This window comes from Schistocerca serialis, chromosome 2, assembly GCF_023864345.2.
Source record: "Schistocerca serialis cubense isolate TAMUIC-IGC-003099 chromosome 2, iqSchSeri2.2, whole genome shotgun sequence".
Classification (NCBI taxonomy): domain Eukaryota; kingdom Metazoa; phylum Arthropoda; class Insecta; order Orthoptera; family Acrididae; genus Schistocerca; species Schistocerca serialis.
In genome coordinates, this window is record NC_064639.1 from 905137894 (window position 1) to 905426251 (window position 288358).

Below are 288358 nucleotides of genomic sequence, written 5' to 3' on the forward strand. Positions count from 1 at the left end.
CGCATCAGATCATGCAGAACCATACAACATAGCGGTGATCATATGTGGTTTTTAATCTAACAAGCTGAACTTAACATCTAAGTACATTTCTTATCAGTTAATAAGGTCTCGGTTTACAGTTAACGCTCATCGGGATTCTATCTAATTAGCACCTTGTTCTCTCACAAATTTCCCAGTACATAACATAAAGACAGTCAATGGCAGGCACCTTTGACTTTCTGTGTGTGCATGTGTGTGACCTTCAGTCTTGCTTGGTACATATCCGCGTGCCACTGTCAGTTCCAACGTAGTGTCTGCTGCCAACCGAGTGCGTTCCACGAAGTGGAGCTGGGGCTGTTCCTCAGCTAAGTAACATAGTTTGACATGGTACTATGGTACTTTAGCTTTTATGTTTGACTGTGCCTTATTCTGGCATGTATTAGTTTATTATATGCTTCCAAAGAAGACTTGATTACTCTAGCTGAAACCTGGGTAAAGACCAGTAACATTTCGCAACTGAGGCAGATTTTTGACATATTCTTTTTGTTGTGCTTGTCTACAAATGGTTCAAATGGCTCTGAGCACTATGGGACTCAACATCTGAGGTCATTAGTCTCCTAGAACTTAGAACTAGTTAAACCTAACCAACCTAAGGACACCACACACATCCTTGCCCGGGGCAGGATTCGAACCTGCGACCATAGCGGTCTTGCGATTCCAGACTGCAGCACCTAGAACCGCACGGCCACTTCAGCCGGCGCTTGTCTACAACTCAATATCTCTGCTACATGGTGAGTAGCAATCTTTCCTCTTCATAATATCTTCTCCAGTTTTATTTTTGTGAGACTACCCACTGAAATGAAGAAGTGTTGAGTCATTGATAGGCACACTGTCAGTGGCTAGTTCTGGTTCCACAATTCACAGTATACACAGGTAAAAGGAAGCACACCTCCTTCTTTGTAAACCGATAAGGAAGAAGAATCACTGAACTACTAGGCAATGTCACAGATTTGGTTAAGGTTCAGAGTGGCAGAATAAATGATGACAGAATTATTATTGTATCAATGCTCATAAAGGACTTACAGTATTGTTACCAGCATATATAATGCTGTCCAATAAATGTAGTTTGCAGACCATTAACACCTTCAGGTTGGATATTGCATTGGCTCACACAAGATTCTTTAAACACAAAATCCAACTACACAGTCTCATGATCTTGGCAGATACACTTGTTACATGTATTACACTGAGATCTAGTATTTCACTTTGGCTGAAGCAGAAATGTGAACAAAATGATAGCACTACGCATGATCCCATACAAAATGACACACTGATGTTAATCAAGCTACAAGGTCAGACATACAGATGTTAATGGCATAAACACCAGGCACATACTTTACTAATGCATAAGTGTTACTCAACTGCTGACTGGCCATGAGCTCTGATGCAATCCGACATACAGCTGCTAGCGATATCTCAGCCACTCACAGGCTGCTGACTTTGGGGTAGGTGTGGTTGTATCAAGAAATGATGTGAATTTTCTGAAATGAATAATGCTATGAAATTCTGTTAGGTTGTTTGATTTATGAAAAATGTTTCAGGTTAATAATCCACAAAAGTATATGGAATATTACTTTTGTGCTTCATCTGAGATACCCTATTTATGAGTATGGCGTCCATCCTGAAATAAGTCTTTATTGATTCTAAATTATTCAAAATCTTGATTGCCAACTGAATTAATTAATGACAGATTCTGCCTGGTTTAGGAAAAAGCTATTCCTGCTGCAGTGGGAAAAATGTCAGACTGAATGGACCTCATATCAGGGCATGATTTTAGAAGTCACAGGCTTGTCGAAGCAGCTGATTAGTACATTCATTACCAGGACAGTACTGAGTTATAAGAAGTGTACTCATAAGTTTTTTTTGGAGACATCAACAGTACCATGATTAGCTGTGATGGCCCAGGAAATCTGCTTTTGAACTAGGCTAGTGAAACAGTTACGTAAAGTGAGGGCTAAGGTGAGAATGGTGGTATATTACTGTAATGAATCTGCATCTGAACAAATATGTTTATTTTGAATGCTAAGGCTATATTGGAGGGAATGTTCTATATGGAAAGAATGGCACCTGTCAAAGTGTAAGTACTGTTGTTTGTTTGTAAGTCTGATGTGAGCAGGAGTGTGTAGCTGATCCTCAGTGAGGAAGAGGTCAACATAAAGGAAAGTTACATGAAATTTGTAATAGGACCATGCAAAATATAATGGGAGAATATATTTAGATTCCAAAAATTTTAACAGATCAGCCTCATTATGAATCCATATTGCAGAGATGTCATCAATGTATCTAAATCAAACCAGAGGCTGAATGCTTTTGGATCCTAATGAAGCCCTCTCCAGGCAACCCATGAAATGGTTGGCATTCAAAGGAGCCATCTTGGTTGCCATGGCTGTGCCGATGATCTGTTTGTATGACTACCTGTCAAAGATAAAGTAGTTGTTGTAAGTATAAAGTTGAGTAAGTTGAGCAGGAAGTATGTCATATGTTTATAATCAGTTAGGTGCTGGTTGAGGTAATGTTTAACAGCAGACAGACTGTGTGTATGGGAAATGTTAGTATGGATGGAGGTGGCATCAGTTGTGACAGCAAGGTGTGTGGTGAAAGTGGGACAGACACAGATTTCAGACGATCTAAGAAATGGTTGGTGTTTTTAATGTAGGAGGGTTATCTTTGTACTAGATGTTGCAGTTGTTGATCAACTAAAGCAGAGATCTGTTCAGTGGGTACTTTCAAGTCAGCAACTATAGGACGGCCAGCGTGACTGGGTTGTGGTTCTCAGAAAGAAGTTAAAAGTTGTGTGTGGTAGCCTCACATGAAAGGTAACTCTCTGCATGTTCTGATAGAAGGGACTGGACAAGAAATATCTATCAGTTGTTGAACGTGACTTATCAGCTGAAACATACTTAGCCATTAAAGGATTTATGCAAGTATTTGACTGCATAAACTTTATTATTAATAATTTTCTCAATATATACAGGGTCTCTTTCCTAAATTGTCAGACACATACCCAGTACTGATCAGTGACAGCATTGCTTTGCCGCCCCCCCCCCCCCCCTTTTTCCCTCTCCCCACCGACTGCTACTGATATGCAACAGCACTCTGTTTGTTCGCTGCTGGAGTGCTGGTTATTTTTCATGTTTTACTGTTCTTGTTAATTCACAATGACAAAATTAATATGACACTAGATTAATTTCGGGCCACTCTATTGAATGGGCACATTAAATTCCACTTTGAAAATTATTTTGTTTGTGACGGAAAACACACTGATGCTCTTTGTCGACACAAGGCATTGCATGAAGGGCGTGATAACCAGTATTTGTGTGGGCTGACTACAGCTACACACTGCAAAAGATAAATTGCAAATATCTACTGAAACACCAGAGAAAATAAGCCTGATGACTCTTATGAGGGACATCGTGTATAAATGTTTAATAAAATATAGTTGACGACACACTTGGACTATTTGCCATTAATGCCATTGGCCACAGGAAAGTGTCATCCCTCTGTAATTATCATACCAGCACTACTGAATAGTGTAGGGAGTATCATAACAATAAAAGAGCAGCAGAGAATTTTTGTTTTACTGGGAGTCACAATTAAATGAACAGTGTTTACTGATGCTCTCTAAATTAATTTTATTAATTAATTTTTGTTACATATTTTTATGATTGTACATTGTCTTATATAGTTTCATGCATACATATATTGATACCAAATGGCGAGACAATAAAAGAGTGTGTAAACTTTAAGTTCACTGTCTATTACTGTTTACATTTCTATAATATTATTTCTATTTGCTTTGTACTCTTGGCTATCTAAACTATGCATTGGGTATAGTCTTTCTAGACATAGTGAATGTTCTAGTGTAACATCTACATGCTACATATGTTGAAATGCAAGCATTCTAGTAAATGCAAAAATCACTTCTAAAACTTCTAGATATATTTGCATGTAACTTAATACCTTCCATTTTGTTCCCTTTGTTTATGGAGACAGCATTACATATCAAACACATATAGATCTCCACATCAATATGTAAAGTACAGTATATATGTTTCTGTAACTAGTCAGTGTCATATTTAACTTTTTCTTTCACAAACAAAGAAAGAAAATATTTTAGTATTTATAAAATTTCTCATTGTGTTTGTCTTGGAAGAGACACACAGATAAACATGATCTTTGTATAACTTAATATCCTGAACAATTTATTATGTTGTGTTACATTGTTTTTATAGCGTGGCTAACATTCTTTGGTAATATATGCATATATTTGAGGAATTGTTAATGATGAATGAACGTGGTCTGACAAAAAAAGGAAAAAAAAAATACTGAAAGCTCAGGTGTGATACAAAATTTCAGAAAATTTACAAACCGTACAGCTGATAGTTACTTACATTTTGTATTAAAAAAAAGGCAGTACTTTACAAAGATACACATATGGTAACGTAGATGAGCGGTAAGTGTAGAGATAGTTCTTTGGTCTATTCTGCAATAATATTTTTAACAAACTAATGAAATATTCCATAGAAAGAGAACAGAAACTGTTTTGATGAGTTTATGTTTCATTTCTTTTGGAACTGTTTTGCTCACTTTACAAAAGATGCTCACGATTTGGAATTGAGCAGCTATATGAGCGAGGACAAGGAAATAAGTAGAACTGTTGTCTAAATGTAAAGTGCCTATGTACTGATATAGACAATGAATTAATTTTACCTTCTCAAATTGTTTGGTATGTCTGATTTTGTGAGTTATAGTAAGTTCAGTTTCTTCCACTTGTATACTCATGAGACATTTGTATTTTTTTTTTTTGTAAAGACATGAAATGATAATTTTCAACTTTATAATGAATCTCTTTGACATTCTATTTGCAGTTATCATTGACAAGCATCCACCCTCTTTTACATAGCAGTTCATATGAGTAACAACAGTGGAGCTAGCAGTGTCACCCACTGATGAACTTGGCTAACTCTATTACTACAAAATGCTAGGAACCAGTACCACTGACCAAGTTTCTTGGTTGTTAGAAATCATCCATCTATATCGACTGTAAGCTAGGAAATTTCACTTATATCTATGAGAATCTTAAAATAATCTTAGAAATTAAAAAAGTAAAGGGAAGTAGCAAAAATAATGATTGATTTGAAACTATCACTTCATTGTACTATCCATATGGCAGTGAACAATGGGTACTAATAAAGAAGGGCACAAGCAGAGATTCTAGTGGTCAAGAGAAGCATTAGTATGAGAAATATAGTGAAATGGAACAGCTCAACATATAGAGCTTGGCATCTAACATTATAAACAAAAGTGATTATAAACTTAAGTGATGGATTGTAAACAAAACAATAGATGCCCAATGGAAGGTAACCTAAAACAATCCTCCATTACCATTCATGAGGAAAATGAATTGTTGGTACTCAAAATAGGAAATAGATCTGGGAGGCACAGAGTTGAATCTGAAATAGACAATTGGTCTACCTCTTGACGAGAAAAGAATTACAACAAAAATAATTCTTTCCCAGTGAAACAGAATTTGCATAATAAAACCTACCATGAATGAGTGTTCCAATTATAGTTTTAAGTAAAGGAGTAATTACAAGAAAACGATATTTAGTTATGGATTATGATCAAATCACACTTATTTCAATTTATAAAATTGTCAAATAGTCAAGCATTACACATGTTTAGAAATTTAGTTTTTGTTCATGGCCACACGAGAGAAAATTGAAGAACTACAGAAAATGACTCATATTGTTATTAAAGAAATATGTAAGTTACTTGAATATGTATATGAATGTAAGACAGGTGACCCATGCAGAATATATCTTGAAAGCATTTTTTTATGCTTACAGAAACATTATTATGAAAAAAGATGTGTTGAAAACAAAACAGTTGTGGCACATTTGGTAGAAGAAGCTATTTGACATTTCTCACGTACAGAGAGCGATGATATACTTAAGGCAGTACCTTTTCATGAATGAATACAAATAAATTGCTGTCAAACATTCTAATTTGGATAAGAAAGTACAAAAATTGTCCTATGAACCATTACCACTGGCACTGATGAGAACGAACAAGAACTGTAGAGGGAGAGCCAAATGCTAAGTGTAACTAGGATTAGGATGGTACAATGGAATTGCTACCTAGTAGAAATTAATGAGTTTTGTTAATTATCAGTTTACAGGTGTGCTCACAATAAAGCCAGTGCCCTGTTCAGTGTGTCCTCTCCCTCTCAGTGGTCGTAAGTCTTTTATATGTCAAGAGAGAGTGCATTCTCTTCTCAGTGGTAGAGATTCCTCAGACAACAATTATATACATGGTTAGCATGACAGATAGTGGATTTTCAGTTAGCCCTCTAATACTTGGGGTATATGATTCCATCCACCATCATTTTACTTTGGTGCTAAAGTTTAGCAAAGTACATCCCATTGTTGTCATTGGAAGATACTTTTTTTTGTGGCAAACCATCTGGCTGCATTTGCTGTGGCATTCCATTCAGACTGCCACCTCCCATTGAAGCTGGTGGTGGTGCTTGTGAGGAAGTTACAGTCGCTGAGGGTGGCACCACTGGCTTTTCATCATCCAGAGAGATACCTGCATTGATGATGCCACCACGGTATATGGACGAGACGCAAGGCGGTCGCACAGTGGAGAATCTGCGCTTGGACATGTCCTATAAGAGAAAGTTACATTGTCAAAATCAAGAAATAAAGATATACAATAATGTGACTAGAAGGAGTGTGACAAAATCAGAGTTTAATAAGTTGTGATTATAGGCAGTGCACCATATTAAATGGGTGGCGATAATTGTGGAGTTTTGGTGATCAGAATATGTGTCTTTTTCAAAACGTGTGTTTCTCTCTACATACACACTCTGGAGCCACTGGGCAATGCTGGCCAAGTATACCTTGTATAATTCATCATGAATCTTATTTGTTCCATTCATGAATGGAGTATGGGAAAAATAGAATCATTCTGGACTGTTACAATCTGTTCTGGTGCTTGCAGAAAATAATGATCAACAGGATATGCCTAGCAGCAAGAACACAGTTTAATGTTAGTAGATATCTAAACATGTTTTACTGTAGTTATAACTTCACAATAGAGTTTATTTACTTTCTTGCTACATGGTGCTTTCATATGGGTTTTAATTTCTCCTGTATTGTTTTTACCATCATTTTGTGAGGTATATTCTAGTGGTAGGAGAACAGTTCAGTAGTTTGCTGGCCTGTCTCAACTATAGTTTGTCTGATCTTTCCAAAGAGAATTCATGAGGAGGAAGTCATTTCTTCCAATGATCCTGTACAATACCCTTGTTACCTCTGTAACAATCTTACATTGACAGGATGTAGTGGTTATGAATACTGCACTGGACCTCTGAATCTATTTGATTCATTCTTTTAACATGGATTGGTTATGATTGGTTGGTTGGTTTGGGGGATTAAAGGGACCAGAAATTGGTTAAGACCCCAAGTACTTGAGCAACACTAAAGAATTGACTGGTCCTGGTACACAGTTTCCTCTGTATGTGTACTGCTTTACAATAGTGCTCTAGTAAATGTAAGTCATCTTTTTGTGCCCCTTTGCCCATAAAACTGATTTTATATCCTTGTCTCACTTCTTACTGATTTGTACTTCTACATGTGCAACAGATGTGTTGGAGTCCAAATTCATATTACTAATGCTGTACTCAAAAGATAAGGAGTTTTTGCTTATGTCATTTGGATTATCTCATATTCATCCACATCTGAGATTGTGGTTAACTTCTGAGAGTTAATGATTTATTTCCATGTATTACATTACATAAATGTTGGCATGTATAGATATGTCAGATTCCCTAATATGTCCTGATCTTGGAGTTGTTGGCGGCGAATAGGCAGTAATCATAGCAGTTACAGTGTGTAGTTGGGTTGGCATGTGCACTGACAATTCCACCACTGTGTCTACCAAATAATGTATTTTTGTGTCACGGTCCATGACAAAAAGGCAGTGTCTGCTACTGTCAGGTGTAGCTGCTGCAGATATGCCCTCTATCATGTTTCCATTTGCATGGTGGCATACATTTCTGAGCGTTGTTGCCAAACTTCTTATGGTACTGGCAGATATTTGGCATGACAGGTGATTGATTGCAGCTTCATGATGATCGATGACATAGCCGATGATGAGTGTGTGTCACTTGCAGTGTAGTGATTTGTGTAGTCAGTTCAGCTAACTGCAACTGCAGGGATGAAAGAGTCAGTGCAAGCATGTTATCTTATTGTGAAACTAATGTTGACATGCTTGCAGATGGATACATTTCCACTGCTGTCTGCTGTCTGTGCTAGCACATTCAAATCAACAGTGCAAACTGTGTATCGGAAGGCAGTAAGGACAACTAGATGTATTATAGTATGTCGTCACTGACTGTATTACTCGCCACTGTACATAGGTGTCATAGGAGCTGCAATGGGCATGATCACTGAGTTCTTCCTTCGCAAAAGTTTTTACAGTTACTTCACCGCTAATTGAGATATCCATGTCACTAAAGCATTTTTATCAGACACAAGTAGTTCAGTGTTCAGGGGTGGAGCGAGGATGTCTTGCACTTCCGCAGCTAGATCTCCGTTTTGTGGTGTGATGAAATAGCTGTATTTGGTTTTATCTGATGATATCTGTGCTAAGAAAGCAGGTGTTGACAGATGTGAAAAGTACCGAACTATCAGTTTAATAAGTCACAGCTGCAAAATACTAACGTGAATTCTTTACAGACGAATGGAAAACTTGTAGAAGCCGACCTCGGGAAAGATCAGTTTGGATTCCATAGAAATGTTGGAACACGTGAGGCAATACTGACCCTACGACTTATCTTAGAAGAAAGATTAAGGAAAGGCAAACCTACGTTTCTAGCATTTGTAGACTTGGAGAAAGCTTTTGACAATGTTGACTTGAATACTCTCTTTCAAATTCTGAAGGTGGCAGGGGTAAAATACAGGGAGCGAAAGGCTATTTACAATTTTTACAGAAAGCAGATGGCAGTTATAAGAGTCGGGGGACATGAAAGGGAAGCGTTGGTTGGGAAGGGAGTGAGACAGGGTTGTAGCCTCTCCCAGATGTTATTCAATCTGTATATTGAGCAAGCAGTAAAGGAAATAAAATAAAAATTCGGAGTAGGTGTTAAAATCCATGGAGAAGAAATAAATAAAAACTTTGAGGTTCGCCGATGACATTGTAATTCCGTCAGAGACAGCAAAGGACTTGGAAGAGCAGTTGAACGGAATGGACAGTGTCTTGAAAGGAGGGTATAAGATGAGCATCAACAAAAGCAAAATGAAGATAATGGAATGTAATCAAATTAAGTTGGGTGATGCTGAGGGAATTAGATTAGGAAGTGAGACACTTAAAATAGTAAAGGAGTTTTGCTATTTGGGGAGCAAAATAACTGATGATGGTCGAAGTAGAGAGGATATAAAATGTAGACTGGCAATGGCAAGGAAAGCATTTCTGAAGAAGAGAAATTTGTTAACATCGAGTATTGATTTAAGTGTCAGGAAGTCATTTCTGAAAGTATTTGTATGGAGTGTAGCCATGTATGGAAGTGGATCATGGACGATAAATAGTTTAGACAAGAAGAGAATAGAAGCTTTCGAAATGTGGTGCTACAGAAGAATGCTGAAGATTAGATGGGTAGATCACTTAACTAATGAGGAGGTATTGAATATAATTGGGGAGAAGAGGAGTTTGTGGCACAACTTGACTAGAAGAAGGGATCGGTTGGTAGGACATGTTTTGAGGCTTCAAGGGATCACAAATTTAGCATTGGAGGGCAGCGTGGAGGGTAAAAATCGTAGAGGGAGACCAAGAGATGAATACACTAAGCAGATTCAGAAGGATGTAGGCTGAAGTAGGTACTGGGAGATGAAGAGGCTTGAACAGGATAGAGTATCATGGAGAGCTGCATCAAACCAGTCTCAGGACTGAAGACCACAACAACAACAACAACATCTGTGCTAACATGAACTGGCCTTCCAGTTGTGCGAACTGTAATAAAGGGTTATTTTGCCAGAATCATGGGGGTTTGATCGCAATTCTGCTGATTCCACTGCTTGCAGCTGGTGCTACATTTATTGTTGAGTCTGGCATTTTGAGTGTGAAAATAAATGTGATGCAGTTGACTTGTTGTGATGTGATACGATGCGTTGGAGCCAGTGTAATGACATAAGATCATATCGGGTTCACCAAAATATGTGGTTAACATCTGAGAGTTAATAATTTAATTTCACATATTACATTATATTAATGTATAGGTATGTCAAATTTCTTAATACATGAAGCATAGAATACTAAACTAACTTGAAAAATCAGAGAATAACACAACACATATAACTGTACATGTCACAGAATATTTATGCACACTGCCACTGGGCTTATTGTCATGGTGTGATGCTCTACAAGGTAAATTGCTCGTTATTTTACTGACTGAACATTCTGCATAAAGTGTCTCCAATGCACTCACAGCTAAATAAAAAAACCACCTTGTTAAGAATATGAATTTTGTGCATACAGTTCAACTGTCATCAAATGATCTGAGTTTTTGTGCACACTATGTAGGATGTAGTACACAGGTTGTATCAGAAGTATGATTTACTCTTTCCAAAACAACGAAAATAACTATATAAACAATCTCTGGAGGTACTGGTACCTGATTTGCAACTTCCTAATGAGTGAATATTTTACTAAATTCTCAAGTTAGAAATTGATAACAAATGTTCAATATGCCCTTCTCAGCATCTACACAAGCTTGCACCCCACAAAAGGATGTGCCCCTGCAAATAACATGAAGCATGCGATTCATGTCTGATGTGACTCCAGCACTGTTTGAAATGCACTATATGTTACCTGTTGTAATGATAGGTATGGAGGGCACCACCTGTTCTGTGGTGTGCATGTTTCACAGACTGTAACCATTTTTGTTGTTACTTCCATAGGTAAACAATTGGTTTTTTCAGTAGACAGTCCTATGCAGTTACACTTCTTCGATATCTCGTGGAAGACTGCAAAATCAGTCAGCCGCATCCATTGGTGACTGATGGGTGTGACAGTCCATGATCCTGTTGCGTATGCAAGGGTTAAGTACACGGAGGACAGCTGAAATATTTGTTGCTAGTTTCTGACTTAACCACCTAACATGTTCTATTGTTGTTATGGTCATCAGTCTGAAGTCTGGTTTGATGGAGTTCTCCACACCAGTGTATATTGGGCAACTCTCTTCACCTCTGCATGACCACTGTAACCTACTTCCACTGGAACTTGCTTACTGTAGTCATGTCTCCCTCTGTAGTTTTTACCTGCCACACTTTCTTCACCAAATTGATGATTCATTAAAGTGTCAGTGTATGTCCTATCAGCCAATCCCTTCTGTGAGCAAAGTAGTGTCATAAACTTTTTTCTCCCAAATTCAATTCACTACCTCTTCATTAGTTAGCCAATTTACCCACCTGATTTTCAACATTCTTCTGTAAAACTGAATTTCAAGAGATTCCATCCTCCTCTTGCCTGGACCATTCCCATTTCATTTTTGTACAAGGCTACACTCTAGGCAAACACCTTTAGAAAAGACTTCTAAACACTTAAATTTATATTCGGTATTGAAACACTTCACTTTTTCAGAAGTATTTTTCTTGTTATAGCCAGTCTACACTTAGTGTCTCCACCAGCCACAGTTATTTTGCTTCCCAAATAACAAAACTCATCTACTACTGTTAGTGGCTCATTTTATAATCCAATTGATCAGCATCATCTGATTTAATTTAGTTGCCCTTGTTTTATATTTGTTGATGGTCATCACATAAACTCCTCTCAAGACAGTATATAGTCTGTACAACTGATCTTCCAAATATGTAGTCTTTTCCTAGAGAACTGCAGTGTCAGCAGCAAACCACAATGTTTTTATTCCTTCTCCCTGGCCCATAATTCCATCTCCAAATATCTGCCTTGTTTCCTTTACTGTTGCTCAATATACAGACCAAATAACTTCAGGGATAGGTTACAACCCTGTCTCACTATGCTCTCAACTGTTGCTTCCCTTTCAGGTTCTTCGACTTTCATATCAGGGGTCTCGATTCTATAAAAATCATGTGACAATGTTTTTCTCCCTATACTTTTTCCCTGATACATTCAGAATTTTGAAAGACTGTAGTCCAGCTGAAATTGTCAAATGCTTTTTGTAAGGGAAACTGCAAGTGGAATAAATGTAGGTTTGCTTTTCTTCAGTCAAACATCTAATATAATTTGTAGGTCACTATTGCCTCATGTTGTCCCACATTTCTCCAGAACCTAAAATAGTCTTCTCTGAGGTTGACTTCTCCTACCCTTCGTATTCTTCTGTAAATATTTTGCTACAATGATAAATTAATTGTTTGGTAATATTCACACCTGTCAGCAGATACCTTATGTGGAACTGGCATTGTTACATTGTACTTGAAATCTGGGGGTATTTTGCATGTATCATGTATCTTACACACTGGGAGGAATAGTTTTGTTATGGCTGGTTCTCCATAAGATCTTTATAATTGCAAGGGGATCTCATCTACTCCAGGTGGCTTATTTTGACTTAGATGCTTTAGTGATCTCTCAGATTCTTTTCCCAGTGTCATATCCCCCATCTCATATTAATCCTCTTCTCATTCATAATATCGTCTTCAAGTTCGTTCCTATGTACAGACATTTTATATAATCCTCCTAACTTTCGTTGTTCCCTTCTTGGCTTAATACTGCCCTGCTATCTAAGCTCTTGATGTTCGTACAGCTGCTCCTCTTTCCTCCAAAGCTCTCTCTCTCTTACTTGCCTATAAACAGCATCTATCTTTCCTACATTCAAATATGTTTCTGCAGCCTTGCACATCCCTTCTAGCCATTCATTGTTTGTCATTTTGCCCTCTCTGTCAGTTTCGTATTTTAGATGTCTGCCTGCTTGATTTACAGCATTTTTATATTTTTCTCCTTTCATTAATTAAATTCAGTACCTTCAGAAAAGTGATCTTTCATTCATACTTCAAAAATCATGCATTTTCTGGTATTTGTTTACATGGGCTTTTTTTATTTTGTTACTGTGAGGAATGCAGCCTAGAGTTTATAAAGCTGTTTTTGTTATACCAAGTACTGAGAACAAGAGCTGTTCTACTTTCTGTGCTTCTCTCTAACCTCTCACATCTCAGGGTTTTGTACAGTACAGTTCAGATGACATCTGCATACTTTTTTTTTTTTTTTAACAGTCACTCATCAAAACCTGTAGGGTATTCAGTTTAGAATCACAAAATTGGGCAAGAAGAAAAGTTTCACAGTATAAGCAAAAGGCTATATATTTGTGATTATTCTACATGAAAAAATATTTCTGTTGTTCTTTGTTATTCTACTTCAAACTTGAAATTAAAACATTCTTGCAAGTCTTGGAATGTTGCCATTATCACTGCCAATAACAGAACAAAATCATTTAGACCCTACATTCCAAAAATTCTTCAGTATTTTCATTAAATGGCATGTTCACAATACCTAAAAATCTCAATTATTGATCCACAGCTTATCGAAACTAATTTTATTACTTATTACAGTCCTTTGGCTATCAGGAGTTCATGAGCTAGCTCATTAGTCTCAAGACTACACTAATTACAAATTATCAGGAATTTGAGATTTTGTTGCTATGGTTCATATGTAAACATATACATGATTACCAACTTCTTGATAAAGTAGGCGAAAAAGATACATGAATAAGTACATCTACATCTACATGGATACTCTGCAAATCACATTTAAGTGCCTGGAAGAGGGTTCATCGAACCACCTTCACAATTCTCTATTATTCCAATCTCGTATAGCGCGCGGAAAGAATGAACACTTATATCTTTCCGTACGAGCTCTGATTTCCCTTATTTTATCGTGGTGATCGTTCCGCCCTATGTAGGTCGGTGTCAACACAATATTTTCGCATTCGGAGGAGAAAGTTGCTGATTGGAATTTCGTGAGAAGATTCCCTCGCAACGAAAAACGCCTTTGTTTTAATGATTTCCAGCCCATATCCCGTATTATTTCTGTGACACTCTCTTCCATATTTTGCGATAATACAAAACGTGCTGCCTTTCTTTGAACTTTCTCGATGTACTCCGTCAGTACCACCTGGTAAGGATCCCACACCGTGCAGCAGTATTCTAAAAGAGGACCGACAAGCGTAGTGTAGGCAGTCTCCTTAGTAGGTCTGTTACATTTTCTAAGTGTTCTGACAATAAAATGCAGCCTTTGGTTAGCCTTTCCCACAACATTTTCTGTGTGTTCCTTTCCAATTTGAGTTGTTCGTAATTGTAATACCTAGGTATTTAGTTGAATTTACAGCTTTTAGATTAGACTGATTTATCATGTAACCAAAGTTTAACGAGTTCCGTTTAGTACTCATGACCTCACAATTTTCGTTATTTAGGGTCAACTGCCACTTTTCGCACTATTCAGATATTTTTTCTAAATCATTTTGCAAAAAAATGGCTCTGAGCAGTATGGGACTTAACTTCTGAAGTCATCAGTCCCCTAGAACTTAGAACTACTTAAACTTAACTAACCTAAGGACATCACACACATCCATGCCCGAAGCAGGATTCGAACCTGCGACCGTAGCGGTCGCGCGGCTCCAGGCTGGAGCGCCTAGAACCGCTCGGCCACTCCGGATGGCAAATCGTTTTGCAATTTGTTTTGGTCTTCTGATGACTTTATTAGTCGATAAACGACAGCGTCATCTGCAAACAACCGAAGAAGGCTGCTCAGATCTAGCAAAGGGCCTATAACACTACCATGGGGAACGCCTGAAATCACTTCTGTTTTACTCGATGACTTTCCGTCAGTTACTACGAACTGTGACCTCTCCGACAGGAAATTGCAAATTCAGTCACATAACTGAGACGATATTCCACAAGCACGCAATTTTACTACGAGCCGCTTATGTGGTACAGTGTCAAAAGCCTTCCGGAAATCCAGGAATACGGAATCGATCTGGAATCCCTTGTTAATAGCACTCAGCACTTCATGTGAATAAAGAGCTAGTTGTATGCGAGTGCAGGCTTTCTCGGCGAATTTCATATTTGAAGTCTTCACGGGTTGCAGCCGAGTAGCTACGAGACGACGATGCTACTCGGCTGACAACCCGTGAAGACTTCGTATAAGAGCTAGTTGTGTTTCACAGGAACGATGTCCTCTAAACCCATGTTGACTGTGCATCAATAGACCGTTTCCTTCGAGGTAATTCATAATGTTCGAACACAATATATGTTCTAAAATCCTGCTGCATGTCGACGATAACGATATGGGCCTGTAATTTAGTGGATTACGCCTACTACATTTCTTGATTATTGGTGTGACCTGTGCAACTTTCCTGTCTTTGGGTACGGATCTTTCGTCGAGAGAATGGTTGTATATGATTGTTAAGTATGGAGCTAATGCATCAGCATACTCTGAAAGGAACCTAATTGGTATACAGTTTGGACCAGAAGACTTGCTTTTATTAAGCGATTTAAGTTGCTTCACTACTCCGAGGATATTTGCTTCTACGTTACTCATGTTGGCAGCTGTTTTCGATTCGATTCTGGAATATTTATTTCGTCTTCTTTTGTGAAGGCATTTCGAAGGCTGTGTTTAGTAACTCTGCTTTGCAGAACTGTCTTCGATAGTATCTCCAATGTTATCGCGCAGAGAAGGCATTGATTGTTTCTTGCCGCTAATATACTTCACATACGACAAGGATCTCTTTGGATTTTCTGCCAGGTTTCGAGTCAAAGTTTCGTTGTGGAAACTGTTATAGGCGTCTCGCATTGAACTTCGCCTAAATTTCGAGCTTCTGTAAAGGATCGCCAATCTTGAGGATTTTGCGTCTGTTTAAATTTGGCTTGTTTGTTTCGTTGTTTCTGCAACAGTGTTCTAACCCGTTTTGTGTACCAAGGAGGATCAGCTCTGTCGTTTGTTAGTTTATTTGGTATAAACCTCTCAATTGCTGCCGATACTATTTCTTTGAATTTAAGCCACATCTGGTCTACACTTATATTATTAATTTGGAATAAGTGGAGATTGTCTCTCAGGAAGGCGTCAAGTGAATTTTTATCTGGTTTTTTGAATAGGTATATTTTTCGAGGATTTGCGGATTACAATATTCAGTCTCACTACGACAACCCTGTGTAATGTATCCTAACAACCAATGATGAACATATTTTAGCAATGTCATGTTCAATTCTACAGGAATGATTGTACCGCACGATCATGATGTAGTCCAGGACAGAAACGTCAGCATCAGTCGTAATTTCGCCTGCCTTTTTTATTGCATTTCAGATCTAGATTTCAACTGATAGTGCAGCTATCATTAGTACATTATAAGCAGTCATATAGACTCAACATAATTATAACTATTAATATTACAGTCTAAGTCAGGCATCTGAAGCATCAAATTTAGCAGCACTTGGTGCCACAGTGACACAACAAACTGTTAGGAATCGTTTGCTTCTAGGACAGCTCCAAGCCAGGCACCCTGTAACGTTCATTCCAGTGACCCAAAACCATCACCATTTGCGACTTTAGTGATGTGAAGCGAGAGCTCATTGGAGGGCAGGGTGGAAATCTGCTGTGTTCTCTAATGAAAGCTAGTTCTACCTCGGTGCCAGCAATGGCTGCGTGTTGGTCAGAAGGAGGCCAGTTGATGGCCTGCAACCAACTTGTCTGTGTGCTAGACACACTGGACCTACACCTGGAGTTATGGTCTGGGGTGCAATTTGGCATCACAACAGGAGCACTCTCGTGCTTATCCCATGGATCCTGACTGCAAATTTGTACATCAATCTGGTGATTCGACATGTCATGCTGACATTCATAAACAGCATTCCAGTGGGTGTTTTCCAACAGGATAACGCTCGCCTACATACTGCTGTTGTAGCTGAACATGCTCTACAGAATATTGGCATATTACCTTGGCCTGGTCGATCACCAGATCCATCTCCAGTCGAGCACATAAGGGACAGCATCGGATGACAAACCCAGCATCATCCACAACCAGCATTAACCGTCCCTGTATTGACTGATCAATGTAATAAGCATGGAACTTCATCCCAGAAACTGACATCTACCACCAGTACAACACAATGCATGTATGTTTGCTTGCCTGTATTCAATATTCTAGCCTTTTCTTTTGTTATTAATGTAACACTATTTCACATTTGCAATGGCTTATCTTGCACTTACATTAAACAGTGATGTCGCAGTGTTAATCAGTTGAATAAGTAGCGTAGACAAATGTATTGCTGCAATTTCGTCACTCTACATTAATTATTTTTTGTGTTGCGATTTGTTCCGAAATTGTATTGGGGGCAGTGTGTTTGACTTAGCAATCAACATCTCAACAACTTGGTAGCTTCACAGAACTCACTCATCAATGAAGGATCTCATCTGGACCTGGCATACCTGAAGGAATTTTGGTGTCTCTTCCTCTCACTAGGTCATTATCAGGACTAGAGGCAGTATTAGGGGGCTATCTCCTGGGGTGACTAATCCCTCGCCTGGTGTGCCCGTGTTGGCGCCCCCAGGAGGAGGCTACTCACCCTGAGACTGAGGCGGTTGCGCAGGCTCTTGGGCAGGTTGTCGAGCAGGACGCGCACCGGCGGTGACAGCAGTGCCGGGTCAACCGTGGTGGGGTCACGCGGACCCGACACCAGGCTCACCACCAGGCCCACCACCACCGTCGTCACACAGCCGATGGCCGAGTACCACAGGTAGGACAGCCGGTACAGCACGAACACTCTGCAAACAGCATAGGTAATTAATGACATGGTCGACAAGAAGGAGCAAAGGGTCTGTGTGAAATTTTGTTTTCTGTTAGCGAAAACTGTAGCCGAGACCATTGGGATGCTTCGACAAGCCTTTAATGATGACGCTTTGGGGAAATCACAGGTCTACGAATGGCTTTCCCGTTTCAAATCTGGTAACATATCAGCTGAAGACATGCCACGCCCCAATCGTCATTCGATAGGTAGGAATGACGAAAACATTGTCACAATAAAACGTACAACTGAGGAAGATCGTCGAAGAACCATTGACCTAATTTCTGGGGAAACGAAAATGTCATGGAGCACGGTCCAGCCAATTTTAACCGAAGATTTGCACATGAGATGGGTGTTGGCGAAATTTATGCCTCACTTGCTCGCAGATGATCCAAGAGAAAACCACGTGAATGTTTGCCGCCACCTGCAGAGTGGAGTACAGAACAATCCAAATTTTCTTAAAGAAAATGCGATGAGAGTTGGTGCTACAGGTGCTCCAGAGTCGAAATAACCGTCGAGCTAGTGGAAAAAAACGCCACTACGACCCACGAAAGCACATCGAGTGTGATTGAATGTGAAAACAATGTTGATTTGTTTTTGTATATGTCAATGGCATTGCCCACAAGGAGTTCTTCCGTCCAGAACAGACTGTGAAACAATATTTTTATCTGAATGTTTTACGAAGGTTACGAGAGAGTGGGTGACGAAAACGGCCATAACGTAGAGAAATGGGAACTGGTTGCTCCACCACGACAATGCTACCCACACAGCTCTGACGGTCCGATAATTCATCGAGGAAAACAACATGTGCTTGTGCATCATCCCCACCTTACTCATCCGATCTGGCTCTATCTGACTTTTTTATTTTCACGGATTACGGATGAAGCAAGTTCTGAAAAGAAAGTGATTCAGTGATCTGGATAACATCAAAGAAAACAGACTACCAGCTTGGAACAGATCCTGCCTCATGATTTCCAGAACAGTTTTCAGCAGTGATAAAAGCGTTGGGACAAGTGCAGTAATGCACATGGACAATACTTTGAAGAGGACTAAAATATTATGAATGTACAATTCAATAAATACGCAAAATAACAAAAATTCCCGTTATTTTTGGGTGGCCCGTCATACCTTAAAGGACTAATGTTCTTGGAAGAAGGGATGTTTCGAAGTGCCTTAGACACAGCCCAGGGAGCTGTTCCAGAAGAAATTTCACTCAGATCCTAGGTTCAAGTTCGGGTACCGCACACAATTTTAATCTACCTGGAAGTTCCAAATCAGCGCAAATTACGCTGCAGAGTCGAAACTGATTCCGAAACATATCGTTCGATATTTTCAAAATAACAGATCTCTGGTACAGGCGATTTTTGGGAGGAGAAATACCGTACATTTTGAGCTGAGAAACAAAATTTCACACACTGAAAACAGAAACAACAATACACCACGCCCCAGACTATCCATGTACAGGTTATCCAGCTTGTGGATTGTCCATCTGATTGATTATCCGCACATACTTTGAGGATTAAAAAAGAAAATAAAAGAATCTAAGCCTGAACTACTCTGTTATAATTCGACCGAATACTTTCATGCACAAACGAACTTTCTGGTCGTGAAGACGTAAATGACGAAAACACTTGCGAGTGGTTGAATAGTGATGCCTACGAACGTGGATTTGAGTAACTAAGTGCACATATGGCGAACAAATTGTATTCGGTAGAGGAAGAAAGTGAAGACTAGGCGATCGAGGAACCCGTTACCACGTACACCGCGCCCCTGAAAATCGTCCGTCTATTCTCAGTGTGTGCAGGACAAAGTTCATGTGAAGCTACAGATATTTTGACTCTTCAGAAAAAATGAGAATAGTCGATGGAAGAAAAAATAAGTGAACGAATAACAGGTAGAGTAAATTCCCGAAAATGAACTAACAGCAGGTGAAACGAAACAATGCATGATGTAAGATTAATTTCGTGAAAAGTTCTCAATTTCCAGCAACCAGTGCGTTAAGTATTGCAGTGGGCTTTCAAATGCGGCATCTAGCATATTTTGTAAATCCAGTAGAAAACAGATCCGAGTAAAAATGTGCATTTTTGGAGTACCCAAGTTTTACCGTTATCCGTGCAGTCTCGTGTCTGCACTAACCTGGATAAAAGGGAAATTGCTGTACAAATTTTGTGTAGATGACTCATAGGTAGTTGTAGTAGTTATGGTAGTATTAATGGTGTTGTAATTGTTGATGCAGGTGAAGGTATTGGTTTAATGGGTTACGTTAGCTCCAGTGGTGATGGTGGTCCTGTCAATAGTGAAGTAAATTATTATTATTATCTTTCCTTTCTCAGACCTTAGGTCTGGTTCGGAATGAAAGTGACGCGGACCTTGATCAAGCGTCACTTCCTTTTAAATGTACGGTATATGTTACATTGCGTTTAGGAACTTTCGGGTAATTGAACATGTATCAATAATTATGGATTTCTGAAGTTGTATATATAAGTTTGGATGTAGCTGTATTGCATTGATGTACTGGTGGATATTGCGTGGTATGACTCCTGTAGTTGAAAGTATAATTGGTATAATGTCAACTTTATCCTGATGCCACATGTCCTTGACTTCCTCAGCCAGTTGAATGTATTTTTCAATTTTTTCTTCTGTTTTCTTCTGTATATTTGCTGTATTGGGTATGGATATTTCAATTAGTTGTGTTAATTTCTTCTTTTTATTGGTGAGTATGATGTCAGGTTTGTTATGTGGCGTTGTTTTATCTGTTATAATGGTTCTGTTCCAGTATAATTTGTATTCATCATTCTCCAGTACATTTTGTGGTGTATACTTGTATGTAGGAACGTGTTGTTTTAAAAGTTTATGTTGTAAGGCAAGCTGTTGATGTATTATTTTTGCAACGTTGTCATGTCTTCTGGGGTATTCTGTATTTGCTAGTATTGTACATCCGCTTGTGATGTGATCTACTGTTTCTATTTGTTGTTTGCAAAGTCTGCATTTATCTGTTGTGGTATTGGGATCTTTAATAATATGCTTGCTGTAATATCTGGTGTTTATTGTTTGATCCTGTATTGCAATCATGAATCCTTCTGTCTCACTGTATATATTGCCTCTTCTTAGCCATGTGTTGGATGCGTCTTGATCGATGTGTGGCTGTGTTAGATGATACAGGTGCTTGCCATGTAGTGTTTTCTTTTTCCAATTTACTTTCTTTGTATCTGTTGATGTTATGTGATCTAAAGGGTTGTAGAGGTGGTTATGAAATTGTAGTGGTGTAGCCGATGTATTTATGTGGGTGATTGCTTTGTGTATTTTGCTAGTTTCTGCTCGTTCTAGAAAGAATTTTCTTAAATTGTCTACCTGTCCATAATGTAGGTTTTTTATGTCGATAAATCCCCTTCCTCCTTCCTTTCTGCTTAATGTGAATCTTTCTGTTGCTGAATGTATGTGATGTATTCTATATTTGTGGCATTGTGATCGTGTAAGTGTATTGAGTGCTTCTAGGTCTGTGATACTCCATTTCACTACTCCAAATGAGTAGGTCAATATTGGTATAGCATAGGTATTTATAGCTTTTGTCTTGTTTCTTGCTGTCAATTCTGTTTTCAGTATTTTTGTTAGTCTTTGTCTATATTTTTCTTTTAGTTCTTCCTTAATATTTCTATCATCTATTCCTATTTTTTGTCTGTATCCTAGATATTTATAGGCATCTGTTTTTTCCATCGCTTCTATGCAGTTGCTGTGGTTATCCAATATGTAATCTTCTTGTTTAGTGTGTTTTCCCTTGACTATGCTATTTTTCTTACATTTGTCTGTTCCAAAAGCCATATTTATATCATTGCTAAATACTTCTGTTATCTTTAGTAATTGGTTGAGTTGTTGATTTGTTGCTGCCAGTAGTTTTAGATCATCCATGTATAGCAAATGTGTGATTTTGTGTGGGTATGTTCCAGTAATATTGTAACCATAATTTGTATTATTTAGCATGTTGGATAGTGGGTTCAGAGCAAGGCAGAACCAGAAAGGACTTAATGAATCTCCTTGGTATATTCCACGCTTAATCTGTATTGGCTGTGATGTGTAATTATTTGAATTTGTTTGGATATTAAGTGTGGTTTTCCAGTTTTTCATTACTATGTTTAGGAACTGTATCAATTTAGGATCTACTTTATATATTTCCAATATTTGTAGTAACCATGAGTGGGGTACACTATCAAAAGCTTTTTGGTAATCGATGTATGCGTAGTGTAGCGACCTTTGTTTAGTTTTAGCTTGATATGTCACCTCTGCATCTATTATCAGTTGCTCTTTACATCCTCGTGCTCCTTTGCAACAGCCTTTTTGTTCTTCATTTATAAGTTTGTTCTGTGTTGTATGTGTCACTAGTTTCTGTTTAATGACTGAAGTTAATATTTTGTATATTGTTGGTAGGCATGTTATGGGGCGATATTTAGCTGGGTTTGCTGTGTCTGCTTGATCTTTAGGTTTCAGATAAGTTATTCCATGTGTAAGTGCATCAGGGAATGTGTATGGGTCTGCAATGTAACTGTTAAATAATTTAGTTAGATGTGAATGTGTTGAGGTGAACTTCTTTAACCAGAAATTTGCTATTTTATCATTTCCAGGGGCTTTCCAATTGTGAGTAGAATTAATTGCTTGGGTGACTTCATGTTGCAAAATTGTCACTTCAGGCATTTGTGGTATCATCTTGTATGTGTCTGTTTCTGCTTGTATCCACCGTGCATGCCTGTTATGTTGTACCGGGTTTGACTATATGTTGCTCCAGAAGTGTTCCATGTCTCTTATGTTTGGTGGATTGTTTATTTCAATGTGTGTGTTATCTATTGTCTGGTAAAATTTCTTTTGGTTTGTGTTGAATGCTTGGTTTTGTTTCCTTCTATTTTCACTTTTTTTGTATCTTCTGAGTCGTTTGGCTAATGCTTGTAATTTCTGCTTCTTTTCGTCTAATTGCTCTGTCGCTTCTTGTTGTGAGATTTTACCTAACTTTTTTCGTTTTTTTTCCGAGATTTCATTTCTTATAAATTGTGTTAGCTGTCCGATGTCTTTTCTCAGTTTTTCTATTTTGATCTGTAGCCTGTGTTGCCATGCTGGTTTTGTGGGTTTCTTCTGTGTGTTGGGTGGTTCTGATCTCTGCCTAGTGTGTATATTTAGTGTAGTGAGTGCTCCTATATAAACCAGTAGTTGTAACTCTTCCATAGTTGTGTTTTCATTTATTTTGTTGTGTATGATTGTGTTGATAGTTTTTATTGTTGTTTTGACTTGTGGGTTATTTGGTGGTCTACGCAAGAATGGTCTAATGTCTGTATTTGTGTCTTTGTATCCTATATATGTTAGCTGAAATTTTTCTTCTATATCTAACATCTGTGTCACTTCGTGTTCTATTTGTGCTTGTTCTGGTGGCTGTCTTAAGATTTCGTTTTCCTCTGATTGTTTAATTGGTGCATGTTGTTCTTTGTTTGTTTGCTCTGGGATGTTTGAGTCCATTACTGTATTTTCTTCTTCTTCTGATTGCACATTATTTTGTTCCAGTATTTGTTGTACTTGTTGTTTGATGTTTTCTAATTCTGACTGGGGTATCCTGTTATTTTTTATTATTACACGGATCTGATCAGCTAATCGTTGTTCTGTTAAAAATTTTAATTCTGGGTATCTGGTAATAAATGTTGTGTATACTTGTGATCTGTATCCAGTTGTGTTGGTTCCTAGGTTTGTTGCTTGGTAATAACAGAACATGAGGTGTCAATTAACTTCATCTGACCATCTCATCCTCTGTCTTTGTTTTCCTTCTAGGGTGGTTACAGGAAGCATATCCTGCAAAACACCTCTATTTGGATTTACATCATTTTCCAGTTGGCTAGCAGTGTCGTTACCATTGTGGGCAGACATAGGGTTCAAGCGTCGTCCCCGACCATGACGGCGCTTGTCCGAGGCTTCTTTAGTTCTGTCCTGAACCAACTAATCACACTAAAAAGGGGGGTTAGCCCTATTAGTGGTTTGTTCTTTTCGTCGCCTTTTATGACTGGCAGAACATACCGGAGGCTGATTCTTTTCCCGGGCCTCCACAGGGGTTATTATTATTATTATTATTACTACTACTACCTACTACTACTACTACGACTATTAGCTATTTCTGTCCATCTTCTCCTCTCTCTCTCCACCTCTGTGTCCAACTCCTCCCCCGCCCCCCTCCCCTTTCTCTGACGTCGAGCCTTCTTAAGTGTTATTGGATATTCAGATTCTGTAATAGTATACTAATCATAAGCCGATAAACCTTGTATAGAACTTTCCTGTTTGCTAAAAACGTTCACTATTGTATATTTTACCTATATACAGTATTTATATATTATATATGTTAAAAATATGTAGCTTATGTCCATCCAAATGACTGTTAGAGTATCGTGTAAAAATTTAAAGTAAATCAGACAAGAGCTTTTCGCGATTTTTGGTAATACGTTTCCATATGCAAATATTTTAATTTGTTGTTCTACAAGTAAAACTAAAGAAAAAAATTCATACAAACATAGGTCCGCAAATGTTTAGTTACGGAGGTACGCCTAATAAACGATTTTGCCTGAAATTTAGCAACTTTGCTAATACGAAGCCATCGGAAAATCGTACAAGGTTAAAGTAAAGAACGATTTCCGTTTATTTTGTTGTTGTTGATCTGTGATCTGGTGAATCTAATAAAACATGTCCCAGACGTGTATCTACAGTAGTTTTCCAGAACATCCAGAGAATCAAAGAAGTAATTTCGTAAAATTTTTAATTTATTAACTACTTGACTTTTTTTTTTTTTTAAATTCCAGACAATTGCACAAAGTTTTCAACAGAAGTTGTAGAGAATTTAATTTTGGAAAAATGATGGTAATAACGTTAACTGAAACTGTGTGAGTGTGTCAGATAATCTGCTTTTATTGGAAATGAGCGTTTGGCGTCATTGGCCGGGAGGCCCCTTGCGGGGTAGGTCCGACCGCCTTGGTGAAGGTCTTATTACATTCGACGCCACATTGGGCGACCTGCGCGCCGGATGAAATGATGATGAAGACAACACAACACCCAGTCCCTGAACGGAGAAAATCCCTGACCCAGCCGGGAATCGAACCCGGGCCCGTAGGACGGCAACCCGTCAAGCTGACCACTTTTTTTTTGTTTGATCGTTGTATTTGGTCATTGCGGACGTCACATGACATCCGGTTAAGTTCGTATGTTGATCCTTCCACTCAGTTTTTTTATTACAGAGGCCAACCAGCTCTCTGACGGAACACGCTGAGCTATCGTGCCGGCGGCGTCCACTCAGCTATCGGGGCGGACATCTGCTGTCATTAATACCATAGCATACGTGAATTCATGTTAAACCGAAAAAAACCAAAGCTCAGCGTAAGGAAGTAGTACAGTACACATTCAATTTCACAATACATTCACAATAAATGTTCAAAAATGTCTGCACGTGTATGAGCAAATTTTGTTGTTCGTTTCAGTTTCACAGGGTTGTTCTTATTGCATCCATACTGCGAGCAAGTAATGCCTCACATGTATCGACTTTGCCCTCATAAACTATGTCTTTCATCCATCCCCAAAAATCCATTGGTGTTAAATCGGGCGATCTCGGCGGCCACAGACGTGTTGCACCACGACCAATCCATTTCTGGGGAAAATGTTCATTTAAATGTGTAGTAACGGCGTTGGTGAAATGTGGAGGCGCGCTGTCATGTTGAAAATACATTTGTAATAGTGTAGCAAGTGGAACATCTTCGAGCAAGCGGGGCATTTCTTCTTGAAGGAATTGTAAGTACTTCTCGCCAATTAGACGTGCTGGGAAAATGAATTGTCCAATAAAGCGTGTGTTGATTATACCAGACCACACATTTATGCTAAATTGCCGCTGGAAATTTCGTTGCACTATTGCATGTGTGTTTGCTTCAGACCATACGTGCTCGTTATGTATATTGTTTATACCATCTCGAGTAAACAGTGCCTCATCACAATCTAAGGTATGGCGTACACTGAAGCACAATAATCTGTATACTACATTAGATTGTGAAATGCCTAATCGTTGAGAGATACGTCGTGTACTGGTACCTGGACTACGTTGAACAGCATCCATAATATCCTCATCATCGTCTTCACGTATCGAGCGCTGTGAACACTAGGCAGAGAACTTGTCTCCCGTAACGTTCGAAATACTCCACTAATAGTTCGTGCATTCGGAATCCTCCGAGTTGGATAACGTACGCGATATTCGTTAACTGCAGCCGTAGCATTACTATCACACTTGCCATAAATCAACACTATATCGGCGTATTCCTCTGTCGTAAATATGAAAGGCATCTCTATTTCATAAATAATCTACAAACTACAACAGTTACTATGTGGTTTCACTTAAATACACTGTTGTTATGTTCTTTCACTGAACAATACAGAAAACTAACTCGTTTCAAGGTTAGGAAACGACTGAAACAACTCGATAACGGTTGCCAACATGACTTAAACGTTTCTATATTCTTAATGGAAAGTAAACAAATTTACTTGTGTAATAAGCTGTATGTTCTGGAAAACTACTGCAGATACACGTCTGGGACATGTTTTATTAGATTCACCAGACCTTCTTCTTCTGTAGTGGTCAATCCAAGGATTGGTTTGCAACAGCTACAATGGCAGCTTGTCTCCATTCTGTGCGTCTTTCAGCTTTTCTCTTCATTTCTTTATGGGTGTTACATCCCACATCTTTCACGATTTGATCCATGTACCTCAGTCGTGGTCTTCCTCTTGGTCTTTTCCCCTCGACATATCCCTCTATCCCTTTATGTCTTAATAGATGGCCTGTAAATTGCACTCTTCTTTTAACAATGAAACTCCAGAAGCTTCTCTTCTTACCTGCTCTTTCCAGAACCACTTCGTTTGTGACAAAAATAAATGAAAATCGTGCTTTACATTAACCTCGTACAGTTTTGCAATCGCTTCATATTATTAGCGAAGCTGCTAAATTTCAGACAAAATCTTTTATTAGCCGTAACTCCGTAACTAAACATTTGCGGACCTCTAGTTATATGAACTTTTTCTTTAGTTTTACTTGTAGAATAGCATATTAAAATATTTGCATATCTTCGTGAATCAGCCTGTCTATATTACACGTTTACTTATACAGGATGATTACAAAAAAACGTTTACAAACTGGCATGGCACATCGGGCATACAGCAAGGATCAGTAATGACATAAGAACCTCGGTTCGCAAAGGCCATCTGGGGGTACTAAATGGCATTGCAGTTATTTAGCCACATGCTACAAATGGACGCCCACTGCAAGTGATGCTCAGAGTTTTCTCCAGATGTATCGTGACACTGACGCTGCATTGAATGGCGCACCATCTTAAAGCGACCTAATGTATCTTGAAGACATCCTGCTGCTACAACAATTCTGCCCACTAGGTCATCCGGCGTTGTAACAGGTGTTCCATGCGCAAGGCCCGTCAGGTACCCTCACAGGAAAAAATTGAGTAGGGACAGATCTGGTGATCGTGTTAGCCATTCGAATGGCCCACTGCGACCAATCCAGCAGCCGAGAGAAGTTGCCTGCAGAAGTGCCCTCACTTGTCTGCTGAAATGCCCGGGGGCTCTGTCGTGCTGGAATCGAATGTGGCGATGAACAGGCACGGGAACATCATTCAGCATGTCCGGCAGAACCTGTCGCAGCAATACGAGACATGTGCGACCATACAGTCGGCCCAGGAGATTGCATGGTCCAATTAAATAGTCTCCGACGATGCCACTCCACACGTAACCATAGTGCAGTCTCGTAACGTTAGACTGTCGATTCCCATGTGATTATTGATCTTTGTGGTATACCCGATGTGCCACGTCAGTTTGGAAACCGCACGTATTAGAACGCAGCATTGTGTCATAATTTTGAAGCAATTAGCCAAGAACTTTACGAGATTTAACATTTTGAACAAACGAACATTTACATTTTTATATAGATTCCCTTATAATTAAAACATACATGTTTATATATTGCATATGCCGGTCTAGTAGGTATATAACCCTAGGCATATAAAACCCCGCGCGTATTCGATTGCAATTTCGTGTCAAAATTTCAAAGAAATCGGGGAAGAACTTTCAGAGATTTAAGATTTTGAACACACGTATATTTATGTTTTTATTTATATATATTATTATTGGTAGTTTTAGTGGTAGTTATAGGAGGAAGAGGAGGCGGCAGCGGATGTGGGGGAGGGAGAGTGGGAGGGAGAGTAGGAGGAGGAGGATTGTAGTATGTCTATATGAGAAGACAATGCATATCGCCAGACAGCGCTGCCCCACGCAAGCCTGAAGAGAAGAAGATCGACGACTCAGCGTGGAGTCTGCACATCTGGGAGAGATATGAGCTTCACTCTGGAGTACTTTGACTAGAGTAGTTGTTGGCAAGTGTTTGTGTTAGGATGGGAAAAGGGGGTATTACTCAGGATTAATGAAAGTTTTGATTAAAACCGCTTGGCTGCTCTTGTAAATAATTTATTTAAAGACCGGTTTCGTAGCTTAGAAACCACATCACCAGGTTAGACATGTTAAATCATGATATTAAAGTTGCGACACGGACGGAACAGAACATTTCTTGTCTATGAATAAATGACACATTTGCGATTCGTGAGGTAAGCAGAAGGCATGGCTCCACGATTCCGCAAGCTTGCCTAAGAATTTTTTTAAAAACATGAACCCGGAAAGGACTACAGTAGGCCGAATATGATCGGTTAATCAGTAGATCGACGGTCACAGTCCATCAAAAGTGCCACAAATACAGCGAACCGCGATGCGTGGAGACACAAGCGAGAGAGTGCCCAGCTAAGGACTTAGCTACTAAGCCGGTCATTAAATAAATTATTTGTATGAGCAGACAGGCGGTTAGTATTCAAGATGTCTACTTACGGCTGTGGTTGTCCCTCTTACAAGATAGTATGAAATAAAAGTTATTTACAAAAAATTCGACTCGCGGAACAAATAAAATGCAATGACATGTCCACAGCGAATTCTGCAGAATCCCAGGGGAGAGAGGTTCTGATGTACTTGTATTGTGACACACTTGACTGTTACGTCCTATATGACACACATCAATTTATGCTGGAAAGTCGCTCAACAATTTGGTTGTGGGCGTAAATGGTGACCGCCGTACTTGTTGCTATTAAAAGGCTGCCTTTTTCGCGCCGGGATGCAGTCAGGCATATGACAACCGCTGCCTGTCGTCTCTTAGGCAGAGAGTAAAAGCTACGAGCCCTCAGTGTGACCACACTGGCCACACACCACTTGGTGATGAAATGCGCTAACATAGTCAAGTGAAATGCTGCGTGCCTATGTTCTGTTTGTCTCAAAGTAAAAGTAACAAAAAATGGCTCTGAGCACTATGGGACTTAACATCTGTGGTCATCAGTCCCCTAGAACTTAGAACTAGTTAAACCTAACTAACCTAAGGACATCACATACATCCATGCCCGAGGCAGGATTCGAACCTGCGACCGTAGCGGTCACGCTGTTCCAGACTGAAGCGCCTAGAACCGCACGGCCACACCGGCCGGCCTAAAAGTAACAACCAGAAAAGCAACCCTGAGATTCTCAGTAATAAACTGAGAACATTTTTGTTTTTGTATTGACTTTGATGCGTCATGGGCAGATGTAACTATTTTGGTTGAAGCACATCAGAGCTAAATTAATACGAAACTTCATAATTGGTAACTAAAATCAATTTGGCCAAGGCCTCAGATTGACAACTGCATGGAAGTAAGATTAATTACGATATGCAGGGTGGTTATAATAAAATTGAAGGTATTCCGAGTGTTGTAGCGCTGGCTGTATACATCGCAGGACGCTGAAACATCGTAGGTGCGTTCATCAATAGGTGTTTTGCACAGTCTACCACCAGGTTAAAATATGATGCTGTAAACAGTCAGAATTTAGTGTGAGTGCAGGAAAAGGGAAAGATTGACCAAACGCATGATAATGACGGTTCTGGCATATATGGTCACAAGTTACAGCATGAGTTGAATGTGGTCTCCTGACTCAATAATATGCTGCATCCGTAACACAGCATGGTTGACAGTTGCTCGCAGCGTATCTGGTGAAATCACAGCTAAATGTCATCATATGCTATCCATCAGATCAATAAGAATCCGTATATATCCCTGATGGAAGCAATATTTCAATCATCCCCACATCCAGAAGCCACATACATTTAGGTCGGAGAATCTGGAATGGGACACATCATGAAATTGGCTAGAGATGATGCGATCATTACCGAAGGTTTCTCGAAGAAAATCTTTCACCTGGCAAACGACATGTGCTGTCGCCTCTCCTTGTCTACAGCTCGTGGTCTAATGGCTAGCGTTGCTGCCTCTGGATCACAGGGTCCCAGGTTCGATTCCCGGCCGGGTTTGGGATTTTCTCTGCGTGGGAACTGAGTGTTTGTGGGGTCCTCATCATTTCATCATCATCATAATCATTCGCGACAGTGGCTAGATTGCACTGTGTAAAAAAATTGGACTGTGTGAAACTTGGGACTTTGTACGGGCGCTGATGACAGCGCTGTTGAGCGCCCCACAACCAATCATCAACATCATCGCCCCTTTTTGCACGAAAATAGTGGTGTGGATGCAGTTGCGAAGGAAGGGAGCAGGAGTATTGGGTTTAACGTACCGTCGACATCGAGGTCATTAGATACGGAGCACAGGCTCGGGTTGCATCAAGGATGGGGTAGGAAATCAGCCGTGCCCTTTCAAAGGCACGATCCCGGCATTTGCCTGGAGCTGTTTAGGGAAATCTCGGAAAACCTTAATCTGGATGGCCGGACGCGGGTTTGAACAGTCGTCCTCGAGAATGTAAGTTCAGTGTGCTAACGACTGCGCCACCTCGCTCGGTACGACGGTCTTTATAACATGGAAATGTCACTATAGACCAAAAAGGCCCACGAGGTGTCATCCTCTTGAAGAAAAATGGAGCTCGTGAAACCACACCATACAGTCACATAACCTGAGTGCAGTGGATGTTACTGCACAACGTGTGGCGGAGTATAACATCATATGCGACGATTTTGTGCGTTCGCAGCTCCATGCAGGGTAAAATGTGTCTCGTCTGTCCAAAGAATAATCCCTGGCCACATGTCATCCACCTCTAAGCATTGCAAAAAATGAAGGACAAAGTCGCGGCGTTATCGGCGTTGTGGCTGTCTTAGGGCTTCATTTGGTGGACATTCTGAAGCTTGTGGGGATACCAGTGTAGAATATGCCGCAAAATCTTTTGAACTGTTGAGGAGGTGGGAGAAAATTCCCGTGACACAGCTCAGGCACAGGCTGCAGAATGTGAGGCATGTGCTGCGTGGCTGGCTACAACTTCATTAAAAACTTGCCCCTAGCTGCTGCATAGCCTGATTCACCCGTTTCTTCAAATTTCTTGATCATATTCTTTACCTCTTTTACTGACATGGGCCCTCTTTGCAGCTGTTTCTGCCGGCGATATTCCCGCAATGCAGGTAACGCTGGTGTTGCTGCGGTTCTGATAAGACAGCTGTACCAGCTTCTCAATAGCCGTTGGATTCGTATGGAAAACTTCACCCTTATTAAGTTCACGAAAGAAATCAACATTCATCGCTAAGCGACAATCACTATACTGACGCCAAATCGAGAAACATTTCACATTCTGACTGCTTAAAGCATCATGTTTTCACCGTGGCAGAACATTGAACTATTATTTTTTCATCACACTCCTCGAGTGCACCGATTAATGAACATACGTACGATGTTTCAGCGTCCTGCGACATATACAGCCCCGCACTGCAGCACTCGGAACAACGCCAATTTAATTATAATCATCCTGTATTTTAGGCCTACTTACGTTCGTACTCACTAAATCCTATTAAGTTTAGGTGATTACAAATGATACACTCAGTTGGATTGCTTATGAAATGAACGTAAATTATATGTGTTAGTTTGTCAAGCTGCAAGGTTTAATACATCATTCGCCATATAAATTGCTTCCCAAAGTGTGATTAACAAAGCTTACTAGGTGGAAATGGCTTCATAACAAGAAACAACACAAGCATCTCTTACAAGCTTGTATTGGTGACGGTGGTGGCAAAAACAGCAGTGGAAGTAGATGAGGTGATAAAGTTAGAAACGGTGCAGGTTTTCACGCTGTTGCTGCCTGTGGGTAGGGTACAGAATACATGTGGTAAATAATAAATTTGGCTTTAAAAACTTTCCCACGGCGGAGGGATGACTTTGTTGCAAGTACTTGGGTGGTATTGAATTATTACTAACGAATGTTGCCGCCGATGCCCTAGACTGAAAACTGATGATATGCATCACTGAGCTGACAGTAGCGAGCTGCATGTGGATATTTGGGAGTGTGCTCAGTGGAATGTGAACTTTAGTGACAAAGTCGGTGCTTTGGTCATGGATGTTAGCTGATAGTTTTCTTATGAGAAACAGATCATGTCTGTTCTGTTTTTGTACACACTGGTAATTTCAAAGTAAAATGTTGATATTTCTTGGGTTACTTCGTATATGACAGCTATTTACAGACGAAGCATCGAACACGTTTGACTTCGTACTCGGTGTTTACTATAACCGTATCGATCTAGTAAATGACAGCTGTAACAGGACAGCGACTAATGTGTACATAATGTTTATTTTTACTCTATATATCGAGAACTAAGAGAAACGGCGAATTCATCATCTCACTTTCAGCTTACTCGACAGTGCAACACTAGACCAGAGGATATATTCCTGTCTCTGTTTCAACCTACAATTTTTGTCCTCTAGTGTCACCGAACATGTTCTCTGATATCTTAACACATGTCCTATTGTAAGGTGTCAGGCAAATCCAACACCTTCCATGAAAACCCTGACATGATAGCAAATCCGACAGTATGTCACATAGCTCCGAATAAATCCTGACATTAAATTAACCAAAGTAATACGATCAACGAGTGAGCAAATGGAATACCACAGATTAACACAAGAACGCCTAAATGCATGTCATACCTTCCCACCGTGAAACAGAAGTAGTTCCGAGGGGAGAAACGAGAACAGAAGCCGAGAGCAGAACCGTGTTAAGCTAGAAGGCCCTACGATAAGGGACGGACACCCACATCGCCAGCTGACCTCCAAAACCACCCCACAGCCCATGTTAAAAGATAGAGCCCTCCAGAAGAACAGTATAGATCTTACGATAACACTAAAAGGGCCACACCAGCTGCAAGTTTTAGCGTGAGACTTTTTTGCGTCTCTGTTACGTTGCAAACGTTAAAAACATTGCCCCACCACGAAAAGTATAACGTTTCTCATTGGATAGACAGAATTTTGTAGGCGGACCTTAAGGTTACATTGAGACCCTGATTGGTCAGTTGAAAACACAGCCAGATAGCTTTTTTTAAACCAACTTCTGTAAATTGTAGTAAGGAGAAGTTAGGAGAGAGTTGCTTCCGAGACGGCGAGGTGTGGAGCTGTGCCGCCCGCCGCCCCCTGACGCTGCCTAAACACCGACAAGGTAATGAACGCACGCGATGCCGCATTTTTGAGCGTATAAGGCTTCACTCAGAACTGCAGAAGTCACATTTGTTACATCCCTTTTTTACGTAATACTAGTGTCGATCGTCAATTAAATCTCATGGTGTTCACATTTGGTACTTGAAGTAAAAATCTGAAATGCAATGATTTTTCTGTTATATAATTATTGAGAAGCCACATCAGCCACTGTAATTTACGACAAGTTAGATAAGTAATTAAAGATAATTGAGGGTCACTGTAGACCATTTTGATAGTTTTCTCTTTTATGAAACTTAACTTAAATCTAGATTATAGATGTGATATGGCATAGGTCATCCTTCGATCCATTGCAGAACTTGGAAACCCATTCAGGGAATATTCGTTCACATTTTTGTTGAACACAGTTGGTTTTTATGATCCTGTATTAAAACATTTCATAATGCAATTTATAAACAATGTTTTGTGAGTAGAATAAAATTTCCAATGCAAACTTAACTGCTTTTTAGACGTTATTTTACCAGCTAACTAAAAATAGGAAAAGCCGGCCGCGGTGGACTTGCGGTTCTAGGTGCTGCAGTCCAGAACCGCGGGACTGCTACGGTCGCAGGTTCGAATCCTGCCTCGGGCATGGATGTGTGTGATGTCCTTAGGTTAGTTAGGTTTAAGTAGTTCTAAGTTCTAGGAGACTGATGACCTAAGATGTTACGTCCCATAGTGCTCAGAGCCATTTGAACCATAAAAATAGGAAAGCCTTGAACCCCTTCCACTAAATTTAGTTAGTATTAAGATTCTTTTACAGGGAGTGCAGTGGAGCTGACGCTGAAATCATTAAGTATTTGATTATATCATCGCTAGTCTCACTGAACTCTTCTGAACTCTACATGTCATGTGTGGTCTGGTGTCTCCTTGCCAGCAACAGGTCCCAGGTTCAAACTAATCAATTCCCTAAAAAACACGCTTAGAGCGTCGTTGCGCAAAAGTGGTAGGGAGACACGACTTAGAACAAACAGACACCACGCAGAATGTTAGACTATCATCTTGTCTCTTCTTCTAGTCAGCGTTTTACGCATATGTCTTTCTTCACCGACTGCGGAGGATTTCCTCATTACTATTGACCTGAATTTTCAATGCCTTTCTGCAGCACCACATCTCAGACGCTCTGCGGTACGGCCAAGAATGTCCCGACAGCCAGTGCCCTCTGTCGCAAACACAGCTGCCACAAGATTAGTAACGTTTGGGGACCGCTCTGTCTGCTATAGAGCATTCAACCCGAGACGAAAGCATCCCACTGCCTTTTGAAACAGTGAAGGCGAAGATTGTCCCATTCTTTGTAAAGCTTTGTCAATAGTTGATGCGGAACTGGCCTAGCACGCAGTTGAGGCTTTGGTTCTTCACAAATAATCCCCATCGGGTCTATAGTCAGACTGCTCCATTAAGTCAACACGATTTCATTCCAATCATGATGCAAGAGTTCCTGTTTTGTGAACAAGACCAGTTGCAAAGCGTTACCGAACACAATGGCAACAATGGTATTGTTTAAAACATTGTGATAAGCACATGCTTTCAGTTTACCATCGACTAGACGTAATGGTCTGAGTAAAAAACGGTGGCCGAGCGGTTCTAAGCGCTTCTGTCCGGAACCGCGCGACTGCTACGGTCGCAGGTTCGAATCCTGCCTCGGACATGGATGTGTGTGATGTCCTAGGTTACTTAGGTTTCAGTAGTTCTAAGTTCTAGGGGACCGATGGCCTGAGATATTAAGTCCCTTAGTGCTTAGAGCCATTTGAACCATTTGAGTCAAAAAGGACAGAAGCACTCCTTGAGCATTACACACCTACGTCTTCGGATACGCTCCTCACCAGAACACGGAAGCCGAAGCCTGTCGCTTCTGTTAATGACTGCTGCAGTGGAACTCACGCCTTACAGTTTGTCAATTGTTGCCAATTAATTTATTAGGCGTTACGAAGTCAAGATTTAGTTTGTTCTATCTGTTGTTAGATACTCTTGAAGATGCAGCCGTTTGTTACGCAGATCTGGTGCAGGCAGAAAGTTTTGACATATATGCAGTGGCTCTTTCACCTTTGAGGCACATTCCCACGTGATGCTCCGAATGAGGTCACGTCACATTGTTGGATTACGTAATATCCGAGTACGCCGGGGTCCGCAACTGGTAAATATTCTGGAATAGTCGAAACAGCTAAAAATCTAATCTTTTTTTTTAGCGTCTAGTTTGACCAGTGTGCTCAACAGTGCTCACAGGGGAACCTCGCAGCAGCAACAAAAAAATGGCTCTGAGCACTATGGGACATCTGTGGTCATCAGTCCCCTAGAACTTAGAGCTACTTAAACCTAACTAACCTAAGGACATCACACACATCCATGCCCGAGGCAGGATTCGAACCTGCGACCGTACGGACACGCGGTTCCAGACTGAAGCGCCTAGAACCGCTCGGCCACACCGGCCGGTAGCAGCAACAAAATGCCAGTAACAACATCTCAGTAATCAGCTGTAGTGAGAGTGGGCCGTTTTAAAGCTATTGACGCTGCGTTAACAGTGTTGGTGTCGTCTGCGCTTTCCTGATTTTTTGCGTTTAAATGCATGATATGTTTCAGATAATTAATCTTCCACTGTTACGTTTGGCTCCTCTACTTATTCTGTCATAACTTGTTTCGAGGCTGCAGCTTCGTTATCAAACGCTCATCATCATGCCATAGCAGATGTAGTTTTTGCCTCCATGTGTTGTTGCTCCATTACATCTGGTAAGACCATATGATGTTGATGAGCGTTTGGTAGAGAGGCATTAGTCTCGAAACTGATTATGTCAGGATAAACAAAGATACAAGTCAGCCATAATTATGGAAGATTTATCTCCTGAAATATTGTTGTCAGCTACGGATCCATAATAATTTTCTCTAAAAAATGGAGACTCAATAAGATTGTAATATGTTTTAACATATGTTACATTTACAATTTGTGTTAGTGTATATTATGACTTAGAGGTGCCTTGAAAGTTTCGGAAGTGGAAGCACTAGGGTTCCCCAGCTAAGCTTTGAAAAGAAAAGTCGAGGTTATACAGAGTAGCAGACACACAACGCTTTCCTCTGGTACAGAGGAGGTAACTAAATCTAAAAACTGAGACTTCAAATGGGGGCGCCAAGACATATACAAAAAGAACAGTTGGATTTATGGATGTGAAAAAGTAACAAAACGTGAATCCCCAATTACATTGGCGGTATGGGGGTATTTTGATATGCAGTAGCGTAAGTCTAAGTGCTGTAAACAGCACAGGGTGTCCATAAAGGACCACTGTCGCTCAAAGGAAAAAAAAGGAAAAAATAGCTTGGAAACTATTAGAGACAGAGAATCACTGTTTATTGTACAACGTTTAGCAGCTCTCAAAGTGTTTTTTCTTTAACTTTTATTGCAGATTTGACATGGAATGTATCAGAATAGCCACGGACAAGGAGAAGGCTCAATGTGTCATCTGATATTTGTGGATTCCAAATCTGCGACAACGTCACAGTGGAATTACCGACGTCAGTACCGGAGGACAACACCGGCAAAAGCAAACATAATGAGGTGGTTCTAAACTTTAAAGAGACAGGCAATATCAAAGACCGTTTTTGAAGCGGATGTCCACTGTGTCTCCAGCACGTGTTAACAGAGTGCAAGCTGCTTTTATGCGCAGCACTCAGAAGTCAGTTCGTTGTGCATCACGGAAATTACTCGAAGCAGGATCCACAAAGTTACGCGGTTACGCATTTCTGCGCACAAAGTGCAAATATTCCAAGCATTGCAGCCAAACGATCGTACTCTATGGTATGCATTCGCGTTTTCCACGTTGGCCTCCATAGATGCTGACAATGATTGCCTGAAAAAGTGCCTGTCTTCATCTTAAGCAGCGTTCCATATTTCTGGACATGTGAATCGCCACAGTATTAGGATTTGGGGCTCTGAAAACCCACAAAACACATGGGAACAGATCTATGATAAACTTTGGTACTATTAAGAATGAACTTGCGAATTGCGACTGTGGTTCTCCATCAGCACTAGAATATTTCGGAACAAATGAAACTTTATGCTGGATCGGGACTCGAGCGCAGCACAAACTTTAATTTGTTCTGAAATATTCGACAGCTGATGTAGAGCCATAATCGCAGTTTGGGAGTTCGTTCCTAGTTGAATACAGCTGTTGATCGTCAACGCAGTATCTCAGACACAGCTCTGAAGACTAAGCCTAATGTCTCTCTCTCTCTCTCTCTCTCTCTCTCTTTCTCTCTCTGTGTGTGTGTCTTTCTCCGTACGAACAGGCCTCGTAAGGCCCAAGGGTACCTACCGACCACCGTGTCATTGGGTGCGGATATCGAAGAGCATGTGTTCGACACACTGCTCTCCTGACCGTTGTCAGTTTTCGTGACCAGAGTCGCTACTTCTCAGTCAAGTAGCTCCTCTATTGGCCTCGCGAGGGCTGAGTGCACACCGCTCGCAACAGCGCTCAGCAGGTCTGGACAGTGACCCATCCAAGTGCTAGCCAGGACTGACAGCGCTTAACTTCGGTGATTTGCTGGGAACCAGTGTTACCACTGTGGCAAGGCCGTCGGCAAACCTCATGTTTGCTGTGGCCCAGTGCACGATGTGGTGATAGACCTATTTTTCTTCGCAGAGAGCATCATAACGGGAAATATTTACCTGACCATGTTTGCGCAGTTCCTGCTACCACAAATCGAAGAACTGCAGCCGTGCATCATCTTTCAGCATGACAGTGCTCTACTACATTGGAGAATGAGCGTGCAGGATGTGCTGAATGACACATTTCCTGAGAAGTGGCTGGGTCTTAATGGATCCCATCGCATGGCCCGTGTTCTGTCCTGGTGTCCCACCATTAGACTTCTTTTTGTGAGGTTACGACAAGGATCACGTGCACATAGCACACGTCAATGGTATTTCCACTCTTTGTCCATGAATCAATGAAGCAATAATGCTGACCAGTACACGGGCAGAACACGAATTTGCATTGATTTTCTGTGAGGGGCGATCAAAATGTTTCTGTTTGAGGGTGTTGCTGCAGCGTATATGCAATTTAGCGCGATTCCGATGCGGGTATAAAAGCACTGACATGCAGACAAGGAAACAGTGTGGCATTCGTATATTTAGATGTGCGTGCGCGCGCGCGCGCGCGCGCGCGCGCGCGCGTGTGTGTGTGTGTGTGTGTGTGTGTATGTGTGTGTGTGTGTGTGTGTGTGTGTGTGTGTGTGTGTGTGGTAAATACGGAAATGTGAACTGTGGCTATATTATTACCAGATGCGTCCAAACAGGACCAACATGCTGTTATTCTTTTCTTGGCTGCCGATGGACAACCATATGTAAGAGTGAAGAATACGTGCAACCAAGGCGAAACGTCCGGGAAAACTCTGACATGTGCTACTGCTTCATGATAACACAGGCCCCCATATTGCAAATGTCATAACGGAAAAGCTACGCCAACTAAAATGGGACACACTCGAACAGGTGCCCTATAGTCTTGGTCTCTTCCCTGCAATTATCACGCCTTCAATACCTTAAACAAGGTCTTGAAGGGTCGACGACTCAAATCGGAAAAGGATGTGCAGCTAGCAGTTACCAAATGGTTATCTTCAGCCTGGTGCGTCAGTGGGATGATTGCATCAATGCTCACGGCAGTTTTGCCTGATTGGCATACCGATTCTGTACTGTACGGCCTTTGAATAGAAACTTTTTGCTGGCTGTTATGTGAGCAACGAATGGAGCGCATTACGAAATTTATTCGCTGTCCCCAAATATTTTAACATCAACTTTATTAGGTATAGATGTAGGCCTATTACTTGTTAGTGGCGCATGAAATTTTATGCCTCAGTCGGACTCGAACCTGTATTTCCCGCTTACCGCATGTGGACGCTTCGACCACTTCGGATCTCCTTGCATGCTCCTCGGACCGATCCAGACTTCCATATACCATACAGCCTTCATCCTTTAATGCTTGCAACATTACATTGTATTCCTGCAATAGGGAGAATCAAACTATGTGTTCAACACTCGTCTTCGTTGCCAAAGACATTAACGCACGCTTGAGTCGTGATGCTCGGCCTGGGGTTCAGCAGGTTCGAATCCCGGCGCTGGAAATACTTTCACTGCCAGTATTTGGCCGGCAAGGTGAGGAAAGGTGATAGAGTAAAGTTCCTGATCACCAGACTTTGCGCCAATGTCCTGGTTTAAATACCAAACTCGTCCACACTGTCTCATGAAGTGAATAATGCATGTGACAGTGTTGATGGTGGTCTGTCTGTCGGATGGGTACGTTAAGCTTGGTGGCCCCCTTGGTGCTATTCTTGAGGAGTAGGCTATGTGCTGGCACCAGGTTTCACCTTCTCCCTCCTCTTATCACCACCACCACCACCACCACCACCACCACCACCACCACCACCACTATCACTACCACTACTATCACTGATGTCATCATGATGATCACCACTACACACACACACACACACACACACACACACACACACAATACATACATGTAGTATTGCAAATTTGTAATGGAGCAATGTATTGGAGCATGATATAAATAAATAAAAAAATAAAAAACTGCGTTTTCGATGTTACTTTGATCGCTTCGTCCATGTACGAGACAGTAACGTTTTTTACAGCATCTGTTCCTTTAGACATGTAGAACGAAAGAGAGAGAGAGAGAGAGAGAGAGAGAGAGAGAGAGAGAGAGAGAGAGAGAGAGGTGGGGTGGGGGGTGGGGACGCACATATTGAAAGTGTGGCAGAACAGGAAAAAAAAACGCATTGAGAGTTGCTAAACTTTTTCAAGAAATCACGACGCTCTCTGCCTCTAATAGTTTTGAAATGATAGGGAAACAGTATGGACACGCTGTATTAGAGGCGTGGGTTTGCCGCTGTTCAGCAGGCAGTTTCACTTACGGCTCTTCTGGCGCTGTGGGCGACATCGTGCTGGCGGCGGTGGTGATGCTGGAGGCGGTGGTGAAGTCGAGCGCCGCGTCGCCGGTGAGGTTGCAGGCGGGGCAGAGGTCGGCCGAGGTGAACTTGGTGGCGTCGCCCGCCTGGTTGGCGCCCGACACCTGCGCCCCCACGCCGATCCAGGCGACCAGCGCGCTCGCCGTCAGCGCCCCGAGCAGCGCGCCCTGAGGACGGCCACCACGACATGCAGCGAAACGCTCACTCACACCCTCCCATAAATCTGCGTCTGCAGCAGGCAGCAAAATTCATGTTGCCATTTCTCTTTACACGATATTTATACAACGCTGTCCGCCCCGGGTAGCTGAGTGGTCAGCGCGACAGAATATGAATCCTAAGGGCCCGGGTTCGATTCCCGGCTCGATCAGAGGTTTTCTCCGCTCAGGGACTGGGTGTTGTGTTGTCCTAACCATCATCATTTCATCCCCATTGACGCGCAAGTCGCCGAAGTGGCGTCAAATCGAAAGAGTTTGCACCCGGCGAACGGTCTACCCGACGGGAGGCCCTAGTCACGCGACATTTTTATTTTATACATCGCTCCTGGTTGTCATCATTAGCAATCGAACAAAGCTTCCACTGCTCGGAGTTTGTACACCAACCAAACCGTGGACAGGATACGTTGCGCACCACTGTAGTGATTTTTGTTGGGGCCATTAAACAGTAAAACATTCAACAGAAATCCAAAACTAACAGAAAGCCTGTGCCGAACTGTAATAAGTTACAAGTAAAGAAAATGTCCTTGTCAGACAGGCAGACGTATCATTTCAGTATCAGTCTGGAGAAACATAGGACATATGAAGGCTACCGACCAGTAGTAAGTGTACCCAGTGCCATTTGTCGTGAAACCTCGAACGTGTTTTGTCTTTCAGCGTGAAAGTGGTATGAGTCGCCTGAGTATGTTCTTGGCATTAATATTTTGTCTGGTATCAGTTCAATTATCCCCCTGTCTAACCTTGATTGCCTCCCTTAATTACACTGACCCAGAAGTTTGGTGCCTGCATCACGAAGTTGGAATCTTAGTATTTTATTTCATGATCATAGGTGGGGCGAAAGCTGATTAAAGCTCCACAAACTATAAATTATTTGGAAAACTCATACTTAAGAACCACTAAGAACTACTGATGAAATAATCTTTCGTTGTTTTATTTTTGATGCCACGGTAAGAATGTTCTCGCGCAGTCTGTGTATATAATTTTATGCCACGTGATCATGATTCACTGATCAAAATTGGTACTGGATGAATGTTTATTTCATCAGTACTTCTTCGTTGTTCTGAAATACGACTCTCTTTTCAAACAGCTGATTTAGTTAGCCGTTCGAGAAGAGTGTAACTGTTGTTAAGCAGTTCTTGTTGTCTTTCCACAATATGACAGGCTATATTCGCAAGGTATGTGGTACAAATGCGAGTTTCAGAGCCATAAGTTTTCTTTCCTGCAGCTTAACAGTCCGTTTCCTCTCCACGAATAATGCACCTTGTCGAAGTGTGGAGGCTTGCGCGCCTCAGCGATACAGATAACCATACCGTATGTGTAGCCACAACGCAGATGCCAGACTAATCCGCGGTTCTTGAAGCGAAATGGATACAGTCTACTCGGAAGGGATGCAGATACACTTGAAGGGCCACTATCCCATTGTTTGGAGTCCATCCCGGGTAACCGAACTACGCTTTGAGACACCCCTCAGACGCTGACAGATGGGCTAAGAGTGGCACAAATTAGGGTAAAACACATTGTTGAGAATTTGTCGCCATTACTCACATCGCAGTGAACACCAGACCCAAATACAGAGGACTCGCAAAGTTCCAGTAGATGAACAATGCCACAATCAGGTCATGTGTGTAGCTGATGTGCTTAGGTGAGCAGGGTCGCAGTTTCTGTCTTCGTGAGGAAATATATTCCTAGCTGTACCGGGCATAACGTTCTTCCAAAGATATTGTGACCAATCCTCAAAGTGTTTTAAATTTTTTTTAACCATTGTGGTTATTATTGTGGATATAGCAATTTATGGACCATGGTCAACCACTGTAGGGCAACAAGTTAAAGGTTTATTGTGTGTTACGTGTTGCAGACGTGTCAGCAATAAATGCCAATTTACACAGCGAACAAGGGAACTTATGGGCCTTCTTGTGTTGACATTTATCAGAGCTGTGGAACTGTTGAAGCGTAAACACCTACATAGATATAGTGAAACATCGAATAGGGTTAAAAAAATCGCTGTACCAAAGTTTGGTGCTGAACCAAACCACGTGACTAAATTATACTTCGGGCGCTATAACCAAAGTATTAGTATTTGAGCTTCAAATAAGTTCTGTGAGCACAGCCAGATAATGTTTTCGACATTTGCCATTTGTAGGATCGAACTCATGAGATGGGGGGACCTCGTGCCTTCCTTCATAGAGTGTGCGCGTCATCTGAAAGTTTGCCATCTGTTTTAACTCACGTTGAAGTTACCTTTCACCAGAATGGATGTAGCACGATACAAACAAGACGCGCGCAGTCCTACTGACCAACTGTGGGTCGGTTGAATGATGAAAATAACGAAGTGGAACTTAAGTCTACGGCCTTTATGCGTTATGTAGGTAGCATTTCCAACAAGATTGGCCGTAATCTGAGGAAACACGGTGTGAAGTCTCTTTGTTCGGACCACCATCTAGGATTAGGGCCCTTTCAGATTGTGCAAAGGGTGATCTTGTTTCTGCAGTATCCCCAGCAGTTGTGGCAGGTCATACATCAGTTAGATCATAAGGACCACGAAGGACCAGTGCATACAGCATAAGCGTCACACATGTTTACGACAGCCGAGAAAATCTGCTATTGCAGAACATTTCATTGCTACCCATCTTCTAGAGAATAAAGGAAGGAAGATCAGAGTTTAATGTCCCGTGGACATCGAGATCATTAGAGGCGGAGCACAAGTCCGGATTGATCGAAGGATGGGGAAGGAACTCGGCCATGCCCTTTTAAAGGAACCAATTCGGTATTTGCGTGGAGCGATTTAGGGAAATGACGGAAATCCTAAATGAAGATGGCTGGGCGCGGGGTTGAACCGTCGTCCTCCGAATGCGAGTGCAGTGTGCTGACCACCGCGCCACCTCTCTCGGTACCCATCTTCTGCTGGAATATAAGAACTGAGAGGTACTATGGTACACTTCCAATTACTGGGATAGTGGTCTGTCCCGATAGCTGAGTGGTAAGCGTGACGGATTGCCGTCCTACGGACTCGGGTTCGATTCCCGGCTGGGTCGGAGATTTTCTCCGCTCAGGGACTGGACGTTGTGCTATCTTCATCATTTCATCCCTATCCGGCGCTCAGGTCGCCCAATGTGGCGTCGATTGTAAGACCTGCACCAAAGCGGTCGGACCTGCCCCACAAGGGGCCTCCCGGCCAATGACGCCAAACGCTCATTTCCACTAGGATAGTGTTAGCAAGCAAGCTGTTGACATGAAAGTAGTAAGTGATCTTATAACTAGAAGGGGGAAGTTTTGACCTTGATTCTGCTTGGAATCATGCTCTCTCCCTGAGACCCGTTGTCGGTTAATATTACATTATCGATCGTATGACGTCAGTCATCTTTTGATGTGTTGTGGCGCTAGTTGTTCACAGTGTATGGTATGTTTCTGCATACCCTGTCCATTGGTTTCGTGGTTCGTGCAGCCCCTCCTGCGAAGGGTTTAAATCACAAGGCATAATGTTCTCTCACTTCAGCTGTGACTCGAAAATGGGGAGGTTTTCACCTGCTCAAATATCGGCGGTTGTCGAAGGCTCCAACCGGCTGCATTGCGGTAACTTATTTAAATACATATTGTTTCTGTAGAGGGATTCCTTTGCGGCATTTTGCAGTTCTACTGAAACGGTTCTGTAGAATCTGTGAGTGTAAATGGAGAATTAGGTGGATGGCCTCAGTCGGGCGCGCAGGGGGTCCTTACCTTGTTGTTGGCCCACGGGAAGAACATCCCCAGCGAGAACATGCCGAGCGTCACTCCGCCCACCATGCCGTTGAAGCTCAGCGCCACCTGTCACAACAGACGGAGAACAGACGTTGTCAGTAAGCTGCAAAAGAGTACCAATTTTGTACAAGGCTGCAGAATATCACTTCTACGTGTCAGAATTCGCTCACGTTTGGACAAAAGAAGGTGTTTCACATTTACTGTCCCAGCTGGCAAGAGCACACAGTGACCTTATCGGCTTCCAGTGACGAGTGGCATGACCAGACAATGGCCGAGCCTGGAGTAATGATGTGCCTCTTCGCTGCCGGCTAAAGCTTCAGTCCAGCTCGTCTACTCGTTTACACGGAGCATTCGAATCGATGGAAACCGATGTGTTACTGCTGTACGAAGCAGCTCCACCTGTCCCCTTGCACCATGTCGCGACACAGTAAATTGTCAGTATGGGTACTAGACTAGTTTTTTCCTTACATTATTGTAAACTTTGCTTTGACCTGCCTTAGTATATGCGCCACTGTGCAGTGAAAATGTTAATCAAGTGCCAGATTTAAGTGATTTGTGAAAAGAACGGGACTTTGTGTGTAATTTATACAAATAGTAATATTATATTTTTCTCCAGTAGTATAAGAAAAGCGCCATCTTGTCACAAAACCCATTTTGATTGGTGTTGGGTTCTCGGTAGTCTCTTACATGTCCCTGGACTTGACCCTGGTGCCAGTCCACGGAGGAAATCTTCCAAATATGCGTTAGCAGATGATCTTTCCACCAAGATGTACGTACCTCTGGAGTTCCAAATTTTAAAATATATGAGACGCAGTTTTTGTTGATTACAGTTCTACAACTTAAAAGTGCAATGCTGTATTTCTGTACTTGCATTATAGCAAATAAGAATTAATGCCACAGTATTAATGGCTCCGGGAACAAAAACATTTTCTCTTCTCTTTTGTCGAGGACTGACGTTTTTGAGACCGTGGCAGTGTACAAAATACATTGTCGGAAAAAAAATCCCAACACCAAGAAATAATTAATGTAGGGTAATGGCACTTCAGGAATACATTTGCCCAGGTGGCATATTTCGGTGGTTAACGTTGCAAGATGACAGGAAAATGTAAGGGCGAGAGAAGAGCCGCTGCGAATTTGAAGTGCTGGTACATTAATAACCGCAGTAAAGGGCCAGAATGTTGAATGCAAGGATGAAAACATGCATGCATTGAGTCGTACAGGTGCCGATGTCAGTGTGTGCGATGGAGTTCAATGTCTGTTGCTCTTGATCGGTCAGCATAGCGAGCGCTGTTAAACAACCACATAAATTAATGCTGCTGTGGAGCTGTCGTCCGATGCTGTCGCATACATGTTCAATAGGAAACGGATCTGATGATCGAGCAGGCCAAGACAACAAGTCGACACTCTGTAGAGCATGTTGGGTTACAACAGTGCTAAACGGTCGAGCGCTATCCTGCTGGGAAACACCTCCTGGAATCCTGTTCAAGCGTGGCAAGCACAGCAGGTCGAGTCACGAGACTGACGTACAAATCAGCAGTCAGGGTACATGGTATGACCACAAGAGTGTTCCTGCTGTCATACGAAGTCGCAGTTCAGACGATTAGTTGTAGGTTCATTGTGTCACGCCCGTAGACAGGCTGGCTATAGGCGGTCGCCTGGTGTTCTCGTAACCAACACCCAGCCATGTCTGGCACCGGGACAGAACCTACTTTCATCCTTAAAAACAACAGATGTCAACTCCGCCCTCCAATGAGCTCTCGCTTGACACCACTGAAGTTGCAAACGCCGGTGGTTTGGGGTCAGTGGAGTGCACGATACAGGGCGTCTTGCTCGGAGCCGTCATTGAAGTAGCCGATTCGTAACTGTTCATTGTGTTGCTGTGGACGCTGATAGTGTATAGAACGGCGGCACAGCTAAGTAGCATTTTCGAAGGCCAGGTCTCTCTATGCATTGTGATTTGCCTAGAAATGAATAAATGAGCAAAATGTACCAACATTTCAGACTGTCCTTTTAAGTGTTTGGCTACTCCTGTTGCCAGCTGTAACTTTAGGGAGAAAGTGAGAGCGTGCAATGTATGCCGAGATAAGAAAAACATTGCAGCAGAGAGAATTGCGAGGGGAAGTCAGAAAATGAGTTACTCGTTATTAAGGCAGGCCAAGTAACTTTTATTCCATGCTGTGGTACACGTCAGAGTGATGCAGATACATGTCAACGTAGTGACCAAGTCTCTGTAAACAAAGGTCGGAACCTCTAGCAACCGTTCACTTCGTCGACGACTGAAATCCGGTCTTCGTCACGGAGCGATTCGAGAACCACTGCGTGGACGTGCTCATGGCTGTAAAATCTGCCCCCCCCCCCCCCCCGATGTTCTTCCAGCTTGCCGAAAAGATAGAAATCAGATGGTGTTACGGCGTAAAGTCAAGCGCCGGCAGACCAGTCGGGAATGTTAGAACAGAGAGGGCTGTGAAGATGACGTCAGCAAATTGCACGTTGACCGTCCCCTCTCCAGGACTACAACGTGACGGCAGCGCCCTCTATGCAAAGAGAACATAAGCGCTGCACCCGACTGGTCGCAGCCCAGTTCTACAGAAGCGCCAGGACGAACAACCTGGATAAAGGTATCCACTGTATTAATTCACTTGTATTGGGATCGTTATACTGAAGGACACTGATTATATTGCATATCGCCAATTGCTTGCGACACATCTATGTATTTCTCAGAGTTGAGTATTGTCATTTATTTTCTATAATCAAATTCATTAATACGATTTGCTTTAATTGTTGTCTAGCGATCCGAGAAAGCAGGTTTCCTAAGCACCCCATATTTGACGAGTAGACAAGATCTGGACTTTGCTGCCGGCATCACTCACACTTGCGCAGCCTTGGTCATCTTGTCGGCATGTCACTACAGCTGGACGCTATACTGCATTTGGTCCACGTACCAACAGAATTTCAACGTGAATGTATGTGGTATTTAGACGTTTTGCCCTCAAGAATCGTACCGTTCCGCGTACTTCAGCTTTGGACTACCAGTTGGCACGCATTTTCACAAACACACACACACACACACACACACACACACACACACAAACACACCCACCCACACTCACACTCACAAACATACACACTGTGATGCACTTGTTTTCCGTACCGCAGGAGAACTGTGTCTGGAGTCAAACGGGAACATGTAGACACTTTGTGATTGTGCGCTACTCTTGATGCACAGTCGTCTTCGCGTGGGACGACACGTAAACGTAGTTTCAAAGTCTCTACGTACACTGAGCGACCTCATTACAGACAAACAGAGAACAAAATTATTTCCTCAGCACGACTGCACTTCCAGCAAAAGGAGGCTAAAAGTGATCGTAATTTTGAGTGAAATCAGTTCAACTGAATGTATCTGACATATCTGTGGAAATTACACTGTTGAAAGTTGCGAATAGATTTTGTAAAATAAAACTAAGAATTTCGTGCAGAGATTGTTGTGTTATTGGTACTAAAATTCAGTACATAGAGTTAGCGGTTTTCTCTCACGTAATAGATATGGCAGTTAATCTGAATGTAAAGCCCAGCATAGTAATTTCTTAGCACTATAGGTACTATGGAGGAATGAAAATTCATTCTCGATTATTTGGCTAGAAATTTTTCATTTATTTGTATTTTCTTTTTTTGCTGCTTATGGTACTGTAGCGTGCATGTGTGGGAACGTCGTTCTTTAACACTGGCAAGTTATTTGTTATGAAACGTATTATACAAATAAAAGGGATTCATAGACCTCTTTGTAAATCATTGATCACACCTCCGTCAGCACTGATTATATTATATATATTTTTAGTCTTAATGATTTTTTTTCGAAACAAAGCACGCTAAAGAACCGTACTCCTACAAAGTGTGTTTGCCTTTTGCTTGTGATCAACGGTCCTTAATAGGCCACGTTACAAGCATTTCACTTCTGGTTATCAGATATGCAGAAAGAAGAAAGTCGCACGTTCATCAGAAACTGCCATGCTTTGAAGAACATCAGTACTAACCAATTTTACTCAGAGTAGCAGTATAACAAACTTTTATATATTCGCGGTAGTTACTGTCTACACTGCGCTAGTGAAATTTTTTTTCTTATTAATAAATCATGTAGAAGCTCTGTTCTGTTGTTTAACAGTAACATAAAAAAATAATACTTTCACTACCGATTTATAAATCACTATCGACATCGTGGTCTCATGGATGCTGTTTGAGAATCTTGTGCTTAGAAATGACAAACTGTTAAACTTCTCATTAAAAAGCAAGAGTAACAAACATATCGTTCCAAAATTTAGAAAGACATAGGCAACCCTGCTCCCCTCCCATACACACACATGCGCGCGTATACGCACATACTGATGGCATAGCCGAACTTGCACCGCTTGATCCACTATTACATGAAATCGTTTCTACTGTGTGTGGGTTACGACTGCATGTACCGTGTACTGCGGACCGTCCAGCAGAGCCCGCTTGCTGAGGCGCCCTGGTAGACGCAGAGCGCCACAACAGCACGCCACGGATGTGGGCAGTGCACAGTGTCAGACTGTTTGCTGCCGATGCTATTGTTTACAGGAAAATAATGTCATAAGAAAAATGCAGAGGCACAAATTTTCTACTTGTTGTAATGGCTAACACCTCCGTTTAAACGTGGTTTAACTGCAAAATAATGTCGATAACTAAAAGAACGAATCATCCATTACACGACTACAGCACATGTGGAGAGTACCTGGAGCACGTCACATCGTTTCAATGTTGAGAACTAATACTAAGAAGTCATATGCATGGATGAGCAGATAAAAACTGTACTACGGGAAGACAAATTCCAGACTTGGATTTGTTGGGAGGTTCCTGACAACGTGCAGTGCATCTATGAAAGTAATCGTCTGCAAAATGCTAGCTCGACAATTCTCCAGTGCTGTTCCAGCGTTTGGATTCCTTGTCAAGTAGGCAGAGAGGTGAAATCGAACGAATTCTGAGTCACGGGTCTAGAGTCGTAACTGGCCGGTACCGCCCATACGAAAGTATAACAGAAATTATTGAGAAACTGTAATGTGAATTCTTTAGGGAACGTACAACACATAAACATTTACAGGACATCTAAAGATAACCGAAATTTACTATACCACCTTCTTTTGTAGTAATACTTTAACTACAGTTCAGCTACAAATTATGTGACTCACATTTTACAAATCTTTGCGTTATATATTGGTACATCTGATGAGACTTCCCATTCTTCCAAATTGGCACACAACATAAGGATAATTTTGCACATTTCTGTGAACTAATCTCGGGCTAAGAAAATTAGTTATCCTATAAATTCTACTTCACAAGAGATACCAAAAGGCACTTGCATTATTTCAGATAACTGACAATGGACACACATGTAGCTGTTGATGAAAATGATTTATTCATTAAGAATAAAATTGTTATGATATACTCGAAACGGACTTGATTTCTCATAAATACAATAACACGGCAGGAAAAGGCAAACATTCATTGTCTTAAGCACGTGACATATTTCGAATTCTTAAAATTTATTTTTAATTAATTTAAAGCAAATTGTGTCACTAAATTTATCGTTGCATTTTAATAAACTTCAATAAATTACTCACTACTGAAAAACAGGAAATGGAAATATACTGTAATTTGAAGCATTACCGTTTCTGCAACACTCCAAAAAGAAATGATCTAAGATACAAAATAAACTGCGCGCCACAATCGGCAGTCGTTGTTGAGGCATGTGACTAATGCGCGAAGCGTTTTCTCTTTGTCTCACTTAGTTCTCTGGAAAGATGTATGTGAAAAGATTTCTTCTCATGTTTATATGCGTGATTTTGTGAACGGATATTAAGGCGTTAAACAGAACTTTTTGTCAGAAATGCAGGAATGGTAGTAAGAATCAGATATGTGAAATAAATCAGTAAATCTTCAGATCGAAGAAAAGCTTCTTTGCCATGGACCATCAAAACCTGGACTTCTCCATCGCTCCTAGACATCGAAGAATTGAGCCTCGTATCTGGAGCTGTTATATAGATGAGTGAAACAACATTCTTTCGTAGAAACTGTATTATGAACTGTTAGTAATGTCCATCTTTCCGATAATAGTATAAATGTACTGTAGAAGACGTGTCTTTTGTTAAAAGGTACATGTTTTTAACTGAATATTTAGAAAGGTGTGTATACTGCACTAAATTGCAGGAAAGGGAACATTGTAAAAGGCGACATAGTTGTCGCGAAAACCGAGCGAGGTGGCGCAGTGTTTAGCACACTGGACTCGCATTCGGGAGGACGACGGTTCAATCCCGTCTCCGGCCATCCTGATTTAGGTTTTCCGTGATTTTCCTAAATCGTTTCAGGCAAATGCCGGGATGGTTCCTTTGAAAGGGCACGGCCGATTTCCTTCCCCATCCTTCCCTAACCCGAGCTTGCGCTCCGTCTCTAACGAGCTCGTTGTCGACGGGACGTTAAACACCACTAACCTAACCTTGTCGCGAAACCATGTTGGACAGATTTAGGGCATCCGTATTTGAGGAAGGCTGTGCAACATTGAGCTCCCACAATCCTCGTCTATCTGAAGTCTCGATCATGAGAAAAGACAGAAAACGCACTTGGCGAATCATATTTCCCTAGCTCGATATGGGAATGGAAGAAGCTTATATTGATACGAAGTACTCTCCGTCCCACGCAGGTACAGTGGGTTTCGAAATGTATTTGCAAGTGGAGACCAGCGGGAAGTCCGAGTTAGACTTGGCGAGCAGCGCTAGGACTGGACTCACCTGGAGAACTCCGCCGAGGCGCTCGACGACGAAGACGAGGGCGAAGCTAATGGCGCCGAAGACGGCCGACGCCCACTTGGCGGCGGTGCCGGCCTTCTCTGGCGCGATGCTGATGGCGGGGAAGGCGCCCAGCATGAAGTCGCTCACCGTGACCGCCGCCAGCGAGTTCAGCGCCGCCGCCACCGTGCTGCAAGACACCCGCATTGCAGTGCCGGGGCTCTGCCGTCGTGTCGTGCTGTTAGCTGGCAACCCACGACGGTGTTGACTGGGCACGCAGAGGTGTCGCGTCTTGTTGTCGGCTTTGGCGTGAGAGTATGGCCTCGTGTTATTAGGTGGAAACATGGGAATACGGAATTGTGGTGTTTGCGGGATGCACAAAGACATCTTATCGTTGTGTTGCTTGGGGACAAAAGGGACGTCGTCGTGGTGGTGGCCGGAGAAAACAGATATGGAGTCATGTTGTTAGGCATGAAAATGGGGTCATGGAGCTGTCGTGTCAGGTGGGGACACAGATACATTGTTTCGAGGTGTTGGCTGGGAACACACGGACATGGGGTCGTGATATTGGCTTTGTGTCGTGGGGTTATTGTGTCGCGGTGTTAGTGGTGCTATGGAGTTGTGATGTTGGATGAGGAGACACAGATATGGGGTTTAATGTCCTGTGGATGAGGAGGTCGTTAGAGATGGGCAGAAGCTCAGACTGAGGAAGAATGGATAGTGAAATCAGCTATGATCTTTGAAAAGCACCATCCTGGTATTTACCTTAAATGATTTAGGAAAATCACGGAAAACCTAAATCAGGATGGTTGGGTTGGGATTTTAATCTCCGTCCTCCCCAGTACAAGTCTGATGTGGTGCAGTGTGGTGTGGTGTGGTGAGATGTGGTGTGGTGTGGTGTCGTGTGGTGCAGTGTGGTGAGGTGCAGTGTGATGTGGTGTGGTGTGATGTGGTGTGGTGCACTGTGGTGCAGTGTGGTGAGGTGCAGTGTGATATGCAGTGTAGTGTGGTGTGTTGTGATGTGGTAGGGTGTAATGTGGTGTGATGTGGTGTGGTGCAGTGTAGTGTGGTGTGTTGTGATGTGGTAGGGTGTGGTGTGGTGTGGTGTGGTGCTGGCTGGCACAGGGGATGCCAATGATGCTGACACCATCTATGGCTGTAGACGAAAGGGCTGCCAGTACAAGGTAAAGTCTCCATTGTATATTTCCCTGTACATCTCGAACTTCACAGCTTGGAAGTATACCTCATCAGTTTAAAAAGTGGCGAGACTGGATTAATAAAGAATAGAGAAAAGTTAAGATGATGATTTTACTGCTTCAGGTGTTCTACAGATTCTCTCCACTCCCTCCCCCTCCCACTTGTGTACAATGCGCAGAACGTTCATGCAACAAAGTGAAACTGTCAGAAAGGTACTTATTTGGGATGCTGCTCAACTCACGTGTCACACTGGGTCGAACGTCGGTTATGTCGTCAAAATATAGACCTCTCATCTGATTTTCTACACTGTCGTCTTGTGATAGGTTTGTATTGATAACACCAAGTCTCGTCACCCCTGATGATTTTATCCAGAAAATAATTCTCTGCATTTGAATTTCAATCAAGTCACGGCAGGCGTCCACGTCTCGTTTTTGTTTGGGTGTCAAGGTGTGTGGGACAAACTCTGGGCACAGCTTTCTATTTTTCAAAATATTCCGGAGAATGTCCGGAACACTTGATTTAGAGATGTTGCTCCATTGTGATTTGTGTCACAAAAACATTGACACACCTCAGCTGCACTTCGATTACTTAGCACTCCCCACAAGCTGACTGGTCGAACACGCATCTCTTGTTCACAGTTGGTGGCTCAACCTGCCACGGCAGTTACTGCGCTGACGTCGCTTGTACGCCGTGAATAAAATCAGTCTCAGAACTTTTTGGACGGACTGTGTATAGCAAATAATGGCTTGTAGGAGATATGTCATATAATGTAGAACACTGATATCACGTAGTATTCTCTCTGTACGCTAATACAGTAACGCCAACGTGCATCAAGCCTAGACGGATTTACCTCGTTACTTCATAATGTAACAGCCATTTTAATTGAACCGTGAATATGTTTAGCTTCTAGCTAAATTATTTAAATACGAGTCGCATTGTAAATTTTAAGTAGTATCCTCATGAATCGAACCAGTTTAGAGGGCAAATAGGTGACTGTTATGCGTGTTTTAAGTGACCAATTTTAACTGCTGAATGTAGAAGGGCAGATAGAGTCAACGAAGGCTGAAGGTGGCGGTTTAAAGCCAAGGTTAGCCTCCTAACGCCTTTTTTGGAGCCTTCAGGGGGAGAGATAGGAGTTGAAGAGGAAGTAGCTGCCTATTTCCCTTGTCAAGAAAGCTACTGGGAAAACGAGGCCATCATGTGTCCGGTAGCAGTGCTGCCTGTTGGTTTCGTTGCCACACAATCGTTTTGGAAAAAAAAATTATTGCTTCGACTGTACAGCGTTGCTCCACTAGGATATTATTTAGGACGCCTTCGCGAGAACTGTGGCCAGCGATCGTATGCTTCCAGTCGAACACTGTAACTGAATGTGCTGTGAACTGTGTTACAGAAATAGACGAATAGTTTCGTGAGTGTTACGGAGTGGGAATATACGCACAATCAGGCTCCATAATTAACTACATGGCCTAATTTATGGTCACGCTGAGCATGCCTTGAAAGCAGAAGCCTATAATATTGAAGTTTGAATAACAATGGGACAATAGTTGCAACATTACCTGAAACGGGCGGATGTGTAAAGAATTTCGACTCGCTATCTTCAAATTCAAGATGGCCGAATCGGCAGTCATTGCGGCTACGAAACACTGGAATCCAACCACGAGGTAAAACGCAGCCAAACTGGTGTGGCATATTGTTATGGAAAGCAAGCTCTGATATACGCAAATTGTGTAGTAACTGTTCTCTGTTTAAACATAGACAATGTTTCTTTTGTAATAAATCGACAATGGTGTGTGTGAGCATTGCTGATTTCGTAATTAATAACATTCCATTTATCGTTATCAAATGAAACTTAAGTAGTTCAGCACTGAGTCTTAAAATTAATTCTTTTCGTAGTTCAAAATTGACAAGTAATAACTCTGCAAATATGTGAGCGTAATTCCGTCAGTAGTACAGATCGTTAAACGCTTGTCATTAAAGTCAATTTGTATGAAACATTATTTAAAAATAATGTAGTGCCGCAATCAGGGACCAAACTGATACTAATTAACTGATGTCGTTTATTGCCACTATTTGTTGCGGGCTCACCAACAAAGCCCTTCACAAACTTAATGTTTTCACTCTTGCGTTTTATAGAATTGTTCTAATAATGTTTGTAATAGTAGCCACACCCACTAAATCTTACTCAGTGCAAATTACAAAATCGTCATGTTGAAATTTTTAACATAGTAAATATTTCTATTGTTTCTGCCCGCGATTATACGTCGTGCACCCTAGAGTAACAAAATCTGTGATACTCATCATTGTCTGACTGTGAGGGCTGCGCAGGCACAGTATTCAAACTTAACATTGGTGGATCTGTGTTTTGCTGTATTATTTACATTTCATGCAGTTTGTTATGTTTACATAGTCAGCGTTCTCTCGTAAGTTAACGCACTTTGAGTACACGAAATCATTAGCAATCACTGTTTGTGTTGTATATTTGTGGGTTACTAAATATTTCAAATAAAAGTGTCCTAACTTTTTGTTCCTTTTTTGCATGGGTGACGAACAGTTATGGCTCTTTAAGTAAGAATATAGGACCACTATACGAGTCACCCAACAAATTATCAGATGAAATTTTCTTGTTTCCTTGCGCCATTCCATCCATTCCAGCTGATGTGACATTGATGGGAAACTTACCCGAGAGAGGCACTGAATATCCCTGCGACGAAGAAGCCGGCCACGCCCTTGAGATGTGCCATGTGCTGCATCACGTAGTACGGTAACAACTGGTCGCTGGCAGTGATGGCCTGCGGCGGAAGAGGGGTCCGTCAGTGATAAACGTAAAAAATATATATATACAATTAAAAAATAAATGTGCGAGGGCTATCCACAAAGTAAATTACGTTTTGGAATTAAAAATAAATAAAGTATTGGAAATTTTTTTTATTATATACAGATGAAAGCCACGCTTAAATACTACTTTTCTACATAGTTGCCATTTAAATTAAGGCACTTATCGTAGCGATGGACGAGCTTGGAAATTCCTTCCTCGTAAAATTCGGCCACCTGCGCCTTCAATCACGTGGCGACTGTCTTTTGGGACAGCAAAGGTGTGATTTTTGTGGATTTCCTGGAAAGAGGCACTACAATAAACTCTCAAAGGTATTGCCAAACTCTGCACAACCTCAGAAGAGAAATACAAAACAAGCGCAGGGGAAAGTTGGGCTCAAAGATCTTGCTGATTCACGACAACGCCCGGGCCCACACGGCAAATGCCACTCCTGAAGTTCTCGAATCTTTTAAGTGGGAGTTGTTTCCTCATCCGCCGTACAGTCCCGACCTGGCACCGAGCGACTTCCACTTATTCCCACCAATGAAGAAGTGGTTGGCTATGCAGCGTTTTGATGACGACGCACAGCTTCAAGAAGAGGTAACCACGTGGTTGAAGGCGCAGGTGGCCGAATTTTACGACGAAGGAATTTCCTAGCTCGTCCATCGCAACGATAAGTGCCTTAATTTAAATGGAAACTATGTAGAAAAGTAGTATTAAAGTGTGGCTTTCATCTGTATATAATAAAAAAATTCCAATACTTTATTTATTTTTAATTCCAAAACGTAATGTACTTTGTGGATAGCCCTCGTATTAAAGTTTGTCAGCAAGGCATACTAGAGCTACAGATACTGGGGACAAAGAGACTGACACGCCATGTTTCACTCCGCCGTGAAATGTGTGCACGGAGCGACTGGCAACGGTGCATGCAACATTGCTGACAGAGCTCACGTATCAGGGAAAATGTGATGCGTCAGGCAAACGCATCTTCAGCATAACTCTTTGGTGGGCACTGGACCGTATAGGACTGATGTGAGCTCAGAAGTCCACGTACGGTTTTCTCATCATCAGATGTTGTCAACGGAATGTGGGATATTTGACCTTGCCCAAAATGGTCTGTAACAAGACAGCTGAGATCAACACAGAGGAATGGTCTAACTGGATATCTATGCAGTGGAGGAATATCTAGACGTATCTTCACAACTAAAGGTTCAGAGATAATGGAACGACATAGTCGAAGTTTCCATGAACCAATGGAAGCTGGGGACCTGTATTATTTTCATGGGCATTAGCGGTCATCTTCACAGTACCACCAGCACTACTGAAACAGAACAGAGACGATTTTCCTGAGCCATGCGTGGGAGGCGAGTTGAATAGAAAAGTACATGATCTCTGAGGCTTTGAGGAATACAAATGGCGCTGGGGAGGAATGGACCAATATACATACAATACTTCTTGATAGCTTCAGGATGAGTGTCCCAGATTTATACATATCGAGCACTTCTGTCTGTGGGTGGGTTGCTTCAAAATTTCTTAGCACGCATGAAATACTAACAGTTACTGTGATCAGATAAAAATTGTCTCCAAGTGTGGCTTGCTGAACTTTTGTCCAGAGTTAGAGGACAACAGCAACACAGCATGCCGTTTCTGTTAACCAGTCTAGAGTGGATCGCTTAGAATGGCACTGACCTTTGATAGCACAGTCCCTTGTACACTCTCATGTGCTTATTAAGCTGGAAGCAGGAGAAAGTCTGTATTCCGGATTCAGAAGAGACTCACCTCAGTTTTGATGGGATCGCATCCGTGGTAGTCAGCATAGATGACCATACCAGTGTAGAAATTGGCCGTGAAAATGATGGCCAAGGCGGCACAGCTCACCCATAAAGCCCTGACAAAACAAAAAGCCAAGAGTAACATTCACAGTAATGGTTCGTTAAATCTCATGTATCTTAGTGTCAGGTAGTTGTTTATTTGTTACTACGTTTTGGAATCGATGACATAGTATCATAGAAACAGTCATTATACGTCCAGAATTGAGTGACGCAACGTTGAACTATAAAAATACGTAAGTAACTACAACAGCAATAGCAGTAGTAGTAGTAATACGGGGGGCCTTCAATAAGTAATTAAACACATTCTTTTCTGAAAGCAGGTTGGTTTTATTCAGGATTCCAATCGCCTTATTATTCCACACTTTTTGGGCGACAAAACCATATACAGAGTGTTTCAGAAAGGACTTTACAACTTTAGAAATTCATATAAATTTATTGACAGAAGATATAGAACTGGATTTAGTGTTATTTTGTAGCGAAGCACATAAAGTTTTTTTACCTTAAACTAAGGATGTTTTATGTGGCTTCCGTTGGTTATCCTGCATACATCCCATCTAAAGTCGATTTCTTCCCAAACTCGCTGTAGGATTGCAGGCGTAACTTGCTCAGTGGCGGTGTAAATTCTTGCTCTAAGTTCAGGTAGAGAAGCCGGCAGAGGAGATAGAAACACGATATCGTGATAAATCCCCATTAAAACAAAATCGAGTGGTGTCAGGTCTGGGGAACGTGGGGGCATGCAGTTGGCGCATCACGGCCAATCCATTGACCTGGAAAGCGGTCACTGAGAAAATCCCGGACGTCAGCTAAGTAGTGGGTGGTCACTATCTTGTATGAAGTAAACATTTCGTTCTTGGTCATCCTCATCGATCTGTGGTATCAAAAATTGTTGTAACATATCATAATACATTATCCCGTTGATGGTTCTCTCACGGAAAAGAAAGGAGCTGTACACTTTATTTTTGCTCAATGCCCAAAAAACGTTCAGTTTAGGGCTATCACGAACAAGTTGCAATGTTTGATATGGATTTTCACTGCCCCAAATCCCACAGTTATGTGTGCTAAAAATGGTTCAAATGGCTCTGAGCAGTATGCGACTTAACTTCTGAGGTCATCAGTCGCCTAGAACTTAGAATTAATTAAACCTAACTAACCTAAGGACATCACACAAATCCATGCCCGAGGCAGGATTCGAACCTGCGACCGTAGCGGTCGCTCGGCTCCAGACTGTAGCGCCTAGAACCGCACGGCCACTCCGGCCGGCTATGTGTGCTAATCTTGCCACTTAAGTGACAAGTCGACTCGTCAGAAAAGATTATTTTGTCCAAGAAATATTCATCCTCATGTAATCTGTTTAACATAACCGCACAGAAGTTATTGCGAGCAATTTTATCAGTGTCTTTTATTGCTTGTACGATAGTCAGTCTGTATGGTTTCAAATGCAAACGTTTTTTTCGACACAGGCCAAACAGACGCTTGTGAGATTTGAAGATCGCGAAATGCACGCCGGGTCGATTTCGTAGTGCTGTTGACAAAACGTTGTCTCACTCGCTCAACGACGTCGTCAGATGTGCCAGACGACAACAATTTATGTCGGGGTAAGAACCATCTACTTATCATAGTTCAGGAAATATGACGTCATAAATAATGAGTAAAAAACTGTTGCATTATGCATTACGTTTACATTTATTACTTCTATCTACTAACTCTACTCATTGTAGCCCCTGGACGTGTAACTACAAGTATCGTGTATAATCAAGTTCTGAGTCAAATAAACGTTATAGAGAATTTATATTTTGCATGCAGTGTTTCTTGGACCTATACATTTGTACGTTATGCATTTACGATTGTTCCATAATTTCAAAGAGATTTTCACGAATACATGTAAATGAATTTTTTTCGATTTTATGCTAAAAAACAGTCCATTTTTTTGTTTTCGATTCTAATAGGAAATTGGCAAAATGAGTACCCGGCAATGCTGGGTTTGTGAGCTAGTAATAATAAATACAGAACGTAAGAATTTACTCCCTTTTTAGATATGGAGTGTTTCATGTGTTTTGCAAGCACAGCGCTGGTGTTACGCATGAGTCAGTACCAGGGAGGAAGAGGCTGGCAGGCTCCCGCTGTCAGCCGCGCTTTGGCCCATTCTTCGCACTGTGGCAAGTGGCGCACCTGTTTTAACCCAACTCTATGTGTTAGGAGCGGCTTTGGAAAGAAGTGCGAGAAAATCGTCGGGCCATTTAGTACTTCAGGCTAGAGTGTCAGCAGCTCTTGCTCACAAAGCTATCCACAAACTCAAACTGAAACCTTTCAAAGTAACGCATCACTCATCCCTTTAAAACTGCAGTAAGCACCAGAATGGACGTCAGATGTCACGAGATGCGATGAAAGACCTGTTATGGACCAGGCCATATTTCATGTAAAACAAGTCAACTGACGCTGGGAACGTATGCAAATCGACTAGAGTGGGAAACCGACTAGAGTGATTTTTGTTATCTATGTGAAAACTAACAAACTCATACTCTGTCGAAGGGGGTGGGGGGCTGAGAAAGAGATTCGCTGATAAATTGCGCCAGTTAAAACTTGCACCATTTATGTCTGATAACGTACTGTTTCTGACCAATGGCAGAAAAACGATGAATAGTGGAGGCCCAGAAAGTGCACAGCATGGAAAACTGAACAATTAAGAGGCTTTACATACACAAGAAGAGAGATCGTAATGAAATGACGTGCCTGTCATGACTCATCCGTAATCTTAACAGTCATCTAACATGGCTACATGCATCATCACCAATTAGCAGTTCTTTGCGTGTTGCTACTCTGTCATGCTCTGTGGACATACAAATCGTGGAGAGACAGAGCGATGGGCGATCCGCGGCCTGACGGCTTTACGACATCGTGGCTGATTCCCACGACGTGTCAGACAGTTTCCACCAGGAGAGTGGTGTTCCCCAGGGGCGTGCTTTAAGCGTCACCCTCTTTGCCGCAGCCAGTAACGCCATAACATCTACGGTAAGGCGTCCTGTCCAGTGCATCTTATTTGTGGAAGATTTTTCAGTTTTCTGTTCCTCCTCCACCACTGCAACAGCTCGTCAGTTGCAAATTACAGTGAAGAGGTTGGAGAAGTGGGCTCCAAAGATGGGTTTTGATTTTAATCGTTGCTGTCTTATTTTTATCTCACTTGCATATGAGCGACATCGTTCTTTATTTGAAAGACTCGATGCTGCTGTTAAGCCTGATTTTTGATTCCAAACTATCGTGGTTACAATACCTGAAGGACCTGAAGATGAGGATCGAGAAAGCACTGGACACAGAAAGTGCCATAGGTCTTAGGGAGTGAACAGGGCACGTCTGCTCCAGTTGCATAGAGCAGCCGTGAGATCGCGGCTGGAGATGGGTGTACGGTATACGGATCAGCAAGACACTCTTACTTGAAGATCATTGATGGTATCTACCGTCACGCGGGTGGTTACAGGACCAGCCACATACCCAGTGTTTGTGCTACAGCTGGGAAACCGTCGCTCACCAACCGGCGGCAAACCCTCACGGTACGTCAAGTCCTCGCTGCTTCCAGTTCAGCAGCATACCGTACTGTTGTCCATCCACCTATGGGACGCCTTTTCTCCAGTCATTCACGAGGAAAAAACCATTTGGGATCCGCCTGCAGTGTGTGTGTGCTGGAGTCACTTGGTGGGGGACGAGTTCAACACCAACTGCCACCCAAGTTGCTGCAGAGGCGCACGATATATTTAGACAGCGGACGCTGAACTCCTGCATCTGCGTCCAATACAATATTTCATGATATTTTAAATGAACACTAGAGCTGTACAGCTGCATCCACGATGATTCTACACAGGAGGGGACTCCGTTGGTTTCTCTGTTTTCGCTGATGAGGTCCTCAAGATCCGATTCCATCAACAATTCAGTATTTTCGATAGCGAATTGTACGGGATCCTGAGCGCACTGCAGCAGATGAGGTGTGTGGCGACTGCCAAGTTTCTCGTCTTTTCTGGCTCCCTGAGTGCACGGAACTCTCTGTGACGTCTGTAGCCAGCAGGTAAAGTAGTCCAGGATATCCAGGACCCTTCCCCCACCCATATAGTCTGGAGAAGGAGGTGTCTTTCTGCTGGGTACCAGGACACATATGTCTTAAGGGAAACGAACTGGCGGATGTAGCAGCTAAGACGGCGTGTTGCGATAATCCCCCCTCCATGATATGGCCTCACTGTTGAGGTGCAGCAACATCGGTAGACGGGAAGAAGAAGAGTGGCTCGAAGTGACAGACAAGAAGTTGCGCCTAGTGAAGTCCACAAGTGCCTCCTTCCAGCTGCGCAGACTGAATGAGGCGCTTCTGACCCGTGTTCGAACTGGACACAGCCCTATGATGTATGGTTTCTTGTTCCGGTGGGAAGGCAAACCACTGTATGGTACGTATGAATTACAGTGCGTCACGTCTTTCGTTTAACCACAAGAGAGGAGGAGCTAATTTACGGATAGACCTGCCCTCTGATTTAAATGAAAATTAAACATACGTGGTAGTACAATGGCTCTAAGCACTATGGGACTTAACATCTGAGGTCATCAGTCCCCTAGACTTAGAACTCCTTAAACCTAACTAACCTAAGGACATCACACACATCCATGCCCGAGGCAGAATTCGAACCTGCGACCGTAGCAGCAACGCGGTTCCGGACTGAAGAACCTAGAACCGCTCGGCCACAGCGGCCTGCATATGTGGTAGTATTTTAATGTTTTGTGAAATGTCCAATTTGTTCCCAAACATTTAAGGGAGGAGTTTTTAATGTGTTATCACGGTGACTCACACATTCATGATTTTCTATAAGTGATAAGCCAGTCAAATTTTCCTCTTTCATTATTTCAGTTTTCCACTTGTGTTACATGTCTATCCATTGCCAGTTTTAGAACATCTGCCCATTTTTACGGTTTTTAAAATATGTTACATAATTTGTTTGTACGGGTAACAGTGGGTGAGGTTGGGAGCGAGTAAGTGTAATAGTGTCGGACTTACTCTTACTTGTTTTATGAAGCTTTGGACATTTTAAGCACATTCGTTCCTAACAATTTTCATACGGTCTGTGACTACCTCGCTGTTGAGCGCCATAAACGCAACTCACACACACACACACACACACACACACACACACACACCTAGCAATGTGGCGGGCAATGAAGGGTAGCTGTTGATACTACAATGGGTACCACTCCCATCTGCGTTTCATACATAAGTTGTGCAGGAGCTCTCATGCAATAATTAATATACAATTTCATAACCCACATAGGGCAAGTTACTCTGAGATGTACCGGGTAATTGTTAAGGGCAGTGTAAATAACCTTTGGAGACACTGTTAAAAAGCAATATTCCTCACCCATTACTTCAGGATCTGTTAAAAGTAGAGGCTTGAAAGTTGTGCATGGTGTACATTTAAGCTTCTTATTGTTATTAAATTACTTTTCTAAACATTTACATAGTAGAAAATGAGATGAATTTTCTAAACTATTTCTTATCCCCGTTGTAACTTTTTGTTTCGTTCAAAGGAGCTAAATCAAATGTACGGCGATAAACCATGATTAACAAAGTGTTGGTGCCCCTTTGCAACAGAACACAGCGTAGATTCTACTTAGCGGTAGGTTTTCGGAGGTATGTGGCAGCAGATGTCTATCTCTGTACAGACCACAAAATTCCCGTTAATTCCGTGAAGGTGGTCTGTGGGCGCGGAGCTGGTGCCCAATAGGATTTCATATGTCTTCCATTGGGTTGAAATCAGGCGGGCATGAGGTCAACTTGAGTTCACTGTCATCCTCCTGGAACCACTGTAGCACAATTCTGGCCTTGTGACGCCAACAGGTACCCTGGTTGACGATGCCATCACCGTCGGAAACACATCAAGCACGAAGAGACCGAACTGACGTCGAAATAGTGCACAGATCTCATGGTACTTTCGGTTACTAGCACAGGTCGCGTGGAATGCCATGTGGATGCCTCTCATAACATACTACTGAAACTACCGGCCTGTGCCCGTGGCGTGGTGTACATTTGTGGTGCATGTTTTTAGCAGCCGTTAGCCTGGAGGATGGCATACCCGGACACGGCCATCCATCTGATGTTACCAAAAGCATGATTCAGCCGACCAAGCGATACGTTTCCACTGAAGCACAGTTCAGTCTCCGTGATCCCGTGCCCACTGAGATCGTAACTGACTATGTCGTTGGGACACCATGGCAAAAATATGGCTGTCTGCTGCACAGTGTGCACTGATCTGTGTGCCCCAAAGCAATTGTGTCTCTATCAGCACTGTAGTCGGTCATCGGATGCGCCACATATCGCTGCCTGTCAGTGTGGGCAAGCCTCTGCGTTCCAGGCTCTGTGATGAGGCGCTGGCTTCCGAAACCTTGTCGTCTGTTCGTGATTTCGCCGTACATCAATCATTGCCATAGATGTCCACGACAGCAGCTCGCGAACAACCGGCAATGTTCGCTGTTTCCGCATTGGTCGTTCCCAGGCGCCGGGCCGTAACAGCTCGTCGCTACAATGAGTCCCCACTCGTCTCTGCTCCACTTATATTCCTCGCCGAGGCCTACAAGAAAGACAGGCCTACCATGAAGGTAGGCCTGAGCTCGCTCGCTCGCTCAGCTCAGCAGACAAACTACGTTCTGCACCTGTTAACACACAGCTGGGCGTGTACATACTAACGAATATTGAATCTCCTACTGGAATCTGATAATATGAAGTCTTATTGATTAACGGCTCTGTAACAAAATTTAATTTGAGATCAATACTCGATATTAATCGTATAACAGCTTGTTTATAGCATTTAGTCTCTTCTGCTTAACACTCTTCATTTGATACAAGAAGTAGTGCCTTACGCGACTGCTAATCATTTTGGCATGATTTTAATTTTATTGTACCCCAGCACAGCCATGACAAATTATAAGTAGGCCTATGGACTTCCGATAATTGTAGGACCAATAACAATCAGACTCCATAATAGCGGATTCCAGTAGAAGATGCAATTCTCGTTTGTACGTACGTACGTAGTAACGAGTTAACAGGTGCAGAAACGTAGTTTGTCTGTTGAGTTGAGCGAGCGAGAGAGATCAGGCCTACCTTCGTGACCGCGGCCTGTTCTCGTAGACCTCGATTCTTCGCTTACCACGTCACATGCTAGCAGCACCACCAGCCGGCATTCGCTATCGCGGCGGGCAGTGGGCATAATGCTCTCGCTCAAAAATGGTTCAAATAGCGCTGAGCACTGTAGGACTTAACATCTGAGGTCATCAGTCCCCTACAACTTAGAACTAGTTAAACCTAACTAACCTAAGGACATCACACACATCCATGCCCGAGGCAGGATTCGAACCTGCGACCGTAGCAGCAACGTGGTTCCGGACTGAAGCGCCTAGAACCGCTCGGCCACCACGGCCGGCGCCCACTAGGTCATATTTTATAGTTCTGTGGCTTTGCTCCTTTTATTGATTGCTGTTTTCCAATCGTCAAGAAGTATTTCTGTATTCCAGGCAACCTTTGCTCGTAGTTGTTCCATCACCTTTTTTCTCATCCATTTGTCTCGTTAAACGCGATGGTAGTATTATGTATTTCATTCTTGAGTGTCTGATATCAAACAAATACGCTCTTGGAAGTGGTGACTAAGTAACGTTCTTGAAAGAGACAACTACCTTGTGAATTTTTCCTGGCAGGCATTTTTAAAAGGATCAGGATTTGCTGTATAAGCGGGCTTCATTAGCTCCAAGCCAGCATCTGTGGGTTACAAGTTGTGAGGAGGATGCTGAGCAGTAGACGTTTTGTGCAAGCATGTCATCTACAAAACTCGAGCACCACGGACCATTTGGTGTGACACACCGTGGGACCTGGATCCAGGTTGCAGCCTGTCTGGTTTGGCTGTTCTTAATATCTTGGTCACAGCGGTCTTGCAATGAAAATGCAGTTAATTTCCATTACTGAGGAAGAAAAAAGTAATATGCATTGTTCAAAGTTTTGATGAAATGGCGGCACTCAGAACCCGCATCAACAGAAGACAAACAACCACTTAAATGGGCGCCAACATGTGCATGCGAAAGTACAGCCTTGTATATTACGTGGCACCAGAGACAAAACGTTTTAAGTGAGCAAAGGTGATTTTCCATCAAGAAATGTCATTGTGCATCATAATAATAAACGATTGATTAAACGTAGTTCTAGCTCAGCGAAAGTAGTAAACCGCATGAAAAATTAAAGAGCAGATTTTATATTATAATTGTAAGCAGAAACAAGAAATCGAATTTTTCACCCATAAAACAATTTTCAATCCCCTTTATTTCCTTGTTTTATTGGAACTACAATTGAGTAATACATTTACTTGTAGTAATGTATGTGGTTCCCTATTGAGCACTGCATCACAAGACGCTTGCTGCGCTAGGAGGTGACCGCAATGAAGAAGTCGATTAAATGCAGAAGCTTGTACTCACGTCCTGGCCTGCTTGATGGTGGCCACAGACATGTACTTCTGGACGGAGGCCTGGTTGGAGCAGAACATGGTGGCCCAGTAGAAGCTGCCGCCCACCACCACGGACCAGAAGCTGTGGCGCACCGTCGGGTCCGGGTTCAGGCTGCCGGCAGAGTGATGTCGTGTTTCAGTACTGGCGGTAGACACAGTGGAGGTAGAAGTGGAGGAGAAAATGACGGAGGTAGAGGAGAATGTGGTGGAGGTGGAAGCCAAGGGGAAGGAGAAGGGAAGTCTACATCTACATCTACATTTATACTCCGCAAGCCACCCAACGGTGTGTCGCAGAGGGCACTTTACGTGCCACTGTCATTACCTCCCTTTCCTGTTCCAGTCGCGTATGGTTCGCGGGAAGAACGACTGCCGGAAAGCCTCCGTGCGCGCTCGAATCTCTCTAATTTTACATTCGTGATCTCCTCGGTAGGTATAAGTAGGGGGAAGCAATATATTCGATACCTCATTCACAAACACACCCTCTCGAAACCTGGACAGCATGTTACACCGCGATGCAGAGCGCCTCTCTTGCAGAGTCTGCCACTTGAGTTTGCTAAACATCTCCGTAACGCTACCACGCTTACCAAATAACCCTGTGACGAAACGCGCCGCTCTTCTTTGGATCTTCTCTATCTCCTCTGTCAACCCGACCTGGTACGGATCCCACACTAATGAGCAATATTCAAGTATAGGTAGAACGACTGTTTTGTAAGCTACCTCGTTTGTTGATGGACTACATTTTCTAAGGACTCTCCCAATGAATCTCAACCTGGCACTCACCTTACCAACAATTATTTTTATATGATCATTCCACTTCAAATCGTTCCGTACACATACTCCCAGACATTTTACAGAAGTAACTGCTACCGGTGTTTGTTCCGCTATCATATAATCATACAATAAAGGATCTTTCTTTCTATGTATTCGCAGTACATTACATTTGTCTATGTTAAAGGTCAGTTGCCACTCCCTGCACCAAGTGCCTATACGCTGCAGATCTTCCTGCATTTCACTGCAATTTTCTAATGCTGGAACTTCTCTGTATACTGCACCATCGTCCGCGAAAAGCCGCATGGAACTTCAGACACTATCTACTAGGTCATTTATATATATTGTGAAAAGCAATGGTCCGATAACACTCCCCTGTGGTACGCCAGAGGTAACTTTAACGTCTGTAGACGTTTGTCCATTGAGAACAACATGCTGTGTTCTGTTTGCTAAAAAGTCTTCAATCCAGGCACACAGCTGGTCTGATATTCCGTAGGCTCTTACTTAGTTTATCGGGCGACAGTGCGGAACTGTATCGAACGTCTTCCGGAAGTCAAGGAAAATAGCATCTACCTGGGAGCCTGTATCTAATATTTTCTGGGTCTCATGAACAAATAAAGCGAGTTGGGTCTCACACGATCGCAGTTTCCGGAATCCATGTTGATTCCCACAGAGTAGATTCTGGGTTTCCAGAAATGATATGATACGCGAGCATAAAGCATATTCTAAAATTCTACAACAGATCGATGTCAGAACTATAGGCCTCTAGTTTTGCGCATCTGCTCGACGACCCTTCTTGAAAACTGGAACTACCTGTGCTCTTTTCCAATCATTTGGAAGCTTCCGTTCCTCTAGAGAGTTGCTGAGAAGGAGGAAGATGTTAAAGAAAGAGGACAAGACACAGTTCAAATTTCGGTGGGTTACAAACGTTAGTAAAGAGCAGCTAAGGCGACACGGCGCACGCGATCAGGACTCACTTGAAGAACTCGAGGCGCTCGGTGACGGAGCTGCGCTGCCAGACGACGGAGAGTCCGCCCACGCGGTCGTTACCCAGCGCCAGCACCACGAAGATGGAGCCCATCAGCACGGCCGCCTGGAACGTGTCCGTGATGATGACGGCGCGCATCCCGCCCTGCAACCCAGAGCGCTGCGTCACCACACGGTAGCCAAGGCTCTGGAGGAGCTGCTTGTAAATCTGAAATCTCGATAAGCAGATTTTGTCCGGTGCATTAGTAACCCTAGCGAGTTTTGCCTCCTGACTGCGACACTGTTTTTTCCAGTGTCGTACAGTAATTGCCGACCCTCTCCGCTTTGTTTCAAGATCTAACCAAACTCTCCCCTGATTGGCCCGCTACCGTTTGGAGGTTCTGCTAAAGGAGGAATCTGCCCCCGCAGCTGAGCTCGTTAACAGACGCCTGTGTGGTGGCGCCCTACTCGGATACAGCGGGTTTTAGTACTGGAAGTGGAAGAACTTTTCACCTACTGTATTCCGCCGGAAAGAGGACAGATGGTCGCGTACAGTTCCTTATAATGAGAGTCTGTGCCAAAGTCAGGGAAGAAATTCCAAACCTCTCCATAATGTCTCTTGGCGTGAGGGCATGTGCTACTGTTGATAGTGATCCGTCCGTTGGATGAGAGCGGTAAGCCCGCGCCTTCCTTGATGTCGCTCTAGAGGAGAGGGTTATGTGCTGCTCTCCCTTCTCTCATCATCATCAAACAACATAAACAGATCACCATACTGTAAATACTTCCATTGCTGTCACCTTCACTCAACAAATGCACCTAAAACACAACTCTCACACAGCACGAGGAGTGAGGCCATTCTGTGCCGTGGTAGGAACGCTAACCAACTAGGTGGCTGGTCCTGCTACTTGGTGTCTCTCAACGAACGATGCCATACGAATTCCCCTTCCAACCCCGAGGAGAAGGCTATGTCGTGGTTCCATCCTGTCCCTTGTCAAGTGTGCACCGTTGCAGCAACTGCAACACAACTCTACGTTCTCTAGAGGCCCATCACACTTATCTCTTATCATGAGTTACGCCAAAGATATTTCCACTACTGGTATGAAAATGCGGCGGAAGTTAGCTCGTGTGCCATTTCGAAGTCTTTTACACTGAAGCTCCAAAGAAACTGGTATAGGCATGCGTATTCAAATACAGACATATGTAAACAGGCAGAACATCGCAATGCGGTCGGCATCGCCTATACAAGACAACAAGTGTCTGGCGCAGTTGTTAGATCGGTTACTGCTGCTACAATGACAGGTTATCAAGATTTAAGTGAGTTTGAATGTGGTGTTATAGTCGGCGCACGAGCGAAGGGACGCAGCATCTCCGAGGTAGCGATGAAGTACGGATTTTCCCGTACGATTATTTCACGAATATACTGTATCAGGAATCCGGTAAAACATCAAATCTCCGACATCGCTACGGCTGGAAAAAGTTCCTGCAAGAATGGGACCAACGACGACTGAACAGAATCGTTGAACGTGACAGAAGTGCAACCCTTCCGCAAATTGCCGCAGATTTCAATGCACGGCCATCAACAAGTGTCAGCGTGCGAACCATTAAACGAAACTTCATCAATATGGGCTTTCAGAGCCTAAGACCCACTCGTGTACCCTTCATGACAGCACGACACAAAGCTTTATGAATTGCCTGGGCCTGTCAGCACCGACATTGGACTGTTCATGACTGGAAACATGTTGCCTGGTAGGACGAGTCTTGTTTCCATCATGAACCCATGGACCTTGCATGTCAGCAGACGACTGTTCAAGCTGGTGGAGGCTCTGTTATGGTGTGGGGTGTGTGCAGCTGGAGTGATGTAGGACACCTGTTACGTCTAGATACGACTCTGACAGGTGACAAGTACGTGAGCATCCTGTCTGATCACCTGCATCCATTCATGTCTATTGTGCATTCAGATGTATCTGGGCAATTCCAGCAGGACAATGCGACACTCCAGACGCCCAGAATTGCTACAGAGTGGCTCCAGGAACACTCCTGGCTTTAAACACTCCCGCTGGCCACTAATCCCACCAGACATGAAGATTATAGAGCATACCTGGGATGTCTTGCAACGTGCTGTTCCGAAGAGATCTCCACCCCTTCGTACTCTTACAGACTTATGGAGAACCCTGCAGGATTCATGGTGTCAGTTCCATCCAACACTACTTCAGACATTAGTAGAGCCCATACCACGTCTTGTTGTGGCACTTTCGCGAGCTCACGGGGGTCCTAAACGATATTAGATAGATGTGTCAGTTTCTTTCGCTCTTCCCTGCCGATTTGGCAGTCAACAGCGCATCACGAAATACCGATGTTGGATATAATAACATGAACAAAGTCTTTCAACTGTGAAGAACAGCGGAGGTTCTCCATCTGGTTGGACGGCCAATCGCGAGTTTCAGTAGTCCTACGAAAAACTTATTACGAATTTTAGTTGTTATGACGGCGGATATATCCAAAGCAAGTCACATTATCGAGTAATTAATTACTGAAGAGAAATACAGTTACATGATGTAAATTGATCAACATTACAAACATGCTCCTTTTCTGACATGAATAATTAATCTGTACATTCATGTTGAGGTCTGTTTTCATTTCGTAGGATTTTATACGTATCCGAATCTCTATTGTTTATTAACTTCCTCGCGGCTAATTCTCTATGAAACATACATTTTTGTCTCTGAAAATCATCAGTTTAGAAAAATATTGTCAATATACGTGGTGCACCGCGTCAGTTTTATAGTTGTTAATATCACAGAAAAAACCACAATTATAATTGCTTTTTTAAAGAATAACTGTAACACAGTGGAAAAAGAAATGCATATTCAAAATTTCAAAGTATATATTACGATAAGGACTGGAATTTAAAACTGTACATTCTTAGGTCCAATGAAGGTGTCCATTTTTGGAGTTATTAAATTTAACAATAACTATGTCAGAACATAAGTATAGTTTACATACTTTCATTTATTAACATTACAGAGAACAAATTCTGTGACAATTCTGTCTTTAAACAAAAATATTAATTGGACAAAAAATGTGATAATTATACTTGATCTCCTGAAGGTAACTAAACATATAGCAAGAGCTGCAAAATAAATTTACTTCTTTATGAAGTTTGTCGTTAGTGAATGGCCATAAATTAAAAAACGCTGTTTATTTCATTGCGGAAAGACGCTTAGAAAAAATTCTTTGTTTCAGAGTAACAAAACACATATGACTGTTCAAACAAACAAGATTTGCTTTGAAGGTATTAATAACGTTCAAGAAGCGTATGTAGCGTTGTTGATATGAAAGATAGATTTTCAGTTCAACTCAAAAAAAGTTAGCAACAAGCAACGAATGCACCTGCATGCAAAATCCGACTGAATGTTATCCTGTTAATGTAAACCAGCATGCGGATAAATTTTAATTAAAGAAACTAGCCTATCTTCAGGCAGTAATTTGTAAGAGTAACATGATGTAGTGATAATTTATGTGGTATCTGCAAACAGTTCAAAATCAGCTTGGTCGTTTCTGACGAAACAGTTGGTGGGAAAGTGTAAGAAGGCAAGTAGGGTGTTGATTCGAAGAAAAAATAAAGGAGATGGAATAGTCTATAGATGATGAGAAGAAACGAGGTAAGAGTTGAAGACAAAGAGAAAGTAGTGGAGAAAAATAGTAGTAAGGAGAGGTAGAAGACGAGAAGGATAGAGGAGCAGGTTGAAGGGGAAGAATAAGAGAACAGAATGAGTACATGAGGAAGAAAATGAGAAAAGAAAAGGAGCAAACTGAATTTGTTGCACTTACAGCACAAATACATTGATACATAGACTGACCTGAGATGAGTAGATGATGCATACTGCGTAGACACAGGTAACGGCCAGGTAGACGTTAAGTCCAGTCACTGGAACATGTGGACACCGTCATGTTAGTAAGGAAGTGTGCCCTACCACACTTGTAACATAGCATAAAACTAAAAATTATCTACTCTTGCGTTGTTACACATCAAGCAGCAGTTTTCCACAAAATGTAAAGTTCTCTTAATTACTGCTACATGGTGTACTTTGGAACAGGATCACTTCAGAGCTACCGTGTAGGCGCAATATCGGGTGCGTCAAGTGATCCTCCCAGTTCATCACAAACAACAAACTATGAACATCAAATGGGAGCTTTGAGTCTATCCCGAGGGGACCAACATTTGCAGCCTCCGAGAATGCAAGTCTCACATTACGTTGTTGTTCCTAATTCTCACTCTTAGTTCCTCTCTATTTCTACTATTTTTTATTCTCATCTTCTATCTGTCCTTCTCCCTCATCGTTCCTCACAAGTCTTCTGTTACACCTCATTACCTGACAGCTAATCCTTTTTCTTCTTCTTTTCTTCCACTCTTAGTTACCCCACTGCTTCTCCTACTGTCTTTTCTTATCTTACATCGATGCCTGCTCCCTATATCCGTCCATTTCTTCTTTCTCTCCATACCTGTTCTCTTTCAACGCTTCCTTTTCTGTTCTTTTCTTCCATTCTCCTCCTCTTGCTTTTCGTGACCCTCACCTTACTTCTACACCATCCCTTTTTCGTCTGTCCATACTTCTAATGAGGTAGTTTTCTATTATTCGAATCTTTTTGCTCATCTGCCTCCTTCTCTTTTTTTCTCTTACGCCTGCTCTAAAAGACACAGTAGACTGAATAAGTACATGACAGGCAATAGATCGCTGGTCTTTGCAAGAATTTTGAAAAACTGAGGAGCTCGATATTAGGATTCCCAACGAGGTCACTAAACAACTCTCGATATGGATAATTTAGGACGAGTAAAAACTGTTTGCCAGATTGAGACCCGGCCCTTAGACATGTCATTCAATATAGCCGCCACAGCACCCCAAAGAGCAGATTCGAACATACGTCGTCAGACTGAGAAAACAAACATCTACAGAGAAAAGTAGTAAGTTCTCTTTTTCTCTTTTTGTGAAAGTCACCAATTAGTTTTAAGAAAATTGTCTTGTTTTAGGCTTTAAAATGACCAGCTCGTGAAGTTTTGCTCTGGCAAAAATTTAACAATCTCGATTAATGTAGTATTCCAGCAATAAAGAGCAAATAAGGTAGGGATGTCTAAGTTACTTGGGCATCAGATTTCTAAGTTATTTGCGCATCACAAATTGTTGAGGGGTTCGTGGCCCCTTATTGGCTTTCGTTTTGAGATTTCCGGCCGACGTTTGCTTAATGATTTTTGCGACGACTTACCAGTGCCGCTGCTGACGCGTTTATTGAAGAAAATTTGGATGAACGGTGTAGCAAACCTGCCAAAACGTTTACATTCAAGTGATTGTGTCATTAGACTAACTCTTAAAATTTGTGGTCGTAGGAACCAGTACCAAGTTAATGTAGTTGTACTATTTGATTCACTGATTTTAAAAAGACAATATTTCTAGATGGCACATACGTCGGGAAATAGTAGTCATTGCTGGAAACAAAGTAGTCAGATTACACAAGTTGACTGTGTAAACAACTGTTTGCCAACAGTCGGGAATATCTGTCACAATCTCAGGATACTTTTATTAAATAATGAAATTTGTTGGCAACAACTGATTCAATTTTAAGATTATAAAAAATTTTCTCAAATACAGTAGCTGCTCGAAAAAAAAGATTCTTGTCCTCCAACGGACGTAGCCTTTACCCAGAAAGGAGTGATTTACACATCCGTAAAAAATTTAAGAAACTACTCATGGAAATAAATTATTCGACAATCAGCAAAAAATATTTTCAAATGAAATCTCTTTTTGCTCTGCTTTTAGAACTTCATTACGTATGACAGAGGATTTCTTGAATAGGGATAATCATTTGTTTTAGAGCCCCATAAATGGCTTCTCATTACCTTTTTTTAATATGTCTGAACAACTTTTGTTCAATCGATAGTTTGCAGTATCAATAGAGGGCATTATAATTGTTTTATTTCCAGCCGATATATCTCCTCGGAATACGCCTAGATTGGATGCAGCTTCTCTTTACAAAATTTAGTTGTGCCACCAAGGCACTAGAAGAGGAAGCTTCTTGACAGATTAATACCGTCCCAAACAGACTCCCCTCGCTAGACAGTAATGCTGTTTGGTTAGGTCACTGTAGATGCAGGTGTGAGGGAGCCGACACGGGGCTTGTTGTCCTGTTGCCGACGTCTGTACAATGGAGATTGTTGATGGGACCTGACAAGTTGAAGTCCCAGCCAGGAATTGTTCTTTTCTAGGTGTCGCAGAAAGTAAACACAAACAATATTACATTGGAACGCTTTTGGAGAAGATATTTATGGGCAAGTGTGGATCTTTTAGCGTGGGAGAAGAGAATTTCACGCAAAAGCAACAAAAGTTTCTAACAAATAATACATTTGGCGAGAAGAAGAATCACAGCTGACCTACCAGACTCACTCCTCCCCGCACTGGCCATGAAGGCCCAAAGGTACCGACCGGCCACCGTGTCATCCTCAGTCCACAGGCGTCATTGGATGCGGATATGGAGGGGCATGTGCTCAGCATACCGCTCTCCCGGCCGTATGTCATTTTCCGAGACCGGAGCCGCTGCTTCTCAATCAAGCAGCTCCTTAGTTTGCTTACAAGGGCTGAGTGCACCCCGCTTGCCAACAGTGATCGGCAGATCGGATGGTCACCCATCCAAGTGCTAGCCCAGCCCGACAGCGCTTAACTTCGGTGATCTGACGGGAACCGGTGTTACCACTGCGGCAAGGCCGTTGGCCCACCAGACTCACGGACATGCAAATAGCAAAATTTTGCAGAACGGTAGTCGAGAGATGCTAGGCTTCATTTTGCTGCTAGGCCTGATGTAAGCCACTTTTGTGTTTTCAGGGAGGCCGAGCAAGACCCTGATGGTGCGTGTAATCCGTGACTGCCGAATATGACAGCAGCCAGCGCAAAACTGCTGACAGACGCTCCTCTCTCATGGCCACAAAGAGAAACATAGCACGATGACCGTGCCGCTGACAGATGAATTGTCACGCCTATTAATGCTATGCACTTAAGGACTCCAATAAAGGTCTGTCTAGTAATCTACTCCCTCTCTCAAAGTAATTAATAAAACTCTGGAAAGTTACCCTAAGATTCGCGTTTTTACAATGGGTGTATTATTCTTTCCTTTCTTATAAACTGGAGTGTGTGACTGAAAGCTATGAGTTGTGTGAGACTAAATTTTATAAAGGGTAGGTTGAGATGGGCTGGGTTGGGGTTGGGTTGTTTGGGGGAGGAGACCAGACAGCGAGGTCATCGGTCACATCGGATTAGGTAAGGACCATCCCGGCATTTGCCTGAGCGATTTAGAGAAATCACGGAAAACCTAAATCAGGATGGCCGAAGCGGGATTGAACCGTCGTCCTCCCGAATGTGAGTCCAGTGTGCTAGCCATTGCTATATAAAGGGAAGCTGCATTCAATCACGGCGTATTCCGAATAGATATATCGTCTGGAAACAAAACAGTTATAGTGCACTCTATTCAAAAGCCCGCAGCTTGTAATGAGTTTGTTCTGTTTCCATGTGTGTAGCTTGTGCAACTTATTCTTTCATTTGTTACTAGCTTAGCGCCGCGTACACTTTATGGTCTAAGTAAGGCCACTGAAGCATTATCTTTACCGAATGCACTTTTCACCAAAAAGCGATTCTGGTAGGTGGAGTGTGAGGTCTTCGTTAATCCTGCCTTTTGAGATCATTTGGTGATATTTCCATTGAAACATTCATCACCCAACACATATTTATTTACCTTTAAGCGAGATAACGAAATCTTTTCATGAAAATTTTCATCCCTATTTCGCCCCCTCAGTGGTTGAATTTGCAAAAATGCTGAAATACATATTTTTTCTGACCAAGAAATCAAATACCAGTCTTCGTAGTTCCTAATTCCAAATTGCGTAAACAGCGACATATTAAAAAAAAAAAAAACTTTCATCCCCTTGTTCACCCCGTACGTGTTTAATTTCGGAAAATCCCTCCTTAAACGATGCCTACAATATACAAGGGCTGAATGAAAAGTAATGCCTCCACCTTCGTTAATTGGGTTTGGATGGGAATATTTCAATAAATCAAACGCAGAAATAATCCTTAGAATGTGATCTTTAGTTACCAATATTCACTTTTTCACATAATCACCAGCCAATTTGTTACATTTCTGCCAACGATGAAAAAGTTTTCTGAAGCCGCATCGGAAGAAGTAGACACTCTGTTCCCGCAACCACAGTCTCACAGTTCTTTCAACGTCTTCATCAGAAGCATAATGATTCCCCGCAGATTGTCTTTCATTATCGGGAACAAATGGAAGTCAGACGGTGCTAAATCTGGACTGTATGGAGGATGCGTAAGGTGGTGAGATTCAGTCTCTGAAGTTCTGCTGTGGCGGCACAGATCTTCCGATAGCCAAGCAAAGCAATTATGTGACCCACACGTTCTTGTGAAATGTCAAATGTCCTTGCAGTTTCTCTCTGAGCAATGCGATGATCGTCCTGAATCAGTCTGTCAACATTTTGCTTGTGAAACTCGGTGGTTGCTGTCACATGACGTCCAACTCTTTGTTCGTCACGCAGGTCAGATGTTCCCGCCTCAACATCTCTAAACTTACTTGCCCAACTATGCACAGTACTCACATCAACACAATCACCATAAACTGCTTTCATTCTCTGATGAATCTCCTTTGGGGTGACACCTTCTGCTGTTAAGAATTCAGTGATTGCACGTTGCTTAAATCGCATTGACCGACCGTCTGCGCAGGATTCCGTACCTTACGCTGTAACAACACAACCGTTCAGTGCTAAGGCTTCCCGCCAACTGGAGCTGTAGGGAAGAGGCTACGGAACAAGCCAGTACCTGCCGCATACCAATGCTGCCAACTGTTGAAGAGTTACGAAGGTGGAGGCATTACTTTCCCGTCAACCCTCGTAATAGCTCTACATTTCTAACCGAGATAATGAAATCGTATCATAAAAATTTTCATCTCCTATTTCACTCTCTTTGGGTTAAATTCCCAAAAACACTGAAACACGTATCTTTTTGTTTCTAGCCGAGAAGTTAAAAACCAGTTTTCATACATGTAGCTTAAAAATGCTTTATCGTTACTTTAATAATGATTCATTTTTCAAAAAAACTTTCATCCCTTGTTTCACCCCCTTAGATGTGGAATTAAAAAAAAAAAAACCTTCAGGAAGCAACTTTGCAAAAACAATGAAACACGAATTTTTGTACTTGTAACAGAGAAGCCAAATAAAAATTTTCTTAGATTTTGCTTTAAAAATGCTTTCAAAATGAAATATTATCATACATTTCATCCCCTATTCATCCCTCTTAGGGATTGAATTTCCAAAAACGCTAAAACACGTATTTTTTTAGTCGAAAAGACAATAATAATGTTCATAGATGTAGCTTAAAAACGTTTTAGTAGTTCTTTAGTAAAGCTTTATTTTAAAAAAAAAACTTTCAGTCGCTATTTGACGGCCTTAGGAGTTGCACTCCGTCCGAACAGGCCTTGAGAGGCCCAACGGTAAAGACCGGCCTCCGTGTCATCCTCAGCCCACAGGTGTCACTGGATGCGGAAATGGAGGGGCATGTGGTGAGCACACTGCTCTCCCGGCCGTATGTCAGTTTCCGAGATCGGACCTGCTATGCTACTTCTCAGTCAAGTAGCTCCTCAGTTTGCCTTACAAGCGCTGAGTGCACCCCGCTTGCCAACAGTGCTCGACAGACCGGATGGTCACCCATCCAAGTGCTAGTTCAGCCCGACACCGCTTAACTTCGGTGATCTGACGGGAACCGGTGTTACCACTGCGGCAAGGCTGTTTGCGCTTTAGGAGTTGATTTTCCAAAAATTCAGAAACATATTTTTTTGTGACCGAGGAACCAAATACCAATTTTTGTAATTCTAGCTTCAAAACGGCCTTTTTTTAAAAAGCTGGGTCGGAGATTTTCTCCGCTCGGGGACTGGGTGTTCTGTTGTACTTATCATCATCATCATTTCATCCCCATCGACACGCAAGTCGCCGAAGTGGCGTCAACTCGAAAGACTTGCACCAGGCGAACGGTCTACCCGACGGGAGGCCTTAGCCACAAGGCATTTCCATTTCCAACAGCCCATGATTCACTTGCATAAAATGCTTTGCTCCAAACCAAGATTCCGAGAAATATCGTCCTCAAATTAAGGCCGATGTATGTTACTAATGGCCTCTTTTGGCCAGGAATGTCTTTTCTGCCTATGTTAGTCTGCTCTTTATCTCGCCCCTTGCCTCGTCCGCATAAGTGTAAATTTACTTTCAAGGTAACAAAATTATTCATTTCGTGTACTACGACGTCCGGAATTTTAATGCTAAGCTTGTCGCAGGTCTGATTGCTGTTGCTCCTCGCGACTTAGGTCTCCCTACGGTTTGCTCTCAATCTGTACTCTGTGCGCGTTAGACTGTTCATCCCATTCAACCGGCCCTTTAATTCTTCTTCGCTTTCGCCGAGGATAGCAATGATAACGGAAGAAAATAGATAAATGTAAAGGTAATATCCGGAGTACCACATGGAAGTGTGATAGGACCGTTGCTGTTTACAGTATATATAAATGATCTAGTAGAAAGCGTCGGATGCTCTTTAAGGCTATTCGTAGATGATGCAGTTGTGTATACCAAAGTAGCAACGCCAGAAGACAGTAAGAATTTGCAGATCGGCCTGCGAAGAATTGATGAATGGTGCAGGCTCTGGCAGTAGACTCTGAACGTAAATAAAGTAAAGTATTGCGCATACAAAGGAAAAGAAATCCGCTGCTGTACAGCTACACCATTGAGCTGGAGACAGCGTCTGTCGTAAAATGTCTAGGCGTAACTATCCAGAGCGACCTTAAGTGGAATGACCATATGAAACAGATAGTGGGAAAAGCGGAGGTCAGACTCAGATTCATAGGAAGGATGTTAAGGAAATGTAACTGATTCACGAAAGAAGTGGCTTATAAGGCGCTTGTTCGCCAGATTCTTGAGTATTGTTCATCTACGTGGGATCCATATCAGGTAGGACTGATAAAGGAGATAGAGAAGATCCAATAAAGAGCAGCGCGTTTCATGACGGGATCGTTTACCTGGCGAGAGAGCGTTACGGAGATGCTAAACAAACTCCACTGGCGGACGTTACAAGAGAGGCGTTGTGCATCAAGGAGAGATTTGCTATTGAATTTTCGAGACATTCGTCTCGCATAAAGACCATGAGGAGAAAATTAGAGAAATAAGACGCAATACAGAGGCTTACCGACAATCCTTCTTCCCATGCACTATTCGCGAGTGGAATAGAGTTGGAGGGCTCAGTTAGTGGTACAGAAATCGCCCTCCGCCATACATCATTCGGTGGCTTGGGGAGTATGATGTAGATGTAGATGTCATCAGTGAATCTTATCGATAGTACCGTTCCATCCTGAGTTGCAGTCGCACTTCTGAACGTTTCTTTTATTTACTTACGTTTCTTATTTGCACAAATTACTTGGTCTTCTATTCTTATTTCTCCCTCTTGGCTCTTATAGCTATCTGTAATTTTTTTTTTTTTTTTTGAGATTCAAACATCTAGCATCATTTTACGCTACAGAACGCGTTTTCTAGGTCGACAAAACGTGTTTGTTACAAACTCACAGAACGTTTTGCTCCACTGTTTTATTTGTGAGATATGCACAATGCGCAAGAAAGATACATGACGCATCTAGATGTCGTCACGTCAGTCTGGTCTGATAGCGCTCTCCTAGTTAGTCTATCTAGTCTGTCCTGTGCAAGTCTCTTCATCTAAGCATAACTACTGCAACCTAGATCTATTTGAGTCTGCTTACCGCATGCAAGACTCGGTCTCTCTCTACAAATTTTACACCCCCCCCCTCCCCACACCACGCCATTACCGAATTCACGATTTCTTGATGCCTCACTATGTCAGTCAAACTGTGTCATAATTTTTTGGTTTCTGCAGTTTCATTCAGTATCTTCTTATTTTTCAATCTGCCCATCTAATGTTGAACAGTCTTCTGCAGCAGGACATTTAAAATAATTGTACGATCTTCTGTCTGAATCGTTTATCGTTCACATTTCAGTTCCTTATAAAGTTACTCCCCAGAGAGATACTTCCAGACAGATACTTCCTGAATTTATAACTATATTTGATGTTAACAAATTCCTGTTTTCCAGAAATGCTTTTCTTGCTCTTGCCAGTCTGTATTTTATATCCATTTTACTTCGCCCATTGTCATCGTCAAATAACGAAACTCGTCTGCTACTTATAGCGTCTCATTTTCTAATCTAATCCTTCAGCATCGTATGATTTAATTCAACTACAGTTCAACTACAGTTTTACCTTTGTCGATTTCAAGACACTCTCCATGCCGATATACTGATCTACCAAGACCTTTTCCGTCTCTTGACGGACTAACAATGTCATCGAAAATCCTTAAAGTTTTAATTTATTCTCCCTGAACTATGATTCGCTTTGTAAATTTCTCCTTGGTTTCGTTTGCTGCTTGCTCAATGTACAGACTGAAAAACACAGGAGGTAGGCTACAACGCTTCCTCGCTCCCTTCTCAAACACTGCTTCCCCTTCACGTCCTTCGACTCTTATAACCGCTCAGTGCCTTGTGCGCGAGTTGCAAAGAGTATCTCACCTGCGCTGAGGGCCAGAGCGGGCGCGTAGACGGCGACGGAGGTGTAGAGCGTCATCTGGACGACGTACATGGCGGCCGCCAGGCTGCGCACGCCGCGCCCGAACCGCATCTCCAGGTACTGCAACACGCCCCACTTTACAGTCTCTGGAAGCAAACTTGGAAAGACACACGTGTAAAACAACATAGGGCTTACAAGCGTACAGTCATATCGGCGCCCGACGTCCGTGTAGGTACCGTACTCCCTCTGCAAACGCGAACTGAATTGTTGATAGCAACAGTTATGGTTATAAAGTAATGAGTATTAGGGTATGACAGCGACCGGACGTGATAACGCCTCATGTGCTATGTCCAATGCGATCTGTTCCAAATGGCTCTGAGCACTGTGGGACTTAACATCTGAGATCATCACTCCCCTAGAACTTAGAACTACTTAAACCTAACTAACCTAAGGACATCACACACATCCATGCCCGAGGCAGGATTCGAACCTGCGACCGTATCGGTCACGCGGTTCCAGACTGAAGCGCCTAGAACCGCTGGGCCACACTGGCCGGCTGCGATCTGTTCCAAACGATCGAATCGGTGCTAAGGGATGTCACATTCAATTACTGGATGTGCGTGATCCGTCTGAAATAAATGCGTGAACTGTTACTTGAATGCATCGCGGGACAAAAAAAGTAAAACTGTATTTCTAATATCTGATTTATGACACAAGGCCGTGGTCCAAGCCATAATTCTCTGCCATCCACTACTGGAGACTTCATCAGAGGCTTTAACGGCTCAGAAAACAGTTACGGAATTAAAACGTTAGGCAGAGAATTTTGCCTTATGCCCGTAAATCAAATATCAGCAATGTCGCAGATAGCGGCCGTGGAAGTTGACAAAAGTGAAGCTCGCACTGGACATCGATGTCAATGTAACTTCATACAAGTACACACCATCGGCGGGTGTTTGAGTGATTAGAATTGCAGTTCTCTGTGACAGGTAGGACTGCCTTCACAGTAGATTAGTGTGGTGAGCCGTAGCGGGACTGGTGCCAGGGCTATCTTTGGTTAGGCACTATCGATTCCCTCTGGCAGAAGTTTGTCTTTGGAGCCTGGGCCGGCTCAGGATATAGCGGGCAGTACGGGGTGGAAAAGGGAGAACAACGTTGGGCACGGCACAGTGAAGTGCGCGTATCAGCGAGACGTTGGAGAGACGACAGCGAGCACGGTGAGCCTGAGTACAGGCGGCAGTTAGGGCTTGATCGTACTGGGGTCAGTAACGGCGGGCCGGCGCTGTGGCTTCTTGGCAACCTCGTGAAGCTATGCATGTACTCGCTTCCGTGAAGGAACACGCTGTTACTATCGTACTAAGCAGCGTCTGGTGTCTTCGCCACATCGATCCAGCAGCTGGCATCAACTGAAGTTCAAATGGTTCAAATGGCTCTGAGCACTATGGGACTCAACTGCTGAGGTCATTAGTCCCCTAGAACTTAGAACTAGTTAAACCTAACTAACCTAAGGACGTCACAAACATCCATGCCCAAGGCAGGATTCGAACCTGTGACCGTAGCGGTCTTGCGGTTCCAGACTGCAGCGCCTTTAACCGCACGGCCACTTCGGCTGGCCAAGTTAAGTAATTCAAGTCCTACCAACGATTAGTGAATATAATTATGATTGCTCTTGCGGCAGCAAAGCGTTGCAGGGACTGTGATGTAATATTTCATGCCTCTTATTAAGTGTTTGCAAAGAGATTAATTCATTTGTGGTTTTTTATAACAAGCAGTTTGTAAAGTTTGCCTGAATGGCGTTTCTTAATGAAATTATTATTTGATTTATGATTGTAATTCTCTTAATGATTTATCTATGATGCAAATAAATATGTTGAAATGAAATGGTCACTGTATGGGTCAAGTCCTTCCACTCCCTTTATATTAAAGGGTAAGGAAATTGCAGTTCAAAATAGAAATAACGTTCCATGTGGTTCGTCTTTAGTGCTGTCACTAGGCCTGGTAGAGAATGTAAAAGAACTGAACAGCGTCAGATTTTGAGTGACCACTGTGAAGGACACAAAGGTGCCCGATACTCGTGTGAGACAGCATTATCAGAATTTCAGTCAGCTTCTAATGGGGCTCGTTGCAGGTCTCCATTTGCCCAACTGGTCGAATCGTACAACATCCAGATTTGTGGGGCATACAGTCGCCATAGTATCCCAATTCTGGACTGCCTGGGAGCGTTAGGGCAGGCGTACTCATCGCCAAGGTTCTGGTCGACCACGTCTGAGCAACACACAAGGGACGATCGCTGCACAGTGCACCAAGCACATCACGACGTCTTCTCATCTGCGCCTGCCGTCTGAGAATGGGCCTAATGGGCACTCAGCGACATTCTGTGTTACCCCGCACCACTCGTCGGAGAAGAACAGCAGCCGGACTAGGGAATTATCGTCCCATGTGACGGCTGCCAATAACACGAGCGTGAAGCATGGACTCCTGATGAGTGGCGCCCACGGTATTCAGCGTTGAGTCACAGTTCTGCACTACCCTGGATGATCAGCGTCGGCGAGTATGACGGCGACCCTGTACATTCTTCCAGTGTTTTGTAGAGGCAGAGCGTTGTTACTTATTGCGTCATGGTGTAGGGGCCCATTGGGTATGAGGTCAGGTCGCGGCTGGTAGTGACTGAGGGAACTCGGGCGTCACGGCCATCCTTTCATTCGACAGTATCGTGGTGCCATTTTTCAACAGGGCGTCCGCACATGGTTTGTATCTGTATGAACTGTCTACTTGTTGTCGAGGTACTCCGGTGGCCAGTAAGATCCCCTGACTGTCCCTGAGAGAACACGCAAGGGACCAGATCGGACGTCAGTGCAAGTAGCCAGCATATCGAGGAGGACCAGTTACAACAGTTGCGGGCCTCAGGAGAAGATAGAATGGCGTTTCGGCACTCATTCGAAACGGCCAGAGGGCGTGCAACGTCTAATGATCAGTATGGTCATACAGCCAATAACTTCATAATTTGACTCGATTTTCTAATCACTGAAAGAAGTTCACATTCCCTGTGAACCCGTGAAATTTCATTTAGTTTCCGCCTCTACTTCTGCTTGCTTGCCTTCTTTTGTCAGACAGTGTATGCAACAAACTGCAACATTTGTTCAGAGAAGAAAAATAAATTGATAAATTGAGCAAAACAGGGCAAACTTCAGTGACGTGTTTTAAGGATATGACTGCTCAAGATAACAGTAAGTTAAGAAAGGATATTACAGGCGAGGCACTTGATGAAACTAAATTGGTAAATAAAACAGTGTTAACTCTGGAAAGTAAAATTACAGGGGAAGTGAAATCACAGTAACTCAGATAAAGTAAAATATGGGCCATATAACTAGAAAGGATAATTTTGAAATTAATCTATGTGGGTTTATTTGCAGTATCCGCGGTTAGAAATGATGTGTATGGGAAGCGTGTTTGATCTTTCAGTACCAGATTGTGTATCATGGAAGCAATTCTTCTCCTTTCAGTCTTACATTTAACGTTAATAACCGTTATCTCTGACAGACAATTGACAGACTCTTTAGATGCATCTAGTTTAATATTTTTGTTCTCACAAAATTTACAACGATATATTTTGTCTTTCAACCCTACGATGGCGTGACAGCTAAAAAGCGCTTAGTTAAATAATAAATGATGTAGAATACTACACAAACCTCACTCTGTTTTTTATTAATGAGAAATATTATTGACTTTCGAGTACGTGTGCCATGTCGTCGTGATTGTGTCGCCCGTGGGAGATAAGAGCACATAAGGTCGTGATACTTCCATGCGAAATTTCGATGTAAGACAAAGTGCACGCTACATGATAACATTTTGCGGTTTTGGTTGCACGTTTGCTTCATAATCGAGTGGTGGAGCCTACATTCATCCCCGTCGCGCCGGCCACGTACGTTCTTGTGAACAAAACTATTGTGAACGGTGTCCGACTCGACGAAAAATAATCATATTCACTGTGAACTCCATACATCAGGAGACATGGCTACTGGCTATCAATTGTTATTAGGAAACGCCGATGGTTAAGACCAACTAACAAATGACACTAGAGTGTGAACTGTCCAGGCCTCCTTTCCGTGTATTTTAAGACGTGGAATTTTACTAGCGGTTCATGTGGTTCATTCTGTAGTAAGGGCTTCCGCCAGACTTGTATACGATAATTAATTATAGGAAATTATGCTGAAGGAAGTGAAGCAGAACTGTAGCCTGTGCCCGATGTTATTCAGTCTGTACATTGAACAAGCAGTAAAGGCAACCAAAGAAAAATTTGGACTGAGAACTTAAGTCCATGAACAAGAAATAAAAACTTCCAGATTTGGAGATGGCACTGTAATTCTGCCATAGACAGCAAAGGACTTGGAAGAGCAGATGCACGAAATGGACAGTGTCTTGAAAGGAGGATATGAGATGAATATCAACAAAATCAAAATAAGGATAATGGAATGTAGTCGAATTAAATCAGGTGATGCTAAGGGAATTAGATTAGGAATTGAAACATTTTAAGCAGCAGAAGAGTTATGCTATTTGGGCAACAAAATATCTCATGGTGACCGAATTACAGATGATATAAAACGTAGAGCGGCAATGGCAAGAAAAGTGTTCGTGAAGAAGAGAAATTTGTTAACTCGAATATAGATTTATGTGTTAGGAAGTCCTTATTGAAGGTGTTTGCACTGAGTGTAGCCACGTATGAAAGTGAAAAATGCACGATAAGCAGTTTCGAAAAAAAGAGAATAGAAGCTTTCGAAATGTGGTGACGCAGAAAAATGTTGAAGATTAGATGGGTCTATCATGTAACTAATGAGGAGGCGTTGAATAGAATTGGGGAGACAAGTAATTTGTGACACAACTTGACCAAAAGAAGGGTCGGTTGATAAGACACATTCTGAGACATCAAGGGATTATTAAGAGAAGGGAAGCGTGAGGGATAATAATCATAGAGGGAGACCAAGAGATGAGTACAGTAACCACTTTCAGAAGGATGAAGGTTGCAGTAGTTATTCGGAGATGAAGAAGCTTGCACAGGATAGAGTAGCATGGAGAGGCGCATGAAACCAACTTTCGGAATGAAGACAACAACAACAACAACAACAACAACACGCTGTAGGTGGAAGAGGAGTACGTGGCTGAGCGTGTCGCAGCAGATGAGGTATGTGAACACTGCAGACACCGGTCATCAACACAGCGCGTGTTCGCCAACCGTATTCCGCATACAGATCATAGTCAGATGCTGAATGGAACGAGTCTGGCAATCAAAAGAGTATCATAACAAAATCTTATCACAAGACCTCTCACAGTTATTTCCCCTTAAGATCACGAAATTCGAATTGTCACAGAATTTTTTTCCGCAGTGTTATGATAGCTTTTACATACCCTCAGCCGCGTGTTCGGTGCGGCACACATGCAGACTGATCTAAAACCTTTTTTGAGATTCTAGGTAACATCACGCTAACTGGTTAGGTCAGTGTAGATACAGGTAGCTGGAGATGCAAAGTACGAACCTCGTAGGCGGAGGTGACCTCGACAGCGCGATAGACGGGCAGGTAGAGCTGCGAGGTGAGCGGCACGACGATGAGGAAGGCGACGCACGACATCCAGAACTGCGTGCCGTGCAGGTACATCTCGGAGGTGTTGCCCAGCAGCTCCACCGCCGTCACGAAGCTGCGACGGCCAGCCGGCCACACGACAAACGCTCACACTCCGCACGGCTTACGCTTACACTTGTACAAATACACTATAACAATCTAAGAGAAAAAAAGGCGCACTACGAAGGAATTATCCGAATGAGATGGAAATCTGTAGGTATGCTGCACATGTTCAGACAAACAGACGATTGCAATTTCAAAAACTGGATGATTTATTCAACAGAAAGAGGTTCACATATTGAGTATTGGTCCATGTCTGGGTCTTATTCGGTTTGGCATTGATTACTAGAGTTGTTGGCTATCCTCGTGAAGGATGTCGTGCCAAATTCCGTCCAACTGGCGAGTTACATTCTCAAAATCCAGAGTTGGTTGGAGGACCATGACCATAACACTCCAAATGTCCTCAATCTAGGAGAGATCCGACGACCTTGGTGACCAAGGTAGGTGTGGTGTGCGTACTGTAAGATGGCTCTGAGCACTATGGGACTCAACTGCTGAGGTCATTAGTCCCCTAGAACTTAGAACTACTTAAACCTAACTAACCTAAGGACATCACACACATCCATGCCCGAGGCAGGATTCGAACCTGCGACCGTAGCGGTCTTGTGGTTCCAGACTGCAGTGCCTTTAACCGCACGGCCACTTCGGCCGGCTGTACTGTAAGACCTTCGGTACACACACCATCAGATTATTTGACTTGTCGCTCTAACCAAGTAGGCGAGTGTCAGCAATATGTCTCGTGGTCTTATCGTGGCGTGCTTATCTTCTGCCGTTAGGTCAGACGATAGAAATGCCACTTGCACGCTTAGAGTAGTAGATCGACAGTGACCAACTTTAAACAGAACTTGATTAATTTTCACACACATTTATTAAAATAGTAACAAGCATAAACCTTATGTAACTTGATTCTGGATGCTATTTACAATTGACTATCTGAAGTTCCTTTGGTCTTGGAACGTTAATCTTATTCTCCCATATCTCTGATACTTGACAAAGTGGCTGTACATTTCTCTTCATGGCTATGTACAGGAATATGGTAATCTTATTAGGCGCAGACTGAAACTTGACTATAGACTGGTACAGACTAATGTAGACTGGTACAGACTAAATGCAGACTGACTAATCGGAGGTCTGTACACTCATTATAATACCTTGCGCGAGTGTGATACGCGAGGAGAAAAGGTTCTACATTAGCAGCAATCTCATTGGCTGCGTTACATATTAATACGCGGAATTTGGTCCGTCTCTAAGGCAGCGCCATCTCGTAGTGCGGAGATGGACAAGCGCTGTGCCTGCGCTGTTGCGCTCTAGTGGGAAAGTTGTGTATGCGCTGACTACGCGGAACTATATACACAACAGTAGGGTTTTTCAAGCGCGAAGACAAGCAGTGTAAATGCTCGCCGTGAGCGGGTGGCCGTTACCTTGCTGAAATGTGAGCCCAGGACGGCTTGTCATGAAGGGCAACAGATCGGGGAGGAGAACGTCGTTCTGTCAAATTGGCGCATTACATTTTCAAAATCCAGAGTTGGTTGGAGGACCATGACCATAACACTCCAAATGTCCTCAATTTGGGAAATATCCGGCGACCTTGGTGTCCAAGGTAGGGTTTTTCAAGCGCGAAGACAAGCAGTAGAAACGCTCGCCGTGAGCAGGGGGCCGTTATTTTGCTGACAGGTGAGCCCAGGACAGCTTGCCATGAAGGGCAACAGATCGGGGAGGAGAACATCGTCGCCGTACCGTTGTGCTGTAAGAGTGTGGCGAATGACAACCAAAAGGGTCCTTCTGTGGAAAGAAATGGCACCCCAGACCATCACTCCTTGTTGTTGGGTCGTATAGAGGGCGACAGTCGGGTTGGTATCCCACTGCTGTCTGGGGCATCTCCAGACACGTCTTCGGCCTGGAATCTCATTGGCAGGAGTAGAACTGAATCCTGATAACGAACGAACAGCGCTGGGATACTAACCTGATTGTCGCCTCCATACGGACCGACAACCAGGAGTGAAGATCTGGGGTATTATTTCTATCCTTAGATTATCTGCGGCGCCCTTACAGCACAGCGGTACGTCAACAATATTCTACTTTGATGCCCTTTATGGGAAGTCATGTTGGGCTTACATTTCAGCAAGATAATGCCTGCCCGCACACGGCATGAACTTCTACTGCTTGTCTTCCTGCTTGCCAAACCCACCTTGGCCAGCAAGGTCGTTGGATCTCTCCCGATTTGAGAATGTTTGGAGCATTATGGGCAGGGCCTCCTACCATCTAGGTGTTTTGACTATCTAACGCGCCAACGGGACAGAATTTGGCAGGATTCCCATGTGGAGGACATCTAACAAGTCATTCAATCAATGCCAAGCCGAATGACTGCTTGCATAAGGGCCAGAGGTGACTAACACGTTATTGACTTGCTCAAAAAATATTCAATTGTGTGTGAATTCCTAAGGGACCAAACTGCTGAGGTCATCGGTCCCTAGATTTACACACTACTTAAACTAACTTAACGCTAAGGACAACACTCACACCCATGCCCGAGGGAGGATTCGAACCTCGAGCGGGAGGGGCCGCACTATTAGTGAAATGGCGCCCCTAATCACGCGGCCACTCCGCGCGGCTGACTTGCTCAATTTAGGAAGCTCTTTCTCTTGAATAAATCATCTAACATTTCTGAAATTGTAATCATTTGTTTATCTGTACATGTACGTCACATCCACTGATTTCCATCCTATTCGGATAATTCCTTCGCGGTGCATCATGTTTTTCGCCTTTGAGTGTAAAATCCGTTGTAAAATTTATGATGTCTCTAAAACTATTATTTATTGCGTTGTACTTAGTAGCTATTTCGATAATAAATGAAACAGTAGCAATACACCATCTCTGCCAACCACCATTCTTTAAGGAAATTGATTGAAATTATGAAGTTTGATGAGTACTGCTTGTACATGTTGGTGTTTTGTGTGACTATGAATGATGAGTAACTGTACTCACAAAATTGCGTGAGTATATGGATTCTTCTTTTTTGTTGCCAGTTTCATTTCATAGAACCGGTGATTTAAATCGTAATTGTTTTAAGAGCGTTGCCTGAATATGTGTTGCTGTCACGTGAATGGAGTATGTCGTACGTCCTTGCACATGAAAGTTTCCTTAATGCTACGTTAGACGTCACAGTATTATTCTGGTTGCGGATGAAATTATGTGAATGTTGATACTGAAAGTGACTTGGGTGATTGATCCTATCTGCCACCAGTGCGAGAGTCAGTCGAACAAAATTTTAGGCTCTATGTGCTGTAGTTCTGACGATAAAGCGTGTCATTGCCCTGCAAAAATACATAGTGGTTCATAAAGACCCACCCAATTTCACAAGGGTGTCTTCTACATGAACGAAGACAGTCATTTGGGATGAATATTGACTTGCGCATCTAAACCAACACCCATTGTTAAGCTCCCGGTTCATGTGATTGCAGGTTCCATTGTAACTAGCACATCTCACTCCCTCACTCGTTTATTACCCAACTTGCGAAGGTTCAGAACGACGATAAAACAGCAACAACATGCGTCCTGCATTCTCCATTTCAATAGATGCAATTCAGTTAGAACTGTGCGGCGTGATTTTTGCCAAGTGTACTGCACTGCCTTTCTCTATGCCTCAGCTACTGAGCGGCCGTAAAGGGTGTATGGATCTCGCTTTTAACCAGTGGCGTCCAAGGTCCACTGTGAGTGGACGAAACCGTCTACCTGGCTCCACCTTGGAACAACTTTGGCTTAGCTGGGGCACCGCATGGCAAAGGCTCTGACTCCAAACGTGCTCTCAAAAGTATGGAACGACTTTGACTATCGTCTGGATGTTTGTCAATAATGTAATACTAAGGCTATACAGGTAGATATTATTTTTTTGTTTTTTTACGAATTACGGGTTGCTGTATTAACTATGCATATGCGCTACTTGAGAATACCGTGGTGCCTTGCCTTGGCCGTTAATGTAAATAATTAACACACGAAAGTTTAATTTGTTGTAAATTATCATATTCAGATTTTGTTTGACGTGTATCCATGGGGAATCATTTGTGACGAAAGTGTAGTAAGATAGCGAAGGCTTTTAGGTTCGTAAATATTTGTAAGCAACACTTATTTTGCGACTGGTCTATAGAAATCTGTTGCGGTTTTGAAATGACTGGCGGGTCAGAAGACTCCGGACACGTTCCGGTGGGAATACAAATTCCCCAGCCGGGGGAAGGCGGGGGGGGGGGGGGGGTGGGGGTGGTTCGGTGGGTTTTGGGAATGTTTCGTGGGATTCCCTGGCAGGTGTCGTCGTTCTGAAAGGCACAAAGGATCAACAGAAGTATGCATCTATCCTTGGGGAGCATGTCCACACCTACATGTAGTCTGTTTCTCCCTGGCACGACGGCATCTACCAGTAGGACAATGCAACGTGTCTCACAGCTTGCAGTGTAGATGCACCATGATGAGTTTACCGCACTCTCCTGACAAGTAACCTCGTCAGGTTTAAACCTAATCGAAAATCTACGGGCCCGCCTCGATCGAACTGTTCGTGCCATGAATCCTCAACCGATAAACCCAGCGCAGCTGGCCACGGCGCTGGAGTCGACATGGTCCCACATCGCTGTTGGTACCTTCCAGAACCTCACTGACTATCTACCTGCATATCTCAAAGCGGTCCGCAGTGAAAAAGGTGGTTGCGCCGGCTTTTGACAGGTGTAATGTGACTGGACAGAATAAATGTGTGATGAGGTGAATGGTCCTTAACCGAGGCTTCGTGTTGTCGGACAGAGAAGTTGTCGTGTTGCACACGGACCTGGCGGCGAGCGAGATGGCCATGGGCAGCGGCGGCATGGAGGAGCCGCCCAGCAGGAAGTCGGCGGCCGCCTGCCCCGCGTCGCCCGCGCCTGCCTCCGCCCCCGCCGCCCCCTTCTCGCCGGCGCTCGCCCCCGCATCCGACCCCGCCTGCTCACGGCGGCCGCGCAGCCACTCGCGCACGCCGTAGAAGATGCCGACGGCGCAGGACACGAGCAGCACGGTGGCCAGCACGCTGTAGTCCTGCCACGAGAAGAGCGCGTCGCCCTCGTCGCCCCCGCAACTGCCGCCCCCGGGGCCCGGCCAGTCTCCCAGGCCTTCGTGGCCAGCCGGCACCTGGGGACACGACGGAGCGTAAGCCGGCTGTGCGCTCCGAGAAGGCTCTGCACAATAAGGCTTCAACCTCCGATCGATCACGTATTGGAAACCACAGTCAAAATCAAAAATATTTTTTTACAATACTTAGCTACACCTCCCAGCTACCTCTCTACATAGCCATCGCTCCGACTTAGACATTTATCGTAGCTTTGTACCAACTTCCCAGCACCCTCGTCATAGAAAGCAGCCGCCTCTTAGTCCAAGCATTACAGAGAAGTGATTGCAAAACTTATTACCTGAACAGTAAATAAAAATAAATATGAGCGTATAGGAAATTAAATTTTAAATAGAGTTCCTGTTTCATGAAACTCGATGCAAGATGGCCAACATGGCCAAAAAAATCACCAAAGTTGTAGAAAACTGTTTTTCTCAGATACTTAATCTACTATAGCTACAGCCGAAAAATGTTAAATGAGAATATTGAAGGGTTAAAAAAGACCTATTGACTGACTTATTAGAAGTATCGATTGATTTGTGACGTTTCGAAGTATACCGAAAAAACAGTTAAAAATCTCGTTAACGTTCACCTTAATAATCTTGTTAACGTTCACGTTGCCATACTTGCTGTTTACTTTAAGTATAGCCCGTGGTAAGTCAAGAGAGGAAGCTGTTCGGAAAACTAAAAGATCTCAGCAGATGGCCTTACAGTAGTGGTTTTAGTCTTTTTTCTTCGCAAAGAGTTATGATACCGCGCTAATAAATAACTTTTACCATTTCATTAATTGTAAGGGTCAAAAAAGACTTCGGAAAAATTGCACTTTTGTTTTTATGGAAATTACATTTAAAGAAAGAAAGAAATTGCTGACGTTCTTTCACATATTAAAAAAAAATTCTATGATATTCTGGAGCTAAGATAACTTTTTTTTTCAAAATATCTGATGAACATAGTCAACATTTTACAGCGAGATGCTTGAAACCGGTTAATATTGAATGCTTTATATTTTCAAGCAAAAAGTACTATGATGTTTAGCTGATCTTTAATATAAATAATTCAGTAATAAAGCGAAGCGTGCAAGCGCGGATTACGCCACCTGGAGCGGGCGGCAGAATAGGGGGAAATGGCATGAAGAAAATAAGCTTAAAATAGCCACTGTAGGGACATTTGTCGAGAAGGTCTAGCCAGTTATCGACAGCGCATTTTAAAAAAAAATCTATGTATCGCAAAAAATAATTAATTTTTAATTTTTCAAACAGGATCGTTTTTGACTTACTGTGGCCTATACTTACAGTAAATAGCAAGTATGGGATGCTGAACGCTAACGAGATTTTTAACAGTTTTTGCAGCATATCTCGAAACGTAACGAATTAGTCGACACTTCTAAAAAATCAATCCATAGATCTTTTTAAGCCCCACAACATTTAATATTTTCCGATTTTTAAAATTTTGCGGATTTATTTTGCCTTATTCCTCACTTTCGACCGATTGTTACGATTAAGAAACTGTACTTGAAATATAATTTACTATACACTCATATTTTTTGTGTAAAGGTATGATTTTTGCGAATTTATCATGAGGCCATCACAGAATGCTTCCCTACACTGGTCTGCAGCCTTTTGTATGTGCCAAAATGCTACCTAATTTCTAGCGCAAAGAGGTAAAAATCAGAGAGAGCCAAGTCCAGGCCGTATGGTGGGTGATCAAATACTTCCCATGGAAAACAGTGCAGGAGTGTCATTCCTGCACCTGCAAGTTCGGATGAGAATTTTCACGAATAAAGCAATGTATCCCGCGTCCGGCCATCCTGATTTAGGTTTTCGGTGATTTCCCTAAATCGCTTCAGGCAAATGCCAGGATGGTTCCTTTTGAAAGGGCACGGCCGACTTCCTTCCCTAATCCGATGAGACCGATGACCTCGCTGTCCGGTCTCCTTCCCCAAACAACCCAACCCCAAGGAAACGTATGACAGTAACGTTATGTGGGCTGCATGAAACCAGGCGGAACCCCTCAGCACACACTTCATACTTGGTGGGAGACACTATTGTTGTAGGCATCTTTACCTGCTCACTTTGCACTCAGAACTGAAAACTGTGACGTGACGTAATAGACGGGCAGACTAAAGACTCTGCAACACATCTGCGCAAAGCTTCTCCGAATTTTCACTGTGGTTTTAATTTCGTGACCGATCAGAGACTGAAAAAAAAAAAAAAATAGACTTCGTACTAAGCAGTAATGGGTTTGACAGAAGTTAAACCAACAAAAACAATACGCAATTGAATTTTAGAATAAATTTATAATACAAACAAATGAAGCTTATTCAGGGCTTAACACTATATGAATTTTTGTTGTAATTTTGACCAATATTACCTCAAAAGAAATATGTGACACTTCTTTGAAACACCCCACTCGTAAGAAGGCACTACAAAAAGTGAGTTACACATTACTACGGCACGCCAAGTAGCTTTTATTGAATGCTGAAGTACTCTTCAAAATGACACAGATAGTGACACTACTTTTCAGCGTTGTCACCAAGACTCCGCAAGCATTGGTCGGGACGTTCTATAATCGTTTAATATCTCTACTATAAAAATTCTCTTCTTTATCACGAGCATCGACAACAGCTGTATTAACATTCTCGTCGTTGGAAAATCTCTCTCTCTCTCTCTCACAAGATGTTCATTTAGATTGCCAAAAAGATAGAAAGCTTATGTGCAAGATCTGGGCTTCCCGACGTCCATCACCCTCGGCCTTGGTGAAATTGTTGGCACCATTTCACTACTGCTGGTCACGACAGCTTACTTGTTCCATTCACCGCTACAGTTTCATAGCGAATCTGTGTACAATTTAAACGTTTTGCCCACGAGAATCGTACTATACCGCTCACTTCAACTCTGGAGCACGTTTCCAGTTGCCAGGCCACACTACGATGTACCTGTTCTGTTATTCATACCGCAGGAGAACTGTGTCTGTAGGAAACTAGGAACATGTACTATCATCTGACAATACGTCACTGCTGTTGCGCAATGTTCTTAGTGAGGGATAGCATGTGAAACGTACTTTCTAAAGCCCCTCCGTAATACCACAAGAAGTCATTTTTATGGACTGCTAATTTTATTACATTAATGTAATTGCGATGCATTCTGATCCTTTGGCGCTCATTTTCAGGCAAAAAGAAGTACAAGACACTAAAATACTGTTTACATTACTAAGAATGCTAGCACAGTAGTATCTGATTACAAGATTAGTTTGAATAGTGTGAGCATGTAACATCATGCAAGTATTTAAGTATAATGCCAAAGAGCCATCTGAAATGAGATGATCACTGAAAGTATGTTTAGGATAGGTGAATGTGAGATGTAAGATTGTTGGAAGGGTTCTGGGAAAGTGTTATGGATCTGTAAAGGAAATAGCATGCAAAAGACCCAATGTGACCAACTACAGATCACTGTTCAAGCATTCGAAGCCCTTATGAAATGAGAGATACGCTGTTAGGAACGTAACAGGACGTTATGATCCATCTGAAAGTGAAACAGAGGTGCTCAGGGAACTTAAATAGTGTTACTTGGAAGAGAGGCGATATAGTTTTCGCAAAACGGAGTTGAGTTCTCAATATACAACCGAAACAGCGATTGCAGTTGTTGATTAGTGTAATTTAGGTATGGTTATGATTTCCATGTATGTTGCTGCAAGTACCTCTGCTTCTCATATGGAAAATTTAATGAACTAAAAATATTTCTTGTCAGCCTCATAATTTACATAGGCCGTATGCTTTTGATCAGAAATCTCTTTCTGGGTACTTCATTGACTACATGAAACTGCTACATGCAGCCACCTGAGTAATGACAATGAATGAACGTGCATTCTCAATGTAATTCTGTGTAGCAGACTATATTCAATCGTGAACGGGACATTGCGGTTTGTGTTCTGCTCGGCCTGCCAAAACAAGGACTGTGGTCAGGAAGTGATGTTGTCTCGTAATTGGGTGGACACCACAGTGACGTCATTCGTACATTTGACCACCGTTGTGAGACACATAGCATTGGAAGGCTGACTTGTCGTTAAAAACACCAGCTGACGACTGAAACCTACAAATTGTGGCTCATAGGCACCCACAATAGAATGTAACAGAACTGCGTGCTGCCTTTTTGGAGGCAACTAGGAGATATGTGTCGACCAGATAATGTGTAACAGTCTCCAAACGAACAACTGCTCTTCTAAGCCTCCATTATGCCTAACAGCACAAAATCTCTGTCGAGCGTTATTTAAGAGCTGTTGAATATGGGACAGCATCCTCAGGCCTATTGTCCAGCCGATACCGAACATTTTGGCTTATATTTTTTCTTTCAAGATGATAAGGATGGATTTACTACGCCCACTTTGTGAATATCTGCGTCCAGGAGGCATCAGTCAACCAAATGGCATGGTCTCCGGCATCTGCTGATGCGAATAAATGTCTGCGACCTGTTGAAAGTTGCTGTACATCGTAGCAGGAACGTTCTTCACACAGTGGATGATTTCAGGAGAATGGGATGGATTTGACCAGAAACACCATGAACAGCTTCTGGACGGTATGCCAAGGAGGACCAAAACATGTTGCAACGCATGGAGCAGAGGAAAACAGTGCTGAATGTTAGCCAGTAACAGAGTTTTATTCCACATATGATGAAGGGCGTGCTTCTTCGAACAGACTGCTTTTATTCTGGTTATTGTTTCATCATAGAATGAAGGCTTTTACGGCAGGTGTTGTCATCACTTAATACTTCCGGGCTGAGATGCTGTGGTCCATACATAAGTCTCGCCCCTGACGTTTCGCCTTCGACTGCGGAAGGCATCCTCCGAGGACAATCGGCGAACTGCAACGAGAGCAAGAGTGAACGCTGTATATATAAGCCATCCAGAGGGCGCCGCTGTAAATCACGTGACGTCGGCTGTGCTATGATCTCTGATATTGCCAACTTTCTCAATTGAAATTAATCGATTGTCACGCTGTTGCTGCAATGTTGATAGCCATATCTTATCCAGCTTAATGCCTTCATACTTTCTATTAAAATTATTGCGGTGTTGGGCAATCTCAATGGCCTCTCTGTACATTCGCGCATAATAATGCGACGTCTTTGCTATGACGGTCGTCTCACTAAACTTTATTTCATGATCATCTTCCCGAAAAACATGTTCCGCTACAGCCGATTTATCGATCTGTCCGAGGCGGCAGTTCCTTTTACGTTCACCCAGACGGCTGTTGACGCTTCTTTTTGTTGTGCCTATATAGACGTTTCCACAACTGCACGGAATTTTATAGAAACCTGGTGTAGCTAGAGGATGTCGTTTGTCTTTTGCGGATCTTCAACATTCTTTTGTTTTCGTGGTGGGTCTGAAAACAGTTTCCACATCGTACTTGCTTAAAATCGTTTTTCTTTTTATCTCAGAGTATAGTTATTTTTTAAGACTTATTCCCCCCACCTGTCTAAGCCACACAAGCAAAACATTTTTAGAGGAGATTGTTGAAGACAGGCAACAGTATCACGGAAACCACGTCGCAGGCAAGCGTGCTTATGGTCTAGTTGCAGGGCAGTGAAGTGCGTGCGACATTACGTGCATGGCGGAAGCTCCCGCCCCAGAGCTGGACATGGTGGACTGCTCGGCTCCCAGCATGCCTAGCGGCCCTGGCAGTCTCTCCGCCGCTGTCGGTCAGATGAGGAGATGCGCCACGAGGTGAAGAGCGCGGGCGACGGCGCGCTCAGCTGCGGGGCCACGCTCTCCGGCTTCCTGCAACACGCCACACACATAAGCACCACTGCTCAGCGCCTCGCCGATAGGCAACCAACACCACTGCTGCGCTTCGCACCGCTGCCTGCGCTGACGCTCGCAGCCGTATACAGCGGCGCTCACACACACAAACCATCCCCCCCCCCCCCCCCCCCCCACACGCACGCACGTGACATGAGGCGAACAAACACAAAAATAAAGTCTGAAAATCAGTACCTTGGAATAAAGAAGCTGCTTTTTCACCTCCATTTGGTAGCTGCTATTTATCTATCACTGAAATCACTGAAATCTTAACATTACAGAAAAATTGTCGGAAAAAAGAGGCCTTTTAGGGTTATGCGGTACCTCATCCAGATTTCAGACAAAAGTTTATCTAGAAAAATCACGTCGTGTGCATTTTGAAACGCTGGAAACACGGTCACATGGTGCAGGGCAACGGAATGTGCAGAGGAACGTGTCCTATCACCTCGAATTAGCATGTTATTGTGATGTGTCCTATATGCTTTCCCGTAGTCCATTATTTCGATGTTGCTATTACTTTAACACACACTGTATGACATGACGACGACTTCTGTGCACTTTAGGTGGATTTTTCCGGTGTTTTTCTCGTACTCTGCACGGTATTAGGGTCACGCAACTGTTTTCTTGGTGGATAACTCTTTTTTGTTGCACCTGTATCGTGCTTTCATACAATGGCTGAATGTTGCTGTTATTTTCTCCTACCTAGTACACTGGCCGCCAGTATGGCTATATTTTGCATTGTTATTTATCTAGTCGCGTAGTATCACAAAACCCTCCATATAGTTCACAAAGTACAAAATAAAAATTTAAAAAGCTGAATAAAATGGGCATCCTCAATTCAATGCCGCCCATAGCTTTACAGTGAGGTTGAAGCCTTTCGTCTTACAAGTTGGACAGACCAGCATATTAGTCCAATGTTTGACTATGCCTCAGATCATGGTTCATCTCACTCTTGCATCAAAGTTTGAAAGGTGTCCATATCGGTGTGCTTGGGCGCTATTTCTGTTTGCCTAAAGTGTCTGCGTCACTCTTCATTGCGTGGCCACAGAGGCATGATTCAGTAGCACGAAGAGGCGCAATGAGGACGCGACAAATGTGCATTTAGAAGAATAATATCACACAAGTAGTGTTTCTGCATGTCCACCACTCAGTGGACCTAGATTTGAAGCGGGTGGTGCCTGAGAGATCCTGGTGTATGGGAGGATGAGACCTGTTTTTCTACACTGACCACTTAGCTAATAGCCGGTGTGTCGACCTTTGGCATAGATAACAGCGGCGATGAGCCGTGGCATTCAACCAATGGAGCCGTGGTAGGTCTCTGGAAGGAGTTTACACCACATCTGCAGTGAAAAGTCACCTAATTCCAGTAAATTGCGGGGCGATGAGCTCTGACGCCACGTTCAATCACATCCCCGATGTGTTCGATTGGGTTCAGATCTGGCGAGATGTGGGGCCAGCACGTCAATTGGAACTTCCACTGTGTTCTTCGAACCACTCCATCACACTGTTGACCTTGCGATATGGCGCATTATTTGGTTGCAAAATGCCACTGCAGTCGGGAAACATTATCTACATCTACATACATACTCCGCAATCCACCATACGGTGCGTTGAGGAGGGTACCTCGTATCACAACTAGCATCTTCTCTCCCTGTTCCACTCCCAAACAGAACGAGGGAAGAATGACTGTCTATATGCCTCTGTACGAGAACTAATCTCTCTTATCCTTGTGGTCTTTCCGCGAAATATAAGTCGGCGGCAGTAAAATTGTACTGCAGTCAGCCTCAAATGCTGGTTCTCTAAATTTCCTCAGTAGCGATTCACGAAAAGAACGCCTCCTTTCCTCCAGAGACTCCCACCCGAGTTCCTGAAGCATTACCGTAACACTCGCGTGATGATCAAAGCTACCAGTAAGAAATCTAGCAGTCCGCCTTTGGGTTGTTTCTATGTCCTCCCTCAATCCGACCTGATAGGGATCCCAAACGCTCGGGCAGTAATCAAGAATAGGTCGTATTAGTGTTTTATAAGCGGTCTCCTTTACAGATGAACCACATCTTCCCAAAATTCTACCAATGAACCGAAGACGACTATCCGGCTTCCGCACAACTGCCATTACATGCTTGTCCCACTTCATATCGCTCTGCAATGTCACGCCCAAATGTTTAATCGACGTGTCAAGCGCTACACTACTATTGGAGTATTCCAACATTACAGGATTCTTATTCCTATTCATCTGCATTAATTTACATTTATCTATATTTAGAGTTAGCTGCCATTCTTTACACCAATCACAAATCCTGTCCAAGTCATCTTGTATCCTCCTACAGTCACTCAACGACGACACCTTCCCGTACACCACAGCATCATCAGCAAACAGCCACATATTGCTATCCACCCTATCCAAAAGATCATTTATGTAGACAGAAAACAACAGCGGACCTACTACACTTCCCTGGGGCACTCCAGATGATACCCTCACCTCTGATGAACACTCACCACAGAGGACAACGTACTGGGTTCTATTACTTAAGAAGTCTTCGAGCCACTCACATATTTGGGAACCAATCCCATTCATGATCGTCATGAAGGGGTGTACGTGGCCTACAACCAGTGTACGATAATCCTTGGCCGTCACGGTGTCATTCACGAGCTCCACTGGACCCATGTGATACGCACGTGAATATTCCTCAGAGCATAATGGAGCCGCCGCCAGCTTGTCTCCGTGCCGCAGTGAAGTGTCAGGGAGCTGTTCCCCTGGAAGAGGATGGATTCGCGCCCTCCCATCGTCACGATGAAGAAGTTATCGGGATTCAGCAGACCATGCAACGCTCTGCCACTGCGCCAACGTTTAGTGGCGGTGGTCGCGTCCCCATTTCAGTCGTAGTGGCCGATGTCGTGGTGTTAACATTGGCACTTGCATGTGTCGCCTGTTGCGTATACCCATCGTTAGGAGTGTTCGGTTCACTGTGTGTCCAGACACACTCGTACTCTGTCTAGCATTAAAGTCCGATTTTAGTTCCGCCACAGTTCGCTGCCTGTCCTATTTTATCAGTGTGCCCAGCCTAGATGTCCGAAATCTGTAGGGAGGGGTGGCCGCCCGAGCTACGTCGTCAAAATCGCCTAGACGTGGAGTCACCTTAGTTTCGCCACGTTGAAGACACCCCGTAAGTCGTGCAGTTTTCGAAATGCTCTTGCTGAGCCTCCGGGGTATCACAATCTGCTCTCGGGCAAACTCAGATAGATCGCGGACCTTCCCCATTCTACACACGGACACCACTCCCACTGATACTACTTGCACCGTGCCTGAGTCTGACTAGCAATCATTTCTTGTCACGTGACGCTGCTATCGCCTGGACGTGTTTATATCGATAGTAGGTCGGTGGCCATAATGTTCTGACTGATGAGTGTATACTTTAGCTGCTTGTAAGGCTCTCAAAACTTCAGCAGGTTCGACGTGTCCTTAGCCAGGAAGCCATGTGCAGTGTGTAGGCCACATTATTCTCACTAACTCCCTTAGTGAGACAGCCACTCCACTAGCTACAGGGGCCTGTTATACCAAACTGATGAACAATATTCTGTCACATTTCACAGCAATACCACAGCCGAAGTCCCCAACGCGTCTGTGTCGCAGCATCATCACCTACTTACCAGTTTGGACAAAATAGAATTACGGCTCTCCAGATTCCACTTCGCCCATTCCAGGCGAGATCTCTGCAAGAGCATTCGGTACAGCATTATTGTCAGACATCTGCCTTAGGCACTGCCCAATTGCAGGCAGCTTTGAGTGTCGTAATTGGATTAGGATGGTGTGTCCATGCAGTGTAATATTTCTACAGAGTATCAAGGTCTTTATTGAGTTTAACCTGAATTTCTTCAGCGGTTTTGCCCTGGCACACTGTAGTCAGATCGATCTTTCGTACCTGCCGTGCCTTTGAGCTGAGCGACAGGCGCCACCTTGCGCAACTCTGCTGTGACCCACACTGTAAACAAGATGTCTGGCTGGAGCTTCCGCGTCGCCGGACGTCCTCACCTTGTCCATACACTGTCAACAACAAACACACCAGCTTTTCGCTGTTGCGTGAGAAACGGAAATTTCCGTAGATCCTCGGCTGCTGGCGGAGAGTCATTAGCAATGTAGGTAGTAGATTCAGTAATGAATAAAAACTCTGGATTCCATATTCCAAGCGTGCGGCAGGGGCCAAGAGTGTCCTCTTGCTGCATCTTGGGAGACCTGTGCTTGTGCAGTTAGGTACCAACAGCCCAGGTATGGAACTGCAGCTAGAACAGGGGCTAAGTGAAAAGTTAGTTATTTGTTATATTTTCTTATTTTGATGTTATCTTTATACGGTCTCCGTACTGGACGTATCGCTTGTAGCTCTCATATATCTACAATTATTCTGCTAATTACTGTCGAGTATTACTTCACTAGTTACTCTCAAGGGCGTGGCACATGATACTTGTTCTGGTCCCAGTAATAGTGTATTCCGTAATTTTCCACTTTCGTCTGAATTATGAGAAGAGTGAATGGTTACACGCCAGTGCTGCTGGTCTAATATCACCCCAAGCCGCAGCCTAAGTCTGTAACGCACCCTTGTGCCGTTGCATTCGAGTCGGTGGCGGCCAGTTCGAATCTTGGCAGAACAAAAAATTTTTCATCGCCAGTATTTGCCCGGCGAGGGGAGGAGAGCTGGGGGCATAAAGTCCCTGATGACCAGAGTCTGACTCAACATTTGTCATTAAATTCCCAACCTGTTCTCAGTGTCTCGGGGTATAAGAGCATGTGACACTGGCGATGGTGATCCGTCCGTTGGATGGGGACGTTAACCCCGGTGACCCCTCTGGGGATATTTTATTTTATTTTACATGTCTAGTTCTGTAGGAGAGAACTGAGTAGCAAATGTCCATCGTCAAGCAACAAGTCAGTACATGAAATTAACACCTGAAAAGTTAATACTAGATAAAATAAAATGAATACGAATCCAATACAGACGACATGATGCTGAGTGTATACTAGGATAATCAAAAATATGAGGCAGGAATTAGCTTATTTTTTGCCCAGGAAGTCTCTGGCAGAATTGAAAGAGTGAGCCACGAGGAAATTCTTCAGTTTGGACGTGGATGTACAAGGAGAACTGCTAAGGTTAGCCGATTGAAATGCAGCAGAATACTGCATACCTTTCTGCTGAAAAGTCAAGGAGGTGCGACCTAAACTCAGCTTGGGTTTCGCTGCATCAAACTTTTCCACTTTCGTACCAAACCATATTTTGTAGATGTCGACTTCGGTAGTGCTACAATTTTAAAGGAAGGAAGGGAGATTAATTTAACGTACCGTCGTCAGCGCGGACATTACAGACGGAGCACCAGCTAAGATAACGAAAAGATGGAGAAGGAAGTCGGCCGTGCCCTTTCGACGGAACGATCCCGGCATTTGCCAGGACGGATGTAGGGAAATCACGGAAATCCTAAATCTAGGTGGCCGAACGGGGTTTTAAACCATCGTCCTCCCGAAGCGAGTCCAGCGTGCGAACCACTGCCCTATGTCGCCTTGCTCTGTCTCATACTGGAGGACAGTTTGTAACAGATAACGAAAAGCATCCGCGATATTTTGAAAACGTAACATACACGTTTATCTATCTTCTTCATTGTACAGCACAAATTAAACGAGAACGTACTTTCTTTATCAGATGTTAATGTGCTACGGAAACGAAGGTTTGCCAAAACTTTACAGAAGTCGTATGCACCTGGTTACGCTCAAATGTGGCTCTGAGTCTATGAGGAGCGAACGATCGCGTTTTTCACTGTGTCGACTGGCAAAAAAGTGTCGAATCCTGGCTTTTCTTACTTATTATACCTCTGAGCTGGCTAATCACGTCTGTGATCATGAATTTATCATTCAATAATGTGATATGGAATAACGTTTCGCTGTACCCATTTTTGAAAAAGAAAGTCTTAAGTGCCCAGAGACGTGTTGTAAGAATAACACGTGGTGCTCACTCACGATCGTCTTGTAGACCTGTTTAAGGAGTTGGGTATTCTGATTGCTGCTTCACAGTGCACTTATTCCCGCATGAAGTTTGTTGTAAATAATCCACTACAGTTCAAAAGGAATTGCGATATACGTAAATACAGTACCAGAAGAGAAAACGACATTCATTGCTTCACATTAAGGTTGTCTTCAGCACAAAAAGGGGTTCACAATGCCACAAGTAAAATATTTGATAACTCATAAAACGTCTGACAGGCAGGAACGTAAAATTTGAAAAGAAACTGAAAAAGTTTCTCCTTGACAGCTCTTTTTTTCATTCGACGATATCTGTTATTACGATGTGTAAAAGGCGGTGGGTAGGAATTACTAACTCCCATCTGGACATTTAATAATAATAATAATAATAATAATAATAATAATAATAAAATACTTATAAATCTTCAGCATGTAGCCACAGTTACAGATTAGTGCGATGTGAATGTAAAATGTCTCGTTCCACATTATTAACTATGTATCGTGCAAATGATCCATAGTACATGAACGTAACTAACAAACTAACGCACATCAGCCGAACACTAAAGCATCGCGCAGCTCTCGTAAATACTTCAGCGACCTCTGTGACTTGTGTTGGTAACACTGAGCCAGCTTCACATATTTCACAACAGGGACTCCTATTCTTCTCGTCTGGGACTTAAAAATCACTCGCCTTGTACTGCACCGCATATCTCCAACTGATTTCAAACAGTTTAGACCACATCACGCAGGCTATAGTTTTCACAAGCTCCACAAATGGTACAGCAGGTTGCGTACCTCCTCTGTACTCTGCCTCATAGTCCTGTGCTCATGGTCAGAACTGCTCTTGTGTCCTACTATTACATCCGAATATAAATATTGCCGGCAGTTTACAAGCTTGAGATATCAGAACGGTGTTTCGGTGGCACTCCTCTGCCACGTGGCGTCATTCGCTTGTGGTTTGGAGGTGCACGGCGTTAACACAGAGCTGTCCCAGCCGTCGTAAGTTTTGCAGACGCAGGAGCTGCGTTTCTGCTGTCTCGACGCTGAGTGGACCGCGTTCAGTCCTTCCAGCTTGGAAGTACCGGGAACGGAACCCGGGTCCTCTTCATGGCAATTAGACACGTTGACCACTCAGTTAGGGAGGCACACCTGTGTTGACAATACTTAGTGGGCAATCTGATTGTAGGTCTTCTGTGTTCAACAGATTTTGTTCAGCAACTGGAAGTAACCTGTAGTTACTATACGCCCTAGTACTTTTATATAATCCGAAAGCATTTCGTCGACTCAGGCTAACCGTAATTGAGTGGGTAGCCTCAAATCATTGGGTGCCCTGTTAACCAGCGTGCGTGTTACTGGGAGACCTACTCTTCCTTGATGGACATCAGCCCCCCCCCCCCCTCCCTAATTACGATTCACAGCCCTTTTGCTCCGTTGTGCGGATCGTCCAGTTGCTTTTCCCACGTGCCAGCCTTTTCTTCAGAGCCTGCCACTGTGGCCGAGCGGTTCTGGGCGCTTCAGTCCGGAACCGCGCTGCTGCTACGGTCGCAGGTTCGAACCACGCCCCGGGCATGGTTGTGTGTGATGTCCTTAGGTTAGGTTAGGTTTAAGTAGTTCTAAGTCTAGGGGACTGATGACCTCAGATGTTAAGTCCCATAGTGCTTAGAGCCATTTGAACCATTTTCTTCAGAGTTTCAAAATGTTAGCGCTTCAGTTAACATTACTGCTTTCCAGCTACTCGAAATTTCATTCGCAGAGTAAGTCGTTCCTTTTGCAGCTTTTACATGGCATGTGAAACCTTGCTATCTGCAGTATCTAATTTATAAAAGTATGAATACAGCAGTCCAAGAAGAAATAATTTAACAATGGTTATGAAGAAAAGAAGTTTTGGAGTAGGGAAGGTATCTTATATTGAACGAAAATGTGCTAAAAAGTCGGCAAGTAACTCTATCCGAAAACTCATTGAGCAGCTTAATCTATAAGGGGCAGTCAAATGAAAAAGAGACAGCTGGGAGAAAGCAAGCGAACTGTTTACTATATCAAAAGAAATCTTTTTAACTGTTTGTACAATTATTCCGCTGTGAGGCAAGACGCTCAGTGCTGTCATAGTAAAATTTCTGCAGTTGGCTGGTGAACTATGATTGTGCCCCGGCGTTATGGCGATTACTTTTGAAATAACAAACATTTTACTTGCTTTGTTTCCGCCTGTATCGTTTTCATTTGACTGTCTCTTATACTTCCCTGCAATATACTCGCAATCACATCAGTGTCTCTGGGTGTTGACGGAAGAGATAGGCTGTGTCAGGTTTAACTGATAAATTAAATAAACTACATTGGTTTTCGTATTAAGGGAGGTTTATTTCAGTGAAATTATTGACCTACGTAGTTTTGAACTGTTAGCTTCTTTTGTCGTTGCCGAGATTTCTGCAGGGATGTAATTGCAGGCGCTGTGCTGAGCGCTGGCGATGTACGTTTTCCGTTTCGGTGATCAGACGCTGGAGTCTTTCTAAGATCGATTACGTAGCTGCAGGGTGGATATCACTGGCGAGGAGCGGTGGCTGCCTTAATCCTGCGTTGCAGGTCAAGTCGATGCCGGCTAGCCTTAAGGACGATAATCAAGGAGCCTCGCGGTGTCGAGAATTGATTCATGTCTGCAAGGATGCGTTTTCGCAACTGTGCAACACGTCGTGTAATTTGTCTGGCGTATCGCACGTCGCTGGAGCGCGTCGGCTCTGGCAGCGGACTTCGGACTTCTGCACATAACGGAGAGCGTGGGAACAAACTTGTGAGGGTTACACTTAACGTTCTGAGAGCGTTCGTTACGAGACTTGCCAACAAGCACATTACTTCCTGCGCCAAACACGTCATCTGACTTAATGACCAGCACGGTAACATTAAAGGGACTCGGAGACGTAAGAGCAATATTGTTTCGTGCAAGGAATCCGCGATCGCAATAGGAAAGGGAAAGGAAAAGAGGTGGGAGCGGGGGCGGTGGGGGGGGGGGGGGGGTTGTGGCGCTGGGGTGCAGGGACGCATGACTCTGCTGCTCTACGTACCCTCCACCACACTCCATCCGGGGGTAAACGTGTATAGCTATATATAGCACCTCACAAGTGTATATAACACCTCATTTACAGAACTTTCCGCATCTACGCCTACATTTGCATTCCACAATTACCGTGCAGGGTTTGGCGTAGGGTAAATACTGTCACGAGCGTTGTCCATGGTGAGAGGTACTGCCTGAAATTTGGTGTTCTCGGCACATTCTTGACACTGTGGGTCTCGGAATATTGAATTCTCTAACGATTTCCGAAATGGAATGTCCCAGGCTTCTAGCTCCAACTAACATTCCGCTTTCAAAGTCTGATAATTCCCGTCGACCGGTTATAATCACGTCGGAAACCTTTTGATATGAATCGCCTGAGTACAAATGACAGCTCCGGCAATACATTGCCCTTTTATACCCTGTGTACGCGGTACTACCGCCATCTGTATGTGTGCGTATCGCCATCCCATGACTTTTGTCACCACAGTGCATTATTAACTTATGGGTATACGAGGCATGCATAAAAATTCAGCCTCGATTTTCTCGAAAAGTAGATGGCGTCGCATGAAGAGCCGCTAGCCAGGTACTCGGGGTAGGTTCCTCTACAACATACCTAAGACTCATCAAAACACGTGATTAACAAGTCTGATGGTCGCCATGTAAGTGTGAAGCAAATCATCTGTTAGCTGCCCCATCAGTTCTGTATTCATACCGTGTTCTTTTAATTTCGGAAGGCATTCTATATATGGAGGTGCACTGCTGTTTGGCGAACAAAACACGAGCTTACCGAGTGTAGAAGCAGAAGTGGATTGAGAACTTCCTAGCAGATGGAGATGGGACTCAACACGTCCTTCGTAACGAGACGGTATATTATATACAACGTGGTAAGCTCCGCGAGGGTTTCCACAGACGCTGCTGTTGTCTGGAGGGTCGACCACTGTTGCACGGACTGCAAGCTGACACCGAACCTGAATAAAAGTAACGAACTGCGCATAGATAGGCGAAGAGATCCGCTACTGTTCGATTACGCTGTCGATGGTAAATCACTGGAAATAGAAACTATAGCAAAACACGCAGATGTAAGTGTCCGAAGTGACGTCAGATGGAATGATCATATAAAACTAATCATAAGAAAAATGCGGGCTGAACAAGAACTCCATTGGCAAAATGTGAAGGTTGCTTTGGGATATTTTCAGAGTATTTTGGTTCAAGGGACCCGTGTTTTCTTATGGCTTCTTACAGAGGGATTGAATTTAGTTTGATTCTTCCCGCTTGCAGCGGTATTGCATTGAAAATATTGTATCTGCACAGAAGTGCAAATGTCGACGGTACTCGCTGTGCGTTTGTTCGGAGAGAAACTTGTTACATTCAGTCACGGTACTTGCTCTTCATAACTGTGAGGCCTGCTTTAGTCTTGGTCGTTAATTCCGCATTCGTTACGGTTCGGGGTTTGATTTTCCGACAGTGTTAGTTACACGTTAACAGTGATACACAGCTGAACGGGTCGGTTTACCTATAAAGAATCTGCCGATACGCATTCATCTATCAATGCACTGAATGCAGTGGTGCTAAGTTCAGCTATTATCGCAGGCAATCACGTCACGGTAGTTTTGCGTCTGTACATAGGCGCCCACGAATAACCATACCCTTTCGTGTAACTACGTTTCGATGGCTGCCTAAAGGCTTTGTCGCTGTTGTAAAGTATTTTCACAGAAATAAAGATAATTATGGTAACAAAGTCGAATAAATCGTAATTACAAAATTACTCTGTAAAGAACCACGGTAAACGATAGGCCCCTTCCATGAAAATATTGAGCAAATATACCTCAACAACTTCTGAAATTTTGTCGGAGGAGTTCTGTTTCTCGCTATAGGTGTGAGACTGAGATATGCTGGGATAAGAAGAATTGTATTTAATACATTGATGAAAGAAGTGGCTTAGAAAACAATCGTTCGGCCGATTTCTGATTTTTACTTTTCGATCTGTGATTCTTCCAGATTAGATTAATGGAAGAGGGAGAGAGAGAGAGAGAGAGAGAGAGAGAGAGAGAGAGAGAAAAGAGCGGTGCGTCTCCTCTCGGAATCATTTCGTTACCGGGAGAGCTTTACAGAAATGCTCATTCGTTACCGGGAGAGCTTTACAGAAATGCTCAACGAACCGCAAGGGGACACGCTACAAGAGAGTTGTAGTGCATTGCAGAGACGTTTATTGTTAGAATTCCACACATCGCAAGAAGAGTAGGGCTACACATTGCATTGTTGTACATACAGCTATCGGAATGCCCACGACTCATGCGGTGACTTACTTCCACGCACCTTTAACGAATGGGAAACGAAAAGGGGGAAGGCGACACTACTACGCAAAGTACCCTCCGTCACACACCGTAAGGTGTCTTGCGGAGTATAGATGTAGATCGAGACATAGTCTGAGCTTTTGTGACGAAATGCTGTGGGGGAGACTGCTGTCGCATGTGAGAAGGATCCGAATACGGCTGATGTGGTGGACGCAGGGAAAATGACGAAAGGAAGCGAGATGTGGGTCTGACGTACACAGGGCGCCAACCGGACAGCGCGCGTGTGGAAATGCGTGTGCCCTGCTCCAGCGTGTCTGGCCTCAATTGCTTTGTTTACGTCTCGAGATGCGTGTCGTTCGTGCCGCGCACGCATTACGCGTGAGGAGGGGGAGGAGATGTTCCGAGCCTGGCGATGCTTGAGTAACGTACAGCGGCAATCCATACGAGTGCACGGGTCATTAGCTGCATTAAAGCTCCTTTTACACGATCGACTTTCTTGTCCCGACTGACTGCTCAAGACAAGAGCGTCTACTGCAGCGCCCCTGGCGTTTTGTTTCCGTACCGACTCTAGTCTGTTTTGAGTGGTCATTTCCGTTTACACGTTAGCGTCAGAATTGTGAGAGCTTTGAATGGTGAAAGTGAGGTTACGAGAGGCTATATTTTGGACGGGAAAATCGAAATATAGTGACAAAACGTAGGAATGAATAAAGACAATAGAGTTTATTAATGAGCAAAGCAGAATTCATAGAGGAAGTTCGTGGTGAAGGTCGTGTGGTAAATTCTCTATCCCCTTACCCGCCTGCTTAGCTTCGTGGTAACATGTTTGCCTACATTACAACGGGCGCTGGTTCGATTTCCGGCTGGGTTGGGAATTTTCTCCGCTCGTGGACTGGGTGTTGTGTTGTCCTCGTCATCCTTTCGTCATCATCACCGACACGCAAGTCATCCAATGTGGCGTCGACTGAAATAAGACTTGCAACCTGGCGGCAGGACTTCCCCGGTTGGGGCCTCCTGGCCGAAAAAAACCACACGTCCATTTCGTTTCTACAATTTTTGTACACTCCTGAGAACTGAAAGAATAGGAAAAGTGTCACCATTTTAGAAAATATACATGTAGATTATGACTAGTTACTACGGTGCTAAAGTTTTATACTTGACATGGCCAAACTTTAGCTTGCAGTAGTTTGGTGTCAATCGCTTCTGAAGAAGGCCAAATTATTTTGGCTGAAACCTGGGTAAAGTTTGGTTTCTATTTGCAACCGAGGCTGACGTGTTACATGTTCCTCAGTAGTGTGCTTACATTTCGCGGCGTGCGGTTGCAGCGGTGGCGGTTATAAAGCTAAGTACAGACAATCTCTTTGTGAGCTGAATTCGAATATTAAATTTAGTAGTTTTCAATAGTTCTTCCAAATATTAGCAGTGTGTTTACATTTCGCGCGTGCAGTTGCAGCTGTAGCGGTTCTTACTTTAAGTTCTGACAAAGTTGTTTGTGCACTCTTGTACAGTTATTAAATTCAACAGTGTCTCGTGCTATTTCTGACAAAATAACTATTTAATAAACTTTCGCCCACTATGTTTTTTGAGTTGTTTGTGCGTTGTAGTCGTTGAGTGTTCCAGTGACCGCTTGAATTTTTGGTTTTAGCTATGAAATTGTGTGAAGTTCTGGTGGTATTTGTATTAGTTGTGGTTTAATAGTATTAATAAAAGTTGTTACTTTCTTAGTGGAGAGAAAATTTCGAGACCACTAATGTTAGTTCTTTAAATGGTTCTACTGTAGTAACTGCAGAAAGAAGTATCCTTTATTGTATGATTATAAGATAGCGGAACAAACGCTGGTAGCAGCTACTTCTGTAAAATATCTGGGAGTATGCGTACGGAACGATTTGAAGTGGAATGATCATATAAAAATAATTTTTGGTAAGGCGGGTGCCAGGTTGAGATTCATTGGGAGAGTCCTTAGAAAATGAAGTACATCAACAAAGGAGGTGGCTTACAAAACACTTATTCGGCCTATTCTTGAGTATTGCTCATCAGTGTGGGATCCGTACTAGGTCGGGTTGACAGAGGAGATAGAGAAGATCCAAAGAAGAGCGGCGCGTTTCGTCACAGGGTTATTTGGTAAGCGTGATAGCGTTACGGAGATGTTTAGCAAACTCTGCAAGAGAGGCGCTCTGCATCGCGGTGTAGCCTGCTGTCCAGGTTTCGAGACGGTGCGTTTCTGGATGAGGTATCGAATATATTGCTTCCCCCTACTTATACCTCCCGAGGAAATCACGAATGTAAAATTAGAGAGATTCGGGCGCGCACGGAGGCTTTCCGGCAGTCGTTCTTCCCGCGAACCATACGCGACTGGAACAGGAAAGGGAGGTAATGACAGTGGCACGTAAAGTACCCTCCGCCACACACCGTTGGGTGGCTTGCGGAGTATAAATGTAGATGTAGATGTATTTTCTCGAGAAAATGTCCACTTACAAACACGTCATAGTATATGTAGTACGCTGTAAATAGCGCCCTTTTGCTTTATCATTTGTATCTTGTTTTCTTGCTAAGTACCAAATAACAACGAAAATTATTTTTCTCGTTTACCATGTCTGAGCTTTTCGCAGTTGAAATAATTTTCAATAAAAACGTTTATATATTTACGTTCTTATTCGCGCATAGTTTAGGTGTTTTTCTCTGTAAAACGCAAATGCTTTTTGCTTCCAGATATTTCGGCTCTCTCGTAGGAGAACACTAGTAGGTAGGAAAAAATTTGAGGACCTTGTGTAACTTTTTAATATGCAACGAAAACAAAGCAAACAAAATAACAAAGATTAAGAACAGACGAAAGCATAAAATCATTTCTATAATACGAGTGAGTTCGACCAGAATAGGTTATAAATTCCCATGTTAGCAGACGCCGCTGTAGTCCTGCGCATGCGCAGCGTGCAGCAAACTCGGAATCTTAGAACTCCGCACTCGGCACGATGTACGGATCATTGACGTTACAAACACACTCGCGTCGCAGCTGGTTGCTGGTTTACACACGGGCACGAAAGTCGCACGCACTTCGAGTAGGCGATTTTGACCAGGAAGGCGCTCGTGTAAAACGGGCTAAAGCGGTTTGAAGATGTATGTGATCATTCACTTCAGCACGAATGGGACGTTTGGAGTACGTTAATCTGTGCTGGCAGGATGAGTAAAGGTGAGGCGAGGTCGTGCAGAGGCGCTGCTGACAGCTGGGCACACGTTCCGAACAGCTGGCGCACGCACCAGGCAAGCGCCTGCGTGAGGAGTCGAGGCCAGTTCAAGAGCGCGCCGGAACGCGGCCCGGCAGGTAGCGACTAGCGAGCAGGTGCGGCGTATCGCTTCTCTACGGCTGATACAGTGCCGCGAGTAGAGCAAGCGCCTCCATCAGCGAAATGCTGTGGGCGTCAACTGTATGCGGAACACTACAATCCAGTTTTGAACATCGCGGGTGGTTTTCTACAAACACTGACCGCTCTCCAAAAAGCAAGGGAAAATAATGAGTAAGTGGGTTCGTGCGATAGAAGACAGAACGGTCGGCAAAAATCACCCCTTATGTAATCTACATCTACATCTACATTTATACTCCGCAAGCCACCCAACGGTGTGTGGCGGAGGGCACTTTACGTGCCACTGTCATTACCTCCCTTTCATGTTCCACTCGCGTATGGTTCGGGGGAAGAACGACTGCCGGAAAGCCTCCGTGCGCTCTCGAATCTCTCTAATTTTACATTCGTGATTTCCTCGGGAGGTATAAGTAGGGGGAAGCAATATATTCGATACCTCATCCAGAAACGCACCCTCTCGAAACCTGGCGAGCAAGCTACACCGCGATGCAGAGCGCCTCTCTTGCAGAGTCTGCCACTTGAGTTTGCTAAACATCTCCGTAACGCTATCACGCTTACCAAATAACCCTGTGACGAAACGCGCCGATCTTCTTTGGATCTTCTCTATCTGCTCTGTCAACCCGACCTGGTACGGATCCCACACTGATGAGCAATACTCAAGTATAGGTCAAACGAGTGTTTTGTAAGCCACCTCCTTTGTTGATGGACTACATTTTCTGAGGACTCTCCCAATGAATCTCAACCTGGCACCCGCTTTACCAACAACTAATTTTATATGCTCATTCCACTTCAAATCGTACCGCACGCACACTCCCAGATATTTTACAGAAGTAGCTGCTACCGGTGTTTGTTCCGCTATCATATAACAATACAATAAAGGTTTTTCCTTTCTATGTATTCGCAGTATATTAAATTTGTCTTTGTTAAGGGTCAGTTGCTACTCCCTGCACCAAGTACCTATCCTCTGCAGATCTTCCTGCAATTCGCTGCAATTTTCTAATGCTGCAACTTCTCTGTATACTACAGCATCATCCTCGAAAATCCGCATGGAACTTCCGACACTATCTACTAGGTCATTTATATAGCAGGTGATCAAAACGTCAGTGTAAATTTGAATAAATCACGGAATAATGTAGATAGAGAGGTACAAATTGACACACATGCTTGGAATGACATGGGGTTTTATTAGAACCAAAAAATACAAACGTTCAAAAAATGTCTGACAGATGGCACTTCGTCTGATCAGAATAGCATTAATTAGCATAACAAAGTAAGACAAAGCAAAGATGATGTTCTTTACAGGAAATGCTCAATATGTCCACCATCATTCCTCAACAATAGCTGTAGTCGAGGATTAATGTTGTGAACAGCACTGTAAAGCATGTCCGGAGTTATGGTGAGGCATTGGTAGCGGATGTTGTCTTTCAGCATCCCTAGAGATGTCGGTCGATCACGATACACTTGCGACTTCAGGTAATCCCAAAACCAATAATCGCACGGACTGAGGTCTGGGGTCCTGGGACGCCAAGCATGACGAAAGTGGCGGCTGTGCACACGATCATCACCAAACGACGCGCTCAAGAGATTTTTCACGCGTCTAGCAATACTTTGTTTTATTTTTGGTTCTAATAAAACCCCATGTCATTCCAAGCATGTGTGTCAATTTTTACCTCTCTATCTACATTATTCCGTGGTTTATTATGTTTTCAAATTTATACTGACTTTTTGATCACCCGGTATATTGTGAAAAGCAATGGACCCGTAGGCGTCTGTCCATTGAGAACAACATGTTGTGTCCTGTAAATCTGAAGAGAGGGGGGGGGGGGGGGTGAAAAATGAACGCGGGATCTCCTGCTTCCTAGGCAGTTGCGTTAACCACTGTGCCATCGAGACACTAGACACAGTGTTTACCTCAAATGCGCGGACAATCTAGGTACCCCCCCGCCCCCTGCTGACCCACGTTCTCGATCCAGCGCCACCTATCCGCACTCCCCGGCCATGTTCTCCATGCTTGCTAATTTTAGGGTCGAACGACATTGTACATCCGCATTGAAGTGTCTGAATTCATTGTCCATCGATGTGAATCAGTTGTACGAATGCGTGGTGTCTCCTTTTTCGGACACCACGCATTCATGAAATAATTAACCTAAATAGATGTTATACAGCGTTTTTAGAACTGATGGTCAATATTCAGTGATATGAAAGGAATGATCATTCGAAACAAAACAAAAATCAAGTAAACATGGGCTCTAAACCGCGTAGCCTAAGAGCTATGAGCAGTTATTGAACTTCGATAGTGTGAAACAAATCTCGCCGGACGCTGTGGCCGAGCGGTTCTAGGCGCTTCGGTCTGGAACCGCGCTGCTGCAACGGTCGCAGGTTCGAATCCCGCCTCGGGCATGGATGTGTGTGATGACCTTAGGTTAGTTAGGTTTAAGCAGTTCTGAGTTCTAGGGGAGTGATGACCTCAGATGTTAAGTCCCATAGTGCTAAGAGCCATTTGAATTATTTCGAGTGGGGCACACAATTTTGTTTTATGGTTCTACACATCTGTTCCGCAAACCATTGTACAGTGCATTGCGGGTGGTTTATCGTATCAATATTATTGATTTCATGTCCTACTCCGTTCGTGTGTTAGGCGAGGAAAAAATGACTGACTGTATGTCTGTCTATTATTCTCGTGATCGCTATGCATTGTATACGATCATGGAAGCAGAGTGGTCACAGAGCCGTACTCCAAAAGAGTTCCGCGAAATTTAGTCAACACGGTTCAGCGAGAACTACGCCGTCTTTCTTCCAAGGATCCCATTTAAGTTACCCAAGCATTTCTGCTACACATTCGGATGGTCCATTAGGAGCTGTTACGATTCTACCAGCGCGTCTCGGAATTCCTTCGATGTTTGTTGTCATGGTTACTTGATAAAGCCTCGAGACACAGGAAAAATACTCTACAATTTGTCGCTCTGGGATCGTCTGTGCTTCTAGCTTAGCAGACGCATTGAATTTTCGCAGAACCGTTCTGACAAATCGAAGTTCAAATGGTTCAAATGGCTCTGAGCACTATGGGACTTAACTGCTGTGGTCATCAGTCCCCTAGAACTTAGAACTACTTAAACCTAACTAACCTAAGGACATCACACACATCCATGCCCGAGGCAGGATTCGAACCTGCGACCGTAGCGGTCGCGCGGTTCCAGACTGTAGCGCCTAGAACCCCTCGGCCATTCCGGCAGGCCCAAATCGAAGTCTTCCGAGCGCTGTCCATAGTAGTGATTTTGCGCGATTGCCCTGTTTCATGTCGCTTCTTAACATTCCTAAATACTTATACGCCGTGACGCACTTCAAGTGTTCACTGCTAATCTTGTAATCAGATGCCGTACTGTTTTTTATGTTTTAGGCATTACCTTATGCAGTATATATCCATATTTAAACAGAATGGCTATTCATTATGACGGGGAAATTTTTCCCACATTCCTTACGATGGTCCAAGTACGAGATACTTTCGTGAACAGAACGGGATCGTCAGCGAAGAATGTCGCAGTGCTGCTGAGCCTCTCTGATATATATATATATATATATATATATATATATATATATATATATATATATATATATATATATAATAAGAACATCAGAGGTCCTGATATACTTATTTGCGCCACACCCGATATTAGTTTCGTTTCTGCGGAACGTGCGCCCTCCTGTATAACGTATTGGAGTCCATTAGTCAAACATTCATTGAGGCACTTACGTATTTCCGAATACACTCCGTATGATGTATCTCATAATACTCTTAAATCTTATAACGACGCAGACATTAAAGCCACTGACGCGTTTAAGAAAAATATAACTCTACAGCTAATGTAACAGCATCCGAAAATTGTTCAAAAGTAGTGATTTAACACATGTTAATTCTGGTGATGAAATTTTCACAAAATTATCTGTGAAATGCGCTGCAAGATCTGATCCGGTTACATCCCAGTGAAATGTTCGTACGACTGTCAGCGTGCGTATGTAAATTTAACATTCCTGGGATAATGGAAGGTTCCACAACGAAAGTTTCATCGGTAACTCACCCTAAGTTTATTCTCCAGGACCCTTCGCGACGTACTTGACGAGGGGTTAGTTACATAGCCAGTAACGCAGTTTGCGTAAATTTACATTAGCGCGGTTCGTCAGTGTTGCTTCATCAGTAAAGAGCTCACGCATAAAAAATGTAGTGCCGTCTCTTAAGCGTCACAGAGCATATTGGAAACATGGTGCATTAACAGATGAAATGGAGGAATGTGTCCAATCAGACGTAAAAGTGACTTCGGGCGTACCTCAAGGAAGTGTAATAGTACTAAAGAAATGGCTCTGAGCACTATGGGACTTAACATCTGTGGTCATCAGTCCCCTAGAACTTAGAACTACTTAAACCTAACTAACCTAAGGACATCACACACATCCATGCCCGAGGCAGGATTCGAACCTGCGACCGTAGCAGTCGCGCGGTTCCGGACTGCGCGTCTAGAACCGCTAGACCACCGCGGCCGGCGTAAGAGAACTCATACAGTTTGCAATACACAGAGTGTAAATTTTAAGTTGACAAACCAGAATAACTCGAAAAATAAGATTCACACGAAAAAGTGTGTAGAATCGAAAGTTGCTTATTTTCGAGGGGGACATCTGCTGGTGCTAAATTTAGGCTGCCACCCCAGGCCCCCGGGGTTGGGGTGGGAGGCAACTTTAAAATTTCAAATGAGAACACCCATTTTTTATTGCAGAATCAGATTATACATAAAAAGCTATGTACATTTTGTCTTAAAAAATTGGTTTGATTCTTGGTAGATGGCGCTTAATTCAAGAAAATCCATGTTCTATTTCTTGCGTGGAAAATGGTTACGGATAAATAAAAAATACTTATTTACTTTGTAAATTTAGATTCGCTAAAACTAAAAATCTCCCTCTCTCCCCATAGGGTGGAGTTTGAGAGAGAGGAATCAGAGTTTTACAAACGTTGACCCAAATACTGTATTATTTTTTTCCGCACATTAAAAAAAAAAAGGTTTAAATGGCTCTGAGCACTAAGGGACTTAACTTCTGAGGTCATCAGTTCCCTAGAACTTAGAACTACTTAAACCTAACTAATCAAGGACATCACACACATCCATGCCCGACGCAGGATTCGAACCTGCGACCGTAGCAGTCGTGCGGTTCCAGACTGTAGCGCCTAGAACCGCTCGGCCACTCCGGCCGGCTCCACAGATTCGGATAAGTTTTTGTTTCGTGGTCATGAGGCCACACCACTTTTAATTATCAAACAAATCATCTGATTAGCTAACTAACTATCCAGACATCCTACTTACTAACGAGTGAACTAATTTTTTATTTATCCGTAACCATTTTACAAGCAAAAATAAGAACATGGATTTTATTGAATTACAGCGCCAACTACCAAGAATCAAAACAATTTTTAAGACAAAATGTACGTAGTTTCTTACGTAGAATCTGATTCTGCAATAAAAAATGGGGGTTCCCATTTGAAATTCTAAAGTTGCTCCCGTCCCACCCCAAGGGGGCTGGGTTGGCGGGCTAATTTTAGCACCAGTAGATGTCCCCCTAGAAAATAATCAACTTTGGATTCTACACTTTTTTTCGTTTGAAGCTAATTTTTTGGGTTATTCTGGTTTATCAACTTAAAATTTACACCCTGTATACAGATTGTCCCAGAAATGTTGTGACAAACTTCTAGGGAAGGTGGGGTACGTCATAAGGATGAGAACTGCATAGCAACCCATGACCGGAAACGACGACGTGCGCCGTCGGGTGGTGCTGTACACGAGAGTTCTAGAGGGAGACGCGCCCTCGCTAATCGGTTTACCGTACCCTGATTTGTTTCTGTGGGGAGTCATGAAACTCTCGAGTCGAGTCTGGAACGGATCTCGTGGCAAGAATCGTCTGCGCAGCTGCAGCTGCTATAATCGAAGAACCTCCCGGAGCGTTCGAGCGTTTCCGTCAGTCAATGCTTCGTCGGTGACAGCCATTGTGTGGCGTCTGGTGGTGCGGACTTCGAGCATCTGTTGTAACGTTGGAGCTATATTCCTGTCGTACACCATGTGTACTCTTTATGTCCAAAGATATGTTTCAAATGAATCACTCTCCCGTTTCCTTTCGGATCTTCGACCTCTCAAGTTTGCGGCCATAGGTTGCCGTGCATTTCTCAATCCTTATGATGTGCTGCACCTCCCCCAGAGGTTTGTCACAACATTTCTGGGACACCCTATATAAATAACGTCGTAGATAACGTCGGAAGTCCCTTGAAGCTCTTCGCAGACGATGCTGTTGTACACAGACAAACTACAACGATAAAAAATTATAGCGAGTTCTGGGAAGAACTGTAGAAGGTCCACAGTAGGTACAGAGACAGACCGCTGATCCCATACGTAATCAAACGCAGCGTATTGTGCATAAACAGGCAAAGTGACCAGTACTGTGTGATTAAGCAGTTGCCGATCAGTTACTTTTAAAAAAAGCACTCCGTCTTCAGGCCACAAGTGGCCCATCGGGACCATCCGACAGCCGTGTCATCCTCAATAAGGATGCGGATAGGAGGGGCATGTGGTCAGCACACCGCTCTCCCGGTCATTATGATGGTTTTCTTTGACCGGTGCCGCTACTATTCGGTCGAGTATCTCCTCAGTTGGCATCACGAGGCTGAGTGCACCCCGAAAAATGGCAACAACTCATGGCGGCCCGGATGGTCAACCATCCAAATGCCGGCCACGGCCGACAGCCCTTAACTTCGGTGATCTGATGGGAACCGGTCTATCCACTGCGGCAAGGCCGTTGCCAATCACTTTTAAGCTCCTACCTTAATTAAATATCTGGGACTATGCGCACCGAACGATTTAAAATAGGAGGACCATATAAAAATAATCATAGAAAAAGGACATGCGAGACTGAGATTCACTGGAAAAATTTTCAGGAATTGTAGTCTACTCGCGAAGAAGGTTACTAAAAAAAAAAAAAAAAAAAAAAAAAAAAAAAAAAAAAAAAAAAACAACCTCTTGCTAGACCGATATTTGAACGAGGCTCGTCACTATGGGATCCTTACCAGTTTGGATTAATAGATAAAACAGAGAAGATTCAAAGAATAGCAGCGTGTTTTGTTACGAGTTCTTTTGGCAAGCGTCAAAGCTGCACGAAGATACTGAAGGGACCTTACCGCCAGACGCTTCAGCAAAAGATTCATGCATGACGGCGCTGTTCCTGTTAAAATTCGGACAGCATACGTTCTTAAAGGAGTCAACCGAAATATAGCTTCGAACTACATATATTTCGCGATAATACCATGGAGGCGAGATTAGGAGAGGTTCGGGCTGGTAAAGAGACTTCCGGCGAGAGTTCTTCCCGCGCACAAGTAGCGACTGGAACAGGAAAGCAACGAAGTAGAAAGCTACACAAAGTATCCTCAGCCACACACTATGAGGCGGCTGGTGGAGTGTAGAAGTAGATGCTGGCTCATCCCACATTCCTTGGCGAAACGTCTCGAGCCACAGTGCGCATCGATAAGCGACGCAGACACAACATGCCCTCCGTGTGCCGTGTCTGTTGCAGTCGTCTTGCTCGTCCTCTGACGTCATGCAGCACGTCACACTAGTGTCCTGATAGTGCGTGCAGGTGCCTCGAGCGCTGGACACCCTCGTACTGTTCTGACACAATTTCTCTGACAACCAGTTTACGCAAGTAGCATACCTAACTTCTCGTTCTTGTTGTGCATGTCTGCCCGGAGAGAACTTCCAGACATTAATGAGCTGTCATATTATGCACGGTACGTCGACACACGGCACGATTCCTGCTAATTCTGCAGAAAGAAGGCCGTCCGCTGTAGCCAAGCGGTTCTAGGCGCTTCAGCCCGGGACCGCGCTGCTGCTATGGTCGCAGGTTCGAATCCTGCCTCGGGCATGGTTGTGTGTGATGTCCTTAGGTTAGTTAGGTTTACGTAGTTCTAAGTCTAGGGGACTGATGATCTCAGATGTTAAATCCCATAGTGCTTAGAGCCATTTGAACCATTTTTTTTTTTTTTTTTTTTGCAGAACGTAGGCGTAAACACCACGACGAACGCCAACGTGACAGCACCACCGGCGGGCGTTTGTTCCACAGCAGCGGGATCCATCGGCACTGTATCTCAGTTGCAGCACATATTTCCGGTGACAACTTTTATAAAATCTAGAAAAAACGAATCTACTTGATATCTTCTGAGTCGTCCCGGCTTAATTCTCGCGCCCGTGCAAAACTGAGTGATAACGATATTAGTCTCAGCAGCGTTGAAAAACATATAATGTCACTAAAATAAGTAAAGATCCACGACCCGACGGAATACCTGTCAGATATTACACAGAATTCGCGGCTGAGTTAGGTCCTCTTTCAAAAGTGACGTACCCTAGATCCAACGAACAAAAACCGGTGGCCAGTGGTTGGAGGAAACCACATTTCACACAGTGTTCAAGAAGAGTAGCAGAACTGATCCACAAAACTACCGCCCAATATCATTGAAATGCGTTTGTTGTAAAATATTAAAACATTTTCCGAGCTCAAACGAAATGAGGTATCTCACACAGAATGACGTCCTCGTGCCGACCAATAAGGATTCTGAAAACATCGACAGTGCGAAACATAACTTGCGCTTTTCTCATATGATATGCTGAAACCTACAGACAACGCCAATCAGGTGGATGCAGAATTTCTCAACTTCCGGAAAACATTTGACTCAGTGCCACACTTTAACTTAATGTCGAAAGCATGATCACAAGGGGCAACAAGCGAAGTTCTTGATTTGACTGAGAAGGACGCAGCGTATTGTTTTGGCTGGAGAGTCGCGACAAATTTAGAAGAAATTTCACGTGTGACGCAGGGAAATGTGTTCAGATCCTTGTTGTTCACACTGTATATCAGTGTCCTGGGCACAATGTTAACAATAACCTCAGACGTTTTGGAAGTGCTACTATTATCAACGATGAAGTAATGTCTAAAAAAGCTGCAAAAAATTAAGGTATATGTTCTTACGATTTGAGAGTGGTGCAAAGACAGACAACCTGATTTCAGCGTTCAGAAATTTTTTTTGGACGTCACAAAATTAAAACCTTGGTATACTACAATCAAAATGTCATTGAGTTACAATTGTTGTCGGCTCGTAAAAATAACTGCGTCGAACAATATGTACGGATATGAAATAAAATGACCACATAGGCTCAGTCGTAGATAACATATATGGCTGATACGTCGCAGTGGTAGACAGCGCAGAAACACAGTCGACAAAGCAAATTGCTTACAAAGCACTAGTGCGACGCTTCTTAGAACATAGTGCGAGGTGCCGGGGCAACCAGTGTATTTAACACTAAATTCTTCTAGAATCTACATATGTAACTAACTCCGACTTTTGCTGTTGCACATGGATTAAAAAATATACGCGAACTGACTGTAATCAACCCTGCAAGTGGAGTAGAGAAGAGTTTGGCACCTGCAATAATTTAATTTGATAAATAAGTTAAATAAAGGAAGGTTTCATTAACGTAGTGAGAAATGATGGGTTGCTCTACCGATTAACAGAATGAAAGTTCTGTCCAAAATAACAATATGATTTATTAAGACTAAACACAAAATAATAAACAAAAACACATGAAACATTTATAATACATCAAATTGGCTCAAATTGGATACTCAAACAAACGCTGTGAAGGTGAAGTTGTCCCTAAACTAGATTGTGAGGTTTATGACGAAGTGGTATGTGGAGCCAATTCCTTGCCACTCAAATCTTAAGAGAGACACACAGCTAACCCAACATTAATTGCTGCTACTCAAGACAGAACAAAGTTAGAAAAAGACGAACAGGCGCGCTCTGCTGAGCTCTGATTATCACTTAGGAAAATCCCTATCTGCCGGTGCTGCGGACATACATTACCAAACTGTCTTCTTAACTGCCAGAACACGATCTGGCGTACCGGAGGCGATGGCTTGTTGCTTCGACGTCCTCGACCGAAAGGCGAGAGCCGACTACCAAGAGCACCCGTACAGGCCGAACACACAACATTCCCGCCCCCACGACAGTGGCCGTGGTTAAACGTCCCAATCAGCAACTCGAAAACCGGCGGAAAATTCCACTCCATTGCCGGAGCACTACCATTCCACCAATGGAGATTCTTGGCGCCAATTTCTGCGCTGACTTTGCTACGTCACGGAGCTATGCCCTGAGCAAGCCAATCACAGTTACTATCTTGCAGAAAGCCCGGGAATTTTCCCGCCACAACTGCCTGGGTACACAAGTCATTCCCACGCCTCGCTGGTAGCCCGCCAGAAAGTGTTTTCGCTAAGATTCTGCGAAGTAACGGAACCTCTAGCCCAGCCGCTACTTCATACCCCTCCGGGCGTGTCTTTTGACAATGTCGGCGTCTGCAAAGCATTCACTCGACTTCCTCACACCCGTCGGCTTAACCCTTTCCAGATCAGCGGTGCCCGCCTGTCACCGGACCACCCGGGTGACGAGAGACGCTGCTTGGGAAGTCCGCGTGTGAAGGAATAGCGACTTTTCACTGCATGCAATTAGAGAGGAAAATCGTAAGATAGAAATATGAGAGGGGGCTCATGCCACCTCTCAATAGTACAGCTTGTGGGATTCATACAAAATTGGACAGATAGGCGATATCGAAGGCATACGAAGGATGACATCACGAATGCTTGCAGGCCTGTCTTGCCCATGGTAAGCATCACTGACGTCCTGCAAGACCTTATCTGGCAGAGAAATACATGAACTGTCCCGCGGGATCCTACTTACTATGGAACCGGAAGGAACTCTAAGAAGTTCAGTGGGAAGTACCCACTGCCTTGCACTTCAAAGTGGCTTGCAGAATATGGATGTAGATGTAAATACACCACCGGAGCAGGAGCGGCACTGTCAAAATGACTTGGACGACAGTATTAGGTGTAATTATTGAGATTTGCAGATAATTCGTGAGAAAGTTTCATCCGTTCAAACAGTAGTAACATGCTGTCGGATCTAGAGGCATTATCAGTTCGAAGGAAATGTTAGCTGTAGTAGACCCTGACTGCAGTGTTAATCTCGTTTTGTTCACGAGTCTGATGAAGTTGTAGATTTCGGTGTGCGAGTGAATGCACCGCTTAATGACTAAAAAAAAATGCATCCCTGATACGTTTGTTTTCTAAACAAAATGCGTGCTTAAACAGCTCCAATACGAGTTAACGGTGTCGTGCAAATTATTAAGGATTAACAGTACGATGTGAAGTGCATCGATCACTTGTACTCGGCTGTAGGTAAAGGAAACAGCAGAATTCAGTTTACTGTAGCAAACTGAAAAAAAACTTGCGTTTTGTGTTCGAATGATGTTACCTGCACGCTGTATACTTGGTTTGCGCTCTAGTGTGTTTGTTCACACTGCAGGCAGGACTTACACGGGGCTTTGACCACGTAAGACTTTCGGAGGTACGATCTCCCATCTGGTCGTTTGCTTCACGGGAAAGCGAAACGACAGTTCAGAGAAATCGCAGCTAGCAGATATTCGAGGATTGTCTAATATCTCCGGACACCTACTCACAAAGCTGAAAGACCGAGTTTTAGCGAAGAATCTACTACTTTTTTCTATACGTACAACTCGTGTTAGTAAAATTAGACCAGTAGCAAGTGTCACAGAGGCACGTACTGTTTTTCTTCATACTTCTTCCGTAAACCGATCGATGAGAATCTTAAATTCATGTTACAATAAACAACGACGTAGCCACTCACTTCAGAATGATACGTGTTGATGTAAATACGATGTAGAATGTAGACCGCACACAAAATTTCGAGAAAAGCAGTTTGGCTGGAATGCTAGTTAGTTCGTACGTTCGAGTCCTGAAATACATGAGCAGTCTCATCCGTTTAGTTTTTACTTGGCACCGTCCTGATTTTCGAAGATTTTAGCGAATGGTCAACTCTACTCTACCGTTCAAAACACCACACCGAGGCGAAGTTAAATAACCAAATGCAAGTTAATATGGTTTCACGTTAAAAATAAGAACAAAAGATTTATAAAACTTTGTTAACTTAAAATGAGTGAAAAACACTCGAAACTTACCACAGGATTTTGTCAGTCGTCTCTTTGCAGCTGGCAAACTCTTTATAATGCATTCACGTAGGTCTTGGACGGGTAACCTCTTGAGAGACGAAAAACTGGTGTCTATAACTTTCTAAAACTAAACTTATGTCAGGGAACTTGAAACACGATCATTCACGTGCTTGTCTCAAAAAGGGCTAGCAAAACTTATGTTTTTAACTGAAAGGAGAGTAAAGACAATATATTTAAAAAATAGGGCGCGATAACCCGCCTCTTTTGTTACTCCTTCGTAAGGAAACACGCAAGAAAAACGGACCGAGATAACGAAACGACCAGCGGGGGTGGGCGCGACACACGCTGGAGGCGCAGACAGCTGAGGAGAGAGAGCAAAGCCTCTGGGCCGCTTCTTCACAGAGACGTCACGCGTGCGTCGGTTTCGCAATTAGTCGTCGGCGATGGGGCACGCAGAACTGTGTAGCATCCGGACAGGTTCGGGCATTAAGTATCTCCCGTCTTTGCGACACCCCCCCCTCCCCCCCCTACCACGACGCCACCGCGGTGGTGGTGGTGGGGGAAGACGGACCGGTCAGCGGCGCCCAGCCGGCTTCGTCCTTTTTCGCTCTTTTCCGTCACCCCTCGCCTAGTTGCAACCTTCGTTTATTGTCCCGGCTGTTGGCTTCTGGCGTGGTTTAATGCCGCTATCCGCACCGTAGTTAACCAAACACCACGGCGTAATCCGCGGGCAGCATTAAGCGGTTCCATCTCGCACGCAACCTGTACGAACCGATTGCGTTTATGTTACTGGAAGGACGTTTATGTCCTTTTGTTTAATGAAAGCGATTGCAGCACACACGGGCAGGCGTACTCTAACAAGGGATGTACACAAGTTGCGAACTGGTACAACGGAGTAAAAGCGGTTATTTTAATACAACAGTGACCTCACATTTGTTTACTTAATTGAACTACTGCGCGCCTTGAGGGTATGGTTAAAATTCGATGTTAAATCCTAAATACGAGTATTTGGTAAACACGTTACAACGAAATCCTATCCACACAGATTTTGCATTCCATTTATATTCATTCCTTCCGCTACTGTTAGTTTGGTGGATGATGGACCACGGAACTCCTTTCTTTTGTCTTATGAGTACTGATTTCTCATTTCCGAGCTAAGCGTTCCGGGGAGTCATCTTTCGAGTTATTTTCTACAATATAAGGCAAATTTCACGAATTTAGTGCGTACAGAAAATTTGACAAGGTTCATATTTCGAAAGAGAACAGTTTTTTGCGTGCTTTCAAGAATTATTAGTAGTAAAATGTAAACATAGTGTAAATATTGCTGCAGATTTGAAATTGCTAAAAACCCTGCTAGTTAAAGGTAGATCGTATACGGTTAACGGATACTTTTAGCCTCTGCCTCAGCTGTAGTAGCGGCGGAACATTTGAGGAGAAACTTGGAGGACATTTCATGTCAGTTTCCTGGTCATGCTGTAGTATCAAACTGTTTTTCAGGCGATTAACAGCAGCATCGGTACATTTGGAGAAATGCATGGTACACAATGCGCTGTCTTACAATGTATTTATTCACAACCGGTTCCGTTCATTGATCATCTTCACAGTATTTAAAGTATCTATTGTGACAACTTCACATATCATACATGTTATTTAACCTGAAAAGAAACGCTATGGCTGATTTGCAAACGTCAGAAAAAGATACTAAACGCCATAATACCGGCTTAAGCAAGCAGAAAACATTGAAAACATGGAACCATGTAACAGCAGTAAGAGCACAACACATAACACGAGCGTGCAGAATATCAGCCCAACTGCGTGATTGAAGTGAAGAGTTTGTAGCAAACAAAAGACAGCATGTCATGCTCAAAGGAGAAAAGTCTTCACACGTAAAAATGACTTCAGACGTACCTCAAGGGAGTGTTATAGGACCATTACTTTTGACCATAGCAGACAACATCCGAAGTTCGCGAGGCTTTTCGCGGATGACGCTGTTGTCTACAGAGAAGTCGCACTATCCGAAAATTACCTCGAGCAATTAAACAGAGAACGGACTCGTGGAGATAACATCTTGGACCTACTGATAACAGACAGACCCGAACTTTTCGACTCTGTAAGCGCAGAACAGGGAATCAGTGATCATAAGGCCGTTGCAGCATCCCTGAAGATGGAAGTAAATAGGAATATAAAAAAAGGGAGGAATTTTTATCTGTTTAGCAAGAGTAATAGGAGGCAGATTTCAGACTATCTAACAGATCAAAACGAAAATTTCTGTTCCGACACTGACAATGTTGTGTGTTTATGGAAAAAGTTCAAGGCAATCGTAAAATGCGTTGTAGACAGGTAGGTGCCGAGTAAAACTGTGAGGGACGGGAAAAACCCACCGTGGTTCAGCAACAAAGTTAGGAAACTACTGCGAAAGCAGAGAGAGCTTCACTGCAAGTTTAAACGCAACCGAAACCTCTCAGACAAACAGAAGCTAAACGATGACAAAGTTAGCGTAAGGAGGGCTATGCGTGAAGCGTTCAGTGAATTCGAAAGTAAAATTCTATGTACCGACTTGACAGAAAATCCTAGGAAGTTCTGGTCCTACGTTAAATCAGTAAGTGGATCGAAACAGCATATCCAGACACTCTGGGATGATGATGGCATTGAAACAGAGGATGACACACGTGAAGCTGAAATACTATACACCTTTTTCCAAAGCTGTTTCACAGAGGGAGATCGTACTGCAATTCCTTCTCTAAATCCTCGCACGAACGAAAAAATGGCTGACATCGAAATAAGTGTCCAAGGAATAGAAAAGCAACTGAAATCACTCAACAGAGGAATGTCCACTGGACCTGACGGGATACCAATTCGATTCTACACAGAGTACGCGAAAGAACTTGCCCCCCTTCTAACAGCCGTGTACCGCAAGTCTCTAGAGGAACGGAAGGTTCCAAATCATTGGAAAAGAGCACAGGTAGTCCCAGTTTTCAAGAAGGGTCGTCGAGCAGATGCACAAAACTATAGGCCTATATCTCTGACATCGATCTGTTGTAGAATTTTAGAACATGTTTTTTGCTCGCGTATCATGTCATTTCTGGAAACCCAGAATCTACTATGTAGGAATCAACATGGATTCCAGGAACAGCGATCGTGTGAGACCCAACTCGCTTTATTTGTTCATGAGACCCAGAAAATATTAGATACAGGCTCCAGATAGACGCCATTTTCCTTAACTTCCGGAAGGCGTTCGATACAATTCCGCACTGTCGCCTGATAAACAAAGTAAGAGCCTACGGAATATCAGACCAGCAGTGTGGCTGGACTGAAGAGTTTTTAGCAAACAGAACACAGCATGTTGTTCTCAATGGAGAAACGTCTACAGACGTTAAAGTAACCTCTGGCGTACCACAGGGGAGTGTTATGGGACCATTGCTTTTCACAATATATATAAATGACCTAGTAGATAGTGTCGGAAGTTCCATGCGGCTTTTCGCGGTTGATGCTGTAGTATACAGAGAAGTTGCAGCATTAGAAAATTGCAGCGAAATGCAGGAAGATCTGCAGCGGATAGGCACTTGGTGCAGGGAGTGGCAACTGACCTTTAACATAGACAAATGTAATGTACTGCGAATACATAGAAATAAAGATCCTTTATTGTATGATTATATTATAGCGGAACAAACACCGGTAGCAGTTACTTCTGTAAAATATCTGGGAGTATGCGTTCGGAACGATTTGAAGTGGAATGATCATATAAAATTAATTGTTAGTAAAGCGGGTGCGAGGTTGAGATTCATTGGTAAAGTCCTTAGAAAATGTAGTTCATCAACAAAGGACGTGGCTTACAAAACACTCGTTCGACCTATACTTGAGTATTGCTCATCAGTGTGGGATCGGTACCAGGTCGGGTTGACAGAGGAGATAGAGAAGATCCAAAGAAGAGCGGTGCGTTTCGTCACAGGGTTATTTGGTAAGCGTGATAGCGTTACGGAGATGTTTAGCAAACTCAACTGGCAGACTGCAAGAGAGGCGCTCTGCATCGCGGTGTAGCCTGCTGTCCAGGTTTCGAGACATCTACATCTACATCTACATTGATACTCCGCAAGCCACCCAACGGTGTGTGGCGGAGGGCACTTTACGTGCCACTGTCATTACCTCCCTTTCCTGTTCCAGTCGCGTATGGTTCGCGGGAAGAACGACTGTCTGAAAGCCTCCGTGCGCGCTCTAATCTCTCTAATTTTACATTCGTGATCTCCTCGGGAAGTATAAGTAGGGGGAAGCAATATATTCGATACCTCATCCAGAAACGCACCCTCTCGAAACCTGGCGAGCAAGCTACACCGCGATGCAGAGCGCCTCTCTTGCAGAGTCTGCCACTTGAGTTTATTAAACATCTCCGTAACGCTATCACGGTTACCAAATAACCCAGTGACGAAACGCGCCGCTCTTCTTTGGATCTTCTCTATCTCCTCCGTCAACCCGACCTGGTACGGATCCCACACTGATGAGCAATACTCAAGTATAGGTCGAACGAGTGTTTTGTAAGCCACCTCCTTTGTTGATGGACTACATTTTCTAGTCTGCGTTTCTGGATGAGGTATCGAATATATTTCTTCCCCCTACTTATACCTACCGAGGAGATCACGAATGTAAAATTAGAGAGATTCGAGAGCGCACGGGGGCTTTCCGGCAGTCGTTCTTCCCCCGAACCATACGCGAGTGGAACAGAAAAGGGAGGTAATGACAGTGGCACGTTAAGTGCCCTCCGCCACACACTGTTGGGTGGCTTGCAGAGTATAAATGTAGATGCAGAAAATTGTAGCGAAATGCAGGGGGACTTGCAGAGGATCGGTTTATCGTACAAGGAGTGGCAGTTGACCCCCAACACAAACACATGTAACATATTGCGCGTAAATAGACAGAAAGAGTGATTATCGTATGGTTACACGATTGTGGGACGATCATTGGAAGAAGCTATTTCCACAAAATATCTAGCAGTATGAGTACGCAGCGATTTAAAGTGGAGTGATTATATACTGAAGCGCCCAAGAATCTGGTATAGGCATGCGTATTCAAATAGACATGTAAACAGGCAGAATACGACGCTGCGGTCGGCAACGTCTATACAAGACAACAAATGTCTGGTGCAGTTGTTAGACTGATTACTGCTGCTACAATGGCAGGTTATCAAGATTTAAGTGAGTCTGAACTTGGTGTTATAGTCGGCGCACGAACGACGCGGCACAGAATCTCCGAGGTAGTGATGAAGTAGCGATTTTCCCGTACGATGGTTTGACGAGTACACAATGAATATCAGGAATCCGGTAAAAGAAAATCTTCGACATCGCTGTGGCCGGAAAAAGATCCTGCAAGAGCGGGATCAACGATGACTGAAGAGAATCGTTCAACGTGACAGAAGCCCAACCCTTCCTCAAATTGCTACAGATTTCCATGCTGGGCCATCGACAAGTGTCAGCGTGCGAACCATTCACCGAAACATCATCGATATGAGCTTTCGGAGTCGAAGGCCCACTCGTGTACTCCCGATGACTGGACGACACAAAGCTTTACGCCTCGCCTCGGACCGTGAACACCGACATTGGACTGTTGATGACTGGAACCATGTTGCCTGGTCGGACGAATCTCGCTTGAAATTGTATCGAGCGGATGAACGTGTCATGAGACAATCCCATGAATTCGTGGACCCCGCATGTCAGCTGGTGGAGCCTCTGTAATGGTGTAGGGCGATATGGGACCCCTGATACGTCTAGATACGACTCTGACACGTGACACGTATGTAAGCATCCTGGCTGATATCCTGTATCCATTCGTGTCCATTATGCATTCCGACGGACCTGGGCGATTCCAGCAGGAAAATGCGACACCACACACATCCAGAGCCGGCCGGGGTGACCGAGCGGTTATAGGCGCTACAGTCTGGAACCGCGCGACCGTTGCGGTCGCAGATTCGAATCCTGCCTCGGGCATGGGTGTGTGTGATGTCCTTAGGTTTAAGTAGTTCTAAGTTCTAGGGGACTGATGACCTCAGAAGTTAAGTCCCATAGTGCTCAGAGCCATTTGAACCACACATCCGGAATTCCCACAGAGTGCCTCCAGGAACAATCTTCTGGGTTTAGACACTTTCGCTGGCCACCAAACTCCCCAGTCATGAACATTATTGAGCATATCTGGGACGCCTTAAACGTGCTGTTCAGAAGAAATCTCCACTCCCTCCTATTGTTACGGATTTATGGTCCGCCCTGCAGGATTCATGGTGTCAATTCCCTCCAGTACTACTTCAGACATTAGTTGAGTCCATGCCAGGAATGCGTCTAGAAGCAAGAGATGTTATGGAAATGTGTGTCACATTTGTAATATCCAAGGAATTGTGCAGATTGGAAAAGAGGGTGCATGGTGCACCAGGATTATTTTCTCCCCATAGTCGGTAACCCGCTACATACGTCTTTCTTCATGTTCAGTACGTGACATGTAAGTTAGAGAAAGGGATGTGTTTCATCCATAGCATCTGAACGTGATCTGTGGGAATTTTGTGCGTTAACGCAACACAACGTCTCTCAGCGTAAATTTTTGAGCATTTGTAAGACGTTCTCGCGCCGACTAAAAACTCTTAACAACTTGTGCTGGTTCTTCTTTGAGCCTTCTCTATGTCTTAAACTAATATGAGTTGGTAAGTGTACCAAAGATATAATATTAAGCAACTGCTCTAACGGTGGTTTCGCATATTGCTTACTTCTTGTGTGAATTGCACATTCTTGTTTATAGTCGCTGTGCTCAAACAAGACTGCCCAGGAATTACATAACGGATTTTTCTCCGAATTTTAATAGCCAAACGCAGAGTGGTAAATGGATAAATGAAGTATGAAATTGACCAGAGCGAGTTCTAGTTTTGCAAAGAAACATGTAACTGCTCGAAAACAAGTAATAAAGAAAATCTTATTTAGCGATTGGGGGGAAGTTTATATATTAAACAACAGTATGTAAATGAAGTGTCAAAACGTTCATCTCTTTCAAGGCCAAAGTATTTTGCGCGGAAAAATTTTCATTGGTTAGAAGCTATGAAATTTTTATTTGAACTTGAAAAAATGAAATAGATATTAAATTACAGAATAAACTGAAACTTCTCTGCTTCCTCTTGATCTGTATATTCTTAATAATGATAAATACCGATCGATACCTAAATATATTGCATTTTATGCTTTCTGAGAAGAACTTGAAAATAACATAAAAATTCGGGAAAATCAGTCAAATACTTTTTGAAGTGATTTGTCTAAAAGTAAGAAATAAAATAGGGAAACGTTAGATGCACTATATTTGCTGTACATGATTTCGAGCATCATTGAAAGTCACATCATATGTTTCTCTTATGTATTTTATTTCTTACTTCTAGAAGAATTATTTTGCCAAACATTTAGCTGTTCTGATGCAATATTTCTTTTCCCCGATAAATCCCATGCTGGCATTAAGTCCTTGCTCACGGCTACATCTATGTAACAAGCAAGCACTCCGTCTTCAGGCCATAAGTGGCCCATCGGGACCATCCGACCGCCGTATCATCCTCAGCTGAGGATGCGGATAGGAGGGGCGTGAGGTCAGCACACCGCTCTCCCGGTCGTTGTGATGGTTTTCTTTGACCGGAGCCGCTACTATTCGGTTGAGTAGCTCCTCAATTGGCATCACGGGGCTGAGTGCACCCCGAAAAATGGCAACAGCGCATGGCGGCCACGCCCGACAGCGCTTAACTTCGGTGATCTGACGGAAACCGGTGTATCCATTGCGGCAAAGCCGTTGCCCCTACATCTATGTGGTCGTTCCATTTTAAATCGCTGCGGACAGAAACTCCTTGACGACTGGGATTGACTCTAGCTGCTAATCGCTGATTGTGTAATCAAACAATATGACTCCTTCTCACTTCTTAAGCTCGTAGGTTAATTGTACTCATATTAAGAACAAGGTACCAATGTTTGCACTAAGAGGTGGTCATAAAGTTTCTTTTTGTATTTCTTAACCACGCGACCTCCCAGTATACCAATAGGTCATCCGAAACAGTCGTTAATAGATCATTTACATATAGGGCGTATTAAAAACCACGCTAACTATGTTGTGCGAGATGCAAATTTTCCAGTTTCCGAGAAGGATTTTTTATCTGGAAATGCATATTTCAGGCGCTGCCACGTGTCGGCACTTACGAGCTGTGGCGTTAGTGTTTCTTCGGATTGTGCTTGGTACCATAAATACAACAGTAATGCAGTCCATCACCCGCCAGCGCAAGGAAGAGACACAGGCAGCACTTCTGCATTCCTTGGAATGTGCTACGGCTACAGAAAGTCGCTTATTCTCTCCATTATTTGATACACTGCTGGCCATTAAAATTGCTACACCAAGAAGAAATGCAGATGATAAACGGGTATTCATTGGACAAATATATTATACTAGAACTGACATGTGATTACATTTTCACGCAATTTGGGTGCATAGACCCTGAGAAATCAGTACCCAGAACAACCACCTCTGGCCGTAATAGCGGCCTTGATACGCCTAGGCATTGAGTCAAAGAGCTTGGGTGGCGTGTACAGGTACAGCTGCCCATGCGGCTTCAACACGATACCACAGTTCATCAAGAGTAGTGACTGGCGTATTGTGACGAGCCAGTTGCTCGGCCGCCATTGACCAGACGTTTTCAATTGCTGAGAGATCTGGAGAATGTGCTGGACAGGGCAGCAGTCGAACATTTTCTGTATCCAGAAAGGCCCGTACAGGACCTGCAACATGCGGTCGTGCATTATCCTGCTGAAATGTAGGGTTTCACAGGAATCGAATGAAGGGTTGAGCCACGGGTCGTAACACATCTGAAATGTAACGTCCACTGTTCAAAGTACCGTCAATGCGAACGAGAGGTGACCGAGACGTGTAACCAATGGCACCCCACACCATCACGCTGGGTGATACGCCGGTATCGCGATGACGAATACACGCTTCCAATGTGCGTTCACCGCGATGTCGCCAAACACGGATGCGACCATCATGATCCTGTAAACAGAACCTGGATTCATCCGAAAAAATGACGTTTCGCCATTCGTGCACCCAGGTTCGTCGTTGAGTACACCATCGCAGGCGCTCCTGTCTGTGATGTAGCGTCAAGGGTAACCGCAGCCATGGTCTCCTAGCTGATAGTCCATGCTGCTGCAAACGTCGTCGAACTGTTCGTGCAGTTGGTTGTTGTCTTGCAAACGTCCCCATCTGTTGATTCAGGGATAGAGACGTAGCTGCACGATGCGTTATAGCCATGCAGATAAGATGCCTGTCGTCTCGACTGCTAGTGATACAAGGCCGTTGGGCTCCAGCACGGCGTTCCGTATTACCCTCTTGAACCCACCGAATCCATATTCTGCTAACAGTCATTGGATCTCGACCAACGCGAGCAGCAATGTCGCGATACGATAAACCGCAATCGCGATAGGCTATAAACCGACCTTTATCAAAGTCGGTAACGTGATGGTAAGAATTTCTCCTCCTTGCACGAGGCATCACAACAACGTTTCACCAGGCAACGCCGGTCAACTGCTGTTTGTGTATGAGAAATCGGTTGTAAACTTTCCTCATGTCAGCACGTTGTAGGTGTCGCCACCGGCGCCAACCTTGTGTGAATGCTCTGAAAAGCTAATCATTTGCATATCACAGCAGGTTCTTCCTGTCGGTTAAATTTCACGTCTGTTGCACGTCATCTTCGTGGTGGAGCAATTTTAATGGCCAGTATTGTAGTTGCGTTGTGTACCAGTGCAGTACCGTTCTCGACAGCGTTACGAGATCCGCAAGTACACGACTAACGAAATACTGTTTCCGTAGGGCTAAGTTGACGTTAACAGCTCAGGTGCTGCTCAACTAAAAGTCGAAGGATTTCCTAACAATAAATACAGCACACCATGCGACATCCGCAGCAACTGAAGCAGATCTGAAAGTTACAAGCAGGTAGCGAATTTTCGTCTTGGAATTTTTTCAACACTGTAGTGTGTATTTACGGCGAAGTTAATTTTCTGCCGTTGTTATATTTTCCTGTGTGAACTGTAGTATTGTGTGGTTTTGAAAAATTTACTGCATATATGACAGGAGTTTTGAACACTTCACCAGAGTTCAGTATTTCCTTTCTGTCAAAAACATACGATGACTCTAGGCTGATAGTTGATGTCTTACCCATCAATAAGTGCATCAGGTCATATTGAGATACCATCTTACGGCATGGCTACTCCACGGCTTTAGTTAATCTTTTAACTGATATTGAGTCACAGCATGGCCATACGAAATGAACTCTATAATGAATAAAACATCGATCATTACGCGATGTGTCTGGAGATGAAGTCTTTGCGGTCTGAAATCAATTACAAACGCTCAAAAACAATAACCACAGGGGACTGAGGATAAAATATTAATAAATATGAATAAATAGTCATACCTATGGTGGGTAGGCAACTGAAAACCTAACACCCGCCACCACGGGACCGTGGAATGGTTCCATTTGAAAGTAATCACCACACACGTTAAGACGTTAATCCCACTGGGAGACGAGACGGTCAGTTCCTGTTTCGTAGCACGCGGCAGACTGCTGACAGACCCACTACTCTCGCACACTTCCTCGACCGACTGAAACCGACGTCCACACATTTCTTTGATCAGGTCGTCAAGGATGTGAAAATCAAACGGTGAAAGATCCGAGCTGTAAGGAGGATGTAGCAGTGTTTCCCAACCAAATCGCTGAAGCATAGCCTTCGTCTGACTGGCAATATGGAGGTGGGCATTATCGTGTGACAAATGATTCCTTCCGACAGCATTCCTGAGCGTCGCAGTTTCTGCAAAGTGCCTTCACAGTCCTGTGCATTGATTGTGGTTCCGCTCTCGAGGAACTCGACGAGCAGAGAGCCCCTGCAGTCGAAGGAGGTCATCACGATGTTACTGGAGCTTATATGAACAACTTCGGATTTCTTTGGCGGGAGAGATTGGGTGTTTCCAGTGTAACACCCCACCCGTCACTTATCTGGTTTTGGTGTGTGTTCATCCCAGGTAATTGACTAACAGATCAACAGAGAGTGCAAAACTGCCGCAACATCGGATAACGCAAAGAAAGTAATAAGGCCCTGTGACTCCTGATTGAACTGCGGTAGCAGTGTTGACATTAATTGACTCAGAATTGATCCCTTTTAATTAAAAAGGGGTGCATATTGATGTTATATTCAGCTATTGAACACCAGCTATTGTTGAACATAAAATTAATTAAGGAAGTGACTTGGGATTTCAACTACTTGATTGAAAACAGATGCCATCGATTAGCACAGATTTATTTTAACTCACGACATTCAGTCATCACATTACATGACTCTCCTAACATGCAGTGGTAATAAATTGCGTTTGCGTGGAGTAAAGCGCGATAAATCAAAAGTAATTCCTATCGACTGACCCAGGCGCAATGCGAAGTGCGAGAAGAATTTTACAATACACGGCCCATGAAACCCTCCTGGAAACTTTGCCGACGTGATCCAAATCCAGTGGCCGGAGCGGGCGCAATATCACCGAATTCAGCGTGGTGGAGCGGCGTCGTTGTGTGGACGTCGGCCGACCTCGTGGTGCTGAAAGGCTGCGTTCGTCTATTCACTCCTAACTATCTTGCTCAGTACATAGCTGAACCAAATCTCCTATCTCCAAACTCAATCATTCACTTTGGTAAGTCCTAAACTGCAGAGATGCTCACTCTTTCTCAGGCAAGTTGAGTCAAGAACGCCACGTCTGCACTCTAGGCAAGCTGGGAACGGAAGACCTCTACGGAGACTTCTGCCAGTCTGATCTTTGCCTCGGTTTCCCCTCCAGCAAAATCGCTTACGCCAATTGCAGCGCAAGTCGCGTTAATTATGCGTCGCTTCCCAGCACCGACCAATGCCTGCTCTGGGAAGTGAACAAATTCCAACAAAATTTCCATTCCTCTCAACTTCTTCTATTTAGCTCCCCCCAGGCCACCCATCACGGTTAGCGTCTGCACAAACACCAAGTTTTCCGGAATTCTGACTCCCAAGAGAGTACTTCAAGTTTCTTGGTCCTACGTTCCAATCGGAGGCCGGCGTATTTTATTCTGTCGCTCTTCTCCTGATTTACTTCAGACTCTGCCGACCGTGAATTCAGCGTGAAATTGCTATAGTCATGAACATGCATATTTTGATCTCTGTTGACTGCTCCACCGTAGCTTTGCGTGGCTTTCTAGCATGTTTCACAGAAAACGGTTCAAAATGGCGCTGAGCACTATGGGACTCAACTGCTGTGGTCATAAGTCCCCTAGAACTTAGAACTACTTAAACCTAACTAACCTAAGGACGGCACACAACACCCAGCCATCACGAGGCAGAGAAATTCCCTGACCCCGCCGGGAATCGAACCCGGGAACCCGGGCGTGGGAAGCGAGAACGCTACCGCACGACCACGAGATGCGGGCCACAGAAAACGGGATGACGGACATTTATCAACAGGCGTACAAGTTCTCCATCTGTTTCCCGGTACACCAGCATGGAGTTGGGGTTAACCACTCACTCACTGTCACTCATCTTAAGGTGGCTGGAGGCCGCGCCGCGTTACCGCTTTCTCAGAGCTTGAGCCGCCCTAAGCTGCCTATTGTCGCTTCCCTTCGGCGTTCCCCAACCGCCCACGGTCAACTCTAAATACTTCCCTGGGGTAAACTAGCGCCCAGTAAATCGAGTCGTTTCCACAAAGTTTTCGTGTCATGTGAATTACTTTAAAACCATCAACCGATATTAATTATTCCAATACGTCCATACTATACCCTGTACAAGATGCATTGTGCCTTGTCAGTCATTTTGTTCAGCCCTACTGTTCGCTCAACGTGAGTTAGGTGATCTTTAATGACTTCATGTAAGGGGCATAGTTCTTGCCATCTTACACCAGTGATGGGTTTGCCATCTGCCCTCGGGGTGTCGAAATGCCGTTGGTTGGAATCGACGTGTTGCACAATAACGACCGCCCCCACACTGTCGATCGGACGAAGGCTATGCTTCAGCGATTTGGTTGGGAAACATTGCTACAGCCTCCCTTTATCCTGGATCTTTCAACGTGCTATTTTTGCTTCTTGGCGACCTGAAGAAAGACATGCGTGAACCTCGGTTTCAGTCAGATGAGGAAGAGCAAGTGTAGGTCCGTCAGCAGCCGACCACTTTCTGCGATACAGAAATTGATCGTCTCGTTTCTCAGTGGGATAAGTGTCTTAACACGTGTGATGATAGTTTTGAATGGAACCATTCCATGGTCCTGTTGCGGCGGGTGTGCGGTTTTCATTTGACTGCCCTTTCTAGTTGCTTTTTGTATTTTTCAGTTTTGCAGGGAGTTAAACAAAGAATTTTTTGCACTTGCATTTTATCCCATTATAAAACGTGCAGTTTTCTTAATAAAACAGTATGTAAATCATTTATAAATTAGTACTGAATTTCTAAAAACATTGTCTGCATGAGTGTCAAATGTTAAGTACTTTACATGCATCACTTTAAGATCAAATAAAGTCGGCAACTTTGTATAAAGACGTTTGTCGATTGCAATATTTCAAAGACGAAATTTCCTTGTTTCTGTTGGTACCACTGTCGAAAACAACATCGTAGAGTTTCACAATATAAACACACGTACATAGATATGTTAAAAAACAAAGCATAACATACCTGGGGTATGAAGTATGAAGCAAGAAGTGTTGGAATGGAGGCCTCTGAAGCTGTTGGAATTTTTTGGTTCTGCACTGAGTTCTTAGGTGATGGGGACTCGAAAGCATAAAACAGCATAGTAGCTGTTGGACCTTATGGTGATACGATTATCACAAATCTGTAATTTATGGGCCTCGTCCAGAAGATGGACACCAGATTGAAGATCTGTCTGATGGTAAAACCATAAGAGGCAAGCTGACAGACGAAATTATTAATGAATTACAACAACGCTGCAATGAAATGATCGTATGGCATTGTTGGCCGGGAGGCCCCACTCGGGGGAGTTCGGCCGCCGTACTGCAAGTCCTTTTTAGGTGACGACACATAGGCAACTTGCGAGTCAATGTTGATGGACACGCAAGACCCAGTCCCCTGCCGGGAATCGAACCTGGGCCCCGTGAGTGATAGGCGGTAACGCTACCGCTACGCTACGGAGGCGTACACAACAACGCTGTGAGATGGCCATTAAAAACAACGCTGATGATATGTTCAGAATGACGTAGGCAGTATGGGCTACCTTCTCCCACAAACCTTCAACAGATGTCAAAGTAACACGTCAATTTGCCCTCCCAGATCAGATTCATGGTACAAGTATAGCAAATTCATACAGTCATAAACATTCAGTCCCAACAGTAGCCATAAAACTCAGAAAGGCCATTTACTGAGACATGACGCATTCTGACTTGTTGAGGAAGTGTCTACATGGACAGCCTTAGAATCCAAATAGATCTTTCAGCAGTCTCTAATCTACTCGATTTCTTTTTTTTTTGATGAAGACACTAAAATGTTGGTCTGCGGTGATGTTATTGCTTTTAATTATAGCAACATTGGTAGAGCAACACTGATTTGGGAATTAATACTGGAGCAAAATGCGTCAGTGAACTTCAACGGATGGACAAATGTGATAGAGCACAGTACCCAGCAGAAATAGCCACTAACGAGTCCGGGTGGGAGAAAAGAGATCCCTGGAAAATGATCAACAGGATGATACAGAGTATGATGTATGGTGATTCTGAATGAGAGAAAATAGAAAATGAAACATACATTAAGAAAGTATTAGCCATTCAAATATTGGTAGCTGTTTCTGAAAATATACGTTTTCAATAGTACTTTTCCCCTGATTTTAGAAACTACTTAGAGGAGAGTATTCATATTTTTTAGGAAGTTGCAACATACATATGCAGAGTCTTCTATACTTAAATAAAAACGTAATGTAAAGTATAACTAAACTTATTTTGGAGAAAGTGCGTTGAATTATACAAAATTTTAACTGTGTAGTTAAAAAAGTTTGTTTTCCAACTCAGAGCTTGAAATGTTACAATTTTGGTACAGCGCACTAAGAACACAACGTGTGACGTCCAGTAAATCTTTTATGTCCATTGATACACTGGTTTCTGAAATACAGGCAGAAATTAACAAAATTTAACATGGTTGACATAGGCATTCCAAATCCCCTCCAGCGTTCTGCAAGTTGAGAGTTTTATACCAGACGCGTCTTGCTTTAATTTTCAAAGCATCATCAGTAGTGCCTTTGTAAATATACATGATAGCACACGCAAAACGTTTCTACAATTTGCTATGTATACATTAAAACAGATTTTCCTTTTAAGTTTACAAATGGTATTTAATATTCCTTTTTGGGTTTTCTGAGGTTGCCAGGTTTTTCTACTTGTTAGCAGAAGTTAAAATCGAAGAAACTTGTAATCATCTTGTGGTGCAGTTCTTCTTGTTGTCTCCGTGCTTGCTAATAAAATGGGATGAGAAGTTCCGCCTTATGCAAGACACCTTTTTTCTTCTTTTGTTTCACCCATACTGTTTTACAGTTAAAAATAGAACCCACTGACGATAGCACAAAAGTGCTGAAACATGTATGGGTGAAACAAAAGAAAAAAAAAGGTGTCTTGCATAAGGCGGAACTTCTCATCCCATTTTCGAAGAAACTTGGTTGAACTTTAAACCTTTGTGGTTTTTTGGTTCCTAGACACCCGCTTTTTCTTTTGCCCCATTTTTTGTTCTCTGCGTTTCACTACTCTTACGTAAAACTTCACACCTGAGTTATCTTCGCTCAAATTTCGCAGTGACTTGATCTGCTTTGTACTCAGCACTATATTTTTGTCTGTTCATTTCTTTTTCGTGTGGGTTCAGAGTGCTGCCAACCTCGCGATGAAATGTTTTAAGTATACTTTCGTACTCGTGTGTGTGGTGTGTGTGTGTGTGTGTGTGTGTGTGTGTGTGTGTGTGCTTGTATGCGTGCGTATTTGTGTGATTTGCCAGTTTGGTCTGGTCATTTATGAGGTATTTATTTTGTTTTATCGTTTTATTCTCCGCCCTAATAAATAGTTTTAGTGAAACTTTCTGGCTGATTACAATCGTGTGGCGGGCCAGGACTCTAACCTGGGACGTTCGGATGGCGGGTCGTGAGACGTGCATGGATAACTCAGCTGGCAGGGCACTTGCCTCTGAAAGACGAAGGTCCCATCCTAGAATCCCGAGGCGGCACACAGCTTTAATCAGTCAGGAAATTCCAAATCGGTGCGCACTACGCTGCGGAGTGATAATTGATTCTGCCAGCATTACGGAAGCAGCTAGATTGAGCAATGCTTTTACTGTACATGCTGTATAATGGTTAGCAGTAACAGTCCTGTGACATTGCTTGATTTATACTGGACGTTATGTTTGCTTCTGATGATGTCTCTTCATAAAGAGCTGTATTCTGTTGTATATGAAGTCCTCAGATCAATTGCTTGCCTGTTTCGAATTTCTGTAAACTATTTTTTTAATTACTAGGAGCCTTTTGCAGATCTGTATCGAAATCTTACCGATAATCGAAGCTGCAGGACTGTATGTTGAATCCTACGAATGAGTTTTGAGTCATTATAACACTCACCGCACGCTAACACCAAATATATACAGAGTGAACCACCTGAAGCTTTCAGCGAAAATATTGCGGAAATGGAAAGTGGTATTGAAGTGCGGTTTTCACAGAATGGATTGCTAGTCAGGGGCTCGTACTGTCAGCCGACAAAACAGATTATAATAACGCTTAGAAAGTGTATTTTTTGTGCAAACATATTTTTGAAATGGAAAAATGCCTATTGACACTAAGAAATTAAAAGTAGGGTAAATTAGAATTTCTGCGGTGTTTGTTGCAGGATTCTATTGTGAGACATTTACGACATATACCATTTTGAAAAGTTTCCACACCGAAACTTGTTTGTGCCATTCAACATGCGTAATTGCTAGGTACGATGTTTTTATGTTTGCTTAAAGTCCACCTATGTGTTCCTTGAGTGCATTGCGACTTGCAGTTCGTTACTGCGTGACAATCCAAGCAGTAGGCTACATCATAAGTGATCGATGTGAAATGTTACATTATAAATATGCAAAAAAGTAGCCCCAATTTGTATTAATGCTCGAAAATATTATAAATCATTTTACACATACTTAAATAAATTTCTATATTAACTGAAAGAAACGATCTACCAATGACATGATGTGTTTTTAATTATTCTTGACTTACCTTGTAAAGAAGTATCTTTGGAGTAAAGAGTGTAAAGGAGACTGTGAAACAAAATGTTGTAGGTACATTCGTTTGTCTAACGTTATAAAAAACGTAACGCGACTCGTTCGCCCCCCCTCTCTTTCGTCCTCCGCTATCGAGATAAGCTGTGTGTCACTTGTACGCTTTTCTTGAATAATTATGTTAATTTGATGTTAAGTAGCCGTGTTTCATTTGAAGATTCCTTCCCTTGCTATTCATATTATATGCTATTTTATTGCGCATTGTTATAGTGCACTTTCAGGCTGCACCGAAGAGAAGTTGCTGGCGCATTGTTTGGCGGCCACGGCCGAACACTGTAATCCATCAGGTTATAATTCATGCATCCCTGAGATAATTTTTACCGATCTTTTGCTTTCAAAATCCGGGCAATGTTACTACACGAACCATGTAACATTCAGATCGGTCATTGTCCAAATAACATCGTCTGCCAACGCACTCGCCGGTCTTACGTAATGACGATGCTGGAGGCGGAGTTCAGCTTAATTATAAAAGGGAATAAAAATTTTTCTGTGACACGTTTTATTATTTCAACAGTACTGCCTCCAGCAAAGCGAGAAACATTCATGTAGCGTTCTCAACCAGTACTTACGAATTATTCAATGCTTTCTTAAATGTCATGTTTATTAGCAGAGATAAAATCTATTAACATTCCATTTTAATTAATTAATTCATATCTATGTAACGATTAATAATATAATATATATTATTTTTTATTGAGAAACGCTACAGATGGGGTTTACCAATGCAGAAAAAAAGCTGACATGCTCATGCTGTATGGAGACCATGGGAAGAATGCAGTGCTTTCTTGTACTGTGCATACGGCAAGATATCCCAATAAACGTCAGCCATCTTGACAATTATTTATCATCCACTTTAACCAGTACGTGAAAGTGGTATTGTATTGTATGTTAACCGGGGACCTAGAAACGACGGAGAGGCTCCGTCCCCGCCGCAGCCGCAGTGGTCCCCAACCCCACGACGACTATGGCAGTCCATTTCACCCCTCCGCCACCCCACACCAAACCCAGGGTTATTGTGCGGTTCGGCCCCCGGTGGACCCCCCAGGGAACGTCTCACACCAGACGAGTGTAACCCCTATGTTTGCGTGGTAGAGTAATGGTGGTGTACGCGTACGTGGAGAACATGTTTGCGCAGCAATCGCCGACATAGTGTAACTGAGGCGGAATAAGGGGAACCAGCCCGCATTCGCCGAGGCAGATGGAAAACCGCATATAAACCATCCACAGACTGGCCGGTTCACCGGATCTCGACACAGATCCGCCGGGCGGATTCGTGCTGGGGACCAGGCGCTCCTTCCCGCCCGGAAAAAGTGGTAGTGTAGTATCAAGACAACGTAACAGAAGGAAACGAGTGACCACAGAAGAGGAGGAAATTAATGTTATTGTTGCTGTTGCAGTTTATCCGCACGTTAGCTCCCGCGCAATGGCATGAGGAAGTTGCGTGAGTCAGGCAAGTGTCCTATGCATCATACTTCGAAATAGGTTCCAGCCCTATCACATCTCTCTCCATCAAGAGCTGCATGGATACTATTATGGGCATCGTGTTTACTGCTTTACGTGGGCATTAAGACAGGATACTCCAGATGTATCATACATTTTATTTAGTGATGAAGCCACATTTACCAATCATGGCCAGGTAAACCGCCGATACATCCGATATTGGTCCGCTGACAATCCCAGTTGGCGTTGTCAGGTGGAACGTCAGCGTCCATGGAGTGTAAACGTGTGGTATGGGATAGTGTACCATCAGCTCAAAGGCGCGTATTTCATAGACGGAACACTGAATGCGCACAAGTATCGCAGCCTTCTAACAGACCGGCTTACACATATGCTAGAAGACGTTCTCTGCAGACTATGAGGAACCTGTGATAAGACAGTGTAGGAAGTACTATAGCATGTTTTCACGAATCGTTTCGAAATCATCTGATTCGACGCAGGGAACCTGTACCTCGGCCGGCCCGTTCCCTGGATTTGACCCCTGTAGACGTTTTTTCCGAGAGCAAAGCTAAAAGGCGCTGTCTACAAGGAAATACCAACTACACCCGACGATATGCAACGACGTATTACTGCAGCCTGCTCGCACACCTCCCATCAAATACTACCACGTGTGCACAAGTCGTTCCATAACATACTAGAAGCATGTATTGTCGCAGCCGGTGGTCATTTTGAATACAACTTGTGATGATTAGATGTCTCGTTACTGGTCAGATTCCACATAACTGGTGATGCATTTGTGTTGCTCTTTTGTATGTGCTACACACGTAATGTACAAGTGTCTGTGTAGGAACTTCTCAAAATAGCTTATTTCGTGAACGACTCGCACTAGAATCCTGTGACAAAAACCACGGACATTTCCTACGTCAATAGACGTTGTTCCATTTAAAAGTGTATGTTTGCACAGAAAATACACTTTCTAAGTATTATTACAATCTGTGTAATGGTTAACAATACGAGCCCCTGACTACCAATCCATTCCGTGAGCCGCAGTAGCCGAGCGGTTCTAGGCGCTTCAGTCCGGAACCGCGCGACTGCTACGGTCTCAGGTTCGAATCCTGCATCGGGCATGGATGTGTGTGATGTCCTTAGGTTAGTTAGGTTTAAGTAGTTCTAAGTTCTAGGGGACTGATGACCATGGATGTTAAGTCCCATAGTGCTCAGAGCCATTTTCTAAATCACTCCACGCAACTGCAGGTGTGCTTCCTTTGAAAGGGCACGGTGGATTTCGTTCCTTGTCTCTGAAACGTTCATAGCTTGTGCACCGTCTCTAATGACCTCGATGTTGACGGAACATTGAACACTGCTCTTCCTACCTTGCTCCTTTCACGAATGGCGCGTCGGTAAACCTCCGTATTCTAATTCCTCGTCGTAATCATCTCCCGAGACATGTGTGGCAGGAAGTTAATGTATTGACCGACTTTTTCCGGAACATACTTTTTTGGTAATTTGAAGAGTAAACCTCTCCGTGATACTCAACGGCTCTAACGTAGCATCTGACAGTGGATTTTGTTGATCATCCCTTAACGTTTTCACTTTGAAACGTCCCCTTAAAACAATTTACACAAGACTGAGCTTAACCTGACACACAATATTTTTAGCGCAACGCAATCTGACTTTCAAAAATCCCTACCAAAGAATGGCCCTGACTAACATTAACCTATACCTTTCACAAATCACTTACCTCACAAAAATCTTCGTTACTCGAACTACTGCAATACGGCGAGCGCCACTACTGCCAGCTAAATAAAAGATTCAAACTACGGAAGGCACTAACTACTGATAGGCATAGTCAGGAAATGAAAGATTTTAGTAGAGAACAAACAATGTGTTTACCTTAATAGTGTTGAAAAATCATAATATACACAACAGATCATGACATCCAGTCTTAGAAATTTCAAAACTCCGCCATCTCTCTTCCCACATCCACCACTGCTGGCGGCTCACCTCCAACTGCGCAACGCTACGCGCTGTTCGCATCCAGCTGCCTAACACTACAATGGCGAGTATTACAACAATGCAAACCAGCCACAGACTGCACACAGCACACCCAGTGATTTTCATACAGAGCTCTATGTAACGTTGCCAATAAGAAAACATAAACAGCCTACTTACAACTTCAACTAAACGAACCAGTGACAAGAGGTACCGCTCCTCGGCCACACTCGAGAATCAATCGAGCACGTGTTTTGTAAAACTCTTCTGCCGAGGATGAGTTATAGTTCCTTTAGAGTCCTACAACGAACATCAAATCTGCTTTTTCTGCATTCAGTTCAGTTTAGTAAGTTGAAAATGGTTACTCCTGGGTATTTTACGGTAAATACTGTGTGCAGTCTAACATTTATATACTCTTCGCCTATTTATATGCAGAACGTTACACTTATTTGCTGCCAAGGTATAATGCCAGTCGGCGCACGAATAATCGATCCTCTTCAAGTCTTTCTGGAGTTCGCTACAACCTTGTTGGGCTGCTGCCTTTTAGACAAGTGCATCATCTGTCGACACCCTCATGGAGCTTCGGACGTGATCAAAAATGGTTCAAATGGCTCTGAGCACTATGGGACTCAACTGCTGAGGTCATTAGTCCCCTAGAACTTAGATCTAGTTAAACCTAACTAACCTAAGGACATCACAAACATCCATCCCCGAGGCAGGATTCGAACCCGCGACCGGAGCGGTCTTGCTGTTCCAGACTGCAGCGCCTTTAACCGCACGGCCACTTCGGCCGGCTCGGACGTGATCCACTGGATCATTTTGTAACAGGAAGGTGGATGTAAAGGCGCGGAATGATTGAGGTGGAATACAATTTTGAAATAAATTTATTTGATATACCAAGCTGAGACAACCTTAAGAAAACAAAAATAAAATTACATTTTATGAAAACAGAATAGACCCGAAAAGACTAATGCATCAGAATGAATACACGAGCCGATATAAGAAACTTCGAAGGCAAATTACAATGTATTTGCCCCTAATTTTTTAGCCGAATTATGGCTGTAAATGCGAAGTCAACATATCCATTCCCGCCGGCCGAAGTGGCCGAGCGGTTCTAGGAGATACGGTCGCAGGTTCGAATCCTGCCTCGGGCATGGACGTGTGTGATGTCCTTAGGTTAGTTAGGTTTAAGTAGTTCTAAGTTCTAGGGGACTGATGACCTCAGAAGTTAAGTCCCATAGTGCTCAGAGCCATTTGAACCATTTTATCCATTCCCAGCGTTGGAGTTTCTTGGTTCGTGCTGACCGTATCTTCCGGTAGCTCCGCCACACGGCGGTGCTGTCAGTTGTTAAAGACGGCGGTTGCGCTTCACACGTCCATGGCGTTAGAGCAACGAAGTTTGATTAGTTTCCTAAGGAGCACAGGACGAAAGCACATCGAGATCTACAGGGAAATGCAGCACTCATATGGAGAAAACTGTTTGGCTTTGAGAACTGTGAGGTTTTGGTATTGTGAGTTCGAACAAGGACATGAAGTCTTGCATGACAATGAGCGATCGGGGAGTGTTCGTCGCTGACTGACATTTCCCGCGTGGATGCAATGATGAAAGCAGATCCGTCAGTGCACATCACGGCCATTTCCCGGAACTTGCCATATGGCATGGGAGTGCTTACGACATCGTTCACAGGTCCTTATGGCACCCGAAACTTTCATGTCACTGGGTCCCTAAGCAGTTGGATGACGTGATGGAAGGCAAGCGAATGATGTCTTCACTGAATCAACTCGAATTGTTCTCCAAGGAGGGTGAAGGCTTCCTGGACCGCATTGTTACTGGTGGTGAAACGTGGATTCTGAATTTCACCCGGGAATCCAAGCAGCAGAGCGTGGTGTGGAAACATCCAGGTTAATCTGTGACAAAAAAAAGATAATAATAATAATAATAAAAAAAAATTCAGTGTCATCTGGTGGGAAAGTGATGTTAATGGCCACAGTTTCTCTTATTAAATGCGCTTCTGCAACACATGAAAACATACTAGTAATCTTGATGACAAGAGTGTTTCAGTTACTCAAACAAATGACGTAATTTTTTTTTCATTTAGAAACTCTATGTCGAAAGGTTCGGGGTTAAGATGTGCCCCTATGCTTGAAGATTAAACAAATTAGGAAACACTTATGACAATGATAAGGCTTGCTTCAAAGCGAGCAACCTTTTCATTTCAATCAGCAACACGGCGCTAATGGATCCCAACCCGTTCCTTTTGACTAAAGCCCTGGTGACAGTTGGCTGTTAATATGTCAAAAGTTAAATTGCTTCTCGGTTATGAAGGCCGCTCTGAAGGAACGTTTTAAAAAGTTACGTATGAGCACTTATTACAAGAGAACTCACTAGGCGGAACCACAAGATTCAGTTAAAAATGACCGAGTATTTCAAAGGCAGGAACGCACAGCTTAGTACAACAGGTAGTTCAGATTAGCTCAAATACAATTACAATCAAGGAATTGAACCGGTTAACATCTAAATCTAACCACAAGACACTTGTTTGTTTAACGGCAACCTGTACCTTGGTACAATTGTTCCGACTGTATTTCCGACCAGGAGCTGATTTATTAAAACATTAATGATCGGGTATGAACTATAAAGGAAGGGAAATGTAATATCAGAACAAATTTTCAAACGACAAATAGCGTCTAGTACAATAGTACGGTGTATATTTACGACCAAAGAGCCGGCCGAGTAAAACTCTGAGGGTCGGGTACAAACTAGAAAATAATTAGGATGTCGGGTAAACAATGACACCAATCACCACGAGAATTACAGAGTGTTACTCCCTTTTATTAGCCATCAGTTCCATGGGTCCACGGTGCGTCGCGGCGGTTGCTGAGTGGTGCCGATGACAACCAGGTAGAAGGGGGCAACCAGCCACGAGCGGTCGTCCGACACAAATGTTGTCAACTAACAGACGGGATGTCGGCCTGCTGCTTGTGGTCGACGCTGACCCCGGTGAAGTACTCCGGTATTCTTCCTCTCCAAAGGCCCTCCTTGCGTAGCTCGTGGTTTCGGTCTCTCGGACTCCATGACTGCCTCTTGTCGCGACGCTACCGCCAATCCCCAAACAACTTGGTGCTTCCTCCCTCAGGCCAGCCATCCCGTATATATATATATATATATATATATATATATATATATATATATATATATATATATATATATATATATATATGGTGGTCCATTTATCGTGACCGGGCCAAATATCTCACGAAATAAGCATCAAACGAAAAAACTACAAAGAACTTGAAGGGGGAAACCAGATGGCGCCATGGTTGACCCGCTAGATGGCGCTGCTACAGGTCAAACGGATATTAACTGCGTTTTTTTTAAATAGGAACCCCCATTTTTTATTACATATTCGTGTAGTACGTACAGAAATATGAATGTTTTAGTTGGACCACTTTATATATAAGCAAAGAGCTTATGAGGACACAACCCAGAGATACCAACTCTTCCTCATAGATATTGGCAAAGGAGCCGCAAGAGAGATAGTTGAGCTAGTGGCGCCATACAGAACAGCCTACTAACTTAATGGCGCCACGGCTTAGCAACTCTGAAGCCAAGACAGCAGTCCGATGGTGTTTCCATGGTCAGCCGAACGAGTTCTACTTCGGGGGCATCTCATATATAGTGCTGCAGCGGGACAAATGTATGAACCGGTGTGGGAACTATGTGAAAAAATAGTGTAAGGTACGTAGAATAGGATGTATGTTTGTCATTAGCTGCATATACCTTACTTCGGCTAATACAAAATAGGGCCACAGACTTTCTAATTTTCCCTCGTAATAACCACTGATATAGCAGATCCAAACGATCTGCCATTGTGTCAATCATAAACTCTCTGAGTAACGCCAGCAGCAGCAGACAATTAAACATTAACTGGCATTAACACGAAACTAGCCAACAGGCCATAAAATTGCTTGAAACCTGGTAGTCAAGGGAAGGCAGGATTCGGTTACGATTTTGGACGGGGCGGTAATCAATTACTATTGGTTGCCTTTTACAGTTACACACAGTTTATTTTAAACCAGTAATTCCAGACTCAAGAATAAATAAAAATACCACAGGTTATTAATGAAGGAATAAACACCTGTGTAAATAATAGTGTTTTCAGTGAGTTACAATTTAGCAAATCACCATTATATACAAATACAGCAGATAATGTCTTAAAAGCAAGCCACTGTGATATGGGCAGAAGGCCTTACACTCCAGGAATGGCAATAAATTAAGAATTGTTTAAAATTCGCTGCATCTTACCAATTACAGGTATTGAAATATTAAGGACAAGTGGCCACAAGCACAGCAGAAGGCATCATACGCCACGAATGGCAGTAAATAAGGTTTTAAAGGCTTACTGCGTTAATACAAAAACCAAATTAGAATTTTAAGGCAAATGACCACAATCACGGCTGAAGGCCTTACACGCCAAGAATGACAATAAATTAAGAATTGTTTAAGAACTCGCTGCAATTTACAACTTACAGGTATTGAAATATTAAGGTAAGTCGCCACAAACACGGCAGAAGGCATCACTGAAGGAGCATTACACTGAACTATTGGCCATCAGACCTCCTTTTAGAACACACATGTCTTACAAGTACCAAAGGACCACAGACGATACTCCAGGAATAGACCTCCGAGAAGGTACGGAAACAGACACTTTCGCGAGCGATGAGATAGGCAGCCAAGAGTTGCATTCACTTCACGAGATGGTAACTCAGACTAGTGGTAGTCTGACGAATGACTAATGATAATCTTGCTGAAGCTGCCTGACGTCCTATAAACCAAATGCAACGATGGAACAATACGCCAAAGCTGGAACCGGCGGTCTGCACTACGTCCCCAGAGTACTGTGCTTAGAGAGCCCGGAATTAGAAAGGAATCACTACCACCAGAGTAGAAGAATCACCAACTGCGCCCCAGGGCAGGTCACTGGGGCGTTAGCGGCCACCAGGCAAGAACAATTACCGCTGGTTGAACTTAACAAATTGTAACAAGTTGAACGCAGTAAATAGTAATAAGAAATCGAGGAAAGCTAATCAGATCCGCCTTCCCCAAGCACTCCACTCACTGCTCTTCGCCTCGGCGACACTACGAGCAGCAACACGAACGCAAGTCACTGGAGAATCGCGAGATATCACAATGGTGGGGGTTTCTCTACTTGGATCTTAAAGCTTGCTGGATCCGGTTTACGACGAGGTCGTGCACCCTCGTGACCACAGCCCTTCCATCCGGCAGTCCATGCGTATCGCCAGCGGCCCCGGCGTGTTCTAGCACTGCGCGGACTCCTCTTGAGTCCCCGACCGAACCGGCCCACTCACATGACTCGTAAAAACGACGACGTCGCCCCAAAGATGGGGCAACAGTTACTACATATCGGTAACCACCACTGCTGCCACTAGCGGACAGGCAACGTTTGCGAAACCGAGAGGCGCCAATCAACACGAGAAGAAGGCAAACAACCGAAACCATGCCAACCAAACGATACCGTCTGGCCTCGAACAGATGGCGGAAACCTACAAACAGTAGTAACGCGAGCCGCGGCGCGGCTCATTGCTCATTCCTCATGTCAGCATTAATTTCACAAGCATGAGAAATGGATTAACGAAACGTTTGAAATGTAACAATTCTCAGTGTTGAAAACTAATAATTAACAGCAATGCATTAGAAGCACTCTGACAGGAAAATCATCATGTCAAGTACTCAGCAAATCAGCCTCAGACAAATATTCGTACATTGCTACCAATACGTTGAAATGCACTGTCTTCAAGAATCCATGACATGCAAATAACACAGGCGCGTTAAAATGATTCTGTCAAATACATCGCCAGCTTGAGTACTTCACGAATTAGACCTTGCACATCAAGAGTACACTAAAACAGTACCCTAAGATTTAAAAGATAAGCCCTATCTTCTCTTTTTCTCTGTGCGGTGATAAGAGGTGTAGCAGTACCCTAAGATTTAAAAGATAAGCCCTATCTTCTCTTTTTCTCTGTGCGGTGATAAGAGGCCAAGTTAATCTCACAACCACACAATCATAAGATGTCCGTACCAGTCGTGCCACACAGAAGCCACACAACTGCCGACACGTCTTAGGTTTCCACTATGACTTACGTCCACCACTGACAAGTCTGAAGGGGGACAGAGTGCCCCATCGAATAAGCAATACAATTCGATCAGGGCTAGTGCACTCCTCCGAGTACAACAGTCACACTCAGTTGGAGCTGATAGACAGCTTGGGTACATGATTCCAGAGACCGGCAGTACGGGCACACCGCACAGTCGACAGTCCACCCAAGTTAGCTGCCACCTCGTAATTGTCCACCTTCGTCCTCCACACTTGACACGCCACCGCACCCTCTAGCACGTGAGCCACGTGAGCCCGTCCCGCCATCGGGTGGCCCAGACTAAGAACTCATCCTCACAGATTGAGGAAGATAGAAAATAGGTGGTACCAGTGCGACACGGCACACTTTGTATGTATTATAAGCACACTTCCTTGAGGTACTCTAGCATTACTTTTACATTTGTCAATTTTGTTCCATTAAGACTACGTGTTCAGTTCTGTTTGCAAGGAAATTCTGAATCCAGACACATATCTGGTCCGATACCCCGTAGCTCGTATTTTGTTCACTGAACGACACTGTGGAAGTCGTCGTCGTCGGCGGCTACAGCTCGACTCCGAGTACGGCCAGCTTCTTCCTGCAAAGAATGAGCATTTCAGCTCGACGTATGGATGTGTTCTCGGCGGCTGAAATGATCAATTCTGGCACAAAACATGCGTCCACACAAATCGCCTGATTGGTTGGAGGAGGGCAGGGTTGTAAGAAACTGAGCTTTCTTGCTTTCTGCTTGGCCTGTTGCTGTCTGCGGCGTTCTCCTTCAGTGGTGGATGTAGAGTTCCTCCAGAGTAAGCGGCCACACACACTCCTCCCATGTTTATATGTTTATGCCAGTAGCCTTCATGATGTGTTTCAGCTGCTCCTTAAAGCGCCTGAGAGGGCCTCCATGAGGTACTGCCAGAGCAGAGTTCACCATAAAGGGTTCGCGGGGAAGCATTGTCTGACTCTTGCGGTGAACGGGGACCTGCCATCAGTTGATGATCGATGATGGTTGTCTCAATGCCGTTTAGATCCGCTTTCTCGAGAACTGCAGCGTGGATCACATGATCCTCCCTCTTAATGTTCAAGATGTATCTCATATTTTGTTGGTGGAAGCGCTCAATTTTGTTGATATCACGGCGATAAAGTGTCCAAGTTTCACAGTCGTACAGGGGCGTAGAAACGACAATAGCTCTGTGCACCATGAGTTTGCTGTGCAACTTTAGGTAATTATTCATGAAGACTCTGTGTATTAACCGTCCAAATGCTGCATGGACAGTCCCAATTCTTTTATCAACATCCTGTTCGCTGGTACACTGTGTAGAGAAGATGCTTCCAAAATATAAAAAATTCTCAACCTGCAAGTGGTAGTGCAGGAGATAAATTGTTATCGGCATACTATAATTCCGTCACCCGGGTGACCTTGGTACGTCTTTGCGAACGAAGTCTTGTCAGATTAAAGAGACTCCCATCGAAGTAAAATTTAATCTCCATGCCTTGGTTGTGTGCGGATGATTCATATACATATTGCATAATAGGTTTACGAAATGTGGCGGTCGTTTCTTCAGTTATACGACTTCCGTTCAAAGAATTCCGGAACATTCGTCATCTCGCGCCAGTGGTGTCCTGGAACGAAATGTGGTTGGCATCTCTGCACACGACTGTGTTTGATGTGTAGCTGCCGGAAGTTTCATTGTTATGTGCCTGTCCTGTTAGTTATTGTTCAATGCTGTATTGAGTAGAACGTTGAGCCGCACACTTAGTTATCTTCGAAATGGCAGACTTAGAGCAGCAACTGGTCTGCATTTAATTTTGTGTTACACTCAAGAAAACCTTTAGAGAGACACACCAAATTATGCAGAAAGCCTACGGTGATGAGTGCTTAAGCCGTACTCCGTGTTACGAGTACGCATGGTTCACACGGTTTAAAAATGGCCGGACGGAAGTTAAAGATGAATCTCGTTCAGGTTGCTCTTCGACGTCTACCGACGACGGTAATGTCAGGAACGTCAACAAAATTGTGCGCGCCAATCGAAGACTGACTCTCCGAGAAATTGAGAAAGAATGTAAAATTTCAGCCGGATAACGTCATAAAATCCTGACACAGCATCTTGGAATCCATCGTTTTGTTACCAAGTTCGTCCCACGACATATGGGTCAAGACTAGAAAGACCTTCACCTCGCAATCTATGAAGAGTTTTTGGACTGCGTAAATAAGAACGAGATGTTCCTTAAGAGAATCACAACTGGTGATGAGACGTGGGTCTACGGTTGTGATGTTGAGCCCAAGCTTCAATCTTCACAATGCGCCGGGAAAGGTTCTCCAAGACAAAAAAAGCTCGTCAAGTCAGGTCAAATGCCAAAGCCATGCTGATAGTTTTCTTTGATTTTGAAGGATTAGTTCATCATGAACTTGTGCCACAGGGACAAACTGTTAATCGATGGTATTATCGGAACGTGTTGCGACGCCTGCAAGAAAATGTGAGAAGGAAACGGCCTGAAATGTGGCGAGACAGTTCATGACTCTTGCACGATTATAGCGCGCTCGCGCATTCGTCCCCGTTAGTGCGTGACTATTGTACAAAAAACGAAATCACTGTTCTGCCTCATCCTTTGCACTCTCCTGACCCGGCCCCTGCGGACATTTTTTTATTTCCAAAGTTGAAAACCCCACTGAAAGGACGAAGATTTGCAACGCTAGACGAGACAAAAGAAAATTCACAGACGGCGCTTGGCGCGATCCAGCAAGAGGCGAACCAAGACTGCTTTCAAAAGTGGAAACGGCATTGGGAGCGGTTATCAGCTGTGAAGGAGAGTATTTCGAAGGGGACCATACACAATAAGTAAAAGGTAAGAATAGAAAAATTTTGTGGGCAAAGTTCCGGAATTCTTTGAACAGTGGTCGCAATAAAACTGTCGTCTTCACCACAGTATTAATTTTATTTCTTACACTCGTAAGGGGTTTCTGCACTTACGCTTAATACGATTAAATCGGAAGCAGTACTTCGTTTCAGCAGGATTTTACTCCTTTAAAAATGGCGTAATACCGAAAGGGGTAAGGGTGAAAGAAACAAAATCAATATTGTTGTCAGGACGAGAGGTCTATTACTATCAAATGCTTTCCTAAAGTCAAGGAACACGGTATCAACCTGGGCGCCATTGTCTGTGACACTCTGGATCTCATGGACGAACAGGGCGAGATAAGTTTCTGAATATCTCTGTTTCTGGAGTCTATGTCGATGTTTACAGAGAAGAACAACCGTCATAATATGTGATCATAAAACATGTTCCATAATCCTAGGAGAGACTGACGTCAACGACATAGGCCTATAATTATGTGCGTCTGTTTATGACCCTTCTTGAAAACGTGGGTGTTCTGCGCTTTTTTCCTGGTGCCCTTCGCCACTCTCGTAACCTACGGTAACTGCTACTAGAGCGGCAAATTCTTTCGCATAATCTCTGTAGAATCTAGTAGGTAAGTCAACCGGTCCAGATACCGTTCCACCATTAAGTGATTGCGGTCTCTTTCCTATTCCGCGATCACTGTCTCAATATCTGTCTATTCGGCGTTCGTGAGATGACTGAAAGGAGAAGCCGTATTACGGTATTCTGCGGTGAGGTATTTCGGAAGACGGAATTCATTATTTCGGCCTTATTTCTGTCATATTCTGTTTCTGTTAAAAGACGTCTTGTTAATATCATGAGCTGCATATAAAATATTTAATTGCCATATAGGTGTTCGGGTATAGAAACCGTCCCCAGTGACATAGAGACAAAGCAGTGGTTTTCTTTCTTGTTTAAATGAAATTTATATCTTTTTAGAAGAGTTATAATTGACTACAGAATATGCTACCTATAATAAGAAAAGAATTTACGGGTTTAGAACATAAAATCATAAAAAATGGCATCAGTTAAACTTCGGAGGAAGAGAGTGAGTGACAGAACCGCCCTTGTAAAATTGATATTAATCTTTTATCTGGCGTCCTTCACCTTTCACTTCTCTCTTCATATTCCTCCTCCTGGCCTTGCTGTGTTAAGATGTCTACATCGTTGTAAATGTGCAAACAATGATCACTTTTATCTCAGAAATGACTATCGTTTTATTATTTCTTAACACTAATCACTCTCTTATGTTTTTAGGAGATTAAGAAGTGGAAAACTGAGTGAGCGTTGTGCAAATCGCAATAAGCGGCTTGGGTGAAGTTTCGCAGCTGCCATTGCGACCATCTCAGTGAAACAACTACGAACTGTAGTAATTACTTAGAACTTGCTCGTCATTTAATTAAAAACTCCGATTGTCCAGTGCGAATTAAAGTTATTGCACTCGAAATGTTTCGAACTTACACGGTCGCTAAAATATGAAGCCAAGCCAGTTATTCTCAAAACGCATTATATTTCCTTGCGAACTGAAGATTTTCGATTCATTGTCAATTTAAGTTCCCAGTTGAGTTAAAATCTGATAGAGAGAAAAACAATGTCATTGTATCCATATCGATCTCTATAATACACTACTGGCCATTAAAATTGCTACATCACGAAGATGACGTGCTACAGACGCGAAATCTAACCGACAGGAAGAAGTTGCTGTGGTATGCAAATGATTAGCTTTTCAGAGCATTCACACAAGGTTGCGCCGGTGGCAACACCTACAACGTGCTGACATGAGGAAAGTTTACAACCGTTTTCTCATACACAAACAGCAGTTGACCGGCGTTGGCTGGTGAAACGTTGTTGTGATGCCTCATGTAAGGTGGAGAAATGAGTACCATCACGTTTCCGACTTTGATAAATGTCGGATTGTAGCCTATCGCGATTGAGGGTTATCGTATCGCGACATTGCTGCTCGCGTTGGTCGAGATCCAATGACTGTTAGCAGAATATGGAATCGGTGGTTTCAGGAGGGTAATACGGAACGCCGTGCTGGATCCCAACGGCCTCGTATCACTAGCAGTCGAGATGACGGGCATCTTATCCGCATGGCTGTAACGGGTCGTGCAGCCACGTCTCGATCCCTGAGTCAACAGATGGGGACGTTTGCAAGACAACAACCATCTGCACGATCAGTTTGACGACGTTTGTAGCAGCATGGACTATCAGCTCGGAGACCATGACTGCGGTTAACCTTGACGCTGCATCACCGACAGGAGCGCCTTCGACCATGCACTCAACGACGAACCTGGGTGCACGAATGGCAAAACGTCATGTTTTCGGATGAATCCAGGTTCTGTTTACAGCATCATGATGGTCGCATCCGCGTTTGGCGACGTCGCTGTGAACGCACATTAGAAGCGTGTATTCGCCATCACCATACTTGCGTATCATCCGGCATGATGGTATGGGGTGCCATTCGTTACACGTCTTGGTCACCTCTTGTTCGCATTGACGGCACTTTGAACAGTGGACGTTACATTTCAGATGTGTTACGACCCGTGACTCTACCCTTCATTCGATCCCTGCGAAACCCTACAATTCGGCAGGATAATGCACGACCGCATGTTGCAGGTTCTGTACGGGCCTTTCTGGATACAGAAAATGTTCGACTTCTGCCCTAGCCAGCACATTCTCCAGATCTCTCACCAATTGAAAACGTCTGGTCAATGGTGGCCGAGCAACTAGCTCGTCACCATACGCCAGTCACTACTCTTGATGAACTGTGGTATCGTGTGGAAGCTGCATGGGCAGCTGTACCTGTACACGCCATCCAAGCTCTGTTTGACTCAATGTGCAGGCGTATCAAGGCCGTTATTACGGCCAGAGTTGGTTGTTTTGGGTACTGATTTCTCAGGATCTATGCACCCAAAATGCGTGAAAATGTAATCACATGTCAGTTCTAGTATAATATATTTGTCCAATGAATACCCATTTATCAACTGCATTTCTTCTTGGTGTAGCAATTGTAATGGCCAATAGTGTATAATAATTTAAATTAAATTTTGGAACCTATTTAATCCTCACGAATTATGACATTTTTGGAGGTCGAAACTGTCCTGCATAGGAACCAACGTGGTTTCCTAAAACAACGGTCGTTTGGAATCCAGCTCCCTCTTCTGGTCTACGAGACACAAAAAGCGGTAGGTACAGGCGGCCGGACAGATACCGCACTGCTTGACATCTGAAAGGCGTTCGATATAGTTGTTCCCGACTGAAGCTTAACGAACAAAATACGAGCGTACGGAGTATCAGATCAACTGTGACTGAGTTGAAGAGTTTCTAGGAAACACAGTACGAGATGTCATTCCGCACAGAGAGAAGTTTTCAGACACAAAAGTGACTTCGGGTGTGGTCCAGTGAAGTGCTATAGGACCAGTTACTGACCTAGTATATAACGTCGGAAGTTCCATGAAGCTTTTCGCAAATGACGCTGTTGTATAAAGAGAAGTCGCGACGTTATAGCATTGTAGCGAAATGCAAGAAGACCTGTAGAGGATCAGAGGATCGACGCTTGGTGCAGGGAGTGGCAACTGACCTCCAACATGAACAAATGTAGCGTATCTGGAATATACGGACAGAGAGACCCTTTAGCGTATAATTACAGAATTGCAGAATAATCTCTGGAAGCAGTTACTCCCATAAAATATATAGGAGCAGGTCTACTGAGCGATTTACAGTGGAGCGTCCATGAGACGCCCGCTAAACCCGCAGGGAAGAATAGGTAATTAGGATTGTGGAAAGGGCCAAATAATGTGTCGGTCAGGTTCACTCAAAATTGTAATTTATTGTTATTTAATAACACCTTTAAACCAAAGCGGCACATGACCGAACCTTTATCAAATGCAACTCTTTCATGGCTGAATGCCTCCAAACAAGAAATCTTAAAATTAACAAGAAAAAAAATTCAATTGAAATAGCAAATAAAATAATTAAAAAAACATATATCACAGCTAGGTGGAAAGCCTCAAGGCAAGCAGATAGAACAAACATATGCAAGGTGCAATACCAATGGCTGAAGGCCACAATTAAATTTCAAAATTTTAAAAAATATTACCATAATCTTTTAAAGGCAGAAGGCCGTAATGTTTAAGCTTGAAAGATAATTTTAAGAATAAGTTGAAAGCCCACAATTAATTTACCAACATTTAAAAAAAATTATAGCCATAAGCCTTAAATTTTAAGTATCTGAAAACAGATAATTGAACACAGGTGGGAAAGACAATAAAGACAATGGCACTCAGTGCCTCCAGGGAGGTCGGTCTGCCCTCGTTCAGTTGGGTGAGACAGGTGGTGAGCCCAACTACAATTGATCCGTTGGAACCCAACCAGGGGACAGCCACGGACCGACCGGCACAACGGCTTGCTGGCCATCAATCAGTACATGAGAACTCAAACACAAAAGGTTACGAACGTGATAATCCAAATAGCTGTCAAAATTACACACCATGTTAGACAGCGACAACAGGTGTGGAAAGGACGCTGCCTGAAATTACGTTAGTGGCCAGGGCAGGTAACCGGAACACCAACGGCCACAAGGCACAGAATTCCGCTGGTGCACTCGAATTGCAGCCAACTAAAATAGTTAATTGCACCGCATGACGGCTAAATTTCAGCAATAGAAACACTCGGTGTTGCTCACAGGAAAACCTCCCCAACAGCGAACCACCCAATCGAACACCACAATATGAATGGACGTGGCTTGTGTAGTTGAAACCACAACTCAACTTTGACGTCCTGGATCGGTGAACCACAAAGCTGGTAGCGATCGGACAGCTCCACACACGCTCCGACACTGCGCAGGGACTGGTCCGCAGCAACCGACCGACTCATTCCAGAATGTCGACAACATGTAAAATCGTCGTCAGTGGAAATAACGCCAGCTATACACACAACCTGACAAACACCTGCACGAAGCTCTGAACGAGACACAACGGTAACTAAGCACACACGAAGACAAATCGGGAGTCAATGCGCGCGCGCGCACACACACACACACACACACACACACACACACACACACACAGTCGACTCATGAACGATCGGCGAGCCAAAACGAGTCGTCCAGTGGGACGACCGACCGACGATCCACCAAGACCGCGGCCCGGCTCAAGTGATGCGGGCGGCAGTGGTCGGGCGAGCCATGTCGACGCACACCTAACTGCTGCTCCAACCCGACTGCACTATAGTTCAATTCTTTTACCTTGGCGGTTCGCGCATGCCCACCCAGACGCGGGAGATTGCTGCGTTGCCAGTTGTACGCGCCAAGAGAAGCAGCGTCATAGTACAGTTCGCAAACTTACGTTTAGGGGGAAGTGCGCAGTTAATGAAGTAAAGCCACCACGACCGCATTAACCCTTTCGCTGCTACAGAGACGTGCTCCTAGCATTCCGCGATTTGCGCGATTTTGTCATCATTGCACTGCTTGCACGTGCAGACACTTTATCATTTGATATCACAAAAAATATTTGGCCCAAAAAAATTGATTTTTACACATCTTCTTGACTGCGACTGATACCTTCCCCCCATAAATGACTTAATTTTAGTTTGGTGTTCAACGCAGTTATTGTGCAGCGTTAGATTAGTAAACCATTGCACGAAATTTTGAAGAGTTCGCAGAGGTAAAAGTCCACAGCGTATACTTTCCGTATGGTCGTTTTTAGTTGCCACTGACATTTCACAGTGTCCCACTCGTCTGTCAAGGAATCAAGGAATCAGGGATGGGAAGGGGAAATCCTTTGTGGGAATTATTATTTATTTATTTATTTTTATTTACTGTTTTTAATACATTCTTAATGTGGTTTTACTTTATACCACAACAAAAATAAATGTACCTAGCACCGCATCGTGCTCTGAGAAAAAGAAAACAATATCTCGGCACGTTCCTACACCGAGGTAATGTATATGGGGAAAACGAAAAAAAAGTGCTTCATACAGGATGCAGAAGGGTGTGTCGCTACTCTCCTTACGCTTCATCATCCAGGTACATCTTCACGTATATCATGTTATTCCACCGAGAATCGAACTGAGTCTTGTCAGCTCACGCAGTGGGTATCTTCTCCTACCTGTTGATGATCCAGCTGCGTGGAGGGTCGCGTAGGGCTCTCCCTAAGTAATTAGACAAATACTGTCTGTATTTTGGGTTCCGTACAATCTTGAAATGACGTTCTTGTAGGTAGTTCCAAAAGTCGAATACATCTTTAGGTCCATCGTGAAATGAGTAGTGTACCGCATGTGCACGGATCCACGTGACAGCGTTGGTCTTGGCGCGCGGGAAATACTGTTGATCCGGAAATAGTAGAAACCGAGGTGTAATGTGTTCCGGAGTCACTCGTAGAAAATACGACAAAATTTGTCGCACCAAGCGCCATACGTCTTCTGCCGCGCCACATGTGAGACGGTGTTCGTAAGTGTCTGGTATCCCGCAGTCTACACAGAGAGGCGATTCCGCCATGTTTATCTTGTGGAGGCGTGATCAGGTGATCTGTTTACCATTGACTGTGATGTACCATGTGGATCGGACGGCCGTGTCCAGTGGAACCGCGTAAATCGTCTTCCACACGACATTCCAATTAACCTGAGGGCTTTTGGTCTCCACGATGTTTGGTGGGCGCCTCTGCTGTAGGACATGATATATATCCCGCGCCGACGCCTGTTTCGTCGGTGGTACTGCGATACGGACATAGCTGTGTTCAATGTAAAAGTTCCCGAAGTAGTAGAAGGGTGGGGGTATGTCTTGCGTCGTCAGTGGGGGCATAAGGGAGGGCGGAGCTAAGGACTCCAGCAGCAAACCTGTCAAACTTTCCGGGTGGTGGCACCACAGCTTGATGTGTGAGCTGACATACAGGGCCACAGCTCTGTCGTGGACATGGACTAGACCAAGTCCTCCCCTTTCTGGGGGAAGGGTCAGTGACTCGTAACTGACTTTGAAGAGCATGCCTGTACTGACGTAGGCTCCGAAGTCCGCTAATAGACGTCGAGCCATCAGTAACGGTATTGGAAGAACACGCGCTATGTGTGGAAGGCGCGATGCGAGGTAAACATTGACGAAGTGTGTCCTTTGGAGAATGTCGAGGGTCCGCAGACGAAGGTTGAAGATCTGGACCCGAATTTGTTGTAATAAGCGGCGGTAGTTAAGAGCCGCAGTGCGCCGTATGTCGTCGTGAAACTCTATTCCGAGACATTTGATAGTGCCACGAAGCTGTAGGGGTTCGACACACGCTGGGGTCAACCCGTCTCCTATGGCCATGGCGACCGATTTGGCGACGTTGAGACAGCTGCCGGAAGCCACACCGTACGTGGTAATCCATTCTAGTGCTCTGTTGACATCGTCACGATTGCGGAACACGAGAAACAGGTCGTCTGCATATGCTGTACAGCGAAATGTGACGTCACGTAGGGTAAGACCGGTGAGGCGTTGACGGAGGCCACAGAGGAGCGGTTCCAGTGCCAGAGCATATAGTAACGTCGACAAGGGGCAGCCTTGACGCACGGAGCGGAAAATCGGGAGGGACTGCGAGAGACGCCCGTTAACGAGCACTTTGGAAGTCGCCCCTCGGAGGAGGCGCATCACGACGTCTGTGAACTGCTGTGGGTACTGCATGTGCTGGAGAACGGACATTAGGTACGCGTGATCCACTCGATCAAAAGCTTGGCTAAAATCTAGTGATGCCAGCACTCCCGGGATGCGGCGTGCCCTGGCTAGGGCTATTAAGTCACGGTATCGACACAGTGCTGTGTGAATGTTGTTGATACCCTCTAGGATTGGATTGGATTGTTTTGGGGAAGAGACCAAACAGCGAGGTCATCGGTCTCATCAGATTAGGGAACGACGGGGAAGGAAGTCGGCCGTGCCCTTTCAAAGGAACCATCCCAGCATTTGCCTGGAGCGATTTAGGGAAATCACGGAATACCTAAATCTGGATGGCCGGACGCGGGATTGAACCGTCGTCCTCCCGAATGCGAGTCCAGTGTGCTAACCACTGCGCCACCTCGCTCGGTACCCTCTAGGGAAGTCTGATCTGGCGAGATGACGTAAGGTAGGGTCAGTCGTAGACGGTTTGCTAATAGTCTGGTGAATATCTTCATGTCGCAGTTGACGAGTGTTAGCGGGCGGTAATCTTGTATTCGAGCCCCACCTTTAGGTTTGTGAACCGGTATAATTATCCCTTCTACGAAGGTCGCAGGGAGCGGCACCGCGGGGGACATAGCTCCCGACAGATGTCTGTTAACTTGGGAGCCAGTAAGTACTGGAAAGGTGTATAAAACTCCACAGGGAGCCCGTCGGGGCCAGGAGACTTATTCGCCGCTCCTTTACCGATGGCGACGATAACTTCGTCTTCCGTAATGTCGTTCAATAATTCAGTTTGTAAATCCTGTGGGACAATGCCGTAAACCAGTTGTGAGACTGCTATCACCGTCGTCGGGTCGGAACATTGAGCAGAATAAAGCCGTGCGTAATGGTCGAAGAAGGCTGCAGCAATATCGCGTTGTGTGGTGTGATGACGGCCGTCCTCAGTGGTGATGGCATGTATCAGCGCCCGTCTTCGCAGTGTACGTTCTCGGATGACGTGGTGCATGGTGGGTCGTTCCGTTGCGAGTCTGTCTTGTGTTCGCGCTCGGACGATACACTTAAACCATTACGTTAACTCAGCTCCTCGTTCAAGAGATCTCCCAGCGGACTTTACAATATCACGCAAAATACCGACAAACACTGTCGGTATGACCATGAGTTACTCCCGTTTCGTCGAAGTACAATAGGAAATAAACAATTACCACTGTTCTTTATTACGAAAAAGCGGTTAGTGAGAATGATACAAACACCTATCCTTGCTACCGCCTGAATTAGGAGGCTTATTGATCGTTTGGTTTAATTAATTAATAGAATATGAAGCAATTGGTATGAAGAATGCTTTTTCCAAACTTTCTATAAAAGAAAGTCTGCTATCGAGACATTGCTTTTGTTCAGTTACTTTATTTATGACTGAACGTTTCTGAAACTGAAGACACTTGTCCGTGCTCTGCACTGCAGTGGAGCTCTGGCAACGTCGTTCTCTGGTCATTGGCTGACTGTGTTTTGTGACGTCAGATGCGCAGAACGAACCTAAACTCGGCCGCCGTCGTAAATGATGCGCACTTTAATGCCGCATTGCAACTCTTCGACAGGCAGGTGCAGTCTGTGGTCCAGACGCATTCTAACTGACTGGCAGACCGGAACTCGCGACCCGAACTGGTTTACGATAGACAACGACCGGGAAGTCATAGCAGTCGAGCCAAAGATATTGTTGTGTTGTTGTGGTCTTCAGTCCTGAGACTGCTTTGGTGCAGCTCTCCATGCTACTCTATCCTGTGCAAGCTTCTTCATCTCCCAGTACCTACTGCAACCTACATCCTTCTGAATCTGCTTAGTGCATTCATCTCTTGTTCTCCCGCTACGATTTTTACCCTCCACGGTGCCCTCCAATGCTAAATTTGTGATCCCTTGATGCCTCAAAACATGTCCTACCAACCGATCCCTTCTTCTAGTCAAGTTGTGCCACAAACTCCTCTTCTCCCCAATCCTATTCAATACCTCCTCATTAGTTACGTGATCTACCCACCTTATCTTCAGCATTCTTCTGTAGCACCACATTTCGAAAGCTTCTATTCTCTTCTTGTCCAAACTAGTTATCGTCCATGTTTCACTTCCATACATGGCTACACTCCATACAAATACTTTCAGAAACGACTTCCTGACACTTAAATCTATACTCGATGTTAACAAATTTCTCTTCTTGAGAAACGCTTTCCTTGCCATTGCCAGTCTACATTTTATATCGTCTCTACTTCGACCATCATCAGTTATTTTACTCCCTAAATAGCAAAACTCCTTTACTACTTTAAGTGTCTCATTTCCTAATCTAATTCCCTCAGCCTCACCCGACTTAATTTGACTACATTCCATTATCCTCGTTTTGCTTTTGTTGATGTTCATCTTATATCCTCCTTTCAAGACACTGTCCATTCCGTTCAACTGCTCTTCCAAGTCCTTTGCTGTCTCTGACAGAATTACAATGTCATCAGTGAACCTCAAAGTTCTTACTTCTTGTCCATGAATTTTAATACCTACTCCGAATTTTTCTTTTGTTTCCTTTACTGCTTGCTCAATATACAAATTGAATAACATCGAGGAGAGGCTACAACCCTGTCTCACTCCTTTCCCAACCACTGCTTCCCTTTCATGCCCCTCGACTCTTATAACTGCCATCTGGCTTCTGTACAAATTGTAAATAGCCTTTCGCTCCCTGTATTTTACCCCTGCCACCTTCAGAATTTGAAAGAGAGTATTCCAGTTAACATCGTCAAAAGCTTTCTCTAAGTCTACAAATGCTAGAAACGTAGGTTTGCCTTTTCTTAATCTTTCTTCTAAGATAAGTCGTAAGGTCAATATTGCCTCACGTGTTCAAACATTTCTACGGAATCCAAACTGATCTTCCCCGCGGTCGGCTTCTACCAGTTTTTCCATTCGTCTGTAAAGAATTCGCATTAGCATTTTGCAGCTGTGACTTATTAAAATGATAGTTCGGTAATTTTCACATCTGTCAACACCTGCTTTCTTTGGGATTGGAATTATTATATTCTTCTTGAAGTCTGAGGGTATTTCGCCTGTCTTATACATCGTGCTCACCAGATGGTAGAGTTTTGTCAGGACTGGCTCTACCGAGGCCATCAGTAGTTCTAATGGAATGTTGTCTACTCCCGGGGCCTTGTTTCGACTCAGGTCTTTCAGTGCTCTGTCAAACTCTTCACGCAGTATCTTCTCTCCCATTTCGTCTTCATCTACATCCTCTTCCATTTCCATAATATTGTCCTCAAGTACATCGCCCTTGTATAAACCCTCTATATACTCTTTCCACCTTTCTGCCTTCCCTTCTTTGCTTAGAACTGGGTTGCCATCTGAGCTCTTGATATTCATACAAGTGGTTCTCTTCTCTCCAAAGGTCTCTTTAATTTTCCTGTAGGCAGTATCTATCTTACCCCTGGTGAGACAAGCCTCTACATCCTTACATTTGTCCTCTAGCCATCCATGCTTAGCCATTTTGCACTTCCTGTCGATGTCATTTTTGAGACGTTTGTATTCCTTTTTGCCTGCTTCATTTACTGCATTTTTATATTTTCTCCTTTCATCAATTAAATTCAATATTTCTTCTGTTACCCAAGGATTTCTATTAGCCCTCGTCTTTTTACCTACTTGATCGTCTGCTGCCTTCACTACTTCATCCCTCACAGCTACCCATTCTTCTTCTACTGTATTTCTTTCCCCCATTCCTGTCAGTTGTTCCCTTATGCTCTCCCTGAAACTCTCTACAACCTCTGGTTCTTTCCGTTTATCCAGGTCCCATCTCCTTAAATTCCCACCTTTTTGCAGTTTCTTCAGTTTCAATCTGCAGTTCATAACCAATAGATTTTGGTCAGAATCCACATCTGCCCCAGGAAATGTCTTACAATTTAAAACCTGGTTCCTAAATCTCTGTCTTACCATTATATAATCTATCTGATACCTTTTAGTATTTCCAGGATTATTCCAGGTATACAAACTTCTTTTATGATTCTTGAACCAAGTGTTAGCTATGATTAAGTTATGCTCTGTGCAAAATTCTACAAGGCGGCTTCCTCTTTCATTCCTTCCCCCCAATCCATATTCACCTACTATGTTTCCTTCTCTCCCTTTTCCTACTGACGAATTCCACTCACCCATGACTACTAAATTTTCGTCTCCCTTCACTACCTGAATAATTTCTTTCATCTCGCCATACATTTCATCTATTTCTTCATTATCTGCAGAGCTAGTTGGCATATAAACTTGTACTACTGTAGTAGGCATGGGCTTTGTGTCTATCGTGGCCACAATAATGCGTTCACTATGCTGTTTGTAGTAGCTAACCCGCACTCCTATTTTTTATTCATTATTAAACCTACTCCTGAATTACCCCTATTTGATTTTGTATTTATAACCCTGTAATCACCTGACCAAAAGTCTTGTGCCTCCTGCCACCGAACTTCACTAATTCCCACTATATCTAACTTTAACCTATCCATTTCACTTTTTAAATTTTCTAACCTACCTGCCCGATTAAGGGATCTGATATTCCACGCTCCGATCCGTAGAACGCCAGTTTTCTTTCTCCTGATAATGACGTCCTCCTGAGTAGTCCCCGCCCGGAGATCCGAATGGGGGACTATCTTACCTCCGGAACATTTTACCCAAGAGGACGCCATCATCATTTAATCATACAGTAAAGCTGCATGTCCTCGGGAAAAATCATGGCTGTAGTTTCCCCTTGCTTTCAGCCGTTCACAGTACCAGAACAGCAAAGCCATTTTGGTTAGTGTTACAAGGCCAGATCAGTCAATCATCCAGACTGTTGCCCCTGCAACTACTGAAATGGCTGCTGCCCCTCTTCAGGAATCACATGTTTGTCTGGCCTCTCAACAGATACCCCTCCGTTGTGGTTGCACCTACGGTACGGCCATCTGTATCGCTGAGGCACGCAAGCCTCCCCACCAATGGCAAGGTCCATGTGTAAGTAGGCTGTTTATGTTTTCTCTATGTAAGTAGGCTGTTTAGGTTTTTTTATTGGTAACGCCACCTCTGTATGAAAAATCACTGGCTGTGCTGTGTGCAGTCTGTGGGTAGTTTGCATTGTTGTAATACTCGCCATTGTAGTGTTGGGCAGCGGCAGCTGGCTGTGAACAGCGCGTAGCATTGCGCAGTTGGAGGTGAGCCGCCAGCAGTGGTGGATGTGGGGAGAGAGATGGCGGAGTTTTGAAATTTGTCATGAACTGCTATATTTATATATGATGATATCAAGGTAAATACATTGTTTGTTCTCTATTAATATCTTTCATTTGCTAACTATCCCTATCAGTAGTTAGTGCCTTCCATAGTTTGAATCTTTTATTTAGCTGGCAGTAGTGGCGCTCGCTGTATTGCAGTAGCTTGAGCAGCGAAGATTTTTGTGAGGTAAGTGATTTGTGAAAGGTATAGTTTAATGTTAGTCAGGGCCATTCTTTTGTAGGGAATTTTGAAAGTCAGATTGCGTTGCGCTAACAAAATATTGTGTGTCAGTTTAAGCACAGTCCTGTATAATTGTTCAAAGGGGAAGTTTCATATGGCGACCCTGCCAGGATACCTCACTGGAATCTTCTGATCTTTTGTTGTAGTTTGTGTAATTAGTGTAGATTTTGTTTATTTCTAGCGCGTAATTGTAGAGAAAATCTCCTTTGTAGTTGCAGTCTTTCATTGTTGTACAGTAAAACAGTTGTGGCATGCATGTAGATTTGCACCAAGTATTTCGCAGCTGCAATTAACTAGATATTATTTTCAGTGTTATGTTAATGTGTTCTCTTATTTTTGCTCTTCAAATTGTGCTTTTCTGTGTTGTCGTGTGAAATATTGTGACAATAATGGCGTGTGAAAAACGTAATACTAGGCTCCAAAGTAAACTGAGAAATGACAGTGAAAATGAAAGCAGTGTGTTAGCGCCACCGAGTAATGAATTAACTGATGTTCAAAGTAGTAATTTGGTAATTGTGCATAGGGAAATGGAGCGGGCTGCAAACAATGGTGTAGACAGTGAATCAGGTAGTGAACAGGGAAGCATTATCGATCGATCGGTCGGCAACAGCTCGCCTCAGGAATCCGAAATGACAGGACACAATTTTGCAAATACTGTAGATTCAGGTTTTGCGTCCTCACCGTTTTCCCAAATGAGTCAAGACACATTTTCCGCTTGTCAAAATGTGAATGTTGCCGGTGCAACTTCACTGCCGAAAAGCACTGAGGAACATGTTTCAGACACCAGTGCATTGTTATTACAGTTAATGCAACAAATGGGACAAAAACTACAAAAGTTAGACACAACACTTGAACAAAATCAGAGACAAATGGGACAAAATCTTAAAAAGTTAGACACAGTGGAACATAATCTCAAAAAGTTAGACACAGTGGAACAAAATCTCAAAAAGTTAGACACAGTGGAACAAAATCTTCAAAAGTTAGACACTACACTTGAACAGACACGTGAAGATTTAACCACTGAGTTACATAACATCGAATCGAAATGTCAAAAGGTCTGTAATGACGCAAAAACACAAATTTGTGAGCATTTTCAACCTATTTTTTCGCGGCATGAAAATGTATTACAGAATCACGAAGCAGCCATAAAAGAACTGCAAACCATTGTTCATGAAAATCACGACACCTTGCAAGCTAAAATTGACTCAGTTGCATCTATCGATTCGGTTACGCAACTTGCAAAAACTCAGGAAAACTTAAAGGACACAGTAGATACTCTGAAACTTGGTTCAGAAAAACATACAGAGGAAATAATTTCACTATCGGATAAAGTAGCTGAACTTTCAGATCAGTTCACTAACTTATCTACAAAGGTAGATGATGATCTGAATAACACAACACCTGTAGCCTTCACTGACACAGAAGAGTATGAACAAATTAGAAAATTCAAACAGAATCAAAATCAAATCAATACACAGTACAAAAGAGAAATCCGGGAAGTACAAGATCAGCTGACACAGGTAATTCAAGAATTACGTATTTCAGAGGATACTCGCGCCCCAATACGGGAAGAGGGACACAGAAATACGGAACAGCCACAAAATAATAACACAGGGCATTTCGGAAGTTATGAAAGAAATTGGCAATGTGCACCGAATTTTGATATGGAACGGCCGACACGACCTAACAATGACCGATATGCGACTCGCCGACATGATGATTTTGACTATAAGCTGTTCATTACTACACGTAAATTCAAAACATTTAAGAATTCTGGCAACGACATTCATCCACAAGCATGGCTCCATCAATTCTCTCATTGTTTTCCTCCCAACTGGTCGTTAGAACACAGATTAGAATTTATGTGTGGCTACTTGGAGAATGAACCAGCTGTAAGAATGCGGTCGGTCATTCACGATTGCCACAGTGAAGGAGAGTTTTACCATGCCTTCCTCTCAGCATATTGGTCTCAGGCAACACAAGACCGAGTAAAACAAAGCATCATAATGATGAAATGTTTCGAACAATCTGAATTTTCCAGTCTTATGAAATATTTTGAAGACATGTTGCACAAGAATCAGTACCTGTCAAACCCATACAGCCCCTCAGAACTTATCCGCATTTGCTTAATCAAATTGCCTGAACATTTACGACACATTATTTTGGCAGGACGTTGCAAAGACGACATTGAAGCTTTTCAGGGACTGTTACAAGAATTGGAAATTGACACTGACAATCGCGGAATGCGGAAACAGGAACACAACAATTACAGGTCACATCCGTCACAATTCCTCGATAATAACTGGACGCGACAAGGCTATTCTCACAACACAAATCGTGACCAAAACAGACACCACCCGTATGACAACCGTTGGCAGAGTAGTAATAATTACAGGGAAAGATCACCTCTCCGCGGTAATGACTATCACAGAGACAATCAGAGAAACAGACAATATGGGAACCAAAACAATTATTATTACGGGAGACAGAGTAACTTGAGACGCAACGGTCCAGCGCGCAGTTACGATTCAGGGAGAAATTCTCCACCACTTAACCGACAAGAAAGAAACTACAGGAACTACCGACATGACGACAGACGATGTGATCGTAACGACAGACCCGAATTGCATCAGAACTGGCGGGATTTAAACAGGGCAGGGCCCTCTCGTCACGGTGAATTTGTAGAAGTTAGGTCTCCAAATCCCAATAACGACGCGCGCCAACAAAGAGACAATAGGCAATGACTCACACCGCAGGCAGCCATAAAACGCACGTATGAAACTAACGACGCAGCTGCCGTAGCTAGTAATTACGTAAAAATGGAAGACATTAGGGACATCTTACTCCAAGAACACGACGTAAAACATAACAACATTGCATATCCTGTGATTCACATTACAGTAAATGACGTAAAATTTACGGCAGTACTTGACTCTGGCAGTCCCATTTCAGTAATCAGTGAAACAGCCTTTAGCAAATGCAACAAATCGAACGATTGCCCCACACTTCCGTTACGTAAGATTAAATTACAAGGTGCAATCTTTGGAAAAAGTGTAGATGTGCGCCAACAAACCAATTTAGATTTCTTTTGTCAAAGCCACAGCTTCTCTATGAACTTTCTCATTGTTCCATTATTGTCGACGGAAATTATATTGGGAGTAGACTTTTTGAATGAATACAAAGCAATCTTAAACTTTCACGATGCTGAAATAAGTTTAGAGAAAGAAGGTAAGTCAATAGCTTTGAAATTTGAAGATTGGCTCTCAAACCATGACGAAGAAATCAATCGGCTTTACCTTCTGTTAGACAACAGATCGGAATTTTCTACGGAACTAGACACTAACAATCACTCTGCAAGTACTGACAGGGATGATGTCGACGGCGCATTTGACACTAATAAGTTAATTCAGAATAAAATTCAAACAATTGAGAATTGTAATGACACTGATAGGCAGGACCTTTTTGAGATTTTACAAGAACATTCCACAGTTTTTACTCATAAAACAGGAACAATCAAGGGATTTCAATACCAATTTCGTGTTCGTGAGCATACTAAATTTTGTGTTAGACCATATGTAATTCCAGCACATTATAGGGACTGTGTTAGAACAGAAATACAATCTATGCTCGACGAGGGCATTATTGAGCCTGCAGTAAGCTCATACAACAATCCATTACATGTTGTTGAGAAGAAAAATGGATCGATCAGGCTTGTCTTGGATTCGAGACAAATCAATACTATCATTATTCCTGAAACAGACAGGCCGCAGACGATGGAAGAACTTCTTCAAAATTTTAATGGTGTAAAAGTGTTGTCTTCCATTGATCTCAGATCCAGCTTTTATCAGATCGAACTTCATCCAGAATGTAGAAAATACACAGCTTTCCTTTGTTTCGGCGTTTGTTATCAGTTTCGGAAACTTCCCTTTGGTTTGAACATTTCTTCAGCAGCATTCATTCGCGGGCTAAATTCCATATTACCTGAGTTCTTAAAACGTCACATCACCTTGTATGTGGACGATATTCTAATAGCAGAAGCTTCATGGGAACAACATAATCGCATCCTCAACAGTTTGTTACGCATTTTTGCAGAATCTGGAATTACAGTTAACTTGGAAAAGTCTGAATTCGGTAGGACAAAAGTGAAGTTTTTGGGACATATTATTTCTTCTGAAGGCATTCAGCCGGATCCTGAAAAGTTAGAAGCAATCAGAGCCATTCCAGTTCCATCTACAAAAAGACAAGTCCGCAGTTTTCTAGGTCTCGTAAATTTTTACCGTCGTTTTCTGAATATGCAAATTCTTGTTACACCAAAACTTTGTTCTCTCACTGGAAAAAATACTATTTGGAACTGGGACGAACAAGCACAGTTGGAATTCGATTCTTTAAAAGAAGCGTTACTTCATGCGCCAATATTAGCTCATCCAGATCTATCACAAGATTTCTGCCTTAGCACGGATTCTTCTAAAGACGGTCTTGGTGCCCATTTATTTCAAGAAGCCATAGAAAATGACACTACCGTTCAGAAAACCATTGCTTTTGCTAGCCGAGTGCTAACAAAATCTGAAAAAAATTATTCCGTTACTGAATTAGAAGCTTTAGCAATCGTTTGGGCATTTAACAAATTCCGTTTCTTTCTTTCTGGTAAGCACGTAAAAGTATACATTGATCATCGTGCATTACAATTTCTTATGTCTTCAAAATTAAATCATGACAGGTTAAAACGTTGGGCATTGTTTCTGCAAGAATTCCGCTTCACAATAGTCTACATTCCCGGCAAGGAGAACATTGTTGCGGACGCACTGTCACGCGCACCGGCTGGGCTTGAGAAAAGTAACAAAGAAGGCAACCTCGAGAAAAATTTCAGTATTCTTTACATTCAGAAAGTCGCCTTTGAAAACTTCATCACCACATCTTTAAAAGACATTGCTCATGAACAAGATAAAGATCCGATTTGGAGAGACATCAAAAGTAAATGGCATGAAAAGACACACACTCAGATTCGGCATTATTACCTGGTTAGAAACAACATACTCTTCAAACGCTGCACTGTTGATGACAAGCTATGGGTACTTTGCATTCCAGACGATTTTGTTAATAAGCTCATTTGGTACATTCATTTCAGCTACGCACATTTTGGCCCACGAAAATGTTATCATATTCTTCGAACGACTTGTTATTTTAACAATATGGAAAAGAGAATTCGAAGAGTCTTGTCTATTTGTAGACTTTGTCAAAAGGCGAAACCATCTACTATCTCCCATAGTGCTCCGCTGTTTCCTATCATTCCTTCTAAATTAAAAGAATTTGCTGCTGTTGATCTCTTGGGACCGCTTGTCAGAACATCTAATGGATTTTCGTACGTTCTAGTCGCTGTTGAACTTACTTCAAAATTTGTTTCTTTCACACCGTTACGTAAAGCCACTGGACGGTCTGAATCCAACGCCTTTGTTAAAAATTTCTTACGTGAAGTTGGACACGTTAGTAAAGTCATTTCAGATAACGGACCGCAATTCAGATCTGCTGTTTGGTCACGCATGCTTCGCAACCATAAAATCAAACCTGTTTTTATTTCATTGTACTCACCACATTGTAACCCGTCTGAACGGATTATGAAAGAAATCAATAAGCTTTGCAGACTTTATTGTCACAGAAAGCATCAGCATTGGGACAGATATTTACACTTATTTCAAAATGTGCTGAATGAAATGCCTCATGATTCCACTGCTTTACCACCTACTCTTGTACTAAAGAATGAAGAACCACCGAACAGAATCAGAGAGCTTGTACCTTTCCCAAATACACGTAAACCTCGACACAAAGACATAATTGATTTGGCTCTTAAAAATATAAAATCTGCAGCAGACAAAAGGAGAAAACTACACGGTAAAGCAAATGCAAAGAAATTGTATATTGGTCAGAAAGTTCTCATTAAAGCTCATTCATTGTCACATAAGAAGAAACACTTGAGTCACAAATTCTTTCTAGTTTACAATGGACCTTACAGGATCCGACGTATACCACATGATAATTGCGTTGAAGTTGAAACTCTGCGTACTAGGAAGAGTAAAGGTTTACACCACATTTCACATGTAAAACCGTTTATTGAAAGATAATCTGCTTTTTAACTTTGTCTTTGCCATATAACTTTTCACTTTACATTACTAGTATGCTTTGTCAGATTTAGAATCTGTTAACATGTAACAATGTTTGAAGTGAAATATCCAGTCAAGAACCAAGAGAACTTATTTAAACAGAAATTACGAATGCATTGTTACAATGAACAGACGACACAGTGTTGTTAATTGTACATTCTTGCTTGTTAGTTGCACGATTACGTAACGACTATCAGGCTTACGTACTTAGGACACATACTGGTACTGCTAATGAGATTTTAATGCAACTTTTGGTTTACTTGAAAATACATTCTGGGTTTAAAGTACTTTCTGTGAGATACCAGAGGACACAGTGGTTAGTTTATGTGACAGCTACACGATGTTATCACGATGCTACTAATGAGTGACAATTCACAATGTTGCTTTTGCAGTGTATCTGTTTTATATCTGCACAGTTTTCTGAATTCTTCTAGGAAGAAAAACATGTTTTAGTAGTAACTTTTGTAGTATAGCTACAACGAGACTGCCTTTTCCGTAGCACAACAATACGTTACAGTACAGTACGTTCTTCACCACAACAATAAGCGTAATAACTAAGATATCTATACGCAAAGCATTTCACTTTCGTTTACCATGAGGTAAGTACATTGTCTTCTGCAGAACTTAGCTTTCGGAGGACGATAACTACGACACTTCCACAGAGATTATCTTACAGCAAGACGCATATTTAGCGCTACAGGACACGTATTTGAGTGATCAATCTTATACTTAAAACACTTATTTTTAAATATTTTTTTAATTACAAAGAAAGTTTTCCGTGATACATTTCATTCCATTGCTGTAATTTGTAACACCTGGGAGTATAATTACATTTATCCTCAGGGGGGTACACGCTTACTTTGTGTACCATGTGTTTGGCAAGCACAAGGAACCCTAGCTAATATGGTATTTGCTTATACAACTTTACACATCGGTACCATATTTCTCTAACACACAAATTACACAGCTATCTGATCATTTAACTGAGAGAGACAAACATTTATTTTACTATATCAGTGACAGATGTTTACATAATTACAGAGTTGGATAACTTCACACTTATGAAACTGTATTTTGTCTGTACTTTGTAAACTGTTCATATTTTTTCGGAATCATTGTGATACTATGAGAGCTTTGAATGATGTATTTGGTATGAGATCATGATTTTTAAAGTACGTTTGAGGCAGCTGACACTTTTGACATGAGCAGAGAATTTTTTTAGGCTTAGAAATTATTGGAGGAAGTTACGACGATTTTGAGATTTGACTGAAGTGTTATGATGTTATTATTACGACGACGATGTGTATTATGTTGTTGAGGAATGTTTATTATGCTACGTATTTCTCATGATGAAATATTGAAGAAGTGTCGACGAATATGTATATGTATAATGAGGTAAGGAATAATGAGTAGTGTTTAGGGACTCTGATTTATGAAAAGGATGTTGGAAACCAAGAAACGTACTTTAAGAGTTATGAAATGTGTGTGTATATGCGTGACTGTATCACAATACTGACGAATATTTTATTTGGACACTTATATTTTTAGGATTTTCTTTCTACAGATTTGCAACGCTAATTCTTGACCTGTGAAATATTTTTATGTGAGACTGTCACTGTAGCGGAAACTGGTGTCATAAATATTTCCGTAAGAAAGTTAAGTGACCACCTGCACGTAATGCGTTGTGGGCACGCAGCTGTGTCAAACACCTGGAGAACAAGCCATTAGGGTGTGCCTTTCCGGAAGCACAGGTAGAAAAAAAAATAGAAAAAAGGCAGGCCTTTATCCTCGCCATTGACATTCCTTTAGAGAAAATATTGCAAATGTGACACCCTCATTACTTCCATTAACCTTGCTATTGACATTCCTTTGTAGAAAGCATCGCAAATATTACACGCTCATTACCTGAAAACATATGATTACTCGTACTTTGTGCTAATTACTGAAATGCTTATGAATTGATGGGAAATATTCGTACATCTGCACACCTGATTATGACAAGTGTCTTTCTATGAGAGTTGAGAGCTACTGACTTACGAAATGCCACATGACTATTGAATGATATTTTTATGCTTTGGTTTGCGTAGTTGCTTATTTCATTTGATACCTGTTTTCCAGCTGTGTTGCAGCATTGCTTTTATAAAATAAAATGCATTTGCTAATGTGAACACTTTCTGTCAACAGATCTATTAAATGATAATTTTGTAATCCACATTCTTTAAAAAAAGGAGCACTTGGAAAGGAAAGAACAATAAGAAGGAACTAGTAACAGTAACACATAATTTTCTTTTCAAGTACATGGTAATATTTCTTTTACAATAAGTTGTTGTGGTGCACCACTTTAATTACATAGACATTAAGATGTGATTATACATTTCCCTTATCTGCATTGTTGTTTTTACTGTAATATTTTTTCTGCTTGAGCTATGTCATGTTTAGATATAAGCTGCTGTTTGCCAGGCATAGTGCTATTGAACTTTAATTTGTGTTACTCTGCTAAGCCAGATTTATTTTTTTGTTGCTGCACATTGGCTCATATTAGTTGTAATGTTGCATTGCTTGGTAATTTAGATTTACTGTAGCTTGCTTTGCAATTTTCCAATTTTTTGGTCATTGCTGTTTGTGTTACTTATTTTGTGCTGCTGCATTGCCTCGTCCCTTAGTTTAGCATCTGAGCTCAGTAGATTTAAGTTAGCTTAAGAGGGGGTAGACTATATAAGAAACTAACTATTATAAATTTATAAGAAATAGGATACTGTACAGTGGAGAAAAACTGTTATTGACAGAGGATGTGAACAAAATACAGAAGGCAGGCTTAGATAGGACTTTTTGGGAATAATGATGAACAAAGGGAGATCTCCATGCAAAATACTGCAGTAAAACAAACCCTGTCCTTTCCCTTTTGTGTTATCCCACTATATGTTTGTGTACCCTTGTGTATTTGTTTTCTTCCTGTCTCTGTGTAGTTTCATAGAATTTTTTCTTCTTTTAATATTAAGCTACATTCACTATGATGAGGAATACTGTTATCCTCGAATATAATTGGCATTAATAATATGTTACTTACTTTGTAAAGATGTTAGACATTATTAATTCCGTTCTGTTTAATGCTCATGTGTGAAGTTGACGTTTCAAAAGTTATTGTGATCTTTTATGTATCTACTTATCTCATAATTCCTGTAACACTGATGTATATGTTATTTCGATTCTTTTGTAAAGCCTGTACTACAAATATTATCTGTATTATTATGTTCTTTAATGATGTATTTTGTACCTTTGTGATTGTATTTTCATGCTGTAAATTTATAAAATTGTAATTGACACCAGTTCATCTTATTATTAACTTGTAAGTTACATTTCACTGCACACGTTTCTGTTGGTCATAGTATATGGACAATATGTGAGAAGTAGGGACTGTTAGTGTTTGCACGTGTGTTAATAATTCAGCAAGGGACTGGATAACAGCATTGCTGGTTCTAAGGACAATTCCAAAAACTTTGTGAGTGCACAAGTGGTGGTTTATGGACTTGCTATATTCTCCGCAAGACTCTTCGATGGTGAATGTGCACCTGCACAATCGCAACAGATGGCTGCTGGTCATCTTTACAAGGACTACAGTGGGTCTGCACCTCTGGTGGCCCACCAATACCATTATCTCTACAAGGACTACAGTGGGTCTGCACCTCTGGTGGCCCACCAATACCATTATCTCTACAAGGACCACAGTGGGTCTGCACCTCTGGTGGCCCACCAATACCATTATCTCTACAAGGACTGCAGTGGGTCTACATCTTTGATGATCCATCAGTACCATTATTTCTACAAGGACTGCAGTGGGTCTGCGCCTCTGGTGGCCCACCAATATCGTAATCTCTACCAGGACTACAGTTGGTCTGCTCTGTGATGACCTATCTACCAATATTCTTCCAAACTACGACTGACTCTGCTGTGGGTTTGCTCTGTTGTGGCCCATTATCTGTCAGCATGTCAAGAGTCACCACTGTCTTTCCGTTGGAAGGACAACGCTACTTCTTCAAGACTGCATGGAAATCCACTACTTCCGTGTGCATTTTCTTTTACTGCTCAGACTTTGAGAAAAACACTGCTATTCTACTGTTATGTACGATTAGGACTGTCTTTATGGACTGTGAGAAAATTTTAGCTTTTGACCAACATTGTATCAATAAGTGTGTGCATTTGATTTCTTTGTTATTGTAATTATGAAAAAATTTTTCAAATCTGTATTGGCCACTGCCCAATCCAATTTGTAAAATTTTTTGTGGGGAGCATGGGGGCTATGTAAGTAGGCTGTTTATGTTTTCTCTATGTAAGTAGGCTGTTTAGGTTTTTTTATTGGTAACGCCACCTCTGTATGAAAAATCACTGGCTGTGCTGTGTGCAGTCTGTGGGTAGTTTGCATTGTTGTAATACTCGCCATTGAAGTGTTGGGCAGCGGCAGCTGGCTGTGAACAGCGCGTAGCGTTGCGCAGTTGGAGGTGAGCCGCCAGCAGTGGTGGATGTGGGGAGAGAGATGGCGGAGTTTTGAAATTTGTCATGAACTGCTATATTTATATATGATGATATCAAGGTAAATACATTGTTTGTTCTCTATTAATATCTTTCATTTGCTAACTATCCCTATCAGTAGTTAGTGCCTTCCATAGTTTGAATCTTTTATTTAGCTGGCAGTAGTGGCGCTCGCTGTATTGCAGTAGCTTGAGCAGCGAAGATTTTTGTGAGGTAAGTGATTTGTGAAAGGTATAGTTTAATATTAGTCAGGGCCATTCTTTTGTAGGGAATTTTGAAAGTCAGATTGCGTTGCGCTAACAAAATATTGTGTGTCAGTTTAAGCACAGTCCTGTATAATTGTTCAAAGGGGAAGTTTCACATGGTTCATGGGGGGGCAAAGATATTATGAGAGGGGATATATCAATACGCGTTGCTAACGCCGCTCACGGTCAGGCAAAGCAGCAACTCAGAGACAGTAGTAATCTAAATTAACGTGGTGAGGTGGAAATACGTTAAAACATGTTGTAAAATACATGATGGCGGGAACACAAGCCATGCACGGCTCAGTCCACTTTAAAGTGACCACAGAAAAGGCGAAAGCCACGCTGAGATTCACTGGATGAATCCTCGAGAAATGTAATCCACCAACAAAGAAAGTGGCTTAAAAATCTTTGTTCGATCAATATTCGAATACTGCTCGTCAGTATGGGATCCGTAACAGGTAGGACTGACAGAGGAAATAGAGACGAGAACTATGGGACTTAACATCTGAGATCATCAGTCCCCTAGAACTTAGAACTACTTAAACCTAACTAACCTAAGGACATCACACACATACATGCCCGAGGCAGGATTCGAACCTGCGACCGTTCCAGACTGTAGCGCCTAGAACCGCTCGGCCACCCCGGCCGGCAGCGATGGTGTATGGAACGACATCACTGGGGTCAGGAACGGCATCAGAGAGTGTTTTCGGAACATTCCGACTTCTGTTTGTTTGAAAATGATGGCCGCATTTTGATTCACCGCAGACAGGAGGAGCTGGATCACAGTGACTGAATTCAAACAAGGCATTCAGCGCCAACTCTAGGCCTTATGGTGTGGGATGCTATTGGGTAAAATCACAAATCACAGTTGCTGCGTGTCTAGGGCACTGTGATCAGTGTGACCTAAGTGAATGAGATCCTGCGAAAAATGTCAATTATTTAAAAGAGGAAAGATAATGGGAGATGTGTGCTGTGCCGTAGTTCATTTGAAAGGTCAGTCGTGTGCATCAGTTGCAAAACAGAGAAATTTGTAGATGATGTTGCCACTTATTCAACAGCAAAAGGAATTTTACAATAAGCTTTGCCACATTTGATCCAAGGAATGGAATTGTGTAAGAAGCATAAGTCAATAATGATGGACTTCTTCATGGACTTAATTTTGTTGTTTTCTTGTAAAAAGATGTAAAAAAATATACTCCTGGATAAGAAAACACTTGAATTTAGAAAATATCGTTCTTGTTAAACACAACTAGCCCTTTACTCAAACGAAGTCTTATTGACAAGGGATTTCAAATTGATTCCGTATTTCTAGATTTCCAGACGGCTTTTGACACTGTACCACACAAGCTGCTTGTAGTAAAATTGCATGCTCATGGAATATCGTCTCAGTTATTTGACTGGATTCGTGATTTCCTTTCAGAGTGGGCGCAGTTCGTAGTAATTGACGGAAAGTCATCGAGTAAAATAGAAGTGATTTCTGGCGTTCCCCAAGGTAATGTTACAGGGCCTCTGCAGTTCCTAATTTATATAAACGCTGTAGGAGACAATCTGAGCAGCCGTCTTAGGTTGTTTGCAGATGATGCTGTCGTTGATCGTCTAGTAAAGTCATCAGAAGATCACAACAATTGCCAAACGATTTAGAAAATATATGTGTACGGTTCGAAAATTGGCAATTAACAGTAAATAACGAAAAGTGTGAGGTCATCCACATCAGCGCTAAAAGGAATCCATTAAACTTCCGTTACACGATAAATCAATCATATCTAAAACCCGTAAATTCGACTAAATACCTAGAAATTACAACGACTTAAATTGGAAAGAACGCATAGAAAATGTTGTGGGGAAGGCAAACCGAAGACTGCGTTTTACTCAAAGAGCTCTTAGAAAAGGTAACAGATACACTGAAGAGACTGCCTACACTACGTTTGTCTGTCCTCTTTTCGAATACTGCTGCGCTGTGTGGGATCCTTACCAGATAGGATTAACGGAGTACAATGAGAAAGTTCAAATAAGAGCAGCAAGTTTTGTAGTACCGCAAAATAGGGGTGAGAGTGCCACCGACATGGTACAGGATTTGGGATGGTCATCATTAAAACAAAGGCGTTTCTCGTTGCGGCTGAATCTTCTCACGAAATTTCGATCACTAAATTTCCCCTCCGAATGCGAATATATTTTGTTGACGCCGACCTAGAAAGGGAGAAACGATCATCACAACAAAATAAGGGAAATAAGAGCTCGTACGGGAAGGTATAGATGTTCGTCTTTCCCGCACGCTGTTAGATGTTGGAATAATAGAGAATTATTGTGAAGGTGGTTGGATGAACCCTCTGCCAGGCACTTAAGTGTGATTTGCAGAATATCTATGTAGGTGTGGATATAGATTGATGACATTTGGGATGCTTTCACTTTTCAGATGTTGCACAGCGACATTTGCTGGTCACATTAGAAAGTCTATATACATACAGTGGCCAATGCTTCTTAAGTCATAAATAATATTCAAAGGAGTCGCCATTTTTTGCGAGAATTCGTGCGGGAAATACTGTCGCCTGTTGACTACCACAATACATTGGTTTGACACGTACATTATACCAGAAATTCGAGTTTGTTATTCAGTATATGACTATTATAAATTTAATGTGGAGCAAATTAAAGAGTGGCGTGTGAAGTGTAACGTGTAGCTCGTACAGAGAGGTACATCTCCGTGTTGAAGAAAAAGATGATCGTGTAAAAGCATAAGTCGTTTAATAGTAGGTGGGAACGTCCCACTGGTCGAGGCTGTCATAATTTGTAGGTAAAATCCAAGGACGCATACGGAATGTCTACAAGGCACGAGCTGCCGCCTCACCGCTACGAATCATCACGCCGGTTGTCAGCTACAGTGGCGCGATAAATCCCAGCGTCGGTCGCAGCCCCCAAGCCAACAGTCTGCGGCATCTGTCGCTCAACAGATCACCCTCTCGCCGGCAACTCATGGCTGTGACAACTGCCTTACAAGCAACACGGTGAGCTGTTAAAGATAATATTTTATTAAAGCTGAAACAAATGAGCGCTTGGTCACAATTTTTAGTCTTATTAGCCAGGTTTCAACACTTCTAAGAGTGCCTTATCAGAATTACAAATTTATGGGAAAAGAAAATTTTTTATATAAAAGTGTAGGTACTGACTAACAATACAAGGCAGAGACATTACTTACATGTCACATATAAAATAAATAACAGGCCAGAAGGGCTTTAGTTACAATTAAAAAAAAAAAAGAATGTATGTAGGCGAGCCACTATGAGCTGCTCATATTTGTAAAGCCACAGGTAGCAACGGACTGAGGCGCCCGCATTAACAAGTGCGGGCAGGTGAACATGACACCGAGAATGCCATCAGGTAGCTGTAAATATAAGTAGGCTACTTAACATTTAAAACATAGACAGCTGAATGTTAAAATGAACAGTACTTAGTACTTGAACTCAAAGGCAAAGTTTTATATGACAACAGCAGACATGGTAACATGGTAAAAGCATAGAAATACAGTTTGAAAACTGATTAACAGTACAAAAAGAAGCAGTACTTAGTCACATGTGAAATAAATATAAAGTGAAACAGCTTTAGTCACAATTTAAAGTAAAATGTTTGGAAGGCGAGCCACTGCCGGCTGCTCACATATATCGTGCTTCAGACTGAGGCGCCCGCATTAACAACTGTGGGCAAGTGAACATTGCACCGAGAGTGCCATCTGGTAGCCGCAAGTACAACTTGGCTATTTAATATTCAAATGTGGACAGACGAATATTATGACGGACATTATTCGCTACATTATGTAAAAGGCAATATTTTGTTTAACAGTGACAGATAAAGTAACATTTTGTCTACATCAGAGTTTAGAAGTACAGCTCGAAGTATAAAAACATCACTATAGAAAATACAAAAAGGGCTGAGTGACACAGCCTGTAGAAAACGATATAAAATGAAATACACCCAATAAACGACTTAATAAATGAAAAATTATTAGTTATCCGCCTCCTCCTCCTGAAACTCCTGTGTGCCTGGATCTCCGCCCCCCTCCCCCTCCCCCGCTTTTACAAGGCCCTCCAAATCCTTGAAAGCCATGCACTGCACCTTGCCTTCCATATCCACCTTCCTTCCCCCACACCTCATCCCCTTCCCCCATCTCCTCCTTTTCCTCCAACATCTCCGCATCCTTTACACTGTCCACAGGCTTGATTCCCCCCACCCCGTGGTTTCCTCCTTCCTCTCCACCCCCACCCAGTGCCTCGCCTCTATCGCTGTTTCTCTCCCTCTCTTCACCTCCACAACCTCCATCTCCATCATCAGGGCGATTTCCAGCACCTCCCCCTCCAGGATGTTGAACTTCACTGTGACATCTACCCTTCCTTCCACATGTAACCTGGCCTTGTTCCCCCCCTCCCCAGGCCCCCCTTTTTCCTCTCCCAGAGCGGATTTTCCTCTTTCCCTCCCTGAGTTCCTGCACCCCCTCCTCGGCTGTTTTCCTCTCTCGTCCCTTCCTTCCCCAGCCCTCCTTTGGCACGCCCCCCTCATCCCCATTTCTCTCCCCTCCTCCTCGCCACCCTTTCCCTTCTTCCCATTTCCCTTGTCCCTCCCCCTTGCAGATCTTCCCAGGTTTTTATTCATTATCAGTGTGCTGCATTAGTGTTGTGTTTTGGTTCTGTTATACAGTGTCATCTAGTGATGTGGGTTTAATTGTGTGCTCGACCTGTTTTTCGTCCATGACAGTTCCTTGCTACACCGTCTGTCATGTGGCTGTTTTACTCGTTCTACGAACTTTCATGCTCCAGCCGTACTTTGCCTGGTGCCTTTTAATGTAGTGTGTGCTTTTTTTTGTGTACCATACTTTTTTAGATTTTTGTCTCTGATTTACAGTCACCGCTTCTTCTGTTCCGACTTTTTTGTTTCTGTATTCTGCCGTGTTATCTCCTTTATATTGTTTTTAAATGTCTTCCTGTCCATTTATGTCTCTTGGCTGAAGAGCAGTGCTTATGCTGCTGCCAGCCCGCCCCTGATGGGGGATGGAAATGACAGTAAAGGGCAAAAACAGAGTTGACTTAGATGGAAAAAAAAATTTCGGTAACTGCACGAGGAAACCTGAAATTAAATGTCAAGTAACGGATTTATACTGTTGAAGAAATTTTTGTTATGGAACTGCAGCTGCTAATTGAGAATGAGGCTATCTTTTCGAGAAAGATGCTTAAAAATCTCTAATTCTTCAAGAATATCTAATCAACGCCCTTTCTTCTCGGTGTGCAAAATGTTGATATCGTAAATAGCTTTAGGCGCGTGACCTGCAATCAGAAGATGGTCGGCAAAAGACGAATTTTGCGTGTTAATGCCATTTTTTCGTAAAAGGTGTTCTTTATATCTGGTTGTAAACGCACGTCCTGTTTGTGCTATTTAGTAAGAAGAGCAGGTGTCACAGAAAATCTTATAGACACCAGAACTTTCTAAAGGAGAGCGAGTCGATTTTAAATTCTAAATGAAGTTTTCTTTTAGATTATTATTGGTAGAAAAGCAACGTTGCAGTTGTATTTATTACGAAGAAGGCGTTGGATCTGACAGGAGATGGGCCCCAAGAAAGGAATAGAAAAAAAATTTTTTGGTTAGATTCAATGTTTACAAAATATTAAAATAGAAAACATAGGGTAGGCGACTAAGGGCTGCACCCCATGTCGAGCTGCGGTGGCATCAGACTCTTACCGCAGCTTGACATGTGGTGCAGCCCTTAGTCGCCTGCCTCTATGTTTTCTATTTTAATATTTTGTGACTAAAGCGTTATCGCCCCACATTTATTTTATACGTGACATGCCAGTTTTAAATGTTTTATTTCTGATGAAGACACTCTTAGAAGTAGCCGAAACCGAAGTAAAAAAGACTTCATTTTCGCGACCGAGAGCTGCAATTGTTTTAATTTTACCTTGTTACGGTCGCTGACAACGCAGCCGCGTTTAAAGCTTCAATATTGTGATACTTTTAGCGCTCTTTGCAACGTAACGTTATAAGATATTTACTGCAGCATTTAACTTTCAACGACACGGAATTTTATAACCTTCATGCTTTAATTTTTATGGCATAAAATTATTAGGCGTGACGTGTTCGGAATACGGAATACGGACTGTCAAAAAGTTACCCCCAGCGCAAGACAACATTGTGTCATGACTCCCAAGACACTGAAAGTGGGGTTAAGGTCATCGTCAAAGCCATGGGGTCACCTAGTGTTCCCTTATGACACAGAATTATAGCTTCGTTAAACATTTGGCAGTTTTCTGACTTTTGCTTTATCAATAAACAGAAAAACATTTGTCACAAACTTAACCAATTTGTTGAGATTTATTTTTGTACTTTTCTTAAAACGGAAGTAATTACAGACCTGTCTTCACTGAAACAAAATGAGAATGAGAAAAACTAAACTGCATTAAGCAAGGTAGTTAAATAAAACTTTTATAGACATATTTACGCACCTGTTCAGCGGAACCGCGTCAGAAGAAACAGGTCACAACACTTACTTTTAACACAATATCCTGTGAGGAAGGTAACTTATAAGTTAAGTCGTAAGAGAAAACCGAAGTCATAACACATTTAATACAGTATTGTGAGAAACTGTACGTTACATTTGAAAACAAACTTATAAAACGGAATAAAACTTAGTTGTTTTTACCAAAGTATTCACAGGTGTTCCTAATTTTATTAATGAGACTTTTTTATACAGTTTGAATTGCCACTCTTGCTTCTGCAGTTATGTGTGCTGTAACAGAGTTATCCTAATAATATACGGAAATGATTTTTTTGCTTTCCAATGGTTGAAGAAAATTTTTTTAAAAGTTTAACTCGTATGTAGACTTGTCTGCGCATATAACTTATTTTTATCAACTTACCTTCTGTTAGCTCTTCAAATTTGTTCAGCAGTAGCAGAAGGTTTCCAATTAATCTACAAACAGGTTTTTCCACATGCGAGAAAAATGGCTCTGTGGGCAGCTCAAGTGTGATACATGCACTTGCAGCTTCCACCATTAATGTCAGCACCATGCCAAAACAAACTGCAACAGAACCATGTCTTCAACGTTGACCCGACAGTATTTAGGAGTAGCGAGCCACAACAAGCTGTTATCAGGAACTGATACTCAAGTAACAAAGTTGCCCACTTTATTGGTTAGTTTACCACATTTAAAGCCGTCTTAAGTATTATCATAAACAGAAGGATAATTGAAAAGGAGAAGGCTGAAATGACAGTGACGACAGCGGTTAATAAGCAACAGAGTTTCATTAGAGGACTCTGTAGATAACACGGGAAGTAGAGGGGGGTGGGGGGAGTGGGAAGGAGGATTAACGAGAGTGAGCCGCAGACAAGTATATGGAAGAACTAGCTCTTGTGATGTAAAGTGGGCATTTCGCTGTCTTTTGAAGATAGGAAATATTTTAATTTGTCTTACATTTTTAGGCAGGTCCTTCCAAAGTCGGATTCCTGATACAGAAAGTTATTTTGAGAAGATGACTGTATTGTGTAGTGGTACAGAGAGAATTCTACTTTTCTGAGAACATTCTGCTGTGCTGTTCAGGTAGCAGTGTAAGAGTTGAAGATAAATTAGAGAGAGTCTAATGACTAAGACGACGATAGAGCAAAATCTTGTTATGATAATCTCTGCGCATAGTGACACGTAATCGTGATAGTTGTTCGTTGGTAGGAGTGATATGGTCGAAACAGCGAACGTTCCAGCTGTCGTTAGCTCTCGTACGAAAGTGCAGTAGGTTCTCTATAGTTAAGTACACTGAGGTTAGAAAAGTCACGGGATGGCTGTAGCAGCACGTACACAAGGTATAGAAGGGCAGTGCGTTGGCGGAGCTGTCATTTGTATTCAAATGAGTCATGTGAAAAGGTTTCCGACATAATTATGGCCGCACAACAGCAGTTAACAGACTTTGAAAGCGGTATGGTAGTTGGGTCTAGACGCATGGGACCTTCTATTCCGGAAATAGCGAATTGAATAATCCGAGATCTACAGTGTCAAGAGCTTGCCGAGAATACCAAATTTCAGGTATTACCTCTCACCACGGACAACACATTGGCCGACAAGCTTCACTTAAGCGAGCGAGACTGGCGGTCTATGAGTAGAGTTGTCAGTTGTAACAGAGAAGCAGGACTGCATGAAATAACAGAAATCAATGTGGGTTGTAGAACGAGCGCGTCCGTTAGGACAGTGCGGCGAAATTTGGCGTTCATGGGCTATGGCACCAGACGAGAGATGCGAGTACCTTTGCTAACTGCACGATATTAGATTAGATTAGATTAGATTAGTTTTTCGTTTCATAGATTCGTGGAGAGGAGATCCTCGTGGATGTGGAACATGTCAATTTTTTTTAAAGCTGAAATAACAATACTAATGGTATGAGTATATACAATACATCATTTTTTAAGCTGAAACAAGAATACTAATAGTATGAGTATATACAATACATCATTTGTTTCTATTAAAAAATTCGTCAATGGAGTAGAAGGAGTTGGCCACTAGTAAGTCTTTCAGACTCCTTTTAAACTAATCTTTGTTTGTAACTAAATTTTTTTATGTTTGCTGGCGAATTATTGAAGATGAGTGTTCCTGAGTTGTGGACCCCTTCTTGAACTAAAGTAAGTGCTTTTAAGTCCTTGTGCATATCATTTTTGTTCCTGGTATCGTATGTATGAACTGAGGTGTTTTTTGGAAAAAGAGATATATTAAAAAATGGCTCAAAAAGCTCTGAGCACTATGCGAGTCAACTTCTGAGGTCATCAGTCGCCTAGAACCTAGAACTAATTAAACCTAACTAACCTAAGGACATCACACACATCCATGCCCGAGGCAGGATTCGAACCTGCGACCGCAGCGGTCGCTCGGCACCAGACTGTAGCGCCCAGAACCGCACGGCCACTCCGGCCCGCAGAGATATATTATTTAGGACAAATTTCATTAAGGAGTAAATATACTGAGAGACAGTAGTTAGTATACCCAGCTCTTTGAAAAGTTTTCTACAGGACGTCCGTGAATTTACTCCACAAATAATACGTATTACACGCTTTTGGACTCTGAAAACTTTTGTTTGACTTGAAGAGTTACCCCAAAATATTATACCATATGACATTATGGAATGAAAGTAGGCAAAGTATGCAAGAGCCTCTCCTGGGACCGTGACCACATCAGCTGGACCGCAGACGACTGGAAAACCGTGGCCCGGTCAGGTGAGTCCCGATTTCAGTTGGTAAGAGCTGATGGCGGGATTCGAGTGTGGTGCGGACCCCTCGAGGCCACAGAGCCAAGTTGTCAACAAGGCGCTGTGCAACCTGCTGGTGGCTCCATAATGATGTGGGCTGTGTCTACATGGAACGGACTGGATCCCACTGGCCCAACTGATCGATCGTTGACTGGATATTGTTACGTTCGGCTACTTGGAGACCATCTGCAGCCATTAATTTACTTCGTCTTCCCAAACAACGATGGAACTTTTGTGGATGACAATGCGTCGTGTCAGAATATTTTGGACAATGCGAGCGAATGATTTGGCCACCCAGATCGCGCGACTTTTATGGGATGTAACGGAGAGGTCAGTTTGTGCACAAAATCTTGCACAGACAACACTTTTGCAGTTATGGACGGCTACAGAGACGGTATGGCTCAATATTTATGGAGAGGACTTCGAACGACTTGTTGATTCCAAGCGACGTGGAGTTGCTGTACTACGCTGAGGAAAAACGAGGTCCGACATGATATTAGGAGGTATCCAGTGGCTTTTGTGACCTCAGTGTGTGGTCGAAATAGCGAACATCAGCAATGTACCGCAAACAAGCATTCATCCCTAGTTGCAGCCGTCGTAAGGTCTTGATTACAAGGTCCCTACAGTCAAGGATGGGGAGTATTAATGCCTCTACGAGCTTATTTTAAGTTAGAGACGAAATATGTTTTTATACACTACTGGCCATTAAAATTGCTACACCAAGAGGAAATGTAGATGATAAACGGGTATTCATTGGACAAATATATTATACTAGAACTGACACGTGATTACATTTTTACGCAATTTGTGTGCATAGATCCTGAGAAATCAGTACCCAGAACAACCACCTCTGGCCGTAATAACGGCCTTGATACGCCTGGGCATTGAGTCAAACAGAGCTTGGATGGCGTGTACAGGTACAGCTGCCCATGCGGCTTCAACGCGATACCACAGTTCATCAAGAGTAGTGACTGGCGTATTGTGACGAACCAGTTGCTCGGCCACCATTCAACAGACGTTTTCAATAGGTGAGACATCTGGAAAATGTGCTGGCCAAGGCAGCAGTCGGACATTTTCTGTATCCAGAAAGGCCCATACAGGACCTGCAACATGCGGTCGTGTATTATCCTGCTGAAATGTAGGGTTTCGCAGGGAACGAATGAAGGGTAGAGTAATGAAGGGTCGTAACACACCTGAAATGTAACGTCCACTGTTCGAAGTGCCGTCAATGCGAACAAGAGGTGACCGAGAAGTGCAACCAATGGCACTCCATACCATCACGCCGGGTGATCCGCCAGTATGGCCATGATGAATACACGCTTCCAATGTACGTTCACCGCGATGTCGTCAAACACGAATGCGACCATCACGATGCTGTAAACAGAACATGGATTCATCCGAAAAAATGATGTTTTGCCATTCGTGCACCCAGGTTCGTCGTTGAGTACACCATCGCAGGCGCTCCTGTCTGTGATGCAGCGTCAAGGGTAACCGCAGCCATGGTCTCCGAGCAGATAGTCCATGCTGCTGCAAACGTCGTCGAACTGTTCGTACAGATGGTTGTTGTCCTGGAAACGTCCCCATCTGTTGAGTCAGGGATCGAGACGTGGCTGCACAATCCGTTACAGCCATGCGGATAAGATGCCTGCTGACTGCTAGTGATACGAGGCCGTTGGGATCCAGCACGGAGTTCCGTATTACCCTCCTGAACCCACCGAGTCCATATTCTGCTAACAGTCATTGGATTTCGACCAACGCGAGCAGCAATGTCGCGATACGATAAACCGCAATCGCGATAGGCTACAATCCGACCTTTATCAAAGTCGGAAACGTGATGGTACGCATTTCTCCTCCTTACACGAGGCATCACAACAACGTTTCACCAGGCAACGCCGGTCAACTGCTGTTTGTGTATGAGAAATCGCTTGTAAACTTTCCACATGTCAGCACGTTGTAGGTGTCGCCACCGGCGCCAACCTTGTGAGAATGCTCTGAAAAGCTAATCATTTGCGTATCACAGAATCTTCTTCCTGTCGGCTAAATTTCGCGTGTGTAGCACGTCACCTTCGTGGTGTAGTAATTTTAATGGCCAGTAGTGTATTTCTGTATTCAATGAAGTGGCTCTGGCGGTAGTGTGCAATCGTTGGAGCAGAATTATCAGTAGGTTCCTTTACGATTAAGGGTGAAGGAGAGTTTTTGCAACGAAGAGTAATAAGTTTTTTGTGAGGGACTAAGCTTGCTTGAGTTTTAGATACGTTTCCAACCTATATTCTACGAACACTTTAGTTAAAACTAGGGCCATCTTACGATCCCTGTTGTATTTTGTACTGGGGAAGTTCTGTTTCGCGAGAGAACACCACCATATTTGTCAACTCTGATTCCCGGAGCTTCGGCGTCTCCACTTCAACAGGCTTACGACTGACAGGGCGTCTTGTTTCGCCGCGGTCCTACAATAGAGCGCACGCCACGCCTGCGAGCCTAGGTCGAAACAATTTCCGGAGGTTAACGCGCAGTGACGCAAAGAAAGGCGACCGCTCGTTTCTCACGGCTGGTCTGGCACGCGCCCGTCTGCCGATGGCGGTTCTACTCCGGATGATCTCCTGTTGATGGCTATCTGGCTCCTGCGGCGGCGGCGGCGCCTTTGCGTGACGAAACAAGTGCGAGGACAATCGCCATCGGCACACAAGATAAGCGATCTCGACAACTAGGAGACCGCGCAGTGTCGAGAACAACGTAGACCTAATAAAACGGATAAACAGCATTCACTACACTCCGTTCATCATAAGAATGAACCTCATTTAACATTTACAATATATTTTCATCCGCGTTTGCTGGAACCTTGAAACGACTCAATGGACTCGCTCCATAAAGCTATTGCCTGTGACGATGTGTCACGGACACCTTCCATGTCTTATTTCACTGAATGTTTCTCCCACTCCCTCGAGGAGGCTGAGCAGGACGCAATAGATGAGACTGTACATGTTTGACGCCAATATAGATCGTCGTTTGTGAACTTTACCCAATGGTCAAGTTGAAATTTCATATCATAATTACATTATGTAGATATATGTTCCCTCCTCTCACAGTGTTAGTAGCTATGTATGTCCTGAGAATGAATAATTAGTTTATTGTGTGTTTTTATGTCATTGGTGTGACCGAGCGGTTCTAGGTGCTTCAGTCCGGAACCACGTGGCTGCTCCGGTCGCAGGTTCGAATCCTGCCTCCGGCATGAATGTGTGTGATGTCCTTAGGTTAGTTAGGTTTAAGTATTTCTAAGTTCTAGGGGACTGATGACCTCAGATGTGAAGTCCCATAATAAATAATGGTCAGAGCCACTTGACCCATTTTTTTTTCTCTGACAGAAAATCACGAATCCAGTCATATAGCTGAGACGATATTCCATGAGCACGCAATTTCACTACAAGCCGTTTGTGTGGTAGAGTGTCAAAAGCCTTCTGGAAATCTGGAAATACGGAATCAATTGGAAATCCCTTGTCAATAGCACTCAACACTTCGAGTGAGTAAAGAGCTAGTTGTGTTTCACAATAACTACGTTTTCTAAATCCGTGTTGACTGTGTGTCAACGGACCATTCTCTTCGAGGTGATTCATAATATTCGAACACAATAAATGTCCTAAAATCCTGCTGCATATGGACGTTAATGATATGGGCCTGTAGTTTGGTGGATTAATCCTACTACCTTTCTCGAATATTGGTGTGACCTGTGCAACTTTCCAGTCTTTGGGTGCGGATCTTTCATCGAGCGAGCGGTTTTATAGGATTATTATGTACGAAGATATTGCATCATCGTACTCTGAAAGGAACCTAACTGGTATCCACTCTGTACCAGAAGACTTGGTTCTACTAAGTGATTTAAGTTGCTTCACTACTCCATGGAAATCTCTCTCTAAGTTACTCATGTTGGCAACTGTTCTTGGTTAGAATTCTGGAATATTTACTTCGTCTTCTTTGGTGAAGGATTTTCGAAAAACTGTGTTTAGTAACAGCACTGTCGTCGATAGCATTTACATTTTATCGCGTAGAGAAGGCATCGATTGTGTCTTGCTGCTAGCATACTTTACATACTACCAGAATCACTTTGGATTTTCTGCCACGTTTCAAGATAGTTTCGTTGTGGAAAGTATTATAAGCATCTTGCATTGATGTCCGTGCTACATTTCGAGCTTCTGTAAAAGATCGCCAATCTTGGGGATTTTTGGTACGTTTAAATTGCCGGCCGCGGTGGTCTCGCGGTTCTAGGCGCTCAGTCCGGAACCGCGCGACTGCTACGGTCGCAGATTCGAATCCTGCCTCGGGCATCGATGTGTGTGATGGCCTTAGGTTAGTTAGGTTTAAGTAGTTCTAAGTTCTAGGGGACTGATGACCATAGCTGTTAAGTCCCATAGTGCTCAGAGCCATTTGAACAATTTTTTTGAACGTTTAAATTTGGCATGATTTTTTCGTTGTTTCTGTAACAGTGTTCTGACACTTCGCCTTTTGTTAATTTATTTGGTATAAATTTCGGAACTGATGTCGATACTACTTCTTTGTATTGAAGCCACATCTGGTCTAATTTACATTGTTAATTTGGAATGAGTGGAGATTGTCTCTCAGGAAGGCGTCAAGTGAATTTTTATCCGCTTTTTGGTAGCCTGTCTCCTTTGTAGAGTGTTTGTATTTTCCCAGTATCCTACAAATTACAGGAAGTCTGTTACCTGCGTCACCCACGACTGAACCTATGCGAATATTGCGTCTCGTATCCCCACAAATAGCCACACTTTGCTAAGTGCTTCTGGACGACTGACTGCTGTCGCTTCCGCCCCGGCAGCAGGCAGCAGAGGTGAGGCAACGCGCGGCGCCCCGGCTGTCTGTGTTTATTGGGCCCTTCTGCCCAGCAGCCAGCGCCCGTCTGCGTCAGTGCAGCTACTGTGGACGACTACCGTCTGCCGCGAACTGGACCGAACCTGCCGGGCAGTTCCGGGAGCGAGCAGCGGCAAAAGTGACGCAGTCAATTAACAGGGAGTCCTCTGCAATGACGGAAACGCAAATATCGTCTACACCGGAAATGGACGTGGGTGTGCTTACTGGAAAGGCAGCGGTGACGTTTCTAAGGAAACTCACGTTGTCTAATGAAATAACGTCTACGCCTCCTATGTTTAAGGTACAGCTCTCCTGAATCCGAAGACTGGTTTGACGCCACAGCACTTTACTAGACTTTGTCGTCTTGGAGGTGATGACCCGTGCCTTCTTCCGACTTGTGGCCTGATTTACCCAGCCAGTAGGAGGGAGACCTACAGTTTAACTTCGGCTCCGAAACACTGTGCAACTCGCCATTTCTCACATTAACAGACATATACAGAGACAACAGAACTGGTAAGTGACAGACATAAATACTACCGACCGGGTATCTGTTTCCAGACCTCTGAGCCACCGTTTACCTGTATTGCTACACAATGGCCACGACTATATGTCAAGAACATACTGAATGATAAGACAGTTATCCTCTCTCGATCCAGATGAGGTCCTGAATTCCTCACATACACTGAAGAACCAAAGAAACTGGTACACCTGCCTAATATCGCGTCGGACCCCCCGCAAGCACGCAGAAGTACCGCAACACGATGTGGCATAGACTCCAATAATGTCTGCAGTAGTGCTGGAGGGAACTGACACCATGAATTCTGCAGGGCTGTCTATAAATCTGTAAGAGTATGAGGAAGTGGGGATCTCTTCTGAACAGCATGTTGTAAGGCATCCCAGATATACTTAATAATGTTCATGTCTGGGGAGTTTGGTGGCCATCGGAAGTGTTTAAACTCAGAAGAGTGTTTCTGGAGCCACTCAGTAGCAAATGTGGACGTGTGGGGTGTCACATTGTCCTGCTGAAATTGCCCAAGTCCTTCGGAATGCACGCTGCACATGAATGGATGCTGGTGATCAGACGGGATGCTTACGTACGTGTCACCTGACGGAGTCGTATCTAGACGTGTCATGGGTCCCATTCCAACTGCACACTTCCTACACCATTACAGAGCATCCGCCAGCTTTAACAGTCCCCTGCTGACATGCAGGGTCCATGGATTCACGAGATCGTCTCCTTATCCATATACGTCCATCCGCTCGATACAATTTGAAACGAGCCTCGTCCTTCCAGGCAACAGGTTTCCAGTCATCAACGGTCCAGTGTCGGTGTTGACGGGCCAAGGCGAGGCGTAAAGCTTTGTGTCATGCAGTCATCAAGGGTACACGAGTGGGTCTTCGGCTCCGAAAGCCCAAATTCATGACGTTACGTTGAATGGTTCAATATAATATGTATCGAATAAAAGCAAAGCAGTCTCGGCTGTCATAAAAAAGGGAAGAGGAAGAGGCCCGAAAAACAAACGTAATTATGTAGGCAGTACGATGATGTTGCTGCCAACCACAGAGCTTGAAGTCAGTAAAACTGTACAAAAACTAAAAAATAAAAAGGCTGTAGACTTAGATGAAGTACCTTTATGTCTACCGAAACAGTGTCTAATGAGTATACAAACATAATAATCGAAACCTCACATCAGGGTAATTTTCAGAGTATTTAAAACAGGAAGCTCTGTACCGGTGCTAAAAAAGGTGATGCAGAAGACGTAGAAAATTACCGCCCTATTTCTCTGCTCTCACCGTTCTTAAAAGTAACTGAATCTATTATGATATAAAGATTAATGAGTTGACTGAATAAATACAGCCTTTTATGTGAATCACAGTTTGGTTTCCGAAGTGGTGGAAGTACGCAATCAGCTGTAGTAGAAATCTTGACAAAGATGAGTATGCAACAGACACATTTTTAGATCTTTCTAAGGCTTTGGATAATGTTGACCATAAGATTCTACTGACTAAGATAAAAGCATTAGGAATAAGAGGGCAACTGATAGCGGTTTCGATCATAGCTAGCAGATATGGTATAGAGAGTAGAGGTGACACATACCTCAAGTAACTCTAAATTTTTGCTAATACTTATCAGAGCCAAAATATATTAATATAAGAGGTACACACGATAGCATTAGAGGACCAATACGGTTCCTGATAAACCGAAATGAGTTTCCTGGTAGTGTTAGTCGTTGCCAAAACTTCTCTTTGCTGATGACAGTAACATCATAGTCACTGTGAGAACAAGAAAACTCCTCGTAGAGAAAGCCAATAAATCCTTCTAGGAAGCTTACAGTTGGTCAATGAGCAATAAAATGACACTGAACCTAAAGAAGACAAATGCTGTGATTTCAGTTTCAAGAGGGAAAATGACACTATCAAACTAAATGTGGATGAAACCTCTGTAGAGACTGTAACAAATGTAGGAATGAATACTGATTCTCATATGAAGTCGTGTGAACACACGAATATACTTGCTAACAGAACGGCATTAGCATGTTATGGCCTTAGAGTCCTGTCATCAATGTGTAACATCCAGTGTGTTTTATTACGTACTGTTCACAAGTACACTCTATTTTTAGCTCGGCATCTATTCTGGGGATCAAATGAACAAAATATGAATACAATTATCAAACTGCAGAAAGGCCATTAGAATAATAACCAAAAGTAGTAGTCAATCTCACTGCGGATTTATAACTGCATCATGTGAGTACATTTACAAGACAATTGCACACATAAATAATAACACTGATAATTACTGCCCAAACAGGTCTATTCACGACAGTGGGGTAAGATCTAGACTGAATTTACATTTATCAAGAAAGAATAAACATAAAACTCAAAGCAGCGGTTTCTACTAAGAAATAAAATTGTACAATTAGGTACCAAAGGAGATTAAAGTAACTGACGGATTAAATTTATTTAAAAAGGCAGTTGTAATGCATTTTTTTCAATACTATTTACTATTTGAAGAGCGCTGTTAACGGTCTCGAACCGATAGGTTCATCTACAGACGGCTGTTTCACGTTTTACATTACATTTAGTGTTTTGTTTCCCCACCTGGTGAAACTTCCTTGAGGTGGCAATTCCCTACAACCAAAACAAGATGTGAGACAACGTCTTTGTAATTGTAATTGTGTCTCACGACGATTTTAAGTGATGTAAACAAATTAAAATTATTATTAAATGGAAGATGTTTCGGGTACTTATAATGAAGAATCCGCGCCATCACTTTCCAATGCAGGTTGCTTATCATCTTGCAACATCCAAATCTGTATAATGCACTTTTTTGTGTGTATATATATATATCACACCACTCACACACTTAGAAGTTTTGTCACATGGAGGTATGCATACAAAGATGGCGATATTACTACCATAACACTGCCAAAGACTTCCACTCTCAGAGATATTACATTATGTACATGCATGTGACAGTAGACATTTACAAACTGCTAATGTTACGTAACTTACTATTTACATTGAAAGAGAACTGATTAAAATTAAGGCAAACAAATGAAGCAGTCAGTTAAATAATGTTACTGTAGTAATTTTACATAAATATTATGGTATACATTGGAACAAAAGTAAATGATAAGAGCCAGACGTACATAAATAAATGTTGCAACTATGGACATATTATGGCATACAGTAAATGGGTTGAGATGGATGTGCATACATATAAATATTACAAAAGTGGACGTTCTTAATTTTTTATTTTTTACTTTAAATTGGAAAGCAGGTAAATGAAATTTTGAAGAAAAGCTGGCCAACTCTATTTGTTCACTGAGGAGATTTTGTGGTGATTTGCTTTTATGCACATATATTTCAGTCTCCTCAAGCAAATTCATAAGGCTACGTTTCTCAGCATGGTGCAATACTTGTAAATTGTCTTCAATGTTCTTTATTCCATTACTGTTGGTAGTTGTTTGCATGGCAAATGTGGATTTTGAAATATTGTTCAAACGTATGGTATCTATATGTTCTTTGAACCGTTGCTTAAGATAGCCTTATGAATTTCCTTGAGGAGATAGAAGTATATGTGCATAAAAGCAAATCACCACAAAATCTCTTCAATGAACAAACCGAGTTAGCCAATACAGCTTTTCTCCAAAATTTCATTCACCTGATTTCCAATTTAAAGTAAAAAATAAAAAAATAAAATTTCCATTTTTGTAATATTTGTAATATTTATATATATGCACATCCATCCCAACCCGTTTACTGTGCTTTCAATGTATGTCATAATATGTCCATAGTTGTAACATTTATTTTGTACGTCTGGCCTTTATCATTTACTTTTGTACCAATGTATACTATAATATTTACGTAATATTACTTCAGTCACACTTTTTAACTGACTGCTTCATATGTTTGTCTTAATTTTAATCAGTTCTCTTTCAGTGTAAATAGTAAGTAACGTAACATTAGCAATTTGTAGATTTCTATTGTCACATGCATGTACATAATGAAATATCTCTGAGAGTGGAAGTCTTTGGAATTGTTATGGTTGTAAATGCGATCGCCATCTTTGTACGCATACCTCCATGTGACGAAACTCCTAAGTGTGTGAGTGGTGTGTTACATTATGTGCATATATATATACACAAAAGAGAGAAATTATACAATTTTGGATGTTACAAGATGATAAGCAACCTGCACTGGAAAGTGATGGGCCGGATTCTTCGTTGTAAGTAACAGAAACATCTTCCATTTAACAATATTTTTAATTAGTTTACATCACTTAAAATCGTCGTGAGGCACAATTACAATTAAAAAGACGTTGTCTCACATCTTGTTTTGGTTGTAGGGCATCGCCACCCCCAGAAAGTTTCGTCAGGTGCAGAAACAAAACATGAAATGTAATGTAAAACGTGAACTAGCCGTCTGAAGATGAAACTATCGATTCGAAACCGGTAACGGCGCTGTTTAAATAAATGAATAGCATTGAAAAGAGTGATTAGTTGCTGTAGTCTTCTGTGTGAGAGTCAACCTATATGTTGTAATGGATCTGTTAACCCAAACATTCTATACACTAATGGATTACTTAGGTAACACGGAGTAGGAAATTGGCGAAAAAGCATCAGAAATAATGATAACGGTAATAACATCTTACATAACACCTTATGTTCCTTTTGTTCTGAACATCTCACTTCTTATAGAGGGATGCTAACGCAATTTCTGAGGCTAGCATGTGGGAGCCTGCAGTGCACAATATGGTCCTGACAGCAGCCGATGTGGTGTGGGTAGTGTTATGAAACAATATGTGTGTAGTGTGTGCACTGACTGGGAGTGAGTAAAGAATGAACAGAACAGCCCTAGACTTTTGTCATTATTAAATAATTTATCCGTGAAACAGTATTGTGCACTAGGAGTAAACCGAATGATGTAACACTGTTATCAACAAAGTGGCATTGTATTCGGGTGGGTGGAGACTCCAGACTTCATCCAGCCATCCTGATTTAGGTTTCCGTGGTTTCCCTAAATTATTTCAGCCAAATGCCGGAATGGTTTCTGCTTTAAGGCCTCGGGCGACCACCTATCCTCCCCTTGTTATTCTAGACCTGTGAGTGTAAATGTGTGTGTCTGTAAATTACTTTATAGTTGTTGTTTTTAAAATGTAATACCAAGACATCGCGGCGCTGTTGCTGCTGTTCGGACGCCTCCCTTAACATCCCATCATTCCAGCAATGTGTGGACACACTGAGAGAGTGTCGGCCATCATGGTCGCGGTACTGTATGTACCACGTGCCGCTGTGGCGCCAACGCTGTGGGGATTTGCGCGCGCCAGCTGCCTGTTCTGCTCCCGCCAGTGTAGTCATATTCCCCCTTTCCTGCATAGCGGCGTAGTCCGACACGTTTCGACGCGCTTTTCTCAGATAACGTGCTTGTTGCGATTACAATATTCCAACAAACCGAAGCTTTTGGCAGCAACAATGTGTGCTATGAAAATAAGTACATTACGTTTGATTTCTTTTGATAATCTCAGGAAGTATTTTATCGGAGGCACTAATGCACACATAGCTTTCTTGTACAATATTTGTTTGGAAATTACTTTTAGTATGGTTCAAATAAAGGCAAGGTACTGCATGTAGCCCAACATCGCACTCTTCACAGTACACACGGGTTTCTTTCCTTATTTTGTCCCCAGTGACGTCTTTTTGGCTGCAGCACACTTGGCAGTATCTCATCGGTGGATGATTTTCCTCCAGAGAAGGAATATATTTTAAGCAGGTGTCGTCGCACCAATCGTGTCGGGGCTGACACTTGACGAGGTCGACCCACTTCTCTTTGCTGGGAATGAATTAACAGACGCACAGTATTTTTCAAGTAGACTTTCAGTAAGCTGAATCTGAAAATAAACTCTTCCAAATTTTCTTGTACAACAAGAATGAATTTAGAGCTGCAACATACATCGGACACCGAAATCGCTTTATGTGAGACATTTTCTTGCTGCTGTGCAATCTGTCATGTGCTGGTCATCTAGCTATAAGATAACGCCCCGCCCCCCATTCTGTCATCATATTTGGGGATACTTTCTGACTTCGTTTACACTGTTTTTCTTCCTCTCATGGTAATATACTAGAAAGAGAGCAAACGGATTTCTTGCCTCGCCGTCGCATCGCCATCACTTTTCCTATCTAGTGTTGTCTATCTCAAGGCAAATGTTATTTACTTCCTGTTACTCGTAACCTGTAAGGAGTACTGCTGTCTTTGAGGTCATGACGTAGTGGTATTGTACTCTAATAACTTTTCTGATGTCTTGACCACACTTTTTATTACTTCCAAAATCACCTTACGAGTTACGATCTTCCGTCCTTTTCAAAAGGCCATAAAATACAACGCAAAACTGTTGTCAGATGACGTGAAAAAAGTTACATTTTGTCATTCATTAGACACATAGTCTAATGAGCAGAATATGGCTGTCTAGCTTGCTAGTGTTATGTCAATCATATAAAACTCTTCATTACATACACTGTATGTCGTCAACAGTCTCAATCACGAGACAAGTGCAAACTGCTAGTAAGGGACAAATTGCAAGCCAAGTGGGCTAAACAGCTAGGCAGCGGTCGATATGTGGTACAAGCTACATTTGTTTGTTTACAACTGTGTTTTCATCCTTACATCGTATAAAACAATTTTATCACTTACAATTTATGGAAAACACATTACAATCTGATTTGATCCATTATAAATGGTTTTTGAAAGCCTGCAACTGTGAATCAATTTGTTTGTAAATAATTCTTCTGCTGCCAGTCACGATTTTCTTTATTTACTTTTCACACGACGCATTTCGGGAAATGATTCCCATTTTCAAGTGGTTTTTTTTGCGTATTATGCCGTTTCTATGTGATGTTGTCGATGTGTGAGAGTCTGCTTCGTTTCGTTCACTTTAAGTTTTCTTATGGTCCATTTGTGCAGAGTCTCACACACACTAAACATCACACACAACTTGCTGTAGACTTTAAACATAGAAAATATCTTACATAAACAAAACAGTTACAAAGCTGTTCCTACTTATAGGAATACTGAAGTCCAACAGCCGGAAAAATTAATTTACAATTAACCGAAAAGAGCTATAGTAGTTTTAAAATCAGAGGCCAATGCAGTCAGTGTTTTTAGACAACACAATCAAGTAATTAGGGACTTGTAAAAAGTCTGTCGGTTAAAACGGTACTTTTGCAAAAATATCCTTAAACAAAGACAAAACAATTTTAGATGAAACAGGATATTCACTATATTGTCGCACAAAAGCAATCTATGTTCCTTTGTATACTATAAAGCGACAGAAGTAATCACTATTTGCTTGGCACGAATGGAATGATTTGATCCCAAAACGACCAAATTTCAGAGGTATATACTGATTTATGGAAAGCTGCCCTTTCCACATTAAAACGAAATCGTCAACAGATATTTCGCGAATATATATCTCTTCACATTTTTTTCTGCAGATGATCAATCGTTGGTTTCACTTTGTGTAATTTAGCAGGAATAACAGTCTTTCGAATAATAATTTCAACAGCAAACTAAGTATACTTTCTGACATTATTTTCCAGAAAATAGGTGTTTCAAGAATTTCTTTCGTTGAGTAATACATCTCAGAATCGGGCTTCTCAGCTACGCCGTGTGGGAATAACAATGTTTCAGTTTCATTGTTCAGCTTATTTGTTCCTATAACTTAGTATCATGGTTAAGAACATACTTGTTTATCAAAAATTAATGTTAAAATATCTAGTTCATTCGACATCTGGTGTCCCTGTAAAGGCAAATGTACTCCTACCTGCATTGCAACTAACAGACCACACTCTAGTACAACCAGTGCCAGCAGTCAGCAGTTCTTCGACGTCGGCTTCGCCATTTGACGCTTCTGTATCGCTGTCATTAAAGTCGTCACCACCGTTCTCTTTCCCACTGATTGAAAAGCTATCGCTAGACCACTCATTTCCACTTTCATTTAACAATGTTTTAATGTCTTCATCACGTAAAGACGAGGATGAAGCATGCTTCGACATGCTTACTCTTGTCTGAACAACGTCTCTACTTCATTGACGAAAAAATTGTTTCACACAACGGAAACCCCAGCGACATTTATCAGATGACGCATACACTATACTCTGTTCATCATAAGAATGAACCTCATGTAAACATAACACTACGTATTCTTCTGCGTTTGCTAGAACATCGTTGGATTTCGTTTCACGTGGAGCGGAAGCAAATCTATCTGGAGTAAATTCAAGTACGATAATGAGGATACGTTTTATCCTGTGCGTTACACGGTTATCGACTCAACGAAGATATGGGGCATCAGCTTTACGGCACATTTAACTTGGACAGCACCGGCCAGGCAAGTGATCCAACTAACATGCAGTATTGTGGTTAGCTGCAGTAAAGACGTAAAAAGGTGCAAGCAGAGGATAATATACATGTGAATTCTTAAACAGAAGGAAATTATATGTGGGAAAAACCAGGCGATACGCTTCTTAGGTGACCTGACGGAAAACATAAATTGTCCTCGATCTTTACTAACATACTGTTGTAATGAAAAACGAGAGTGATGAAAATTTCTAACTTTAGCAAGGGTAATTCTTCTGCATGAGCTATGTGTGGCGTAAAAACATACTGCTGATTTCCCATGTAGTTAACTACTGAACTCCTTCCATGTCGGACTCAGAGCAATATATTTCAGTTCTGCTACGTTGATAACGAGGCCATCAGCAACAGAATCCCAAGCCACCAAAAAATCCACATTTCCTCCTCCTCCTTTATGGTAGGCTGTTCTGCATTTCGCCATCGTTCAGCAGTGACGTGTCGCAAATCTTCGTGCATTAGTTCCAGTACGTCTGGCAGATTAAATATCTTTTTATTTCTCACGGAAATTCCCTTAACTTGGCTCTAGATCATTTCTATTGGGTTCAGATTGCAGTGGTATGATGACAACTGTAAAAATGCTGCATTTGTAAAGTGTGTTCGAAGCCATAAAAATTGTTTTCTATCTTTCTACGGTGGTTGGCCCGTGTGAGACCACATCCATCCTACAAAACAACGGGCATATTCAAATAACGAGCATTTGATTTTTCACTTTTCTCCAAAAGCAAACTTTAACAGTCTTTTACAAAATGTCGATACTTAAGAATTCATATTTGCAATGAAAACCAAAATTTTGCGTCCGATATGTAATCGGAAATTGGAAGACGTGCGGTTTTCTTGAAAAATGGTGGTTAAGCAGCAGTTAATAACATATATTTGATGAATTTCATATTTAACTCATCTAGGTATTCAAACCGAAAAAAATGTAGAGTTCATCGAGATTCGAACTAGGATCTACATTCTGTCGCGCTGACCACTCAGCTACCGGAGGCGGACACGCTGGAGGTGGTGTTACAGTATTGGGGGTATGTTTCGTGGTCAGGATGTGGCCCACTTACTGAGCTTAAGAAAAGGATAAAGTCGGAAAGATATGAACACATTTACCAGCATCGTGTACTGTGTGCAGTGGAAGAACAGTTCATAGACGATGATTGTATCAGGATGACAATGCACCTTTCATTAAGCAGCAGCCATGAGACAATGGTTTGTGAACAATAACATGCCTAATACGGACTGACCTGCCCGGAGCCCCGACCTGAACCCAACGGAACACCTTTGGGAGGAGTCAGAACGATAACTTCGCCACTCACCCCAGCATCGAAGATCATCACTACCTGCTCTGGATTCGGTTCGTGAGGAAGAATGGGCTGCCACTCCTCCACAGACATTCAGACTCCCCGCTGAAAGTGTCTCCAGCAGGGATCAGGCAATCATAAAGGCGAAGACTGGACGCACTCCATAGTAATGTCCACTAATTTTTGACCAGTTCGTGTAAGTGGTGTACATCTACATCTACATCTACATTGATACTCCGCAAGCCACCCAACGGTGTGTGGCGGAGGGCACTTTACGTGCCACTGTCATTACCTCCCTTTCCTGTTCCAGTCGCGTATGGTTCGCGGGAAGAACGACTGTCTGAAAGCCTCCGTGCGCGCTCTAATCTCTCTAATTTTACATTCGTGATCTCCTCGGGAGGTATAAGTAGGGGGAAGCAATATATTCGATACCTCATCCAGAAACGCACCCTCTCGAAACCTGGACAGCAAGCTACACCGCGATGCAGAGCGCCTCTCTTGCAGAGTCTGCCACTTGAGTTTATTAAACATCTCCGTAACGCTATCACGGTTACCAAATAACCCTGTGACGAAACGCGCCGCTCTTCTTTGGATCTTCTCTATCTCCTCCGTCAGACCGATCTGGTACGGATCCCACACTGATGAGCAATACTCAAGTATAGGTCGAACGAGTGTTTTGTAAGCCACCTCCTTTGTTGATGGACTACATTTTCTAAGCACTCTCCCAATGAATCTCAACCTGGTACCCGCCTTACCAACAATTAATTTTATATGAACATTCCACTTCAAATCGTTCCGTACGCATACTCCCAGATATTTTACAGAAGTAACTGCTACCAGTGTTTGTTCCGCTATCATATAATCATACAATAAAGGATCCTTCTTTCTATGTATTCGCAATACATTACATTTGTCTATGTTAAGGGTCAGTTGCCACTCCCAGTTGCCTATCCGCTGCAGATCTTCCTGCATTTCGCTACAATTTTCTAATGCTGCAACTTCTCTTTATACAGGGTGATTCAAAAAGAATACCACAACTTTAGGAATTTAAAACTCTGCAACGACAAAAGGCAGAGCTAAGCACTATCTGTCGGCGAATTAAGGGAGCTATAAAGTTTCATTTAGTTGTACATTTGTTCGCTTGAGGTGCTATTGACTAGGCGTCAGCGTCAGTTGATGCTAAGATGGCGACCGCTCAACAGAAAGCTTTTTGTGTTACTGAGTACGGCAGAAGTGAATCGACGACAGTTGTTCAGCGTGCATTTCGAACGAAGTATGGTGTTAAACCTCCTGATAGGTGGTGTATTAATCGTTGGTATAAACAGTTTACAGAGAATGGGTGTTTGTGTAAAGGGAAAAGTTCTGGACGGCCGAGAACGAGTGATGAAAATGTAGCACGCATCCAGCTAGCATTTGTTCGCAGCCCAGGAAAATCGACTCGCAGAGCTAGCAGAGAGCTGCAAATTCCACAATCAACTGTATGGAGAGTCCTACGAAAAAGGTTAGTTATGAAACCTTATCGTCTGAAATTGGTTCAAGCACTGTCTGCAGCTGATAAGATTAAAAGAACCGATTTCTGTGATTTTATCCTTGCTCAAATGGAAACAGATGAATCTTTCGTTTCAAAGATTGTGTTTAGTGATGAAGCAACTTTCCACACTAACGGGAAAGTCAACCGTCACAATGTCTGTATATGGGGCACTGAGAATCCGCGGGAAACAACTCAGTATGAACGTGACTCGCCTAAGGTGAACATTTTCTGTGCCATTTCAGCCAATAAAGTTTTTGGTCCCTTTTTCTTCGAAGGTGCTACTGTAACTGGACTACAGTATCTGGAGATGTTAGAGAATTGGCTGTTCCCTCAGCTCGAACAAGAAGCACAACAATTCATATTTCAGCAGGATGGAGCGCCACCACATTGGCACTTACCTGTCTGTAACTACCTGAACGTCAACTACCCGAGGCGATGGATCGGCCGCCAGGCAGCCCGTGACAGAGCACTTCATCACTGGCCTCCAAGAAGCCCTGATTTCCCCCCCCCCCCCTGCGATTTTTTCTTATGGGGGTATGTTAAGGATATGGTGTTTCGGCCACCTCTCCCAGCCACCATTGATGATTTGAAACGAGAAATAACAGCAGCTATCCAAACTGTTACGCCTGATATGCTACAGAGAGTGTGGAACGAGTTGGAGTATGGGGTTGATATTGCTCGTGTGTCTGGAGGGGGCCATATTGAACATCTTTGAACTTGTTTTTGAGTGAAAAAAAAACCTTTTTAAATACTCTTTGTAATGATGTATAACAGAAGGTTATATTATATTTCTTTCATTAAATACACATTTTTAAAGTTGTGGTATTCTTTTTGAATCACCCTGTACTACAGCATCATCCGCGAAAAGCCGCATGGAACTTCCGACACTATCTACTAAGTCATTTACATATATTGTGAAAAGCAATGGTCCCATAACACTCCCCTGTGGCACGCCAGAGGTTACTTTAACGTCTGTAGACGTCTCTCCATTGATGACAACATGCTGTGTTCTGTTTGCTAAAAACTCTTCAATCCAGCCACACAGCTGGTCTGATATTCTGTAGGCTCTTACTTTGTTTATCAGGCGACAGTGCGGAACTGTATCGAACGCCTTCCGGAAGTCAAGAAAAATAGCATCTACCTGGGAGCCTGTATCTAATATTTTCTGGGTCTCATGAACAAATAAGGCGAGTTGGGTCTCACACGATCGCTGTTTCCGGAATCCATGTTGATTCCTACAAAGTAGATTCTGGGTTTCCAGAAATGACATGATACGCGAGCAAAAAACATGTTCTAAAATTCTTCAAGAGATCGACGCAAGAGATATAGGTCTATAGTTTTGCGCATCTGCTTGACGACCCTTCTTGAAGACTGGGACTATCTGTGCTCTTTTCCAATCATTTGGAACCCTCCGTTCCTCTAGAGACTTGCGGTACACGGCTGTTAGAAGGGGGGCAAGTTCTTTCGCGTACTCTGTGTAGAATCGAATTGGTATCCCGTCAGGTCCAGTGGACTTTCCTCTATTGAGTGATTCCAGTTGCTTTTCTATTCCTTGGACACTTATTTCGATGTCAGCCATTTTTTCGTTTGTGCGAGGATTTAGAGAAGGAACTGCAGTGCGGTCTTCCTCTGTGAAACAGCTTTGGAAAAAGGTGTTTAGTATTTCAGCTTTACGCGTGTCATCCTGTTTCAATGCCATCATCATCCCGTAGTGTCTGGATATGCTGTTTCGAGCCACTTACTGATTTAACGTAAGACCAGAACTTCCTAGGATTTTCCGTCAAGTCGGTACATCGAATTTTACTTTCGAATTCACTGAACGCTTCACGCATAGCCCTCCTTACGCTAACTTTGACATCGTTTAGCTTCTGTTTGTCTGAGAGGTTTTGGCTGCGTTTAAACTTAGAGTGAAGCTCTCTTTGCTTTCGCAGTAGTTTCCTAACTTTGTTGTTGTACCACGGTGGGTTTTTCCCGTCCCTCACAGTTTTACTCGGCACGTACCTGTCTAAAACGCATTTTACGATTGCCTTGAACTTTTTCCATAAACACTCAACATTGTCAGTGTCGGAACAGAAATTTTCGTTTTGATCTGTTAGGTAGTCTGAAATCTGCCTTCTATTACTCTTGCTAAACAGATAAACCTTCCTCCCTTTTTTATATTCCTATTAACTTCCATATTCAGGGATGCTGCAACGGCCTTATGATCACTGATTCCCTGTTCTGTACATACAGAGTCGAAAAGTTCGGGTCTGTTTGTTATCAGTAGGTCCAAGATGTTATCTCCACGAGTCGGTTCTCTGTTTAATTGCTCGAGGTAATTTTCGGATAGTGCACTCAGTAGCCGTGCGGTTAAAGGCGCTGCAGTCTGGAACCGCAAGACCGCTACGGTCGCAGGTTCGAATCCTGCCTCGGGCATGGATGTTTGTGATGTCCTTAGGTTAGTTAGGTTTAACTAGTTCTAAGTTCTAGGGGACTAATGACCTCAGCAGTTGAGTCCCATAGTGCTCAGAGCCATTTGAACCATTTTTGCACTCAGTATAATGTCACTCGATGCTCTGTCCCTACCACCCGTCCTAAACATCTGAGTGTCCCAGTCTACATGTGGTAAATTGAAATCTCCACCTAAGACTATAACATGCTGAGAAAATTTATGTGAAATGTATTCCAAATTTTCTCTCAGTTGTTCTGCCACTCACCTCAGGGAGTCACACCTAGTGATACGTGGCTGGCGACCACGGGGCCCCGAGCTGAGTCCTGGCATTGCTTCCACTTACTTATGCCAGGCTCCTCACTCTTATCTTTCCTATCTGGCCACCCTCGGCCAGCTCTTGTTCTTTTCCGACCCTGACGCTATTAGGTTTCGAGGGCTAGGGGTCTTTCAGTTTCCAACCTATACTTCTCATGCAGCGTCTGACCCGGAGCGGGCGGCTGCAAAAGGCGTCTGTATCCCATGTTAGGGGCGGCCTCCAGAACTGCGGAAGGCAACGGAATACCATCGCAGATTATCTTCCCTGCATAATGCAGTCTCCATTTTATGCACAAAAAATGGCTTCCTCTCATGTTAAATCAGTGTCCGGAGGTAAAATAGTCCCCCATTCGGATCTCCGGGGGGGACAACTTGAAAGGAGGCAAAAAATCAAAACGAGAATTGGTACCTGGAATGTCAGAACTCTGCTACAAGCAGGAAAACTAGAAAACCTTAAAAGAGAGATGGAAAAGAATCATATGGACATCGTAGGAGTTGCTGAAGTAAGATGGAATGGACATGGAGAGTTGCAGTCAGATGAATATGTATTCTACTACTCAGGAGGAGAAGTAAAAGGAATTAATGGAGTAGGAATGATTATGACAAAGGAATTGGCTAAATGTGTGGAATATGTAGACTATGCAAATGACCAGGTTATTGGTGTAAGGCTGAAAGGAGCACAAAAAGATTTACTGATTGTCCAGGTGTATATGCCAACTTCAGAACATGATGACCAAATTGTAGAGGAAACGTACAATGTAATAGAGAGAATAATGGACGAAAATAAAAAATGCTGCAGAATAGTAATGGGAGACTGGAACGCCATTGTGGGAGAAGGGAAAGAGGGAAACATAGTAGGCAGTCATGGTCTTGGAAAGAGAAATGACAGAGGTGAATGGTTAATTGACTTCTGCAGGGAAAGGCAGCTGATAGTGGCAAACACATGGTTCAAGAACCATAAGAGGAGGCTCTACACTTGGAAATCACCAGGGGTTAAATATAGAAACCAAATCGATTTTATACTGGTAGAAGAAAGATACAGGAATGGAATCAAGAAGGTGCACACATTACCAGGTGCAGATATGAATAGTGATCACAACTTACTTATGGCAGAAATAGAAATAAGAATGAAAAAACTGAAAAAGGCGACAATGGTGAAGAAATGGGATCTAGAGAAGATAAGGTCCAACAAAGAACAAATTACAGAAATGCTGTCTCGGGACTTTCTAAACACATTACGAGACAAAGAAGCACCTGATAATGCCAACGAGTACTGGAATATGCTGAAAGAAGGAATCATTAAAGCAGGACAGCAAAATATAGGATATGTAAAAGGGAAAAGGTCAAAAAAACCATGGGTGACACAAGAAATGATTTCCAAGATGGAGGAGAGAAGAAAATTGAAAAACAAGAACACTGAAGATGCAAGAAAGATATACCGAAGGTTAAATAACGAACTGCGAAGAGAAACAGAGCAGGCTAGGAAAAAATGGCTAAAAGAGGAATGTGATGAAATTGAAGAACTGGACAGGAAAGGAAGATACGACTTACTATACAACAGAGTAAAGACTATGACATGGGAACAAAACAGAGCAGGAAGTGCTACTATGGAAATTTTGAGTAAAGACGAAGAGGTAGTGTATAAAGATCGTGACGATGTCCTCCAGAGATGGGAAGAATATGTAAAAGAGCTATGTGACACAAATAGCAAACCAGAAACTCTGGAACTTGAATCACACAACAGTGTAAGTGATGAAGAGAAAGGACCGACCATCATAATGGAAGAAGTGAAGTCTGCTATTGCTGCAATGAAAAATGGCAAAGCAGTAGGTACAGATACAATACCGGGAGAAATACTAAAATGCTTGAACCACAATGGAATAAGAGAAATATTGACGTTATGTAATAAAATATATGACAGTGGTGAATGGCCTGAGGACTTTTTGACAACAGTAATGATTCCATTACCGAAAAAACAAGGAACCAAGAAATGCAGCGAGCACAGGACAATCAGCCTAATTTCACATGCAGCCAAAGTGATGTTAAGAATAATTAATAAAAGACTTGAAAAAGTAATAGAGGAGAATCTCGGCGAGGAGCAGTTTGGCTTTAGACGGAACACGGGCACCAGAGATGCAATAGGGCTCCTACGAATCTTAGGAGAAAGGTTTATTGAAAAAGGAAGAGACCTATATATGTGCTTCATCGATTTAGAAAAGGCATTTGACAATGTGGTTTGGGACAAGCTGGCGACTATTATGAGGGAAAAGAGAGTGGACTGGAAAACCAGAAGACTTATAAACTCATTGTACCTTAATCAAAAAGTTTCAGTTAAAGTGAGAGGAGAAAGTACAAACTGGATCAGACTAGGGAAAGGAGTAAGACAAGGATGCTGTTTATCACCTACTCTTTTCAACCTGTACTTGGAAAATATGATTGACCAATGCTCATTAGATGACAAAGGAGTAGAAATTGGAGGAAGAAGAGTAGGGTGCTTGAGATTTGCTGATGACATGGTCCTTCTAGCCACAGGGGAAAAAGAATTACAGGATTTGGTGGACACCATTGCAACTAACGGAAAAAAATATGGAATGAAAATTAACACAAATAAAACAAAAGTATTGGCAATAGGAGGAAATAAGGAACTAAAAATTGTGCTGAATGGAGAAAAACTAGAACAGGTGCAAAATTTTAAGTATCGTGGAAGCAGGATAGACACCGACTGGAAGTGCACCACAGAAATTAAAACAAGGATAGCAATGGCAAAAGAGGCGTTTTATAAGAAAAGGAGAGTCTTCTGTAGCGGCATGGACAGAAGACTCAGAAAGAGACTCATAAAATGTCTTGTATGGAGTGTTCTTCTATATGGCGCTGAAACATGGACTATGAGGAAAAAAGACAGAGAAAGGCTGGAGGCTTTTGAGATCTGGACATGGCGGAAGATGGAAGGAATAAGTTAGATGGACAGAGTAAAAAATGAAGAGGTACTGAGAAGAGTGGGAGAGAAAAGGCAGTTACTAGATGTAATAAAGAGAAGAAAAAGAAATTGGATTGGGCATATATTAAGAAAGAATGACGGACTGATAAAAACAGTTTTAGAAGGTTATGTAGAAGGGAAAAGGAAGCGAGGAAGGAAGAGATTCCAGATACTGGATGACATGATGGACGGTACAACATACAGCAGCCTTAAGAAGGAAGCAATGGATCGCAGAAAATGGAGAGGCAAAGGACCTGCTAATATAGCAGATAACTGATGATGATGTTCTGCCACTAATGCTGCTGAGTCGGAAGGTCGGTAAAAGGAGCCAATTATTAACCTAGTTCGGTTGTTTAGTGTAACCTCCACCCATAATAATTCACAGGAACTATCCACTTCTACTTCACTACAGGATAAACTACTACTAACAGCGACGAACACTCCACCACCGGTTGCATGCAATCTATTCTTTCTAAACACCGTCTGTACCTTTGTAAAAATTTCGGCAGAATTTATCTCTGGCTTAAGCCAGCTTTCTGTACCTATAACGATTTCAGCTTCGGTGCTTTCTATCAGCGCTTGAAGTTCCGGTACTTTACCAACGCAGCTTCGACAGTTGACAATTACAATACCGATTGCTGCTTGGTCCCCGCATGTCCTGACTTTGCCCCGCACCCGTTGAGGCTGTTGCCCTTTCTGTACTTGCCCAAGGCCATCTAACCTAAAAAACCGCCCAGCCCACGCCACACAACCCCTGCTACCCGTGTAGCCGCATGTTGCGTGTAGTGGACTCCTGACCTATCCAGCGGAACCCGAAACCCCACCACCCTATGGCGCAAGTCGAGGAATCTGCAGCCCACACGGTCGCAGAACCGTCTCAGCCTCTGATTCAGACCCTCCACTCGGCTCTGTACCAAAGGTCCGCAGTCAGTCCTGTCGACGATGCTGCAGATGGTGAGCTCTGCTTTCATCCCGCTAGCGAGACTGGCAGTCTTCACCAAATCAGATAGCCGCCGGAAGCCAGAGAGGATTTCCTCCGATCCATAGCGACACACATCATTGGTGCCGACATGAGCGACCACCTGCAGATGGGTGCACCCTGTACCCTTCATGGCATCCAGAAGGACCCTTTCCACATCTGGAATGACTCCCCCCGGTATGCACACGGAGTGCACATTGGTTTTCTTCCCCTCTCTTGCTGCCATTTCCCTAAGGGGCCCCATTACGCGCCTGACGTTGGAGCTCCCAACTACCAGTAAGCCCACCCTCTGCAACTGCCCGGATCTTGCAGACTGAGGGGCAACCTCTGGAACAGGACAAGCGGCCATGTCAGGCCGAAGATCAGTGTCAGCCTGAGACAGAGCCTGAAACCGGTTCGTCAGACAAACTGGAGAGGCTTTCCGTTCAGCCCTCCGGAATGTCTTTCGCCCCCTGCCACACCTCGAAACGACCTCCCACTCTACCACAGGTGAGGCATCAGCCTCAATGCGGGCAGTATCCCGGGCAACCACAGTCGTAGTCCGATCAGGGGATGCGTGGGACGAGCTGGCCGTCCCCGACAAACCCCCATCCCGACCCCCACAGTGATGCCCATTGGCAACAGCCTCAAGCTGTGTGACCGAAGCCAACACTGCCTGAAGCTGGGAGCGAAGGGATGCCAACTCAGCCTGCATCCGAACACAGCAGTTGCAGTCCCTATCCATGCTAAAAACTGTTTTGCAAAGAACGTCTGAACTAATCTACAGAGAGCGCAAACAAATCGATTAAAATTTAAACGGTTATTAAAATACAAGATTGCCTAGTAAATGCAGTAATGCTGCTACTTGCGCACTGCTGGCACTGCTCGGCGGCGGAAGGAGACTAAGCGAAATTACACTATTCAGGTACTACAACGCGATGCTACACTCTCAAATACTATAATACCCCCGAAATTTATGAATTAAACAATGCAAGTACCAAAAACACGCAAAGAAATTAAGAATTAAACTATGTAACAAACGAGTGAGCTAGGAGTATACGACTTGCTGCTCAGCTGCTTATCCAACGGCGGCAGGGAGCACACTGACTGTGACCAACCGACACTGGCCGTTCAAAAGTCGGAAGCGCAATGTCTACAGAAATCTCGTTGGCCAGATACACGCTGAAGCTCCATAGATAGAAACTGCCATAGGTATGCGTATTCAAATACAGAGATATGTAAATTGGTAGAATAAGGAGCTGTGGTCGGCTACGTATGTATAAGAGAACGAGTGTCTGGCGCAATTGTTAGATCGGTTACTACTGCTGCATTGGCGGGTTATCAAGATTTAGGTGAGTCTGAACGTGGTGTTATAGTCGTCGCACGAGCGATGGGACACAGCATCTCCGAGGTAGCGATGAAGTAGGGATTTTCCCGTACGACCACTTCACGAGTGTACCGTGAATATCAGGAATGCGATAAAACAGCAAAACCTCTGACATCGCTGCGGCCGGAAAAAATCCCGCAAGAACGGGACCAAAGACGACTGAAGAGAACCGTTCAATGTGACAGAAGTGCAGCCCTTCCGCAAATTGCTGCAGATTTCAATGCTGCTTGCGAACCGTTCAACGAAACGTCATGAATTTGGGCTTTCGGAGACGAAGACCCACTCGTGTACCTTTGATGACTGTATGACACAAAGCTTTACGCCTCGCCTGGGTCCGTTAACACTGACACTGGACCGTTGATGACTGGAAGCCTGTTGCCTGGTCGGACGAGTATCGTTTCAAATTGTATCGAGCGGATGGACGTGTACGGATAAGGAGACGACCTCGTGAAACCATGGACCCTGCATGTCTTCAGGGGACTGTTCAAGCTGGCAGAGGTTCTGTAATGACGTGGAGCGTGTGCAGTTGGAGTGATATGGGACCACTGATACACCTAGATATGACTCTGACAGGTGACACGTACGTAAGCATTCTGTCTGATCACATGCATCCATTGATGTCCATTGTGCATTCAGACGAACTTGGGCAATTCCATCACGACAATGCGACACCCCACACCTTCAGAATTGTACAGAGTGGCTCCAGGAACACTCTTCTGAGTTTAAACACTTCCGCTGGGAAAAAATTAGCTCATCTATAACTATTTCTGATATGTTAATCAATGTGCCATCTATAGTACATGTCAATGCTGTCAACAGAAGTGGTGGTTTTAATCCCATCGCTTGGAATAATCATGTGTTTGCAGACTTCTAAAGCACTGTGCACAGACATCACCATTCTTCGTTGTATAGCACAAAATCCAACGGTGTGTGTGTTTTAATGGTACAGTTATTGCCCTGTTAATCGTTATTTACATAGTAATGTAGATAGAAAGGCATGCACCGCATTAACTGTAGATAGTGCCATTTGGCGTATCCCAAGGGCGTTTATCGTACCTTTCAAAGTAACCACAGTTGCTTCTATTTCGTGACAGACAGAAATTTTACTTATATTAACTATGGCCAAATACTTGGCCATTTGCTGGGAACTTCGTACTGAGACCCTAAACCGCTTACAAACCACTGCACGTGACGACTTTGCCCAGATCTGCCGGGTCTCTTCTGCTCAGTTTAATTCATTGAGCGTCAAGTACCCCACATCTACATCTACATTTATACTCCGCAATCCAGTCAACGGTGTGTGGCGGAGGGCACTTTACGTGCCACTGTCATTACCTTCCTTTCCTGTTCCACTCGCGTATGGTTCGCGGGAAGAACGACTGCCGGAAAGCCTCCGTGCGCGCTCGAATCTCTCTAATTTTACATTGGTGATCTCCTCGGGAGGTATAAGTAGGGGGAAGCAATAAATTCGACACCTCATCCAGAAACGCACCCTCTCGAAACCTGGCGAGCAAGCTACACCGCGATGCAGAGCGCCTCTCTTGCAGAGTCTGCCACTTGAGTTTGCTAAACATCTCCGTAACACTATCACGCTTACCAAATAACCCTGTCTTCTTTGGATCTTCTCTATCTCCTCCGTCAACCCGACCTGGTACGGATCCCAAACTCCCACACCGATGAGCAATACTCAAGTATAGTTCATGTTAGCCAAAGCTACTTAATCATGAGACAAATCAGTACATACAGTGGTGTCAAAATTAAAGCATCAAACGGAAATTTATTTTGCCTCAGAACAGTATAAACAGGCAGTACTAAAGTGGAAACAACGTAAAGAATACAGAACGTTATGAACTGCAACATGCATAACGGTGGGCAAAAATGTTCTTCATTTTTTCCGACTTAACGGATTTACACGCATTTCGACAAGTGGTTAATGCTCTCAGCATGGGGAGTAACCACCCCTGGCAACGATACAGGCCTGACAACGACGGGACTTGTTGCAAATAATGTCACCAATCTCATGTTGAGGCAATAACGCCCATTCTTCCTGCAGAGCAGCTCAAGTCTTGGAGAGTGGTTGGTGGATGCTGACGTGATGCAACCTATCTCCCTAGTGCATCTAAGACATGTTCTGCTGTTTGAGGTCGAGCTGTATCGTCCATCAATACGAAGTCTGGGCCTACAACACCTCGGAACAATCGCGCTTGAGATTCCAAGGTCTGCTCAAGATACCTGACAGCAGTTAAATCCTGCTGATTCACCCGCACAATTTCATGAAGAAGTGTTCGTCTGGTCAACATAATCCTTGTTCACACCATTAGGGATCCTCCTCGATATCGATCTCTTTCCACAATGTTTAGGTCCCAGAATCGTGTTCCACGTTCCCTTCAGATGCTATTCCGTCGAGAACCTCTCTCGAGACCAAATCGGTACCCATCCTTGATAAGTGTGGTGTCACCGCCAGACACCACACTTGCTAGTTGGCAGCCTTTAAATCGGCCGCGGTCCGTTAGTATACGTCGGACCCGCGTGTCGCCACTGTCAGTGATTGCAGACCGAGCGCCGCCACACGGCAGGTCTAGAGAGACTTCCTAGCACTCGCCCCAGTTGTACAGCCGACTTTGCTAGCGATGGTTCACTGACAAATTACGCTCTCATTTGCCGAGACGATAGTTAGCATAGCCTTCAGCTACGTCATTTGCTACGACCTAGCAAGGCGCCATTATCATTTGCTATTTATCTTGTGATGCATGTACCGTCAGACCGATGTTTACCAATTATGGATTAAAGTTAAGTATTCCAGAAGCTACGTACTTTTTTTACTAGACTCAACTCCTTTAACTGTTCCAGACCTCACGCCAGCCTGCGTGAGCTTAAACGCGTGCCTTTCGGCTACCTCATAGTGGCTTGGCTGTCTTGCCAAGTCACAACAATAAGAACATTGGCCCATCGTTCAACCGTCCAGGTGGTATGTTGACGTCTCCACTTTAGACGTTCCCTTCTGTGAAGACACGCCAGAGGTAAACAGACAGCAGATCTCTAACATTAAAGTCCAGTCTGCTGAAGGCTTCTGTATACCGTTTGCCTCGTCAGAACACGTCCAGGTGATGCTGCGAGGTCAGATGCAAGTTGCACTACAGTACTAAGGCGGCACTGCCGCGCCCGTACAGCCAAAAGCGGTCCTCTCTTTCTGATGTCAAACGTGGTTGGCCCTGTCCTGGTCTCTGCGATACAGTTTCGGTCTTTATAAACTGTCGCCTCATCCGAGAAACAACAGAACGATGCACATTAAGCTATCGAGTTACATCACTTTGCGACTCTCTTGATCTATTCTTCCCATGACCCTCCACAGCAGAGAGTCTGCAAGCGTCTTCTCTGTGCCATACTGCACCGCCTGTGATTGTGTACACAGCGACTGTGGATGTGGGACTAACCTACGAACACCATCCCGCTTGATAAGTGCCCTGATATTGCTGGCGTGGTTGTCCGTTGATCGGAATGCCGTTTTCAGTGCAGAACACGATCGTAACGACATCCGTTGACAGTTTGTACTATTATATCGTGAATTAAACACAGGACGGGGAAATAGCAGTGTAATTCATAGATGCCAGATAAAAAATTTAAAAACCGAAACAAGAAGGCTATAGAAATTAAAAACACTGAAAAGGTTTACAGTAGTATACAAGATACTCCTTTTTCCTTTTTTCCTGGACTTACTCCGTATCTTCACGGGGTCAGCATGTTATTTTCTGGATTTGCCAATGTTTGTTTTGACACAGCATGGTCGGATACACTTCGTTTCTCACCCCACCCCCCTGGGATGGAGAGCGTGTCCCATCTGTCTGCGTCTAGTGTTATCCCTTGGGAAAGTGTGAGAATGTATTCGAAATGTTTGTGAATCGTGCAATAGAGGCGGGACGTGGGGATCAGTCTGTTATTCCCATAATGGGATGTGGGAAACCGCCTAAAAACCACATCCAGGCTGGCTGGCCGGAGCCGGCCGGTGTGGCCGTGCGGTTCTAGGCGCTTCAGTCTGGAACCACGTGACCTCTACGGTCGCAGGTTCGAATCCTGCCTCGGGCACGGATGTGTGTGCTGTCCTTATGTTAGGTTTATGTAGTTCTAAGTTCTAGGTGACTGATGACCTCAGATGTTAAGTCCCATAGTGCTCAGAGCCATTTGAACTGGCTGGCCGGCACACCGACCCTCGTCGTTAATCCATCGGGCTGATTGGATCCGGGGCCGGCACACCACACAGAATCCTGGATGCGGGTATGTAAAAGATTAAATAATACGTTACAGTGCAAGGCTGTAAAGAACTGTGCGAAAATACAGAATAGAAGTAGTGTGCCAAAAGCTTGAATTTCAACTTAGATTTGAAAATCTGGGGTTTATGTTGCAAGCCTTCTGCAAATGGAACCTTGTGAGCGTACTATATCTATGGCGTCAAGTAATTTGGTAGGGCGACGCGAACTGCACGTTCTTGTTTTTGATTGGAGCGCTTATGAGTTTTCATATTGTCAATCGGTCGCTGGAAACTAGCGGAGGTGGTCAGAACCTTCACGAACGAGTTTACACGAGATATTAATGAAAGCAGAGTATGCAATTGACTTAGACGGTAAGTAAATCAGGGGGAACGTGATGAGCCGGCCCCGGTGGCCGAGCGGTTATACGTCCTTCAGTCCAGAACCGTGCGACTCCTACGGTCGCAGGTTCGAATCCTGCCTCGGGCATGGATGTGTGTGATGTCCTTAGGTTAGTTAGGTTTAAGTAGTTTTAAGTTCTAGGGGACTGATGACCTCAGATGTTAAGTCCCATAGTGCTCAGAGCCATTTGAACCATTTTGAACGTGGTGAAAGGAGGAATATTTACTGGTAGTACAGGTGAAAAGTAGAGTTCTGATTTAAAGCGACTTATGTGGTTAAAGTTAACAAACGCGTGTGAGTAGTGTGAAATAGTGGCTGTCATAAACAGGGTGAGAATATTGAACTATATGAACGAAAACGTAATTTAGTTACAAACTACGGCCTGCACACACTTTATTCGACATGTAAACGTCATTACATACATTCGAATTTAGGTTATCACATGTTCGATGGGCCTCCCATCATTGGCGATGATGTGGCGCAGACGAATAGCGGAATTCCTCATGACCTGCTAAAGTGTATGAATATCAATGCCGTTGATGACCTCCTGAATGGCTGTTTTTAGGTCAGCAATGGTTTTTGGCTTATTGCTGTACACCTTGTCTTTAACACAGGCCCACAAAAACGAGTGACATGCGTTCAGATCCGGAGAATATGGTTGCCAATCCAGGCCCTTGCCAGTGGCCTCTGGTTTCCCCCGGAGCCACAGAACGCGGTTCCCAAAGTGGTCCTCCAGGACATCAAACACTCTCCTGCTTCGATGTGCGTGAATCACATCTTGTCGAAATCAGGGTCGGTTTGGATAAAGGGAATGAAATCATCTACCAAAATCTTTACATACCATTGTCAATTTTGTTTATTGACGAACCCATTCAAATTGAAGTGGGGTTCGTCGCTAAACCAAACCATATTCACATTACTAATTCCCATCATGCCCCGCGGTCAACTGTGCAGTTTAAACGTCCTAACGCGAACCGTTCAGGAGTCATGACGATTTCATTTCATATAGTTCAATAATTGTCCCCCGTACAACGTTTCATCTAAATTTTTGTGGGTTGAATGGGAGAAAATCCAAAATGACATTGACGATAGTGAAAATGGTGTTGTAACAATAGTGACAAATGCGAGTTCTAATTGGAACTGTTGGCGGTAAAATGCATGTCGAACAAACAGCAAATATTATTTACGTATACTGTTCGCTCTGATTGACTGAATACATGGTGTTCGTAAATTACAGTTAAAAAATTATAGGACTTGTAGAGAGGAGTGATTACATAACATTTTGAATAGAAATCCATGTCCGGAACGTAACCTTTCTGTGCAACACCCGTTTGAAAACCTGTTTGCTAGGTAGGTTTGCAACAGGGTAATTATGGGGGGGGGGTGCTTACGTCGGCCTGGCTGATGCCATTTGACCTCTATCCTAACTCTCTCATCCGGCTCGAGCCTCATTCACGTCATTGTGAGTGTTAGAGCAGCATGGTTCAGTACACGTTTGCAGGTCACACTGGCACGATCTTTTTGAACGGCAAAGTTCACGGTTAATGGAATAGCTGCTCGTCGCCTTTATCAAGATCGTTATGAAAAGCTTTTGTGGTGCTCCAATAAGATGCCACATATCCGAATTGGAAGACACCGCACTCCATCATGTTGAAGGGAAACAGTCAATGTGCACACTAGCAATTGCACTTGCATTGGGTATCACACCCAGCACCGTCTGGTACGTTATGGATGTGCAACAACTATACCCATGCCACCTCCAACATTCCAGACCACCTCTAACGGTTACAGACATGTGTATGAGGCTCAAACCAAGTGAGAGAGGTAGGATGGACGTCAGATGAACTCCGCCAACCCGACGTAAGCATCTCCCCTCCCCCCGCCATAATTACCCTGCTGCAAACCTATCTAGCAAACATCTTTCCAAACGGTTGTTGCACATAAACGTTACGTTTCAGGACATGGATTTCTATTCAAAATGTTATGTACTCACTCCCCTCTACAAGTGCTACAATTTTGTAACGGGAATTTCCGAACATCATGATATTCAGGGCGAACAGCACCACCACCATGACTACCCTGTTGCGAACCTACCTAAAAACCATATTTTGAAACGGCTATATCACGGAAACGGTACATTTCCCGACCTGGGTTCCTAATCAAAATGTTATGTACTCCCCCCCCCTCTGCAAGTCCTATAAGTTTGTGACAGGAATTTCCAAGCAACCTCTATAAAGCGTGCGCATTATTGTTGTCTAACAAAATTGAAATCAAGCTTCAGATCGAAACGTGGCCATTGGAAGTGTTCTAGGCACACGGTACAGCTGTTAGATTTCGGTTCCCGTAATGGAACTCGCAACCGCTAATGAAGATGACATACACGTCAGAGCGGGGACAGGAACTTACACAACAGCGTGTACGGGGTGGTCCAATGATCGTGACCGGGCCAAATATCTCACGAAATAAGCGTCAAACGAAAAAACTACAAAGTACGAAACTTGTCTAGCTTGAAGGGGGAAACCAGATGGCGCTATGGCTGGCCCGCTAGATGGCGCTGCCGTAGGTCAAACGGATATCAACTGCGTTTTTTTAAATAGGAACCCCCATTTTTTATTACATAATCGTGTAGTGCGTAAAGAAATATGAATGTTTTAGTTGGACCACTTTTTTCGCTTTATGATAGATGGTTCTGTAATAGTCACAAACATATGGCTCACAATTTTAGACGAACAGTTGGTAACAGGTAGGTTTTACAAATTGAAATACAGAACGTAGATACGTTTGAAGATTTTATTTTGGTTGTTACAATGTGATACATGTACCTTTGTGAACTTATCATTTCTGAGAACGTATGCTGTTACAGCGTGATTACCTGTAAATACCAAATTAATGCAATAAATGCTCAAAATGACGTGTGTCAACCTCAGTGCATTTGGCAATACGTGTAACGACATTCTTCTCAACAGCGAGTAGTTCGCCTTCCGTAATGTTCGCAAATGCATTGACAATGCGCTGACGCATGTTCTCAGGCGTTGTCGGTGGATCACGATAGCAAATATCCTTCAACTTTCCCCACAGAAAGAAATCTGGGGACGTCAGAACAGGTGAACGTGCGGGCCATGGTATGGAGCTTCGACGACCAATCCACCTGTCATGAAATATGCTATTCAATACCGCTTCAACCGCACACGAGCTATGTGCCGGATATTCATCACGTTTGAAGTACATAGCCATTGTGTCATGCAGTGAAACATCTTGCAGTAGCATCGATTGAACATTAAGTAGCAAATCAGCATACATTGCGCCATTTAGATTGCCATCGATAAAATGGGGGCCAATTATCCTTCCTCCTATAATGCCGCACCATACATTAACCCGCCAAGGTCGCTGATGTTCCACTTGTCGCAGCCATCGTGGGTTTCCCGTTTCCAAATAGTGCATATTATGCCGGTTTACGTTACCGCTGTTGGTGAATGACGCTTCGTCGCTAAATAGAACGCGTGCAAAAATCTGTCATCGTCCCGTAATTTCTCTTGTGCCCAGTGGCAGAACTGTACATGACGTTCAAAGTCGTCGCCATGCAATTCCTGGTGCATAGAAATATGGTACGGGTGCAATCGATGTTGATGTAGCATTCTCAACACCGACGTTTTGAGATTTCTGATTCTCGAGCAATTTGTCTGCTACTGATGTGCGGATTAGCCGCGACAGCAGCTAAAACATCTACTTGGGCATGATAATTTGTTGCAGGTCGTGGTTCTTGTTTCACATGTGGCTGAACACTTCCTGTTTCCTTAAATTACGTAAATATCCGGCGATCCGTCAGGACATTTGGATGATGTCGTCCAGGATGCCGAGCAGCATACATTGCACACGCCCGTTGGGCATTTTGATCACAATAGCCATACATCAACACGATATCGAACTTTTCTGCAATTGGTAAACGGTCTATTTTAACATGGGTAGTATAACACGAAGCAAATCCGTCCGCACTGGCGGAATGTTATGTGATACCACGTACTTATACGTTTTGAGTATTACAGCGTTATCTATCACAAAGCGAAAAAAGTGGTCCAACTAAAACATTCATATTTCTTAACGTACTACACGAATACGTAATAAGAATGGGGGTTGCTATTTAAAAAAAACACAGTTGATATCTGTTTGACCTATGGCATCGCCATCTAGCGGGCCAAGCATAGCGCCATCTAGTTTCTCCCTTCAAGCTAGACAAGTATCGTTCTTTGTAGTTTTTCGTTTGATGCTTATTTCGTGAGATGTTTGGCCCGGTCACGATCAATAGCCCACCCTGTATAACTCTGTAAATTGCTTACAGAAGTGTTTTCCAGGTGTTAGTAAATTTGTTGTCCAGTGTTGACAGAGTGAATGTGGCAGCCCGATTTGAATGCGTGCACGCTATTATCTTCAAAGACTTGGACGGTCGGTGTGTGCAGGGATATCAGTCACAATTCCGAGTCTCTTGGACAACAGCAAGCACGAGGTTCGCGAACTGACACTGTTCGTCGTTCCGGTTGCTCTTTTTAGAGCTAAGAGTATACAGGGAGGTGCTCCAAATTATGAGGGTACAGTGTATATTGAAGTCAAAGATTGCGAAGTTAACGAGTTTGCACCTATTAGTTCAGAGACAGTTAAGTTCATTGTGGGAAGTGAGGCTTCTTAACCCCTGACGATTCGGCGCTGCACAAGAGGCTGCAGCACCGCCGGTCTACTTTAGCCTCCAGAACAGGGACAATGGCAGCAACTGGAACGCCTGCGGCGACGCTGGACGGAAGGCGCGCATCTCTCGTAAGAAGAACGATCCAGATAGGTCCGGAAACACTTGTTCCCTGATGCGGCGACCGTTAACGAGCCGACGTCACGCATCCTTCTGCCGGCCTCCTGGACGCGCATGCCTCGGCGCAGCGCCCAGCTTGACCCCGTCAAACAGCCGGCCAATGGACGGAGGCGCAGCGTTTCTGAGTGGCATCTGCCGGCAGGCGAGGGCTTGAAACGAATTCAGCCAGTAGCAGACTACTGCTAACAGCATTACCCGACAGGACAACTTTTTTACGCTGTTATGTGTATCTACTTCAGACCTTAGTCGAGTCCATGCCTTATCGTGCTCGCGAGACCCCTACACTATATTAGGCAAGTGTACCAGTTTCTTTGGCTCTTCATAATATCGTGTAGGGGCAGCGCGAGCACGATATGGCATGGACTCAACTAAGATCTGAAGTAGTACTAGAGGGAATCGACACCATGAATCCTGCAGGGCTGTTCATAAATCCGTAAGAATACGAGGGAATGGAGCAAGGCATCCAAGATATGCTCAATAATGTTCATGTCTGGGGAGTTTGGTGGGCATCGGAAGTGTTTAAACTCAGAAGAATGTTCCTGGAGCCACTCCGTAGCAATTCTGGACGTGTGGGGTGTCGCATTGTCCTGCTGTAATTGCCGAAGTCCGTCGCAAGGCACAATGGACATGAATGGATGCAAGTGATCAGACAGGATGCTTACGTACGTGACACCTGTCAGATACAGTCCCCTGCTGACATGCAGGGTCCATGGATTCACGAGATCGTCTCCTTATCGATACACGTCCAACAGCTCGATACAATTTGAAACGAGACTCGTCCGACCAGACAACAGGTTTCCAGTCCTAACGGTTCAGTGTCGGTGTTGACGGGCCCAGGCGAGGCGTAAGGCTTTGTGTACCTCGGAGATGATGTGTCCCATAGCTTGTGCACCGATTATAGCATCACGTTCAAACTCACTTAAAACCTGATAACTTGCCATTATAGCAGCAGTAACCAATCTAACAACTGCGCCAGACACTTGTTGTCTTATATAAGCTTTGCCGACCGTAGCGCCATATTCTGCCTGTTTACACGTCTCTGTAATTGAATACACATGCCTATACAGTTTCTTTGGTGCTTCTTTCTCGGGGCACTCTGTAGGAATTCTGGTCGTGTGGGGTGTCGTATTGTTCTGCTTGAATTGCCAGTCGGAATGCACAATGAAAATGAATGGACGCAGGTATTCAGACAGGATGCTTACGTATGTGTCACGTGTCAGTCGTATCTAGACGTATTAGGGGACCCCTACCACTCCAACTGCACACGCCCCACACCATTACGCGGTTCTAGGCGCAGGTTCGAATCCTGCCTCGGGCATGAATGTGTGTGATGTCCTTAGGTTAGTTAGGTTTAAGTAGTTCTAAGTTCTAGGGGACTGATGACCTCAGATGTTAAGTCCCATAATGTTCAGAGACATCTGAACATTTGAACCACACCATTACAGAGGCTCCACAAGCTTAAACAGTCCCCTGCTGACAAGCAGGGTCCGTGGATTCATGAGGTTGTCTCCACACCCGTAAATGTCCATCCGCTCGATAAAATTTAAAATGAGACTCGTCCGACCAGTCAGCATGTTTCCAGTCCTCAAAAATCCAATGTCGATGTTGAACGGCCCAGGCGTGGCGTAAAGCTTTGCGTAGTGCAGTCATCAAGTGTACACGAGTGGGCCTTCGGCTCCGAAACCCGATATCGATTACGCCCAGTATTGAAATCTGCAGCAATCTGCGGAAGCGTTGAACGATTCTCTTCAGTCGTCTTTGGTCCCGTTCTTGCAGGATATTTTTCCGGTCGGAGCGATGTTGGGGTTTTGATGTTTTACCGGATTCCTGATACGTTACACTCTTGAAATGTTCGTAAGGGAAAATCCCCACTTCATCGCTACCTCGGGGATGCTGTGTCCCATGCCTCGTGCACCGACTGTAACACCACGTTCAAACTTACTTAAATCTTGATAACCTGCCATTGCAGGAACAGCAACCGATCTAACAATTGCGCCAAACACTTGTTGTCTTATATAGGCGTTGCCGACCGCAGCGCCGTATTCTAACAGTTCACATATCTCTGTATTTGAATACCCATGCCTATACCAGTTTCTTTGGAATTTCATTGTGTATTAAGCTTTCTATAAAATATTTTCTGTATGAGAAAGAACCGTATATACTGTTTTCAAAAAGTTTCTTCTCATGTAACGTGTACTTTAGGCAACGTATTCAATTGCTGAGTGAAACCGGGTGTCGGTTGGCCCTGTTTTGTGCACGTGAAGAATGTCGCGATGTAAAACTTAAAACTTCATGGAATGCAAAATTTGAAATAAAGAAAATGAATCCATTAAATGCCAAAAGAAACTGACTGTGTGCTTCATGAAAAGCATATAACTAAAACTCAGTAGCGAAGTACCCTACGAATGTTATGTGATATGGAATGCAATGCTAGAGTTGGAATCTGAAAATGAATTACTGCTCTACTTGTAAGAAAACAACTGTGTCTTTGCTGACACCACAACATTGCCTGCAGCGCTCCTCCTGGGTTCGGGACCATATCAATTGGACTACAGACTACTGAAAAACTGTGATCTGGTCGAATAAGTCCCGATTTCAGTTTGTAAGAGCTGATGCTAGGCTTCTAACTTGGCGCAGACCTCACGATGATGCTATTTAAAAGTGGAATATGACTCAGGATCACTAAAAACGCATACGAATCTAAGTATTACTTGCCTTTGAAATTACATTTTCAGCTAGAATACGCTTTCATGAATCAGCAACGAATAATAAAGACGGCAATTTTCATAGGAATCGCTAGAGGAGAAGTGAATGATTTTACACTGTTTCGTCACATTAATGTTTCTACAAAAGAAACAATTTAAGGACGTTATGGCGTTTTCTGTGTCATGTCTCTGGTTAACTTACAGATCTTTGCTGTGGTTTTTTATTATCTAAGGCGCCTTGCCTCTTTGTTAGTTACAGTTTATCATTCGTAAGAAAGGAAACACGAATAAAAATATGAAAAATAACTAAAATCTAGAAAAAAGGCGCCACAGCTGGTAGAATGTTAATGTTTAGTTATTAGCGTTATTTTTTTTATTTTATCGCCAACACTGGATCACTTCAGTCAATATTATGATTAAGGTGTTTCTGTTTCTTTCGTTGACCCAATAGTTTTTCATTCTTTGAGATCGTGTTGGTTGTTTTAAATATAGTTCCACTAGCATATGCTATATGCGACTGAGTGACTGTTCTGTGGTGTTTCAGTTTTGTGGCTATTCAGAGACACCTTTTGTTATATGTGCTCTCGGTAACATGATATGTTTTAATCAATTTGTTTATTCTGCTCTGTCATGATGGTTTCTCATTCAGGTTGTGCCTTATTATTTCGCCCAAGTATTTAAATTTTTCATCAATTTTTATGTCGTGTTCTCCAATTCTAATTTTGTTTGCCGGTGGCGGTTCCGTTAGCATTATTTCTGTTTCTTCTAATGATATTTTAAGGTCAATACTCTTGGCTATTTTCTGTAGTGATTGTATTTGTTGTTTGGTTCTTTGAATGTTGTTGGCGAGAAGAGCCAGTTCAACTTTATGCCATATTTTTGTGTTCCAAACTTAATTTTCTTCAGATTGTCCTTCCACCATTCTATCAGTATGTACTCAAGGGCACAATTAAAAAGAAGTGGTGACAGGCCGTCTCCCTGCCTTAAACCCAGAATGATCCAGAAAGTTCCCCTGTGAACTTAATTTTCGAATTTGTATTTATTAAGGTAAGTTCTATCAGTTTCATTAATTTTGGCTGGAGTCTGAAACCTCTCAAAATTTTTAACAATGAGGCTCTATGGATAGAATCATATACTTTCTTAAAATCTATAAATGTAATTGAGAGAGGCTTATTTCGTTTGTGGTAATAAGCCTTGACTAATTTCAGAGTAATTATTTGTTTGGTACAGCTTCTCCAAGGTCTGAAGCCTCGTTGGTATTCCCCAGTTCTTTATCCAGTTGTTCTTTGATCCTGTTGTGTAAAATCTTGGAAAAAAATCTTGTAGGTTCAGTCCAAGAGCGAGATTCCCCTGTAGTTGTCTGGATCTCTTTTGTCTCCTTTCTTATGAAGTGGGTTAATTATAGCTGTGGTTCATTCTTCTGGGAATTTTTCTGTTGCCCAAATGTTTTGTAAAATAATATGTAAAGAAGTCTGATTTCTTTTACCAGCAAATTTCCAAATTTCCGCAAATACTTGATTTTCACCACAAGCTTTGTAGATTCTCATTGATTTAAGTGCAGTTTCTATTTCTTATACTGTAGGTAGGTTTATATTTTCTAATTTAATTTTTACGGGAGTGTCTGTGTCCATTGTTAAAAGGTTTCAGGTTCATCACAGTTCAAGAGCTTGTTGATTGCTTCTGCCATGATTTCTGCGTTTTGCTTGTTGTTATGGGCTATTTTTCCATCTTTATTTCTCTGCAGTAGTGTGGGAGGGTTGTAATTACATAACTGTTTATTAGAGGCTTTAAAATGATTAGAAGCTTTAAAATAATCTCTGTACTTGGTTTGTAGGAGTTTTCTTCAATGGAATTCAGTAAATCTTTTTGATATTATCGCTTTGTTTTCCTGATAATTCGAGGCAATTATTTTCCGATGGTTTTGAGGTTAGTTTCATTCTCTTTTATTTTGTAACTTTGATTTTGTCCAAGCCTGATGTGTTTCTTCACGAATTTCGTCACATTCCGTAGTCCACCATGCATGTGTCTTTTACGTTGATTTACTGGGGACGATTTTTCAGCATGTTGTTTTAAAACTGGTATTAGTTCCTCAAGCTTATCTGTTACTATTATATTTTGTGTGTTTTGCTGATTCTTGTCATTTTTTATTAACTTATGTCGGTCATACTTTCTTTTCTCTCCAACTGTTCTCTGTCGTTTTTTCCTTGATGGGGTGAATTTGATTTTGACCGGATAACGATCTGAACTTGTGTCTGTTCCTCTCATTACTTTAACATTTCGAATTTCCTTATGAAAGAATTTGTCCTTGCAGACATGGTCCAGCTGCCACTCTTCTCTTGTCCAGTCCGGATGTTTCCACGTCATAAGTTTGCTTGGTTTTCTTTTAAAATATCTAGATTTAGAGATGAGCGCACTTGTTCTGCAAATTTCAATAAGCCTTTGTCCGCTTCTATTAATTTGTTTATGTGGAGCCCATTTTCCAACTGTAAGTCTTTTCCTTTCCCAGTTGGGCATTAAAATCCTGTATTAAGATCTTTACGTTACTTTTATTGACTTGATTTATTGTCTGATCCAAAAGATCCCAGAATTTTCCTACTTCTACCGTAGTTCTTGTTAGCAAAATTTTCTCACTGTTAGGGATATAGGCGTTTATGATAGTACAGATCTTGTTTGTGGTTTTCAGAGTTAAAGTTGAGATTCGCGGAGAAATAGCTTTAAAATAAGTTATTGAGCCTATGATTTTCAAATTTACTATAAATTCTGTCCTGAATTGTGGGCACTGTTTCACAACTCTTTGTCTTGGTTTTCCATTATAAAGTCTATAACCTTGAGATTCAAATGAATCTTCTGTTGTATTTCTCATTTCTTGGACTCCTGCTATTAAGACGTTTTGTCTGTCCAATTCATGAGTGAAGTTACTGAGCTTTGCAGTTTTCAGTAAAGACTTTATGTTATGTGTTGCAATGTAGTTAACGTGTTTATGTTTTATTTTGGCATATGCATTGATGAGAGTTGAGTGATTTCAAATGCTCCGATTCATTTGAGTCTTCAAGTTGGCTACCTACTGAATCCGATGTGGCCTTCTCCTTCTCTACTGGGTTAGGTTCAAATGGCTCTGAGCACTATGGGACTTAACATCTGTGGTCATCAGTCCCCTAGAACTTAGAACAACTTAAACCTAACTAAGCTAAGGACATCACACACATCCATGCCCGAGGCAGGATTCGAACCTGCGACCGTAGCAGTCGCGCGGTTCCGGACTGAGCGCCTCAACCGCGAGACCACCGCGGCCGGCTACCGGCTTAGGGGGTGGAATTTTTTCTACTGGGTTGGACGATGGAATTTTTTTTTTTTCTAAAAGAACTTTTCATGTGTGAAAGCCAGACGTTATCAATCTCGAGTGAACCAAGCTCCGTGTTACAACTGTGGTTGTTAGCCACAGAGCAAATTAATCAGCCACCACTGACATATGGAACTGTCATGTCCTTGGTACTAGTTCCGGTCCACCACAGGTACTTTTCTTCCCCTGTACCCACCATATCTGGTGAGCATCCCCCTATCCGCCACCTGTGGACGCGCTCGGTAGGATATTAACAACTCCCCGGAGTAATTGTCTTATAACCAATGAGATTTTTTTAAGCTAAGGCCGTTAAATACGAGCAAATGTTACTGCATGTACAGTAAGAGATTTGCCGGCGACATTGCAATTTTTTAAGGTACAGCCAAGGTCTCGGAAGAGCAGATGAAAGGAATTGACAGCGTCCTGAAAGAAGGGTATAAAGATTAACATCACCAAAAGCAAAACAAGGATTGTTGTTGTTGTTGTGGTCTTCAGTCCTGAGACTGGTTTGATGCAGCTCTCCATGCTACTCTATCCTGTGCAAGCTTTTTCATCTCCCAGTACCTACTGCAACCTACATCCTTCTGAATCTGCTTAGTGTATTCATCTCTTGGTCTCCCTCTACGATTTTTACCCTCCACGCTGCCCTCCAATACTAAATTGGTGATCCCTTGATGCCTCAGAACATGTCCTACCAACCGATCCCTTCTTCTGGTCAAGTTGCGCCACAAACTTCTCTTCTCCCCAATCCTATTCAATACTTCCTCATTAGTTATGTGATCTACCCATCTAATCTTCAGCATTCTTCTGTAGCACCACATTTCGAAAGCTTCTATTCTCTTCTTGTCCAAACTATTTATCGTCCATGTTTCACTTCCATACATGGCTACACTCCATGCAAATACTTTCAGAAATGACTTCCTAACACTTAAATCAATACTGGATGTTAACAAATTTCTCTTATTCAGAAACGCTTTCCTTGCCATTGCCAGCCTACATTTTATATCCTCTCTACTTCGACCATCATCAGTTATTTTGCTCCCCAAATAGCAAAACTCCTTTACTACTTTAAGTGCCTCATTTCCTAATCTAATTCCCTCAGCATCACCCGATTTAATTAGACTACATTCCATTATCCTTGTTTTGCTTTTGTTGATGTTCATCTTATATCCTCCTTTCAAGACACTGTCCATTCCATTCAACTGCTCTTCCAAGTCCTTTGCTGTCTCTGACAGAATTACAATGTCATCGGCAAACCTCAAAGTTTTTATTTCTTCTCCATGAATTTTAATACCTACTCCGAATTTTTCTTTTGTTTCCTTTACTGCTTGCTCAATATACAGATTGAACAACATCGGGGAGAGGCTACAACCCTGTCTTACTCCCTTCCCAACCACTGCTTCCCTTTCATGTCCCTCGACTCTTATAACTGCCATCTGGTTTCTGTACAAATTGTAAATAGCCTTTCGCTCCCTGTATTTTACCCCTGCCACCTTTAGAATTAGAAAGAGAGTATTCCAGTCAACATTGTCAAAAGCTTTCTCTAAGTCTACAAATGCTAGAAACGTAGGTTTGCCTTTCCTTAATCTTTCTTCTAAGATAAGTCGTAAGGTCAGTATTGCCTCACGTGTTCCAGTGTTTCTACGGAATCCAAACTGATCTTCCCCGAGGTTGGCTTCTACTAGTTTTTCCATTCGTCTGTAAAGAATTCGTGTTAGTATTTTGCAGCTGTGACTTATTAAGCTGATAGTTCGGTAATTTTCACATCTGTCAACACCTGCTTTCTTTGGGATTGGAATTATTATATTCTTCTTGAAGTCTGAGGGTATTTCGCCTGTCTCATACATCTTCCTCACCAGATGGTAGAGTTTTGTCAGGACTGGCTCTCCCACGGCCATCAGTAGTTCCAATGGAATATTGTCTACTCCGGGGGCCTTGTTTCGACTCAGGTCTTTCAGTGCTCTGTCAAACTCTTCACGCAGTATCATATCTCCCATTTCATCTTCATCTACATCCTCTTCCATTTCCAACAAGGATAACGGAATGTAATAGAATTAAATCAGGTGATGCTGAGGCAATTAGATTAAGAAACGAGACACTTAGAGCAGTAGATGAGTTTTGCTATTTGGCCACTAAAATAAATGATGGCCGAAGTAGTGAGGATATAAAATGTAGAATGGTAATGGCAAGAAAAGCATTTCTGAAGAAGATAAATTTGTTAACATCGAATATAGACTTAAGTGCTAGAAAGCTCTTTCCGAAGGAATGTAGCCATGTATGGAAGTGAAACATAGACGACAAATAATTTAGACAAGAAGAGGATAGCTTTTGAAATGTGACGCTACAGAAGAATTCTGAAGATTAGTTGGGTAGATCACTTAAGTAATGAGGAGTTACTGAACAGAATTGGGGAGACAAGAAATATGCGCTACAGACGCAGGTTCAAATCGTGCCTCGGGCATGGATGTGTGTGATGTCCTTAGCTTAGTTAGGTTTAAGTAGATCTAAGTTCTAGGGGACTGATGACCTCAGAAGTTAAGTCCCATAGTGCTCAGAGCCATTTGAACCATTTTTGAACAAGAAATATGTGGCACAACTTAACTAAAAGAAGGGATAGTACACGTTCTGAGACATCCAGAAATAACCAGGTTAATATTGGAGAGAAGTGTGGGGAGTAAAAATCGTAGAGGGAGACCATGAGAAAAATATAGTAAGCAGATTAAGACGGATGTAGGTTGCAGTAGTTATTCAGAGATGTAGAAGCTTCCGCAGGATGGAGTTGCAGTCTTCGGGCTGAACATGGCAACAACAACAGTTATATCGAAAGAAATTATCCACCTGGTTCGGAGATTGTTAATTAAGTCTTTATGCAAAATAATGCAAGGCTGGACATTTCACACAACGTAAAAATGTAGTAGCCATTGCGTACAGCATCAGTGAATTACAACTGAGGCCACAGTGGTAAAAGTAATTTATGGGAATAACGCGTAAAGAAATGGAGTGGAACTGAAACATAGGTAAAGGAAATGATCGTCAAAGAAAGAATAGCAGTCAACGAAAAGTAATGCAACATCCACCTCACCACAACTTTCATATGCAAATAATTTGGTCCGATTGTTACTCTAACCCACAGGTCTGGTCTTAAATCCGGAAACTTGCTATCATTGATCGCACTACTCCAAACTGGACTGACATAATGGAAATGATAAGGCCGCGAAAGCTGCGATCACTACGATCCAGGAACAACGCAGCAACTGGACGATCAGACACACAGCTACTTAAATAATTCATAGCCGCTCTGACGTTTTCAGTTGGTATTACTGACACATGTAATTAGAACGTCAGACAGTAAGATTCCATAATAAATATCTGCATGTATAACAGTTTGGCAGTTGACTGAAAACATGATAAGACCACCGTAGGTAAGAAGAAGAAGGAAAAAGAGGAAGAATAAGAACGAAAGAAAAGGGGTTACAACAGTGGTCCGTTACGACTGAAATGTTTGGACGTAATGAGCTTTCATTCACATGTTGGAAGAAACCCTAGATACATCACAATGCAATATTTATAAATGTTATTTCTAAATTTTAATTTTTGTTGTAATATCACTATGCACAATCATTTGTAAAGTGATCAGTAGTAAATTTCGTGAAAAAGTTGGTGGGAAACTGCATTTCCTGTACTAAAGAGACAACTGAAGGCTCGTCAGCAGACGACTCTTCCGCGAGGCGAACTGAAAAGGCCCTTGACACCAATCGTGAGGTCAGGTTGTGGTCGACCACGGACAATCGATAGGCGCTGACAGATCGAGTAACAGCAATCACGGACTCCCCCCCCCCCCCCACCTTGTCACCATCCAATCCTTCGTCGCCCTCACCACTGAACGCCCCACACCGAGCGATGTGGCAAGCTAGGGCAGTGGGCAGCACACTGGACTCGCCTTCGGGACGACGCCGGTTCAGACCCGCGTCTGGCCATCAAAATTTAGGCTTTCAGTTACTTCCATAAATCGCCCCAGGCAAATGCCAGGATGGTTGCTTTGAAAGAACACGGCCGGTTTCATTCCTCATCCTTTAACGATTCAGAGCTTATGCTCCGTCTCTAATGTTCTTGATGTCGAAGGGACGTTAAATCCTAACGATCCTTTCTATCTTGCACTGCCCACCCTACTTTTTACCTCCTCTATACCGGTATCGTCTGTTGGCAGACGTTTCAAAGTTCACTTCGCTATTAACATTTGAAAGAAGAGTAATGAGGAACGTATAGGGACCAGTTTTAGATAAGGAAGAACGGAGGAGGAAGAATGAGGAAATCGCCTCTTGCGGCAACAACCAACAACCCTACAGAAACTGTAGCACAAAAGAATCCAATGGGTGGGCCATGTAGCCGGTATTCCAAAAGGCAGACAGGTGAAGAAAGCACTTGACGGGAAACCAAACAACCGAGCCCCCATAGGATGACCAATACAGCGCTGAATGGATGACCTGGCGAAGGACCTGGCAACCCTGAGGGTTGAAGACGCCTGGAGGAACCGAGCACAAAACCGAAAGATATAGAGGCAGTTCGTGGAAGCAGCGCATCGTATGCAGGGCCTGTGATCGTTCGATATGTATATGTGTATTTACGTAGATCCACGTGAGCCGGTATGCATTATGACGACTGTCCACCTCGAGACTGAATGCCACCTGCTGCTGTTGCGGGAACTTGACCAGGCAAGGAAAGCGTGTGAGCGGAGTAGAGACGAGTGTGGAATCAGTCTAGAGACGATATGGGCTGCAAATGGCGAAATTCACTGACAACAGCTCGACGATGAGGAAATATAATGGCGCGACCGACTTTGACGAAGTGCAGATTGTTGCGTGCTGCAGTCGCGAACATCTAGGTAAAGTGATTGGAGGACGGTGAAAGCACGAACAGGTGACCAGCTGGTGGGTGTCTATGAATCATCATGGAACGCGGATGTCGGGGGCTCGAACGCTCTGTAAAGCAGGATAGACGACGATCTGTGGTTGATCTCCCGACAAAGTTCAGTGTTAGCGTGTGCACAACCGTTTCACAGCACACCGCTCAGAGAATATTGCTCAACACTGGTTCTCACAGCAAACGACCCATTCCGTTGTTGGCCCAACGACATTGTCAGTTACGATTACAGTAGACACTGGATCATCGTGATTGTACAATAGATGGACAGAAACGTGTCGCCTCTTCGTATTCATCGCGTTTCTTGATACACCATGTCAGGTGCGGATACGCCTTCAACCAAAAGGTTCCTCGAAAAATGTACCGCGCCACGGATGCAGGCAATATTATGCTTCGGGGTACGTTCACCTGGGGTTCCAACGGACCTGTGGTAGTAGTCGAAAGCACCGTGACAGGCATCGACTGAATTAACATTACCGCGGACCACATCCAGCCCTTGATGCTTGACGCCTTTCCCGGTAATGATGACATCTTCCAGCAGAGTGGTTGTCCATGTCAGAAGGCAAGAGTGATGCTATATTGGTTTGAGGAGCATGATAGTGAACTTACATTGGGCTTAAAGTTCGACTGGTCTGAACTCAATGGAACACACCTGTTATGGTATGAGGCGCCTCGTCCACAAACCTTCGGACGGTAATTTAAGGGAATTGTATGACTGCGCATGGTCATTTGGTGCCACATACCTCTACAAAACTATCAAGGACTTGTCGAATCCATGCCACGCAGAACTGCTGTTGTACTGCGTTCTAAACGTGGACCACCACAGTGTGAATCAGGATGTCGTAATACATGGTGTATCAAAAAGAATCATCAGACTTTTAAAAAATCGTAACTATTATGTTGTTTGAGATATGTTCCTGAACAACGTGCTGTTGGAAAGAATAAACTCTCGAGTTTTCCATGCTTCCCGTTAGGTAGCAGCAGTGCGCGGCATCTTCAGTTCGAGTAAAAATGGTGTCGGGACAACAGAAAGTGTTTTGTGTTCTACGTTTTGTGCAGTGCGGGTCATTAATAACTGTTCAGCATGACCTTCGTACTAGGTATGGTGTGGATTCTCTTACAGCACAGTGCAATATACGATGGCATGAACAATTCCGAGAAACAGGTTGTTTGTGTAAAGACAAATCGCCGGATCGTCCCCGAGTGTCTGACACAGACGTCGAACGCGTCCCCCATAGTTTCACAAGGTGTCCGCAGAAATCCGTTCACCGTGCAGCTCGTCAGCTCAACATGCCCCCGATGTCCTTCTTGCGTGTGTGTCGACGTTTACTCGTGAAACCATTCAAAATTCAGCTACTGCAAGCTCTTCTTGAAGGTGACAAACAACAGCGTGTGGAGTTCTGTAATTTCGTTCTTGTCAAGATGGAGGACAATAGTTTTCTCCCACGTTTAGTGCTTAGTGACGAAGCAACACCCTTTTAAATGGAAAGGTGAACAGTCATAATGTGAGAGTATGGTGTACGGAACAACCACATGAAGTTGTACAAATTGAGAGAGACTTTCCAAAATTTAATGTGTTTTGTGCAGTTTCATGGGAAAAGGTGTGGGGTCCATTTTCTTTGGTGAGATCACTGTTACAGGAAGCACATACCTCTTTTCCCCCAGTTGGAGACTGATTCGAACGACTTCATTTAACAACAGGATGGGGCACTGCCACACTGTCATCTGGAAGTGTGGGAATTTTTACGTCAAAGGATTACTGAACGATGGATCTGTCAGACTGGACCAAATGATTCAACCTTACATTACTGGCCTCCAAGGTCACTGGACCTGACCGTAGGTGATTATTTCTTGTGGGGGTTTACAAAAGACTCTGTTTACGTGCCTCCGTTACCAACAACAATGAATGAAGTGAGACATCACATAGCAGCAGTTGTGGAAGCTGTAACTGAAGCTTAGCTGCAGTGTGGGAACAATTTGAATTCCGCATTGACATATGCCGTGCATCTCGAGGGGGGCATATTCAACACCTATGAAAAGGTATTAAAAAAAAACTTTTTGAGTTTCCCGTTCATCAAAAGATAAAATTCATTGTATATGTTTATAGACGTGCCAAATCGGATGATTATTTTCGATACATCCTATATTTTGACTGATCATTGTAGCTTGTTTTACGAAAGCTAGGTTGTACCTGTTTTGATTGTTATCACAAGGTTTTTCTAAATGGGAAGACTTCGGTGGAAGCAATGTTAACCTCGAACACATACAACGGAACGATCTAGAATGACAACCTTCATTGACAACGCCATGGGCAATCAAGCGCAAGTATTGTTGCTTTGAATTTCGGGCGTGCAGATGCATAAATTGCACCGCTTCTTCTTCTAATATGTCGGACGTATATCGTTCAACCATCTTCAGAGTGAGCTGAATGACTGACGTTCCAGTGATCGTTCCGTTCTTTTAAACTCGAGGACCGTGCCACTGCACATGCGGGCACAGATACACAAGCGCCATAGACATTGATCGGCGGGAATGAAGTGCACATAAGCAAGAAATTAGATCCATGGCGACGCAGTCGATACACGCTGGGAAGACGATGCATGACCATGAGCTGCACTATGCGACGTCGTTGCAAGTTTATTAAAGGAAGCGCCGGATTCCATGATTATCAATGCTGAAATCTTTCTCCATTAATTAAATTCGCCGGCCGAAGTGGCCGTGCGGTTAAAGGCGCTGCAGTCTGGAACCACAAGACCGCTACGGTCGCAGGTTCGAATCCTGCCTCGGGCATGGATGTTTGTGATGTCCTTAGGTTAATTAGGTTTAACTAGTTCTAAGTTCTAGGGGACTAATGACCTTAGCAGTTAAGTCCCATAGTGCTCAGAGCCATTTGAACCAATTAAATTCGTCGCCAAATGAATTTCAGCTGCATCTTTCACCACTGAGTCCCAGAGCAATGAAGTTGTGAGCGTGGGATTAATCTGAGATGTACCCTTTACCCTGTGGCTCCTGCAAGATGCAATTTCCACCCCCATACTACTACAGAATTCAGACAGACGCTCCTAACGTCCTAAAGAGAAATGCCTGACAAACTTTCAGCAATAAAATCTTCTGGAGTCGTCCGCTGTAAGGAAATGACACAAAAATTCACAAAATTTCTTACGTAACTTGTGGGATACTTGGGTACTGGAGTAGTGCTAGTTAGTGTAAGAAAAACATAAACATGAAACGAACAAAAATTATTATTTATTTTGCAAAATTCTGAGAAATCACAATGGCACTTTTAGTTATGAACTAAACACGTTATTTCCTGGTTCTTTTCGGAATGTGAAGTACCTCTCAAGGATAGGATTCGCTGATGACATTTCTATACAGATTTTAAGATTGTTGTTGACTTGGCAGAATGGCTGAGAGACGCGCCTACTCAACTTGAATAATTATCCGTTAGAATCTTGCTAGGTACGGTCGAGGCTGTCGCGCGTGAAATGCAGTGATGTGTACTGTCGTGGAGGAAATATGGGGCTCACAAGAGCTGTAGCGTACAATACCGTAAGCTGCGATGACTGCTGTTTGCGCCGCTCGCTGCTGACAAATAAGATAACTCTTGTTCTACCTGGATTGACCTTTGCCAATCAAACTCTCCCTACGCCTTGATGAAGTCAAGGACTCCTATTCGCCCCTAGTCTAACTATTGGCGTGGTCAGATAACCATTTCACCGTGATGCCACTCAAAAATTCGCTCGCCGGCGTTTAACAATAAGTCTGTCCATTCACAACACAGTGAACAACGCTTAATCGCAAGGACTCAATATCGAGTCGCACTTCGATTCGCTCTCGACAGAGATGCTCTCCCAGTGAAGTACTGAGGAGAAACTTGTTCCTTGCTCTTTGAGTACACGTACGAGCATGCACGCTCTCGTTACGTGTTCTCGCTCCAAGAGCGACAACGGAACGGCCCCTCTCCACGCCAGACGTGAAAGGGTATATTTTTCGGTCTCTTCCATTACTCCTTCAGCTCAAGGCGTCAGAAATATCGTCTGCCAATCAGCATTGCTCTTCTAAAACGGGAGAATGACGTTTCGTTTAAGGCAACCAATCCCGTGATCTGTAGTATCGGCGTTTGGTGTTTGCTGTCTCCTTGTGAAAATCTCTGAAACTGCATGCTATGTGTAAAGAATGCGTAGGCTGGCCGCTCCCACACAGTGTAGCGGAATTTGCTTTTAAGCTGAACACGGGGTCGTCCTTTCACTCGGGCAAAAGCTGTCTGCTCTACGGGCAGTCACCGGCCGATGTAGATGGGTTGGGACCGGCCTCCTGGCGTGCGGTTGCCTCTTTCGAACTAAAAGCTCCTGTGACCATCGTGTCTGGAATGTATGTGTGTACATCAGTCTCGAGTATTTCAATCACGGTGCGCACTTGCGATTTATTAGTTATCTGCATATCGTTTACATGAATTCATACAACATTGACTTTATCTTATCGAGTTTGGGTTCGAATGAAGCGTCTTGATGTGCGGAATATGATTGTGAGGGCGGAATATGTAAGCAATGAAGGTCAGGAGACCACGACGTCTTACAAAGTCGACGCTAGAAATCTGACATTGTCGAACAACATACAGTGATCAGTATCAGTACAGTGCTCTGCCACCGTCTTCTTATTGGGCTGCAGGAGCCGGGAATATCTATGGTTTTCGGTAAGAGTCGACTGTCCGATGCATGAAAGGCCTCGCTTGTGGGGGTTGTTGTAAATTCCAATCTTCCGGAGTATCAAATCATCTTTAAAGGAACCTAAGAGTGCTGCTGTCTTCGGTGCTTGCTGAGAATTCATCCTATTTTTGAGGTTAGGCTTCCCACATATGGCAAGAAAACCATGGATTTAAATATTTCTGTGTCTTCTTCTGCATTTTTTATATTCAACTTTGGTTTCTTTGTGGCTCCTTACCTATGTGCTGTGGAGAATTCCTGTTTGTTTCAGAAACTCTTTTTAAGTGTTGGAGCTCGTTCTGCAGAATGCTGTAGTCAGCAATGACGTATACTGTGTGAACCAAAGTTCTGAGAACACTAATCATATGGGAAGGAAGGTGGCAGCTATTTCTACGTAAATATAGATCTGTATGTGTCTGTTTCCGATATACTACGTACATGTCATCTTTGTGCCGAACGAATACATCCATAAATGGAAGGCATCCCTCCTTTTCGATGTCCATGGGCTGTATTCAGATGGGTTACCATCTTCACCATGAGGCGACACTACTAACGTGTCGTCGACAAATATGAACATTAGAAGATGAAACGGATATTATGCGGACGCGAAAACATCAAGAAGCAACTGGTCACAACTGTTAGATAATGTAGGCCAGTCTATTCAGAAGTAATTTTCCAGGGGAAGGTTCATTGACAGCATCCTGTAGAAATTTAGTTCATCAGCGCCCCATGGCCAAGCTGCGCCGTCGCGTCAATTAAATTAATTCTTGACGCTGTAGTACTAAGGATGGTCAGTTTTCATCGGCGAGACAGAGTTAAATTTACCAGTGCCACAATAACAAAGATTAATGCCCTAAGTGCATTCACAAAGATTCCAAGATCTGAACAAAAAATGGTTCAAATGGCTATGAGCACTATGGGAGTTAACTTCTGAGGTCATCAGTCCCCTAGAACTTAGAACTACTTAAACCTAACTAACCTAAGGACATCACACACATCAATGCCCGAGGCAGGATTCGAACCTGCCACCGTAGCGGTCGAGCGGTTCCAGACTGTAGCGCCTAGAACCGCTTGGCCACCCCGGCCGGCAAGATCTGAACAATGGACTGATAAACGCACACCACGAAAATTAGTACAGCACCTCTAGTCGGTTGCTACAGAGAGACGTTTGCTGAATAATCTTCATAAAAAGAAAATAGGATTGCGGTTCAAGTCAGTAAGTCAAAGACACAGAAAAAACAGGCCAGTTTTTATGTGCACGAAAAGAAATGTACGAGGGCTTGTCTCAGAGCTTGTTGTTCTGTTCTCAATGTCCGTTGAGGTATTACATGTCATGCATATTACTCGATCGACTTTCCCGCTTCGTTGACGCGAGTTACAGCCCTCTGTCGCTAGAGGGATTCGAATTGTAGCGCGTAACATGGCGGTGTGTCACATAAATAAGACGGTGCCTGAGAATCAGCGAGTTATAAAAGAGTTTCTAACCGCAGAAAACGTTCGCCCGCACATGGCGCACCCTCTCCTTGAGCACAACAATGCATGAATGCTGCGGCATCAGCAACAATCCGACGCCTTGGGTTCAATATCATCGATCATCCTCCGTACAGTACCGACTTGGCCCCAGCCGATTTTCAGCTGTTTCCAAACTTAAAGAACAACTTCGGGAGCTTCGCTTTGATAATGATGAAGCGGTGGGAGCAGAGGTGAGTTGTAGCTCGGTCAATGAAGCGAAGATCCTACAGTGACGGTATCAACAAACTGGTCTCCCGTTGGTAGAAACGTGTTCGTCTCCAGGATTAGTATTGTGAGAAGTAAATACATAAACATGAAGAATAAAGATGTAATTAAGTTTGTTTTATTTAAAAAGCTTTTTTTAATGAGTCTTCACATAAAAAATTCGGAGGCATTACTTTTCAGCACCCTGTCAAATTATTGGCTTCAGTTAGACCTAGCCAGTTTTGCCGCTTCAGTTGGCTCCTACACAGTCGATGGCTACGGAACAACTCACAGTCCTGCGAGCTGCAAGCACCTCCTCAAAACTGCTTTCAGACCTTTGAGCCAGTTAGCTTGAGGAGCAGAATTCAGATATTCCAATCGCTATTCCCGCTAACTGCTCCTCCCTGTCCTGCTGTTTAGTGCCAGGGTATTTTAAAAGTTCCTTTACAACACGCCATAGGAACCACCTAAATTAGGGGAAAAGTCACAAATCTTTAAGCAAGGAATCGGACCACAAGCCATTTTAAATGGATTACGGAAAGAGCGACCCTTCATCTCGAGGTCGGACAAAGTTTCCCCTCCCTGCCTCCTCCTGGATGCTGGTGTCATCACCATCCAAGAGCACGAACTTATTGCGTAATAAGGAATAAAGTGTTACAAACGTAGTAACGACACATTGATTACACTGATCACTTGTTTCTCATTTTTCCTGCTTCATTAAAACGCGAATAGAATAAATGCAGTAGCATCACCAAGCAGATGCCATCTGAGCACAGATAGTATAACTACTTGTATTTTAACTCATAAATTATGTTCTTCGAGAAGACTGTGTTTCTATTTTCATTAGAATTTGATGCTACGTACAGCCATGTTTTAATTACAATTTGTCATGAAGTACACTGTTGAATGTGCAGTATTGATTGAAAGAACAAATGTATGTAAAATTACTATGACATAACTGCGTTTAGGAGTATTTATCTGCATGATGTACTAGCGAATCCGGCAATGCATAGAAATTGTTGATTTCGTGCTGGAACTGGATACACTTCATACTCTCCTACTTCCTCTCTTCCTCCCCCTGCTCGTCTCCTCCTCTCCCACTCACTCCTATCTCCTCCATCCCCTCTGTCTGTTCATCTCCTCCTCTCCCTTTCATTCCTCTTCTCCTCCAGCCCCTCTCTCTGCCCATCTCGTCCTCCCTCCTCTCTATGTCCGTTTCTTCCCCTCTTTTTGTCCATCTCCTCTTCCCCCTTGTCTCTGTCGTTGAGCCTCGTTCATTGTCATTGCAAATAAAACCTTGATTGGGAACTGGCGTCGCTTAAAATGAGTAGGCGAAGCTGCTGGGATCATTGGTATACGGGGTATGAGGGAGACCCGTCCAGCTGCTGAATCTCTGAGGATAGTTGCTTCAGTGACAATATTTCGCATGATTTTAATCTGCGAATGCGTAGGGTTAGCAAGTTTCAGACAATGATTCCACAACAGTACTCTAATCATACGCTGACAAGCCATAAATACAACTTTCTATTTTCTGTTAAGACCAACTGCGAGGAAGAAAACAAATCAGCGCACTGGTATGTATAAGTTTTTATTTGAAATATGTATGCGAAGAAAGAAGAAATATGGGAGAAACAGTTTGTGTAACGCTTTAAATGTCCTGCTATAGAAGCTAAAACTGACTGTAAGAAAGACAGGGTGTTACAAAAAGTTACGGCCAAACTTTCAGGAAACACAAAGAAAGAAAATATGTTATGTGGACATGTGTCTGGTAACGCTTACTTTCTATGTTAGAGCTCGTTTTATTGCTTCTCTTCAAATCACACTAATCATGGAATGGAAACACACAGCAACAGAACCTACCAGCGTGACTTCAAACACTTTGTTACAGGAAATGTTCAAAATGTCCTCCGTTAGCGAGGATACATGCATCCACCCTCCGTCGCATGGAATCCCTGATGCACTGATGCAGCCCTGGAGAATGGCGTATTGTATCACAGCCGTCCACAATACGAGCACGAAGAGTCTCTACATTTGGTACCGGGGTTGCGTAGACAAGAGCTTTCAAATGCCCTCATAAATGAAACTCAAGAGGGTTGAGGTCAGGAGAGCGTGGAGGCCATGTAATTGGTCCGCCTCTACCAATCCATCGGTCACCGAATCTGTTGTTGAGAAGCGTACGAACACTTCGACTGAAATGTGCAGGAGCTCCATCGTGCATGAACCACATGTTGTGTCGTACTTGTAAAGGCACATGTTCTAGCAGCACAGGTAGGGTATCCAGTATGAAATCATGGCGGTGAATCCAGGAAGCGCAGTACATACTGACGAAACTAAAATGAGCTCTAACATGGAAATTAAGCGTTTCCGGACACATGTCCACATAACATCTTTTCTTTATTTGTGTGTGAGGAATGTTTCCTGAAAGTTTGGACGTACCTTTTTGTAACACCCTACATAGGGTGGTCCATTGATCGTGACCTGGCCAAATATCTCACGAAATAAGCGTCAATGGAAAAAAACTACAAAGAACGAAACTTGTCTGGCTTGAAGGGGGAAACCAGATGGCGCTATGGTTGGCCCGCTAGATGGCGCTGCCATAGGTCAAACGGATAACAACTGCGTTTTTTAAATAGGAACCTCCATTTTTTATTACATATTCGTGTAGTACGTAAAGAAATATGAATGTTTTAGTTGGACCACTTTTTTCGCTTTGTGGTAGATGGCGCTGTAATAGTCAAACATATGGCTCACAATTTTAGACGAACAGTTGGTAACAGGTAAGTATTTTAAATTAAAATACAGAACGGTTGTGCCATGTACCTTTGTGAACTTATCATTTCTGAGAACGCATGTTGTCACAGCGTGATTACCTGTTAAATACCACATTAATGCAATAAATGCTCAAAATGACGTCCGTCAATCTTAATGCATTTGGCAATACGTGTAACGATATTTCTCTCAACAGCGAGTAGTTCTCCTTCCGTAATGTTCGCACATGCATTGACAATGCGCTGACGCATGTTGTCAGGCGTGGTCGGTGGATAACGATAGCAAACATCCTTCCAACTTCCCCACGGAGAGAAATCTGGAGACGTCAGATCCGGTGAACGTGCGGGCCATGGTATGGTGCTTCGACGACCAATCCACCTGTCATGAAATATGCTATTCAGTACCGTTTCAACAGCAAGCGAGCTATGTGCCGGACATCCATCATATTGGAAGTACATCGCCATTCTGTCATGCAGTGAAACATGTTGTAGTAACATCGGTAGAACATTACCTAGGAAATCAGCATACATTGCACCATTTAGATTGCCATCGATAAAACCTTCCTCCTATAATGCCGCACCATACATTAACCCGCCAAGGTCGCTGATGTTCCATTTGACAGCCATCGTGGATTTCCCGTTGCCCAATAGGGAATACTATGCCGGTTTACGTTACCGCTGTTGATGAATGACGCTTCGTCGCCAAATAGAACGCGTGCAAAAATCTGTCATCGTCCCGTAATTTCTCTTGTGCCCAGTGGCAGAACTGTAGACGACGTTCAAAGTCGTCGCCATGCAATTCCTGCTTCATAGAAATATGGTACGGGTGCAATCGATGTTGAGGTAGCATTCTCAACACAGACGTTTTTGAGATTCCCGATTCTCGCGCAATTTGTGTGCTACTGATGTGCGGATTAGCCGCGACAGCAGCTAAAACATCTACTTGGGCATGATAATTTGTTGCAGGTCGTGGTTGACGTTTCACATGTGGCTGAACACTTGCTGTTCCCTTAAACAACGTAACTATCCTGCGAGCGGTCCGGACACTTGGATGATGTCGTCCAGGATACTGAGCAGCATACATAGCACACGCCTGTTGGGCATTTTGATCACAATAGCCATACATCAACACGACATCGACCTTTTCCACAATTGGTAAACGGTCCATTTTAACACGGGTAATGTATCACGAAGCAAATAATGTCCGCACTGGCGGAATGTTACGTGATACCACGTACTTATACGTTTGTGATTATTACAGCACCATCTATCACAAAGCGAAAAAAATGTTCTAAGTAAAACATTCACATTTCTTTACGTACTACACGAATATGTAATTAAAAATGGGGGTTCCTATTTTAAAAAACGCAGTTGATATCCGTTTGACCGATGGCAGCGCCATCTAGCGGGCCAACCATAGCGCCATCTGGTTTCCCCCTTCAAGCTAGACGAGTTTCGTTCTTTGTAGTTTTTTCGTTTGATGCTTATTTCGTGAGATATTTGGCCCGCTCACTATCAATGGACCACCCTGTATATATAATGTGTGTGTGTGTGTGTGTGTGTGTGTGTGTGTGTGTATGTAGCCCACGTCCATCTGAGTATTTATCAGAGCATCATGGAAGATCTGAAGTAAGTCGGTTAAAAACTTTCCGAAGTTTTTGGTAACATCGTTAAACACTATTTTGTCTTTATATAGTAGCATAGATGGCAGACATACCAAATAGTTGGCTAAGAACAGGCGAGACCATATATAAGTATCTTAGGAGGCTACGTTGTGGACAAATGAGGCGAGGAGACTTACGATGCCCTCGCTCTACGTACACTCCTGGAAATGGAAAAAAGAACACATTGACACCGGTGTGTCAGACCCACCATACTTGCTCCGGACACTGTGAGAGCGCTGTACGAGCAATGATCACACGCACGGCACAGCGGACACACCAGGAACCGCGGTGTTGGCCGTCGAATGGCGCTAGCTGCGCAGCATTTGTGCACCGCCGCCGTCAGTGTCAGCCAGTTTGCCGTGGCATACGGAGCTCCATCGCAGTCTTTAACACTGGTAGCATGCCGCGACAGCGTGGACGTGAACCGTATGTGCAGTTGACGGACTTTGAGCGAGGGCGTATAGTGGGCATGCGGGAGGCCGGGTGGACGTACCGCCGAATTGCTGAACACGTGGGGCGTGAGGTCTCCACAGTACATCGATGTTGTCGCCAGTGGTCGGCGGAAGGTGCACGTGCCCGTCGACCTGGGACCGGACCGCAGCGACGCACGGATGCACGCCAAGACCGTAGGATTCTACGCAGTGCCGTAGGGGACCGCACCGCCACTTCCCAGCAAAATAGGGACACTGTTGCTCCTGGGGTATCGGCGAGAACCATTCGCAACCGTCTCCATGAAGCTGGGCTACGGTCCCACACACCGTTAGGCCGTCTTCCGCTCACGCCCCAACATCGTGCAGCCCGCCTCCAGTGGTGTCGCGACAGGCGTGAATGGAGGGACGAATGGAGACGTGTCGTCTTCAGCGATGAGAGTCGCTTCTGCCTCGGTGCCAATGATGGTCGTATGCGTGTTTGGGGCCGTGCAGGTGAGCGCCACAATCAGGACTGCATACGACCGAGGCACACAGGGCCAACACCCGGCATCATGGTGTGGGGAGCGATCTCCTACACTGGCCGTACACCACTGGTGATCGTCGAGGGGACACTGAATAGTGCACGGTACATCCAAACCGTCATCGAACCCATCGTTCTACCATTCCTAGACCGGCAAGGGAACTTGCTGTTCCAACAGGACAATGCACGTCCGCATGTATCCCGTGCCACCCAACGTGCTCTAGAAGGTGTAAGTCAACTACCCTGGCCAGCAAGATCTCCGGATCTGTCCCCCATTGAGCATGTTTTGTACTGGATGAAGCGTCGTCTCACGCGGTCTGCACGTCCAGCACGAACGCTGGTCCAACTGAGGCGCCAGGTGGAAATGGCATGGCAAGCCGTTCCACAGGACTACATCCAGCATCTCTACGATCGTCTCCATGGGAGAATAGCAGCGTGCATTGCTGCGAAAGGTGGATATACACTGTACTAGTGCCGACATTGTGCATGCTCTGTTGCCTGTGTCTATGTGCCTGTGGTTCTGTCAGTGTGATCATGTGATGTATCTGACCCCAGGAATGTGTCAATAAAGTTTCCCCTTCCTGGGACAATGAATTCACGGTGTTCTTATTTCAATTTCCAGGAGTGTAGATGCAGCAAAATACTGAGGCATTTAAGAAATAGCCTGGAAATAATACTGGAAGGCGCAAGAGGCCTAGCTGTCAATATGCCCCTTATTTCTGATTGTTCTCCGAAATGAGAAACTACGACAGTGAACAAGTGCAGAATTGCAGCTAAAAGTATACGTGGAGCTTGATTCCAAAAGATACCAAATACAACTGGCCATATTTTTTAGTAGAGCAGAAAAATTCCCTATAACCCCAATAGTTCTCTTATTCAAGCCATAGTTGATACGCAGTTTGTCTGCGACTCACTGATAGGTCTTTTAGAAAAATCTGAGGTAATCCTCACTCTCTCAGGTATTAATTATTCTACGGTTAATAGGGATGTTATTTTGGATTTGGTATTTTTTCTCATAAAAATTATTTTAAAACTGTACAAATTATACTTCATGAACAAATAACATTCTTCTCGCAAAATAAATTCTGCGTCTGACGTAGGGTTAATTCTAGATGCAAGTATTTTCTTGATTGTGCCCTTTTTATACCCCCCTCCCCTCAAGCGCTGTTCTCTGCATTTAAAACTTGCTATGCGAGCTATGTTCGCAACCCGTAGTCTCGCGGTAGCGTTCTCGCTTCCCGAGCATAGGGTCCCAGGTTCGACTCCCGACAGGATCAGGGATTTTCACCCTCCCCGAGATGACTGGGTGTTGTTGTGTCGTCTTCATCATCCTCATTCATCCCCGTTACGGTCGAAGGAAGGGACCGGCAAACCACCTCCACTAGGACCTTGCCTAGTACGGCAATGCGGGCCTGCGCATCGTTCCCCTACGCTCTATGAAGATGAATGGGACTTCATTTCCATTTATGTGAGCTATAGTTTGAGCCTGTATTTTCTTCGTATCATCATCACGCCTTGCACCACCTCTTGTTCCAGAAACTGCAGCCCCACTATTAATTTTCTCATGAGCTGCTTGCTCAGCCTTTCTTCGCCCAACATTAAATCTACAAACGGGGACCTACCCCTAAAGAGCAGTTCGTATCCTGCAGCTTATAGTTTTCTTTTGGCTTGAACGTTCTTTCTTACCTCCATTAGGTCTTCTTCTTTTAGGATAGTTCACATCAATATCCCCCATTAAAAAGTTTCTCTGACTCACAGTATTTATAATGTTCCAATATCCGTTTTTTTTCACGTATCATTTCATTTTCTGATATTCGTAATGCTTTACAAGAACTGTCTTTACGTTGACAGTTGATATGAGGTTTTGCACTTGCTGAACCATTATGTTTCCCGTGTTTCAAAACACTATGCTTCCACATATTTACAGATTTTTTTACGTTTAGTTTTCCCGTGTTTCAAAACACTATGCTTCCACATATTTACAGATTTTTTACGTTTAGTTGGATTTTCTGTAAGTTCAAGCACATCGGCATATTCATTGGACACATAAGAATTCATTTTACGTGTTAACCATAAGCAAACACAATTATATTATATGAAATAACACAATAATAAACTGAAATTGGCCTAGCTCTTTGGTTACGCTCAGCACTCAGCCATATCAGTGCAAGACGATTTGGTACTACTTGCTATGAAAGTTCAAAGGGATATGCTATGTTTTAGTGTAAAATGCTGGATTTTACTACCTCTGTATAAGAGATCTGGTACTTATTGGTAGAAAATATTTACTAGGTAGATTCAGCAAGCTATCAGGGACGAGCTGCCACGTCGGAGTCATTTTTAAATTTTGTGGATTTGATACCTTTTGGAAATAAGCTCCACATACGTATCGTACAGTTATTTCTGTTCATGCTAATTTTGGTACAAAGTGAACGTTAAACTGTGTTTGATACTTACGTTGGCGTTCTGGAGTGTTGATTCTATCCTAGAGGAGGAGATTAGTGTTTAACGTCCCGTCGACAACGAGGTCATTAGAGACGGAGCGCAAGCTCGGGCGAGGGAAGAATGGGAAAGGAAATCGGCCGTGCCCTTTCAAATGAACCATCCCGGCATTTGCCTGAGGCGATTTAGGGCAATGACGGAAAACCTAAATCATGATGGCCGGAGACGGGATTGAACCGTCGTCCTCCCGAATGCGAGTCCAGTGTGCTAACCACTGCGCCACCCCGCTCGGTTTCTATCCTAGAGTCTATCCCAATAGTGACAACCTGTCAGGAATGAATATGACTGTATTTCATTCGTTAAGGGGACTGGACATTAATGTCGTTGCTGCGCATGTCGATATTCGTTCGTCATTTATCTGCTCATTGTGTACTTCAAAGTCGCACCAAAGACACTTTAAGATTAGAGTGGAATATTTACTAGTAAACAATTAAATCTTAATAATTTTTTTTGTAATTTATGATGAAACGGCCCGTCAAATACCAGAAATTCGTATTTGGCATTTTATGCTTTTTGAGTTTCGCACGGGTAGTAACGCAACAGTTGCTAGAAACGACATGTGCGATGTTTATCCATGAGCATCAGATATTCGTAAATGCCAAAAGAGGTTTTCTAAGCTCAAATCCGATAACTTTGATCTTTTTGACTCGTGTGTCGATCAGGAAGACCAACAACTTTTGTCAATGAACTGTTAAGGGCAGATGTGGAAGAATACCCGTGTCGGACGATCAAACCACTCTCAAACACTCTTAACTAACGTTGGTCGACTATCCAAGAACATTCACTGCAGATTCTTAAAGACAAGCAAAGCTAATCGATCCACCACATGCAACTTATTGATCAGTGTCACAATGCAGAAGCCTTTTACGACCGCTTGATCACTGGAGATGAAAATGTGTCCTCTAACTCTAAACGCAAAAACCAGTAGCTCTCTCCGAATGAATAGCCACGGAGTACAGATAAACCAGGTTTTGTACCCCAAAAAGGCGCTTTTATGGTTTGGGGAAGTCTTTGCGCCCTGGTTTGCCCCGCCCCTCCTTTCCGCTAGATCCGTGCCTGGAGACTGGTATAATAACTAATCCAGTGCAGATGGTGTGCTGTGTATTGAAATATTGGTGTGCAGTGCTCGTATTGTGGTAGACCACACATTGTGTTTACAAGCTGATGTACTAATGTCGATCAGCCCTAGCAAAATCGAGTCGTATCCTGCGACGGAACCTGCTGACATGATTTTCTTGTATGGGCAAGCAAATGGAAACAGCAGAGAAGCAGGAAGGTTGTACAGGTCCATATATCAGCTCAGCCTAGAAGACATCCGGCTCACTGCATTTTTATAAGACTGCTCCAACAGGGTAGGCCGGCGGAGTGGTCACGCGGTTTGAGGCGCCATGTCACAGAATGCACGGCCCCTCCCGCCGGAGGCTGGATTCCTTCCTCAGGCATGAGTGTGTGTGTTGTTCTTAGCATAACTTAGTTTAAGTAGTATGTAAGTCGAGGGACCGATGACCTCAGCAGTTTGGTCCCTTAGGGATTCACACGCATTTTTTTGAAACAGGGTAATTGGTACTACAGAACAATAACCAAGGGAGAGGCCGAACTACACGCACTGACGACTTGCGAGATACAGTGCTTGTAAGAGAGGATGAGGCACCTGCCACCAGCGCTCCATCAGTTGAACGTAAAATGAATGTTTTGCAGAGTACTGTGTCGTTAATATTACGCAAATGCAACTACAACCCGAGCATCTACACAATGTACATGCTTTGACTTTCGGCCAATGGCTCTTGCAGTACCTCACAGTCGGTCTCACTTTCCTTAGTATGAATTCGCTAATCTTTTCCCCATTATTTCACACATGTATGCATTAGACACATGAAATGAACACACATACTTCTTCTCTCTCTGTTTTCACCTCTTCCTACCTCTGCCTGTCCATCTCAACCTCTCACCTTTACCTTCCTCTCTGTCTCTTCATTTCCTTCTCCACTTCTCTTTCTCCATTTCCTGTATCTTCTCTTTCTGACCATATCTTCTTTCCCCTCTCCCCTTCATTACATCCTCCTCCCCTCTCTCTTTCCATCTCCACCTTCCCCTCTTCCTTTTACACCTGTTCACTTCCGCTCTACACCTTCCACCTGCCTCTTGCATCTCCCCTCCACCCCTCTCTCTTTCCAGTTCCTCCTCTCTCTCACTCTGCCCATCCCATACACTAGCCATCTCAACCTGTCCCCAGCCAGCCTCATCACCACACATAGCCCGTACAACCCACAGTAGGCTGGAACTACACCAACACAACAAGCCCATCATGTGGGGCAGCCTACATATTGGGGTCTTGAAAACTGTTCCTTGCCTTTGACATGTAGGCTGCACTGCAAAGCAGGTTGACGTGGTAGGCTGATACTATTCTCACAGATAATGCTCATTATGCAGGGCAGCCTATATGACAGGGGTGTGGAAAACATGTTTCTGCCTGTATCTCCATTCCTATTGGAAGTAGGAGACTACAAACTACACAGTGCTGATACTTACAAGACCTGCTGTTTCTGTGACAAATTTGGTTGAAGTCAGTCCTCAGGTTTGGGAGGAGATCCTGGACACACATGTATACATATAATCTGCCTTACATAAATGTATAACAACAACAAAGTGAGTGATTACTAAATTTAGAAACTGTTGATGTGGACAGCAGACGAACATACTAAGTCATATCAGTTTTAGGTCATCCTTCTGATTCACCACAGGATGGCCATAGCATATACCAAGACTATACAAAGATACCTTAACATCTATGTAGACTTGTGTTGAGTGTTTTTCTACTGCTACTATAGCCTGATGATCAAGTCTAACCTGGAAACACATTGCTAGTTAAATAATTTAAGTAGTCAAGATATTTTTTGATTTTTGGCAATATTTGTAAAAACTTTTCATATTTTTTAAACAGTCAATATGGCTTCAAAAAATAAACCCATAGTTCATCAGTAGAAAAGAACATTTCAGGATCAACATTTTTTTGTATAATTGCAATAGATAGTTGTAGTACTAATATCGAGTAATAATACCTGAAATGGTGAGTCAGTGCACTGCTGTTACTCTGTGAGGTTTCACTCTGTGAGCTGAGGCCGCTGACACCCCAATGTGGATGCTCAACGAAGCAACGGTTCCCTCGGTCTCCTTTCCAGGCCCGCTCCTAACTCGTCTGTTTCGGCAAAATGCGTTACGCAATCTGTCAGAGTCCGAGCGTTGCCAGCGATCTGCACCCATCCTGTCCTCCATTACTTCTCATACAGCGTTGGACACAGCACTGTGTGGTATGTGAAAACCCTGTACTGCTGAAATCCGTTTCAAAGAACCATGCAGATTGGTCCAGTAGAGATAACACTGAAAAATGTGTTGGCTTTCAAAAATGGAGTAATTTTGATCTTCAAGTAAGTTGTATGCATTCTCTCTCTCGTGAAAAATGCAAGTTCTAGACCTTCTCCCTCTTGTACATTATCCACCATCTTGAGAAAAGTCCTAATAAATGTCACTTCTTAAGTTTTTGCTAACTCGCTTCCTGTGCATTTTAGGCAAAAATATGCCATTTCGATTATAAAGAGCGTGAAATTTTCTGCATATTTCATACATAACATGCCGGAAAATTCGGAACAGCTACTGAGATAGGCTGTGAAAACCTGCAAAAATGTCAAGAAATCCCAAACATTTATATTTGTCATTTATGTCCCCTTAATAACTGTTTTTACTATAACATTTTTACTACAGTTTTTGGGGCTGCTTAATAGCCAATGCTGTAGAGGGTTTAATTCCCTTCAAGATTTATACAAAATATTTGTAATTGATCCCTGTACCCAACGAGACATGTCGCATTAACAACTTAAGTGAAAGTGGACGTGAATCTGAAAATACCATCCCCAGCCAAAAATACTATTCCTGAATTGTAATATCTATAATCCATTTTGTATGCAATATACACACATCAAAAAACTTTTGCATCACCCCATTTCCCAGAACTCCTGAAGACAGACGTTGACTGTGGATATTGTATCACAGACACAGTCTCTTTGACTGTTCAGAGATGTCACTAAACTCGCAGCTCGTTGTCTTGCGGTCGCGTTCTCGCTTCCCGAGCACGAGGTTCCGGGTTCGATTCCCGGCAGGGTCAGAGATCAGGGATTTTCACCTGCCTCGAGATGATTGGGTCTTTGTGTTGTCCTCATCATTTCATCATCACTCATGAAAGTGGCGAGATTGGACTGAGTAAAGGTTGGAAATTTGTACGGGCGCTGATAACTGCGCAGTTGAGAGCCCCACAAACCAAGCAACATCATCATCTAAAGCCGCCTAAAGATGTAAACGACTGTGCACGAACAGCGCATATTAGATGGAGGGGGTCCGAAAGTCGATCAGTTCCAGTCATTCCACCAGGAAGGACGTACATGGCTCATGTTGTCTGTAGTTCGACCATGCCTAGACGGTCGATACCGCGGTTCGATCGCGTCCGTATTGTTACTTTGTGCCAGGAAGGGCTCTCAACAAGGAAAGAGTCCAGGCGTCTCGGAATGAACCGTAGCGTTGTTGCTCGGAAATGGGGGAGATACAGAGATACAGGAACTGTCGATGACATGCCTCGCTTAGGCCGCCCAAGGGCTACTACTGTAGTGGATGACCGCTACCTACGGATTACGGCACTGAGGAACCCTGGCAGCAACGCCACCAAGTTGAATAATGCTTTTCGTGCAGCCACAGGACGTCGTGTTATGACTCAAAATGTGCGCAGTAGGCTGCATAATTCGCAACTTCACTCCCGACGTCCATGGCGAGGTCCATCTTTGCAACCATGACACCACGCAGCGCGGTACAGATGGGCCAAACAACATCACGAACAGACTGCTCAGGATTGGCATCACGTTCTCTTCCGCGATGAGTGCCGCATATGCCTTCAACCAGACAATCGTCGGAGACGTGTTTGGAGGCAACCCGGTCAGGCTGAACGCCTTAGACACATTGTCCAGTAGTGCAGCAAGGTGGAGGTTCCCCGCTGTTTTGGGGTGGCATTATGTGGGGCCGAGGTACACTGCTGCTGGTCATGGAAGGCGCCGTAACGGCTGTACAATACATGAATGCCATTCTCCAATCAATAGTGCAACCATATCGGCAGCATATTGGCGAGGCATTCGTCTTCATGGACGACTATTCGCGCTACCATCGTGCACATCTTAGAATGTCTTCCTTCAGGATAATGACATCGCTCGACTAGACTGGCCAGCATGTTCTCCAGACATGAACCCTATCAAACGTGCCTGGGATAGATTGAAAAGGGCTGTTTATGGACGACATGATCCCCTCCCCCCCAACCACTCTGAGGGATCTACATCGAATCGCTATTGAGGTGTGGGACGATCTGGACCAACAGTGCCTTAATGAACTTGCGGATAGTATGCCACAACAAATACAGGCATGCATCAATTCAAGAGGACGTGCTACTGGGTATTAAAGGTACCGGTGTTTACAGCAATCTGGACCACTACCTATGAACGTCTCCCTCTATGGTTGAAAGTTAACCGTGTTGGGCTGTTATAAACGACTGAGAATGTTGCCAGAAGTTGTAGAGCTCTAACAACATTTATTTTTCAAAAGAAAAAAAAACAGACATAAATTATGCTCAACAAGTTACTGACTGAATACCGTAAACAACTAACAGGTGGTTTAAGACCACAATGGACAAGGACTCTGGGTGGCATATGGGAGTGAAGTACCCTGGCCCCAAAAATGTGGATAACGCTATCTGAATTGATCTTACACTGAGCAGACTTTGATTGTTCGAATCTACAGAAGTTTCTCTATATAGGTACAGCTGAGAGCAAGTGGCGATTGAGATCTGTACGCCCTGACAAGGCCGGAGTGGTAGTATGTTACCCTGTTTGCTTTGTGTGACGATGTAACTTGCAGCTGGCGTGATGTGTGCGGCAGATGCGAGACGTGAGGCGGCACCTGTGAATCGATCGCAGCCACGAAAGAAATGCAAAACTGACACGGTCTAGTGGTCAGGCAGACGGATCGCAATTTACTCTCTACCAGAGCCCTGAAATAATGGTACATTTTAGTGTGTGACATACCCATTTGCTGATCATACCAAGGACCAATTTAGCTCATTTATACGACAGAGCGCACAAGGATATCAAATGTCAAGACTGGTAAACCAAAAACCAATAAGTGTGCCCTCGGCAAACAAGTAGTCCCAGACGTTTGAAGTCATACTGTCAGTACAGTAAGAACTTCACCACAGGCTCCCCAGTTTAAACTACTCGCAAGTGAAGTCAGTCTCAGGACAGGTCCCAAGCACCAACCACACATGCCAGAGCATCGACCAGAAGTCGTCTTCTTACCAGACCAAAGTCCAGCACCTGAGTGCCTCGCACCTCTCCTGAAAAAGAAATCCATTTTCCCGCAATGTGCACAAACGAGACCACCGTCACGCCCTTTTGAGCCAATCACAGGGCTCCAAAGGCGCTAAATCTCCCCTCACACAACGACAGTACAAACTCATGTCAAACCCCCAGCAAGAGTTACGAAACCTGTGTCTCAGGAAAAAAAAGGAACCACCAATTACTGGCTTTTTTTTTAAGTTTCCACGGAGGGGGAAGATGATTTTCTCCAGAATCATGTCGCTTCCCATGGCATCAAGAGAACAGATATAATCTTAAAGATCTTTATCTAAATCACCTGTTCCTTGGAGCTTGTTAGTCCTAGGTATGAGGTGTAGTAAAGATTCTATCTCTAAACGTTTCTCAGACGCTGGAGTTTCTTATACAACCCAGGTGGCTGATGGAAGTGGGTCACAGGCCTATTTGCAGTGTCGGCAAACACGAAAACTTGTGAATGTTTAACAGCTCTGCACACAATGCCCAGTTTATGACTCCACTGTGTAGATGTGTTCCTCTACTACGCCGCCCCCAGCCCAGTCTTTGGCTGGCGCCAATTCAGGTATCGTGGCATTGTTCTGCTGGAGACCTGTCTCAACGAGGCGCTGCCCTGTATGGCTGTGGGCCTGTCTGGCAATCTTTACTGAGGGATGGGCTCACTGCCAATTGCTTCCAACTCCCAACATGCCATTTCCACGAGCTAGGAACAATAAAAGTACCTCATGCTTTCAGCGCCTTAACAGGCTCCATCAACGTCTGCTCAGGCCATTAACTTTCTAGAGTCTCGTCAAGGTGGATCTGGTTGTAATAAAATCTTTAATAATTTTCCATATACGAAAATTAGGTGAGAGGGTAACATGTCCTGTCTCATGCTGGTACAACATGCAATGTGTGGTTTTCATGAGCAATAAAAAGGGTGGAAATGATGTTTATGTTGATCTCTGTTCCAATTTTCTGTACAGGTTCCGGAACTCTCAGAACTGAGGTGATGCAAGTCGAAATTTCTCTACCTTTTGTAATCCAAAATACCATCTCTGGTGGATTAAACAGAAATTAAACAACACAATAGTACTTTATTGCAACTCAAATTTGGGATTATTTGACAGTGGAAATATCAAGGAATGATCTGGATCAGACAGGTAGCTCTATACTGTCTTGAAATTTATGCAGATGTGTCTAAACGCATATCTGCAGACATAAATGGTTGTACAGTTGTTTGTCCAAAATTAAAACAGAATCGGCAACTTTTAATTCCCAATAATTTCCTACTTTACACCAGAGTCTACCGCCCTGAAAAAAGCTTCCATTTTTGGAGACATATAGTGTATCTCAATTTATTAATCATAAAATATTCCAAGAGCATACTGGACAGTCAGTAAAAAATAAAAAAAATAGTATTAAAACGAACTTTTTTTGTAAAGGACACTCTGCATTAGACAGTGGAAAAATCATGTAAGGGGCTATGGAAAAGTTTCCGTTTGAGGGCGTTTCTGCAGTGTATATGCAACGATGCAAGACTCAGATGCTGGTCTACAAGCACCGACATGTAGGGAAAGGATCACTGTGTCATTCGTGTCTTCCCGACGTGCGTGCTGTAAATGCGGAAACGTGAACTATGGCGACATTTTTACAGAATGCGTCCAGACAGGACAAACATGCTGTTATTGTTTTCTTGGTTGCTGAATGACAAATACCGGCAGACATTCATCGAAGAATGAGGAATTTGTATGGGAAGCATGTCCGCCGAAGACAATTGTTGTGGCTGTTCAAGACGCCGGTCGATCTGGAATTTCAGCCTCATCCAACTCAAGCACTCGTCCTATAATCCTTATCTCTCCCCATGCGATCACCACCCCTTCGGTTCCTTAAAAAATGCCTTGAAGGGTCGACAATTCCTGTCGGACGAGGATGTGCAGCAAGCCGTTACGATGTTCTTCACGCAGAAGGACAAGTTGTTATACCAAATGCGTATCTTCAATCTGGTGCGTCAGAGGGATGATTACCTGAATGCTCACGGTGGATTAGCCTAATTAGCATACCGACTCTGGAATGTACTACTTTCGAATGGAACCTTTTTGATCACATCATATAGCAGAGAAATTAGTTCTCGGAAATGTAAATGTCGTGTGACTAGGGCCTCCCGTCGGGTAGATAGTTCACCAGGTGCAAGTCTTTCGATTTGCCGTCACTTCGATGACTTGCACGTCGATGGGGATGAAATGATGCTGATTAGGACAACACAACACCAAGTCCCTGAGCGGAGAAAATCTCCGACCCAGCCGGGAATCGAACCTGGGCCATTAGGATTGACATTCTTTCGCGCTGACCACTCAGCTACCGAGAGCGGACAGTTCTCGGCAATACAAACATTCCACAGCCCAATCTTCCACCATGGGTGAAACCAACGCTCGAGAACGTTGCAAAGAAACCTATAAGAAGCCTACTACCGTCAATGGTAAACTACCCGGCTGAGAACTCGTCTAAAATCTTGGTCCACTGATCACAAGATTACGAGATGACTTGCAATGAATCTACAAAAATTAATATGTCAAAAATACGCCTCAGTTGCGAAATGTTACTTGTCTTTACCCAGGTTGCAGCTAGAGTAAACTAGCCTTCTTCAGAAGCATAAAATTAACTAATACATGCCAGAATAAAGCACGGTCAAACATAAAAAGCTAAAGTACCGTGGTACCATGTCAAGCTACGTTACTTAGCTGAGGAACAGCCCCGGCCGCACTTAGAGGAAAGCGATCGGTTAGCCGCGAACGCTACGTTGGAACTTAGCTTTTAATGTTTGACCGTGCCTTATTCTGGTATGTATTAGTTTATTTCATGCTTCTGAAGAAGGCTAGATTAGTCTAGCTCAAACCTGGGTAAAGACCAGTAACATTTCGCAACTGAGGCGTGTTTTTGACATATTAATTTATTACAGCTGCTGACAAGGCTGCAACATGTTAAAAATTCCTACAAAAATTGCATTCAGTTACGACAGTTTCCCAGTTCATCTGTCCATGATCGGTGTTGTGACTCGTGTGACTACAATGATGAATCCATAGGACAGAAAACAGTATATTCCCTGCATGTTTCAAACATGAAGACCATGGGAAAGAATAAATTCGTCAAATGAAAGAAATCAGTATCCGAGTTTGCATATGGCGTTGCCTGCTTCTTATTCGGAAAGGAAAGGTCATATTCAAGACATTATACAGGGTTGTTTTAGCGAATGAGCTTGGTGTCGCACTGTATTTGTAACCTCAATATGCTTCTCCATATAGTTCAAATATCATCAGAAATTAAAAACGTGTGCAGTTAAAATGTGAACTGTATTTCACAATGTTGTTGTCGTTTCGATGTAAGTTGCATATGTGGTATAGACATCCCACATTTATGTTGTAAATAATACACTCCTGGAAATTGAAATAAGAACACCGTGAATTCATTGTCCCAGGAAGGGGAAACCTTATTGACACATTCCTGGGGTCAGATACATCACATGATCACACTGACAGAACCACAGGCACATAGACACAGGCAACAGAGCATGCACAATGTCGGCACTAGTACAGTGTATATCCACCTTTCGCAGCAATGCACGCTGCTATTCTCCCATGGAGACGATCGTAGAGATGCTGGATGTAGTCCTGTGGAACGGCTTGCCATGCCATTTCCACCTGGCGCCTCAGTTGGACCAGCGTTCGTGCTGGACGTGCAGACCGCGTTAGACGACGCTTCATCCAGTCCCAAACGTGCTCAATGGGGGACAGATCCGGAGATCTTGCTGGCCAGGGTAGTTGACTTACACCTTCTAGAGCACGTTGGGTGGCACGGGATACATGCGGACGTGCATTGTCCTGTTGGAACAGCAAGTTCCCTTGCCGGTCTAGGAATGGTAGAACGATGGGTTCGATGACGGTTTGGATGTACCGTGCACTATTCAGTGTCCCCTCGACGATCACCAGTGGTGTACGGCCAGTGTAGGAGATCGCTCCCCACACCATGATGCCGGGTGTTGGCCCTGTGTGCCTCGGTCGTATGCAGTCCTGATTGTGGCGCTCACCTGCACGGCCCCAAACACGCATACGACCATCATTGGCACCAAGGCAGAAGCGACTCTCATCGCTGAAGACGACACGTCTCCATTCGTCCCTCCATTCACGCCTGTCGCGACACCACTGGAGGCGGGCTGCACGATGTTGGGGCGTGAGCGGAAGACGGCCTAACGGTGTGCGGGACCGTAGCCCAGCTTCATGGAGACGGTTGCGAATGGTCCTCGCCGATACCCCAGGAGCAACAATGTCCCTAATTTGCTGGGAAGTGGCGGTGCGGTCCCCTACGGCACTGCGTAGGATCCTACGGTCTTGGCGTGCATCCGTGCGTCGCTGCGGTCCGGTCCCAGGTCGACGGGCACGTGCACCTTCCGCCGACCACTGGCGACAACATCGATGTACTGTGGAGACCTCACGCCCCACGTGTTGAGCGATTCGGCGGTACGTCCACCCGGCCTCCCGCATGCCCACTATACGCCCTCGCTCAAAGTCCGTCAACTGCACATACGGTTCACGTCCACGCTGTCGCGGCATGCTACCAGTGTTAAAGACTGCGATGGAGCTCCGTATGCCACGGCAAACTGGCTGACACTGACGGCGGCGGTGCACAAATGCTGCGCAGCTAGCGCCATTCGACGGCCAACACCGCGGTTCCTGGTGTGTCCGCTGTGCCGTGCGTGTGATCATTGCTTGTACAGCCCTCTCGCAGTGTCCGGAGCAAGTATGGTGGGTCTGACACACCGGTGTCAATGTGTTCTTTTTTCCATTTCCAGGAGTGTACGTTTGGTGGTGTCTTGTATAGGAAGAATGGTTGTCTCACGTTGTAACAGTCAAATGCCAAATGTTGCCGCGACCTTGAGTCCGAAGACTGGTTTGTTGCAGCTACACATGGTAATGTACCCTTGTGCGAGTCAGTTCATCTCTGTATAGCTCCTGTAACTTTCATTCGCTCGAACCTGCTTGTTATGGGCAAGCCTTAGTTTCGCTCTCCAATTCTTACTTCCCTACACCCTCCACATTTTCCAAACTGACAATTCCTTGTTATGTCAGGTGGTGTCGCATCAACCGATACATTGCTTATTCAGGCTGTGCAACAATGTTTTCTCCCCAATTCTATACAGTGCCTTCTCATTACTTAAACGACCTACCAAACTAATCTTTAACATTCTTCTAGAGCACCACATTCCAAAAGCATCTAACCTTTTCTTTTCTGAACTATCTATTGTCAAAGCATCACTTCCGTACAACGCTACAACCCACACAAGTACTTCAGGGAAGACTTCGTAACACTTGAAACTTATATTCGATGTTAACAAATCCCTCTTTTTGATGAAAAGCTTTTCTTCTTGTTGTCAGCCTGCAATGTACACTGTTCAGCCATATTAACGTGACCACCTGTCATAGCGTGAAAACCACATTTTTCAGGGTGGACCGGTTAGAGACGTGCAGGACGAAATTCAGTGAGGTTCTGGGACGTACCGACAGGGACGTGAAACGACGCCGACTCCCCTGCCGTGGCCAGCTGCGCCAGATTTCTTGATTGAGCATCCGTGGCGCGAACAGCACGATCGAGGTTATCTCAGAGACTCACGACTGGGTTTATAACCGGGGAGTCTGGTGACCAGAGGAGTACGATAAACTCATTCTGCTGCTCTTCGAACTACGCATGTACGCTGCGACCTGAGTGAAACGTTGCATTGTCCTCCTGGTAGATTTTATTTTGACGAGGAAAAACAAACTGCATGTAGGCGTGGAAATGATCCTCGACGCTAGATGCATACTTGTGTTGATCCATTGTACCTCGTAGAATGACGAGATCACGCAGGGAATGCCACGAAATCATTCTCCAGACCAATGATCCCGGCCTGGACCCATCCCACGTGTGTTACAGGATGATTGCTTTCATATGTTTCATGCTGTACCCGTTAACGAGCATCTGTTCGTACGAACAAAGAAGATTGATTCATCTTAAAGTGCCACCTGTCGCGACTTATTGGCCTTCCATCTGTGGTACTGGAGTGCAAATTCCAGCCTTCGTCGTAGATGAACAGTGATCAGCGTGGCTTCATGAACCAGGCCCTGCTGTGGAGGCCCATACGCAGCAACATCATCTGACCGGTCGTTGAGGATACACTGTTGGTGGCCCCTTGGTTCATCTGGTGGCTCACTTGCTCCACAGTTGCACGCCTATTCGCCCATACACTCCTGCGCAGCCTTCTTTCATCCCTGTCATCTTTGGCCCATGGTGCACAACAGTTGCTTCAGTGCCGGTTTTGGATTGTTCCATTTTGCCAAGCACGGTGTTGTTTAACCAGGGCGGCACGCCAAATGTTTACAGACTTAGCCGTTTCAATAATGTTTCCACCCTAAGCCCGAAAGCCAATGATCATCCCCTTTTGGAGGACAGATAAATCACTCCACTTTGCGACAATGACTACACTGTTTCCCGCGTCCCCCAGACACGTTTTATATCCACCACACTGCTAGAGATGCCGCCCGAGATCCATGCCGGCCGCTGTGACCGAGCGGTTCTAGGCCTCTCCGTCAGGAACCGCGCTGCTGCTGCTACTGTCGCAGGTTCGAATCCCGCCTCGGGCCTGGATGTGTGTGAAGTCCTTAGGTTAGTTAGGTTTAAGTAGTTCTAGGTGTCTGATGACCTCAGATGTTAAGTCCCACAGTGCTTAGAGCCATTTGAACCATTTTCCGAGGTCTATGAGTGATTATTGCACTTTGATGTCTAACATAGACGGTGCTCACATTAATGTGACTGGACCGTGCACTCTTCTCTGCTTCTACAATCGACACTTATTTTGCTGCCGAAATAGCAAAACTCGTCTACTTATTTTAGTGTCTCATTTCCTAATGTAACTCCTCTAGCATCGTCTGAGCACTTCGACTCTTCAACTACATTCCATTAATCTTGCTCTTCTGTTGTTGACGTTCATATTACAACTTCTTTTCAGGAATCCATTCCGTTCATCTGATCTTGCTAATACTTTGCGTTTTCCGACAGGATTAGGTTGTCACTGGCAAATCTCAAACTCTTTATTTCTTCTACATAAACTTTAATTACTTTTGCAAATTTTTTGGTTTCATGACACGATACAAGTATAGATTGAATAATTTGGGGGTAGGTTACAGTTCCGTCTCACTCCGTTATTAGCTCCTGCTTTTCTTCCATGTCCCTCGACATCTAGAAGTGTAGTCCGATTTCCATAGTACTTGTAAATAGTATGTCGCTCCCACTATTTTATCAGCGCTACTTTCAGAATATCAAAGGTTTTGCTCTGGTGATCATTGCGAAAAGCGGTGCGTGTTCTACATTTATTCGGGAAACAAATTGATCTTACTCCGGGTCGGCTTCTGCCTGTCTTGTCCAGGTAATTCTATGTAGTATGTCGCAGTCAAGACGTACAGGTATTAAACTCACGGCGCGGTGATATTTGCACAGTCAGCACGTGCGTTTTTTGGGATTGCCATTATTGCAGTCTTCTTGAAGTCGGAGGTCATTTCGTCTGGCTCAGATATGTTGCACATCAGGCATAATAGCTTTGTCATGGAAGTGGTTCGTTCTCCCGCAGTCCCAGCTATTCTGAGGAAATGTCTTCTCAATGTGCTTTGTTTCAAATAAAATTAAAAAAAAAAATGCAGAACGGGAACTACCCGGTCACAAAGACCACTCAGATATGTGTGTGAATTCTTAAGGGATAAAGCTGCTGAGGTCATTGGTCCCTAGACTTACACACTACTTAAATTAACTTATGCTAAGAATAACACACACCCATGCTCCAGAGGGAGGACTCGAACCTGCGGCAGGAGGGGCCGCGCAATCCGTGACATGGCGCCTCGAACCGTGCAGTCACTCCGCGCGGCGACCATTCAGCGAAAAGATGAAGAAATAGTGGGTTGCATTCAAGAAAAATACAAGTAATGACTTGATAGTAGACGAAATAAAAAAAATAGCGGTACAATATGTAGCAACAACAGCAACACACAGTTTCGTCGACATTAATTTTGGAGACTTTTTCGCCTTATAGCTCCGTACGTGTGGAAGAAAGCTGCGCACTTGTTGAGCTTGAATTGCCCTCTCTGTTTATTGATTGGATAGCCACTGAATTGCTATTTATTTATTTATTGGGATAATAATAATTATTAAAAGGTGGCAATTTTATTTAAGCACTGTTTTTAATCTTTCGATTGTTGCTAGTCAGCGATAGTGCAATGCTGCTCGCTTTGGAGAATACACATTTTATAAGAATTATTTGGTCCAGGAAACACTTTTGCGATCACGGTTGCGATTTAGACGGTATTCGCGTAATTGTACTGATTAACAGTTATCATTTCCGAAAGACGCAGGTTCGATTAAAGCTGTGTGCACTTTTGCGCGTATAATGAAAATATTCATAACACGTCGCGTAACAAAAAGAAACATGCGAATCACAACCGTGATCAAACGAAGAAAATATATGATAACATAAATGTTCTTCGCTGTTATTCAGGACAGGCTCAGATTAGGCCTTGCAATTTTTAGTTATAGGAAATCACAAGACGTTACACTTTAGAGATATTTTTTTGAATAACTTGTATTTACCTTCTCTCTCTCTCCTTTTTACAGCCTTTATACCTTCACATCGATTAAGGAACGTTTCCTTCTCTACCGACCAGTACGAGAAAAAAATTCAGACTCAACAAAATGTCTTACATTGAATTATTACATGCTCAACCCCCAACAACCATATATAGTTTCGTAGTACAAACAATGCTAATTTATTCCGTGCACTAGAAAGTCTTTGATACACTGAGCACAAAAATGAAAATAATGAAATTATAATTACATTTTTAATATCATGAATACTTCTTTAAATCATGAAAATAAGGTTTGACATCGTCGTAATATTAATTTTCATCGTTGTAGCACTACAGGCCGAATAACCGTCGCGCTTGGCTCATTCAGCAGGTGGGCGCTGTGACGTCACAGCCGTAGCCGCAGCCGCAGCAGACTGGTGCTGTCCGGAGCAGGGCGCACCCGGGTGCGTGACGCGTGACGTGCGCGTGCCTGGCATTCCTACTGCAGGCGTGACACACAGACACAACACGGCGGCCGATGCGTAAACACGGGCGCCGGAGTAACAGCTGATAGCGCAGCGCGCGGGACGTACAAGCAGCTCGCCAGGCGCAGCTGCGTCTTCAGGCGCTGAGGATCGGCCTCCTCGCAACCCCTGGCCTAACAGCAGCAGCTGGCCTTGCGGAAGCTCCCCTGAAGTCCTGTGCTCTCCGGCTGCTGACGCACCGTTGACGATAGAACTGCCTTGCATCGAAGAAGAGCGAGGGCTATGGTGTTCCATACTGTACTGTGTTCATCGTAAGAATAAACCTGATGTGAACACTAAGCCATGTATACTTCCGCGTTTTCTTGAATCTCATTGGATTTCGTTTCACGTGGAGCGGAAGTCAAGCTGTGTCCAGTACGGTCAAGTACGGTCATAAAGATACTTTTTATGCTGCGCTACACGCACACAGGCTCAGCGATAATGCGGTACAACTGCTTTATCGGCGCGTTAAACGTGGACAGCACTGTCCAGCCAGCTAGTCCGACTAACCTGCAATGATGTGAGCAGTTGTAGTTCACACTTAAAAAGAGTGACAAGTGGCTAGATTATTTTCCAGTTTTAAGGCGAGCAATTAACTGTTGGTGACTCGAATTCAGGGCGATAGACCATTTTACGTGGAATTTCCCATAGAGATCGGCTCTGAACTGTTAATAGCGCAGTTTCCGATAGGCATATTAGTTTCAATACTAAGACTCATATTTTGTACAAGTGAACTTTCACAGAATATCTCAACCAGTTAAAACTCAAAACTTTCATTTATAGTCATAGTTCCTGAGCCCGCTGTGTGAATAACAAGTAGGAACATTTTCTTCAAATGGTTCAAATGCCTGTGAGCACTATGGGACTCAACTTCTAAGGTCATCAGTCCCCTAGAACTTAGAACTACTTAAACCTAACTAACCTAATGACATCACACCATACATGCCCGAGGCAGGATTCGAACCTGCGACCGTAGCGGTAGCGCGGTTCCAGACTACAGCACCTAGAACCGAACATTTTCTTCGAGTGGGCAGAAAGGGTAATGTGGACTTGCAGACTGTAAATTATGGTCGGTATGCTCTCCATCGCTTCCTCGCTGGCCGACGGCAAAGGTAGGTGTATAGCATGCACAGACAGTTAAGAGTCTTTTCATAACGACATAACGAAAAATTCAGGCCGTTTGAGTATTACCCGCCGCCCCACTCCATTCCTACCAATTTCGGTATGGAAAAATACGAAATAATAATTATAACAAAACAAACGAAAACGCATTTAGGAATCGAAGACAGTTATTCTCCTCCCCAGCCAGATGCTCTGGTCGCTACAACAGCGCCGCTTTCGTTGAACAGTGCTTACCTACTAGCTCCGCAACCACAACTGGGTTGCTGTTTTTACTGGATGTTTTACAGTTAATGTGGGTATGGACAACGTCCTGTCAGAGAGTGCACTGGGTCAGCGCTCGGTTGAACGTGACCCATTTACAGTCTTTTTCTGACATATTGGGAGAAGGAATGTATCTGTGTCGGAGTCCCATCTCTCTTGCCACCAGAGGCGAAGCTCGACATTTTTGTAGGGTACGCTGAGAATTACGAATTTCGAAGAAAGAAAAAAGTCTCAAAACAAAAACTTGTAAAATAGAAACGATGCAAAAGTAACTTGGTTACATATTTCTATTAAAACTAAAACTGCTAAAGAAATTGTTATAAATATGGTTGGTTGGTTGATTCGGGAAGGGTGCCGAACAGCGAGATAATCGGTCTCATCGGATTAGGGAAGGATGGGGAAGAAAGTTGGGCGTGTCCTTTCAAAGCAACCAGTCCGGCATTTGCCTGAAGCGATTTAGGGAAATCACGGAAAACCTATATCAGGATGGCCAGACGCGGGTTTGAACCGTCGCCCTCCCGAATGCGAATCTAGTGTCTTAACCAGTGCGCCACCTCGTTCAGTTATAAACAAATGCATAAAAATATTATACAGCTACATGTTAATAATTAACAAATAGTAACTCATTGTTACATCGTTTTAAAAATTATTTATTTATATCCTGAATGAGATTTTTACTCTGCAGCGGAGTGTGCGCTGATATGAAACTTCCTGGCAGATTAAAACTGTGTGCCCGACCGAGACTCGAACTCGGGACCTTTGCCTTTCGCGGGCAAGTGCTCTACCAACTGAGCTACCGAAGCACGACTCACGCCCGCTACTCACAGCTTTACTTCTGCCAGTTTATATCCTCCTGTCCTTTTTCTAGGCGTAACATTGATAACACGAGATATCAACACCAGCCGTTTGGTTGAAGATTTTCACAGTCCCCTCTCTATAGCCAAAATCGCCAAATTGGACAGTCTGTCATTATCTTGAGAAAGTTGGTTTTAATGCGTTTTAATATACACATGTTTCTTTCGCAAGACGCGGTGGTTGCTGGAATTGCAAAAATCAACGAGAGTAATTTCACACATAGAGAGAACACGTTTTTTAATCCATGGTTTATAGTGGAGCTAATGACGTCCTGAGGCTGTTTATCCTCGCTGCTGTAAGCAAACGTAAGTTCTTGTTCCAGTTTTTCACTGTTAAAAAAAGATACATTCTAAGTAGTTTTTCAACTTCACGTATAGGAAAATTGTTTGGCCTACTATAACCTGAGAAATTTCTCTCATTTACAACTTCTGTAAAATCTGTTTCATGAAAATCCTGGACTCTAGTTTCCACGTTTACTTCTGTTGTGTCAATTATATCGAATACTAGCATTCTCAATTTCTGAACACTTCCTTGACTTCCTTGAGTTCCGTTAAAATTAATTTCAGATACTCCCGCTGCATTTGTAAGGCTCTTAGCTTCCACTATGCGTTTCACAATAATGTACTCACATCTTAATCTTTCAGAGCCTTAATGCTGTTTCCAGTTCCAAAGTTACGGGACTTATGTCCATAGCTTTACTTTGCAAGATGTCAAACAAGAAACTTATATGCTGGAAAATCGAACTGTACAGCTGTAGTAGAAAAAATAAAGTTTGATCATCCAGTATCCAATTGCTTGACGTAAAAAATTATCATCCCACCATTCATTGTTTATCATATCATTAAATGCTGCTCTCCGGTGTGTGTAGTCAAGAATAATGATTTGTATGCGCGGGAATACAAATTCCACCTCATTTCACAAGGACTTGGTTGTTTCAATACTCTTTCCCTCAGAAGTTCATTTCTTTTACTGAAACGGCTAGAAAATACGTGAATTCCTGACAGATTTGTCACAAAAATTTTTACTTGTGTAATTTTTTTTTCCTTGGTACGAGGTGCATTCAAGTTCTTTGGCCTCCGATTTTTTTTCTAATTAACTACTCACCCGAAATCGATGAAACTGGCGTTACTTCTCGACGTAATCGCCCTGCAGACGTACACATTTTTCACAACGCTGATGCCATGATTCCATGGCAGCGGCGAAGGCTTCTTTAGGAGTCTGTTTTGACCACTGGAAAGTCGCTGAGGCAATAGCAGCACGGCTGGTGAATGTGCGGCCACGGAGAGTCTTTCATTGTTGGAAAAAGCCAAAAGTCACTAGGAGCCAGGTCAGGTGAGTAGGGAGCATGAGGAATCACTTCAAAGTTGTTATCACGAAGAAACTGTTGCGTAACGTTAGCTCGATGTGCGGGTGCATTGTCTTGGTGAAACAGCACACGCGCAGCCCTTCCCGGACGTTTTTGTTGCAGTGCAGGAAGGAATTTGTTCTTCAAAACATTTTCGTAGGATGCACCTGTTACCGTAGTGCCCTTTGGAACGCAATGGGTAAGGATTACGCCCTCGCTGTCCCAGAACATGGACACCATCATTTTTTAAGCACTGGTGGTTACCCGAAATTTTTTTGGTTGCGGTGAATCTGTGTGCTTCAATTGAGCTAACTGGCGCTTTGTTTCTGGATTGAAAAATGGCATCCACGTCTCATCCATTGTCACAACCGACGAAAAGAAAGTCCCATTCATGCTGTCGTTGCGCGTCAACATTGCTTGGCAACATGCCACACGGGCAGCCATGTGGTCCTACGTCAGCATTCGTGGCACCCACCTGGATGACACTTTTTGCAATTTCAGGTCGTCATGCAGGATTGTGTGCACAGAACCCACAGAAATACCAACTCTGGAGGCGATCTGTTCAACAGTCATTCGGCGATCCCTCAAAACAATTCTCTCCACTTTCTCGATCATGTCGTCAGACCGGCTTGTGCGATCCCGAGGTTGTTTCGGTTTGTTGTCACATGATGTTCTGCCTTCATTAAACTGTTGCACCCACGAACGCAATTTTGACACATCCATAACTCCATCACCACATGTCTCCTTCAGCTGTCGATGAATTTCATTTGGTTTCACATCACGCAAATTCACGCTGTTCAAGAAAGGAAAACGTCGCCATTCTAAGTATTTAAAACAGTACTCATTCTCCCCGCTGGCGGTAAAATTCCATCTGCCATACGGTGCTGCCATCTCTGGGACGTATTGACAATGAACGCAGCCTCATTTTAAAACAATGCGCATGTTTCTATCTCTTTCCAGTCCGGAGAAAAAAAATCGGTGGCCTTAGAACTTGAATGCACCTCGTATTGCACTGCAGCCATTGTATGTTTGCGACACTAATTTATTTTTATCAATATTCCAACTGCTTAGCACTTCCAAGAAAACAGTGGCTATACCGCGTGCACTCTGGTCTTCCGATACATCATAAAACCCTACGAATCTCTCTTGTATTTCTTCTGATTGGTTTGCTGCAAACCGAAGAATTACACTCATTTGAGTTGCAGTTGAGACCTCTTTACCTCAAATTTGTTCTTTAATGACATCAGTAATACAAGCTATTAATTCATTCTGTGTGCAAGAGGAATTGCCTTTAAATACTCAATCAGATGCTAAATGATTTTTAACGTACGGTTCTTCTTCTACCAAGAAATCCAAAAGTTCTATATAATTTCCTTTATTTACTGACACCTCAGATTCGTCATTACCACGAAGAGGTTACTATTGCCTTGCTAAAACGCAGATAGTCGAAGTAGGTCTCTTCAGTATACTTCTGTTTCGATCAACCTTCTCGTTATGTCTCAAAGCTACGTGTTGCTTCTGAAAGAGCATGGTCAATTCTTACTGTACCTAACTGATGGTGTAAAATGATACAAACATGCCTTTTAGCTTTCCAGAGGAAATTTTGAAGATCCTCTTAGCTTACTCCCCAGTTACGCCATATAAAACTGTAATTACCCATTCCAGACACACTGAAGCGCCAAAGAAACTGCAATGTTCAAATGCAGGGACATGTAGATAAGTAGAATACGGCGGTGCAGTCGGCAACACCTATATAAGACAACAACTGTCTGGCGCAGTTGTTACATCGGTCATTGCTGCTACAATGGCAGGTTATCAAGATCGAAGTGAGTTTGAATGTGGTGTTATAGTCGGCGCAAGAGCGATGGGACACAGCATCTAGAGGTAGTGATGAAGTGGAGATTTTTTCGTACGACTGTTTCACGAGTGTACAGTGAATATCAAGAATCCGATAAAACATCAAATACCGACTACTTCAGACATTAGTCGAGTCCATGCCACGTCTTGTTGCGGTACTTCTGCGTGCTCACTGGGGCCCGACCCGATGTTATGCAAGTGTATCAGTTTCTTTAGCTCTTCAGTGTAGTACAGTGTAAAACCAAAAAAAATGTTTGTTCCTCACAACGCTGCCGCTTATCCACGGTTTTAAATTGTGCCATTGTGTTTGGAAACGTCTTGCAATGTTTCCATGAGATTTTTTTAAGAGACGGTGTAAGGTGTCAGGCAAATCCAACACCTTCCATGAAAACCCTGACATGATAAGCAAATCCAGTAGTATGTCACATAGCTCCGAATAAATCGTGACATTAAATTAACTAAAGTAATACGAGTAACGAGTGAGCAAATGGAATACCACAGACTAACACAAGAATGCCTAAATGCATGTCATACTTTCCTACCGTGAGACAGACGCAGTTCCGAGAGGAGAAACGAGAACAGAAGCCGAGAGCAGAACCGTGTTAAGCTAGAAGGCCCTACGATAAGGGACGGACACCCACGTCGCTAGCTAACCACCAGGACCATCCCCCTCCCCCTAGCCATTGTTAAAAGCTAGAGCCCTCCAGAAGAACAGTATAGATCTTACGATAACACAAAAAGGGCCACACCAGCCGCAAGTTTTAGCGTGAGACTTTTTCGCATCTCTGTTACGTTGCAAACGTTAAAAACATTGCCCCACCACGAAAAGTAACCGCCAGGACCACCCCCCAGCCCATGTTAAATGATAGAGCCCTCCAGGAGAACAGTATATATCTTACGATAACACTAAAAGGGCCACACCAGCTGCAAGTTTTAGCGTGAGACTTTTTCGCGTCTCTGTTACGTTGCAAACTTTAAAAACATTGCCCCACCACGAAAAGTATAACGTTTCTCATTGGGTAGACAGAATTTTTGTAGGCGGAGCTTAAGGTTAACATTGAGACCCTGATTGGTCAGATGAAAACACAGCCAGATAGTTTTTTTTTAAACCAACTTCGGTAAATTGTTATAAGGAGAAGTTAGGAGAGAGTTGCTTCCGAGTCGGCGAGGTGCGTGGAGCTGTGCCGACCGACGCCCCCTGACATTGCCTAACCAACGACAGGGTAATGAACGCACGCGATGCCGCATAACAGCGCATAAAGCTTCACTCAGAACTGCAGAAGTCTTATCTGTTACACTCCCGTTTTGCGTAATACTAATGTCGATCGTCAATTAAAGCTCATGGTATTCACATTTGCTACGTAAGTTAAAATCTGAAACGCGATGATTTTTCTGTTATATAATTATTGAGAAGCCACATCAGCCACTGTAATTTACGACAAGTTAGATAAGTAATTAAAGATAATTGAGGGTCACTGTAGACCATTTTGATAGTTTTCTCTTTTGTGAAACTCAATTTAAACCTACATTATCGATGTGATATGGCTTAGGTCATCCTTCGATCCATTGTAGAACTTGGAAACCCATTCAGGGAATATTCGTTCACATTTTTGTTGAACGCAGTTGGTTTTTATCATCCTGTATTAAAACATTTCCTTTTATCAATAGTGCAATTTATAAACAATGTTTTGCGAGTAGAATAAAATTTCCAGTGGTAAACTTAACTGCTTTTTCGACGTTATTTTACCAGCTAACTAAAAATAGGAAAGCCTTGAACCCCTTCCACTAAATTTAGTTAGTATTAAGATTTTTATACAGGGAGTGCAGTGGAGCTGACGCTGAAATCATTAAGTATTTGATTGTATCATCGCTAGTCTCACTGAACTCTTCTGAACTCTACATGTCATGTGTGGTCTGGCGTCTCCTTACCAGCAACAGGTACCAGGTTCAAACTAGTCAATTCCCTAAAAAACACGCTCAGAGCGTCGTTGAGCGAAAGTGGTAGGGAGACACGACATAGAACAACAGACACCACGCAGAATGTTAGAACAGACTTAGTGTCGGCTTTCGTTCTTTCGCCAGGGATTTATCTTCCAAAGGAAGAAGAGAGACGAATGAAGTGTTTTCAGTTAAAAAATTCTGTGGATCTTGTGATGAAATAAACGCATGCGTAACAGTTTTAGGTAGTCAGCAATGCCATGTTTTGCAAGATAAAGGCTGGTTCAAATGGCTCTGAGCACTATGCGACTTAACTTCTGAGGTCATCAGTAGCCTAGAAGTTAGAACTAATTAAACCTGACTAACTTAAGGACATCACACACATCCATGCCCGAGGCAGGATTCGAACCTGCGACCGTAGCGGTCGCCCGGTTCCAGACTGTAGCGCCACTGCGGCCTGCTGCAAGATAAATATTTAAATATTAGAAACTTACAGTTTTCCTTTCGACAACACAATGACAAGACAAATTGACGATGACATCTCAGGGCACACCGAAATATACTTCAGAAGTCAATTAATCACAGCCACTACCTACTACATTTTAACTACAAAATTCATGTTCCAGTTTTCACTATAAGGACGACTAGAGCTCTTGATCTGAAAACCTACAGACACGCAACAGAAGCGGTAATGTTTGCAATAGCAAGACTACTAAATTTTCATCTAAGGAACAATGAAAATACCAAGGCTATTTCCTATCATCTTGCAACAACGTCCAATGACGAATTCACTTTTATTTTGTATGAATTAGGAACGTCTTCTTATTCTTTGTGTTTTATGTAAACACTTAAATTAAGAGTTAATGGTTTCTCATAGTGTCTGGTGTGTTGCTTACGTGCTAGACAATCCGAAGTAGCGCTTTCTGTTAAGGAACTGCTGAAAGACTTGTCATTCCACTTAGGCCTGTATTCACCTGTCGGTGACAAGTAGAAACAAATCAGACGCCAGCTTTTAGAAACGGTCTCCACACTGCAGAAACCCCAGTCTGCCACGTGAAAGAAACGGGCTTACTGCGCTTGCTGATAACAAGCACAGAATTCCGAGCTGCTACAGCAGCTGTGGCCGAGACTGTCACCAGAGTATGAAACAGCTTCATGACAGCCTTACCAATCGAATCAGTGCGTGCATCCAGGCCAGAGGGGCTGAAACGTCACAGTGAGAAGCGGCCTCAGTTGCCAAGTTCTTTTTAAAATGGACTCGATTTTGTAACTACCGAAGGAAATCACACACGCTCTGGACCCTTAAAGATTCATTTAGTTCCTTCCACATTTTCTAGGTGCTTCACTTTTTTTTGTCGAGCAGAGTGTGTCTTGCACTTTACGTGACATGCTTTTTCCCTTTACTCACGAGATGGCGGCTCTTTCGGTGACACTTGGAGCGGATCGAGAGGCAGCACTCCAAACACTGCCTGCGAGTCGTCGACTGGTGTCGTACAGATGCAACCTAGCAGTGGAGCAGACCTGCGTACTGCTGCCGCACCGCACACACAGCTTCTCTGCCACCAGCCTCAGTTTATGTTGCGCCATAACCCTCTATGACCGCAAAAATCGCGTCGTTATGATAGCGATAATTTTGTAGAGGTAACGCGATTTTTTAATTGGCTATCGATTCTTTTGCTGAAGTTAGTGGCGAAATTTAGAAGAATTTGTACTTACAGTCCATTTGTGCGGAGTCTCACACACACTAAACATCACACACAACTTGTTGTACACTTTACACATCGAAAATATCTTATATAAACAAAACAGTTACAAAGATCTTCTTACAGGTAGTCCACAGAGATAACTTTATAGGTCTTCCACAGATTATGATATGCTTTTGTACAGAGGTTATTTATCTGTAAGTACAAATTCTTCTAAATTTCGCCACTAACATCACCAAAAGAACTGATACCCAACTACGAAATCGCGTGTTTCTTATATATTGGAGTAAAAGTCAACGAAATGAATCAGACTCTCACACATTGACAACACCAATAGAAATGGCTTAATACACACAAAACACGCACTTGAAAATGGGAATCATTTCCCGAAACGCGTCGTGCGAAAAGTAAAATAAAGAAAAATCATCACACTAGCAGAAGATTCATTTATAAACAAACACACATCCGTGCCCGAGACAGGACTCGAACCTCTGACGATAGTAGCCGCACGGACCGTGGCAAGGCGTCCAAGACCGCGCGGCTACAGCGTGCGTCTCAAACTCTGTGACCTGTTGGTAATGCTGTTTCACACGTTTACACGGCATCGCCGTGTCGCCTACAGTGATCACTCAACATGTGACGCTGTACTCCACCTTATATGGCCTTCCAGGCATGGCAACAACGCTAAATGGCAACAACACTAATGCTCTTCCTATTTACACCTGTCATAAAGAATTGCAACTCTAATCTGCCACCTGCCTCAGTTTATGTTGCGCCGTAACCCTCTATGACCGCAAAAATCGCGTCGTTATGATAGCGAAAATTTTGTAGAGGTAACGCGATTTTTTAATTGGCTATCGATTCTTTTGGTGAAGTTAGTGGCGAAATTTAGAAGAATTTGTACTTACAGTCCATTTGTGCAGAGTCTCACACACACTAAACATCACATACAACTTGTTGTACACTTTACACATCGAAAATATCTTATATAAACAAAACAGTTACAAAGATCTTCTTACAGGTAGTTCACAGAGATAACATTATAGGTCTTCCACAGATTATGATATGCTTTTGTACAGAGGTTATTTATCTGTAAGTACAAATTCTTCTAAATTTCGCCACTAACATCACCAAAAGATGGTCTGAAGATAATAAACCTTTTTAAACCATACATGTGGCTGGTATCTGTTTTTACATAAATTATAAATCTAATCATTTTATTACCTGCCAGTGGTGTGTAAGCTACATTGACACCCAACCGTGTCTTTTGGGTTTTTCACTTCTTTCGTCAGACTGTTTATTTAGTTGAGCTGTCGAGGAAATGCCTCTCGCTGAGGAGTCATATGAAGGGTGACAGTTATTGAACTACATGAAAAAACGCAAATTAATTACAAACTACGGCGTGTACACACTTTATTCAACATGTATTCGCCACTACAGATATTCGGATTTAGGTTATGACATGTTCGATATGCCTGCTGTCATTGCCGATGTGGCGCAGAGGGATAGCGAAATTCTGCATGACCCGCTCGCTGATCGTCGGAACATCAATGCTGCCGATGACCTCCTGAATGGCTGTATACAGCTCAGCAATGGTTTTGTGGTTATTGCTGCACACCTTGTCTTTCATATAGCCCCACAAAAGGGAGTCGCATGTGTTCAGGTCCGGAGAGTATGGCTTCTGGGTACCCCAGAGCCAGAATACGGTCCCCAGAACATCAGACACTCTAATGCTTAGATGGGGTCGAGCTGTGTCTTGCATAAATCACATCTTGTTGACACCAGGGTCATTTTGAATAATGGGAATGAAATCATCTTCCAAAACTTTCACGTACCATTCAGCAGTCACCGTGCCATCAAGAAATATCGCACCGATTATTCCGTGGCTGGACATTGCATGCCACACAATCACCCATTGAGGATGAAGAGACTTCTCGATCGCGAAATGGGGATTCTCAGTACTCCGAATGAGCCAATTTTGTTTACTGACGAACCCATACAAATGAAACTGGGGTTCGTCGCTAAAGTAAACAATGCATGCACGTACTAATTCCCATCATGCCCGCCGGCCAACCGTGCAGTTTGGACGTCCTAATGCAAACCGTACAGATGTTATGACGACTTTATTTCATACAGCTCAATAATTGTCACTCTGTATTATACGTATATGACGTCGAATATCTACTAACATTATTGTCAATGTTATTTGTGTGGCTACAAAGTCTGAACTGTGTATTTAAATGTCTTTTTTGTCTGTTTCACGTCGAGAGAGACACCGTATCAGAAATTGGCAGCATCTTCGGTGCTGCCGCTAAACAACAAGCTGATGGCTGTTGTTCACAAAGTGAAGGCCAATGCGCGGAAGAGACTTCTGTGGGCTTGTTCTCACCCTCTGCTTTACATAAAATTAAATGGAATGAATTGTCTGTGATAAACATAATAATGGACGTTCAGTGTTGTAAACGGAAAATGTAATGATGACTTATTAGTTCTCGTTTGGCCTCATACAACTAACATCGACGTTCATGTAAAAATTACGCTGTCTGAAAATGCATCGGTGGAAGTGAGAAGTTATTTGTTTATCCATCAAGATTTTCTAAAGTTAACGCATATCTGAAATAGTAATTTGAATCTGAATCTGATTTCATAATGAGAAGATTGATTTTTTTAATGATCGAGTATTGTTCAAAGAACTGTGACTGACGCCCAAACAACAGGGTTCTGTCATGCATCGAGGCTAGGAAATAGTGCATTGATAATGGCTAGGCACTAGCCGAGTTCTGGATTTGCCAAATAAAACCTGCAAAAAAAGGACGACTGGTTGCTGCGCTCTATAATTTATAAATATTTTTGAGAATTTTGCAGTCATTGAAGTTTGAAGTTGTGGGAGTAGCTGTCACGCAAGTTAAAAGCACACAGTGAACGTCGGCAGTTTATTCCTCGGAGCTTCTGCTGTGACAGTTACATTGTTCTTTGAAAGTTCGATTATTGTTTTGTTTATTGACTTTGACGTTTTACCTTCAGTTTTGTATTTGCGATCAGAAAAATAAATAATTATTGTCTTCTGAAGCCTGTTATTTCATCTGTATGTGGAATAAGACTAAGCAGGATCGCTATAAAATGAATAGCCGATCGTTAGTTAAAAGCACGGGCAGAGATAATACACCAGTTGTCAATTCTTGAGAAAGCAAGGAACTTTTTTGGAACTGGTAATAGGTAAAACGATTGAAATTTTGTCTTTCTCTACTTCCGAGAGTGCAGAAAGTTAATGTAACTGCTTTTTTAACGCAATTCAAATTCGTAGAGTCGCACAGCTCTGGAAAGGAACACTGAAACGGTCAAGCCGAACTGCTATACGTACCTGATTGAAAGTCTTCGTCAACTAGGTGTTAAGTACAATGTTTACTGATGCTGTGTGCTTAAATAGTAATATAAAAAAGGCGTGGCGCCGTAACAGCCGTAGTTTTGTTTAAATTTCCAGTTCTGTGCTAATGAAGAAGTGCTTTTGCTATTTGGAGCCATTTGCCCTTTGTCAGTTAATATTGTGTTTCAAGAAGATTAGACGATTTAGCATGATAGCGAGATATTTGATATTAAGTGACGACGGAATATTTCGATTGTTACTTTTTATATTGTCACGAAGGTTCAGTGATGTCACTGTTCAGTGTTACCTTTTTTTCTATGCCTTGTGGTGATAATATTTACTTGTTTCTGTAACTGGGCCACATTCGTGGTATGTTATTATTTGTGGGACACGGAATAAACTTCACCAAATCTGCGCAAAAGGAGTGATGCTGTTACGCGATACCATAAATGCACGAATAATGCAGCGTCCTCTGCATTCTGTGCAAACTCCACGCCTTGGTGCATAGGGATATCAGTGATGTAAATGTTGACATAGTCGCAGTTGCTACATATCCTGGTGGGATTCCAGCTTGCATTGTCTTCGTTGTCTAAGTAGCTGCCGCCGGTTTCCAGGGTACTCTTTTTCATCGCAGGACTTCGGCGCTGGAGTTGCCGTTAGCCAGCATCTGGCCGCAGCCGCAGGTGTGTGAGGCGAGCTGCGGCCATGAGATCAGCTGAGCCACGTGAGCTGGAGCTGGAGAAACGTCCTTGCTGCTCCAGCGGGCAAGGTGAATGCCGCCGAAGTCCCACCGCTGGCAACGCGCCGGCAAAATGTGCACCGTCAGACTGTTTGTCCTGGATACTACGAGGTAATGTCGTGTAAGTAACATAAAACGTAACGATGTTTTCGTTTTGTGCCGGCCGAAGTGGCCGTGCGGTTAAAGGCGCTGCAGTCTGGAATCGCAAGACCGCTACGGTCGCAGGTTCGAATCCCGCCTCGGGCATGGATGTTTGTGATGTCCTTAGGTTAGTTAGGTTTAACTAGTTCTAAATTCTAGGGGACTAATGACCTCAGAAGTTGAGTCCCATAGTGCTCAGAGCCATTTGAACCATTTTTTTCGTTTTGTAATGATGTTCCTGTAACAGCTGCAACTGATGATAGGTCTGCAGTGGCTAGAAAACTAATTAACGGTTACGACATTACTGGGCACTAACATTGCAGTTTGAATAGTTTTGCTTGGCCCCCTAAGTGCTATGGCACGAAAAAATATATATCTGTTACACTCAACTTAATTGAGTGGCCCAGAGATGTGGCTGGTCTCAATGTTTGGCTACGTTTTTCGTCATAGGGTGCCAGCTCACACCTGTCGTAAACTCAATTTTTAAGCTGAAGTAAAATACATATAAAAAAAAGCAATGCAGGCAGATATTGCGGTGAAATTTAAAATATTGAGTCACTCACGTTGATTTATAATTTGAACAAGTAGTTTATTTTTCTTCAGTATACTCACTAAACACTTAAAATGCAGTCTGAGGGGCTTTTACGTAAAGGCGGCCTTTAACAACTGATGCTACAACACTTCACTATAAAATTCATATGTCGCGATCACGGCACTCGACAGTCTGTTCACAATTCACAAAATACACTCTTGTCTGCTGTCCTAAACCACTATATTGCGCTCCACTTGATTGCTTTCTAACGTGGCTACCAACCCACTACTACCCCCACCAGATTCGGGGCACGTCCTGCTCTTAGCGTTGTTCAGAACCAACTGTCCACAAAGATGGCCGCTCTATGCACCCTCGAAACGACTGCCGAACACAAAACATTGTTTGACTAAGATCGTGAACATTCTAAAACTAAACACAAAAACATGTATGACATATTGAAAAATATGGAAATTTTCCAGGCAACAACAATTTAAAGTCCAATTTTTTGTATCTGCCACAGTTTTTTCACAAATAATGTTCTCGTGGGGTGATTTTGCTTTTCCCAGATGTTTGATACTAAACATAAATAAAGAAATAAAAATACATACTTAATTACTCATCTATCTCTTTAAACTTTAGAATGCTGCCGCTAGTTTCGTCTCTTTAAATTTATTTATTACAAAAGAACACAGTTTCTCTCTGTCGAATCCCATATTCCGACCTCTCATTCAAAAATGGTACACACTGTGCTAAATCGCTATGATTGCTCGATGCAGCTCTACTAGCCGCATCTGTACGCGCTTTGTTCATATTAATCAGCCAAAGCATTGCCGAGATATTAGCTTTTGAACTTTCTTAAAATTACAATTTTTAAGACAACAATAACTTTTAAACTATTATATGTATTTGTGGCTCGTCTAGATGGTCGTACGGAAAATGCCCACTTTATTGCTACCTCGGAGATACTGCGTCCCATCGCTCGTGCGCCGACTATAACACCACGTTCAAACTCATTTATATCTTGATAAGCTGCCATTGTAGTAGCAGTGACCGATCTAACAACTGCGCCAGTCACTTGTTGTCTTATAGAGGCGTTGCCGACCACAGCGCCGTATTCTGCCTGTTTACATACCTCTGTCTTTGAATACAGGTGCCTATACCAGTTTCTTTCGCTCTTCTGTGTATCTGGGACTATTATTTAGGAATAGCATGTGTCAGTAATGGGTGGATTTAGCTGGATGTGAAACACCTGCAGGAACTTGGGGACTCTCTTCATTGCTGAAGTGAAGCCATTATCGATGCTACACGCAGTATTACACGGTGGTAGCATGATGAATCCTGGGGGTGACTAGTGTTTTTGTGGTGCTGGTCTATTCTCTATTGCATATGTACATCTACATCAAGATATGCATGGATATTCTGTAAAGAACACTTAAGTGTTTGATAGATGGTTCATCGAATCACCTTCACAATAATTCTCTGTTATTTCAATGTCGAACAGCGCGCGGGAACACCTATGTTTTTCCCTGCGAGCTTTGTTTTACCTTACTTTATTACGACGATCGTTTCTCCCTATGTAGGTCAGCGGCAACAATATATTTTCGCATTCGGAGGAGGAGGTTGGTGATTGAAATTTGGTGAAGAGATTCCGCCGCAGCGAAAAACGCCTTTGTTTTAATGATGTCCATCCCAAATTCTGTATCATGTCAGTGACACTGTCTCCCCTATTTCGCGATGATACAAAACGTGCCACCCTCCTTTGAACTTTCTCGATATATTCCGTTAGTCCTATCTGATAAGGATGCCATACCGCGCAGCCGTATACCAACAGACGACGGTCGAGCGAAGTGTAGGCGGTTGCTTTAATAGATCCGTTACACTTTCTAAGAGTCATCGCAACAGAACGCAAACTTTGGTTCGCCTTCCCCACAATATTTTCTATGTGTTCTTTCCAATTTAAGTTGTTCGTAATTGTAATTCGTAGATATTTAGTTTAATTTACGGTCTTTAGATTTGACTGATTTATCGCGTAACATTAGTTTAACAGATTCCTTTTAGCACTCATGTGGATGACCTCACACTTTTCGTTATTTAGGGTCAATTGCCAATTTTTGCTCCATACAGATATCTTTTCTATCTTGTTTTCCAATTTATTTTCATCTTCTGATGACTTTACTAGACGATATGCTCATCTGTAAACAACCTAAGACGGCTGCTCAGATTGTCTCCTAAATCGTTTACAAAGATAAGGAACAGTAGGAACAGATAATGATCACTACCTTGGGGAACGTCAGAAATCACGTTTAATAATTCTGTAATATTCACCATCTAGCATTGTTATATGCATTCACTCCCTTTATAAGATCATGTCTCCCACACGTGTTGGGTCTGAAGAGGCATATGTTTCAATACCTGGCGCTCATAAGTGAATAGTCCAATTAGAAATGTCGAAACCTATCCTAAACTTTTTTATACAAGAAGAATATACCGAAAGACACACAATACAGAATTTTAGCTGCTAAGACACACTGCAAGTACTTTTTTTTTAAAAAAATGTTGAAAATTGACAATTTCGTAGCTTGCCAGGGAGCTGGAGTAATGTACATGTGTCCTGTAGCTGTAGCAGAGAGCGCATGTCCAATTCGGCGGGCACGTTCAAATGGTTCAAATGGCTCTGAGCATTATGCGACTTAACTTCTGAGGTCATCAGTCACCTAGAACTTAGAACTAATTAAACCTAACTAACCTAAGGACATTACACACATCCATGCCCAAGGCAGGATTCGAACCTGCGACCGTAGCGGTCGCTCGGCTCCAGACTGTAGCGCCTAGAACCGCAAGGCCACTCCGGCCGGCGGCGGGCACGTGTCCTTGGTTGATGGCACATGGATAAACAGATAGCACGGCACAATGCGATCGTTGTTTGTCAAGAGAATTCCAGTTTTCTTTGATATTTACTCTGATTATTGACACTTGCTACTCACTCGATTTAGTAGCTCCTTTAATATCCATAACAATTAGCAGTTGTTTTTGTGTTATGCCTGAGTGTTAACAATGGTGATAAAATTCATTTAACTTCCTTTGTGATTTTCTTCACATATACTTACTAATAGTATATGTCTTTGTACAGTTTTCATAGTTTAACAGTAATGTAAAATCCAGTTAATGTTTTCAGCTTTGAAAAATGAAATATGAAGATCGTCCTATGCAGTCGAAATCACCCACTTCTCCTGAATACCCACATGTGTGTTATATATCAATTTATTGGAAATTCATTTGTATGATGTTGACATTCCATTAGGAACTGTGGAAACGTTAGAATAAACGGGAAATAACTGTGACGATTCAATGGATTGTGGTTCGAAAGATGACTGTTGAGCTCATTAAAGTCCAGAACAAAAATGTGGTACCTCCCAAGCCCAAAGAAAACAAGTACAGTAAGACCTTTCAGTGACAAAGTAAGAGTGCAGACCTGGTTAAACGAAGGAATGAGGAAAAAATTAAATTTTAGTTGTGGGCAAACCCGGTTTCGTTTCGCAAAATCTGAACATGAATTGTATAAGTGGAAGAAAAATTTGTACGACATGCGAAATAAGTACCAAAATGAAACTCGCCGAAATGTGAAAAAAAAAACTATTTGAAAGATTCGGAACTGCTCGCGAGAGTCAATACACTGATACCGAGGCGAATCTGCCAGGCTGGAGCTGTGAATTGCAAGTGAGATGAGCATCACTGATTCCCGATCTTCTTCGGCCTGGTTAAACAGATTCAGGAAATTATACGGAGGAAGGAAGTCGCAAAATTACGCATTGTACTTCAAGTAAATGTGTGCAGGAGATGCCATTAAGAGGTAATGCTATGCAGGGTGTTTCAGAACCTAATTAAAGTCCTCTAAGTTGTGGAGGGGGCTTAGCAGATGCGGTTTTGATGAGGAACCTATGTCCAGAAATGTATCATTTGATTGTAAAATCAGTTTGAGGATCGGATCGTGTTCAAATCCTCCGCTTCACGATACGCACACAGCGGAGACAATGCACTCTGACCTGCGTGCTGTAGGAGCACGTGGTACGGACAATGTTTTGAGTACTCGACTTTGGATTCTGTTCTGCGAGACGAAGGGCGTCCAGAATCGAAAGTGCAGCGCGTGCACGGGCCACCACAGCCAACCTCCTAGTTTCGGACACGCCAGTTTCTCGCAGCCAATGCTGTAGTCGGATGAAGGTGTCGCGTGACATCAAAACTATCACCGAAACTGACGATGCCGTCCTCTTCTCTGCTCGTGTGCCTACCGCCAAGTGGAAGATTTGAAAGTGACCCATCTTCAAACTAATTTCATATCCGAAAGCTAAGTTTCAGGGCATGGGTTCCCCATCAAAAAATGATTCAAATGGCTCTGAGCACGATGGGACTTAACTGCTGAGGTCATCAGTCCCATAGAACTTAGAACTACTTAAACCTAATTAACCTAAGAACATTACGCACATCCATGCCCGAGGCAGAATTTGAACCTGCGACCGTAGCGGTCGCACGTTTCCAGACTGTAGCGCCTAGAATCGCTCGGCCAGCCGGCTCCTCATCAAAACGTCATCTACTAAGTCCACTCTACAACCCCTAGCAGCGGGTGATATGAATTTTGAATCACCCTGTTGACAAAATCGTAGCTGATATGACGACGAAAGTTCATGTTATCCCCTAAAATGTCGCGTATAAAGCCAGGCAGTTGGTGTCGTGCAACCGAATTTCGAGCGAAAAGAAAGCAGAGTCACTTGCACCACGGCACATACCAGTGGATTACTGTTTCCGCAGATTTATATCTGTGTTCAAGAACGTCAAGGCATATTAGGACCAAAAATTAAAGAAAATGAAATATGGAAAATCTATAGAGAATAATGTTCAGTGTTACACCAGTAAGGTCTTCTTGCAGAAAATAATTCATCGCTTTTGTTGGCCTGGTCGGTACAGTATTCTTAAACTTCAGTCATTTCTGTATTGTCAGTTTGTACCATCACATTTTACGAATTTGGTCAACTATGCCTGATACGCAGCACAGTAAGCTGAACAGCGAATGCGACCATTTTATACAACATTCCAGCCACGTCTAAATAAAACTTGCAGTTACAAGGGAGAGCCTGATTGCATTAATTCTTTTATTAGGGGTGCCTGGTGTATGAAAAATGTTTGTTTTCGTCATCCGCTAGTCACTTCGCGTTTTTGTGATGACTGCGGGGAATAAGCAAGGAACTGTTTCATTGTTAGCAAAATATACATTATTCAAATATTGTCGTAAGAACTGGGCTGCAGGAATTGTTATAAAAAATTTAATCTCAACAAATTAAAGTCCCGATTGATGGAAGTCCTCCTTAAAGGAACATCTTACGCTGTCTCGATTTTCTTTCCTCTGCTAGTCACTTTTGTAACAATCACAGCTCCTAGAGTTTAGCTCAAAAAATGGTTCAAGTGGCTCTGATCACTATGGGACTTAACTTCTGAAGTCATCAGTACCCTTAAACTTAGAACTACTTAAACCTAACTAACCTAAGGACATCACACATATCCATCCCCGAGGCAGGATTCGAACTTGCGACCGTAGCGGTCGCTCGGTTCCAGACTGTAGCGTCTAGAACGGCTCAGTCACAGCGGCCGGCGCCAAGAGTTTAGCTGTCTATGTGAAGTGGAAGCTACTAAAAAAATTCATGATTTGAGACTTTGTGGTATGGTTTAGGTGCCAAAAATTCGTGTGTTTGTGTGTGTGTGTGTGTGTGTGTGTGTGTGTGTGTGTGTGTGCACTTTGGACTTGGCGGCGCTACGTCATCCTGTCACGGCTGCCTCTGCTTAATTCCTGATTAGTGCGCTAGACAGGAAGGGCTGTACAAACCCCTGTTATAAGCGGTTCTTACTGTGGATTTTGAAAAAAAATAGTTACAGTTCACCTTAGTAGGTAAAATTATGGCAGTGCATTTATTTCGGTGTATTCTTCTTCCTAACTGAAGAATATCAGAGTAGGATTGGGTTATCCCCTTGCCAGTGTCAGTTGCTGCCCAAGTGACGCTCATCCTGTCTCTAGCACTTGTAGCCACTGCACCTTGTTGTACTGTTGAGCTGGACTGTAAGGCGATTGGATGTGGATGTGTAAATGTGGCACAGAGCAAGAAATCTCTACCCGCAACTTCTCTCCTCACAGCCCACCGCTTCATTGCCAGTTCACCACAAGCTACCTGCCCGGGCGGCCAGGGTCCACATCTCCTCTGGGTCCGGGGACGGAATCTCGGTGTTATCCTTCGGCACAGCTGCACAACCACCACGGGTCGATGCAAGAGACGGCCCGGACAGACCGCATTTCGCCTCGCATTTTGGGGCTGTGTGTTATATAAGAGCTCGTGTCTACCCGCGCTATCTGTGTAGGTGCAGCGGTAGGCATTCGAATTTCCTGCCGCCGTCGCACATCATTCTCCTCGGAGTGTCACACTGCACGCGTCGCACTGATGTATACCTGCAATTGTTTCTGCATTTCAGGGAGACTTAGAGCAATGTCAAAGGATATTCTCAGCCCAGAAAAGGTCTAGCAGAAGGTTCTGCAGTGTCAGCTCGGGAACTTCGTATAGGCCGCTGCTGAAGCCGTCCCTAAGTCAGATTCAGAATACTGGCCGCTTTAAAAGTATTCGTTCATTGAACGCTAGATAGGAATACAATTCGACTCACGTAACGCTTCGCTGACCATTTGCTGGAAGGCGTGTAGTATTTCACAAGTTCCATTTCCAGGCGATCTCCAGGGGAACTGAAAACTGTGAGTGAAAACCCTGTGACCTGTAAAATTCAAACTTTAAGGCTCCCTAGTCCCAAACTTCTTCCACTTTGCGCAAAAATATCTTCGTAGTAATTGGAGGCTCTCCTTGTAGTACAATACTCTTACCTATACAGTACTTCAAAAGCTTCGCATTCGTTTTCGTTTTCGTATCAGATTTCATGTGCACAGTAACTAAACAGCATTAGCACAGATGGTCGAACGGAACGTGATAAAATTAATTTAAAAACTGAAAAGATCTATATTTAATCTCTGAGAATTAGTACGAAGCGTGTTCGGGACGGTACTTTTTAATTTTCGTGCTTGCTCACATTCCATTCATGAGTGGAACGGGAAGCTTTTATTCGAGATGGGATTTGTCTTATTCTGTTTTTAGGGTCTTTATCAAACCAACACTTAGGGGACCAAAGAAGTATAACACGTTCCTCCCTGATAACCCCCTCTTCCGACTTTCTAAACAGTCTTTCGCGAAATGTTAAATATCAGACGTTTGGGATTTATCAGGACGTCTGCATAGCTCTCCCGCCACTCAAATTTGTAAGATTCGCACCGTACCATGCTAATTCGACTTAACATGACTTTCATACTCTCGAGCATTACTCACATATGGGCCATGGCAAGTAATCTATTTCGTACATAAAGTGAAGTATCCAGTCATCCCAGCACTAAATAGTTCCTGCGATTCTTTCTAACCGCAACCCAGTGAAGGTGAATTTTCCACGTCTTATATCCACAAATTGCTGCTCCCATGAAACTAATTACTCGTAATCATAAAGTCAAAGAATATTAAATTTTTAGTTGCATGTAGTGCACAACATTATATTTTATTACATACCTAGCAAGTTACAGGGCGAAAACCAACAAAATAGCGGTTGCTTTCTGCTGCTGCCCTCATCTGTTGCTTTCCCCTCTTTGGGGAAGTGTGAGGGGGAGTCTGTAGCCTTTCGGCTTTTACTCCCCTGTGAACGTGTGTGTGTGATTTTTCTATAGTTTTTGGTGTCTGTGATTTGTGATGATTGTTGTGAGTGTGTCTGGTATTTGCCTGAGGTAGGCGAGAAGTTTGGTGTTATATGGGAAGGAACAGGATGATGGATTGGGTGTTGGGATTTTCTCTTCGACTTAGTCGTCGAAGATCGTCATAGGGCGCTTGTGCTTATCGCGGGACATGTCATACCGACCTAGGGAGTGGATGAGCGCGTTTCCGGATCTGGAAGAACCCTCGTAGAAGGCCCTTGCCAGATCCTGGAAACGCTCTCTCAGGAGTGGGATTTCGGCTGCGGCGTGCAAGTCGTCTGTAGGGAACCCAAGAGGTAAGTGTAGTGCCCTTCTGAGGGCGCGGTTCTGCAGCCTCTGGAGTTTGTCCAGGTGCTGCTTCGCCGCGTATCCCCAGACAGGGCACGCATACTCCATTACTGGCCGGATCAGAGCCTGGTAAACATTTACTGCTACTGGGCAGGGAAGGGAGCTGGTTGTGTTCAGGATAGGATATAGGATGGACATTCTGGCGCAGGCCTTCCTGTGGACCTCGTCTATGTGGGGTTTCCACGTAAGACGAGAGTCCAAGGTTACGCCAAGGTACTTGGCGGTTCTGCGCCAGGGGAGTTGGGTTCCATTTAGGTGGAGGTGGAGGGGGGGACGTTGAGGAGGTTCGCGCCTTCCGAGCCTGCGGGTAATCAGCATTGCCTGCGTCTTCTCCGAATTGATGGTGATGCGCCAGCGACGGGCCCAGGTTTCTGTGTCGTCTAAAACCCTTTGTAGCCTACGAATGACCAGGTCCTTGTTCGCATTTCTCGTGTAGAAGGCTGTGTCGTCTGCGTACTGCGCGGTGTGCACCAGGGGGGCCGTCGGAGTGTCCGCAGTGTACAAGCTGTACAATACGGGCCCCAGGACCGATCCCTGTGGCACCCCGGCACGAATACGCCTTCTGGTGGAGGTGGCAGTTTCTACTTTGACGGAGAAAGTCCTATTCGCGAGGTAGCTCTTGATTAGCTGAACTATGCTCCCTGGAAACCCTTGTGAGTACAACTTGTAGAGTAGCCCTCTATGCCATACTGACTCAAAGGCTTTGGCTACGTCTAGTAGCACTATCCCGCAGTAGCCTCTGTGGTTGAAGCCCTCTGTGGCTGCTTCAACCATTCTCATGACCTGTTGTGGGGCAGAGTGGTTCTGCCGGAATCCAAATTGGAAATCCGGCAAAATTTGCTCTCTGGTAATATGTTCTTGTATGGGTCTTAGCAGGAAGCGCTCATAGATCTTGCTGAGAGTTGGCAAGAGGCTAATCGGCCTGTAGTGCTGCGGGAATAGAGGGTCTTTTCCTGGTTTGTGTATCGCGACCACTTCCGCATGTTTCCAGCAAACTGGGAACTCGCGGGAACGAGTAATCTCGTTGAGGACGTTCGCGAGGTGTGTGATCGCTGTGGGTGGGAGTTTTTTGACTAACTGGTTTGTGACACTGTCGTGCCCTGGCGCCTTTTTTGTAGGGAGGGACCTGATTACTCTTGCCACGTCCTCGGGGGCAAAGAGTATGGGTTCGTCCTCTGGGTCCTCCTCAGCATTGAGGAAGACGGCCAGTTGACGACTGACTACCTCTTCATGCTCTTCATCCTGGGGTTCTGCCGTTTGAAACTGCTTCTCGAAGGAGTCGGCGAGGGCTTTGGCCTTCTCAGCATTGCTGTAGACCAGTCCCCGCTCGCCGTGCAGTGGCGGCATCCTAGCGCGTCTTTTTGTGAATTGTTTGGTTGCTTGCCAAAGTGTATGATCGTCTACTTTGAGAGCTGTGAGGCGGTTTTGCCATTGCTGGTTTCTGTGCTCATTGAGCGCTACCTTCAGTTCTCTCTGTAGACGATTGAGCAGCCTCCTGGTGGCCTGATTTCTGGTGATCTTCCACTCTTTTGCCACTCTGTTCTTGTGTGCTTTCTGCTAATTAGGTCATCACTAGATACCTGTCCGCTCCGGTAGCTGAGTGGTCAGCGTGACAGACTGTCAATCCTAAGGGCCCGGGTTCGATTCCCGGCTGTGTCGGAGATTTTCTCCGCTCAGGGACTGGGTGTTGTGTTGTCCTAATCATCATCACCTCATCCCCATCGACGCGCAGGTCGCCGAAGTGGCGTCAACTCTAAAGACCTGCACCAGGCGAACGGTCTACCCCACGGGAGGCCCTAGCCACACGACATTTTATTATTAGATACCTGACAGTCTGAAAATAGTTTCATAAGGTTCATAATAATCCAATATTTGTAGAGCAATCGCATTTTTTTCCGTGCATTTTTTCCTTAGATATGCAGTTGTTCTGCCAGCAAGCAATGGAAGATTCCAGTAAGAGAAGGAATAGTAGTAAGTACTATCACCATGCAGATGTTTTGCCGAGATCTAATAGATACCAGTAACTTTCTTTGAGCACATAGCACTCTTTCCTACATACTGGCCACTGTCGCTGAGGTCAATAATGCACGCCTGTGCCATGGCGTTCGAGTCGGAGGTAAGGCAGTTCGAATCCTAATGGTGGTGAAACTGTACCCGCTGGTATTTAACCGGCAAGGGCAGGAGAAATGGTGGGATAAGATTTTGAGCTAACATTTTGTTCAAAATTCCAAATCTCTGGCTCTGTCTTATGAAGTGAGGTCACGTGACACTGATGGTGGTGGTCTGTCCGTAGAATGGGGACGTGAAGCTCGACGACCCCCTCGGTGTTGTTCGAGAGCAGTAGACTGTGTGCGGGCTCCGGGTTTTACCTCCTCGCTTGTCTCCCATCAAGCGGCACAGGCGTGACGTAGACACTGTACCATAGCCGGTACAGTCACCTACAGTCATTAAGTGAGCTCAGCGGACAAAAAATTAGTCATCTCTGGAAAAATAATTGCAAGCATCATGTAATACCGTGTAATTCCGACCCCGCACTTGACAGCCGTCTAGATTCGGTTACGAAGTCAGTCCTCAAGGCAGTACAGGTACGTCGCAATCAGGTTAAACCACCCGCTGAGGATTTGGTCACGCAATTTCAACGAATTGTGGGGATGATGATGAGGCGTTTTACCCGCAGTTCCTACATTTTCTATGGGTCTCAAGTCAAGTGATTTTAGAGGCCAATCGAGATGCAGTAGTGTGGGGAGAGTGTTCAGAAAAGCAGTTCATATTCTTCCAGTGTGTTGAACTTCGCTGTCCGTTGAACTTTGCCTGTGTGAACAATGGCCTCCTGTGAGGTGACTGACTCCAAATGTTCACTGCATTCATTTTTCCACTCTAACAGATTGGGATGTGTCTGAAATCACTGACTGGAGCAATTCCTGTAGAGTTTGGATGCGATTTTGAATTACAAGCCGTGAGACGTGTATCAGGTTCCTTTCAGTGAGGATCGTCGTCCAACCACAATTCTGACGTCATGTTTGGTGGTAGCGTGTGTTACACCACTGCTGACTGGCAGACCTGTTGAACAATCCGCTGCGAAACACCAACGCATCCAGCAACTTGAACTAGCAGTGGACAGGGTCAAACACGACTTATTTATTTATTTATCTTAAGTGAAGACCTGTTTTTATATAGCAGACCATACATTGTGTAATTTTACATGTTGTCATACAAATTCAGTTTTATTACTAGAACATTTCTTTTTCTTTTTCGTTGAAAATTTTACAAAAAAACAAAAAAGTTAAAAACCAAATAATATATATATGTACGCAGATAAGATTGTTTAACTTGTAGCTAACTTAGATAATGATAGGAATGAGATACATAATAGGTTGTGGACGTATTTTAATTTAAGTTTAAAAGTGTATTTAATGGAAGAAACAAGAGATGGAAATTTGATTTAGCTACGATGTGTCTGTTCTTCCCTTTATACCTTCTGCGTTTGTATATTCGTCTGTTAAAAATCTGTTGTCTTGACAGTGGTAATACTAATTTAATGTATTGATTAGTTACGTTATAATGTGTTTCCGAACTTAAGGTAACAGTGGAGATAGGGAGTTGATTTAAATGCCATAGTCAGCTGTATCAGGTTCAAGGGCTCGGTAAAACTTCGTACCAGTCACACCTGATGCAGCGAAAGAGGAAGAAATGACACATCTTCAGGTAGTGTTACATGCTATGAAAGATTATAACAAACAGATTGCATCTTTTTGCCACACTGTCACGTGCATATATTTACCCGTGTTTAAGTACAGTTTTCATGTGAAACATGAAAGTCTAAATGATTCAAATGGCTCTGAGCACTATGGGACTTAACATCTGTGGTCATCAGTCCCCTAGAACTTAGAACTACTTAAACGTAACTAACTTAAGGACATCACACACATCCAAGCCCGAGGCAGGATTCGAACCTGCGACCGGAGCGGTCGCGCGGTTCCAGACTGAAGCGCCTAGAACCGCTCGGCCACAACGGCCGGCAGGAAAGTCTCACCGATCGCTACTGCCTTATGCTTAAGTAGAGGCAGTGTGCAGGCGACTGAACAAGTGAGTCGATTGCTGCGCCAGCTGTGAAGACTTAACGAATCATCTGCACTTGCACACTTGGGTGACTACCTTTTTGACCGATGATGATCCATTTGAAAGTCGCACACAACGCAAGGAAAGGGGCTATTGGACGGAGCAAGGAAGAGTTTTCCAGTTAGGTGACGATGAAAGCCCTCGCGTTTTCCCAGCCAACAATACCATACGACTGTCATTTTTTTTTCTTTCTCCCGAGAAGTTTTCGGTGGATCCTATACTCAGTAAAATAATATGTAATACGGGCGGTGCTAGTGATCTGCAGTTTCCTGAGGAACGACCGATACCTCTGTCGAGTGAGTGTAGACTAATCTCCATCCAGTTGCAGAACTCTCGAGCGATACACAGAACTGGCTGAAGGAAGGGCGGCTGTAGCAGTACTCCGCGCAGGATCGAACAGGTAGGCCTACCTGAGACAGACCCGAGTCTCAGATGACGGTCGCCCCACCAGCGAGATACGGCCCCCACCGTTCTTCCGGATCGGGTAACAACGCCGGGAAGGAGTAGAGATTCCGCGACGATTCGCAACCCGTTACTTGTGTCTTGGCAACACCGAGCGCTGAGCTGAAATTCGTTACAATGCAAAATTAACCAAGTTATTTCGCAGCCGCAAACGAAATTACTTGCCACTACTTCGCGTGTTACAATAAACGTAGACACAAAAGTGTTAGCAAGACGGGGGAAGTACACCAAAGCGCCAGAGAAACTGCTATAGGCATGCGTATTCAAATACAGACAAACGTAAACAGGCAGAATACGGCGTTGCGGTCGGCAAGGCCTACATAAGACAACAAGTGTCTGGCGCAGTTGTTAGAACGGTTACTGCTGCTGCAATGGCAGGTTATCGACATTTAAGTGAGTTTCTACATCTGCATCTACATGGATACTCTGCAAAT

General features: G+C 43.3%; 1 protein-coding gene and 1 pseudogene across 1 annotated transcript; both read right to left on the bottom strand.

Annotated features, from left to right (window-relative positions):
• Window positions 1-4809: 4809 nt before the first annotated feature.
• On the bottom strand, window positions 4810-123699 carry LOC126458258 (sodium-coupled monocarboxylate transporter 1-like). Its single transcript, XM_050095176.1, has 16 exons — window positions 123261-123699; window positions 96265-96438; window positions 90540-90692; window positions 90358-90452; window positions 85404-85563; window positions 79878-79995; window positions 71074-71141; window positions 67225-67379; window positions 65451-65591; window positions 56917-57025; window positions 55005-55114; window positions 51132-51318; window positions 44314-44400; window positions 40334-40554; window positions 17631-17829; window positions 4810-6709 (listed from the first exon to the last, which is right to left on the bottom strand). The coding sequence occupies exons 2-16, from the start codon at window positions 96322-96324 to the stop codon at window positions 6440-6442; spliced, it is 2133 nt and encodes a 710-aa protein (XP_049951133.1). The 5' UTR covers window positions 96325-96438; window positions 123261-123699; the 3' UTR covers window positions 4810-6439.
• Window positions 73858-73975, bottom strand: LOC126458658 (5S ribosomal RNA; annotated as a pseudogene).
• Window positions 123700-288358: the final 164659 nt, after the last annotated feature.

What these genes read in the sequence shown, in the direction of transcription:
- LOC126458258 (XM_050095176.1), bottom strand. Translation starts at nt 96,324, where the DNA reads ATGCTGGGAGCCGAGCAGTCCACCATGTCCAGCTCTGGGGCGGGAGCT. An exon ending in GCATCATCTACTCATCTCAG is followed by an intron (nt 67,380 to 71,073) that starts GTCAGTCTATGT and finishes TCTGGGTTGCAG; the next exon opens with GGCGGGATGCGCGCCGTCAT. An exon ending in ACCATCAAGCAGGCCAGGAC is followed by an intron (nt 57,026 to 65,450) that starts GTGAGTACAAGC and finishes TTGTTTTGTCAG; the next exon opens with GGCTTTATGGGTGAGCTGTG.